Raw genomic sequence first — 268624 nt, 5'->3', positions numbered from 1 at the left:
GTTAGGACCTCCGATACAGTATCAAATAGGAGTGGTGAGAGCAGACATCCTTGAAATGTTTCTGATCTTGAGGGGAAGGCATTCATTCTCTTACTATTATGTATGATTTAGCTGTAGGTTTTTGTGTATGGCTGCATCAAGTTGAGGAAGTTCCCTTGTTTTCCTAGTTACCTGAGAGTTTTTTATCATGAATGCGTGTTGAGTTTTGTCAAATGCTTTTTATGTATCTATTGAGATGATATGATTTTTATTCTTTGGTATGTTCATATGGTGAATTATATTGATTGATCCTCAAATGTTGAAGCAGCCTTTGTTTTCCACAATAAACCCTCCTTGGTCATGATGATTATCCTTTCTGCTAGATTTGATTTGCTAATATTCTGTTGAACATTTTAGCCTTTATTAGGGATATTGGTCTGTAGTTTTATTTTCTTGTCATGTCTTTGGTTTGGTATCAGGGTGATGCTGGCCTCATAAAATGAATCGGGAGACATTACCTCCTCTTCTGTTTTCTGGAAGAGTTTGTGTAGAATTGGTCTTATTTCTCTCTTAAACGTTTTGTGGAATTTCCCAGTGAAGTCATCTGGCCTAGAGGGTTTTTGTTTGTTTGTTTTTCTTGTTGTTGCTGGAAGATCTTAATCTATGAATCATTTTCTTTAGTAAATATAGGACTATTCAGGTATTCCAAAAATGTACCCAGAATTTGTTTTAATCAGGTATGGTATGATGTATAGATATGAAAATGATTATCATGAAAGAAGATCCCTAGAAACTAGAGGCACAGCACACCACACAGGGCCACGTGGAAAAGGACCAGGGTAGGCAGGAGGCAGAGGGTCAGGAGGGTAGTGTTTTGTCTCCTTGGTGAATTGATCCTTTTATTATTTTGTAGTGTCCCTCTTTATCCCCAGTAACGTTATTTTGAAGACCATTGTATTTGATATTAACACTCCAGCTTTTAAAATCGTTATTGTTTGCTTTCTATATCTTTTTTTGTTTGTTTGTTTTCTGAATCAGGGTCTTGCTCTGTTGCCCAGGCTGGAGTGCAGTGGGGTGTCATCATAGCTCACTGCAGCCTCAAACTCCTAGACTCAACAGATCCTCCCACCTCAACCTCCCAAGTAGCTAGGACTATAGGCACATGCCCCAATGCCCAGCTAATTTTTCTGTTTTTTGTAGAGACCAAGGTCTCTCTTGCTCAGGCTGGTCTCAAATGCCTGGCCTCAAGCCATCCTCCTGCCCCAGCCTCCCACAGTGCTGGGATTATAGGCATGAGCCACTGTGACCAGCCTGCTTTCTATATCTTTAGTCATTCTTTTACTTTTAACCTATCTGCACTTTTACATTGAAATTGGGTTTCTTATGAACAGCCTTTAACTGGTCTTTAAAAAAAATCCAATCTTACAATGTCTTGTAATTGTTCTTCAATCATTTGCATTTAATGTAATTGTTGATTTGGTTTGATATAGGGGTACCAATTTATGGTTTGTATTCTGTTTATCCCCTCTGGGTTTTTGTTGTTGTTGTTGTTGTTGTTTTTGTTCATCTGTTTCCCCTTTCTGCCTTCTAGATTATTTGAGCATTTTTTAGTATTCCCTTTTAATTTATCTATTGGCTTTTTTGCTATGTTCCTTTGTATGGTTTTTTGGTGGTTATTCTAGGGATTAAAACAAACATTCCTGGCTGGGCGAGGTGGCTAATGCCTGTAATCCTAACACTCTGGGAGGCCAAGGCAAGAGGATAGCTTGAGCTCAAGAGTTTAGGCCAGCCTGAGCAAGAGCAAGACCCCATCTCTGATAAAAATAGAAAATTTAGCCGGGCATGGTGGCATGTGCCTGTAGTCCCAGCTATTAGGGAGGCTGAGGCGAGAGGATCCCTTGAGCCCAGGAGTTTAAGGTTGCAGTGAGCTATGGTGACATTGCTACACTCTACCAGGGGCAACAGAGTAAGACTCTGTCTCAAAAAAAAAAAAAAAAAAAATATATATATATATATATATATATACACACACACACATATATATATATTTGTATACACACACACACATACCCTCAACTTCTAGATCTGTTTAGAGGAGATATTTTACCACTTTAGATAAAATGTAGATTCCTTACAATTATATAGGTCTTATAATTGTCATATGTATTATGTCTATGTACACTGAAACTATCCCCAGATAAGGTTATAATTCTTTTCCCTTTATTTGAGAAGGTCTTAATTTTATCTTCATTCCTGAAGGATGTTTTTGCTCAATATAGAATTCTCTATTGAAATGCTTTTTTCTTTTGGCACTTTAAAGGTGTTCTTCTACTGTCTTCTGGCCTCTGTGGTCTCTGATGAGAAATCTTTGATATTTTGAAACATCATTTCCCTATACATGATGTATTATTTTTCTCTAGTTGCTTTCAAGACTTTTCCTTTCATTTTCAGCAGTTTGTGATATTTCTTGGAATTGTTTTCTTTGAGTTTAATCCGGTTTGGGGTTCACTGACCTTGAATATGTAATTGTGCTTTTCATCAAATTTGGCAAGGTTTTGACCATTATTTCTTCAAACATTTTTTTTCTGCTCTAATCTATTTTTTTCTCTCCTTCTGTGACTTCAGTGACACAGTTTGGCTTTTTGATATTGTCACTGAAGTCTCCAAGACTCTGTTTATTTTTTCAAGTCTTTTCTTTCCCTCTCTATTCTTCAGGCTAAGTAATTTCTATTAATATGCCTTCAAGTCCACTGGCTCTGTCCTCTGTCATCTCCATTCTGCTGTTTAGCCCATTCGGTGATTTTTAAATTTCGGATATTGTTTTCTCATCTTCCCATTCACTTCAAATTTACTTTTTCCCGTGGAGCCTGGTTATGACAGCTGCTTTCCAGAGTCTTCTCATTCCCTCATGTGGGTCATCTCAGGGTTGCCATCTGTTGTTTGTCCTTTCCCTTGACAATTGGCCACATTTTCCTGGTTCTTTGTATGCCCAGAGATTTTGGACCATATCCTGGACATTGTGACTGTTATGTGTAGACTCTGTGTCCTGTTGGATCCTCTCGAGAATATTTATTTATATATTTTTTAGCAGACCATCGACTGGTTTGTTTGTTTGTTTGTGCTTTTGGTCTCACCCTCACTCCCTGCCTTATCTTGTTTTTCTGAGGCATGAAACTCTGAGGCATTCTGTAGGACAGATCTCCACCCTCCCCTGTGGTAGCCCCATCTAGGAAGATTCGTGGCTTCTGATCTGCTTCCTGAGTTACTACTCTGCCATCCAATTTGTGCCTTCTAGAAATTTGTTAGCACCCCTTGTCAGCTGTCTTTCTCCCTCCCAAGCACTGTGGTGTTGTGGCTTTTTAACTTTTAATATCTTTACTTTCTTTTTAATGGGGTCTTTAAACAGAAGAGCTACTCTTGTGTATTCAACTGGCCATTGTAAGCAGGATCAATTCTGACCATATGATATGGCCTGATTTTCTGCTTTAGGTCTCAAAGTAGTTTTTCAAATCTACCCTCAAAAAGTCTGAGAACCTTCATTTATGCCTTTACTACAGCAAGTAACGGTGGTAGCTGACAGATGCCTTGGGTGGGGTCAGGCCTGTGGGTAAAAAGCTCACTGGTTTGCAGGAAAACTCCAGCTGACGGACACCCTGCCCAACGGGAACATCACCATCGTGTTGACCAGCCCCAGCTGTTGCACTTAGGTTTGATTTTTCACATGATCTGAGACTCTTCACTTCTGATTGGAAGAAATTTGTTCGAGCATGACATTTGTCAAAAAACCGGCTGCATATAAAATGCCAGGGAGCATACAAAAATAATTACTAGATCATCCACTCAAAACATACATATTGGGGGAGGAGGGGATGGGTATATACACACGTAATGGGTGCGGTGCGCAGCGTTCGGGGGATGGACGCGCTTGAAGCTCTGACTTGGGTGGGGCAAAGGTAATATACATACCCTAAACATTTGTACCTCTGTAATATGCTGAAATAAAAAAAAATTTTTTTTTTAAAGGCCGGGCATGGTGGCTCACGCCTGAAATCCTAGCACTCTGAGAGGCCAAGGTGGGAGGATCGCTTGAGCTCTGGAGTTCGAGACCAGCCTGAGCAAGAGCGAGACCCCGTCTCTACTAAAAATACAAAGAAATTATCTGGACAACTAAAAATATATATAGAAAAAGATTAGCCAGGCATGGTGGCACATGCCTGTAGTCCCAGCTACTCGGGAGGCTAAGGCAGAAGGATTGCTTGAGCACAGGAATTTGAGGTTGCTGTGAGCTAGGCTGATGCCACAGCACTCTAGCCTGGGCAACAGAGCAAGACTCTGTCTCAAAAAAAAAAAAAAAAATTAAAAAAAAAAAAAGAAAAAAAAACATATTGAACGCCTACTATGAGGCAGATCCTGCTAGACTGGATGTTCTAAGAGGGCAGAGGCCATTTCCAGTGTATTCACCGCTATATTCTCAGTTCTAAGTAGACATGTAGTAGGTACTTAGATGATGTTTGTAGAAAAACGTTAGTGTAAATTAATTTACCAGTTCTGAGGCAAAAAAGATGAAAACAATGTCATGTTTGGAGAGTTTCTGCTTACCTATTTATTCCCAAACTGCTGCCTACTAAATAGCTTTTATATCCTAAACCCTGCTATCTTAAATTACTACTGTAATTCTCCTGACGACCAAGCCCCTGACAGTGTGGAATAGCACAAAAAGTGTCATTCACTTGCTAGTTCCCAGCCTTCATTCCCACCGAGATTTTACCACTCAGAATTCCAAACGGGTCTGGTGCCACACTGAGGTTGGACCATTGATTCTTGGAAGGCCAGAGGTTGTCTGGTTTAAGGGTTACAATATCTCCTTCCCTGTATTAGTTAGAAATCTTCTGGTTGTCTAAAACAAAAACTGTCACTGACTCACTTGAACAAAAAAAGGCACCTGTCCTACACCAATGTCCATAGCAGCATTATTCACAATAGCTGAAAAGCAGAAACAACCGAAATGTTCATTAACAGGTGAATGGATAAACAAAACGTAGTGTATAAATACAATGGAATATTATTCAGCCTCAAGGAATGAAATTCTGATACATGCTATAATATGGGGGGACCTTGAGAACATTATGCTAAATGAGTTGAGCCAGACACAAAAGGACAAACATTGTACAATTCCACTTACATGAAGTACCTAGAGTCGTAGTCAAATTCATAGAGACAGACAGTAGAGCAGAGGTTACCAGGCGCTGGGAGGAGGGGGGAATAGTGAGTCATTGTTTAACAGGACAGAGTTTCTGTTGGGATGATGAAAAAATTCTGGAGATGGATACTGGTGATGGTTGCGTAACAGTGAGAACGTACTCGGCCGGGCGTGGTGGCTCACGCCTGTAATCCTAGCCCTCTGGGCGGCTGAGGCGGGAGGATTTCTTGAGCTCAGGAGTTCGAGACCAGCCTGAGCAAGAGCGAGACCCCGCCTCTACTATAAATAGAAAGAAATTAGCCAAACAACTAAAAATAGAAAAAATTAGCCGGGCATGATGGCGCGTGCCTGTAGTCCCAGCTACCCAGGAGGCTGAGGCAGGAGGATCACTTGAGTCCAGGAGTTTGAGGTTGCTGTGAGCTAGGCTGACGCCACGGCACTTTAGCCGTGACTCTGTCTCAAAAAAAAAAAAAAAGAGAGAGAGAATGTACTCAATGCCGATGAATTGTACAATTAAAAATAGTTAAAATGGTAAATTTTATCTTATTTATATTTTACCATAATGAAAAATGTAATCTGGCCAGGCGTGGTGGCTCATGTCTGTAGTCCTAGCACTCTGGGAGGCCAAGGCAGGAGGATCGCTTGAGCTCAGGAGTTTGAGACCAGCCTGAGCAAGAGTGAGACCCCGTCTCTACTAAAAATAGAAAAATTAGCTGGACATCATGGTACGTACCTGTAGTCACAGCTACTTGGGAGGATGAAGCAGGAGGATCATTTGAGCCCAAGAATTGGAGCTTGCAGTGAGCTATGATGACACCACTGCCCTCTACTCAGGGTGACAGAATGAGACTCTGTCCCAAAAAGAAAAAAAGTAATCAACCTAGGAAATAAAATGTTGAGGAGCAGGAAAGGGAGGGATCTGTTGGAGTGATGCTGGGACGCCTGTGAAATGCATGCCACAGAAGGACCGAGGTTGGTGACGGAGAAAAGCTAGCAAGTCAGGAAGTGCCCTCTCTTCATCTCTCTCACCTTGGTAACTCTCCTGTGCCTCCTTAGGCTTCATCCTTCTTTCCTGTGGCCAACCTGCTATTTTTGCTTCTCAGACTGGATGATGGAATATTGAAGCAAACATCCCTGCATGACCTCAAATGACCTCAGTTTCAGTTACCTGAAGAGAAACTGACTTTGATATCACAGTTCCAGAATCCCAGGGCAAGATTCTGATTGGCTGAGAAAGGTCAGGTGTCTACCGCTAAACCAATCAACTGGAGCGAAGATTGGAGCCAAATCAACCATGAAGTTGGAGTAAAAGAGGGGGGACCATCCTCTCCCAATGCACCGTATTGCTAGGAGTGTTTGCTGAGCAGACAAAACAGTCAATGTCTATTATAGAGTTACACAAGGAGAAAGAATTGAACTCATATTTGTTCATCTTCCTTTTGAGGTGCTGAAATTATCTCTTACCCTCTTGCCCTTTCCATCATCCTTGTGAGGCAAAGTAAGTGAACATCAGATCCATTTTAGAAGTGGAGAAAGTAAGGCACAGTGAGGTCAAGTGATACATTTAGAATCCTTTTTTTTTTTCTTTTTTTTTTTTTTTGAGACAGAGTCTCACTCTGTTGCCCGGGCTAGAGTGAGTGCCGTGGCGTCAGCCTAGCTCACAGCAACCTTAAACTCCTGGGCTTAAGCGATCATACTGCCTCAGCCTCCCGAGTAGCTGGGACTACAGGCATGCGCCACCATGCCCGGCTAATTTTTTCTATATATATATTTTTAGTTGTCCGTATAATTTCTTTCTATTTTTAGTAGAGACGGGGTCTCGGTCTTGCTCAGGCTGGTCTCGAACTCCTGACCTCGAGCGATCTACCCGCCTCGGCCTCCCAGAGTGCTAGGATTACAGGCGTGAGCCACTGCGCCCGGCCCTAGAATCCTAATAGAAATTAGACTACATTATCTGTTTCCCCAACACCGGGTATCTGCTCCATGAGTAGACTAAAGTACGCTGAGTGGATAAATTCCAATCTACTAAATCCCAGAGTATTACTGGTTGGGTTGAGTCCCCCCACGCGCTCTGCCAGAATTGAAGCAGTAGCGTTGATTTTATCCAGAGCTGTTCCACTCCTTGCTGGCAAAAGAAAAATCTTTTTAGCACATTTTTCTGCCCCCATAGCTGATTAATAGTTGCTGAGTATAGAATTTTAGATTGGAATAATAATTTCCAAGGTATTCTTTCATTATCTTCCATCAGGCATTGTTGTGGTTATGAAGCCTGATGCTATTCTGATATATGATCCTTTGTGACTGTCTCTTCCTTTCTCTGGAAACCCGTAGAATCTTCTTCTTTTTTTGTTTTTTCCTCCAGCGTTCTGAAATTCCATGGTGAGATTGTGTCTCAGGGCCTCCCTGTGTGTAATTACGGAGTAGCCTGCACATCAGACAGCAGAACCCTGGCTGGCTGGGGAGGAAATCTGGCTTCTTTTTCTGTCAGTGAGCCCATCACTCCTTTCTGAGTAATACGCTAAGTGCCGCAGGACAGAGGTGAGGCCTCCTGGGGTTTATCTTCCTGGAGAGCTAGTATGTACAATGTCCCATGAGAGAACATGAATCAAAATTCAATTGCGTTGAAAGCAGGGATTCAACAGATATTTGCTTACCCATGTTTATAGCAGCATTATTCACAATAGGTGAGACAGGCCAAGGAACTTGCCACGGTCACCCAGCTTTCTCCTGTATGGAAGAATACCCTTCATAAGATTGCGTTAGGCCGGGCGCAGTGGCTCGTGCCTGTAATCCCAGCACTCTGGGAGGCCAAGGCGGGAGGATAGCTTGAGCTAAGGAGTTCGAGACCAGCCTGAGTAAGAGTGAGACCCCCGTCTCTACTAAAAACAGAAAAAAAATTAGCTGGGCAACTAAAAATAGAAAAAATTAGCCAGGCGTGGTGGTGCACACCTGTAGTCCCAGCTACTCGGGAGCCTGAGGCAAGAGGATCGCCTGAGCCCAGGAGTTTGAGGTTGCTGTGGGCTAGGCTGATGCCACGGCACTTTAGCCCAGGCAACAGAGTGAGACTTTGTCTCAAAAAAAAAAAAAAAAACAACAACAAAAGATTGCATTAGTTTTCTGTTGTTACATAACAAACGACCATAAATTTAGCATCTTAAAACAACACAAATTTAATATCTCACAGTTCTGTAGGCCAGAAGTCATGCCAGAGTGTAACTGGACTCTCTCCTTGGAGTCTCACAAGGCTGAAATCAAGGTGTTTGCTGGGGCTAAGTTTTCATTTGAGGCTTGGGATTCAAGCTCATGTGGTTTTTGGCAGAATTAATTCATGGAGGGGCGGGGTATCCATGACCAGCAGGACTGCTGCTCTCTGACACTTTACCTTCTCTTAAAGTCTCACCTGATTTAGGTCAGGCCCACCCAGGATAATCTTCGTTTTGATTGACTCGAAGTCAATTGATTAGTAACCTAACCACAGGCATGCCATCCCATCACATTCACAGGGCTCACACTCTAGGTGGGAGGGTCATACAGGGTTATACAGGAGGGGACAGGCACCTAGGAGCCACCTTAGAATTCTGCCTACCGTAGGAACCAACGGAAGTTTCTCTCTTCCATGTGATGGAATAAGATTGGTGGAGTTTGGGGCGGCAGGTAGGTTAACCAGCCATTCAGGTTTGCCTGGGAACGTTCTCAGGCTGCCAAAGTTGGGATGTAGACATTTGGGAGTGGAATTAAAGCTACTAAATACACTTATTTGTTCATTCTTTCATTCAATGAGTTTTGACATCTCTATTTTTTTTCTGAATGCAAAAGCAATATCTGCTTTTATAAAGGGTTACAAGAATATCACATGCAGAAAATTAAAGGTTTCTGTGCTCTCACCTCCAGAAATCTCTACCAGTAAATATTCTCAGAGGCCATATTATGTGAGTAATACCAAGATCAGATGTGGATTCACATACAAAGGAGCTTGCGGTTTTGTAAAAGAGTAATGCATAATAATCATAATAATGCACGGTTATAAACAACGTATGCTGAGAGACACCAGCCACACTCGGCACCCAGAAGAGGAGGAGGTGACTTCGGGATGGGCACAGAAAAGGCAGGAGAGATCAGAGAGAATTCGATGGAGAAGGCAGCATCTGAGCCGGCCGTGTGGACACGTTGGGAAGGGGCAGGGGGCATCCCTGGGGGAGGGAGCACTTGCAAAGGAATAAAGGCAGGAAGGTGGGAGTTCTCCATAGGCAGCAGTTTGACCATCTGTAGCCCGTGGCAAGGACTCACACAACGTCTCTGAGACCTGGCTTCTCTGTCCGGCGTCCCACTCCCCCTGGGACGGAGCCATTCTCAGACTGGGTCTCTCCACACGTGCAAGAAGGATGGATGCCAAGAGCAACAGAGAACTCATCTCCTCTAGGTCATATATACTCAGAAAATGCCTGGTTTGGTCCCATCTTTCCTAAAAAATGACCCGTGGGCTTGACTGGGTCACAGAACACATCCCTGAAATAATCTCTGAGGTCTGTGTTAATTTCAGATTTACAAATTAACATAGGCCCAGATTACATACTCATCAAAAACACCATTAAGAAAATGGCCAGGTGCGATGGCTCATGCCTGTGATCCCAGTGACTCAGGCTGAGGCAGGAAGATCGCTTGAGTCCAGGAGTTTGAAAGCCACAGTGAGTTATGATTACACCACTGCACTCCAGCCTGGGTGACAGGGTGACAGAGTGAGAGAAAAAAAAAAGGAAGAGAGAGAGAGAGAGAAAAGAAAGGCAAGCCACAGACTGGGAGAAAATATTTGCAAAACATGTATCTGACAAATGAGTGATGTCTATGATATATGTATATAAACTCTTACACCTCAACAATAAAAAGACAACCCAATGAAATGGGCAAAAAATTTTGGACAGACACTACACAAAGAAAGAGAAACAAACACAAGGAATGTGCTCAACATTATTGGTCATTAAACAAATACAAATTAAAACTACTACACACCAACCCAAATGGCTAAAACTGAAGACTGACAACACTAAATGTTGGCAAGGTTACGGAACTCCTGGAACCCACACATCGTTCACAGAAATGTAAAATGGTACCACCACTCGGAAAAGAGGAGCGGAGTATTCTTAAACTAAAACACTCAATAACTTAGCAATTTTACTCCTACCTATTTACCCAGGAGAAATGAAAATATGTGTCTACAAAAAAAGTTGTACAATGATTTTCATAGCAGTTTTGTAATAGCCTGAAACTGGAAACAGCCCAAGTGGAAAAGTCAGAACGGCAGTTGCTTCTGCGAGAGGAGGGTGGAGAGTGACAGGAGAAGGGCATGAGGGAACTTGCTGGGGTGACGTTTGACATATTGACAGGGACTTGGGCTACACAGGGTATATAAAGCTCAGCAAATCCCAAGGTTTGTATATTTTGTAATATGCAAATTTTACAATAAAAGAGAAGCCATGTAAACAAATATTTGACTCCAGCCAATGATACATATTTAGGAGGAAGCATACGATTTCTGCAATTTACTTTGAAATGCAGCAAAAATTAGATGGGTGAATTTGATGGAGGAACAGACGGATGTATAGACATGAGATAGAGCAAGTGCAGGAAGATGTTAATCATAAAATCTGGGTGGTGGGTTAATGGGCAGACACTATTAAATTCTTTCAACTTTGCTCTATGTTTGCAAATTTCATAATAATATGTTGAAAAAAAGATTCTATGATCCATGCTTGAGGGAGGGAGTTGAGTCATAGATCTTAGCTGTAGATCTTTAAGATTTCAGAGGTTTCAGAGACCTCAGAGCCATAGATCTTGAGGATGGGTTAAGGGAACAGTCCCCCAAGGAAAATATGGCTGTTACCAGAAGAAAAACGGATACAGTGGAATTAAACAACTCTTGCCTACTACAGATGGTGACACCAGCTGGGCACGGTGGCTCACACCTGTAGTCCCAGCACTTTGGGAGGCTGAGGAGGGAGGATTGCCTGAGGCAAGGAGTTCCACACCAGCCTGGCCAATGTAGCAAGACACGGTCACAACAAAAAACTTAAAAAAAAATAGCCGAGTGTGGTGGTGTGTGCCTGTAGCCAGCTATTCAGGAGGCTGAGGCAGGAGGATCACTTGAACTCAAGAGTTCAAGGCTGCAATGAGCTATGTTTGTGCCACTGCACTCCAGCCTGGGAGGCAGAGCAAGATCCTGTCTCTACAAACAAACAGTCACACCAAAATAGTCCCAGTCCAAGGTATAAGAAGAGAAGCAGTTTTGGGAAAAGAGGATAAATTCAAGTGTGTCATGCTCACACAGCATCCAAGAATATGTGTGCCCTGTGGGATACATCCATCCTCCCTCATTCCTACGTAAACATCGGATGGAGTTCTCTTCCTCCCTGGCTAGACCAATACAAAATTACTCAGTTGCCTATGAAACTGCTTCCTTTCCTTCCGCATGTAGAGCAAACAAAAGTTGTTTGTGCTAAACTTCCTTCTATCTGTCCATCCAACAAAGGCCCTTCCTGTGGACGAGTTGTTGAGGCCAGGGTCTCTGAAAGGCCTTTGCCTTCAACAATCCATCCTCAAGAGGAGGGGCTGATATCAGGAAAAGAGAGCTCAGAAGGGGACCGGGAATGAAGTCCAGGGCCAAGCTGGGAAAGATACAATATTTTAACCAAGCCTCAAAGAAGCCAGCCACTGATGTCTGTGGCTGGAGAGAGACACGCGTGAGCAGGTGGAGACAGGCTGGGTGGCAATGGGACGCAGGATGAGCACTGCTCCGAATAAGCTGGGGCTAGCTGCTAGTTATGACAGAGAAGGACATGCCAACGGTTCCAGAACAGTGACTATCCAAACATGTATTTGCTCTCTTTGTTATCCAGAGGTTATGGGATTTCTAGGGATCTTAAAATCTCATGACTTATGTTCCCCCAAATTAGGGACAGAGTGAGAATTGTGTATGTGTGTTGGGGGTGGTGAATCGGGTTGAGGCTGGAAGTATCGGGGGTGGACAAGAGCAGGCAGGCTCCCCTTTCCCGGTCACGTGGGGGCCTGGGTCTGTTTCAGATGCACCTGAGGAATGCTGGTTTTCTGCTCTGCAGCTGGGCTGTTGTGCTTGGCCCAGCTCTGGAGCTGGAGGCCGGGGAGAGAAACAATGACTGCTTCACCAGGACAAGGCTGTCAGGAAGCAGAAAAAGCGTGAAGCTTCCAAGGAAAATTCCACCCCATATGGCAGCAGGAAGTAACCTGGCTATGTTTTTACCAAAATGCCACTTCTGGTTAGGGCCATTTCATCTCTAGGACAAAGTCAGTGGCTGGGATGGCCCAAAAAAAATCCCCTAAGGGCCAGTTCTTAGACGTTGGTCTATGCCTAGAACCTGACTCCAGGATTGAGTCACAGGCAACCTTTGCAATGCTCGGTAGCTATTCCATGCTTTGTGGGTGACACGTGTCTTTCTGGTTTTTCTTGTTTATTATCACAGCTTCTAAAGGACTCAGGGCTCAAGAAAAGAGGCTGGTGGTGAGGACAGGCCCTGGGCTGTGCAGCCCCTGAGCTATCTTTTCACAATCTTGTAAAGAACTCAATGTGCCGCACAGGAGCCCCCACTAGCCGGGTGCACGGAATGGAGGGAGAGAAGGACGTTTTTATTTTTAGTACCTGCGGCTTACGGTGATTCAGACAGAGAACAGATTGCGGTTTGTTTGCAAAGACAAACTAGATGAACCTCCGGAGGGCACAGGTGGGCATTCTAACGTCAAGCCTCCAGGTGAGCAGTAAGTGGTCAGTCGAGGGCCCCGCTCCTGCAGTCTGTCTGCCCAGACTCCAGACCCAAGACCCCCCTCCCTCCTTCCTTTTGCACTGGCATTTGAAAATCACAAGATGTGTTTTTGAGTAAAAAAAGCAAGCTGTAGAATGATATGATCAGTCTGATCCCTTTATATAAAAACAAATCATATATACATAAACCACACTGTTTATTTCCCGGGATAAGTACATATGCATGCAAATGCTAGAAAAGTACCCGAGGCAGAGGCAGCAAGATGATAACAGAGATTACCTCTGAAGAGCAGGGAGGGGACAGAGATGAGGGAGTGTGCAAACAGGCAGTCAAGAGATTTCGGCCTTACCTACAGCATTAAAGGTGTTTTTTTAAACAAGTAGTATGTATTTGTACACTACGTATGTAATTAAAAATCAAATTTTAAAAAGACCTTAATTTCTAGTCTACAGTGAAGGTACCAAATGTGGCCAAAAGACACATTACAGATTAGATAAAGGAAGGAGAGAAACTGACACCTGCCAGTGCCTAACATTTGCCCCTCATTTTTACAAGTAATTACAGTGGTGGTGATGATGATGTTAGTTAATATTATTGGGCTAGGGTTAGCCTTGGATTAAACCGTTTATCTACATTATCTAATTTAAGCCCTACTACCTTATGAGTTGGGTTCTATTAATTATTCCCACTTTACAGACGAGGAAACTGAGGCTCAAAGAGGTCAAGGGACTTGTCCAAGGTTAGTGAGTTGAAGAGCTGAAATTCAAGACCATGTTCTTTGGACTTCACAACCCCAACTTTTGCCTGTGATGTTATGCCATTTGGTAAAATTTTTCCCCAGCAGGGGATAGGGCCCTGCTGACTCTAGACCCCCTTCCCTCAAAGGTGGGAGTTGGGGAGGGAGGGAGGAAGAAGGATGGAGAAGGGAAGAGGAGGAGAAAGGAGGACAGGGCAGAGGAAACAGGTGGCTGGGAGCACCTTGGGGTGAGGCCTCAAAAACCCTGATGGGGCCGGGCGCGGTGGCTCACGCCTGTAATCCTAGCACTCTGGGAGGCCGAGGCGGGTGGATTGCTCAAGGTCAGGAGTTCGAGACCAGCCTGAGCGAGACCCCGTCTCTACTAAAAATGGAAAGACATTATATGGACAACTAAAAATCTATATAGAAAAAATTAGCCAGGCATAGTGGCGCATGTCTGTAGTCCCAGCTACTCGGGAGGCTGAGGCGGTAGGATCGCTTAAGCCGAGGAGTCTGAGGTTGCTGTGAGCTAGGCTGACGCCACGGCACTCACTCTAGCCTGGGCAACAAAGTGAGACTCTGTCTCAACAAAAAAAAAAAAAAAAAAAAAAACCCTGATGGTCCTGAGCCAGGCTGGGAACCTCCGCTTGATGTCCCCCCTAGACCTGGCAGTACTGCCCAGTGGCTGGGAGCACGTGCCCTGGAGTCAGACCCGGCCCCAGTGCCAGCTCTGCCACTTAGTTACCATGGGCAAGTCCCTTAAATCTCTGACTGTCCTCCTCTGTAAAATGGCTGTCACAAGGGTGTGCCCCAGAATCCACGTAGGATGCGCACAGACCACTCTGGCAGATGGCAAGCGGCTGCTCAGAAGAGCCGGTTGTTAGGATTGGCACTGCCAACACGGCTGAGGGCTGGGTCCCGAGGACTGAGCCACCAAACTGTGAGTATTTCCACTCTGTGGCAGAGACCATGGTGAGGCCAGGCAGCTTCTGTCCTCTCCTGTCTTCCCAACAGCTGCCCCAGCCTGGCCTACCTCTGCTGCCTGAGGGTTTTGAGAGTAGGTGGAGGTGCCCTGAGGGCAGATCAGTCCTGGTCGAGGCTGGCAGGTAAGCAGCTGCTTCACCATCAACCATGTGGGAGCGCCCAGGGGCCAGGGCCTTCCCTTTGGGGGGCGGGGTGGAGGTGGTCCAGGTTGCTGAGCCCTGGCTATGGCTCTCAATAGGAGGTCAAGGGGTGTCGGATGACCCACACACTTTAACCCTTTAGAGGCCATAAAGCCATGCTTTTAGGGGCCATACAGCATTGAGATGCCAGGCGGGCATATGAGGTCTGGCCTCCCCAGTGTTCCTGCGGGCATGACTGGCTCAGTGAGAGACAGCAGCTAGCTAAGGGGGAAAGGTTTTGCTGACCAGTTACCCTGCTGCAGGATGGTCCCTAAATTGGTGCTCTGGTTACTCTTACTAAGTAATAATTTACCCCAAACTTTAGCACCTTAAAACAAGCATTTTGTTGCGCGTACTTTGTGGGTCAGGAATTTGGGAGGGCTTGACCAGGTGTTTGTTTCTGGCATGGGGGTCTCCCGAGCATGGGGCTGCAGTCAGATAACTGGAGCTGAACAGCAGGGATGGGGGTGTACACTGCTGCGGGGGGCGGGGGGTGTGGGACCGCTGGGGGCTCAGTGAGCATCTATGTCTCCTCATGAATCCCAAGTTCTCTGCATGTGGGCTCACATGGGCTTCCTCACAGCATGGCAGCGTCGGGCGGTTGGGTGGCTCATAAGCTGGCTGAAGGCTGCCTTGGGAGCAGGTATTCCAGCAAGCAAGGTGGACGTTGCTTGCCTTTTTTATTTTTTTGAGACAGGGTCTTGTCCTGTGGCCTAGCTAGAGTGCAGTGACAGTGTTATAGCTTGCTGCAGCCTCAAACTCCTGGGCTCAAGCGAGTACAGGCACGCACCACCATGCCTAGTTAATTTTTCTATTTTTTGTAGAGATGGGGGTCGTCTCACTATGTTGCTCAGGCTGGTCTCGAACTCCTGGGCTCAAGCAATCCTCCTGCCTCAGGCTCCAAAGTGCTAGATTACAGGCGTGCGTCACTGTGCCCAGGCTTTTTGACCCTGACTGGGAAATCACCTCTGACTTTCTGTATTCCTTGCAACAATCACAAAAGCCCATTCAGATTCAAGGGAAGGGGACACAATAATCACTTCTTGGTGGGAGCAGTGTCAAAGTCACCTTGTCGATTAGCACATGGGATTGGAGACACTGTTGCAGCTATTTGTAAAATGCAACTGTTCACATCCTGCCAAATTCCTAAGCAATAACCTAAATACACTCTGGGTTGCTTGCCATCCTCAAGGGTGTGGCCGGCCTACCTCAAGAGAGATCTGGGACCCAGGAACTGCTCGTGAAGCATCACTGAGTTCTTTGGGATGAAGATGGTAGATAAATGGGCTGGCTTTGGCCACAGGCATGAAGAAATTGCTCATAAAAATCGTTACCTCCAAAGAGGATTTCCTCCTTGCCCGGCGCTCTGCCACGGGGCAGACTCTAGGAGGTGGGACCATTAGTATCCACATTTTATAGGTGAGGAAACTGCAGCTCAGAGAGGTTAGGGACTCACACAGTTAGTGAGAGGCAGGCAGCTGGGTGCGAGGAGTGTGGGGGAGGGGCGGCGAGGCCAGGAGGGAGAAGAGACCATGCAGGATGCCCTACCAGCCACTGGGTGATTTGTAATGGCCACAAACTCATAGGAAGAGGTGGAGTCCATGCTGCCTTCCATTGAATCTGGGTGGGCTCGTGACTGCTTCAGCCAGTATGGTAAAGCAGAAATAACAGCACGTATCTTCCACCCAAGGTGAGGTCATAAAAGGCAACGCAGCTTCCTGCCTGTCCACTGGGACCCCTGAGCTGCCCTATGAGAAGTTTGACTACCCTGAGGTCACCATGCAGTGAGGAAGCTCAAGTTACACGACGAGACCACACGTGGGCACGTCAGCCAACCTCCCCAGCTGAGCTGAGCCTTCAAACCACCCTGGCTCAGCGACAGGCACTTGAGTAAAGATGCCTCCAGATGGCTCCTGGCCCTGGGCCTTGAAGCTGCCCCTGGCCACTTGAGCATTCCCAGCTGGAACCCCGTATGTGCTCTGCCTGAATTTCTGATCCACAAACCTGCAGCAGAATAAAACGGTTGCTTTGTGCCACTAAGTTTCGGAGTGGTTGTTTAGCAGCAACAGTAATGTGGGGCTCACCTCAGAATTGCCCCACCTCCTGCCTCTTGTCGGCTGAGGGTCACTTCTGGGGCATTAATTCCCTGGCGTTCCCGGCCTTCCCCTCACGTGGGCCAAGCAGGCTTCTGCAGGCAGAGGAAGGCAGCCCAGGGTCAAGCGTGGGCCCGGTCTGTGGACAAGCTCTAGAGGCAGCTAAGCAGGCGATGGGGTCAGGGTTTGAAGCCTGCACTCCACGGAGCCCAGTTTTGCTTTTGGACTTCTCTGGAAACGATGAGAATCCCCTGAAACACAGATAGGAGAGAAGGCTCTGGACTCAGACTGGAGTAGTTTTGTGAGATACATCAACTCACAAGGACCAGCCTGTCCACCCGTGTGTCCTGGGACCTCCCTCTTCCCGTCCCTGGGCCACCAGCATCTATTCCAATTCCGGCCCACGTCATGAAAGCAGGAAGCCAACCAAGGTCACATTCCAGGATATGCTTTGCACATTTGCCCCCATGGCCGTCCCCCAAGCAAACTGGAACCTCATGGTGAGCCAGGAGTGGGGGCTTCCATCCCTGAGGACCCTCCCGGTGCCCAGCTAGGGGCCCTGCCACTAGCACCCAGCTGAGAGTAGGGTGCGGGCAAGGGCTCCGCCCGCCTTGTTCACTGCTGTAGCTGTGCACCCAGCATCCAGTAAGTGCACCATAAATTCTTTTCAGCAAAGGAAGAAGAGTTGATGCTTGATTTTGTTTCACATGTGAATAAACAAATGTACGAGTAAATAAATGAGACTTTTCTGAAAGCCCAGTCCACACAACCTCCCCCTTCTCTCTGGTGGTCTCAGTATTTAACGCCTGCAAAGAAGGGGAGTCTGTGAGTCTATTCTCTGGCTTATCCGAGGTGGCCTTGGCTTCACCTCTGAGCAAGAAGCAGCCTCGACAGCAGCTTCTGCTTCTACCCAAGAGGAATAATTTCAGAGACTTGACAGTTCCCATTTTTATATCCCTCTAAGGATTTCTACATGAAAGTGCTGAAAAAAATTTTTAATTTTTTCAAGATAAATTCCTGATTTACACACATGGCAAGTTACTAAGAAAAGTTAGAAATGGCTGGTGCCGACCCCTGATTTTGTGAAAATAATATGTGGGCAGATTAAAATCATGAGAATTTATTTCATGACTTTTGCATCTTTGTTTATAAGAGAGGGTTTTTCTTTTTCTGTGCGATCTCTCTTAGGATTCAGCAATGAGGTTATGTACATTTTATAGGATGAATTAGGAAGCTTTCATTCTTTTCTGTACTGTGGAAGAGTCTGAATCTTTTTTTTGTTTGTTTTTTGTTTTGTTGTTGTTGTTTCTTCTTTTTTTCCCCCCTTTTTCTTTTTTCTGAGTCTGAATCTTGGAACCTATTACATGAATGTCTGAAATAATCCAGACCTAAGACTATCAGGGCCCTGAGACTTTGAGGCGGAATTCCTTTAGAAAATTGTCTACTTCAGCTGGGTGCGGTGGCTCATGCGTGTAATCCTAGCACTCTGGGAGGCCAAGGCGGGTGGATCATTTGAGCTCAGGAGTTCGAGACCAGCCTGAGCAAGAGCGAAACCCCTGTCTCTACTAAAAATGGAAAGAAATTATATGGACAACTAAAAATATATTTGCAAAAAATCAGCCGGGCATGGTGGCGCACACCTGTAGTCCCAGCTACTCGGGAGGCTGAGGCAGGAGGATCGCCTGAGCCCAGGAGTTTGAGGTTGCTGTGAGCTAGGCTGACGCCACGGCACTCTAGCCCGGGTGACAGAGCGAGACTCTGTCTCAAAAAAAAAAAAAAAAAAATTTATTAACCTATACTTGGAATCCTCTACTATTTTTTTTTTTTTTTTTTTTTTTTTTTGAGACAGACTCTCGCTCTGTCACCCGGGCTAGAGTGCCGTGGCGTCAGCCTAGCTCACAGCAACCTCAAACTCCTGGGCTCAGGCGATCCTCCTGCCTCAGCCTCCCGAGTAGCTGGGACTACAGGTGTGCGCCACCATGCCCGGCTGATTTTTTTCTATTTTTAGCAGAGACAGGATCTTGTTCTTGCTCAGGCTGGTCTCGAACTCCTGAGCTTAAATGATCTTCCTGCCTTGGCCTCCCAGAGCACTAGGATTACCAGGTGTGAGCCACCATGCCTGGCCAGACTTTTATTAATTTAAAAAAATTTTTATTGTCCCCTGTACTTCTCCCCCCAAATTAAAAAAAATTTTCTTAATTGTGGTAAAATACACATACATAAAATTTACCATTTAAAACATCTGTAAGCACATAGTTCAGTGGCAGTAGGTACATTCACAGTGTTGGACAACCGTCACCACCATCTGTCTCTAGAACGTCTTTCATCTTGTGAAACTGAAACTGTCCCCATTAAGCACTAACCCTCCATTCCCCCTCCCTGCCGCTCCTGGCAAGCTCCATTCTTTCTGTGTCTACGAATTTGACTGCCCAGGGACCTCATATGACTGGAATCATACAGGATTTGTCCTTTTATGTCTGGCTTATTTCACTTAGCATAATGTTTTCAAAGTTTATGTGTCAGATTTTCCTTCCTTTTAAAGGCTGGATAACATTCCCTCGCACGGACAGACAACATTTGCGTTTATCTGTTCACCCATTGGGGACAAAAGGTGGGGTCGCTCCCACCTTTTGGCCATTGTGAACCGTCATCAGAAGAGGACTTTCAACGTCATAAAGACTTCCCCGCTGGTTTCTTGCTGGGAGACAAGGTTGAGGGAACCCTTGGTCGGCAAAGACCTTATCATCTCTTCCACAGATGAGTAAATGAGGCTCAGAGAGGAAAGCAACATGCTGGAAGTCACACAGCCGGAAGTGGAGGGGGAGTCAGGATTTGAACCCAGGGCTGCTCCAGGAGACTCTGTGGTCCACCCACCCAGCCACTCTGTTCGTCCCTTCTTTTGGGCAGATGGCACAAGTGTCCAGTTCATGCTGGTGCCCCCTCAGCCACGGGCCTGTCGGTGACCCAAAGCCATCCTGGAGCGGGCGGCTCCTCGGTGCTGGGCGGCCGGCTGTGGGAGTCGGAAACCTATTTTGTTCATTACGAATGAAAAGCAGATGTGATTTTAAATGTGGTGCTTTGGCTGCCAGTGCCGGGTGGAGCGGGGCCCCGGCGAGCAGTCACACCAAATAAAACATATTATTTAGGAGTGATTGAAAGGCAGACAAGCTGAAAACATTGTGCACAGAAGGGCTCCTGCAATTCGCTCATGAGCATCAAAATCGCTTTCCCCAGGCTCGGACGTGGATTCACATTTAGAGCAATTTCCCTCACGGTAGCTCAGCTCCATGAGTGGGCTCAGGGTTGGGGAAGCGATTTCCCCGCCGAATGGCTTCCAGCCTTGGCACAGCGCCTCCCTGGGTCTGCGTCCTGCCGCCAATTGAGATGTTATCTCGGAAGCGGCTCCTGACACAAGTGCAAGCAGAGCCCTGACCCCGCGCACTGGGTGAGCACCTACTGTGCACCATAGCCAGCAGGATTGGCAAAGCAGGAAACTGAGGCGCAGAGAGGTTAAGGTGTGTGTCTGAGTCACACAGTTCTTCCCCCAACAAGCTCTCAAATGTTAGGAAGGTGCTGCTGTCTAGCAGGTGCAATCCTGTGTGGTACTGGCGCCACTCATGCAGAAATTTAGAGGGAGGAGGCAGTGCAGCAGGGCCCAGATAATGGCAAAGAATTTAGGGGGTTCTTTGGCTCCCCGAAGCCAAATCCTCCGGGGGCTCCTCAGACTCCTGCGTAGGAACTCTGCACCAGGGCTGTGAGGCATGGCCACAGGCTGGGGTCCTGCAGTGGGTGGGGGCAGGGCTGGTCTGTAGCTGCAGGGATGAGGAAGGCCACCGAGGCCAAGAGCCACCAGCCTGAGTATCTCCTGATGGGAGACGACAGGGAGCCCAGCCCTCGGAGACCGCAGGTCTGGGAGCGGAGCCCTAGGCACACGGGCAGCGGCATGCCTTTCCTGAGTGCCCAGCAGGTGCCGGGCCCTAGGAGCGCGCACTCTGGCCGGAGGGAGCTGTGGAACAGTGATCAGACCATTAACCAGGGCTTTCTAGGCACCAGGCACCTGCCGGGCGCTCTGGAGAGATTAACTCTTTAATCCTCACGAGAGCCCGAGGGGTAGTGTGTTCATCAGCGCAGCCTATCTTAACAAGTGACCCCACAGCAAGAGCTCATTACCTGCTCGTGTCACAGTCCGAAAGGAGGAGAGGTGTCAGGCGTGGGGTCTGCTCCACGAAGTCATTCACTGGCCCAGGGTTCAGAGCATGACCACTGGTGCAGGAGGTTTTAGGAGCCAGGACTGGAAGTGGCGACATCACTTCCTCCTTATATTCCATTGGCCAGAACTCAGTCACATGGCCCCACCTGCCTGCAGGGACTCCTGGGAAGTGTAGTCAGGCTGTGTACCTGGGAGGAAAAGGGAGACAGCAGCTGATATTTGCCACTGGTAGGAACCATTATATTCCCACTTTGCAGGTGAGGAAACTGAGGCTCAGAGCGGTCCAGTTGCCCAGCTGGGGGGTAGAGCTGGAGTTCAGCCACAGCCTCTCTGACTCTGGGGAGCACACGCTTAGCCAGCAGGCTGCACGGCCTCTCTGGAAGCAAGTGCTGCATTAAGCGGGTACTGAGTGCACCAGGGCCCTCATCAGGGCAGTACGCGTGTTTAGAGAGTGAGGGCTCTCGCCCAAACTTCCCGGGCTCAATCAATCCCCGACTCTGGCCGGGGCGCGGTGGCTAACGCCTGTAATCCTAGCACTCTGGGAGGCCGAGGTGGGCGGATCATTTGAGCTCAGGAATTCGAGACCAGCCTGAGCAAGAGCGAGACCCCTGTCTCTACTAAAAAATAGAAAGAAATTAATTGGACAACTAAAAATATATAGAAAAAATTAGCTGGGCATGGTGGTGGATGGCTGTAGTCCCAGCTACTTGGGAGGCTGAGGCAGGAGGATCGCTTGAGCCCAGGAGCATGAGGTTGCTGTGAGCTAGGCTGACGCCATGGCACTCTAGCCCTGGCAACAGAGTGAGACTCTGTCTCAAAAAAAAAAAAAAAAAAAAAAAATCCCCGACTCTGCCTCTTACCAGCAGTGTGACTTTGGACAAGCTGGGTAACTGCTCTGTGCCTCAGCTTCCCCTTCTATCAAATGGGGATGGTGAAGTACCTACCACACAGGGCTGCCGTGAGGGGCCAGTGAGCTAATATCCATACAGAGCATTTGGGACGGAGCTGGGCAGGTGACAAGTGGGTCATTATTCTCAGCGTGGTTTTATGACAGTGACCCAGCCTGACTCACCCTAGGTAATGGCACTGGTCAGGACCCCCACCCCCACCCCAGGGAAGAGTCCTGGCCTTTTCCAGGCCCTTCCTGCTCTCCCCCAGGGACAGCTCAGGCAGGAGAGGAAGGCAGGACAGCAGGAGGAAAGCAGCTCATCCCAGGAAGCTTCACTGGACCAAGGAGGAAGGAGAGGGCATTGAGGAGGGGTTGGTTCTGCACCTGGCCCATGAGTGTCCTCACTGGGTGACGCCAGCCCCAAGGCGGCCACTTCTCCCTCTGCAGCCTTGTACCATTGGGCATATTATCACTTACTTCCTCATTTATTTGTTTATTTATTTAGAGACAGAATCTCGCTCTGTTGCCAGGGCTAGAGTGCCAAGGTGTCAGCCTAGCTCACAGCAACCTCACACTCCTGGGCTCAAGCGATCCTCCTGCCTCAGCCTCCCGAGTAGCTGGGACTACAGGCATGCGGCACTACGCCTGGCTAATTTTTTCTATTTTAGTAGAGATGGAGTCTCGCTCTTGCTCAGGCTGGTCTCAAACTCCTGAGCTCAAGCAATCTTCCCACCTCAGCCTCTCAGAGTGCTAGGATTACAGGCGTGAGCCACCACGCCCAGCCTTCACCTCCTCCTTTAAACAGTGCCTCCTTGGGGCAGGGGCAAGGCAGCAGCATCTGATGCCTTCCAGCCACCCCACTTCTTCCTACAGTCCGTGATCGGTGTCCTGTACACCAGGGTGTCCCACGAGGTCTGTGGCTGGCCGGTTTCTTCACTCAACAAACTGGGCAAGGCCTGTGATGGGGAGGCCCTGTCCTGGGCCCTGGAACCCACCCGTGCACAGAGCCAGGCCCGGCCCTGTAGAGCGCTGGCAGGAGTGGGAGTAGGAACGGGACCCAGAGAGTGGAGGAGAAATTGTCTGACTGCCCACTCAGTGCCTTCTCTGTAACCAGGGTGTGCATTTAACAAAACTCATCCCATCCCTTTTCCTTCTGGCTCAAAATCCTGTGTGCCCTCCCCTGCTCTCCACCAGGTAACGTCCCCAGCGCACGGGATCTGTACTCCACTGTACTCCACCCCAACCCTCGCTGCTTTCACACTCTAAGCACCCACCTTGCTCAATTACATGTGCTTCTCAGAACACGCTATTTCATGTTCTCACATGCATTCGTTTGCGAGGGCAGCTGGATTACAGCACACACCCGGGACAGAAACTTACTGTCTTGCAGTTCTGGGGTCTAAATTCTGAGATGAGGTGTCAGCAGGGTTGGTTCCTTCCAAGGGCTGAGAGGAAGAATGAGTTCCAGGTCTCTCCCCAAGTTTCTGGGGGTTGCTGGCCATCTTTGGCGTCCCTTGGCTTGTAGAAGCCCCACCCTGATCTCTACCTTTCTCTTCTGCTTCCGCTCCTGTGTCTGTGTCCACATTTCCCCTTCTCATAAAGACACCAGTCATTTTGGATCAGGGTCCCTTCTTACGCCAGCAGGACCTCATCTTAGCTAACTACATCTGCAACGGCACCATTTCCAAATAAGCTCCCATTCTGAGGTACAGGGCACACACATTGCACATGCGAATTTGGTGGGGGACACAAATCAGCCCCTAATACAAGGCTTTGCCTGTGCTGCTCCCTCTGCCTAAAACTCCCCCCGCCAGGGTGTCAAGCGGCAAGCGCGTTCGCTTCTAAACGTCAGCCAAGCACCGCTCCTTGGAGTAGACCTTGTCTTAGTCCATCTTGCTGCTATAACAAAATACCACAAAAATGTGGAATCTACAAACAATAGAAATGTATTTCTCACTGTTCTGGAGGCTGGGAAGTCCCGGGTCAGGGCGTCGGCATCTGGTGAGGGCCTTGCTGCGTCCTCACACAGCGGAAGGTGGCAGGGCGAGAGGGGACAACTGTCCTCCGTCAAGACCATCTGTAGGAGGGCACCCAACCCCTTCCAACGTGGGGGGGCCCTCACGGCCTAATCACCTCTTAACGGCCCCCTTCTTGATACTGTCACGTTGGCAACGCCTGACTCTTGGAGGGGACACATTCAACCCACAGCACACCTGTCAGTAGCTGGGCTGGAAGGGCTCCTCTCTCCTTGGTGGCCCCCTGTCCTTACACAGCCACCGGCAGCACATCAAACACTCTCCACCATCCACCTGGCTTTTTATCTCCCAGATCCCACTAGATTGTCATCTCCTCAGGGGTGAGGACTGTGCTTACTCACCCTGTGTGGCCCTCACCTTGGCAGGGCCAGCCCACAGGAGGTGGCTCTGGGTCGAGGCCGTTGGAAGAATGAGAATGGAATGCTCGGAGAGGGAAGGAAGGATGCGGCAAAAGGTGGAGAAGATGGGGAGAGTAGGGGGTGGGGCAGATCATGACACTTGCTGTCTCTGGCTGTCCCCTCTACCGGGAACCTCTTCTCACCAGGGAAACAGACCTGGCTCCCAGGTCCAGACAGAACCTCCAGACTCCACGTGGTGTCTGAGCTCTGGATCCTCCCTGGGGACGGCCAGTGGGGGCTGCAGCCCAGGACCAGGAGGAGGGGGTGCTGAGGGGGTGCATGTGAGTGGGGAGGGAGCCAGAGCCAACAGGGTAAGTCCCCACCTTCTCCAAGAGCACAGCACAGTCCTTAAACACTCCCCCAAACAAATGTGTGATGTAAATCTGGTTTTGAAATAATAACAATAATGAGAAATAAAAAGAGTGAGCGGATGCAAGAGGGAGGGAAAAGGGGCTCAGCCGGGTCCCCCCCAAGTGGGGAAAGCACATGGAAAAATTGAAATTAGTTGTGACAGCTGAAATTCTCTGCTCTACAGACGACATTTGACAGGGTACTTAAAAAAATAATAAGGAAAGGGAAAGTGGTTTGGGTCGCTGCAGAGGGGGAGAACGGGGGATTTCAAGTGACACAAGACGCATAATTCAAGCTTCTTAGATTGCAAAAGCTCTTCTTACCTAAGGGGCCTGCTGCCTTTATTTTTATCCAAATGGCTCAATTACTGCAAAGCCCCACAGAGAAAATTACGGATGTTTGCCTCTATTTTTCTCCTCTTGTCTCGACAACTGTAGATATTTTGTTTTCCTTCTTTCTCTCTCTCACTCTCTCGCTCTTTTTTTTTTTTTTTTTTTTTTAGTGGTGGGGGGGCGGGTGAAGAGAGAAGGGGGGTGTTTAGATGAGCTGAGGGGCCGGAGGCTTTTGAATTGCTCCGTAAAGCCCGAATCACACACGCGCACACGCCCCGCAATCGTGGACCACAAGCCACAGCTGCTCTTTCTGTGTGTGTCCATTTTGACATTTGTCCTTTCTGTCTTCCGCACAGGTCCTTGCTGTTCCTTCACTTCCCTCCCTGTCCCCCCTCCCCGGGGTCTCCTCTCCCTCCGTGGCCCTCCCTTCGCTCCTCTTGTTTCCTGCACTGGCGGCAGCAGCTTCTTCGGGCCTCTCTTCCGCCCTGCGGACACCCTCCTAGCGGCTCTCCTCTCATCCCAGCTATTTCCAAACCCTGCAATAGACACAGGGAGGCGCAGAGGTGCCCATTTTCCAACCTTCGTATTGGCTCTCTGCTTGTCATTTTCGGAATTGGCGCTCCGGGGAGCCGGGGCTGGAGGCTGCTGCTCTCATTCCTGCCGCTCTGCCAGGCGAGGGGCCCAGCTCTGCAGCCTGCCGCACACTCCAGAAAGGTCTCTTCTGGGGCCCTGGGCGCCTCAGGCCCTGGGCTGCTTGTGGCGGGGACACCTGGGGAGGCCCCCTCAGTCGTGGCCCCTCTTACTGGCCTCTCTCCATCCCCTGCCCTGCCTCTGTCTGTGCCACCTCCCCCACCCCTGCCAGGAGGATGCCCGGGCCCCCCCCATCTCCTAGCCCCCCCTCCAGGCCCTCCCACCCCAGCCCAGCCCCTCCTTTTCCTAGAACCTCTATGAATCACTGACCTTGGGATACAACCTCTCACTGGCCCGGGATCAAAGCCAAGTCTCTACCCCTGGCACACAAGGCCCTGCGGGTCTGGCCCTGCCCCAGCTTCACCATGAATTCTCCCCCCAGTGCGCAGCTCCTGCCTGCCTCCTGCCCTCGCAGGTGCGGACCCTTCCCCCACCTGCTCTCCCTCCCTCTCTCCATGGTCGGGCTTCCACTCAGCCTCGAGCAGCGCTGAACCATCACCTCCCAAGGCCAGGCTCTCAGGGCACCTCGGCAGGGACAGGCACAGCCAGTCAGCATGGGTACTGGCAGGGGCCTGGGGGTGACACACATGCCACATGAGGCAGGGCCCAGGTGAGGGAAATGGACTTGGGAATAAACCAGCGTTTTAACCATTGTGGGCACCAGTGGCCGTCAGCTGGCCTGTCCTTGTCCCCGGGCCTCTGCCCACCTGTCATTCTCAGTTTTATGGCCGGCCCCTCCACCAGCCTGCCAGCCCCCACCCTGCCTCACTGTTGTAGCTGCAGGGCACAGTAGGTGCTCAATAAATAGCTGGTGACAGACTGGAAACCCTGTGGGACTAGGCCCTTTCTGGGGACCACTGAATTCCATGTCCACCAGCCCCCTCCTCCGCCCGCACCTGCAGGTGCCTTAGCCACAGGCAGCCGCCAACAGAGCGAGGAAGCCGACGTGGAGATCAGCACTCGTGGGGCACGTGGCACCAGGGTTTGACTTCAAAGGCTCCAGAGTCAAAGGGCCTGGTGCAAATGCCAGGCTCAGCGCCTGGCCTCGGCGGTTGTTGAATGAGCTATTTTATCAGCTTGCCTCCCGTCACTAAGAGGGTTCCCTGTTTGCCCCTCCAACCCACCCCTCCGCTCAGCAACCACTTCTCCATTCCCTGGGCACGTGTCTGCGGAGTTTCTCTCACCTCCCAGGTGTGGAGACACAGCAGTGAACCAACGCGACAGAGCAGCGGCCACCTCCTGCAGGCTGGGCCGGCGGTGCCACCACCCCACTGGCTCCTCCCACGTCTCTCCTCAGTAGAGCCTGTGGTTGTCCCCATGTCACAGCTGGAGAAACCGAGGCTCAGAGAGCTTGAGCACTTTGCCCAAGGTCACTTAGCTCCTGGCAGAACCAGGACTCCGACTCAGGCCCCTGGGATGCCAGATCCTGAACTTCCAACCGCTAAGCTCTAAGGCTTCTCCAGCGAGATTTTCCTATTTGCGCTTCACATTGTGTCACTCCTTTGCATCACCCTCCTGGGTAGTCTCCTGACCCCCAAATTCCCCACCCAAGTGTCCTGCGAGGCCCCACCCCCGCCTTCATCTTCTACCTCATCTCTTTCCTGTCCCCCTGGGCCCCTTCCCCCTGGCTGGGCACCTCCTCCTGCCACAGTGATCCTTCTGTTCCCAGACGGGACTCTGACCTCCCAGCCTTTGCATGCGCAGATCCTTCTGCCTGGAATTCCCTTCCCCTCTCTCTGTGTGGCTAAGGCTCCTCCAGGCCTTGGTCAACCCTGACCTCTCCAGGGATGCTCTCCCTGAGGCTGCGACGCGACCCCACCTTCACGCTGCCGCGCTGGGCGTGCCAGGCCCGGGCTGTCACACCAACCAAACCCCAGACCGACTAGTTACCTGTTTCCCCTCTGGCCTGGTTCCGCGTTCCCCGAGGCTGGGGCCCTCTTCTGACTTTTTCACGTTTATACTCCAAGCCCACGACAGGAGCTCGCCACTTATTTGCTAAATGAGCAAATAAAAGAAAACTTGTAGCAGCTGCTCTCATTGTCCGCTCGTCTCAGCCAATCTGCAAAAGTGAGCCGTAGCCGCAGGAACATGGTGGGCTCCTCGTGCTAACTGAAAATGGGCCGCTCTTAACAGAAGTTTCCACTTGGCTGGGCATGGTGGCTCACGCCTGTAATCCTAGCACTCTGGGAGGCCGAGGTGGGCGGATCGTTTGAGCTCAGGAGTTCGAGACCAGCCTGAGCAAGAGCGAGACACCCCCCCCCCACCCCTGTCTCTACTAAAAATAGAAAGAAATTATATGGACAGCTAAAAATATATATATAGAAAAAATTAGCCGGGCATGGTGGCGCATGCCTGTAGTCCCAGCTACTTGGGAGGCTGAGACAGGAGGATTGCTTGAGCCCAGGAGTTTGAGGTTGCTGTGAGCTAGGCTGACACCACGGCACTCTAGCCCGGGCAACAGAGTGAGACTCTGCCTCAAAAAAAAAAAAAAAGTTCTGACTTCATGTAAACTTGCCATGGCCGAGGACACATCTCAAAATGAGCATTCCATTAGAAAAGGTGTTTGAAGAATTTTTTCCTCTTTAAAAAATAGATGTGAACAACCCGGGAAAGATCCATGAACTCCCTGCACACAGAGAATGTTCCATGAAAGCACCAGGCCACAGGCTTCCAGGAAGAATGCAGAGCTGCGTGAGGCGGAGCCGCTCCTCGCTCCTGGCCGCTCCCGGCCACTCCCGTGGTGACCCACGTGGGTTCTGCCCAGGTTAATCCAACACCAGGGTTGCAACATGACGCAGCTGCCGTGTTCAGTGTGCGGCAGGGTCAGACCCACCACGGCCGCTGTGTCTAACCACTCGGCAGCCCTGTCCTGTGCTGGGCTGAGGAGAGGCCCAGCAGTGGCTGAGGCCCGGGCTGTTTCCAGGGGTGAAGGTGCCCGAAATGTCAGATGCTGGGGGAGTCTGTCCAGGGAAGGTGGGGAAGGCAGGCAGGAGGAGCCGGGCAGAGCAGAGAGAGATGGTGGAGGTCCTTGTGGGATGGTGGGGGGCTCAGAGACTGCCCTAGGACGCCCCCCGCCCCCGCCCAATCGTCTCCAGGAAACACCACAAAACCCATGGTGCTGGTGTGAGTGACTCTAGGGGGTGGAATGGGCCTCCCATCAGAGCTGCCAGCATGAACCAAGGTGGACCCCCGGGGACAGAGCAGGAGGCCAGGGGGGACAGCCTCATGCCCCCAGCACAGGCATCACATCCCAAGACTGGGAGGCACTGCTCACAGTCGAGCAGGAAAGCGGGGGGCCCCTGCAAACATCCATCGGGTCACCTCAGAGCTAGGGCCCAAAATGGGGAAAGAGGGACTGCAAAGGAGCCTCGCTGTGGAGCCCCCGACGCGAGGCTCACCAGACTCTCCTGCGGAGGCCGGTCACGCCGCTGAGGCAGATGCCCTGCCCCAGCCCACGGGAGGGTGGTGAATACAGGCTCCAGAGCCACAGGCCCTGGGTTCATGTCCTGCCTCCGCTGTTTAGTTGCTGAGTGTCTGGCAGGTGACCGTCCTGAGTCTTAGTTCTTCTACCTGTAAAATGGGTGGTTGTCAAGATTCAACGAGAAGAAGTGTCCGGCTACTGGTCTTGGCGGTGGCTGCTGTCCTGCCATGGTGCTTCATCTGATCTGGGAAGCCCTGCCCTGGACGGCCAATGTCTGTCCTTGAGAGAACTGGCTGGGACAAGATTATGTCTGGTCGGTGGCCACAGGCCGGGTCAAGTCCAAGGACTAGGGCCAGAATCCTGAGACCCAGAGGGGGAAACTTGTGCTATGTCACCCAGCAAGTCACAAGCAGAACTGGGACCCTGGCCCGGGGCCCTGAGGCAGAAACAACCGAACACACCCTCCCTGGAGCCAGAGCCAGGAGCCCAGAGGGTGGGGCTCAGGGAAGGTTTTTGAAGAACAAAGGAATCGAATTGTAAAACTCTGGTCGAGTCACTTCTGGCTTAAAACTTCCTCCAGCCTGCAGGAGCGGTTTCAAACACGTTTGCTGCGGAGCCCTTCAAATGAAATCTTACCCCGAAAATCTAAACGAACAACCAATGAAAGAGCAGCTCCCTTGAGACCAGGGGTGGGGCTGGGTGCAGCCCCGTGTGCTGCCACCTCCCCCTGCTTCACCTTCCTCCGGGTTGCCAAGGCACCTCTGAGGAACCCCGAGAATTCCAGGGAGCTCAGTTTGAACTGTTGGTTTAAAGTTCGAGTGCAAGTGCCCGATCAGCGATCAGCGATCAGTGTGTGTAAGGCACATCACAGTGCAGCCAGCTGACCACCCCACCCCCTTACCGCCCAGCCCTGTCCCACCTACCCCTGTACCTGCCACTCAGAAGAGCCCGCGGTTCTCCTTCCCTGACTGACTCACACCTTTGGCCCAACTCACGGGCTGTTCCCTCCTCTTCAGCGCTTTCTGCTTTCTGTTGGACCCATTCCTGTGCATCCTTTGCAACTTCCTCAAGCATCATCTCCGTCAGGTCCCCGAGGTGCTGCCACTGTTCTTCCTGTCCTGGGCACACCTTGCTGAGGAGCATTTATGCCCTGCCATGTACCATCACTGAGTTGTGCAAGGAAGAAAACCCATGTAGGAGCTCAGAGCTTGGGCCTTGACGACACGGGTTCAAATCCTGGCTCTCAACTCGTCCCCCATGGTTCCCTGGGCAAGCTCGACTGCACTCAGCTTCCGCATCTGCAGGTCGGGTAATAACAACGCCCACCTCCCACGGTTGCCATGAGGATCGGACAAGATCGTGCACGCCAAGGGCTTGGCACGGTGTCCCACGCACGCAATCCGCAGCAGCTCCCTCCTTGCAGGCGCCTAGGAAGTCCCTCTGGGGAACAATAGATGCTGGGGTTGGGGGTAGGAAGAGACAGAAGCCGTGGGTCTACGCTTAAGGCCCTGATAGCCCAGGCTGGGAGAAGGAATCTAGACACAAGGCAGAAAAATAAAAGATCAATCAAATGCAGGCAGCAGGGGATGAGTTCAGATGGCCAGATTCTTTGTCTTGGCCCAGTGTAGATGCTCAATAAATGTTTGTTGAAATAAATAGAATTCAGATCAGTGGAAGGGAAGAGGGCTGTGGGCCACAGAAGTCTAGGGAGCCTCTGTCGGGGTGAGAACCTGAGCTGGCATCCAAGGTGGGTAGAATGCAGGCGGGGGAGGGAAGAGAACCCCAGGGAGGACGGAGCAGGTGGGAGCACCCCAGTCTTATGAAGACGGGGCCTCCTCATTCCCACTCTGCTGTAAATTACTTAAGGCTGCTTAAAAAACGATCTCATTGTCTTTCTTCTTTCCGCCTTTCTGTACTGTCTGGATACATTTGTTTCATAATGAGCATGTGTTACTCTGAAAATCAGAAAAAGCAATTATTTTCATTTGCAAGATTTTTTTTTTAAATCACACACACACATACACACACACACAGGACAGTTAAAGTTTATCCAGAAAAAGCAGAAGGGGCATCAGAAGCAAAAATGAAGGAGGTGTAATTATGCCAGGAACCCAGGAAGACTGAGCTATTTTGAAGAACCATTCACCTTGACTTTGAGCTTCCAAAGACAAGGCCAAAAGGGAAACTGGCAGGGGCGGAATCTGGAGTAATAAAAATAACACACACTTTGCAGGTTGGGAAGGAGGATCGCAGGACGAGCAGAAATAATGACAGCAGCTCCAGTTTGCTGAGCAGCGGCCAGATCTCTCCATGCCCCTCTGGGGAGGATGTCATCGCTGCCCTCACTGTGCAGGTGGCGGAACCGAGCACGGCGTCAGAGGTCTGGAAGCAGGAAGTGGCGGAGGTGGGCCTCACACCTGGGCCGCTCAGCCCCCGACCCCACACGTGCTAGCCGCACCCACGGCTCCCCTGCCTCTGGCGAAGGGGAGGAGGAGGCTGCAGCTTGAGCGGGCGGAGCTGTCCTCACATGCAGTGGCTGGGGGGGGGTAGGGGTGAGGGCTTGCTGCTCTCGTGACAGCTGCAAGCCACCACCTCGGCCTCCCTAATGGAGTCCTGATATAGTGCACGGCAGTGACAGTTGAACCCAGAGATGGCAGGGTGCGTTGTGTGTGACAGGTCACCAGCAAACCTGCAATCCTTTGATTTCTTTGAGGCTGTGGTGCTTAACCGCTGCCTCTTCAGTGGGGCCAGCAAGCACCGGTCTGTCCCCTCCCATCACTTCTGCTGCCCAGCCCGGCTGCTGGAACTGGGGAGGGAGAACTCCCTCTTCTGCTCTGGAACCTGCCCCCCGGCTCCTTCTCCCTGGGGGCCAGGAGGGGTCTTTGAGAAAGACACCTTGCTGCTCTCACCCCATCCGTGGCCCCCTATTGCCCTCAGGATAAAGCCAAGCTCCTCACCATGGCCTGCAGGGGCCTTCCGACTTGGCCCTGCCACTCAGCCAGCCCTTCCCTCTGGGCTCCAGTCACACAGGCCTCCTTTCTGGCCTCCAATGCAGCCCTGCCTCGGGGTCTCTGTGCACGCCGTCCCTGCCCCTGCCCGCGCCCTGGGTGGCCAGGTTCTTACCCTTCAGGTCTCGGCTTAACCCACCCTAGTTTCCAAGACTGCATCGGGGTGCCTTGTCAGGGGTCCAGTGTCCTCTGTTCATCCTGCAGACTGAGCTCCTGGTGGCAGGGGAAGCCTGTGCTCACTGGCTCGGCGATCTCTCTGGCACCACCTCAGTGAATTCTCACAGCTCGAGACTGGGGCAGGCGCTGCCATTATCCGGTTTTCCCCGAGGAGGAAACATGCTCCGACAGCCCGAGGCTGCAGGTCCAACAGCCAGTCTGCAGCAGAGCCAGGATCTGAACCCAGACTGTCCAATGCTCCCGGTGTACAGCGCCAGGCAAACTCTGGGAGCCGGAAGAGACCTTAGAAGCCATGAACTCGCTTGTGGTATGAGTGGGGAAACCAAGGCCCAGAGATGGGCAGTCACTCCCCAGGGACCCATAGTAGGTTGGAGCAGAACAGGGAAAGAACCCTGCCCTCCCGTCCTGGGCCCCCAGGCCCCCACCCAGTAATCAGAGCCCGGAGGTGCCAAGGCTAGGTGTGGGAGGCCATGCCCCCACTGGGCAAGGCCCCCTTCCCAGGAGCTGGGGGAGCAGAGGGGCTCCCAGGTCACCTCCCCACCCTGCCCCCAGCCCTGCTGGCAGCTGCTTAGCACAATTAGCCAACAAGTGGCTGTTTTGTGGAGTTACTGCTGATGTGTTTTGAGTGGCTCTCCGAGTGGGAGCCGTTCGCAGGAGCATCAGGCAGACAAAGGGAGCGAGTGCATTAGGTTTTATGGTCTGTTCTGCACACGTCTGACATCACTCTTTTAAGCAAGTTCTGCTCGGCCCTGGGAGAATGATAAAGAGACGGGGGGGGGGGGGGGGGGGGCGGACGCGCCGTCTCCCGCTCCCTTGCCCTCCCGCGCACACGCAGGCCTCGAGTGCGGGCACAATGGCCAGAGACGTTGGAGCAAAGTGCCCGACAGATGGGGCCCGCCCTGCTCTGAAGGGGTGGCTCCACCGCAAATGAGTCTTCAGGTGAAGCAGAATAACTGAAGTAGCCCACCATTGTGCGGCGAGAGGTCGCGGGTCTGCCTCTCCCTAATGGCTGCCCAGTTGCCGGAGGACGAAACCTCTTCTGATCACGGACACTCCAGGGACAAAAGTCAGAGAGAGAGAGGAGAGAGAAAGAGACCCGGGTGGGAGCAGGGAGGAGGGAGCCCCCACCACCCACACCCTCGGGCTGAGCTTGGACAAAGGGCCCGTCTCCTGGGCACCTTCCTGCTCTTGGGGTTTGGCAAAAAGTCATGAACACGAAAGTCGCCACTTGTGGAGGGGCAGTGGGTGGGGAGGCGAGGGGCAGGGGCCTGGAGGAGGGAGGAGAGTGGCAGAGTGGCAGACAGGCAGTGGTCACCCAAGGGGGGACGGCGGGGAGGCTGGAGGGAGAGTGGCTTTGCTTCGGCCTCAATTCAACGCAGGCCTCAGTTTCTGCTTCCTTAAGAGGAGGGGATTTGCTTTAACCTGCTCTCCATCTGTCCGTCCATCCATCCAAATAGTCATTCATTTAATAATTTTTTTTTTTTTAAAAAAGGTTAAACATATTTTGTTTTGCCGCGCGCCTGGTTCCAAGGCTCTGGAGCTGACGTGCCCTTTGCCGCCCCCTTGCTCGTCCGTGGTGTGTCACCTCCCGGGAAACCCCCGTCCTCCCCTCTCTGCTTGTTGCAAATTTATCTACTTTCAGAGCCTGCTTTACATGCCAGCTCCTGTGTGCCGCTTGCTCAGATTTACTCATCTCTACAGGATTTCTACACCATTTGACTTAATAAGCATCTTTGGAGCATCAGTTACGGGCCAGGCATCCTGCTAGAGGCTGGGGCACCAGGTGAACAAGAAGCGCCCAGGCTAGCGGGGGACAGATGACGAATGAAACATCTCAGGTGTTACTGCTAATCGTAGCTGTGACACATGCTCTGAGGACGGCCACACAGCAGGCCTACAGGCTACTCGGGGTCCGCAGGCCCCTGGAGGAAGAGGCCCTGTGGGTGGGGGTGCTGGGGACACTGAGCCCTGAAGGAGGCGGATCCCTGGGGAGCGGGAGGGAGAGGAGGAGTCTGGGCTACGAATGGCAGTGAGGAGGTTCTGGGAAGGCCACATGGGGCTGGGCACAGGCGTGAGACCGGGAGGGTCCCTGATCTCCACGGCAGGACCGTGAACACTGCAGCCCCAGGGGCAGCTCTCGGTGGTTGCGGGGAGGGACCCGCCGTGGAGCAGAACTCTGTCTGGGCTCAGAACCCAGTTGACAGGGGGATGAAGACGCTCTTTTTACCAAAAGCAAGGATTCCATTGACCTTCTTGCTGGCTCTCATCCTCCCCCCACAGCCCCTCTGCCGGCCGCCTTCTCCTCTCTCTGGTGGGGGCTAGGGAAGAAAGAGCAAGAATGAGCAGGTGGCACCACGTGCGGTGGGGTGGGGTGGACCACCTGGAGGGCACCTGGGGAGACCGGAGCTCCCCACTCCCTAGTATCGCTCTCAGCAAGCAGGGCGCTTTCTCCCCTTGCGTAGGCATGTCTGCATGGGTTTTCTCTCCACGGCTGTGCTGTGCACTTGCTGTGAGAGAAAGTCAGCGTCTCAGAAGTCCACAGGCCCAGACCTCCGGGGCCCCTGCCTTCCTCCCACCCACGTCCTGTCCCCCGGCTCCCACACTGGCCGCCACCTCCTCCCTCGTCCCTGCCCGAGCCCCACCATGGGTCTCCCAGTGGGCTCCTGTGTCCGTCCTGGTTGGTGACCCCTCCTTGGGCCCTTCCCCATCAGCAGCTAGCAGGGCCCTTGATAATGCGACAGACCACGACACTTCTCCGTCCAAACCCCCTGGTACCTCTCAGCTCACTCAGCAAAAGCCAAGCCCTCCTCTCTGCCCACCAGGCCCTGCGTGGTCTGCCCCGCCCTCTTCTCTGCTGTCCCTCCTCTTCTCCTCCCCCAGTGTGTCTTCCGGGATCTCCGTTCCACGCCCACCCACGGCAGCAGCTCTCTGGAAAGCCCAGAGAGTCTTGTCCTGAGCATGTGCAGCCCAGACTGTGGTCAAAGACTTGCACAGAATCTACCCGCCCTGCACAGCATCCTCCTCTCCTGCCCTGCAGGTCCCGCTGCTTCAGCGGCTCCACGTCCTGACCTCCACCTCCCGAGCCGGGAGGGAAGACGTGTTCTGCTTGGCTCCCACTTTCTGGTCTGTGGCTGGGAAATTGGCCCCAAGCCGAGAGCTGGCGACTGTGGAGCTCACCTCACGGGTTTCCCTTCTCTGGGACCGTGGTCTTGTGCTGCCCGCTGGCCACTGCCCCAGAACAGCGGCTTCACAGGCTGTGTCCGGTTAGCGGATGCGCCAGTCAGGAGGGCTGGCTGTGCACCCGTTACTCCACCGTGGCCCATGGCGGGGGTTTGCTAGCAGCTTTATTATTTACTTTTTTAATAAAATGTTTATTTTGGAATAATTTTAGATTTATGAAAAGTTGCAAAAATAGTACCGAGAGCTCCAGTATACCCATCACCCAGTTTCTCCTACAGTTAACATCTTCCATAACCATGGCCCATTGGTAGAACTGAGAAATTAACATGGGTACAATGTTACTAATTAAACTACAGATTTTAATCTGATATCACCAATGTTTCCATCAATGTCTTTGATTGTTCTGGAATCCCATGCAGAATCCCACCTGCTAGCAGCTCTGTTTTAATAGCCAGAACCTGGGACAACTCCGCAGAGGGCGGGTGAAGTGTGGCGCGTCCCTACAATGAAGTACATCGCAGCAGTGAAAAGGAGCAAGGGACCGATGCGGGTGGCAATACAGATAAATCTCACGGACACAGGTTGGGTGAGAGGAACCTGACACAACTGACTGATGAGTTAACACGTCCATTCACATTAATAAACCGATACATTGATGAATTTCTAATTGATGCCAGCGTTCAGAACAGTCATTACCATTTGTGGCAGACAGACGCTCAAGTGACTCCCACTGATTTCTAACCCTGGCGGTTTACACCTGTGTCATCCCCTCGTCCTCGATGGATGGGACCGGGAATTTGCTTCTAGCCTATACAATATGACCAAGCTGGAGTTCTGCAGATATAATCAAGAGCCCAGAGCAGTTGATTTTGAGTTAACTGAACGGGTGAGCGGCAAGAGAGAGACGTGCTGGCTCGCAGAAGCAAGCTGCTATCCTGTGAACTGCCTGAGAGATGGCCGTATGGCCAAGGGGCCATGGGCTGGCAGGCAGCAAGAAGATAGGACCTCAGTTCTATACTGCAAGGAACTGAATTTCGCCAGCAGCTGCGAGGCCCGGGAGAAGGCCTGGGCTCCAGGGTGCATGCAGCTCGGCTGGCGCCTTGATTGCAGCCTGCTGGTCCCTGAGCAGAGGACCCCTGAAACTGGACTCCTGACCCACGGAAACTGTGAGATAATAAAGAAGCTGCTCAATTTGTGGTACTTTGTTATGCAGCAGTAGGTAGCTGCTACGCCATGGAGTGACAGTGACTAGGAGGGGCATACGGGGCTTGTGGAACGCTGCAAATGCTCTGGCGGGATTCGGGTGGTGGCTACACGATGCATTCGTCCCTCTACACGCTTGAGATTCGTGCAGTGACTGTATGGAACTTACGCCTAAATTTAAGAAAACTCTGGTGCTGACCACCGTGCATCACCTGCACTGGCTTTCTATGCCAGCCCCCCTCCCTCCCTCCATTCTCCATCTTCCCTTATCCATCCAGACACTCAGGACCACCAAGGCCTCCCTCCAAGTGTCAGACACCCCTCTCCCTTTCCTCACTATCGGTCATTGCTTATATAAAATCTTCACTCTGGCAGCTCCTTTCAAATGATCATCTTCCCAAAATATAAATCAGAACATGTCAACTCCTGTCCCAAATCCCCCAGTGGCTGAAGACTCTGCGTGACTGGGGTCCTGCCCAATCCACCAGGCTCATCTGTGGCCTCGCCCGGCCTGGCCTCCCCAGCTTCCTTCTGCCTCCTCCAACTGGCCAAGCTCCGCTCCACCTCAGGGCCTTTGCACTGGCCGTTTCCTGCCAGGAGTGTTATTTCTCCAGCTCTCCCCAAGCTGGCGTTCTCTTGGCCATACGTCCAGCTCATATGTCCCCATTTGAAGAGCCCTCTTCCCTCACCTCCAGCCCGCACTTCCTCCTGCCGGTCTCCTTCCTGGGCTTTTCCTGATGTGTCGTCTTCCTGTCTTCTGCTTTGCTTGTAGCTATTCCTTTTGCTTATTAGTTTGTTTTCTATCTCACCCTATAGAACAGCATTGTGCAATAGAAATAGAATGTGAGCCCGGTATGTAATTTTACATTTTCTAGTAGCCACATTAAAAAAAGTAAAAGAAATAGGTGAACGTATGGTATTTATATATCTTGTCTAATGCAATATATCCATAGTGTGATCATGTCAACATGTAATCAATATTTTTAAAATTAAGGTATTTTACCTTCCTTTGTTGGCACTAAGTCTTTGAAATCCACTGTGTATTTAACACTTACAACACATCTCAATTGGGACTGACCACATTTCAGTGCTCAAGGGCCACACGATGGCTGCTGTTCTGGACAGTGTGGCTCTAGGTCCCCAGTTCCAGGGGGCCGAGGCCCCCATTTTGCCCACTGCTCTATCCCCAGCGTTCAGCTCAGCGCCTGGCATGTCCTCGATGTTCAGTAAATGCTTGTGCAGTGCAGGAACGAGTGGTGAATATCACGTGTCAGGCACTGTGCTGGCGCCACAACGGCCATTCAATCCTTGTGCCAGTACAGAAGGCAGGGAAGAAGTTATGTCCTTCAAGCTGCCGTCCCAGAATCGCTCGGGAAGGGAAGGGAGGCTTTGAGGCTTGGGTTGGCAGGGGCTGAACAAGCAAGAAGCTCTCTGGGCCGCTCTCCACGGGGACGAGCAGGCGTGGGGCAGGGCAGGGTGTGCAGCAGGGCAGCAAGGCGGGGAAGAGCTCTGACCCATCCGGCCACCTGGCAGGGTGCCCAGGGAACCTGGGGTGTCCTAACTCAATCTGAAGTTCCCTGGGTTATGTGACATAAACTTCTCCTTCCCAAGCCTCTGTGGTCCCTTGCATATGCCGAAGCCTAATGCCATAGGTGGCTTTTGGTGGAAGTCACAGAAGGTATCTGTGCCCCTGCCCGGCCGATGGCTCCAGAGCAGGGCAGGCAGGTGGGAGGGCCAGCCCCTTCGTAACTCACCAGGAGCAGCAGGGAGCATCTCCAGCCCTTCGTCTGTGACAAGCACATCACAGATGCTACCTTGCTGAAGCCTCAACCACTCTGCAAGGTAGTAACATGCTCCCAATTTACAGATGAGAAAACTGAGGTTCTGAAAAGTTAAGGGATTTGCCCAAAGTTACACTGCAAGAAACATATAGAACCAGAACTCGAACTCAGGCCAGAGTGACTCAGGGAAGCTTCCAGGTAAGCCTGAGGGGGTGGCAGCCCCTTCCCTCACCCCCACTACCCCTACGGAGGACGAAGCAGCTGTCCTGAGGGGGAGACAAAGGCAATGAGTCAGAGACCCGGGTCAGTTCCAGGAAAACGTAGTCCGGGCAAGCTGGGAGCTTCCAGGCCCGGCAGATGCACCACTGGGCTACTTGGAGCCGACGGTGTGGCCTCTGTGGGAAGACTGCCCCACCCTGGCGCCTGCAACCACACTCTGTTCTTTCAAGTGGCATCGATTTTGTTTGTTTTCTTTAAAGGGGTTGCCGTGTCCTGTTCTGAAGTTACTTAGAATATTTTTTGGACACAAGCAGGGTTTCCTCCCTCCCTCCCTCCCTCTCTCTCTTTCCCTTTCTTTCTCCCTTCCTTCTTCATCTCCAGGTTTTCTTTAGGTAAGTGCACGCGCGCACACACACACACACACACACACAGCCCTCTCCAGCAAGCCCTGCACATCTGCAGTTGCCAAACCTTGGCGTGCATATGAATGAGCTGGGATCTTGTCAAATGCAGACTTTTCCTCCAGATCAGCAGGGCTGGAGGTCAAGGGCCTAGGTTCTGCCTATGAGCAAGTAGGCTCCCAGGCGACCCTGTTGGTCCATGGACCTGCTTGGAGTAGGGCGGCTGTGGAACCCCCTGCTCTTCCTGCCGGCTCAGGCTGGGGGTGGGGGTCACATGAGGACGGAGGAAAATTTGGGCCCAGGGCCCTCCCATGCTTCTTAACCTTCCTCCCTAAGTATAGGCTGCTGTTCTTTCTGGGGAGCAAAGGGACCCGAGCACAGGGTGGCTTGTTGCCTCCAGCCTCTGCCCTTGGGAGAATGTAGTGACTGAGCCAGGACACTGTCTTGAAGGTCTGGTTTCTGCCCCACATGGAGTCAAAGGCAGGAAACTCAACCCTGGTGGCATATTGGGTCCACTGTGGTCCTGCCCAAAGGCAGTGGGACAGACAAGCCGACTTTCCAAAGGGCTGATGCTACCCCAAACAGCACGACTGCTCTGTAAAGCTGGCCCTTGCCACCTTGGCCCACAAGAGAAGGTAGAGACACCGAGCAGGGCGAGTTCCCCGCAGGGACCTTCTTTGACCTGCTCTGTGACCTTGGGGAGCCCACTCAGCTTCAGTTTCCCCATCTGAGTCCTAGATGGTGGACACGGTGGTCCCCACACTCGCAGGCTCATGCCTGAGACATTTCGGCGGAACAGTGGACAAGCCCGGAGATGCCCTGAGGCGTGTGTGCCACAGGCGCTGGCTCCATGGCTGTCAGGGTGGGATTTCTGGTGGGGGGTGTCTCTGCTCCTGTCCTAACTGGCCCACATGGGGCTGTTTTTCACGGCACATCGATCCAGCTAAACCAGGGAGGTGCATTACATCTCCTCTGGAGGTCAGGGTTCGGCAGCCCAGCTGGTAAATCGCCCGGTGGCTGTGTTTCAAAGTCCTGCCCTGTGTTTCAGCCCTTTGGGGCTGGGGAGAAGCGGCTGAAGTTTGATACGGCTCTGGGGGCCGCGGGGCAAAGGGCTCCAGCCAAGGGAGGGACAAATAGATCAATGGGAAACTGCCATGACCTCGTGACCTCAGAGATGGCTTCAAACTGAGTTCTTAACATGCCCTAGTAAATCTGAGGGTGGATCTGCCTCCCCTGGGGACAGTGGGGACAGTGAGGACAGGGGTGGGAGGAGGCGGGATGCCAGGGAAGTGAGAGCCCATGGCCTAGGTGGCTAGATGCCCAGCATTTGCCAGTGCGGCGTGGCTGGGCTTGACCTGCTCTCCTTTGTTGTCGTGTAAGGTGGGCACAGCACTTTACAGTTTGCACCACTCTCCATGTTCTGTCCTTGCTGGAGCAGATCGAGACAGTGGGGAAGGCCAGGCTCAGACCTGGCCCGGGTGACAGAGCTTTTCAGGTACTGCCAATGGGTCCGTCTCACTGGAGGCTGAAATCCAGGGGGGTCCAGACAGGTAGGAGTGAGGCCCAGAGGTGGCCAGGGACAGCATCACACCTTAAGGAGCCACAGGAGGGTTTCAGCTCAGGGTGAGGGAGGGGGAATGACATGACACAATTGTGTTCCAGAAAGCTTGCACTGGCTTTGGTGAGGGGCTGGTACGGTGGTGATGACGGCCCCCCGGACCTCACCATCTTCCCAGGCGTTTCCCCGCAGGCCCCAGAGTCCCACAGACCTGGGTTCAAATACCCTCTGTGCCCCCGGCTTGCTGTGTGGGTGTGAGCAAGTGGCTTCTCTCCGAGCTTTGGTTCCCCAGGGTGAGGCGCGTGCGGAGGCGGCAGGTTCAGCCTGGGCTTTGCTGTGACTGGCCCCGGCGTCCAGGGCGTGCCCTCCTCTCTGAGCCTCAGTCTCCCCATTTGTACAATGACGGCTTTCCCAACGCAGCAGGCACAGCTGGAGACCTGACGTCTGACTTAGGGTTGACGTCGCTCCCTTGCGATGAGCACGTGCTCCTTGTCCTTCTCTTCTGCCCCTTGCTGCACCAGGGGGACTTGGGCTGCTGTCAGTTAGTTTGGTGCCTCTTCAATATTGGCTCGATTCACTTTTTTCTTTTATGTTTGAACATTTTTAAAAAATGTTTAATTGTGTTAAAATATGGATAACAAAATTTACCATCTTAACCATCTTTAAGTTCAGTGATGATAATAAAGTCACTTTTTAACAGAGAGGGAACCAAGTCCCTTAAAGAAAAACTCGTAAGTAGGTTGGATGGTGAGTTGGTCCCGTGCAGGTGGCAGGTGACTGGGCTCCCTCCCAGTTCTTACATCTGGGATGCCCAAAGCCAGCACAGAGCTGACACGTGGGTTTTGGACACACCAGCTGTTGGCTGGCAGGTGGACCCAGCCGAGCTGGGATGCATGGCGTGCAGGCCCTGGGCTCTGGCCCCAGACATTCCTGAGTTTGAATCCTGGCCTTGCTGCTTGCAAGCTGGGTGGCTTTGGGCAGGTGGTTTAGCCTCTCTGGGCCTCTACATTTACACCCATAAAATGGGGCTGCCCTTGTGCCACAGAGGGTCGGCGTGGACCTTAGAGATAATCCCTGCAGAAGCACAGTGGGGATGTCACAGCAACCAGGGCTGAGCAGGCGGCAAAAACCGGCTGGCAGTCGCCCCGTGCGCCCAGGAACAGGGGCTCAGTGAACGCCGGCTTCCCTGACTTGTCCTCTTCTGCTTCTCACGCTCTCCAGTCTGCCCAGCGACGGCTTCGGGCGTAGACCTTTCCTGAAGCTCCTTTGCACGTGGAAAGGTGCCGTCCCTGACAAATCCTCCCCACTCTCCCAGGGCCTCCCAGGACCAGAGCACGGAGCGGAGAGCTGGCCGCAGGAGATCCAGTTACAGGCAGCCCGGCCTCACCTGTCTCCTCCCACGGGGCAGTGGCTGCACAAAGGGCCGTGTCACTGACCAGCGCGATTGATTGACCAGATTGCAGGGGTGGGGAGGGGGTGCTGGGCGCCTGTGTAGTCCTCTTGTCTTCCTCTGGGGCGGGGCTCTGCCCGCTGCCCCCCCAGGGCACCTTTGTGTCTGGGCCTCTCTCCGTGTCTGCAGCCCTGGAGTCACGGCTGTGGCTGCTGCCTGGCCCCGTGTGTCCGCCCCGGCCACTCACTTCCCAGCAAGCTGGCCTGGGACACAGATAAAGCCTCCTTTCAGAGCTCGCACAGGCTGCCGCAGGGGGTCCTCGGAGCTGCCAGACAAAGCCGCCTTGTTGGGAGGGCTCCGAGGGAGCAGGGACCCCAATCTCTGGTGAGAGCTTCCCCCTCAGGGGCTTGCCAGGGTGCAGGGGGCCAGCTGCTCCCAGGAGCGGGCCATGGGCCTCCCTGAGCCCAGGGCTCAGAGGTCGAGGAGGGCGGGGCTGAGGGGCTGGGGTCGCTGGGAGCAGTGCTCCTGGGTCCTGGGGTCCCTCGCTGCTGCCTGACCTGGCTTTTCTCAACCACTCAGGCACCCTCTGCCTCCTGCCGTCTCAGAATGAACCCAGTCGGTGCCCTGCCCGCCTCCCCACTGCTCGCCAGCCCCCTTCTCTCTCTCCTGGGTCCGCCCTCAACTCCTTTTGGTTCCTTGAACCTCTGGCCTTTGACCATGCTGTTCTCTGCCTGGAACGCCTTTCCCTGCACTTTTGCATGGCGGCCCCTGCACATGACTCCCCTCTCCAAACGTCCCCCAGGGACTCCCCCCAGCACCCCAAATAGTGCTGCATGCGTGGACAGGTACAATAAGTAAATGTCGAATGCATGAGCCAATCCTGTCCAGAGGAGGGGAAAGGGGGCCTGGCAACCCTACTTCGTCTCCTCACAACCCCAGCCACCCTCCAAGGACCGCTGTCTTCATGAACAGGTGGCAGGGGTGGCAAGGCCCAGGGGAAGCGCAAGGAAGACGAAGGAGGGGAGCCAATGAGCTCGCCAGGGATAAACGGGGTCAGGGGGGCGGTCCACAGGGCGCTTTATCCAACCTCAGGCAGGAGTCAGTCAGCGGGGGTGGGGGCCAGATGGAAAGGCCTCTGGTTCCACGGCCACTTCATTAGTCTCAACTCAGTGGCCGGCTGGGTCCCTGCGGCCCCGGGGGTGGGGGTCCTGTCATGATTAGTCACAACTGGTGCCTGCCTCCACCCCAGCGTCAGGGTTTGGGGGAGGGGCTGGGAGGGACGCCAGTGCCTGGGTCAGTGGCAAGTGACAATCAGTACTAATAGGACAAAAGTTCTCATTTGTGGAACAGTTACCAGGTGTCCACCCTACTTTAAGCTCTTTATGTGCATAGTTAATTCCTCAGGACAGCCTCATAAGTACCATTATTGGCCCCATTTTACAGATGAGGAAACGGAGACTTACAAAGATAAAGTAATTGGCATGTTCCAGTCCTGCCCGAGTTCCACCGGGGACTTGTAACCACTTGGCTCCCAGTTCCCTGTGGCTCTGCAGGGCGCCTACAAAGGCCCTGGTCACCTTCCCTCCGGAGCTGGTGAATGCAGACTCGTGGGTGTAGGGGGGCCGGCGTGGGTAAACACGCAGGTGCCCAGCCCTCCCAGGTCCCCAGAGCCACCACGGAGCCTGTGCACCAGGCCTCTAGCCCTCCCGGCCTGTGGCTTTTGACTTTCAGCGAGCATCAGAATCGCCCAGGTAGCTTTGAAATAGGGGGGTTTCTGGTGCCAGACTCAGAGAGGCCCCAGACTGAGGGATCTGTCCGTTTGACAAGAAACCCCATCTCCAAGGCAAACACCGCTCCGCCATTTCCAAAGTCAGAAAGGGAATCAGCCCGGAGTCCTTTCATGTTGGCATGCCCAAGGCCACCCGGGCCTCTGACAAGTGGGCCAGACCCCTTGTCTCAAATTCTATGGCCTGTCCCCACCAAGTCCTCCGGGGTCTCACCAGCAGGAACCCTGGAGCCTCACGGAGGAGAATGCTGGAGGGGTGCTTAAAACTTCACGAGCTGTACAGAGACCAGTGGAACAGAATCGAGAATCCAGATATAAAACCATCCTCATATAGGCATCTAATCTTTGACAAGGCAGACAAAAACATACTCTGGGGAAAAGAATCCTTATTCAATAAATGGTGCTGGGAAAACTGGATAGCCACGTGTAGAAGACTGAAACAGGACCCACACCTTTCACCTCTCACAAAAATCAAATCACAGTGGATAACAGACTTAAACCTTAGGAGTGAAACTATTAGAATTCTAGAAGAAAATGTGGGAAAGACTCTTATAGACATTGGCCTAGGTAAAGAATTTATGAAGAAGACCCCAAAGGCAATCACAGTAACAACAAAAATAAATAAATGGGACCTGATTAAATTAAAAAGCTTCTGCACAGCCAAAGAAACTGTCACGAGAATAAATAGACAACCTACAGAATGGGAAAAAAAATTTTGCATGCTACACATCTGACAAAGGACTGATAACTAGAATCTATTTAGAACTCAGGAAAATCAGCAAGAAAAAATTAAACAACCATATCAAAAAGTGGGCAAAGGACATGAACAGAAATTTTTCAAAAGAAGACAGAAGAATGGTCAACAAACATATGAAAAAATGCTCAATATCTCTAATCATCAGGGAAATGCAAATCAAAACCACAATGAGATATCACTTAACTCCAGTGAGAATGGCCTTTATCAAAAAGTCCCATAACAACAAATGTTGGCATGGATGTGGAGAGACAGGAACACCTCATACACTGCTGGTGGGACTGCAAACTAGTGCAACCTCTGTGGAAAGCAATATGGAGATACCTTAAACAGATACAAGTAGACCTACCATTTGATCCAGCAATCCCATTATTGGGCATCTACTCAAAAGAACACAAGACATTCTATAACAAAGATATCTGCACCCCAATGATTATAGCAGCACAATTCACAATTGCAAAGATGTGGAAAAAACCCAAGTGCCCATCAATACATGAGTGGATTAATAAAATTTGGTATATGTATACCATGGAGTACTACTCAGCTATAAGAAACAATGGTGATATAGCACCTCTTGTATTTTCCTGGATAGAGCTGGAACCCATTCTACTAAGTGAAGTACCCCAAGAATGGAAAAATAAGCACCACATGTACTCACCATCAAATTGGTTTCACTGATCATCACCTAAGAGCACATTTAGGAATAACATTGATTGGGTGTCGGGCAGATGTGAGTGGGGGAGAGGATGGGTGTATACATACATAATGAGTGCGATGCGCACTGTCTAGGGGATGGACACATTTGAAGCTCTGACTCAGGGTGGGGGGGGGCAAGGGCAGTATACATAACCTAAACTTTTGCACCCCAACAGTATGCTGAAAAAAGAATAAAAAAATAAATTAAAAAAAAAAAACAACTTCACGAGCTGTAAAAAGCACATTTGAAAAGAAAGGGAACCTACCTTCTTTGGGGGTCATTGAGTTTAAGCCCTTTTGTTTTACATTTGGGGAAATTGAGGCCCATAAACATTAAGGGACTTGCTTAAAGTTCTGGGCAGCGTCCCCAAACAGCAATTTTCTACAACATCAAGCTGCTTGTGGTAACAGGTGTCTGGAATCCCACCCTAGAGGGCCAGTACTTACTGCTGAGTTCCTGGAGGGCGCCACAGAGGAGCAGCAGGTGAAGTCATTAAAGTAAACGGCTTTGCGTTGGCTGGGCTCATGTGTCCCCGGGGCCTGGCACACGGCCTGGCACACAGCAGCTGCTCAGTTAGTATTTGCTGAAACGTGCACTGAGCATCACCCCCAGCAGAGGGCATAGGACATGCAGCCGGCCAGGCTCGGTGGCCTGCGGGCCAGGACTAGGCAGATGGGTGGGGCCCCTTCTCCAGGGGAGGAGGCTGTTCCTCCCGCCCCACCTCACTGTGGGTGTCACTGATCCAATGTCAGGCGGGTGGTGGAATGAGTGCAGATGGCTGAGTGTGAGCCCTCAGGGAGTGGCAGGGACTGGGGCCAATCTTGACATCTGAATTCTAGGTTTTTCAAGAAGCAGTGAGCCAGCCAATAGAAAACCCTGACATCGCTGAGGCCAAGTTAGGTCGAGGCCACAGCTTTGCCACAGTCAGCATCCTGTGTACTGCTGGTTGGCTCTCTCCCAGCCATGTGCGTGGCCTTGGGCACATCACTGGCCTCAGACTCCCTGCCTGTGCTTGGAAGGACTGGGTTGGGATCACCTCTGCGGCCTTGTGCCAGGAAGCTGCTGGGAAGACTGGGACAGACACCAGCATGCAACAAAGGCCACTGTGGCTTTAAAAGTGCCTCGGTAGCCCGGGCAGCAGCAGTGACAGCAGTGAGCTGCTGAGCCGAGCCTGCTGGCGCATGGGCCACCTGCGGAGTCCTCCACAGCTGGGAAGATTAGTCTCTTCCACTAGACAACACCCATTACCATGTTCCAATAGCCATCACTTCCGCTAGGAGAGCTGCAGATGAGATATCGATTGCGCTGACCCCAGGCGAGCCCTTTCCCCAGCCTGAGAGGCGTGCAGATCAGCTCAGCACCCGGCGTGCGGCCCGGGGCTCTTGGCTCAAGGCAGCCGAGGCCCTCCAGCCTCCTGCCCACAGCTGGGAGTGTCGGGATCCAGGTGGGGCTGACAGAGGCCCCACCAGGCGGGCTGGCTTGGGCTGGCCTCCCAAGGGCTGAAATGCCAAGTCTGGGCTCTGAGCCTGTATCCGTGTGCGCTTTGATTTCAAGATGGGAGATGGGGAGGGGGAGTTTCAAGGGGAGGCAGCAAAGGTGTGAAGGCGGAAAGGACGCTGGGTCTGGCTGGGTCTGTGGCGAGCTTCGGCAGATGTCTAGCTGGTCATGGGGAGTGGGGAGGACAGTGTGATGCCAGCACTTGGGAGACCAGAGGAAGCTTTGGGGCTGGGAGGTGACATACCCTCAACACCACCTTTGTCCTCTTGTGTCTTCAGCCTCTTCCCCAGGCTCCCCTGGCCTGCCGGCAGCTCCCAGGGTCTGCAGTGGCTCCCTGCACGCGGCCTCGGAGCACAGGGAGTGGAGGGGCACCCTCAGGCTGGGCCTGGGGCTGGCAGGCTTGTGAGGGAGCGGCGGTGTCTGCCCTCACCACGCCACAGCACAGGTGGGCATGTGGCCCGTGCATGAGTCGTCATACACGTTGATTATCTTAGTCGAAGTCAGCTGAGGCGGACAGAGAGCAGAGGCAGGTGCAGGCTCCCTCATTCATTCACTCATTCACTCACTCCCAGACTCCTGCAGGAAAGGAGCAAGCCACAGCCAGAGCTCACATCAGATGAGCAAGAGGTCCTCCCTGATCCTTGCCATCAGCTCTGTAATGGGGACAGCCCAGGTGGCTTTGAGCTTTGTCTACTTTCTCATTTGCCCAACATGCCCTTGTACATTTTTTAAAAGGAAGGCATTTCTCATTTCTTTCTCTAACCCTGTAACTTCCAACATGGTCTCACCATGGCACCAGGGAGCCTTCTGAGAACTGGATATCTTCCTCATCTTCGTCTGAGTGAAGGTCAGACAGGTGAGTATACAGGTACCAATTCATTGAGCTGTCCACCTAAGAACTGTGCACTTTACTGTATGTGTGCATGTACATGCATTGCATGTGTGCTGTGTGTCCATGCAGGTATGCATATATGTGTTGTGTATGTGCATGTGCATTGTGCCTCAGCACAAACCAATCCTGTCTCCTGTCTTTGCACAGGAATGTCTTGGTTCCTCCAAGGAGGCACGAGGGGCCGGAAGGAGAAAGCTGGCTGGTGGCTTGGATCTCTCCCGGTGCTCCCAGCCCCAGAAGGTCCCAGGACTTTTCCAGCCTCTGAAGAAGGCTTAGTGTGAGATAATTCTGAATGCATTTTTTGGGGGGCTACTCTTACCCTGACACAAAAACCAAAGACATCACAAGAGAATTACAGACCCACATCCCACATGAATATAGACACAAAAATCTTTTTTTTTTTTTTTTTTTTTGTTGAGACAGAGTCTCACTTTGTTGCCCAGGCTAGAGTGAGTGCTGTGGCGTCAGCCTAGCTCACAGCAACCTCAGACTCCTCGGCTTAAGCGATCCTACTGCCTCAGCCTCCCGAGTAGCTGGGACTACAGGCATGCACCACCATGCCCGGCTAATTTTTTCTATATAGATTTTTAGTTGTCCACATAATGTCTTTCTATTTTTAGTAGAGACGGGGTCTCGCTCTTGCTCAGGCTGGTCTCGAACTCCTGACCTCGAGCGATCCACCCGCCTCGGCCTCCCAGAGTGCTAGGATTACAGGCGTGAGCCACCGCGCCTGGCCTAGACACAAAAATCTTTAACAAAATGTTAGCAAATCAAATCTAACAATACATTAAAAAGATAATATATCATGACCAAATGGATGTTTGTCCTGTGAATGCAAAATAGATTTAACATTCAAAAATCAACATACAGGCCGGGCGCGGTGGCTCACGCCTGTAATCCTAGCACTCTGGGAGGCCGAGGTGGGCGGATCGTTTGAGCTCAGGAGTTCGAGACCAGCCTGAGCAAGAGCGAGACCCCATCTCTACTAAAAATAGAAAGAAATTATATGGACAGCTAAAAATATATATAGAAAAAAAATTAGCCGGGCATGGTGGTGCATGCCTGTAGTCCCAGCTACTCGGGAGGCTGAGACAGGAGGATCACTTGAGCTCAGGAGTTTGAGGTTGCTGTGAGCTAGGCTAACGCCACGGCACTCACTCTAGCCTGGGCAACAGAGTGAGACTCTGTCTCAAAAAAAAAAAAAAAAAAATCAACATACAATGCAAAATCATACTAAAAGACAAAAAAAGAGAAAAAAAAGTCAATTAACGTAATTCATCATGTTAACAGAATACAGAAGAAAACACCTCAAAGGATGTTGAAAAGCATTTGAAACCCAATACCCAATTGTGATATTTAAAATAACAGCAGGCCAGCATGGTGGTTCATGCCTGTAATCCCAGCACTTTGGGAGGCTAAGGCAAGATGATCGTCTGAGGCCAGGAGTTCAAGACCAGCCTAGGCAACATAATGAGACCCTGTCTCTAAAAATAATGAGAAAAAATATTAGTCGAGTGTGGTGCCACGCACCTGTAGTCCCAGCTACTTAAGAGGCTGAAGCAGGAGGATCGCTTGAGCCCAGGGGTTTGAGGTTGCTGTGAGCTGTGACTGCACCACTGCCTTCCAGGCTGGGTGGCAGAGTAAAACCATGTCTCTAGAAAAAACTGTCAGCAAGCTAGGAATAAAAGGAAATTTCTTTGACCTTATGATATGCAGCTAGCATCAAACTCAATGGTGATAGGCTCAACATTTTCTACTTGAGATCAGAAATAAAGTAAAGTTTCTATTCTTACCACTTCTTTATAACATATTACTGTTGTTTCCAGCCAGTGCAATAAGGCAAGAAAAAGAAATAGATGGAATAAAGATCTGAAAGGAAGAAGTAAAATTGCCTTTATTTTCAGATTACATGATCATGTATGTAGAAAACCTTAAGGAACCTACAAAGTAGCTACTAGAACTAATAAGTGAATTCACCAAAGTTGTAGAATACAAGGTCATTATACAAAAATCAATTAAATTCTATGTACTAGCAATAAACAATTAAAAATTAAACTGAAAACCTCCCTTTAAGTAGCATAAAAAATAAAATGATTGGAAACAAAATTAACAAAAGATATATAAGATCTGTACTTTGAAAACTATAAAACATTACAAAAGGAAATTAAACAAAACCTAAATAAATGGGAAGATATACCACGATCGTGGACTGGAAGACAATGTTGTTAAGATGGCAATTCTCCTCAAGTTGATCTATTTTTTAATGCAATCCCAATTAAATCCTAGCAGCTTTTTGAAGAAACGAACAATTTGTCCTGAAAATTTACATGGAAAGGTAAAGGACCCAGAACAACCAAAACAAACTTTAAAAAGAAGAATAAGGTTGGAGGACTTATGCTACTTAATTTGAAGACTTACTTCAAATTAAGTCTCTAATAATAAAACTCTAATAATCAAGTCATAGTGTTCTTGGTGCAAGGATAGGAATACAGATCAATGAAACAGAATAGAAAGTCCAGAAATACGCATATGATCAATTGATTTTTGACAAAGATGCTAAGATAATTTAATAGGAAAAAGACAGAATTTTCAAGTAATGGTGTTGGAATAGCTAAATATCAGTATTAAAAAAATAAACCTTGACCCCGAATCACAGCCTACACAAAAATGAACTTGAAATGGATCAAGGACCTAACTGTAAGTGCTAATAAAATGTTTTCAGAGAAATGAAAGCTGAAAGCATTCATCACCAGAGGACCTGCACTAGAAGAAATATTTTTTAAAAGTTCTTCAGCAGAAGAAATGAAATACTATACATAGAAACTTCGATCTACACAATGGAATGAAAAGCACCAGAAATGGAAATGTACAGATAAATGTAAAACACATTGTTTTCTTATTTTTAATCTTTAAAAATGATATTTTTCTGTCTAAAGCAAAAATAGTAGTGATGTATTACGGGGTTTGTAGAAGTAGTACCTATCACAGCAAAAGCACAAAGTGGAACGTCCTAAGGTGTACTGTGGTAAGGTGCAAACTATTGATTGAAGGTAGACTGTGGTAAGTTAAAGATGTATATTTTAAATCCTAGGGAAGCCACTAAACAAGCAAAAAAGTAGTTTAATAAACCAATTATTAATATTTTAATTAAATCCAAGGCAGAAAAATAATTTAGAATGTGGAAAAAACTAAATTTATAAATGGTGAAAGGTTAAGTAAGTTAGGGAGTATCAATATAATAAAATGTTTAAGGAGAGTTTTTAATAGTGTAGGAAAGCATTTATGATATATTGTTAAGTTTTTAAAAGCAAGGTGCAAAGTCTATATAAGTATAAATATATAAATATATACTTATATTTAAAATATAAATTATACGTGTATATACTATAAAATATAAAGTATACTTTAACATGAGTAACTTTGCAAAAGTATTATAAGCATAGAAAAAATATTGAAAAGAATTATACCAAATGTAAACAGTGTTTGTAACTGGTTGGTGAGGTGATGGGTAAGTTATTTCTTATATAAATCTTTTTTATTTTTGTAAGATGCAGCTTATCACTATGGTTAAAGACATAATCACAAGACTTTGGCGGTCAGCCAGACTGGGCTTTGGCTCTTGGTTCTGTCACTTACTAGGTTAGTGGCTTCTGGCAAATCAATTTCTCTGCACCTTTGTTGCCTCCTCTGCAAAACTGTGAAAGTGTGTACCTCATTGTGTTGTTTCGAAGATTCAATGAGATGATGTGAAGCAAATGCTTGCAAAGTTAATATTCATTGAGTCATTCATTATTACCATGGACATCAATAATCAGAGGAAAAAAAGTTTTAAAGGCAAAACTTCTTTTGAGAGAAACTCCCACGGACAAAGGCCGTGGCGTGGAGATAGCTGAGGTCAGGTTCTGAGTCCAGAACCCAGACAGACCCGGAGCAACCAGCACTCAAGTCCTGCCAGGGAAGAAGCCTTTGGTCGCAGAGCAGAAACTCCCCTCACCAGCTAAATTCCTTGTGAGAACACCAGCGTGTCTCAGGGAAACCAGGTCAGAAAATGCCACCAGCTTTCATGAAGTACCAGGATGGAAGTGAGGGCTCTCACCCCACGACGCGCCCTTCCCACCTCTCGTTTCCTCTTCTTCCTCGGGGCTTTTCCGGGTACGTGGCCTCCCACGGTGCCTCCTCTACGCGCCTGTCTTCTGGCCAGGTGCCAGCCCAATTCCTGGTTCTGATTGGCCCAGCTTGGGGGAGGTGGCCGACTACGGTCCAATCAGGTATGACCAAGGGGGCGGGGTCACAGCACAAACATGGCTACCCAGGGCCCTGGGCTATGGACTAGTGCGAAGTGCGGGCCCTCTTTTCCTCTGTGCTCAGGCTTCTCTTCTTACCTGGGGGCTCTTCCTCCTCCATAGTTTAGGCTGCTTTAAGCCACTCTGAGGCCACCCAGCTCAGTGGGGTGGTGTGGAAGTGTCATATGGTCAGTCATGGCCACCACAGGCAGGAGGTCCCTGTGGGCTGTGGGCCAAGGTGATGCCCAGAAAGGGCTGTGGGCTCGCTCCCCAGCACGTCCTCAAGACTCTCTTTGGCTTCCCTGGCACATGCCACAGGGTCACTGTTGGTGACAAAATCCCAGGCTGCTGGGCTAGGGCATGTCCCAGATGGGCACTTTTGGATTCCTAGTTTTTGCAGCAGGAGAGAGGGGTCGACTCTCCCAGATAAACAGGCTGTCTGGGAAACAGTGGCCTTCAGCAACAATTAAATCAGAAAACACAAAGGTTGGGCTAAGAAAAGCATAATTGACTACACACACACACACACACACACACACACACCCCTCTGTAGAAATAAAGAAACAAAAGACTAATGCATCTTTTTTTTTAATTGTCAGTTTATAGCTCCCACTGCAGCCCCCCACCCTCCCTTGGATGACCACTTTTGCAGGCTACAGAGGGACCAGGGAACAAAGCTGGGGCCTAGCAGCCCCACTACGCTGCCAGCCGGGGAAGAACAAGTCACAATTACAAATTATCACAACAATTAGCGCCTGCACTTGGGAGATCTGCAAAGTGCCCCAGCTCCTCATTGTCCACAGGTCTATTTGGCAGTGACCTTGCTCTGGAGACGGTGATATTCCTTCAGCCTGTAAACCAGATTCAAAACAAAGAAAAATGTAAATTAACAATAACAACATGCACTCCGTTCAATTAATTCAGGCAGAACCCGGGTGGCAGGGGCAGCTGTTTGTTAAGATGTGTGTGAAGTTGTCCTTTTTTCTATTCCCTCTCCTGCTCCAGCCCCTCCTGCCCTCCAATTGGGATAATGTAATTAATTTATCTTAGGGGGAAAACATTGTTTGTCATTGTTGAAGACAAAGCATTTAACTGGCAATGGGAGAAATGAAGAGGCCATTATGAAAGCCCGGTGTGTTCTGGGCCATTTAAAAGGGTTTATAGAGTCATAAAATACAGAGGACGCAGGAGGCAGGGGAGGTGGAGGTGGCTGTGAGAGGGGAGAGGCCCAGAGCGGCTGGGTTGGATTCAATGTCTCTCCAGGTCTGAGGTGGCTCCAGGGACAAGACACTGGCTCTGCTTTGTGCCCAGGGCATGTTGTTAGGGAGAGGAGAGAGACTCCCACCTTCTTCCAGACCCAAGCCCCATGAGAAGGGAGTTGGTGATGAAGACCCTGGAGCAGGACAGACAGGCTTTCTGGACTCAGTTCCAGTGCTTCCTGGCTGTGTGACTCTGGGCAAGTTACTTAACCACTCTGGGCCTATTTCCAGGTAGTTGCAAATCTCTGTAAGAACTAGATAAGACAACCTAGGAGAGGGCCTGGCACTGGCTTAGTCCATGACAGCTACTGGGGACGAATGACCCTGCATGCCTTTGAGCACACCAGCCCCAGGCCGAGTGTGCTTGCTGCCGGGCACTGGGCTCTTCCCACAAGCCGGGTCTGATTCCCACGGCCTCACGCTGACCCTTCACTGCGCCGTGGGGCAGGTACAGTTAACACCCCAGACTATCACAGGGGTCTGAGACCACACTGCAGAGCCAGAATTTGAACCCAGATCTGAGTGACTTCAGACGGCATGTACCACCCCCTGGGCCATGGAAAGCCCGTGGCTAGGATGGCTTCCAGCTAGACCTATAGCTCGGGTGTGGTGACAGGAAGGCTGCTTTCTGTCTCTGGGCCATTTCTCACTGCCCAGGAAAGGGGTTCATAGTGGAGTCCCTGTGGCTGGAGGGGATGGGGATGAGTGTGAGAGGCACAGGGCAGGACACAGGAACCTGCAACGCCATGACCCCACTCTGCTGCTGTGGGCAGATGGACAGGAAGGTGGGGTTTGTCTAGGGCAGAGCAGCCATCAAAGTGGTCAAGGTCCCACACCTGGGGGGCTCCGAGGACCCGCCAGGGCCCCGATCGTCTCACCTGAGGGAGTTGATGTTGATGAAACCGGTGGCATCAGTTGGCTCATAATCGCCCTGCACGTTCATGCTGCGAGGAGAGAGGAGGAGCTTGTCAGCTCACCCGGGCTTGCCTCTGCGTCGGAAGGACCACCGGGGCAGGACCGCTCTGCCCACAGAGGCCAGGGCATTTCCCCCAAGTGGGTCCGACTCTCCCTGCACTTCGGCTTTTCATTCAATTTCTGTCCAACTCAGGGAGCCCTGCTCTGGGCCAGGCACCATGCCAGAGGCAGGAGAGCCCTGGTGGAGTGCACAGCGGCCTCCTTCCTGTGACACAAAGCAGCAGGAGGCCAGGAGCAGCTGCCCCAGGCTGGTCTCGGCCCAGCCAGTACTGGCCCCATGAAGTTCTCCTGCAGCAAGAGCACTCTCTGTCTGTAAGTGGAGGACACGTATCTGAGCCAGCCCTGCCCTCGGGGCCGTGGTGAGCTGAGGGAGGAGCGTCCAGGAACAGCAGATGGTGTCCGGTGGCCTGAAGGCTCAGGAGGGCATGAACTGGGACAGCCCTGATGGCATTTCTCAAGCCACAGGGAGGCCTCCTTCCAGCATTCACGGCGAGACTGACCCACTAAGTCACCTTTCACCTGGTTTGGCCAACCAGTCAGACCCTATCTGATCCATCCTGACACCCAGGCACCCCCTGCCAGCTCGGTGTGAAAAGTGCCCATCAGCTGCTGCAGGACTCAGCAGAGTGGCGTCCCCTCCGCAGGTCCCACCTTCCGGACTTGCCCGCCTCCATCTTTTGGGCTCTCCTCCCTCAGCTGCTCTTCTGAACCCTCCCAGACACAGCAGTGATTCAAGTCCAGCTGACTGGGTTTGCATCCTGGCTCTGCCACCCACGAGAGCTCCGGACAAGTGTCCCTGCTCTCGGGACCTCAGTCTCCTGCCTGTGGACTGTGGCTGCCGGTGGGAGCTCTTTTTACTGCTGGCTCCATGTGAAATAATTAATGTAGCTGGTGCCTGGCACTTGGTGAGCACTCACTGGTACTAACATCGTGCATTCATTCACGAATTCATGCGCTCAGATGTTTATTAAGCACCTACTACCTGCCAGGTGCTGTGCCAGGCGCTGAGGCAGCCAGAGCCCGTGGGAGGCGGGGCAGACACAGGCAATTCATCCCCACTCAGAGTGCCTGGCCTCAGGGGCCCCTACTCTACAAGGCCACCCTCTGAGCCCCCGAGAGGACACGGGTCCCTTGTCATGTCCTGCTCTGAATCAGCCCCTGGTCTGCAGAATTCCAGCCTCGGGACAGAGCAGACTCGAGGTTCTCCATGACAAGGAGGTGGCCTGTCTCCTCAGAAGCCCTCTCCAGAGAGGTGAGATTGAGGGGAGGGGAGGGGATCTGCCGCTTTCCAAGTCCCCGAGGCTGGGCCTCTGACCCGTTCTTTGTGGACCCTGGACTGTACGAGAAGAAACGGGTCTCTGCGTCTGCCAGCCCAGCGACTGGTTCAGGACTTGGGCCCACCCCATTCCTCCGCCAGCCTGGGCCCTGACCTTCACCAGGCCCTGAAGCTGGCACGTGGAACTCTCAGCAAAGTCACCCCACATTCCCGCCCCCTCCTTGACCCCTCCCACTCCAGTGGCCCCAGCACAGCTCAGACACTGAAGCCACCAGGAGGGTGTTCTCTGTGAGGGGAGAAGATTCCAGACTTCCTCTGCGCACCCGCTCTTCGCAGAGCAGTGCTTAGGAGAGGCTGGACCACACCAGACCACCAATCTCCTCAAACCCCTTCAGCAGACCTTGGGAACCCCAGCCTCCCCGCTCTGGCCCCTGCGCTCAGCCCAGGGGGAGGGCAGGTGCAGAGTCCCTCCCCCATGTCCATTGTCCTCTCACCTCTGTCTCTCCCAAATCAAAACAAACCCTCTCACCCCTTCCCCAGACCCCCTAGCAGCGCCCGAGGCCGAGGCCACGTCCAGGACGGACTTGTTCCGAGAGGCTGAGAGTTCCAAGAAGTGCTTCTCAGGAACTGAAAACCTCTTTTTAAAATCGTGGTTCGGGGTGGGGTGGGGGTGGAAAAAGAGTTTACAATGATTTTTTTTTTTTACCTCCCCTGACGGTCTACAGAAAACCTCTGTGCTTTTATTTTTGCTCATTCGAGTGGCTCTGACCTGCTCTATAATTACGTTACTTTCTACCTACTGTGCCGCGGCATTTCCAGTTCTGCTACCTCTCGCGGCTTCCTCGCTGGTCCCTGCAACGCTGTCACTCAAGGGCTTTCAAGTCAGCGATGTAGAAATCAAAGAGAAAAGGGAAATGGTCGGAGACACAGTGAGAATAAATGCTCCTGCTTTTCTCTCTTTCTTCCCTTTCCCTTTTTACTTTATTCATTTAATCTCCCCGAGTGAGACCGTGAGGCTTAATGAGGGGTTGGACAGATTATTAGAGGCTGTTGATTTGGAGGGGGAGGGAAGAAAGAGCCAGAGAGAGAAAGAGAGAAGATAATTTGACATTTACCCCGACTGATCTAAACTGATTCGGTTATATTTATGGCTTATAAAGTGTTTAGAAAGATTGAAGGGGGGAGAAACTCAACATGGCAAGGAGTAGGGAAAGAAAAAACTAATATTGACTGCCAAACAAAACTCGCACTTTAATTCCCAGCTGGCCTCCGGGAGGGAAAGGTAACCTCAGCCGAGCTCAGCTGGGGGGGCCGCGGCAGGAGGGGCTGTCTGTCCCGCAGGGGCTGCCCCCACCCCGTCTTTGGCCAGGTGACCTCCAAAGAGGACGCCCTGCTCCTCGGTGCGGGCCATTCCCTCATCCAAGGTGCAAACACGGGAGCGGCTAATCGTCACTGTCACCGGCTAATCGTCACTGTCACCGGCTGCCCAGCCCTCCAGGGCACTCCCTGCCCTCCAGGGGCGCCTTCTTGGCCACCCTCTGTCCAGCTCGTGGATGACGAAGCTCCTCAAGGCCGCATCTTTGCTTCCCTTCTTGTCTCACTCTACACCATGCCCTGGGCGGTCTCCTCTTGGCTCACAGCTTCAGAAAACATCCAGACGCCTACGACTCTCCCGTGTCTTCAACCCAGTTTTCGACTCCACTCTAGACCCACGTGTCTGACGGCCGACTAGACAGTTCTCTGGGCGGACCCATACTCAAGGTATCTAAACCCGAATGCACCATCCTTCCTCAAGAATGTCCCCTCAACTCAGGGATTGCCGCCAGCATGTGCCCAGCTGCCCACACCCCCCCCCAAAACACCAGGGTGATTCTCAACCCTTCCATCTCCCTCCACACCCAAGCCCTTTCAATTCCACCTCCTAAATCTTTGTCAAATCCATCTGCTGCTATCTCGTCCAGAACCATCAACCTTGTCCAGGCTGCCAGCATTTCCACGGTGCCCTTGCCAGCTCCCACCCCACTTGAATCCATTCTCCAGAGCAGCCAGAAGGACCCTCTAAAAACACAGCTCTGATCTTGTACTTCTCTATCAGGTTGGGCTTCAGCCCCCTCTCCACCTGGTTAGCTCCTTCTGCTGTGGTCTGAATAGTGAGGAAGCTTCTCTGAAACCCACATTATTATACCCAGCCAGAGTATCCCGTACTTCCTCACAGCCCACCGCCGCCTTTTCTAACCGTACATTCTGGTGCTGATTTGACCCATATCTTTCTCCCCAGGAGGCCTAGAAGTTCCACTCGGGCGTAGATGGTGTGCATACTCTTCGTGCTCAGGCACAGAGTTGTTGAGAAAGCCAGACAGAAGAGACACTGGACATGAGGCTCCGGGCCCAGCCGGAGGCAGGACAACGGGCACTTACCTCACCAGCTCCTCGTTGTAGAGAGACAGCGGGGACTCCCGGCTGAGGATGTACACCTGGCCCTTGAAGACGGACACCTGCACTTTCCCTTCCACCCGCTCCTGGGACTTGGCGATGCAGTGGCGGACAAATTCACACTCAGGGCTGTGCCAGAAACCTGTGGAAAATGATAGGGTGCTAGGGGCCCACCGTGCTGCCTGCCTTGGGCCAGGACATGGGGGGGACTGGGCCATAGGAAGGGCATCCCATGCCTCACCTGCCATGGCAGACCCTGACTGCCTCTGGGGGCTCTGAGAGGGCAGGCCCGGGTCTGCCGTGTTCACTCGAGTCTGGCACAATGGGCACTTGCTAGTGACTGAGTGCGGGAACGTGCCCACGTGCCCCTGTCCTGTAACTTTTCAAGGGGCCCATGGGTTAGAAGGTGACCACCTAAGTCACTTCCTAAGGGCCAGGAGGAGGGAAGTGACCCCCTGCTTCACACCACAGATGTTTGGGAAGTGTCACAGGCCAGGTGCTGGGGACACAGTGGAGAAGGGAAGCAGGAGATCTTCACCGGAGCCTCCAGTCTCATGGAAGAGGCAGGAGACCTCAGACAGGACTCAGAGGCCCGTGCTGCCCAGGGCTGGCGATGCGGGTGCCCAGTACAGGTGGCCGGGTGGCGGTTCAGGGTCAGGCAGCCCTGGGGGTGTGTGGCTTTCACTTCTCTGTGCCTCTATTTCCCCATCTGTTGAGTGGGGTGACACAGTAATATTGCACACGGAGCCCCCAGCACTGAGTGACTTACGGGCAGCCTGAACTGGAATGCAGGGAAGAAGAGCCCTACGCCTCGGCAGGGGCAGGCCCCTTGGGGATCAGTGAACCGTTTTCTGTTACACACACTGCTAGTGTCTTCACGTGCAAACAGGACATTTTATATACATAAGCAGAGGCACTGCGATCCTCACAACCGGCCCCATGAGAACACGCTCAGCCTCTCTGCTTTCTGGTGAGGAAGGTAAGAAACGCCTCCAGCACACAGGCTGGAGGTGCAGAGCCTGGATTTGACCTCTGCAGGCCCAAATTGTAACCCCTCTGCCTCCTATGACAATCTTGGAGCTTCCCCTCTGTGGCTGGAACACCCCTCGGTCTGCAGGTGGGGGCGGGAGGTGCCTGAGGAATACGGGGCCTCCTCTCTAGTCTGCTGAGGGAGGCTGGCCAGGCAGGCCTCGGCCAGGGGGAGGGACGGGGCGAGGCTAGGGTTTCCCTGAAACGGAGCTGGGAAGGTGAGCCCACCTGGGCAGCTGCCGGGCCAGATGGTGCGTGATCTCCTGCCCTGATAAAGGGCTGGGTCAGCTCAGGGGCTGCGCTATTGTTGGAGGCCCGGGGCACCTGCCATGGCTTCCCGTGGGAAAGCAGACAGGCCTTCTCCAGGATGGGGTCCTGCAGCTTGGAGAGGTGGGGGAGGGCCAGGCCGGGAGAGAGGAGAATGGGTCCTCGCTCTCCAGTGTCCCACCACGTGAGTTCACATCTCAGCCTCACCTTGACAAGTGGCATAACCTCCCTGTGCCTCAGTTGCCTCATTTGCACAATGAGATAACACCTGGGGGTTGTGTGGATTCAAGGAGAGAATGCACAGAGCCCTGAGGGTTTTGCATTTGCGGCTTGGACGGCCTGACCTCTGCCAGTCCCCACTGTGGATGGGGAGACAGAGGCCCAGAGAGGGAGAGTGCCTGTCCAAAGCCACACAGCAAGACTGTAAGAGCCCAGGATTGACAGAGCACTCCTAAATCTGGCCCAGGGCTTTCTCTAACATGCCATGAGACCCTTGTGGGAGGGAACACTGATGTCCCCTCAGCCCCACCATGCTCCGTTGTCCTGGGCTCGCCATCTTTCTGACTGAGTTGGGATAATTAGCCCATTAAGTTCCTGGGCTGGAAGACAGGTGGGAGATGAGCCAGAGATAAGGAGGACAGAGATCTGCCTGGGGGCAACCGGCCTGGGCTTTATCTTGGCATCTCCTGCCTCCACCCCATGGGCCCTCAGCTCAGGTTTCTTTTCCCAGCAGATCCAGCCTGGGCTGGGGGACAGTGAGCCTGGCCGGAGCTGCACTGGGGGAGACCCTGCACTTCCCAGACCTGCAGCTGCACTGTGGGCGGGCCGGGGACTGAGCTGGAGAGGCCCCTCCTCCCTGCTGCTGGGTCCGGCCAAGCACCCTACACACCTGATCTTGTCTAACTGGGACAACGCTCTGCAAGTTGTACATTATGCCCATCTTACTGCTGAAGAAATTGAGACCAGGGGAGAGGAGGTGAGCTACATCCCCTAAATAGACGCTCCATTGGGCCCCTCCCAGGTCCTGGAACTGAGGTCCTGCCTGGCTGATCTTGGGAGCTGCCCCTGGAGGGAGAGAGCCTGCCTGAATCCCAGACAGCCAGACCAGGAAATTTTGGACTGGGGGAGAGGAGAGGGAGCTAGACAGTCTGACACAGGCCCACAGATGCAGGGGGGCAGTGGTCACAGAAGCCGGGATATCAGGGGTGGGGCTGAGCAGGAGGCCTTCCCTATGCCTCAGTTTCCTCATCTAGGCCCAGAGACCACAGGGGCTCCGAGGAAGCCAAGTGCTACGGCAGAGTGGTGGGCTCGTATAATACCCCAGGAGCTACAAAAGACTGAGAAGAGGCCGGGTGCAGTGGCTCACACCTGTAATCCTAGCACTCTGGGAAGCCAAGGTGGTTGGATTGCTTGAGGTCAGGAGTTCGAGACCAGTCTGACCAAGAGCAAGACCCCATCTCCACTAAAAATAGAAAAAAGTTAGCCAGGCAACTAAAAATAGAAACAAAAAATTAGCTGGGCGTGGTGGCGCACACCTGTAGTCCTAGCTACTGGGGAGGCTGAGGCAGGAGGATCGCTTGAGTCCAGGAGTTTGAGGTTGCTGTGAGCTAGGCTGATGCCACAGCACTCTAACCTGGGTGACAGAGCAAGACTGTCTTAAAAAAAAAAAAAAAAAAAAAAAAGACTGAGAAGAGACCCTGGCATGCCCTCTACCTGGTGCCATTTATTTTACAGGAAGGGAAACTGAGGCTCCGGGAGAAGACAGACCTGCCCGAGATCATAAACCCGCCACAGGCAAGGCCCCCATCTCCTGCCTGCACACTGGGAAACATGCCAGGCGTTTGGAGTGATTTAACACACCGTGGCTTTCCTGCGAGCCAGACACCGTTCCAGACGCTTTACAAACCTTCATGCACTCAGCCCTCACCGTGAGACACGTGGCGTTACCAAGCCCACTCTTCAGATGAGAAAACTGAGGCACACGGAGGTGACGTAGCACGCTCGAGCCAGCCCCTGGTCTGTACCACTGATGCATCCCTCGTGTGAGAAACGGCATCGAGCAGCCCCTCTGAGCCGTGGGGGACAGGCTGCTGCCTGAGGTTGCCCTTGACATGCGTGGGGGCCTGGGCAGAGTTAATATTCGGCTGACTACCTGGGCTAAGCCTCCACTCCCCCACTGCTGCCCCTCTCCGCCACTCTGAGGTTTTGTTCCTTGTGAAATCTCCTAATTGCTGTACCTCATTTTGGGATTTAGAGGGCTTGTCCCTGGCTGACAGAGCAGGGACTCACCCCAGGCCATCTGGAGTGGAGGGACCATGCCCGCAGCTAGGAGCCAAGCTGTGCCCCAGACACCCGGGCCCGCTTGTCCGTGCCAGTGCTCCCCTTGTCACAATCGCCCCTTGCTAAGGGCTCCCCGGACCTGCTGGAGTGCGGCCAAGCTTGGCCTCTGAAGCCGCCAATCGTGTCTTCACCTGCTGGGCCTCAGTTTCCTCACCCTCGTGCAGCTGAGATTAGATAATACCTGCCCGGCGCCCAGCTCAGGGCCGGCAGCAAGACAGCAGGCTCAGTGGCAGCCTCGGCCACTGCGGGATCGGGCTCCGCGGACGAGGCTGAGCCGCCGGCCAGGTGTTCTCTCCGCCGCTGCAGCCGCCACGTCTTAATGACTCTCCCACTTTGTCACCAAAATCCACCTTTCAGCCTTGAAATCCCGCCGAGCTGGAGAGCCCGCAGGAGACAGTGGTATTTAAACACCTGTCTGTACCTGGGAAGGGGGTGGGGGGCCTTGGCTTCCAAGCTGCCAGGAACAGTGGCAGGGAGAAATAGCGGCAGCCAATAAGCACGGTCCCCCCTGAAAGCCTGGGGTGAGTCCCAGCGTCTGGAAGGGGAGAAGAACCTGTCCCAGGTGTCTATCACTAATATTAACTGTACCCAGGTCCCCTGACGCCCAGGTCCCCGCAGATGTCAGGGTGGCCTCAGGCAGCAGCCTGTCCCCCACAGCTCAGAGGAGCTGCTCTCTACGATTCCCCACGTTAGGGGTACATGTGTTACAGAGCTGATCTGCAAACATTTTCTGGAAAGGGCCAAAGAGTGGATATTTCAGACCTTCGGGTCGTTCAGTCTCTGGAAACCACTCAACTCTGCGGTTGTGGCTCCAAAGCAGCCACGGACACACGACTGTGGCTTGTTCCAATAAAACTATTTAGGGACATTGAAATGTGAATTTTATATAATTTTCACATGTCACCAAATAGCATTTATTTTATTTTTTTTTGAGACAGAGTCTCACTCTGTTGCCCAGGCTAGAGTGCCGTGGCGTCAGCCTAGCTCACAGAAACCTCAAACTCCTGGGCTTAAGTAATCCTCCTGCCTCAGCCTCCCGAGTAGCTGGGACTACAGGCATGCGCCACCATGCCCGGCTAATTTTTTCTATATATATTTTTAGTTGTCCAAATAATTTCTTTCTATTTTCAGTAGAGACGGGGTCTTGCTCTTGCTCAGGCTGGTCTTGAACTCCTGATCTCGAGTGATCCTCCCGCCTCAGCCTCTCAGAGTGCTAGGATTACAGGCATGAGCCATCGCGCCCGGCCCCCAAATAGCAGTTAAAAATTTTTTTTTCGTACCCATGATTTAAAAATGTGAAAATTATTTGTAGCTCCTGGGCTGAACAAAAACAAGTGACAGGCTGCACTCGACTCAGGCACTGTAGCTGGGGACCTCATTTATACAACCTGCGGGTTGGGTTTGGGGTCAGGAGGCCTGGATTCCAACGGGCAAAGTGCCTATAAAATGGGGACCCACCCACACCTGGTGCCAATGTCACCCGATCCTTCCACACATGGGCTGGGTGTGTGGTGGGGGCTCAGGCCCAGTGGCCACCCTAGTGGCTTCATGGTCAAGATCTGGCTCCTGCCTGCTCCTTGACCAGGCTGGCGGAGTGCCTGTCAGGGAGCTCCCGCCCCCTGGCATTTCACGTGGCGGCTGCAGGTTCTGCCTGGAGACAGTCTGACTTGTGGTCAGACCCAGCTGGGCCAATTCTGGTTGTGTCCATTTGTACAAGTTCCTTCCCCCCGTGCCTCAGTTCCCCCATCTGCAAAAGGAGCTGCAGATGGCCTAGGAAAGTTGTGAGGACCCTATGGCATGGCACGGATCCCCACACAGCGCCCAGCACCTCGCACGTGCTGGATAAAGATTGGCTGCCATAGTGGTGACGCGTGATGCTTCCCTGGCCTTGCTGGAGTCATGCAAATTGCAAGTGGTGGAGACGGCCGGGCACCTCAGGGGGTTGGCACATCTTGCTTGATACCCCGAGAACACGGCAGGTCCTGGCATCCCCTCCTCACTGCCTTGTGTCCTGCACTCTCCCTCGACCCCTTTCTGCCTGCACCTTCCAGGGTCTCACCCGAGGATGGCAGCGGGTGTCTCGGGAGGAGGGTGCAGATAGGGAGGGGAGGGCAAGGCCCGGAGCCCGAGGGGCATGTGGGACCCCGAAGGGCACAGCTGCAGCGACCTACGCACCGGTGTACACCAGCTCGGCAAATTTCAGGCCCAGGCCTTGTTTGATTTTGCGTACTTCCCGATCCATGGTGAAGGCCTCGATGTCTAAATGAGCGTGGTAAAGGATGGTCCCTGCTGGGGTCTCGTAGATACCTAGCCATTTTTCCAGGCAGGGGGAAAAGGAGAAAAAAGAGAGAAACGCATGAAACCCAAACTGTCAGCAAATGACAAAAAAAAAAAAAAAATAATAATGACTCGTCTGACAGGAGACAAGCCAGTCGGACCCATTCACTCCCAGCTTGCTGCAAAATGCATCTGTCATTATGTTCATGCTGGGGCCACGACAGTCCACTCTGCGGCTTGTGGAGAAAATGTCTAGATGCCCCCCTTTGAAGAGGCCCTCAGACGCTGGAAAATGACAGGGTTTCGGAGCAGCTTCCCCCTCCTTCCCAATGCATGCCCACCGGCCCGCGGCTGAAAACCTGTAATTAAAGCGACTATGGTGGAGCCCAGGGCCCCAAATATCCCTTCCTCCCTTCCACCAGGGAGCCAGGGGAGGGGGACGGCTGTGCACATACATGTACACATGTGCACACACGTGCCACCTTCAGCTCATGGGCCCTGCAGCCGGGTCTCTCCAGAGACTGCTGGGGAGGCAGAGGGCTTGAGCCATCACCTGGCCTAATCCCACTGTACAGATGGGGAAACTGAGCCAGCAAGATGGGACTTGCCCGAGGGGCCGCTGGGAACAGAATCTAGGCCCCCGAGTCCCTGCCCAGTGCCGTCTGCTTCCTGTGGCTCAGCTGGCCGCGGAGGCCCAAACCTGGAAGGTCAGTGGAGAGCGTGTTGCTCAAGGTCCCTCCCTTTGCAAAACCTGCTTGGACAAGACGGTCCATGAAGTGACACAGAGGCACCTGGGCCTGGGCTGAGCTGTCCAGAGGAAGGTCTGCTCAGTGGTGCCATGCCACATTTGAGGACACTGGGGCACCAGGAGGCAGGCTTGACCACGCCCACGGCCCAGGCCCTTCTCACCCCCTCGGTGTGGCCTCTCCCGTGGGTTCAGCAGAGCTGTCCCCGGGCAAACCTGCCCTGCATCCGCTGTCTGGCTCTAGGAGGGGCAATGGCTGCCCCATCTCCGGCAATTTTGCCTCCAAAGCATCCTTTCTTCCCACCGTATAATGTTACGGCATTAAAGGGGCAAGTTTTCAGTTATTCTGAAAATTTGCCACCATCAACTTCCCACGCTGGCTGCTTTAAAAAAAAAACCAGAAAGGATTTGTCCCCCGTGTTCAGAGCAGCACTAATCACAACAGCCAAGAGACGGAAGCAGCCAAGCGTCCGGCGACGGATGAAGGAGACACCAAACGCGTCCGTCACGCAATGGGACATCACTCAGCCTCAGGAAGGAAGGAGATGCTGACACAGGCTGCAACGTGGTGAACCTCGAGGACACTGTGCGAAGCGCAACAAGCCAGACGCACAAAAACAAACACGAGGACGCCTCGTACGAGGTCCCCGGAGCAGTCAATCAGAGGGAAAGTAGACTGGTGGGTGCCAGGGGCTGGGTGGGGGGTGGCGGGTTAGTGTTCCATGGGGACAGAGTTTGAGTCGGGGAAGATGAGAGGTTCTGGAGACGGATGGTGGTGACGGTTGCACCACAGTGTCGATGCACTTATTGTCACGGAACTGTACACTTACAGATGTTTAAAACGGTAAATTTTATGTTACGTGTATTTTACCACAATTTTAAAAATGCTTTAAAAAACCAAACCAAACCACGAAGGAGATTGCTCTGAGCTCTAAAGCACAAAGGGGACCCGGGGAGGCTGAGTCAGAGGTGTCCCCCTCTGAGAATTCCTTCAGTGCTTCGTCTTTAGGTCTTGCAGTCACAGAGACGCCAGGGCTCACAGGAAGGCTCAGTAGGGCCGACCCAGCACCATGTGCTCCTGACTTTTAGCTGCGAACCTGACATTCCAGCACAGTCTCGGGCGGAAGCCCAGGATATAGAAGAGATGGCAGCAGCCGCCTGCGGGCTCCACCGAGCCCTCCTTAAATCGCTGATCTGGTCTAACGTGCCAGTTTTACAGGTGAGAACACTGAGGCCTAGGGATGGGGGTGACTTGCCCGATGTCACCCAGCCAACAAGAGGAGGAATGGGGCCAGCACCTGGGTCTCCTCCCTTGACTCCAGGTTTCCTCTCGGGGCCTTTGGCAAAGCGGGAAGGGAACACCCACACTGGGGTGCTGGCTGCTGTCGCAGAGCAACATGGCTCTGAGGTGTTGCCCAGCAAGAGAGCACCTCCCCGGGGCCTTGGCTCTCTCATCCCTCAACCGCTGACACCCTGGTCGCAGGCGACGTGCATGTAAAAGCTCCACGCGGCTGCCAGATGCTGACAGAGCTTCAGCGCCGTGAAAGAGCCAGTGCCCGCGTCACTGGCGGAGCCGCCGCTCACGGGCAGTCCCCACCGTCCTGAACCTCGCAGCGACCTTCGAGGAGAAAACGATCTCGCCAGCGTCCCCAAGTTTGTGCACGAGGCCAAAGCCTCAACTCCCTGGGGAGTCCCTCAGGCCCTCACTCGGCCGGCCCCACCGTTGCTCTTGTAAAGACGGTTCCAACAGCACCACCATCCTCGCCTGCAGAGCAGCTCGGGCTGCGAGTTAGAGAGGGGTGGAAAGGCGACAGAGGTAGGGAAGGAGACAGCTGAGAAAGGCCATTGCTGGCAGCCTGAGAACGGGGACACCAGAGCTCAGCAAGGAAGTCAGGCCACTCCTGGGGGCAGGCAGCTCCACAAACACACGGCTCCCCATGGTCCCAAGCCACTAGAAAGGCCTAATGGTTCGTGGTCTGTCTAGAAAGACTGGTGTGTACAGAGCCCCTGGAATGCCAGAACGATGTTCAATGGGCAGGTTCTCATTTAGCCTAGAAACATCACTGCCCAGAATACAGCAGTTTCCCAAGAGCCACCGAGAGCTGACGAAGGCCTGCTGGTCTTTCCCCCCGGCACGTGCTAGGAACTCAGTACCCACTGGGTTGGAAACAGGCCTTCTAATGATTAGTTTTGCTACATTTTGGAAAAACCCAGAAACTTGCAAAGCCCGTCCTTACACTGGCCACAGATAGTCGCAACAGCACCATCCTGGGCGGGCCGAGAGCAGGAGCCCTCCTTAGACCCAGGCCTGCCTCCCCACCTTTCTGTCCTTAGCTGGGCCAACTGCGGGTACGGTCCACGCTGTACCTGCAGGGCTGGGCACAAGAAGTCCCACGACTAACGCCTTTCTAGAAAGTACCCAGCGTGGCTTTGCTGTGTGACCTCGGCCCCTCTCAGCTCTCTCTCTGATCCCCAAGCAACCTGTCTGGAAAACAAGAAGGTTGCAAGTTCCTGCTGCTCTTACATTCCAACGTCCTCTGAGACCTACCACAAAGGCACGTATGGAGACACACTGTTGTCCCGGTGTGCCATGTGTACGGACAGCTCTGTCTCTGGAGCGGGATAGACCAGAGCATCGCCTTCCAACCGTCCAGAGAGAGAGAAGGCAGGTGGGGTTCAGAGCTCGAGGGAGAGCTAGGACTTGCCCAAGGTTCCCCATCTACTGACCCATCACAGGTGCCCCCAGAAAATGGGGCCAGCACCATGGGGAGCAGAGACGCCTGGTGGGGCAGAAGGCGGGCAGGACCCAGCTCCTCCCAAGCCACCAGCACCAGCCTCATGGCCGTCAACCCTCCGAGGCGGCCTCAGGAAGGCTTGCGGGCAAGAGAAGCTGCAGCCGTAAGACGCCCGCACGATTAATAGTGCTGCTCCTTTGCTGGAAGGTGTTAAAGTTAATTGTGGCTGAACAAAAAGCTTGTTTTTAGGTTGCTGCTGCTGCTGCGTGTGTGTGTGTGTGTGTGTGTGTGTACATTTTAAAGATCTTCCCTCTCTTCTCCACAGGGGTAAGGGCTACAGATGATTTCTGTGTATTTCTTCTGGGAAAAAAATGACTTTAAAAAAATTTGTGACAGAAACCTGATGCTAAAAGACTATGGATTTGGGGCTTTTGACAGTCGGCATACAAACCACTGCGCAAAGAGAAGGAGGAAATGACAGCTGAGCCTCTGTGTTGCCGTGGAAGAGACAACAGACATCTTCGAGTGACACTCACAGCGGCTCCAAGTGTCTATTTTCATCTCTCCGTGTTTACAGGAAAAAGACAGAGGTGTCAGCAGTTCTCCGCAGAGCAGCTTCAATCACACCATAATTACTGCCAGGAGGCGGGGAGTGGGGAGAAGGGCGAGGAGCTGGGGGTGGCCGGGGTGGGGGCAGAGTGGACCATGCAGGAAGAGGTGGGGAGCAAGCAGCTATTGCTGCTTAAATCCCTCTCGTCTGTTCCCGAGGCTGCCAGCTTACCCTAGACCGAGCAATTTCTCAGAATTGCGTGGGATCTGCCAGCTCAGCTGGAGGGGACTGGGGGTTAGGGCACCCAGACCAGTGGCCTTGGTCCTCCCTGGTCCTTTGGGAAAGCGGCATCCAGATGTAGAGATATGGAAAGGCCGGGGGAAGGAAGGTTGGCTGGAGCCCAAAGGCTCCCCTCTTAGGTACCAGGGCCAAGGCTGGAGGCGGTTGCCATGGTGATGGGGAGGCAAGTCAGGGTGGGACTCTAGCCATCCTCCATGCTCCTGGGGCCCGGCAAGCCCTATCCTGGGAATCAAGGTGGGCCTCTGGGGCTGGCCACATGGGGCCTCTGGGACTAAAACCCCCTTTGCTTCTCAGGTCTCCCTCTACTCTCCATCTGGAACATTCCATCTGAGCAGAGCCTCTGGGAGGGCTGGACAGGTGGGCGGGCAGGATGGGCAAGTGAGTGGCAGCCCTTGTTCCTTCTTGGCCAGAAAGTGGAGGAGTGAGGAGAAAGGGAGGTAGGAGGGCAGGGTGGGAGAGACATGGGGTGCGTGGAGGCAGAGGGAAGACGGAAGGGAGAGAGAGGGAAGAGGGGAAAGCAGATGCCCCCCAGGAGGGAGGAGGAAGGGGAGAGCAGAAAGCAGGAAAGGAAGGCCAGAGGGGAGGAGGAGCCAGGCCGCAGCCACAGAGGTGATGCTGGGCAGCAAGGGCTGGGAGGGGAGGGGAGGAGAGAGGAAAGGAGGGGAGAGGAGGAGAGGGCGGCTGAAGTCGGGGCCAGAAAGAGGGGAAGGTGAGCCAAAGGACAGGCCCTGGCTCCCTCCTTCCCGCTGCCCTCCTGCCTGCCCTGCCCCCCTTCTCCTCCCCACTGATTTCATTTACTTCACTTAATTAGCCCCCCTCCGGAGTTAAAAAGATAATGTGATAATGAGGATGTGAAGAGCCACAATACAGAGAAAGCTACTCCATCTGCAGCTTCCCTGTCCCCTGACCCCACGGCCCCTGGCGCTGACCAGGCCACCCTAACCCAGGCCACTGGTGTCGTTCTACCCACTACCCCTCACCCCTGAGGAAACAAGCCGTTAACGAATTTCAATTACGAGCTTTGTAAAATCAATACAAATGACATTTTTCCCTTGTACACCGAGATACGGACAATGGCGTCTTCCTGCTCTGCCCTCAGTATAATTGACGATTAACAGCTTCTTCTGTGACTGTACACTTAATAAAGACCTTGTCACGAGGGACTCCACAGTGCCCTAAGGTATTGTCTTCACTCTTTCCTTCTCACAGCGAAATATTTGGAGTGGAGATACAAAAACAAGACACTGCCCTAAAATTACCAAGCAACTTTCCTCTCTCATCCCTCAACCCAAGCAAGAAAACAGGCCAGCTAGGACTTCCATCGGGTTGACAACTGGAGTCCCAGAGAGGGAAAGCAATTTTCCTAAGGTCACACAGCAAGTTCTCAGAGTTAAAATCCTCATTCTCTTCCCAAAAGACTACACAATGCTCAGACTAAATTCTATACTTTCAGGGACAGCCTCCGACACTGTGGTACGTGCACAAGCCCTGGGCAGAGTGAAGACTGGGCTGTTCCTTGGCAGGCGGTAAGGAGCCAAGGGCGTTGGAACAGACTGTTGATCTCACGGCTCTGAACCTCTTGGGGGATGAGGTCCCGGTTCTGGGGAAAAGGTAGCGATCTGCCACCCAGACACGGCACCTCCTGTGGGTCAGCAGCTCCCTGCATCTGATCCGCACAGCAATCCATTCCACAGATGAGGAAGTCGAGGTGCAGGGAGGCTAAGATGCTCTCCCAATGGCGATGGAGACAAAATCGGGACTCAGGTCTGACACCAAAGCCCGGACCCTCGGCACCAGCTCTTCAGTGTGCCTCCACAGGTGTCTCAGGGCTCAGCCCCCATCAGACCCAACCTGCCACCAGTGGGCCACCTGTGTGCCTCCCACCCTTCCCTCCCTCCCTCCCTCCCCAGATGCTCTGCTATACCCCCTCCACTCTACATTCTGCCACTTGAAGCCCTTTCTACTGCCTCCTCCTCCACGGTGTCTTCCCAGAATAGCGCAGTCCAGGTCTTCCTCACTCGCTGCCCCCTTCAGTCCACTTGGCCTGACTCTCCCCCCACCCAGCAGATGCCATTTCCAGTAAGGGCAGGCAATCAATTTTCACCACTTCTGCCAATCCTGATCGACTGGCAGTGCCTGCTCAGAGCCAGCGGGACAGTGCCACAATTGATTAGTGATGCCTACCATGGGCAGGGGTGGGCATGACAACAGGGGCAGTGCTGGACACCCCGGAGCCATACTGACAGCTCCCAGAGGCCAGGCTGCCTTTGTCCTCAGCCAGCATCCCCTGGTGACTGATCGCCATTTGTGGAGCACTTCTTTGCACCAGTTCTGCCATCACTCGTGAGTCCAAGCCCCGATCTGTCCCACTCCTGAGTCCAAGCCCTTAGTCCCATCCCTTCCATGCCTCTCTGGGTCCAGGCATCAGTCCTGGCCCTGCCACTGCCATGCCAGGGACTTTGAGCAAGCCCTCCCCTCCCCACAGCCTTGGGGGGGTCTGGCCTCTGGCTCCCCAAGGTCCCTCCCAGCTCTGCCTTGGAGGACTTGCATTGTGCTGGCTCCCAAGGGCAGGTTGAGACAAACGGACATTTAATCAGATGTTAATATAGGTAAGAGACAAAGGTGAGTAGGACAAAAGGGAGCAGCTAATTAGTGACATTGTTCTCTACAAGGCCTTCCCCAGAGAGTTTCAATTAGGTTGTTGCCACCGATAATAGCTGTGGCAAGGAAGGAAAAACCAGGGAAAGAGGCGAAGCCCCCCGCCCCCCCACAGCTTAGAGGGAAACTCAAACAGGTCGGAGCCAGAATGATCCAACTCCCACCCTACACTTAGCACATTTCACTTGGGGACACTGAGGCCCAGAGATCACAAGTCCAAAGTCACTGGGCAAACCTGGGACAAGAACCCCAGGCCTCCTGCCCCCCGCCAGGCCACCACCCTTTTCTAACAGTTGATGGCTGGTGGTCAGCTCTCTTTGGCTTTTAGAATCTTAGTAACATGTCCTGAGGGACAAAGGGCCATGACTCTACCCGACCTGGTTTTATGTGGCTGTGTTATCTTCGCCCATGGACCTTACGCAAAGCAATCTGAACACCTGCCAAAATAGGGCCTCTGACCCGACCACCAGTATTTAAAAATTCAGGTGCCCAATCAGGGCCTCTAACTGCTGAAGCTCTCTCTCTCTTTGAGCCCCTGAAAGAACACAGCATTGCCATCACATGCTGGCAGACCCTCGGGGACCTGGGGTCCCCTTGTCTTATGGATGCAGAAACTGAGCCCAGGGGAGGGGTGTGGTTGAGACGAAAGGGTGACTGGCAAAGGGAATCACGGGCTCGGGTTACTAAGAGAAGACGGGAAGACAGAGGCACCTGCTTGGGGACCAACTCTCCTGCCCCCCAGCCCAAACACAAGCAGCTACGGGGCCGGGCAGCCTAGAGGTAGAGCCCTTCCTGTCCCCTGACAGTGGGACAGGCCTTAGGCCCTGGCCAGCTCATGGTGCCTGTGCGGCCCACAGCGCCCACCTCTGGCAGGATTCCGCCCTGGCTGCCCGGCGTCCTCCACGCATCCTTAATGACCACGAGATCGGCCAAATCGGCCCTGCACGGTCTGCCTCCAAACCTGGCCGACCCTCCCAGGACATAAGACAGCCTGACCTCCAGGCCTGGCCCTGGCTTCCCCTCTCTGAGGCTGCCCTGGCCCCTCCCTGCCCCCCGCCGCCAGCTCCTTGCCCCCTGCCCCAGCTCTCATAATAACCTCAGAAGTCAGTGGCAAAGGGCCCGTTATGGCCACTTCGCAGGAGGGACACTACAGTCTGGTGGGGTGAAAGGACTTGCCCAAGGTCAGCCGTGTAGCATGGGTGGAGCGACACACCAATGGGATCGGGGGGTCGGGGGGCCGTGGGCTCGGTGCTGGGCCTCACCTCGGGACTTCATTCCGATGAAGCGGTTCTCCACGATGTCGATGCGGCCCACGCCGTGCTTGCCCCTGCGGGAAGAATGGGTCGGTTGTCACCCACCCAGCTGGGCTCCCTGCTACAGGCTGCCACAGTGTGAGCCACACACAGGGCTTAGGCTCCACCTCAGGATCCAAGACTCAGGTCCTCTAAGTGCCCACTGTACAGGTGGGGAAACTGAGGCCCAGAGAGAGCAGGGATTGCCCAGGTCACTAAGTGAGTTCAATTGACTCCTTCTGTTACCTCTGCCCTGGGTCCCTGCCTAGCACTAGTGCCAACCACTGCTCACCTGTCCTTCTATCCTGGCCTAGGTCAAGGCGAGCACCTGGGAGCCCCAGCCTGCTGGTCCCCAGGGGACAGTAGCCCCCCCGGGAGCTGTTATCTTCGAAAGCTGAGGGATTTCAATGAGGACCACAGGAACTCTCCTGCCAAACCAGCCCCCTTGGTCTGGGAGACTCTATGCCCAAGGGGCCAGGACACAGCCCGTCCCCCCTGCCCCTAAATCACAGCTGTGACCAGTAGCCAAAATGGCCCAGACCAGTGCTTGCCCAAAACAGCAGCCCCCAGGAGGCCGGGCAGGGCTGTGGACACTCACGCGACTTCATTCAGATACACGAACAGCTCCAAGGAGGTCCTGTGGGTGGTGCCATCCTTGACGTTGGTCACCTTCACAGGGACCCCTGGGGTGGGAGGAGAGGGCAGTGGGCATCCGGGCCAGGCTCAGCGGAGAAGACTGTGCCCGCCACCCCGCCCTCTCCCTCCACCCGCAACGCCTTAAATGGATGTGACAGATATGGACTCCAAATGACTCCTTCAAAAGCCCTGTGCAGGTTGAGGCCTGCTGGGGGGAGAGAAGGGGCGAGAAAGCCCCCCAGAATGAAAGGGAAAATGCAATAAAAACGCTCTCCCCCACCCTCCCATTCTCTTTGCCCCTTTTGCATTTAGGGGCTGTGAAATTGGAACCAGGCCCTGAACTAATTGAATTTCACGCTCCACCATTGTCTTACGCCAGGAGCACCTTCTGTCCCACCAGTTACCAGGGGGCCGCCCGGCCGAGGTGCGGCTGAGCTCTCGAGCGCACACACTCACACACAGACACACACACACACACACACACACGCAGCCCCCTGCCACGTCTGTCAGGCAGACCCCGCGCCCCGACCCTGTACCCCAGACCCGCACGCGGCCATCTGATTGATGGGGGTGACACGGTGCCCGCTCTGGCGGGCGAGGTGTTGGCGGCCGCCCTGAGTCCTGGAGTCGGGTCTGGGGTGGCAGGAGGGCAGGAGGGAGGCGGCCGAGCTCGGGGAGGGAAGGAACCCGTGGAGGGGGGTGGGGGGGCAGTGGGTGGGTCAGGGCTGACTTTGAATAGCAGGGGGCACTTTCTCGAGCGGTGTGAAATGAGCAATAAATGTATCAGGAGCTAACAAGAGAGCTGAAACAGTGACAAAGAAAAGCTGTTCAAAGTTGGCGGCTAATCCCCCACCCATCTGCCCGGCTCATTACCATGGGCCGAGCCACCGGGTGCCAATCAGGCCTCAATAGCGGCTTTCGAGTCTTTATTAGCGAGGCGCCGCCTGGAGGGGCTGCGCTCAGGCGCTGTCAGCTTCGCCATTCTTAACCCCCATTTCCAGGGGTTTTATAACTTGGTTGTAAATTGCTATTAAATGTAAGTCTGCCCAATAATGAACCTTAAGCCCCTCTCGCCACCCCCCGCCTCCCCCGCTCCCTTTCTCCCCCCCTGTCCTATTATGGGCCTTCGCTGGGGCCTTGGATGGGGCCTGCCCAGGAGAAGAGGTGACATTGTTGGTGCTGCTGCCGGAGAAAGCCTCTTAGCCTTTAAAATAGTTAATAATTAGATTAAAACTTCAAATAAATTAACTAGAGAGTGAATGGGGACTAGTCAGGGGAGGGTTCCTCCCGTCTTTTTTTCCCTTCCAGACAGTCCTCAAATCATTACAATGGGTCACGTTTCTTCTCCAGCTCAGCCCGTGGGGCTGCCCCGCTCCTCGAGCCCTGTGCCCAGGACCCTCCGCCGCCTGAGACCCGCCTGCCACCCTCGCCGTCCTCCCGGCTCCTGCGGGCTCCGTGCCTGCAGACCAGGCCTGGGGCACCAGCTGCCCTCAGGGGCCTCACAGAGGCCTTGCTGGTCCCGGAGTGACCGCTCACCATGCTGGGCACCTGTGAGCATCCCTTCTATGGCCTGTTTTTAGACAAGTGCTCCTTGAGGCCCAGAGGGGTGAAGTTGGTTGTCAAGGTGGCACCAGCAAGAGGGAGAGTGGAGTCTGAACCTCTGCTTCCCCCACCGGCCTGGCGCTGCCCTGCCCTGATCCTCCCAGGTGCCCCGGGGAAAGGCCGAGCCTCAGGGCCAAGCCGGCCTGTCCTCGGGGCCCCTCTCCCTCCGTTCCCCGCCTGGGCTCAGGATGCCCTCCTTCCTCCTCTCTGTTCCTCCTGCCCCTGCCCAAAAACACCTCCTCCAGGAAGCCTTCCTAATCTCTGCAGCCTCCGGAAAAGGTCCTCTCCTCGGACTCCTGAGCTCTCACTCTGAGCTTGATCGATGCCTTGACTCCTTCCTCCAGGCAAGAAATGTCCATCTGCTGAGCTCAGGCACCTGGGCACAAAGGCCAGGCCAGCAAACACGTCTTGTTGATGGCAGCGGGGATGGGGGGTGGTCAGGACAGCCCCCACTGCTGAGGGGGACAAGAGGCTGCAGCTTTGAACCCGGGGTCGGGGGACAGGGCTCCAAGCAGCTAAGGTAGGATGAGCTGAGGCTGCTGACGTGGGTACAGCTGCCCCGCGGCCAGCTCTCCAAGGCTTGCCACTAGCTGAGGGCCTTCGTGACAGAGCCTCCCACACAGACCGCACTCTGCACAGGAAAGCAGCAGGCGCCCTCTCTCCCGGCTATGGATGGGCAAACCGAGGGCCAGCAAAGCCGAGTGGCTGCTCGGGGACTGGATGCCCTCGCTGCAGACCTGGTGCCGTGACCTGGTGTGAGGGGCAGCCGGGGTCTTTTCCTCCCAAGCCGGGAAGCTTCTCTGGCTCAGCGCCCAGGGAAGGGGGCTGTGGGGAACCCTGGAGGCCCCTGCCTCAACTCGGGGCACAGAGGGCCCAGGCTCCCAGGCAGGGCGGGAAGGGAGCCAGGCACGTACCTTTTTTGAACTCAATCTCAAGGATGTCAGGGCTGTTGGGTGCTGTGGCCGGGTCCTGGGTCTTTGTGTAGAGACCTGGAGGGGCTTGGCTCTGACAAAAGACGGAGAGAGGTTGGAGGATGGGTGCCAGAGCCAAGCCCACACGTGCCAGCCCCTGGACACCGTGCACCCTGCCCTGCAGGGACCTGCACCCCTCTCCTCTCTCCAGAACCCGGGCTGCTGGCACTTCCCCACCAGCCGTCCCCAGCCCCCAGCCCCAGCCGCCCTGCTTGCCAGGGGCCTGGGAAACAAAGGGCTCAAGAAATCAGACAATTTTTCCCCTCAACTTGATCTCATCTTTTTCTTCGACGCCCCCACAGCTGGAGGCAGAATAGCAGGAGAGGAACAAGTCAGGCAGGAAAAAGTGTGACTTTGGAGGAGCGAGGCGGCGTTCGGAGGGCTTCCCGGGAGTGGGCACGCACGCTCTCGCCGGCGCCGGGAATTGGGGTTTATTCTGCACTGACCGCAAAGCTAATGACTGCGCATGACCCCAGCAGGTGCTCCGGCGAGTCGAGCCGTCCCCAGGGTCCCTGAGGTTAATACTCACAGGGAGAAAAGAGAAGAGCAAAGCAAAACCCATTTGAAAACACATCAACCTTTATGTATATTTCTCCCTGGGCGTGTTGATGCACTGGCGGAGGGGCTGCTTGCTGCCTGCAACTCCCAGCATTCCCTCCTGCCTTTGGAGGCCCAGCTCTCCCAGGCTGTGGCTTGGACACTTGCCACTGTGGGGACGGGGCCCCTGGGGCCTGGCGGCTCAAGTCCCTCCTGTGGGCGTCCTGCGCCCAGCTGTTCTTGTCCACCTGCCGACAGTCCCTTAAATCTTTGCTTTCAAAACCTTGCAAACGTTCACATGTCACTTTCCATCTGCGGTTTCTTTTGTGTCCTCAGCAGCCCTGTTTGGTAAGAAGGTCAAGCACTGTTACCCCAGGTACAGATGAAGAAACCGAGGCTGAGCGGGAGACACTACAGCTGCAGCTGTGAGTTCTGTGCGGGCCACGTCGGAGACAGGGGCCCCACGAGGCCCTCATCAAACCCGTGTTGGGTTTTAGAAAGGTAGAGGAGGTACCCCCTCGCCAGGGTCAGGACCTCCGGCCGTGGGGCCACGGCCAGGCTGCTTCACCTCCTCGAGCCTCAGTTCTCCCATCTGTAAAATGGGGGAAATGATACCTGCCTTTGAAACTTAAGTATAGAGACAGGTTTTTTTTTTTTAAATTGGACATGAAAACACGTAAGAAGATGCCAGGGAAGGCCCAGTGCAAACTGTACCGTGCTCTGTGGATGGAGAGAACAGCTGGAAAAGACTCCAGGTGATGCACTGAGTGGGGCCGCGCTTGGAAAAGCGCCCCAGCAGGAGAAGCCTCCCCTCCCTGCTCGAGCCGAGAGAAGTGCCTTCGATCACTCTCCTGCCGTCACTTTGCCATCCCGGTTTCCTGGGACTCTCCTGGTTTTAGCACTGAAAATCCCTTGTCCCTTGTCCCCTTAGTCCTGGGCAAACTGATAGTTGATCTCTCTAGCTCCACTTCTGAGCTCAGACGGGGCCTGTGATGGCCTCGCCCACCCACCTGCAAAGTGCTGTGTGACGGGGCCAGTGGTATACCTTTGTCAGTTTCCATTTGTGGGGTGGGAACAAGAACCCAGAACTAATCTTTTTTCTTTTTTTAAAGATAGGGTCTTGCTCTGTCGCCCAGGCTAAAGTGCAGTGGCATGATCACAGTTCACTGTAACCCTGAACTCCTGGACTCAAGGGATCCTCTCACCTCAGCCTCCTGAGTAGCTGGGACTACAGGCGCACAGCACCACACCTGGCTAATTTTTAAATTTTTTTGTAGAGATGGGGTCTCGCTATGCTGCCCAGGCAGGTCTCAGACTCCTAGGCTCAGCAGTCCTTCTGCCTCAGCTTCCTGAGTCGCCAGGATTACAGGCAGGAGCCACTGCTCCTGGCAGAACTGATCTTAAAGACAGACCCGAGGAGGTAGGAGGAGTCCTTAACGGCCGCAGCCTGATGCCGCCGGTGACCAGAGTGGAAGCTGAGGCTGAGAAGTGGCTTGTCCAAACCGCACTTGGGAAGCCAGCCCCGGGCACTGCTCTCTCCCACCCCTATGCTGTGTCTCAGCCGCCATAGTATCCTCGGCTGAGAAACAGTGTGAGGTCGTTGGCCAGAGAGAGCCAGCGTCACCCACTGGGCAGGCCGATCACTGTGTCCCCCGGGCACAGACAGGCCCAAAGGCCCAACCTCAGCTGAAAGGTAAAATGAACGGGGCTGGACCCCTGGGTGACCAGCACGACTCACAGTCCCCTCCCCAACGCCTCGATAGGTAGTGATTAGCCCCCCACCTCCTCCCCACCTCCACCTGCGCTGGGCCTGACTGTCAGCGTTTGTCACTTTCTCTCTGCCACACTCCCCGATGGAGCCCCAAACAGAAGTGGAGGACGGCAACACTTGCAGGGGGACATGGACGCCAGCCCCTGCACTCCGTGGCGGAAGTCAGAAGCAGCTGTCGGGCCGGCACCTGACAGCGCCGATTAAATAAAATAACTAAATAGAAATAAAATGACATTTGCTTTGCATCCCGAGGTGGCTGGCGCCTGCCTTCTTTTTACTCTCCCTCCTAAAAGCCCAGTTCAAATGACAAATAGTTTGTTGCTGAGTATCAATGCCATCTATTTATCCATCCCAGCGGGAGGGCTCACTTCCAATGTCATCTTGGGGGGGAGGGAAGAGAGGGAAGAAAAAGAGAGAAAGGGGGGGTGGGGGGAGGGGGAGAGGGCAAAAGAAAGCATGAAACAGGCCCGAGAAGGAGAGATTGGGAGCAAATGGCCCATGAACTAAACCATGATGTAGAGGCATGATCGATGCTGCAAATGGTTTATTCATCCATCAGGTATGGCGGGCCGCGGTGAATGAACTCTTTCACTGTGGGCCGTATGAAGTTAAAGCAAGTAAATTTCTATCTTTCTTCGCATTAGCTGCCTCATTGCTCTTCAATCAGCCCTCACGGAGGCAGAAAATGGCTCAGCCATCTGCCTGCGAACCCTCCCTTCCTCAGGTCTCTGGCTTTTTTTTGGAGCGGGGGAGGGGCCGGGCTCCCGGAGGCTCCGTCTCCCGGAGCTCCTCCAGAGGGGCTCAAGGCACCGAGATCCAGAGAGGCAAGGGCAGGTCCTGGCGTCCAGCGCCCCCCACAAAGTCCTGGGGGAGTCCTCGCGGCTGGCGCAGACCCTGTGCCCAAGTGGCTGGACCCTGGGTGCCTGGGCCAGGCCCCGGGCCTCTCGGCAGCAATGATGTTCCCCTCGACTCCAGCCCAGCCTAGCCCAGCCCAGCACAGCCTGCCCTGCTTGATGAGAAGGGTCCCTGAGCAGGAGAGGACCTTGGTCCCGTCCTCTCCAAAGCTGGCCTGGGGAGGGAGGGCAGGACCCCTATCTCTGTGATTGAGCCCTTGCCCTGTGCCCAAGTGCTTTAGATGTCCCGGGAGGGACCTGCTGTAGTTTCCCACTTTGTACAAGAGGAATCAGAGGCTCAGAGAGGTTGGGTAACTTGCTCAAGGCTGCACAGCAAAAAGAGTAGAGCTGGGATTTAGACTCAGATTTCCTATCTCTGGGTCTCAAGTATTGAGTGGCTGACAGGGTCCCTAACAAAGACACCTGTAGCACTTACCTATCCTTCACAGCCCTTGTCAGGCCGGAGGCTGAGGGGGCAGAACCCGCCCGCAGCAGCACAGTCACCTGCACCAAGCCTCGAGGCCCCCAGGGCACTGTTCAAGGCCTCAGCTCTGCCTCCCAGTCTTGAGGTGTTCTATTCTTGGGGGCCTCCTCTCTGGTAGGCTGGCTGGAGAGGGGTGGGGGTGGATTCCCGGCTGCTTGGGGCCTGGGAGGACACCCTGCCTGGCAGCCTTCCCTGCCCCCCTTGGTGGTGACTGACTTGCTAATTGGGGGTGGCTGGCCTGAGTGTCATGGGTCAGCAGAGCATGAACTGGAAAAACCTGTGGCCAGCAGGCAGCAGCCCCGCAGGGGGCAAGGGTGCCGCTCTCCTGAGTGACAAGCTTGGACCAAGCGGGAGAGTGGGCAGGAGGGGGCTGTAGGCAGTGGGGGGACCATGGAGAACGGAGGCCACCAGCCCGGGTTCCTAACTGAGCAGCTGGTGCCCTGGGGCGAGTCACTGCTCTGGCCTCGGCTTCCTCACCCCCAGAGCACGATGCTCACGGCAGCGTCCAAGGAAGCTGACCAGGAAAACGCCACCCCCGCGCCTGGCCTCGGGAATGGCGGCTGGTATCTGCTACCCTGTGGCTAACACTGTCCAAGGGGCAGCGCGCAGAGCGGACGCCAGAGACGCCTGGGCCCTGGGGAGCCACCCAGGCACCCTGGGCCAGGCTCTGGTGCTCCCCAATCTCACGCAAACCCCCGGGCGGCCGTCCCTCCAGCTGGCCCTCTGGGATCCCCAGGCCCAGCTGCCGAGCGCACTGCTCCCCCAGACAAGCACACTTTTCCCTAAAGTCAGCCAACAGCCCACCCCACCTCCAACCAGCCGCCTGGGTGTGGGGCTGGGCCAGGGAACGAGACACATTCCCTCAGGGACAAAGAGATTTTTCTCTTCCCATGATGGATTTGGCCCTCCCGCCCCATCTCCCACGGCGGGCAGGGGTGGACACAAAGAAACCCCCTCCCGGGAGAGAAACCCTAAACTTCAAACAGGGCCTGCGAGGCCGAGGCCGGGGACAGGGACTCGGGGTGGCTGGCAGCGGGCGTGGAACCCAGACCCAGACACATGGGTCCTGCGTCCCCTGCAACTGGGGCGGCAGCGAGGCCTGAGCTGGTGGGCACAGGCCCAGCCCTCCCAGGAGCGTCTCATCTGCCTAATTACGTCCTCATTGTCTCGCGGTCACACCCCCTCTGAAACGTGTCCCTCCCCTGTTCATCCCCGTCGAAGTTACCAGGGAGGGGGTCTGGTGGAGGGGGCGGGGGCCGGCGAATACAGGCAGGGCTTGGCCTCAGCCCCACGCCCGGCCCCCCGTGAAATTTCAAATTAGGCTACAAATACATCACACAGCATCGGCACGGCGCGGCCACCGCCAAAGACGCTGGCTCGGAGGAAAAACGGGATTACCTTGGGGTTCTCCAGGATTCCAGCCTCGTAGCTGTGGAGGGGAGAGGGGAGACGGGGGTCATTTGGGGGAGACACGGCACACCCCGCCCCCAATGCACACACCCCATCGTGCCGACCAGTCCGGTCCGCCTTTTTCTCTCTGCCAAAGCAACTGTTGCCAACCCTGCCTGGAACATTCTGGGCTGCCACAGTTGGCTGCGGGAGCTGCAGGTCGCAGGGAAGAGCCAGGACCTTCCCTCAGTCTTCTGGGGCGGCCCCAGGGCGCCACATGGGGGGCTCTGCTCCCGGGCAGCTTCCCACATGCTGTTCCCTCGGCCTTAAACACTCTTCTCTGTGTCCTGGCTGGGCCTCTTCTTCATCCTTGAGTTCTGATCTGAGGACATCCTTGAAGTTTTAACCTCAAATGCCACCTCCTCCAAGAAGCCCCCCCTCCATGCTGGGGATGAGGCCAGGTTCCCAGGATCTATGCCCCACAGCATTGAGCAGCACTGTGATGAGGGCAGTGCATGAGCTGGGTGGCTTGATGTCTGTCCTCCCCGAGGCCTCTCGGCTCCACCAGGGCAGGGACCCTGGCCGTGGGGTCACCACCAAGGAGCAGGTGTGCCTCACCAGCGCAGCCCAGCTAGAGGAGCGGAGGGCGGGGCGCCTCACCTGATGTGCATGAGGTTCTCGTCCATGCTCCACGGGTTCTTGGGCGTGACTGGGATGGGGATTCCGTGTTGCTGCGGGTGAGAGGCGACACAGCGCAGGCGTGAGGTCAGGCCCCGCTTGTTTCTCTCAGGGTGGGAGACAGCCCAGGCTCTGCCCCTATTCAGGCAAGACCCTGGGCCACCTTCTGGTCTCCTTCCCCTCCCCGGGGCTGCCCGGGGGGACAGTGAGGGCCCCATGCCCGGACGTGCCCACAAGGAAACTCCAAGCCCATGTGTCTGAGGTGCTGTGGAGTGGACGCTGGCTCTGGGGTCCTTGCCGAAGATTCTGAGTCTGCGTACCAAGGGCCTGCAGGACTGACAGTGCGCCAGGCACCGTGCCAAGGGCCCCCAGCACCAGCTCACCGACCCCCACCACGACCTCTGAGCCGGGAGCTAGAACGGACCCAACTCCCACGTGGAGCCAGGATGTGACCCAAGCCATCTGCCACCAGATGCCACACTGTGCTTAACGTGGACCCAAGGAAAGGGGGGACCCAGGAGAGCTTCTTGGTCATGGCACTTGTTTACAACATGTGGCCCGGCACCTGTGGGGACCCTGTGTCTGGGCTAGTGCAATAGCCACATGCGTCACTCTGCAGACCCCAAGGAGGGAAGACGGGCAGAGCCCCTGTCTCCATCGGACCTGCTCTGACTGTGTCTTGCTTCCCAAAGGGTCCAGTCCATTGTCACGGGAGAAAACTTGTCCCCACCAAGACCCAGGGCTGGAGGCCCCCACTTGAAGACCACCTGAGCTCTCGGGGAAGGCGAGGCTGGTTGCCTTGGTGACCCGAGCTCCTTGGCCCACCCCTGACTGTAACCCGGCACCTGCGCTACTCCCTGCTGCGTGACGGGCACCTCGGCCCCGGGGCTCCCGGTGGGAACTGCAGCCTCCGCCGCGGGTCACCCCCCGCCTCTCTGTGCCCAGCTCTGGCCTCACTCTCACGACTGTGGGATTCTGGACGCCTCCTCCAGGGAGCTGCCGTTTCCTTCATCACCACTTTAAAATTAAATGAGGCTAAAACCCTTTGGGTTTTTGAATTTTTTTTTTTTTTTTTAAGCCAGGAGACTCCCTTTAAAAGAACGGCCCACCATCTACCCTAGAATTTGTGGATTCTTCATTTTAAATTCCATGAGCAAGTGAGAACATCCCATTTCAAGGCTGCCCAATGTTGGGGGGACACTTATCCCCCCAAAGCTGCCCAGAGTTAAATCTACACTAGCCTTGTGCACTCGCCAGGTAGGTCTGCCAGGCACGGGGACCAGGACCCCAGGCAAGGGCGGGCTGGACTCTCTGGCAGAGACACCGGTGGCCCGCGGGGCACCGTCCTCCCTTCTCAGCTCTCCGGCTGGGGCTGGACCAGCAGCCGGCCGGTTCCCGGGAGCCTTTGTGTCTGGAGTGGTGTGGAAACACCCCCACCTTCTCTCTTTTCCAGTGGGCCCCATCACGGGGCGAGGGGAGGAAGGAAAGGAGGGAAGAGCCAACAACAGTGACCGTCCCAAGACCAAAGAGGTTTGTTTCCCAGCCCCTGTGTCCCGAGGTCCCCTCCAACTCACTGCAACTGAGAACAGTGCTCAAGACCCCCTCAGCGCACAGGCAGGAGACCGCCCTGCTTCCAGCCCCCACCCTGTGCTCTGGCTTTTTAAACAGATTAATTATGGTGACAGTGATAAGGATCGGGTGGTTCCCAGTGCTTTCCCCGGAGCATGGATTTGCGGGGAGGTGGACAGGGAGGCAAATGCATGTTTTTATGAGTCTCACGGAGCACCTTTTGGCCTTGGCTGCTGACGGGTCTTGAAAGCTGAGATTTTCAAAGCCCCATTGATTTTTGTCTCATCTGTCTCTGATCCTGGCTGGCTCTGAATTTTGGACAAAGCCTCATTGCTGCTCAGTTATTCTGGTCCTTTCCTGGGCGCAGAAACACTGCCCCTGCCTCGCTTCTGACATGTGCTCACATTTGCACAGCTCAACTCTGACACCGCCTCCGGGAACGGGCGCATGGCTGAGGGGCCGCGCTCGCCCTGCCCGGGCACAGCTGTCCTCTTCCGAAGGTTATTTGGGGTAGAAGCTACGTGCCTTATCCCCGAAACCTGGGGAGGAGGGACACAGCTCTCCTGAAATCCATCTTCGCTGGGAAAACCAGGAGCCGCTTTTGTCTGGGGGCTTACAGGGAACGGAGGGCGCCGTGTGGGTCAGCCCTGCCCTCTCCCTAAGTGGGACTCGTGAGGTGACAGCGGCGCTGCGTGGGGGTCCCAATTCATTATTCCTGACGATGAAACATGCTTCTCGTTCTGTGTCATCGGGAGGCGAGGGGAAAACCGTCGCCGACCCCGCTCCCTTAATAGCTCCGCTATTTGACAATTTGTTTGGCAACATATGGGCCTGCTCCTGCAAACTCCCCTCTTAATAATAAAACAACAGATGGTAAAGGCCTTCCCTCCCAGCACTCCAGGTCTTAATGGGAGGCTGGCGGCGGGGCAGGGCCGCGTCCCCTGCCACACAGCACCTTGGCGGCAGCGAGAGCTCACAGCCAGCCCCGGCGACTGCTATTTAAAAACCTGAGCAATTTTCTGGTATGTGCGCTGAGTTGCTTTCGCGTCTGATTGATTGAGGCTGTTTGTCAAGGGCTGCCACCGAGTCGCTAAAAAGAAAGGTGCCCCGGGGAGCGGCTATGGATCTTGATGCAAAACTTCTAATCTGTTTTATTGCAACTTGTACTTCAAAAAGGGCAGGCGCCACAGAGGGCTTTGTCCGCCCTGCCCCCGTCCCACCGACCTGTTCCCGGGGAAGCGCTAGGGACAATTAGCACCAGGTAAGCGGGAGAACAGCCCTGCATCGTACCCCCGCCGTCCCCGGTGACACACGCCAAGCCAAGTGACACACACTGCAGAGGTGGCAAGCAGGGCTCCTCTCCCCGGGAGCAGGAGGGTGAGCCCAGTGCCCTCCGGCCCGGTGGACGGGGGACTTGCTTCAGAGACGCCCCGCCCAGGCAAGGGGCCGGCAGAGGCCACATCTGCTAGGGGCCAGCCCAGGGCCCACATGCCACCTGGGGACGTCAGCTGGGGCAGAAGTGCAATCCCCCATCACATGGGGACCAGTGCTGGCCTGTGCCACTGGCCCAGACAGCCCCTGAGCAGGACCATGTCCAGGAGGGCGACAGGCCAGGGTGAAGGGGGCGGCGAGGACCCCGCCGTACCTTTGCGAATTCCATCAGATCGTTGCGGCCCTTGAAGCGGTTGTAGAACTCCGGCATCCTCCAGGGAGCGATGACCTGGACACAGGGCGAGGGCTGAGGCCCGGGCAGGGCCGAGCTGCTGGCCTCTCTGGGAAGAGGCCCCAGCTCTGATGGCCACCCGGGGGGTCTCCTGCTTGTCCCAGGGAGGATGTGGTCCATAATGGGGGGCAGGGAGACCCCTTAAGTAGGAGAAGGACATAGGCTGCCACACTGGGGGTGGCTTTGAAGAGGCTCAAGCTCCATGGCAGAATGGCTGTGGGTCCTCAGGGTTTCCCTGCCGCTCTGGGCCTCAGTCTCCCCAACTGGGACCTGAGGGGTTGAAGTAGATGGGTCTCATGGTCCTTGCTAGCATCCTTGGTCACAGGGCCTCTGCTGGGGACCAAGAGGGTGCCATGTCGGGGGCCCAGAGGGGTGGGGCAAGGGCAGGAGTTCAAGCCGGACAGAGGGGGCCAGGCTCACTCCCCACCCCCGAGGCCTACCAGCCTGAGGTGCTCAGGGACAGAAGAAGAGGAACCCCCAACTCACTGCTAGAGCCACCAGGCCCCTGCCTCTGAGCACGACGGCTCAGGTGTGCGGGGGACGCGCTGCGCGGGGGACGTGCTGCGCGGGGGACGCGCTGCGCATGCGTGGGGAAGCTGGTTTGGTTTTGGAGCTGTGGGGTGACGGTGGTGGCATGCGGCGGGGAGGGGCCTGCCCTCTCCTCAGCGCCACAGGAGGAGCAGCCCCTAGACGGGGACTCGGCACTGGGAACCCTGGGCCTCCTCCCTAGAGACCAGCCTGGGCCCTGCCCCCCGAGCTGCTGTGGGAGCCGAGGGACCCCCGCGCCCGGCCCCCGGCCTGCGCAAGTCCACGAGCGGCCGCTGTCCAGAGCTGCTGCTCACAGCCTGGTGTTTGGGGTCAAAATAGATCATCGGAGCTCATTACTGCTCCCCTCTCAGCCACTCTCGTCCCAAGCAGCTGGTGGCTGGTTAAAGGGACAGGAACAAATGTTCCACTTAAAAGAAAAAAAAAAATGGAGCCCCCTTAGAGCCCCTGGGCACTGGAAGCGGCAAATCTTCCAGAGCTGTACCCCAAAGGGGTGTCAAGGAGCTTGGTCTAGGCCTGTGCTGCCCCGCGTGGCAGCCGCGAGTCCAGGCAGCCGCTCACTGAGCGCCCAGTGGCGGCTGTGCCACAGCACACGGGGGCTGGAAGACCCAGGACAGAAAAGAAAATGCAAACATCCCATCGATAATTTTTTTACGTTGATTACATGTTGAACGATAACATTTTGAAAACATGGGGTTCGGTAAAATATTATTAAAATGATGTCCCCTGTTTCTTATTTTATTTTTTTAATGTGGCTACTAGAAAAATTGGAGACGTGCTATGGGGCTTGCATTTGTGGCGGCATCGTGTCCCCGCTGCTCCGCCCTGCTCTGGCCACACGCGTTGCACCTGCAGCCCAGCCCGGGGCCTGAGCAAGGAGGCACTTGGTAGAGACCAGGGGAAGAATGGGTGAGGGAGGGAGCGAACGAAGGCATCCGCTCGCCCATGGATGGACGCAGGCCAGGTCCAAGGTCAAGCAGGAGGGGCGGGGGCGGCAGCAGCAGGCCAGGCACAGGGGGCCAGCGTGGGGAGCTAGGTGGCCCTGACTGGGGGTGGGAGGGCTCCAGGCAGCCCAGAAATCAGCGACCAAGTCCCAGAGCTGTTCTGGCTGTGCCCAGGGAACACCAAGGACACTGGCTGAAGGGCAGGAACACCCTCTGTCCAGTGCCCCGGCCACCCCAGCACCTGGACAGCACCTCGAGGAAGAATGAAGGCCAGGGAGAGGGTGGGGTCCCAGCAGTCTGGCCGCCCGAAGGGCAGCCCCGCCACGGACAGCATTCAGTAGCACACTGGCTCTGTCCTGTGGGACCCCCTGAACCCCGCACCCTGGCCCCTCAGGGGAGTAGAAACGTCCTACCTTAATCTGGGGGGCCAGCGAGTAGCAGGAGAGCTCAAACCGGATCTGATCGTTCCCCTGAAACACGAACAGAGGGCGTCAGAAGTCACAGAGCAGGGGTCTGGGTTGTGGGGAAGGCATAGGGACAGGCGCAGCATGTGGCAGAGACAGAGTAGGGTGGAGCGTGCACACGTGTGGGGACATGCACCGGAGGGTCATGTGTGTGGGGGTGGGTGGCAGGAAGGGGTATGCACATCCGGGCACTTGGCAGTGTAGGGTGTGCTCTGTGGGCGACAGTTCAGCCCACAGCACATGGAGGGGGCTGCAGGCCTGGCCAAGCCCTGGAGGGCCAGGTCCTTCACGGCCACTCTGAGCTGCCCACACGAGCCTCTCCCTGAAGGTCCCCACCTGCCTGACAGCCCTGTCCCAGTCTAGAGACAAGCTCACTCTGGGGCTTGGGTACCCTGGCCCCTTGATCCCACACACCCATAGAACTGGGAGTCCTGTCGCCTCTCTGAGCCTCAGTTTCCCCATCTCTGCAATGGGTGCTTGAGGGGAGGAGATGGAACCAGATGACCCTGAGGGCCTTTCACTCCTCATCTCTTCTTTGCACGGACAGGGAAACTGAGGCCCAGAGAGGGAAAGGGACACACAGCTGGGGGGGGGGCCCACCTCGTCCACACCTTCTGCTGTCAGGTAGAGAGTTACTCCACCCCCACCCCCGCCAGCACAGCCTCTGCTGCTGCCCACACGGATGGTGACGAGCAGGAGGAGGGGGAGGAGCAGGAGGAGCAGGAGGAGGAAGAGGGCAGGGTCGGCACGGCCAGCAGCTTGGAGCCTGGAGCCGGGGAGCACAGAGCTGCCTGCTCCCTGCCTGCTCCCCGCCCGCTGGGGGACGAGGGAGACTTAACGCCACGGAAATAACAGAGGGACCTTCCGCCTACTGTGAAAACTGCGTGGCGCAGCCAGGCAGCGCTGGGAATGACATGGCATTTTCCGGAGTCTGGTGCAGGGTCCAGCCCCTCTCCGCGGAGCCAGAGCCGTGCGTGTGGCGGGCACTCCTCTCCGACTCCCGGGGCCGGCCCTGCTCACCCTCCGCTCCGTCCCTCCAGTGAGCAGCTACTATGTGCTGCCACGTGGAGAGCCACCGGAGCCAGTGGGGCTCATAACCCTGTTTTACAGACGAGGAAAACGAAGCTCAGAGAGGTGAAGCTGCTGCCCAGGGTCACACAGCAAACACGCCCAACCTAGCAGTTTGCACTCGGGCAGCCGGTCTGTGCTCTGCACATAACGAACCCACTGAATCCTCACAGCTGCCTGAGAGGCAGGTTCCATTATTGTCCCCATCTTCTAGATGGGGACACTGAGGTGAGGGCGGTCACAGCTGCCCAGCCCCAGGCCAGCGCGGCCTGCGGGAGTGGCAGCCGTGCTAGCAGGCAGCCTGGTGTTAGATCTGCGATGCGCGGCCGAGTGTTGCACCCGGCAGTTTCCCGCTCGGCTTCATGTTTCCCCAACACAAAGGCGGCTTGTGCTCCCCAGCCAGGCCCGGCCGGGCTGGTGTCTGCCCCTCCAGACGCCGCCACGGGACACCCATCTGTTCAGGAGCCAGAGACCCTCGAAGACGCCAAACAAACAACTTCCTGGGTTCAAACTCCATTCCCGCAAGAGCCAGTCCTCCTCCCGGACCCCAAGCCCCCAGCGCCAGGGCAGTCCCTGGCAGCTCCCCTGGAAGAAGGGGGGTGTAGTATCTCCCACATGCGTGTGCACACATGTTGATATGTGTGCACATGCACGTAACACATGCGTAAACATGGGCCCACCGGGGACTGCAGGGCCTCGGGGTTTCCCATCTGCCCTGGGACAGCCGTACAGATGGTGCCACTTACAAAACTCCTGCCTCCCGGAGTCCAGGCTCGTATTTCCAGGCCCCTGTCCCAGAACTGGGGGGAGGGAGACCCCGCCAGGGCCACCCTGGCTTCTGTGCAGCTCTCGGGCTGTGCGGGGGCCAGGCTGGCCGCAGGCCTGGAAGGTGAGAATGTGGCTCCGTTTCATGCTGTGGGGGGGGCATCGGGGAGGGGCTGCCTCAGCCTCTAGGCCTTCGCACGGGCTGTTCCTAGCCTGGGATGCCCTTGCTAACTCTCGCTGTCCCTGGACACTCCGGCGTCACCCTCCCTGAGCCCAAAGGCCCCTGTGTCTCCACCCGGCCCATGCTGTGACAGCGCCAGTGCGCGGAGCCAGCGCCAGGGAGATATTCACGGACGGACGAATGAACACCCCAGGCTGGAAGGGGACCCCAGGGCCTGGCTCCTTCCCTGTCTCAAGCCTTCCTGGTCCTCTCCACTCACGTCGCAGTTCTTGGAAATTGTTTCCCAAGGCCGCTGGGGGCTTCCCAGGTACTTTACATAAAGGGAAACTGAGGCATGGATGTATGCCTCGCCTGTCAACCCCCCAGAAAGAGGTGGCAGAGCCGGGGTGGCACCAGCAACTGGCACCCCAGATTGCCTTCCTGCCGCTGACTTGGAGGCCCCCAGCAATGACTGGAGCCTGCCTGTCTCTTCCGTGGCCCCTGGGTGTGAATGCGGGGTGCCCCCAAGTCCTCAGGGCTGAGCCCTGCGGGCCGCGCGGAGCATAGAGGACGCGGGGCAGCGCCTTCCCCTGTCGGCTACGAAGGCTCAAACCCAAGCCTCTGGCGCCCTCTAGTGGCCACGCGGAGGAGCGGCGCGCAGCCGCGGCGGCTATTCCCGGCTGCTTGTGGCTGGTCTGGGGTGGAGGTCTCTGCCCGGACCCTGGGAATACCTGAGCCAGGGCAGACCCACTCGCACACGCATCCACTCGCCCCACAAGCCCTCTTAGTGGTACCGTTGGAGGGAATTTCTCTGAGCAGGACTCCTTCCAGAATCCTGATCCCCTGGCCCCTCCAGGCTGGAATGCCTCCCAGGATGGGGAGCTCACTGCCCAGCTCATTCCACTGGGCAGATGAGATGGCTCAGGCGCTTTGTTTATTCTGCACTGAATTTGTTCTCAATGACCTTCCTCTGCCCCCAGAACCGGTCTGGTGATCTCACCATTAGGACACTTCCTTGAGTGTTCGCCATGGGCCAGGCCCTGTGCCAAGCACTTTACTGGCATAGTCCTACTCATTGCTCCTAACTACCCTGTGGGCTGGGCTCTGTTTTCATCCTCATTTTACAGAAGAGGACATGGAGGCTATTGGGTGTGAAGTCACATGACGTGGAAGCTGCCGGGCTGTGATCTGAACCCAGCCGTGCAGGCCCCGAGCCCCTCGTCCTGGACCTCAGGGCTCTCTCCCCCGTGCCCTCCTCTGCCACCAGCCTTGCATGGGGGTGGCGCACACGACCCTGCCCACCTCTCATCCACAGCCAGGGTGTTAGTGAAAACTGGGGGTGTGGGTCGGTGTGTGAAACTCTCTCACTGGTCTCTTCCCTCCCCCCAACATCCCAAGGGGGAGTCGCCGGCCACCCTGCTCCAGCCTGGGACCCTCCCACACCCCCTAACCAACTGCCCTCAGGATGAAGCCAGGCCCCTCAGCTTGGCCTCACCCAGCCCTGACCCCTGCTTCGCCCATAGCCATAGCTCCTGCTCTGAGCCCCCAGACTGTCACTCTGGGCCTCTTTGCACAGGCTGTTCCCTCTGCCTGGCACACTCTTCCCATACCCTATTATTTAGTCACTGTACTCATCCTTTGGGCCAAGCTCTGTAAGACAGCTTCCCTCAGGCCCCTGCTCGCTGCCCCCAGGACCCCTGGCACGGACCCTCCAGCTCTTCACCTTGCACCTGTTCTCCTCCCCCTCGCTAGGACACGGGCTCCCTGCGGGCACCACAGGCCCAGGAAGTCCCACACTGTGCCGTGCCAGCAGGCGGCCAGCCCCGTACAGGTGGCCGGTACATGCTTGTCGAACTAGTGCCCAGGAAAATAAACGAGAGCGAGAGTTTTCAGAGACGTGGCCAGTGCCATCTTGGCAGTGGCTATTTGCAAGGCCACCCCCAGGTCATGTCTCCTCCACCTTAACCTCAGCCGTGTGTGTCCCTGCACCGCAGTGAGCCGGGGTCTGTCCCGCCATCAGCACCCCGACCAGCCTGGCGGTGAGCAGTGAGCTCCCCATCACTGGGACTTTCGGAGCCTCCTGACCGCGGGTTGTTTCACAGCGGACTCTCGCACGGGGCTCTTGGCGTGGTGCCCACTAACTCTGAGCGCTCAGGATTCCAGAGTCTTTGTAAAAATGTCACCTGACGGTTGCCACGTTGTGAGGAACCCCTGTTCCTAAGGACTGCCACCTGCGGGGCAGCGGGCCCAGGGCTTCCCTGCCTCCCGCGCCCCAGGGCCCCCCCCAGTCTGGACAGGCCACACGCAGGCCGGAGGTAGGGGTGTGACGGGCTGGATTATGACCCCCACAAAAAGACAGGTTCAAGTCCTAACCTCCGTGCCTCAGCGTGGGGCCTCAATTGGTATCAAAGGTATCAGGTCAAGGTGAGTCACTAGGGTGGGGCTTCATCCATGAGACTGGGGTCCCTTAAAAAGGGGCACTGTGAACACAGAGATGGACACTCAGGGGGAAGATGACGTGAGGACACAGCCCCATGAAATCAGAGGACGGGAGGATGGGGCAACACGCCCAGGAACACCTGAGGCCGCCGGAAGCTGGAGAGAGGCCTGGAAGGACCCTTCCTGGCACCCTCAGAGGGGGCGTGGCCCTGCGACCCCCTGACTTTGGACTTCTGGCCTCCAGAACTGAGGCAGTACACTTGTGTCCTAAGCCACCAGTTTGTGACATGTTAACACTGCAGCCCTAGGAAACTAAGACGGGTTCTTAGTTTTGCAAATGAAGAAACTGAGGCTCAGCAAGAGGCGGGGCCCCGCCCAGACGCCCGCAGTGAGCTAGCGGCAGAGCTGGGGTTTGAACCCGCTCTGCCAACTCGGGTCTCAGACCCTTTCCACTATGTCCCATGGCGACTCTGCGACCTTGGCCCGTGACAATGTCCCCGAGCCCCAGCACAGGTCTGCCAAATGGGTGACATAGCTCCCACAGCAAAGGGAGGCTGGAGGACTCAACAGTCAGGCGGAATTCCCAGCACTCAGAGCGCAGGGACCAGCGACCTCTTCCTCTCGCTGGCGTCTCGACAAAACCAGGCTGCCTGCCGCACATCACACCTTCTGCAGGCACAGCCCAAAGCCGCTCGAGGGTGGTTCGCCACCCTGGTTGTCTGGTCTCCTCCGCAGGGCCCCCGCCTCCCTGTCCCTCGCCCAGCCCTCCCCAGGTGCCACTGTCGCTGTGCCTCACCTTTCCCGTGGCGCCGTGAGACACATACTTGGCTCCTTCCCGCTGGGCAATCTCCACCTGTTTGCGGGCGATGCAGGGCCTGGCGAGGGAGGTCCCCAGGAGGTAGCGGTCCTCATACAGCGCACTGGACTGGACGGCGGGCCAGATGAACTCCTCCACAAACTCCTTGGTGATGTCCTCAATGAACACCTGTCGGGGAGGAGCCCATGGTCAGCAAGGACGGAGCCCAGTCAGAATGCAGAGCCGTGGGGGCTCAGGTGGCCTGCGTCAAGGCCGACACCCACAGTGGATGACAGCAAGCTGTGCCCCCATTCTTCCTGCTGCATCTGCAGTAGCTGTCATTCATCGATTCCAGCATGCCACACTGTTACTCTCCCTCCTGCACTCACGGCAGACATTGCTAATCAATCCTGATGCACCATCTAGCTGAAGCTGGATGTGGCTCCTAAATCCCTCCCAACAAGATGGAATTTAGTTGCCACCAAAGATCTAGCGCAGCAGTTCTCAGCCAGGGATGGTTTTGTCCCCTAGAAAGCATTTGGCAATATCTGGAGCTATTTTTGGTTGTCACAACTGCTAGGTCAGACGGTGGAGTGGTGATGCTGGCATCTACTGGGTAAAGGCCAGGGATTCTGCTAAACACCCTGCAATGCATAGGACAGCCAGCCACATGCGTTGATAAACAGTGCCCAGGTTGGGAAACCCCAATCTAGAGGACTAGTCCTCAAAATGTAGACCTCCAGGGGTCCCCAAGATTCTTTCAGGGAGACTCTAAGTGAAAACATTTGTTATAATGATACTAAGACGTCATTTGATGTTTTCACTATGTTGACATTTGCACTGATGGTACAAAGCAGTGATGGGGGAAGGGGCTGGTGCCTTCTTGTGACTCAGGGCAGAGGCCCCAGACTATACTCATAGTGACTATGCTCATGCCACACCCTCACGGTGCCAATTTCACTTATGAATAGCCTTGATGGAGAGGTAAAATGTTCACTTTTACTAAATCTCGACCCTTGAGTTTGAAACGTGAAATACACAGGAAGCACTGCTGCTGCGCTCTGAAGTACAAACGAAAAAGCACATGTGATGTTTGAGTTACAAGCTAAACTAGCCGCTTTTTTCATAGACCACTGGACTGATAGACAAAACATGGACACTCAGACTGGGGTTTTGGCCAATATTTTTACAAAAATGAATGAAATGAAACTGTTGTTTCACGAAAAATTTGACTGTATTTGTTGCTAGAGATAAAATTCAAGCCTTCCAATGAAAATTAGAATTTTGGAAAATTTGTATCTGACACTGTAAGATTCACAGCTTCCCAATACTTCTGATGTGAGTAGTGGTGATCTTAATGAATGTGATGTTTTGATATACTATAATGAAATGTATCAACATTTGGAAGATCTGTGTAACTCAGTGAAACAATATTTCTCAAAGGACCAATGCATGATACACGATCTGGTACAAGTGAAAGATCCATTCGAAGTGCAAGATGGACCTGCAGGTTTTAATGCCACAAAGAATGAAAAGTTCATTGCTATGGTTTCAGACACAAGTCTTTAAGAATTTTGGGGCAGTATCAAAGAATAGCCCCACCTATCTGAAAAGGTTATTAAAATATTCCTTTCTTTCCACTGATACATCTGGGAGGGCAAATTTTCTTCATAAATTTCAACCAAAACAATATATCACAAACTGCATGCAGAAACAGCCATGAGAGTCTGTCTGTCTTCTGTTAAGCCAGATATTAAGAAGATTTGCAAAAATGTAAACCAATGCAGCTCTTACTAAAATGGTTTGAGAAAATAGTTATTTTCCCTAAGTAAAAATGTTACTTATGTTAACATATAATGTGGTTAACACTGTTTATTTAAAAAATTTTAGCTTTTCTTTCTAAGGTGATAAAGACCCATGACGAATCCACAAAACCTCTCTGGGGCCCTCAGTACATTTTAAGAGTCAAGAGATGCTTTATATTATTTCTGCCCCTTCTTGTGTGTCTATAATTATTTACCAAAAAATTTTTTTAAATGAAATAAAAAAGAAAAGAAAGCAATTGGGACTATATCCTAATGTTATATGCCAGAAAATAAACATTAAAAGTTACAAATAAATAACTAAGAGTGTAGAAGGGGTCCGAGACCAAAAGGCTTGAGAATTGCTCATCTGGAGTAATGGACTAAAGACATCTGTACACAAAGCCTACGCAGGCGCTGGCTGAAAGTGCACCCTCACCTTGACACTCAGGTGTTCTTTTCCCACTTACTGGAATATGGCTCAGACAACACCTCTTCTCCCCAGGACTTGGGGGACACAAAGGACATTCTAGTTCCAGGCCTGTGGCCAGTGGGTGATCTGGGACGGGGACATTCAGTCCCTCACACACTCATTTTACATGTTCTTTGAACCCTTCCCACATGCCAGGTGCGATTTCAGGTTCTTGCAACCCTGCAGAAGTGCCCTGCAGAGGGGGGATCGATTTTCACCAAGCAGGTAGGCTGGTGGCCTTTCACAACACCCCTGCTGTGTTCTTTGCTCACTCCCCCAAGTGAAGGGGCAGGGACTTCACAAGTGGCAGGGGCTTCCTTATGCTGAGTAAGCATGTGTGGGCAGGCCCCACATTGGCCCCATTCATCATATCCACCCTGAACCCAACAGAGGCCTGCCTGCCACATACTTAGATACACAGTCAATGCTCTGGACTCAACTGGAGTTTCTGATTCTGTTGAATGGATGGAAGAATGGGTAGATGGATAGAGAGATAAAAGAGGGTAAATAGATGATGGATGGATGCAAGGATGATGGGTGGATGAATGGATGACAGATGGATGACTGATGGATGATGGATGTATGATGGGTGGATGGATGGATGATGGATGGATGGATGATGGATGGATGGAAGATGGATGGATGGATGATGGATGATGGATGGATGATGGATGATGGATGGATGAATGATGGATGATGGATGGATGATGGAAGGATGATGGGTGGATGGATAATGAATGGATGGAAGATGGATGGATGGGTGATGGATGGAAGATGGATGGATGATGAATGGATGATGGATGGATGGATGAATGATGGACGGATGATGGATGTAAGGATGGATGGATGATGGCTGATAAATGGATGGATGATGGATGGATGGATGATGGATGGCTGATAGGTGGATGGATGATGGATGGATGGATGAATGATAGATGGATGAGAGATGATGGATGTAGGAATGAGGGATAGATGGATGGATGATGGATGGATAGATGCATGTACAGAGAGATAAAAGAGGGAGGCGCAGGTGGGTGGATGGGTGGATGGATGGGGAAGAGATGGATAGATGGAGAGGAGTGGGGATGGAAGAAGGGTTGGGGGAGGCAGAAAGATGATAGTGTTCACACTTCCAAAAAAGAAGGACTGATCTCATACTCTTGGTGGCAAGAAGACAAACTGGAAGGGATGGAGGAGGGAGCTCTGGGACAGGACCACCCGCTGTCCTCCCATGCCACCCCCCACTCCCAGGCCCCAACTCTGCCTCCCACTTGGTACCTTTTTGGCCCCGAGCTTCAGCGCCTTCTTCCTGGCCTCCTCAAAGTCTTCCTTCTGGCCGATGTTGGCCTGGGGAGTGGAAGCAGAGAGGCCCCGTCAGCCCAGGGCAGATAAGAGAGTGGGAGAGGACTGTCAGCCCCTGGGCAGAGCCTGGGCAGGCACCATCCACACACAGAGACCCCCTCCGAGGAGGCTTCCATTCGACAGCCCAGGTCACGGTACGGAGGAGGAAGGGCACAGCCCAGGGGCTGGCGAGGTTGGGATACTTCTGGGAGCTAATACTGGGAGCTGGATGCTGGGTTGTGCCGAGAAATTGTTTCTATGGGTCGGAGGACTGGCTGAGCCTGGCCCTGGCCACACGGCTGCCGGATGCAAGTGTTCACTGTCATTGCTGGAAGGTCTGTTGTCTTCGAACCCATCTATCTCTTCCAGCAAACTCTCCCTAAGTGCAAAGATTAGCTCATCAGGAGCTGCTCGGCCTCCAGCTCCCCTCCCCAGCCAAGGGCAGTGACTTGCCCTTCCCGAGGCATCAGAGCGGGCAGGGGGCAGGGAGGCCCGTGCTCAGGAGCTCCCATCTCTGCCCGACCCCTGGCTCCGACGGCCCCTGCCTAGACACTGACATGTTTCCTGCTGGCTGGACTCTGGCCGGCCACCCAGACCCTGGGCTGCAGCCTCGCTCCCTGCATTCTGCTCAGCAGACTCTGGAATTTGCCCAGAGCCCAGCTGAGGTGCTTATCTGAAGTCAAACTCACTTGTAAACCTGCCAACTGGTAGCCCAGGGGTCTATACAGCCAGCTCCAAGCTCCGACTGCCCCTGTGGTGGCAAGATAAGCACACCCTGGGCTCTTTGCAGCCACTCAAGCTGCGGCCATCACTCGCCAGGTGACTGTGAGCAAAGTGCTTCCCCTTCCTGGGCCTCACTTTCCCCCAACCTGAATGTCAAGGGCATCGGGCACAGTTAGATGTGGTGTACTGACTCCAAACAAGCCACTCGGTTTGGCAACGGTTAACTTTTATCTGTCCAGCGGCCCATCCTCACTCCCCCTGGGAACAGAACCTTCCTTCCTAGGGGGACCCTTTCCACAGGGATGGATGGGAGCAAATCACATCTCCTGCTCACGGGAGGAGCAGGTGCATGACCCAAGCCTGCGCCCCACGACTCAGTGGTAGTGACTGACGCATGGTGGGCAGTGACGATGGCAAATGGGGCCTGCTGGCAGCCTTGCCTGCCCTGTGGAGAGGCCAAGAAGGAAGCCAAGCAGAGTCAGAGACAGATCTGGAGAAGCACCTGGAGCCAGCCCTGCCTGAAGCCATCATACCCCTGGAATTCTCAGTTACACGAGCCAAGAACTGTCTTGTGGGTTTTTTCCTTTTTGCTGAAGTTAGAGTTGAATTTCTAGAATTTGTACCCAAGTCCTAAATAGCAAAGCCACATGGAGAAGGATTTAGAGGCTGTCCTGGTTCATCAGGAGTGAAGCTGGTTTCATCAGGGACAACTGCTATAGACCCTGGATGGGAGAGCAGCATCACACGCCACCTGTCCCCTATGACCATCTGCCATCCCAGAACTAGGCGGTGTGCCAGGACCTTTCCAGCTCAGGATCCTACAGTCATTGCTGAATTACTGGAGGCTGAAGGCTGACGGGGACTCCCATGGCCTGTAGCGGGTCCCAGCCTGTGGCCTCTCTCCAAGCAGCCTGGCCCAGAAACACTGTCAAAGTCACTTGTGTCGCCCCTGCCCCCGGCTCTGGGAGGCATCTCAAGGATGTCCGTTTTACAGATGAAGCAAGTCAGGCAGCACAATGAGGAGCTATTTTCCTAGTTCCAGTTCGAGATAGGCTCAGCGGGGGGAAGAGCCAGGCAGACAACCCCACAGAAGCTGGCAGAGGGCAGGCTGGATGGGCTGCGGGACAACAGGAGGACAGACAAGCCGGCTCCTCCCTACCAGGTAGGCAATGACATCGTAGCCCTGTTCCTTCAGCCACACGAGGATGCAGGAGGTGTCGAGGCCGCCACTGTAGGCCAGAACCACGGAGCCTTTGCTGGACATCTCGTCTGGAGGGAGCAGAGGAAGAACACGAGTGACCCAGAGCAGCCGGTCGCCCCTGCTGGCCCTGCCCACCGCTCTTGGCCCCACGAGGCCCAGCCCCCACCTTGGCCTTGGGAACAGGATGTTCCCCTTCCTGCACCCCATGCCCCCCCCCCGGACCCTGACCCCGCACACTGCACCCCCACAACCACGCTGGGGCCCGGGAGTGCTGACAGCAGAGTTTGGGGCTGGCAGGGGGAGGTGGCTCTTCGAGCCAATCCCCGCCAGCCAGAGAAGGCATCCGAGGCTGAGCTGTCCGGCCCAGGCCAGGATCTGAAGGCTGTGCAGTGGCCGGGAGAGCTGGCTCTGGGCCTCTGGCAGCTGACATGCCCCCCATTAGCAGGACAGTGCTGGGCAGGGCCCCCTGGGCCTGGTGTGGACCTCCCTGAGCCCCCACTACGAGCCCACAGGGTAGGAGTGGCCATTCCCACTGGGGAGGCGGATGGCGGGGCTCAGAGGGCACAGCAGTCTGGCTCTGGCAGCCGGCTCTGACCCAGCATACGCTGCTGCCCCCACCTGCAGATGCTCCGGGCAGGGCATGCTGCCCAGGTACCGCGCTCCCCTGGAACCCCCCTGGAACTCCCCTGAGCCTTCACTCACTGGAGTTTTAGGCACTTGTCTCTTTTCAAATGCAAGTACCCCTGAGAGGGGTGAATTCAGCCCTACAAATGCTCAGGCTGGGGGCTCAGAGACCACTCCCCCAGGGTGCAGGTGAGGAAACTGAGGCCCAGAGAGGGAAGGAGATGGGCAGAGCATAACACCTCTCTGTAATCGGGGTCCTTTCCAGGGGGCACAGATAGCAGAGCTGGCCCCTGCCGAAGGGACGAGCGCGCAGCTCCCACCCCTCCTGCTCCCCAGCTGCACTGATGCTGCCTGAAGGCGTCGTGGCCTCCTGTGTCCTCGATGTTGTGGCCATGTTCCTGCTGCCCAGAAGCCTCTCCCTGAACCCTGACCTCCCCCCAGCACTCCTCATGTGGCCCTGACAGTAGGTGCTTTTATTGTGCCCACTTTGCTGAAAAAGAAACCGAGGGCCAGAGAGGCAAGGTCACCTGCCCAAGGTCACATGATCAACAGGCATCAGGGCCAGATTTGGACCCAGGCCATCTGGTTCCAGTCTCTGTGGAACCAGCATCCCAACAAAGATCACCTGGGGGTCCTTATTAGACACTACTGGGGAAGATCATGGAAGTCCCTCCACAGACCCAGGGGAGTCCAGGAGGGTCACCTGGCTGTCCCTGCTGCAACGATGCAGGTTTGTCCTGAGCACCCTCCATGTGCCTGAGAGAAGCGGCTTCCCCAGGCCGCGGTCCTGAGCTGCACAGCCTGGACATGCAGCCAGGCGGACTTTGGAGCCCGACCACATGAGTACGCAGTCCCCTGCACACCGCACAGGCCCACCCGCCCGGCAGCCGGGCTCGCAGGCCCTTGCTGCCCTTTGGACTTAGAAGGGGAACTATCTCATGGGACGGCGCGGTTGGGGAAGAGGGGGTGGTTCTGATCAGCACCCCCAACTGTCCCCTCCACTGGGCATCCAACCACCTGCCAGGCCCTGACCCTGGAGCCAGCAGCTGGTGCCCATGGCAACCGCAGCCAAGCAACCAGCCATGGAGGATGGAGGGAAGGAGGGGAGAGGGAGGCAGGAAGGACTCAAGGTACAAAGTACCTGGGATTGGAGGTGTGGATTCCCGGCGTCCGGAATCTGAATCTGTCTTCACGGCTCAGTGAACCTCTCTGCAAAAGCAAAAGCTGCTCAGCTGCCCGCCTGGCAGCCCTGAACCTGGCCTCCCAGACACCCAAGGCCCCTGTGAGCAGCCCCGCCGAGTGGAAGCTCTGGGGAGGCCCAGGAGCCCCAGGCCCCTGTCCTGCCGCCTGCCTCCCACCCCAGGAGGCACGCGGGGAACGAGTGTGAGCCCACCCTGTGTGTTTGCGGGCCATGGTGCTGGCGGTGTGGGTGGGGCATGCTGTTGCATATTTTAAAACAGCTCTATTCAGGTATACTCGACATACCATAAATTGCATATTTTTAAAGTGTCTAATTTAGCAAGTTTCAGCATGTGTATTCACAGGGGATGCCATCACCACAATCAAGACAATGGACACATCCATCTGTGATGAGCCCTTCCATTGGGGTTATCCCCATTTTAGAGACAGGGAAACTGAGGCTTGGGTTGAGGAACTTGCCCTAGGCCTCATCGGGCTGGTGAGCGGCAGAGCCCAGATTCAAACCCAGATCAGCTCGGCTCCTTAGCACACTCTCGCACAGGGTCCCCTCTCTGGCAGGCTCAGGGGAGGGAAGTGCTGGGCAATGTGTGGTCTGGGGTGGGCGAGATGAGGCTGGCCCAAGAGTTACCCAGCTCTGAGAGTTACCCCTGCTCTGCCCCCTCCTGAAGGCGCCTGGAGCCAAGAGGGTGGGCACAGGAGTGGGGGGAGGGGCAGCTCCTTGGAGCCAGACCACTTACCAGCCCAACGAGGCCTAGGGCAAGTGCCTACACCTGTGCCTGCCCAGCCTCAGTGCTCCCACCTTGCCTCATCTCCCATCAGAGCACATGTCTCGCTCTATTCCCATTGTCCTCCCCCAGCTTTGAGCTCTGTGGGGACAGGGACTGTCTCCCAGAAGCCTGTGGCAGGCACTCAGAATGACGCTGCTAGTCCTACTCTCTGGAGGTCAGCTCCTCACAGCAAAAAGAGAGGGCCGGGACCCCCCGAGAGCCTGGGACCTACGCACGGTCTCATTCAGAAACCAGCGAGCCCTCCTGCTGCCAGGCTGCGTGTGCGGCCCCGGGCTGAGCAGTGAAGGAATGCGAGCACCCGGGCGTGTGGATCTGACGGCATGTGTGTGCATGCCTGCTCTTGTGCGTGTGTTTGTGTTTGGGGAGGGAGGCTGCATGTACCTGGGAGTGTGTACATGAGAAAGGGTGTGTGTGTGTGTGTGTGTGTGTGTTTCCCTGCTCATGTGCATGCCTGTGTGCACCCGGGGTTGTACCTGAGAAAGTGCGTGCATGTGTGCATGCACGTGTGTGTTTGGGCTTGCACATGTGTGCCTGTGTGCACAGAAATGAGCTAGGCAGGTGGGCCGGGAGAGTGATGCAATCGGACTCTGGCATTGCTCCTGCCTCCCAGAACCCTCCCCCCTCGGCCTCCACGGAATCCTGGGCTGCCTGAAACTAGACTCAGCTGACAGCTTGATCAGCTGAGGGCTTGATGCAGGGTGGGGGGGCAGCAACAGGGAGAAGAGAGGGCGCAGCCCCTGCAGTCCAGCGAGTGAGCGCCCACGGCGGTAGGGCACAGGGGCTAAGTCCACCAGACCTGGGTTCCGGTGGCTTAAGGTCTCTGAGCATGGCCACTCATCTGCAAAGTGGGGGTGAGAGCAGCCTGCCCCTCACAGGGCGACGGAAGGATTCAGAAGAATGCTGGGGGGAGGAGCTCAGAGTCGGGCCCCCAGTGTGTGCCCACAAACTCTCTGCACCACTGCCATGGCTGACCTCCGGCAAGTCCCTCACTCACTAGGCCTCAATTTCCCCATCTGCACAAAATCCTACACATCCTTTTGGTTCTGACACCCCAGCACACTGGGCTTCCTTCCTGGGGAGGCACATGGCAGACCCTGGCTGAACTCAGCCTCCCCCAGTCTGGTGCTGCTCCCCAGGGCCCAAGGCAGGTTTTTCCACCTCCCAGGCGCGTGCCCAGACATCCTTCACCAGACACCTGCGGGGGAGGTGACCTCGTGCCTCGCTGCCTGCCAGCCTGGCCTTCCTGGGCAAGGCAGGGGCCATTCTCTGTGACCCCCGCCAAAGCCACCCAGCCAGTTTCCAGCAAACAGGCCAGCCAGCCTGGGCGCTCACTAGACACTAAGGAAAACCCCGGCCACTCTATAATGCCACAGCTGGAACGATGACAAGAGCCCATACTATGTTCAGAGTTACACATGCGTCATTTCAAGGTGGAGACTATCATTACCACCTATTTACATATGAGGAGGCTGACACCTGGCCCAGGGCACAAGCCTCCCGCGTGCATGGTGCCCTGCACTCCTGGCCTCTAGGAGACAGCAGGGTTCCTCCCATGGCTTTGGGAACCTTCCAGACCACAAACTCCCCAGGGAATCACCACCACCAGTCTTCTGTGTCTCCATATGCCCTGCACGCCATAGCTCAGGACTACAGCCTCATGGAATATTCTGGAACCCCTCTCTGACATTCTAACTTAGCTGAGCTTGGTTTGTTCTTGGTTATGGAGGAAAGAAGAGCACATTCATTCAGGCTACTAAATCGAAGTGCCTGAGGGTGCCCGGCCTACCCCAAGTCTGGGGAGGGAGTCTGGCCCGAGGTAGGGAGGAGCCAGCAACATCAGCTTTGCCTGAAGCATCCGGCAAGAATCAGGAATCAGAGCGAGGTTAACTCTTTCCACCTGGGTGCCCACAGGCAAGCCACATGAGACAGGGGCTGTCCTGGCCGGTCTCCCAATGCCCCGGGGCAAAGATGAGATCCCGGAGGGCAAGTGCTTATGCAGCAGGTGGCTCTGGGCCTGGCTGCTCCCCAAGGCTCCTGGGGCCCCAGGCCTGACAACTACCATCAGAGTCAACTGACTGCACAAGCCCAGAGCAGGTGGGCTGCGGTGGGGCCAGCGGGAGCACTCAGGACTGCTGAGAGCGAGTGGAGCGGGGCCTCCCTGTCCCCCTCACTCCTGGCCCCGGGTCTAGGTGCCCAGTGGGCAGGATTCACCGTTCATTCACTTGGTCCACAGGCGCTGGGCAGAGCCAGAACTGCTTCTCAGCCGCCCTCCAGGACACGCCTCCACCCCCAGGCTCCCCTTCCCTGGCTGGAATAGGAAGGGGACCCTGGGGGTAGGGGCTGGGAGACAGGGAGTCTGGAATGCAGGGGCCCCCAGGCCCTACTCCTGGCCCGAAGTTCCCCCCCTTGTGGCTGCATCTCCCTCCTTCAGCAGAACCTAACCCCAGGCCTGGTGAGGGAGGGAATGGACCCAGGCACAGTGCTCAAAAGTCTACAGAGCCCTTCCCAGCCTCTTAAGATCCGCAAACATTTCCTGAGCCCTGTGCCTGAGGCTGGGCGGGCCCCAACGGTAGGAGAAACTGAAGCTTGGGAAGCGGGAGGCTGACTCCAGGCCACTCCGCCCCCTCCTGCCACTGGCCGAGTGCTGGGTGCCCAGGGATCAAAGCCCAGGCCCCTCGGGTCTCTCCTGGAGAAAGGACAGGTCTGTCCACTTCGCAGAGAGGAACACTGAAGCATGCGGCCCTGCTCCGAGGAAGTGGCCTGGCAGGATGGTAGAGTTTCCTGCCGTCACAATGACCCTGCCTCCCGGAGGGCGCAGCCGCCCATGGGGCCAAAGGCAACAGCTACCCAGAGGGCGGACATTCTTGCCCAGAGGCCCCTCCCACGGCGAAGCCCAGGGCCGCAGGAAACGCGAGGCCACCAGCCCCACCTGGGGAGAGCCGGCGACGGCCGCTCCCCGCAGGGAAGGGAGCCCGGCCACACCCGAGGCCCTGGGGGCAGCCAGGGTCACGGTGCCCACCTGCCCGGGGTAAACTGAGGCTCGGAGGAAAGCGATGCCCCCACCCCCGGAGGGCGAGGGGCCGAGGCGGGGCTGGAATTCCGGTTTCACGCAGAGACAGAGCCGGTGAGTCGAAGAGGGGGCGAGAGAACCGGGGCCCCCACACCGCTCGGACTCCCAGGGTGTCCATTTGAGGGCGTCATGGCACGGAGGAAGCCGGATCGGAAGAGGAAAATCCAGAAGGACCCCGGCCCCGCACAGGAAGCAAATAACCCGACCTGCTCTCGGACTCTGGGACTCACGCCCCGGCCTGGCCCGGGGCGAGGAGCGGACCGGGCGGCCGGCCTTACAGCAGGAGGACCCGGCTCCGCCGCCTCCGCCCGCCCCGGCCGAGCCCCGGGCGCGCGTCCCCTCCGCGTCCGGCCGGCTGGTCCGGGAAGGGGAGACCTAGGCTAGGGGGTGGGAAGCCAGAGGGCCAGGGGCGCCTTACCCGGGCCAGGCGGCGGCGGCAGGCGACGGAGCAGGGCCGGCCAGGGTGCGCATCCCGAGTTATAAGCACAGGCCCGGGGGCAGGGCCGGGGACTGGGGACACGTGGGGGGCGCGCGCGACAGACCCCGCCCCCGGGCCCGGCCCCCTCTCGGAGCCGCTCAGCGCCCGCCGCCACCTGTGGGAGGGCGGGGCCTGACCCCTCCTTGCCCCGCCCCTTCCTCGTCCCCTCCCCCAGCCCTCAGCCTGTGCCTCCAGGCCCAGCGTCCGCACAGCCCCCTGGGGCGCCCCCGGCGCGGTCCCCGGCCCTGGCCCGCGGGCTGGCGGCGGCGGGGAGGGCGGCGGTGGTGGGAACCCGCGCAACTGGCAGGATGACCGCAGCCGTCTAGCCAGAGACCTGCCGCCGGCCCGGGGGAGGCGTTCAAAGCGCTTCAAGGTGGGAGCGGGGGTGAAAGCTCCCGGGGCGCAGGGAGCTTGGAGGTCACCCCGTGCCGGGCGTCCCGGGCCTTTCTGCAGCCTCCAAGCCCTGCCCTTCTCCCCGCACTAGTGGAGCCCATGGAATGGATGAGAAAACCGAGGCGGAGCCGGCACGGGAGCGCCTGGCTTTCATCCCTCGGTCCAGGCTGGCTCCTGGCTGTCTTTTCAGAGCCTGGCACCTGACCAAGCTCCGAGGCACCCAGGAAGCATGAATGAAAGACTGGCTGGCGCTAACCCGTCGGACAGCAGGGAAGGCGGAGGTTCACAGAGGTGGAGTCTCTCGCTTGTAAAAAGAACGTGGGAGTCTGGTCTTCAGAGGCTCGCTCACCACAAGTTTCCCAACGTGGTCTGCAGGCCCGAAGTACCAGTCCCTGCAACCACAACCCCAGTAAAACGGCAGGTCCCGGCCCCGGCCAAGGCTGTTGCTCCATAGCTAGGACTGACCCCAGAGGGGAGATTCTCCAGTCATCAGCTGCCTCGGGACCCCAGGGAGGTGGGAGAACCTTGCTCAGCTGGCACCCTGAGGTCCCCACTCTCTTGAATCACCATCTGACTGCCAACTAGCCCCATCCTACTGCCTCTAGCACGTGGCCAGGAGCAGCAGCTGTGAGTCCTTCTAGGAGGGAGGAGGTATCAAACCAATTCATAAACAAAGCCACGGCCCAGTTCCCTCATGAGCCCCCCAGCCCTGTGGCACCCAAGCCCAGGGTGCGGCCCGCGATGGTGAGGGCGCCCTGGTGAGCCATGTGGGGCTGGGTCCCATGGGTGGCTTAAGGCACCTTCTACCAGGAGGTGGGGTGACAGCTGCCCTCCCCCCCAGCCCACTTGCTGGACCGGCTCCGGGCCTCTCACACTAGCAGGAAGCACGTGAGGAACGGCCACAAACAGCGTGCTCACAGCAGCTGTGTGACGTCGGGTGGTGCCTCTCGCCCCTGCCTAGGGGCAGCCTCAGTTTTCTCATCTGTAGTGCTGCCCCCGGGGAGGCCAGCATTTGCACTGTCATCTCCATGGCTGCTGGTATGAAGTAGCCGTTACTGTTATCCCCATCGCACAGGCAGAAACCTGCTGCACAGAGAGGGTGTATCTTTCCCAAGGCCACACAGCACGTGAGTGGCAAAGCAGAGCTAGAATTCGGTCTCCGAAGCTCTGGCCCTGACCCTCTGCTCTAGCTCCAGCTTGAGCTGAACTGTGCAGGAGCTGAGGGCACAGTCCCAGGGTCACAGGTGTCTGGGACCTTTACTCCCCAATGCAGAAATGGCTCCAGCCCAGAGGACTGTCCCTTCCTGACGCACAGGCACTGGTGGTGTGAGGGACAGTGAGGACGCAACTCTCTTGAGAAGAAAACAGGGGCCCAGACTGCCAGCAGGGGCCCCACCCCATTGAGTACCTGGGTGGGTGGCTGCGCAGAGGTAGAGACCAAGTTGGGGGTAGACTGGTCGTGTTCTACCTGCTCCCCTCCCTCTGCTGGGCGGACCTTCAGCCCTGTCTCAGCTCTTACCCTGCAGAGCAGTTCCTGGGCCTGGGGTGGGACATGGCCCAGGGGATTTCCCCCCTGAGGCTGGGCACCGTGGCCTTTGACCTTCATCTTGTCCCCTGCCTACGCTCAGGTCAGGGCTCCTCTAGGAGCCTACAGACCTTCTAGCTAAGTGATCTCGGTGGTGTCTCTAAACATAAAAAGCAGCACCTAGGCCTGAGCAGGTGGAGAAGCTGATGCACCAGGATCTGAGAGATTCCTCTCTTCTAAATATACCCAGTCTGCCCCTTTCTCTCCATGTCCACTTCCTCCACACTGGTCTCCCATCTTCTCTCACTCAGGTCCGTATAATTTCTTATTCAGATCTCCTCGCTGGGTCTCCTGCCCACCCCAGCTGCCCCTCCAACCATTCCGCCCCCAACAGCCAGTGCGTTCTTAAAAACACAAATCAGAGTAGGTCACACTCTTCTTAAAACCCTTTGGTGGTTCCTTTTTTTCCCCACATCAATTTCCAATTGTTCTAACAATACTGGTTGAAGACTTTCCTTTCTCCATCGAATTCTCTTCGCACCTTTGTTAAAAATTAATTGATCATATAAATGTGGATGTATTTCTGGACTCCCTATTCTGTTCCATTGATTTAGTTATCTGTCCTTATGCTAGTCCCGCCACACCACATCGATTACTGTAGCTGTCCAGTAAGTCTGGAGGCCAAGTAGCGCACATCCCCCACTTTGTTCTGTTATACAGCGGTTTCCGCTGGGGCAGGTCCTTTGCGTTTCCATATACGTGGTGGAAACAGCTGGTCAGCTTATATGAAAGCCTGTGGGGATTTTGATTGCAGATTGCAATGAACCTATATATCAGTTTGGGGACAGTGGATATACTAACAATACTGAATTTTTCAATCCATAAACATGATACATCTAAATATATCTTCTTAAATTTCTCAGCATTAAAAAAACTTAAAGCCATTTATTCAAAAGTATTAATTGCTGGCCGGGCACGGTGGCTCACGCCTGTAATCCTAGCTCTCTGGGAGGCCGAGGTGGGCGGATCGTTTGAGCTCAGGAGTTCGAGACCAGCCTGAGCAAGAGCGAGACCCCATCTCTACTAAAAATAGAAAGAAATTATATGGACAGCTAAAAATATATATAGAAAAAATTAGCCGGGCATGGTGGCGCATGCCTGTAGTCCCAGCTACTCGGGAGGCTGAGACAGGAGGATCGCTTGAGCCCAGGAGTTTGAGGTTGCTGTGAGCTAGGCTGACGCCACGGCACTCACTCTAGCCCGGGCAACAGAGTGAGACTCTGTCTCAAAAAAAAAAAAAAAAAAAAAAGTATTAATTGCTATATACATAAGCAATGGGAAAGGAACTGTTTTAATAGTCAGGTCAATCTGTAGGAGGCTACATCTTGAGATAATCTTCATTTGGGGTAAATTTAATGTTTAGTTTAAACCAGAGGTGTGTCGTTAAGATGGTGTTGAAGTACATACAGTTGAACTTTGACCAACACGGGTTTGAACTGCAAGCCTCCACTTCCATGCAGATTTCTTTCCGCCGGTGCCACCCTTGACACGGTAAGACCAATGCCTCCTTTTCCTCCTCCTCAGCCTGCTCAACACAAAGATGATGAGGATGAAGATATTTATGACGCTCCACTTCAACTTAATGAATAGTAGTATATTTTTTCTTCTTTATGATTTTCTTAATATTTTCTTTTCTCTAGCTAACTTTAGTGTAAAATATAGTATATAATACATACCACGTACAAAATTTGTGTTAATTGTTTATGTTACAGGTAAGGCTTCCAGTCAATAACAGGCTGTTAGTAAAGTTTCAGGGGGTCAAAAGTTTTACACATATTTTTGACTGCATTGAGGGGAGGGGGTGATGGTACCCCAACCCCCATGTTGTTCAAGAGTCAACTGTACCCTTGAGTGTCAGAAAATTGCTCCTTTATTTGATGTGAAACCCCAGGTAAGAATCTTTTCAACACATAGACTAGCAAGACCCATAGCGAGAGAAGCTGGAGTTTCCTATGTTCCCTGCAGATGATGAGCAGGGAAGGTGGATTCCTTAATGGTGAAAGATGGAACAAAGGCTTTTTCCAAAGATCACGAACATTCCAAATGGAGCAGGTTGGGTGGACGTCCTCCAGGTGGGAGACAATATGCACCTGTCATGGAAAGGCCTGGGGTCTGGGGCATTGGTGTGAACAAGGCCACTTCTCATGCTAGAAGAAATAGAGCTGCTTAGGGTCCCAGGTATGGCTGCTCCAGGGCCTGGCTCTGGGACGGATGTTTTATTGGCCACCTTGGATGCCTGGCCAGGTGGAGGCTTGTTCTTAGGCAAAGGCCTAAGTCTTCCATTGAGACCTGGCAGGTTGAGACATCTTTGATGGGTGGTATAGAAATCCTCAATTCTTTATTTTAGTTTTGGTTTTTGTATTTTTATTAATATATCTTAGTTGTACATATTTTTGGAGTACATGTGACATTTTGATACATGTATACAATGTGTAATGATCACATCAGGCAAGTCCTCAATTTCAGTGGAGGTGCCAAGAGGTCCATCTTGGCTCAGGTGTCTGAGCACTGTGTTACGGTTTTCAGTGTGTAGGTCTCGTCCACCTTTCATCAAATTTATTTCTAAGTATTTTAACTTTTTTGATGCTATTGTAAATGATATTTAAATTTTTATTTTCCAATTGTTTGTTGCTAGTATATATAATTGATTTTTGTGTATTGGCCTTGTGTTCTGCAACCTTGCTAAATTCACTGATTAATTCTAGTAGATTTTTGGATAAAGACATTTTTACTTTTCCTTTTGTTATCTTTGTGCCTTTTTTTCTTTGCCTTATTGCAATGTCAAGAATCCCCAGTACAATGCTGAATAGATTTGGTGAGAATAGTTATCCTTACCTTGTTTGTAATCTTTGGGAAAAGCCTTTGTTCCATCTTTCACCATTAAGGACTATGGTAGCTATCAGTTTTTCCTAGATTTTTTTTTAATCAGGTGAAGAAGTTCACTCTTCTTCCTAGTTTGTTGAGAGTTTTTTACACTATTGGGTGCTGAATTTTGTCAAATGCTTTTCTCTACATCTATTGAAGTGATCCGATGATTCTTTCCTGTGGTCTATAAAAATGGTGAATTACATTGATTGGTTCTCAGGTGTTGAACCAACCTTGCATTCCTGGAATAATTATATCTAAATAAAGTTGATTTTTAAATTTTTAAGAAAAAAAAGAGACAGGGGAACTTTTGGGTTAAAAGAGATATAAAAGACATAATCAATCACAATGTGTAGACCTCATTTGGATCCTGATTTTTTTTTTTTTAAGTGCAAAAGAAGTATCTTAATGGACAACTGGGAGTTTGAACACTGACAGGATATTTGATAGTGGCAAGGAATTACTGTTGATTTTTTTAGGTGTAGTAATAATGATATTGTAGCTACATTTAAAAAGATTTGTGAAGTTTTACAGATATATACTGAAATATTAATAAATAAAATTATTTCTAAAAAAAGACTCTGATGATCCATCACTCTTAGATCAAATCTCAAGGCCTATACCGCTTCCTCCTCTGCTTTCACCTGCTGGGCACTCACCACACCAGCTGCTTGCAGCCACTTCAGTGCTCAGGCTCTTTCTTGGCATCTGGTGGTCTCTGCCACATGGTCTCTACATGTGCTGTTCCTTAGGGGTGCCTTTCTGACCCCTCTTCTCTCCCCACCCCATCAGTCGTTTGTCACATGCTCTGATGCTGGCACATAGCAGAGGCCTGAAGTCTCCAGCAGCAAATGGAGTAACGTTTAGAGGGCTCTGGTTCCTTCTCTTTCCCCACAGCTGTTGTCTTAGCCTGGACAACCATGACCTGTCACCTGCCCCTTTGCAGGAGACACCTCACCTGTCTTCCTGCCTGTGCTCACCACCCCATCTTATCCATGCTCCGTACTGCAGCCAGGGTAGCTTTTCCAAGGGTTGGCTCTGACTTTTGTGGCCACTTGTCTGAACTGCTGCAGGACAAGCTCAGTGGATGCTATCTCATCGAATGCCCGAGCCACCTATCGACACAGATACAGCCTTGCACAGAACCGAGCACAAGCTTCGTCCTGTCCTCTGTCTCTCCTCTGCTCCCCAAGGGCTGTGGTCCTGCTGGGCGTGGAGGACTTCGCCCTGCGACCATTTCATGGCTGGCGCCAGAAGTCACTTTGTTGCTGCCATGTCTGGGCACTGGCCCTAGGAACAGAGCGTGTCCTCCAGGCTGGACCCCACGTTGCCAGTCCCCACCCAAAAGAACACACAGTCCAGTCGTTGAGTTCTTGGGAAAGACGTATCAGAGCATTCAATGAGCGACCTGCAGGGCTGTTTTCCACCCCTGATGGTGAAAAACAGCCTCAGAGGTCAGGTGGCACCAGGGGCCGGGCGGCTGGACAGGGCCTTGACTAATGACGACTGGCAGCTGGAAAAAGAGAATTGGACAACACCCTTCTGGCTCTGGCTGCAGCTCGCGTGGGAGGCGTCTCCTCTGCTCCGTCACCATCCCCATAGGCAGGCTAGGGGAGTGGGGGTGGGGGCCGAGGGATGGGTCAGAGCTTGGGCCAAGGCCCGCTCTGCCGGGCTTGCTGCACAACCTTGAAAGCCACTCCTCCCACGGGCTCCGCTCATAGCCTCAAACGGAAAAGGAGCGGAAGGTGGGAGGACAGGGTTGGATTGAAAGGACATTCCCCTTTGGCTCCTCAGGTCTTGAATTGCCATGGGCCCTTCCCTTCATCCTGCCCCTGGGACAGTGGTGGGTAGAGCCCTGGGCTCCGGAGTCAGACAGGCCTGGGTTTCATCCTCTGTTCCCCTCCAAGCTGTGTGAGCTTGGACAAGTAGCTCACCTTCTCTGAGTCCCCATTCTCTCTTTCATGGAAAGGGGACACTATTTCTTAACTCTGGAGCTCCTGGAAAGGTTAAATCAACTGAAGTCTATAAGGCAGAGGTCAGAGACTCAACAAACGTGGGAGGCCTGGGCCAGCCTGCGGAGCAGCCAGCAGGAGCAGCAGGGCAGAAAGAGGGGTCTACACCTCCCTCTGCATGGGCCTGGGGCTGACCCTTCTCTCCCCTTGAGCTGCAAAGTCCCTGGTTCCATAAAAAATTAACAGCACAGCAAAGAGCAGGGCCCAAGTTCTGACCCATGACCCCTACAGTTGCACAAGGAAGGGTGTTCAGCCCAAGAAAGGTCCTAACAGGGGGGCCCTGGACGAATGGGGTGTGGAGGGGCCTGGGAAGCCCCTCCCCCACTCTCCCAACTTCCCCCAGTCTCTGCACCCAGCCTGGAATTCCACCACCAGTGACTTCTGAGGTTTAACTCCAGGGTGAGCAAACTATGGTCTGAACCTGCTTTTATAAAGCCTGCAAGCAGAATAAATGGCTTTTACATTTGTAAGTGGTTGAAAAAAATTCAAAAGACTATTTCATGACACGTGAAAATGATAATAAACTCGAAATGTAGGTGTCCACGCTGGAACACAGCCGTGCCCATCTGTTTCTGTGTCCTTGGCTGCTTTTGCACTGCAATGGCAGAGGTCAGTGGTTTTGACACAGACTGGGTGTTCTGCAAAGCCAAAAATATTTACTAATCTGGCCCTTAACAGAAAACTTTCAGACTGGTTTAAAGGAAACCAGTAGAAAGAAGTGCCCTGGGGGAAGGGCGGTATTCTGCCCGGGCTGTTAGCTGGGAATCAGGAGTCCAAGTCTAACCATTAACCAGTCATGCGTCAGTCCGGTGACAGGGTCACATTCCCTCCCTGTGCCTCCCTTTCTCCACCTGTAAAATGGACACAGTGATTTCTTCTCTGTTTGCCCCAGCATTGCTGGAAGGCTTGGTTTAGATTGTCTGATTGTCATTCAGAGTAATTCGGAAAATAACTCCGACAGCTTTCCCTGTTTCCCAGAGAAGAGAAAGGGGAAACTTAGGAAGAGATGACCAAGTCACACTAAGCGGGAGGAACAGGGAGAAAGGAATAGCCTCTCTATCCCAGAGGTTGTGTCTACCATCAGCCCAGGAAGGAGCGGGAAGGAGCAGGGGGGAGTGGGGAGGAGTAGGGAGGAGCAGGGAGGAGTGGCAGCTCTGGGCTCTGCTGAGCCCTGTTCTTACCCGCTCCCCCTAGCGCCCTGGAGACAGGTCAGTACACACATATACAGTCTTGTCTCTCCCCAGCTCACTCAGTCAAAGCCAAAGTCCCTTCAGTGGCCCAAAGGCCCCACAGGATCTGCCCCAAGCCCCCAGCCTGTTTGATCCAACCTCTCCCCCCCCCCCCGCCGTTCCCTCCCCCTCCCCCATCTCCAGCCTTCCCTGACTCCTCGCTGGTCCCTCCTGCCTCAAGGCCCTGACACCTGCTGTTCCCTCTGCCAGGAACCTCCTTCCCCTCCATGTGATGTCCCGTGATGTCCCTTGATATCCTGTGTCCTTCTCCCTCACCTTCTTCGGGTCTCTTCTCAAATGCCACCTGCTGAGGCCTACACTGAGCCCTGTTCCCACCTTCCGGACCTTGCTTTCCTCCCTAGCACCCCTCACTAATGGGCAGGTCCACATTTCACTTTTCAGTTCCTGGCTGTTCCTGTCCCCTTTGCCACCAGAATGTGAGCTCGTGAGCACAAGGGTTTCACGGTCACCACCTGGCACGTGAGTAGAACGCAATGAATCTTTGGTGACTGAGTAAATGAATGGATTTAATCATTCTTTAAAATATTAAAATGTATTATTTTAATCATGAATAAGCCAGACACAGAGAAAAATGATCTCACTTATATGTGGAATCTAAAAAAAAATAAAAGCCAAATAAGTAGAAATAGAGAAGAAAACGGTTAGCAGGGGCAGGGAGGGGAGAGTATGGGAAGATGCAGGTCAGAGGATAGAGAGGTGCAGACGTGTAGGATGAGTAAGTCCAGAGTCTTACTCATACAAGAGGTCTTAATTCGATTTTTGCTAAGAGAGATTTTAGGTGCTCTTACAGAAGTAAGAGTATGTGCGATGATGGATATGTTACTTGGCCTGACTCAGTAACCATTTCATTACGTATATCAAGGCAGCATTTGTAGACCTCATACACAATAAAATTTTTGCTACCTCGTATTGCTGTCTAACACATTTAATTCTCATCTAGTTCTCGCCACAGCCTTTAGGGGACGGGGAGGCCCTACTGCAGTGCATTTTATGGATGTGAAAACAGCCCAGAGAGGAGCCTGATGCCACCTCATAAGGAGCCGGGGCCACTGGACTCCTACTCCAGTGCTCCTGGATCAGAACAGAAGGGTGGTGGTCTCCCTCCCAGCCAAAGACCCTCCTTACAGAGCAAAATAATTAGACAAAGAAACCAAGTCAGTTAAAAACAATCGTTTTTATATCGTGCATACACACACACTGGGTTCAGGATGACAGTGCCAGTTGTGGACAGCGACCGCTGCTGCCATCAGCGCAGGGTCTGCCCCCTGCCTTCTGGCGTCCCTGCCCCGCCTCCCTGAGGCTTGGGCAAGCCTGGAGGGGCGGGTGAGACCCGGAGGCTTCTCCCCCCGCCTTGCGGCCTAAGGGCAGCCTTTGCCGCCTGCCTACGCCAGCTCAGGTCCTCGATGTCCTGGGGTCAAGGCTGCGCAGGGTTGTGTTTACTGAAGGTCTCACTGACGCAGGGGGGCGGGAGAAGATGACGTTCCACTTGCCACAGCACATGGTACGGACAGGGCCACCCTGTCCCGCCCGCAGGCTGGCCCGGGCCGGCTCCTCCCTGCCCCCCTTCCTCGAGGGTCACACTGGCCCCAGAACTGCAGCCGGTGACCCTCTCTGCCTCAGTAGGGGTAGGGGGACACGGCAATGAGCATGACGAAGAGGCTCTGGTGGCGCGGCGCGGCGGCGCGCACGGTGAGCCTGTAGAGGCCGGCGCGGGTGAGCGCGCGGCGGGTGTAGACGGCGCCGTGGCCGGCGCGCAGGGGTCGCAGAGCGAACGGGCTGCGCGGGTCAGGCTCGAGCACGCTGAGCTCCGTGCGGTTGGCAGGGACGCCGGCGTCCGAGAAGGCGACCAGGCGCGCCACGTCGTGGTGGGCGCGCACGCCCAGGGGCAGCGGCAGCAGCCGGTACTGCAGCGTGGAGGGGCCGTCGGCGCCGCAGTCCTGCGAGCAGCGCCGGAAGCACGTCCTGTGGACCGCATAGACAGACAGACGTGCAGATCTCCGGTTGCTGTCGGAGCGCGGCCCTGCCGCAGACATCGCCCGCAGTTCTGCCCGCGCTGCCCCCCAGAGGCCTTCCCTGCAAGCGCCACTGTTAGTCCATTTTAGAGATCAACAAATGAGCCCCAAAGAAGCCCGAGACTTTCCCATGGGAGCAGGTTCCCCCAGAGACTTTCCCAGTCCGTGCCCCAGGTGGCCCAGCCGGCACAGGGCTGCCTGCAACTTAGAGCCCTGGAGGTCCACCTGCAGGTGCCCGGAGCTGAGTCACCCGCTCTGGATTTGCTGTGCGGTGGTGGGGTGGAGGTTCAAAGAAACGCTCTTAGCTTTGCCCAGGGAACCCACTTCCACCCCAGCCTGGGCTTCCCAATGTGTAAGGTCCAGGGCATGTCCCCACCCTAAGACACCTTCCCAACCACAGCAGCCCTGCCCCCAGGTCCTCCTGTCTTTATGGATATTTGTAGCCACTGTTAGTGGCCTGGAGGAAATGTGTCTTGTGTTGGTGCGGCTGAGTCTGGGGTTTTGTGTATGTGTCTGGGTTTTATGTGTGTGTCCATGTGTCTCCCCCATTCTCTCCCAACTCCGTCCTCTTCCCTGCCCTCAGCACCCCCCCACACACACACCTGCGTCCCCAGCCAGGGAGTGACAGTGTCAAGGTGAGCTTACACCCTGAGTGGTGGCAGAATGTGCTCTTCAAGGGCACGGGGCTTGGGCCCAGGAGTCTAGCAGCAAGACCTCCACGGGCCCTGCGAGGCCTCTGCCTGAGACAGGGCCTGGGGCAGAGTTCCAGCCACAGGGGGCAGAGTTCCAGCCGCAGGAGCCAGGGTGGAAGCTGCCGCTCCTGGCAGATGGTGTCCTCCCACCCGCCCCTCCCCCAGCCACTCGGCCCCTTACCCTGGGCTGGGGCCCTGCCGGTACGTGGCAGGACAGGACGTGTCCACACACTGGTAGCTGCCGCGGGTGTTGAAGCACATCTGGCTGGGCCCACACTCGATGCCGTCCTCCTCGCACTCGTTGATGTCTGGGTGGGGGAGGTGTCGAAGCAGGGGAGGGGATGGGAGGCAGCAAAGGAGAAGGGCGAAGGCGCAGACCGGACGGGAGGGCAAGAAGGGGACCGTGAGTGGGGAGTAGCACCTTTGGAGGACCAGCGAGGCTGAAAGCCCTTCCTCCTCTGTCCCCTCTAGTCTGACCTGTGACAGCCCAGCCGGGTCCCCGTCACCTCTCCACCTCCCCAGGGGTGAGGACTTTCCAGGTCATGGTGGTGGGCACCGTGGGGACTTCCTGAGCCTAGTGCCCGGTTGGAGGCCCCAGAGATGTGGGGCTTGCCCTGAGTGGCCACTTTGCCCTCTGACCCCAGGTGCCCCTGCCTGTGAGAGCATCCTGGTGTCCCTCTGTGGAAGCCCACCCTTCTCAGAGGACGTTCCCTGAGCCCTGTGACAGAGTGAGGATGGAGACAGGCAAGGCCGCAGATGCCCGTTGGCTAGGGCGGGGCAAGCCAGTGACCGGCCCCAGCCCTGGCGTGTGCCGGGGAAGGTCCCCGACTCGGGAGCTAGAGGACGTTACTACCACCACAGCGGCCCTGCACCCCCTCTGCAGGGCTCATCCCAGCCACTGAGGGACTGTGTCAGCCCAGTTTCATCAGGAGGCTGAGGCTCGGAGAGGTGAGCTGAGTGGCTGTGAGGGACCAGCAGAGCCTGCCCATGTAATCCCTTGAGGCTCCTGTTTGGAGCGTGGGTCCAGCTGGCTGCGGGAGCCTGGGGTGGTCACGTAGCCCCTGCGAGCTCCCCTCCCACCCCGACCCCACAGGATGGTTGTGAAGGGGCTGGGGCGAACGGAGTGGGTGAGATCCCGTGTGCCCTGTCCCATGCTGCCCGCCCTGGCCCCTCTGGCATCGGGGAGGTGCCTGCCTGCGCCCCGGCTCACCCTGGCAGTTCCTCCCGCTGGGGAGGAGGCGGTAGCCGGCGGGGCACAGGCACCGGTAGCTGCCCTCGGTGTTGCGGCAGGCGTGCTGGCACAGGTTCCTCACCCGGCACTCGTCGAGGTCTGGCCCGGGCATGAGTGGTGGGGTGGGGGTGGGGAAGCAGGCAGAGAGACACGCTGACTCACAGACGCCCAGGTGGCCACGTGCCTGTCTGCCAGGTTCTGGGGTGGCCCACTCCTTCTCCCTGTCCTGCCCCACCTGGCCCCAGATTCCGGGGTTGGGGGAGTCCCTGGGCCTGGCAAGAGGGAGGAACCCCACCCTGCCCCAGGCCCTGCTCACCAGGGCACAGAGGGAGGGGGCACCACTGCCACCACAGGCCCCTCTGCCCAGGCGGGAATGGCGAAGTGTCTGCCCTCGGGCAGATGCCTCCTCTCTGTCCCTCTCTGCAGCCCAGTGCCGGCCTCTGCAGGGTCCCCAACCCCACCCCTGTACCCACCAGACACCCTTCCCATTCTCGTGTTGGCCCGAACATCTCCTTCACTCCGCATCTCCCTCCCTGACTGCTCTACCGCTGAGTGCCAAGAGCAGGGTTTCTCAGAGTGGGTTCCTGAAACATTTGTCCAGGAGACCCTTCCCCTGGGCAAGTGTCCTGAAGTCAAATGGTTTAGGAAATCCTCCATCCTCCTCTTGGAAGCTCCTTGCCCATTAGCATGGCCAAGGCTCTGAGATGCCCAGGATGGAGGAAGCAGCTCTCTGCCCGCGCACCCACCACACTGCCTGTGAGCCCTGCCTTCCTGAACTCAGTGGGCGGTGCCCACGCGCCCAGCCTAGGAGCCCGGGATAACATAGCGGGTGTGGCCCCATGGGATGGTTGGGGCCTGGTCTTACCTGTGCAGACGCCGTTCTGCCTGATGAAGCCAACGGGGCACCAGGCCCGGCCCACGCTGCTCGGGGCTCCAGGTCCCGTTCGGAGGGAGAGCCAGGCATGATAGGGGCCACCAGGGATGGGGGCCTGGGGCCGCAGCCAGGGCACAAAGAGGCCCCGGTGGCTGACGGTGGTCACATTTTGTCCATTCCGCTCCAGGGAGGTGCAGGCCTTGCCGTCACGGAGGAGGGTCTGGCCTGGTGGGCACAGGCAGCGGTAGCTGCCCGGGAGGTTGTGGCACTGGTAGGCGCAGGCCCTGGGCAGCTGCAGGCACTCGTTGACATCTGCCGGGGGCGGGGACCGGGCAGGGCAGAGGGTGGCTCAGGGCTCACTGCCGCAGCCTGTGGCCACTCCACCCGGCTTCAGCTTCCTCTCTCCTCACACTGCCCCAGAATTCAGGTGCTCACATGCTGCACATGGGTCTGCCCCCAAGCTGTCCCTCTCCGGGGCCACCCCAGCCTCCCCCAGCTCTGAGCATGCATCATCCCGGACTCCAGCTCCCCTCAGCCCCTGAGCCCTTTGGAGGGTCCATTCTACCTCCGAAGCCCCTCTGAGATCCACCCACTCATCTCAACCCCCTCCTCCTCCTGGCCTTCCAGGGCAGGTGACCCACAGGGGCGGGGTGAAGTTTTGGTGCCACAGGCAGGGGAAGCTCGGATGCGGGCACCTGCTGAGTGCACGGCCAGAGTGCGCTGCTGCTTGGTCATTCTCAGCACTCACCAGCACCAGTGCCATGAGCACCCACTGCCCGTGAGCTGGGCGTGCCCGCCAGAGGGAGTGTGTTCCCATGTCCCCATACCTAGGCAGGGCAGGCCGGGGCCCTGCATCCGGTACCCCCTGGGGCAGCTGCAGCGGTGACTGCCGGGGGTGTTCTGGCAGAGCTGGTTGTAGTGACACTCGTCCAGTCCCTCCAGGCATTCGTCCACATCTGGGAGGTGGGGGCGCGGTCAGGGGCGGGGCCTAGCCCAGAGACCATCCCCCTGCACATCTGGGCCCCTTCCCCAACTTCAGTGCCAGCAAGCTGCGCCACCAGGCTGAATGCGCCACCCCTCCCACTTGTACCAGCCTGCAGGTCAGGAGGGTTTGGGTCCAAAAGAAAGGAAGGGGCCAAAAAGGTGGGCTTCGGAGGCAGAGTCCTGGGTTTCGCAGAGCTCTGCCATAGTCTAGGCCCTGGGCCCGTAACTCTCCTTCCAGAGCTTTGGTTTCCTCATCTGTAAGGAGGGTACGTCGCGACCTCCCCCGGGGCCATGGCGAGGAGAGAACTGGCTCACGCCTGTGAAGGGCTGGGGAGCCTGGCATGTGGGCAGAGCTAGAAAATGGTGCGAAGGAAGGGAGGCCGGGCGGGCAGCGAGCCCGCTGAGGTCAGGGCACTCGGCGGCCCCCAAGGCCCTCGGAGGTGCAACAGCGCATGGTCCCCAGTCGGGCTCCGCTGCGCTGCCCTCTGCACCTCGAGGCCTCTGTCAGAGCAGCCAGTTCCGGTCACCCTGGAGGTCCAGCATCCCGGTGACACATAGCCTCCCCTCAGCTGGACCTCGGGTTCCCAAGAGTATGGCCAGGCCCCACACCATGCCCCCGTCACCTTCACAGCCGGCCCCGTCAGCGGCCACCCGGAAGCCGGGCCCGCAGTCAGGGATGCAGCGGTAGGACCCCAGCAGGTTCACGCAGCGCTGTCCCTGTCGGCAGAGGTGGGCATCCCACGCACACTCGTCCACGTCTGGGGGGAGGGCGGGGCCGATGGCTGTGTGAGCACAGTCCCCCAAGCCTTTCTCGCCACCCTGGTACTGACCCAGCCCACTACACTGGCCTTGTCCCCAGGCCCAGAAGCCCCTGGCAGGAAGGCCCCCACCCCTCCTGCTAGCTCTTTCCGTCATCCTGCCCCTGCCCCCAAACCCAGAGCCCACCCCGAGGGCCCTGAGGGCCTCCACCTGCAGCTTCCCATGCCAGGTTGCAGACAATGTCCCCCTGGGCACCCGGCCCCGCTGGTGGGAGTGGAGGGGTGCAGATAGGGGGCAGCAGCAGGACAGTCCCCCAGGGTCAGATCTGTCACCCAGCGGTGCGGCTTAGAGGACACACAGAGCACACAGGGCGGACACACATCGGCTCCCTCGCCAGCCTCAGCCGACTGGGACGATGCTGAGTGTTGGGAAAGCGCCCGAGGCCGAGTCCAGGTTCAGCGGGTACAAGCATGGTTGCTGCCTGTGTGTCTCTGGGAATCCCGTCACCCCAATACCTGAGCCTCACCCTCTGAAGCCCCCACAGCAGGAAAGGACCTGGTGAGGACATGGCATCGGGCCTCCCAGGCTGGTATCCAATGCCCTCAGGAATGGGCCATCCCTGGAGGTATGTGCCCCAGAGAGCTGGCCCCAGGGACCCTCTTGCACACCTGGGCCAGGTCTGAGGGGCACCTCTCCACCCGAGGCCCACTCACCTCTGCAGTTCCTGTCATCCCAGGCCAGGGTGAAGCCAGCCGGGCAGGAGCAGGAGAAGTGGCCGGGCCCATTGAGGCAGGAATGGGAGCAGGGGCTTGGGCTGTCTGAGCACTCGTCCCTGTCTGGGGTGGGAAGGGGTCTGGTGGTTTCTGCTCCTGGGCTCTCCTGCCAACTGGCCAGGACAGGTCACCCCTCTCGGGGTGGGAGGCCTCCCACGTGCATTCAGGAGTTGGAGAACACTCACCCACACAAAACGCTCCCTGGGAGTCCAGCTCAAAGCCCTCGGGGCAGCCAACTTCATTCTCCTCTGCAAGGCCAAGCGGATATGCCCTAAGGACACAGGGCCTCCCCAAGGCTGCCCTGGCCACACCCGGGCTCACAGCTCCCTCCTGCTGGTTTGGCCAGGCAGTGCCCCCTCCTGAGCCAGGACGGTGGTAGGACAGAGCCAGCGAGTCAGTGAGCTTGTTCCCCACCCGGCCCGTTGGAGCCATGGCTGCGAGACACACCCGAGGGGCTGGGCAGTAGGTCAGGCAGACCCAGAAGAAGCCATGAAGGTGCAACACCGGTGGTCAGCGAGTACAAAACTGCACCCTGAGAGCCCAGCGCCGCGCGCGGAGGGCGAGCAGAGGGGCGCAGGAGAGCGTGGATAGCAGCAAGAACAAAGGTGCGTGGGGCAGCTGGGTTCTGCAACCCAGACGGTGTAACTGTAGGGACAGTGGTCACTCTGTGCTGAGCTAGGGTTTTAGAGACAGCATCTCTACTGCCGACACCTTGCAAGGCAGGCTGTGTCATGCCCCCTGTGCAGATGGGAACGCTGGGGCTCAGAGAGGGCCAGGGCATTGCCCCAAGGTGCCCCAGCCAGAAAGTGGTGCAGCTGGGATTTGAACCGGGGTCTGCCTGACCTCAAAGCTGTGCTCTTACAACCATCTCTTGTTCAATGTCGAAAACATTTCAGATATGTGTTGTTAGTATCCCCTGGGTGAGAATATAGGGCATGTTCCTATGCGTGTCCAGGGGTTCCGACAGTGTCTCCAACCCCTTGGGAGAAGGGGGTGGGCATGGCTTGACTCTTGAACATCAGCCCGGGGTGGTTGGACCTCCACCCTGGGGCCTGGGGAAAGGGTGCGGAGGTTTCCACAGGAGTGGCCTGAAGAGCTGTGTCCCTGCGAGGGGTGTGGGTGGATGAACTGGAGTGGGGACAGTTTGGAGGTGAGCAGACCAGGCGAGCTGTCTCAGTCCCCGAGTCTCCTGCCTCTGGTCAGGGATGCAGGGGCCGGGGGTGACCTTCAGCCAGGTGCATTTTTAGTTGGAGCAGTGGGGTGGTGGGGACAAAGGGTGGGGCCTCACCAGCTTGCAGGGCTGTGTTGAGCTGGAAGTGCAGGGCCTTGGCCTCGGGGTCGAAGGCCGTGCTGATAGCCGAGGCCCGCAGGTGCTGCACCAGCTGGGGCTGGGGGCCCCGGGCCGCGTCGTACTGGATGCTGTGGTTGCAGTGCAGAAGCGCTGGGACGCCGCCATGGAGGAAGCGCTGCGTTGAGCCCACAAACAGCTGGCCGGGCCCTGTCTGCACGTAGCGCTCTTGGAAGTCCTGGAGGAGGAAGAGGAGGGGAAGGAGGAGGAGGATGCTGGGATTTTGACTCCCATGCAGCCTGGGACCCTCAGCCCCCACTCAGAGGCTGCGGGCTGCTGGGGGAGAAGAACCGGGTGGGCGACTCAGCAGTTCCTCCAACCTGCCAGGCAGCCCTGGGCAACCCACTTCCCTTTGTGCTCTTGCTCATGGAATGGGGAGAATTCTCTGTCCCCAAGAAGCTGGGCTCAGAGTGTCCTCCCACTGGGCCCCCGGCTGAGCCTGTTACAACCTGCTAGTCCTACCCTGAGTCCAAGGCCGTGATCCGGCCTCTGCTGGGGTGTCAGGAGGGACAGTGGGCCTGGCTGTTCGGGGGTGGGTGGGGACAGGATACTCCATTCTCTCTCACCCACCCCATACACACACCCCAGGGCGTGACCCTCCCCACCTGCACTTGAAGATCTGCATCAGCCATGCTCTCGGGGACAATGCCATCGACCACCATGTCAAGGAGCAGAAGGCCATCGGGGTCCAGGCCCCGAGCGACCTGGGTCATTGTCAGCAGCTCCCCTGCAATCCACCCCACCCAGGCCAAAGTCACCACGGGGTGGCCCTGGGCTCAGGCCTCGGGCTTACCCGGCCCACCCCGGGGGAGACCCTGCTCACCTGTAGCAAACTCCATGTGTGACTCCTGCCGGAAGCTGCCACCCGTCAGGGAGTGGCCGTTCAGGGCCTCCCCGCTCTCTCCGGCCAGGGCCCAGTAGATGGGGGCGATGGTGACCACAAGCACCCGCATCAGAGGCCCTGGGGGGGGGGGCATGGAGGCCGGGTTAGGGCTGGATCCTCAGGGTGGCCCCCCTCCTGCTCCAGGTCCCTCTGTGGCTCCCACTGCCCCCAGGGAGCTCAACCCCTTCCCTCCCCACCCACACTCAGTCTTGACCACCTGTGCCAGTTACTTAAGCAGGGCCTGGGACAGAGAAGGCAAATAACCTACTTCATGGAGTCGTGAAAATCAGTAAAATAAATTTACACAAAGAAATGCACGCAACTTGTTGATATTCAACTCGGTTCAACAAATACAGATTGTAGACTCCTGGGTCACCACGGAGCCTCGGACTCCATGAACTGTCATGACATATTTGCTGGCCCGAGTTGAAAATTGTCAAAGTTTCCATCTGGAAGAGCCCGGGAGAGGAAGGATTGCTCCAAACCACTTGAAAAAAGCCAAAAAGCTGACATGGCTTCTCAGACCTTCACACATGCCCAGCCTTCCTCTCAGGGCCAGGTGGGGCCATGGACTGGGCAGGGGCACAGCCCATTCCCCACTTGCTTGGGGTCGGAGATAGTGGCAGCTCTGTGGCATTAATAAGAGCCGGCCGGGCCCCTGTGCATGGGCAGAACCTTCTCAACCTCTCTGTGTCTGTTTCCACTGAGCAGGGCCTGGCCCACTGGCCTGGGGCCAGATGTTTCTCCACCGCTCTTGCTCCTGCAGCTGGAATAAGCAGCCACCTCCGGGCAGCATCTGGCCTCATCGGCTCTCTGCTGACAGCCAGCTCGGAGTGATCCCTGGCAAAGTCCCCTGACCCCACACAGGACTGTGGTCAAGGGCAGCTTCGGAGGAGCTGTTGCTAGTAAAGACCCCATGAGCACCGCCCTTCCTCTGCTCTGGACCCCCAGGAGGGGCCACGGGTCCCTGGGAAGAGTGAGACAGCGAGGTCCACGGTGACAAGGTCTGCACGTCTCCCAGACATTCATCCGCGCAGGCACGCGTGCGATGGGGCGGTGTGCAAGTGGACAGACAGCTGTTGGTCCTCTAGGTTTTCTAGGTAATTTGATTCCCCACATTTCCTGCTTTTGTTCGCCCCCGGCCAGCACCCCTCAATCCTCACCGGTGGTCCCTCCAATCCTACCGGCCCTGGCCTCGACCGTGGGGACGAGCCTCACGTGGCATCAGTGGCTTCACAACCCATGCTCTGAGCACCTGCATCCACAAAACCCTGACCATTCCCACCGTCTCTGGGGCTGACTTTCATGCCGTTACCGCATGGTGTGGGCGGGTTGCAAGGTGGAGAGGAGCTGCCCGCACCAAGTCCGCTCTGGCCTGGACTTGGCTGCTAGAGGCGCTAGATGCGCACCAGTGCTCAGCCCCTGAGCAAACCCGGGAGCACGGGCTTTGCCTCCCCCGGGTCCAGCAGGTGCCAGAGGGTCCCGGTGTGCTGGGGTGATGGGCCCAGATGCAGATGACACTCTTGTCCCCACTTACCCACATTTGCTGGGATGTGGCTGATGATACTCCGGATGGTGGTGACTCCAGAATGCACCTCCTGCTGTACGCTGGTGTTGAGTGTGGCCACCCCAAATTCCTGGCCATTGATCACCCCAATCATGCTACCCCAGCTCCCCCGTGGCTCCCCTGGGAAAAAGGAAAAGAGCAGTGTGGACTTGCTATCCAACCCCATGCCCATAGTTGTCATTCCCATTTCATGAAGGAGTAAACAGGGGGTCAGAGAGGTAAAGTAACTTGCCCAAGGATACACAGCTAATGGATGATGGACTCAATGCCCAGCGGGTCCTGGCTCCAAATTCTGGCTCTGCCATCACTTTCCTTGAAACATGGCCATGTGAGGCCCCCAAGCCACACCTGAGTTGACTCCTCTGTAAAATGAGGAGGTGGGACCACAGACATGCAGGAGCCAGTGATGGGGAGGTATGCTGGCTTGCTGGGGGATTCAGGGCACTGAGCCAGATCTGAGTGCCCTCGCCTGAACACCCCCATTCCATCAGGGGCACTGGCTCCGGCCACCTTGCAGCTGGCTTGGCTGGGGTGGGCTGGTGTCCTAGCGGCCGCCAGGCAGTCTGCGAGCAGATGCTCTTTAGCACTAATCAAATGCATGGCACAGGCACAGGGGCACTTCCTCTGACTAATGCACCAGCTGTCTCGTTTAGGCAGATGGCATTCCAGGGGGCGAGAGACAGAAGTTAGCCTGCCTCTCCACTCACCAGCTCTCCGGGGAAATTAACAACAAATTGCCCATGATCTGTCAAAAAATAACATAAGACACTCAACTGCCAGATCCTAAATGGGCGAATCAGGGGGCTGGCTAATTTTGGATTCTAGGAAGCAGTGCTATTTCCTGCAGTCTCTAGATGGGATTTGATGAGATTTGCTGCCCATCTGGGATGTTTCTCATCAATATCTGCTGCTCTGGCATTCATGGGAGGGATGGAAGAGGGGCCATGAACCTGTCCTTGGCCTTTTAATGAGGGGTGAGGACAGAATTGGGAACCACAGACAAGAAGGCAGGAACATGACCGGGGCAGTTTCGGAAGGAGACATGAAATTGGAACCCAGGCATGGCAAGCCACTGCCAACTTTCTCGGACATGGGGTGACTCAGCAGCCTCTTGTCCCCAACAAGGCCAGGGTTGGGACCCACCAGGCTGACATGGAAGGAGGAATGAAGCAGGCAGCAGGGAAGACAAATTTATAGTTTTACCTATCAGTGCCCCTCGCAAGAACTTGTCCTCTAGAAACATTCAGGCCACTGCACGAAGATGTGCACCACAGTGTGGTTTTTAGACGGGAAACTGGAAAAATAAACTATGTGGCTTATTTAACAGAGCTAAAAGAAATTAAGATAAAAACTGTTCCCGTGGAATGACCTGAAGCCAATGAAGAAGACATGGTTCACCCGTGGGGGACATTGTCCAACGCAGAGTAAAAACCGCAGGTTATAAAGACAACCTGTGAATTTGACCTCATTTGTTAAAAGAAAAAACTGCCTCTCTTACGTTCAGAGAAAAGAGTGTGGAAGAATATACCCCCAAATAATTGCCCAAGCTATGCCTGGCAATTGAATTACGGGAGAGAATTTCTTTCTTCATGGATTTCTATAGTATCTGGCTTTTCTACGGTTAGCACAGATGCAGGAAAAATACCTGTTTCCATTAAATAAATAAGGAGGCTATTATGGGTTGAAGTGTGCACACCCCTCTGGAATTAACATGTTGAAGTCCTAACCCCAGGACCTCAGAATGTGACCTTATTTGAAGAGAGGGTCTCTATAGAGGAAACCAAGTTAAAATGAGGTCATTAGGGTGGGCCCTAATCCAAAATGACTGTCATCCTTCTACATACAGGGGAAGGCAGAGGCGGGATGGTGCTCCCACAGGCCGAGGAATGCAGGGTCACCAGCAAACATCAGCAGCTGGGGCGAGGTTCTCAGTCACGGCCCAGCACTGCTGACCCTGGCTCTCAGATTTCCGGCCTGCTGTGAGATAGCATGCCTGCTGTTTGAGCCCCGGCTGGAGGTCCTTTGTAGTAGCCCCAGGAAAGCATACAGAGGCTACCTGCACAGCTCTGTGGTTCGGACTGGGGCTTTGTCAACTGGAGGGGGTAGGAACTGAGACCAAGTCCTGAAACAGGGGGCGGGGTGGTCTGCACAGACTTAAATCTACCCCTGAGACAGTGTCTCTGGCTGGGCATCGGAGAACCGCTGAGCTTTCAGAGCTGCATTGGTTGGCCTCCTACCCCTGCCTGCAGGAGATGAGGAGAGAAGGGGCCAGGAAGGGTCCCACATTTGGTTGCCAGTGGGGTTCACATGATTTTCAAGCCACAAAGTGTCAAGTCCCAATTCCAGTAAGTCAAGAAGCACTGCCTGGAGAGGGCTCTGTGGAGAAAGATTTTGACAGTGTGTGTGGCGATAGATTAGTGATGTCTGCCACAGACAGGGAGGGAGACACAAGGCCACACACAGGGGGTATTTACTACAGAGGCACAGACCGTTCCAAATAATGTGCTGGGCTTTCCTCTGTGCAGGTCTGAGGCATTTTACTGTGGTTCCTCAGGAGGGAGAAGGGAGCTGATCGTGGAATCCGAGGTGGCAGGGGTTGGAAACACCACTAAACAACACCCGTTCCGACCACCTACCATGGCCAGGCCACGTGCCAAGCTTGGGACAAGTGCTAATTCACTGACTTTTCATAGCTGCCCCCAAGAGCACCATGGACATTCTTATCTTACTCTGTCTGCTTCACGGGGTGGTGGAGTGTCCAAGCAGAGGACAAGTGTTTGTGCTAATTAAGCTGGAACAGCCAGGGTCCCTTGTCCAAGGTAAGCAGCAAACACCTACCACCTCTGAGACTCAGTTTCCCCAGCTGTAAATGGGCAGGGTAGACAAGATGGCCCGTAAAGCCCTCCCAGCTGGTTCATTCCGAGTCTGTGACTAAGCAAAGAGAAGAGGTGGGGAGGTGGCAGGGCAGGGCCAGGCCCGCAAGCAGCACACAAATCCCCACCGTGCAGGAGACCCTGCCTCTGTCCACGAAGGTCTGGGCGGGGACGCCTCGCACCTCTCACGGCCAGGAAGGCCCGGGCTGTGGCAGAGCCCAGGCGGTTGTGAGCGACGCACTCGTACGCGCCCGCATCCTCAGCCTCCGCGCGCTGCAGCCACAGGCTCCCGTCGGGCAGGGTCCCCAGCCGCTGGCTGGGCTCCAAGGGCCGGCCCGCCCGCAGCCACTCAATCGTGGGCGCTGGCTCTCCAGTGGCCTGGCACCGCAGGGCCACCTCATCCCCCGATCTCACCGTCGTGTCCTGGGGCTCCACCTGGAACACCGGGGCACCTGTGGGAGTCCCGGGAAGCTTTTAGGAACATTTTATTATTTTTGCACATTCGAGTGGCACATGTTCATTCAGACACACTGGAGAATACAGAGCGGCGGAAAGGAGACAGTGAGAACGACACCCGGCCCCCCACCCTGCTACCATGCCTGCGAGTTGCCCTCCGGACATTGTCTCCTGATGGAAATATGGCCACGTCGCACATACCTGCTTTTATTTTTACTCCACGTAGATGACCACCTTTCCATGCCATTACACACTGGTTTTTAGTGGCTTTGTGGCATTCTGCTATTTGGCTCTATCATGATTTGGCTAAACCAAGCCTGTTGCCTCAATGTTCTGGCAACATGTAGGAAGCAAGAGGTGCCACTTGCCAGAACTGCCTCTATGTGATGTCCGAGGAAATGGGCAGACTGGGCTCTGTCACCTACTGTGAGTGACTCTCACCAGGTCACTCCCTGACCCTCAGTTTTCTCATCCGAAAGATGGGGATGATAACTCCTGTCCATTTGCTGCTACGGGCTCTCCAGGATGGCTAAAATGGGAAAGAAGGGGGTACCCAGGCTGGTGACCCTGCAGCGGGTGCCTGTAGCCCTCAAGCGTCTGCACCATCTCGGCCGGTGTGCCCTCAAGCGTCTGCACCATCTCCGCTGGTGTCTGTGGATTGCCTTTGCTCATTCTGGCTGAGCTTTCCTTGTTCTTGGTGTGACAACTAAGTTCCCCTATTGTAAGTCGTGGGTTCTTATCTGGTCTCCACGTTAGCAGGCTTTCTCTGACACTGCTGGGGGCAAGGAGGTGCCACTTCACTTCTGCAGGGGGCAGCGGAAGTCCAGGGTTCCTTCCCCTGATACCCCAGAGCAGGGAGGGGTGCCTCATTATTGCTGGGCAGGGTAGGCGTTCTGGCTTCATGCGAGGCTTTGTCTGACACCACCCTGGGTGGGATGGGGAGGGACACCCTTTTTTGCTCCCACTTGGCCATCACTTGGCCTGTGTGGGAGGGGCTCCCCGCTCAGCGAGTGAAGCAGTGGAAGTTCTGTCTCTTCATCAGGCCTCATCTGACAGCGCCCCGCCCCAGCCAGGGAGAGCAGGGCCCCAGCCATGCAGGTGGAATGTAGGCCCCTACTCGGTATTTGTTAATGGGCCTGGGGCCTTTTTCGTGGTGGTTGGCTGGAGCAGGGAGGTTGTTATCTACAAGTTTTCTTTCTTGCTATGCTGTCCCCTTCCTAGCCATTTAGCAAGAGAGAACAGGTTCTTGTTGGGGACCGTGTGTGTGTGTGTGTGTGTGTGTGTGTGTGTGTGTGGCAGAGCCCATTGGTGTTTCCAGGTTGTTGGTTTCTCAAGCAACCAGCCCAGGATGTAAGAGACAAGAAGGAAAACCAAGGAATTCACCACCATATTGTTCCTCAGGTCCCAAGATCCACAGTCAATCGTCCTTTTCTCTGCTTTCCAGGGTCTCTTTCTCTTTGCTTCCACATAAAGTGCAAGGTTTTTAGCAAGAGGAACAGGAACAGTTTTTAGCATTTGCACCACCTCGTCTGGGACCAGAAACCTAACTCCAGCCATGACAAAAACTCTCAACAAACTAGGTATAAAAGGGGAACTTGCTCAACCTGATAAGGGCAGCTACAAAAACCTCACAGCTGACATCATACTTAATGGTAAGAGACTGAATCCTCCCACCTAAAACTAAGAGCGAGGCAAGGATGTCTGCTCCCGCCACTCCATCCAACATTGTACCAGAGGGTCTGACCAATGCAACAGGCAGTGCAAAGGTATAATATATAGATAGATTGGAAAGAAAGAGGTCAAACTGTCTCTATTTATAGATAATATGATATAAAAATCAACCGTATTTCTATGTATTAGAAATGAAAAATCCACAAATCAAACTAAGAAAACAATTCCATCCAAAATAGCACCCCAAATAATAAAATACTTAGTAATTAATTTAACAAAAGAACTGAAATTATAAAAATTATAGAAGAAAATATGACCTTAGGTTAGGCAAAGTTTTTCTTTTTTTTTAGATATAACACCAAACACATGATCCAAAAAAATACAAAATTGATAAATTTGGACTTTGTCAAATTTTAGCACTTTTGCTCTTCAAAGGCACCACTAAGAAAATGCAAAGAGAAGCCACAGACTGGGGGACAATATTTGCAGAGCATGTGTCTAATAGAGGACTTGTAGCTACATTATATAAAGAGCTCTTAGAACTCATTAATAAGACAACTCAATTAAAAAAAAGGGCACAGGCCAGGCACAGTGGCTCATGCCTATAATGCCAGCACTTTGGGAAGTTGAGGTGGGAGGATCGCTTGAAGTCAGAAGTTTGAGACCAGCCTGGGCAACATAGTGAGACCCTGTTTCCACAAAAAATAAAAAAAAAAAATTAGCCAGGCGTGATGGCGTGAGCTTGTAGTCCTAGCTCCTTGGGAGGCTGAAGCAGGAGGATCACTTGAGCCCAGGAATTCAAGATTGCAGTGAGCTGTGATCACACCACTGCACTCCAGAGACTCTGTCTCTAAGAAAAAAAAAAAAAGCACAAATTCCGAACAGACCCTGAGCCCAAGAGGATCAATGAATGACTAACAAACACATGAAAAGATGCACAGTACCATTAGTTACTAGGGGAACACAGATGAAGTGAGACATCAATTCATCCCCTCTATGATAGCTAAAATAAAAACAGTGACATTATCAACTAGTGGCCAGGATTGTAAACAAATCAAAACCTCACATGCTGCTGGAAGAAAAGTAAAATGGCGCAGCCCATCGGTGGTTTCTTAAAAAGTTAGACCTGCGCTTACCATGTCACTCAGCAATTACACTCCTAGGAATCTACCCAAAGATAAATGAGAACACATATCCACCAAACACGGGTACACAGATGTGCCCAGAAGCATTATTCATAATAGCCAAAATTTAGAAATAATCTGATGTCCAGTAACTGGTGAATGGACAAAAAATGTAGTCTATCCTTACAATGCAATACTGTTTAGTAACAAAAAGGCATGAAGAACTGATACATGCTGTAACATGCTACGACGTGGATGACTCAGTAACACTGATACATGGAAGATACATGATACACTGATACATGTACCAAGGCTACATATGAGTCCACTCATATGAGATTTCCAGGACAGGCACATCTGTAAGACAGAAAGCAGTTCCATGGTTCCCTGGGGCTGGGGTGGTAACAGAGATCGACTGCAGATGGGCAGAGGGAACTTTCTGGAATGATGAACATCTTCTGAGAATGGGCATGGCACAGGCTGTACAACTCTGTAAACTTACCTAGAATCACTAAACTGTATACTTATAATGGGTGAAGTTTTTTACTTTTTAAAAATTGTGGTAAAAACCACAATACATGAAAGTTACCGTTGAGCCATTCGTAAGTATACAGTTCTGTAGCGTTAAGCATATTACACTGTTGTGCAACCAATGTCTAGAACTTTTCCATCTTGCAAAACTGAAACTCTGCACCCAATAACACCAACTTCCATTCCCCTCCCCCCAGCCCTTAGCAACCACCATTTTACTGTCTGTCTCTACAATTTTGACTAGTCTGGGTATTTCATATAAGTGGAATCATGCAGCATTTGTCTTTTTGTGACTGGCCTGTATTAGTCAGTAGAATGCCCTCCTGGTTCATCCATGTTGTAGCCTGTGTCAGAATTTCCTTCCTCCTTAAGGTTGAATAGCAGCATTCCATCGTATGAATGGGTGAACTTTATGGTATGTAAGTTATTATCTCAGTAAAGCTGCGTTTTTATTGTTTGTTTTTAGTTTTGTTTTGAGACAGGGTATGGCTCTGTCACCCTGGCTAGAGTGCAGTGGTGTCATCACAGTTCACTGCAACCTCAAACTCCTGAGCTCAAGAGATCCTCCTGCCTCAGCCTCCCGAGTAGCTGGGACTACAGGCTTGTGCCACCACACCTGGCTGATTTTTCTATTTTCTGGAGAGACAAGGTCTGGCTATGTTGCTCAGGCTGGTCCAGAACTCCTGGCCTCAAGCAATCCTCCCGCCTTGGCCTCCCAGAGTGCTAGGGTTGCAGGTGTGAGCCACTGTGCCTGGCCTATGAAGCTGTTTTTTAAAAGAATAAAAACAGGCAAAGCGTGGGACTTGGGGCAGGGGCCTGCGGGTGGAAGGGGCATGCTGGGGGCTCTGGGCTCCGACGCTGGTCTAGTCTGTTATTTAGGTGCTGGTCAGCTGGTGGGTTCATGGTATAAAAGGTCACTGAGCTCAACACCTATGATCTGTGCTCTTTTCCACGTGTGTGCTCCTCTTCGATAAAACACTCCCTACAAAACCCCTGCTGAGACTACTTCACAGGGTTACTTGGAGGCTCAGCAGCGCTTGGCAAATGCAAGAGCTGTCCCTAGGATCTCGATGGAGTCTTGGGTTTTAAATAACCAGCTCCCCCAGGCCTGGCTGGTGGGGGCCGGGTACCCATTAGCCTCACCCTGGGTCCCGCACACATTTGGGAACGTTTCACAGGACTCCGGCTGTGTGTCCCAAAGAAATACTAGCTTAAAGATTTCCAAGTCTCCGGCCTGCCTCTCTTGGCCACGCCAGACACCGCTGTCCCTGGGTGCCACTGCCCACGCCCCCACCCCACTGGGGGAGGGGAGGCCGAGACTCACTCTGAAGCACGAGCAGCACCACTTTCTTTGCTGTGCCCATCTCGTTCTCTGCCAGGCACTGGTACTGTCCCGCGTCGTCCCTCTGCAGGTGGGCAGCGGGGGTGGGGGTGCTCAGGAGAGATGACCAGCAGCTCGGGACGGGCGGGCATGCAAGGGGTGACGGGACCCAGACCCATCCAGCCAGCAAGGAGCTTAAAGAATAAACCAGCCAGGGACACCCGATTCCCCACAGTGCATCCGGGGGGCCTCTGTAGCCACTTGTCAATAGAAGTGCAAAGAGAACACGGCCCCTTTGCACACCTGGAACCGGGGTGTGACTAAGGGGACGGAATAACTGCCCTAAGGACAGCCACTGTGGGAGAGCGTGATCTAGATCCACCTCTCCCAAACCGTGTACACTGAAATCTTGCTGCTCCGCGGCACATTGTTCGGGAATCCTTGGGGAAAACAGTTTCCACGGTCGAATAATTTTGGGAGACACTGAGTCAGGCAACAGCACATTTCTGAACTGCAGGATTTCTCAGGGCCTTTACTGTCCCAACGTGCACCTCGACTCTTCCAGAAGCGACGTGGTGTGCAGTGTTTCCCTAACTTAGGCGGCCAAGGAAGCTTTGTTCCCAGATGTGAGTGGAACTCAGGAAGAGAGCTGGCTCAGTGCATTCTGAGTGGCAGCGCCACCATGAGATGGGGCAAGGGCAGCCTGAGGCCACCGTCTATGCCACTCCCAAGGGACAGTCGGGGACAGCATGGCACAAACTTGAGAGTGTAGACTTGGAGGTCGGACCAACATGGGACCGAATCCCAGCCCTACTGTTTACTGCACTGAACCCATTATTGGACATTCCCATGTCTCTGGAGTCTCAGTTTCCCCAGCTCTGAAATAGAAATAACCACTAGGACTGTTTCAAGCATTAACTGAAATGATGCCCATGAAGTGGAGGTGCAGTGTCTGCCCACAGAGAGTGCCTGGGTAATGGTAGCCCCGATTACTACTGCCGCTGCCATTGTTACCTGTCCTATTATTGCTGCTATCCAGACAAAGGCTCCCACATGGGCAAGATTAAGGCCCCAAAGATGAACTTGAGTCAAGACTGACTTATGGATTTCTGCACAATCACTGGCACTTGGGACACAGAGGGAAGGTGAGAGGCAGCTGCCCTAGTGCCTGAGGCTTTGGAAACAGTGTGGAGAAGGAGCCAGGAGAGCTGGGTGGGGTCCTGCCTCCTTCACTTACTGCTTGTGGGCCTCTCTGAGCATCAGTGTCTTCATATGTAAAATGGGGACACTATTACCTGCCTACCCTGCCCCCATAGGGTTGTTAATAATAATAAAACTTTTGGGACACTACCCAGCGACCATTCTTAAATCCCTGGTATGAGTCATCTCACTGATTTCTCACTATAACCCTGTGAGGTGTAAATAATTATTAGCACCACTGAGTGGGTGAGGTGACCAAAGCACAGAAAAGTTAAGTCACTGGCTGGAGGTCACCGTAGGTAGGGGTGGGACGATGTCTGGTGACCGGGCAGGGAAGTGCTTTGCGGACAGTAGAGGAGGTGCCAACCTAAAGAAGCCTCCTGAACAGTCAGAAAAAGCGTAGGGTTGTCCCGGGTGCCCCCCCCAAGGTGCCAGGCCCCGTCTTGCCTCGGTCCTGGGAATGGCCAGGGAGCCATTCTGCGGCCAGTGCCGGAGGCGGCTGCCTCGCAGCGGAAGGCCATCTTTGAACCAGCGGATGTTGGGCGCTGGGTCTCCACGGACCACACAGTCGAGCTGGACGCTGGCCCCTACAGGTTCCACCAGGTAGGAGAAAGCCTCCCCTTGTAGGACAGGAGCCTCTGCATGGGGTGACATTAAGCAAGTGGTCAGGAGACAGGCTCCCTTTAGGCTCAACCTCCCATAAACCTGTCCCCAGTGGCCTGCCCAACCCATGCCGCCAGGGGCCTACAAAGACTCCTGCTAGCCCAGCATCATACGCATCAGGGTATCATGTCAGGGGTCAAGTCACTGACTGGCTGCGGCTACCAGGAACTGTGCTGAGCAGGATTTGAAGCTGAGTGGGAATAGTGCTGTGATTGACTAGTGATGCCTGAGACAGGCACAGGTGGGAGTACAGCGTTACGTATGTCAGATACTCGCTCTCACAGATGGGTTACACCAGCTGCAGAGTACCTGCCAGTACTTTGGAAATCAAGAGCTATAGGAAAACAAGAACATCAGGACACCTCTGCTGTGCACAGCAACACTGAGTTTCACGGGACTCAAAACACTCTCGGATGCCCTGTGCCAGTTTCCCTCCTTCCTGTTTCCTGAGGTTGGATTTACCAAGAGCTGCAGCTGCGCCCTGGTGCCTGGGGCTGCTCATTCCCTCCCTCAGGCCACACCTATCCTGGAGCTGAGCAAACTAAGTTATGGCATCACCTAGGGTCACTGTGCTCCTCTGGGTGGGGAAGGCCACAGGGGACAACTGGCAGGCTGGCGAGCTTTGGGCATCTTTCAGCCAGGCTGCCCTGGCCCCAGGCCCTCCTCACACCCTGGCACCGCCCAGCTGCAGGTAGTGCTGCAGGCACTGGTCAGACTCCAGCTCTACCTGCAGCCAGAGCTGTCGGGTAAAAAACACTGATGCCCGGGTGCTGCCCCAGAGAGGCTGGTTTACTGAGTGGGAGGTGGAACCTGGGCCTCGGCATTTCAGAAAGTCCCCGGGGGATTCCGTGTGCAGCAGGTGGAGAGCCACTGTCCGAGACTGGGTTCCACGGAAGTCGAGAGAGAAAGGCCGCCCGGGCCCGGGGCCTACCCTTCACGTGGACGAAGCTGACGGCCTGCACGCGGCCCACTCTGTTCTCGGCCCAGCAGACGTAGGTCCCGCTGTCCTGCCTGGTGACCGCCACCCGCTGCAGCGTGCTGCCCCCATCCTGTTCCGACACCCCTTCTGTGGTGGAGAAGGACATGGGGACCCTGAGTGCAGGTGCAGGGAACTCCTGCCCCCATGCTTCACTCAGACCTGGGTACCCAGCAGGTGCTAAATAAAGACACAGAAACAGAGGGAGTGGCCCTTCTCCCAGGGTGACGGCTGACCAAGACACTGGCTCATGGGAGGCACAGGCCATGTTAGAGGGTTTTATCACTCTGAGGTGCGCACTGTGAGCTTGCCAAGGGGTCACGGGAGGGCCATGGGGGACAACGAACATGTGGCACTTGCAGAGACATTGCTGTGGCTTCAAGAGATGGATTCTATCACCGGGCCTTGCTCTCCTTTGCCGTGGGTCAGACACTGCCTCACTGCAGGCATCAGGACAAGTGGCCGCCTGCCTGGATATTTGCTCTGGGTGAGGCCTGGTGCCAAGCGCGGCCCTTGTGTTGTCACTCTGTCCTCGGGACCCCTGTTACCTCCACTTTACTGGTGAAGAAGCTGGGCTCAGGGAGGCCGGACCCTCGCCCCCGGTCCCCCCAGGGAAGTGGTGGGACCCAGCCAGGCCTTCACCACAGGTGTGCAAAGGTGTTTCACACCTGTGCACTCCGAATTAGAAATGCGGGGTCCCAGGTGGGAGGGCAGAGCCACCCAGGGAAGGGCTTGGCGGAGGATCCCACGATGGGAGCGGTAGCTCTGGGCTAGAACACAGGCCCCCTCTCCCGGCCCTGTGGTCTCTGGGTTGAGTCATCTTCTCAGGTGGCTTCTTGCCGTCCCTGATACATGGCTCGTTGGACATGGCCACGACTGAGTTTGTTCTGTCCCCTGCACAGGGCCCAGACTGGAGACCTAGAACCACAGGGCCGGCCGACAGCCTCCCCGGGTCCACGGGGTTGGGTCTTGCCACCTGTCCGCCCTCCTCGGCCCCCCAGGGTGCTGGTCTCTGTCCCATGTGCCCCCAGCTGGCCCAGACCTGTGACTGGCCGGTCGTTGATGGTCCAGCCAACGCGGGGGGTAGGGCTGCCCCGGGCCACACAGCGAAGCCACAGCCTGTCCCCGAGGCGCAGGCTGCGGTCCCCAGGCAGGGTGGTGAACACAGGCAGCGCCAGGATGGTGAGGTGCACGCGGCGGCGGGCCCGGCCCACGGCATTCTCAGCAGTACAGGTGTAGGTGCCAGCGTCCTGGCCCTGTGGGCAAAGGGAGTTGACTGGAGAATTGCCCCCCACCCCTGGCGTCGGCCAGGATGCCGGTGGGGACCCACTCCCCCGCAGGTTCCCACGGAGCGTCCAGCCCAGAGAGGTGAGGTGACTTGCCCAAGGTCACACAGCTAGTAAACGGGCGGGCTGCACCACTGCACTCCTTGGCAGCTTTCATAAGGCTCTGCTCCTTCCTGATCCAAGCCCTGACTGCACGATCACAGCGGTTCCCGTTTACTAAGCACCTACTGTGTACCAGGCCTTGTGCACAGAACTTCACCTGCACCAGCTCATCCACGCTTGAATCACCCCAAGGCAGGTCCCACTTTCGGTGCTGTTATAGAGGCCCCAGGGAGGCTCTGAGAGGAGGAGTTCCATGGCACGTCCAGGCAGGGCTGGGTGCTCACCACCGCACCACCCAGCTCCCTGGGGCAGGGTCCAGGGCCCAGGACACTGAGGCACGCGCCCAACTGAGCCCCCCGGAGAGCGGCTCACTGTGTGTTGCAGACTCTGATGGCTGCTGACGGGGAAGGGAGCCGGGTCCCACCCACACCCCTGGCTCAACACCTCCCAAGACCACAGGGAACGTTCAATGTCAAAGCGTAGTTGAAAACAACCAGCTGATTGTGGGGACACAAAGTTGTCACCACCCGCCACCCCTAGAGCTGGCCCCTGTGGTCTAGGTTCAAATGTGGGCTCTGTCTCTTGGCAACAGCATATCTTGGGACAACTAGGTTCACTCTGAGCCTCAGTTTTGTCACCCGTATGTGGGATGACAATGCTTATTTCCAGGCCCCTGGGGCTCAGAGGCTGCGGCGCTCAGCACAGCACATGGCAAGCAGGGGGTCTCGGCAGACGTCTGCTGCTCCCAGGGCGGAGCCCCTTACCTCCACGTCCTTCACCAGCAGCTCCCCGGAAGGCAGGATAGTGAACTTCCCCTCGGCGCCAGACACAGGCTGGCCGTCTTTGTCCCAGGTGATGTCGGGCTCAGGACTGCCCCTGGCCGTGCAGGGCAAGAGAGCGTGGGAGCCCTCGGTGGTGGCCAGGTCCGGGAGGCCATTCTCGATCACCGGTGGGACTGCGGGCAGAGGGAGGCCCGCTTGGACCTGGGCTGGGGACAGGCTGCCCCCACCCCAGTGCCTTTGGGGCTTGGCACGGCCCCTCAGCCCTCCCCAGACATCAGCTGCCCCCACCAGCTCCCCGGTCATAGGTCATTGCCTATTGTCAGGACGACGTGGGGACTCTGAGTGTGGTGAAGCTGTGATGGGTGACCCCACTGCATCTGTGCGCGCACACACACACACACACACACACCCGCCCGCCAAGACTAAGAGCTTCAGGACAGAGGCCTTGGGCAGGCTCCACTTGGGCACAGACTCCTCGTGCTGGGCCACTTCCAGGGCCAAAAGCAGAGCAGCTGTCACAAAGCCGCCCTCAGGGAGGAGCTACCCTGGGGGCAGAGTGAAGGTCCCTGGCTGGCCGTCTGGTGACCAGCGATGCTCCTGGTCACTGGGGAGAGGAGCACACAGGACAAGGAGGCTGGGAGGAGCAGGGAGCCAGGAGCCCTCTTTATTCACAGCCAAAGTCCAGCCCCAGCCATACACAGCCTCGGGCAGGGACAGCACAGAGCAGGCCACTGGGGCCAAGGCACGGCTCCCCTGTCCCAAATATGCCCGGCCAGTGCTGCCCCCTTACCTCTGGAGGCAGTGATGGGCCAAACTAAGGGAAGGGCACAGGTGGTTGTGTGTGTGCAGGGGAAGGGACCGAAGTGACCACTGCTATGGGACAGCCAGAGTGAATGAAGGATGCCAGACTAGTGTCGCAGGAGGGGACAGAGAGAAGTTGGGGGACAGGAGTTTCTGCCTGAAGCCAGACGTCGGGCACAAGATTCGAGATGTTTTCCCTTTAGTTCCCTCTAGAGCCAGAAGCAGGGCTGAGGTTGGGGAGCACGCAGGGACACGCCCTGCCCGGGCCCAGCGCCAGGCCGTGAAGGGAGGAGCTTGCAGGAGCCTCAAGGCCCCTAGTCACCAGGGTCCACCGTGGCCCCCCCTCAGACCCACCTTGCACCACCAGCCGCGTTTTCCCCAGGGCGTTGCCTGCTCTGTTCTGGGCGATGCAGAAATAGTTCCCGGCATCCTCGGGGCTGGCACGGATAATCCGCAGCTGGCCGCTCGGTAGGACCTGGGTACTTGCTCCTGGGTGTGGTGGGAGAAAATCAGGGCCAGTGGCTGGGGTGGGGACCCCAAGGAGGAGAGGAGGGCAGCTTGGGCTCTTCTGTCTGGCAGGCAGCAAAGGACTTGCTGGGGTCACAGGTGACCAAGTGACAGCCAGGAAGCCCAGCCCAGAGCCCAGCCCAGCCACCCCCGTCCCTGACCTCACGACTCCGCCACTGAGTGCTCAGATAGAATCTCCAGCTGTGGTGGCGGCAGGAGGGAGGAGGGCAGGAGGGTGAAGCCAGAGCAGGGGCGGGGGGCGTGTCCGGGCAGGCCAGGCGCTTTCTGGGACCTGGAGCAGGTTTGCAGTCTCCTGGGGCAGGAAGGAGGACCCCAGGCCCATGTTCTTCCCTTCCTGGCTGGCTGTCAGGGACACTCACCTGCAGGGACACTGAGGCCTTCCTTCTGCCAGGTGATGGCTGGCCAGGGGATGCCCGAGGCCTCGCAAGGCAGCAGCACCTCCTCCTGTGCCACCACCCGAACCACGCTGGGCAGCGGCTTGACCGTGGGGGCGGCTGCAAGGGACAGGGTGCAGAGGTCCCTGGGGGCACCTTAACACCAGCTCCTCCAACCAGGGGGCCTCTGAGCACCCGGGAGAGAGGGCTCTGAAGGAAACGGGGATTCCGGAAACCTCGCTACAGCAACAGGGATGCCGGGGCTGATTTTTTCCTCCCAGAGAATCCCACCAGGGAGTCCGGTCAGAGGCAGATCCTGCCTCCCGCCCTGGGGCCTCATCTCCACCCCACGCCCCACCTGCCTCTAGCTCTCCACCTGCTCCCTCGGCGGCCTGGGCCGGGGACCCTTACCTTGCACAGTGAGGACCACGTGCTTGTGGGCCACGCCGGCAGAGTTGCGGGCGGTGCAGGTGTAGCGGCCAGCGTGGATGGGGAGGGCCTGCCCGATCTCCAGAGCACCTGTGGGTGGGAACGGTCATGGGGGTGGGGACGGAAGTCCCCATGATGGAGGTGGCAGGGCTCCTACACACCCCCACCCTGAAGTCCCTGGTCCAGGCCACCCAACCTGCCTCCTCTGCCTGTCTGTAAACAGCACGGGGGACCAGATGACGTGAGAATCTGGGTTTTAGGCCTGCCTCTCCTCCCTGCCTGAAGTGTAACTGTAGGCAAGTTCCTTCCGCTTTCTGGGCCTCAGTTTCCCCACGTGTACAGTGAAGAATCAGACAAGATAGTCTCTAAACTCTTCCAGCTGTCAAGTTCCAGGATCTGCCATGCCCCACATGGGATCCTCAGCCCACAGTTCCCACACTCTGCTGTTCTCACCTTGCTCTGCTAAAAACTCACCTCCCTCAGGAAGCCTCCCGGGATTACTGCCTCTTCTGTCCCTCTTTGCCCTCCCTGCCTCAGCCTTGGTGCCTCAACAAACACCATTTAACATTCTCAGACTGCAGGCTGCCCTCTGTAGTCAAGTGAAGTTGTTGCTAAATTGTCCTCCGTGGACTGGGCCCTGCTGGGTGGGGGAGGGGAGCGAGGCCCACTGGACTCCGGCCACCCGGCAGCCCCCGCCCCACCCGGGATGCAGCCGGATCTGTGGCTTTGCTGTTACCACTTACTGGAAGGAAGGACTATTGCTTCCAAAGGGTTCGAGACCGCAGATCCAGCCAAGTGGTTCCTAGACTTCAGGGTTTCACTAACCAACTAATACATTTAATTTGGAGAATCCCTATAAAGTGGCCAACTTTTTATTTTGACAAGCAAAGACATTTAAAAAATCACCATCTACTAGTACCTTAATTTCATCAAAGAAAGGACTTTCAACACCAGAAGACTGAGAGTGTAATTTCAGAATAAAGGATGGGCCTTCTAACGGGATACGAGCAGGCTTACAAACACTCGCTTGCAAACACTTTCCCAAGGAGCAGCACTGATTTGCCCACGAGCCCCGGAGATCTCAACCCTGCAGTGCATGGAGGACGGTCAGTGGCCCAGAGAGGGCAAGGGGGTTCTCCCGGGTCGCACAGCCAGAACTTTCCACCTTTCTCTAACACGTGGGCTCCTTCCACCCTCTCTGGCCGCCCTCCCCTTCTCCCCTCAGCTGTGTCTGTCTGCGGCTCACCCCAACTTACCCGAAGGTGAGACGCGATAGCCACTCCCCCGCACTCCTAGCTGGGTGCCCGCCTTGCTCCAGGACACAACCGGGGCCGGCACGCCTGTGCTGTGGCACGTGAGGACCACGGGTGCCATCGTGGTCACAGTGAATTCTGTCTGGTCATCAGCAATGGTGGGAGGCCCTGAAACCCAACACAAGGTTTGAGGTCCTGCTGGGTACAGCCAGGAGCTCATGGCCATGTGGCTGGGTCATGAGAACTATATGCATGGAGACTGAGACACCAGGTGACGTTAGTGACCAAGGGCCAGGGAGGGAGTCAGGTGCAGCAGAGGGAGAGGACAGAGGTGCTCACTCAGCAGATGCTTTGGGGCACAGGGATACAGTCATGGCCAGCTTTCTGTAGAGATGCTGACCTGGCAGCTTCAGAGCGCGGGTCCCACAGGAGAAGGGGGCTTTGAGGGAGCTACCCAACTAGGGCCAGAGAAGGCCCCAGGGGAAGTGGCGTTTAGCCTGAGAGCCGAAGGAAAAGCAGTTGTTGGCTGGGTGACAGGAAGAGTGTTTCTGCAGTGGGAACAGCATGTGCAAAGGCCCAGAGGTGAGGAACAAAAAGCTGAGCAGCAAGACTGGACCCCGGAGCCAGGCGGGCCTGGGTGAGCTGAGCCTGGGGGGTTGGCAGGGCCAGACCACACAGGGCCTTGTGGGCCCAGATGAAATCCTGCACTCTATCCTGAAGGAAGTATGTAGCTGTGGAGGGAGGGATTTCCCACTGGGGTGATAAGGTCAGACTGGGTTTAAAACATTCTGGATTGGGAGGGGCCTCTCCTGTGAGCTACCATGTGCCAGGAACTGTGTTGGGGCTGGGGTTGTATCGGGGGGGAAGGCAGGATCTGAGAGGGCTTCCAGGAGGAGGCATCTCACAAAGTGCAGGAAGGCTGTAAGGAAGCCAACACCATTCCACAGGCGGGAGAAAACTCTGGAGTGGGACGTGCTGCCCCTCCTTTTCTGCCTCCTGCCCCGACTCACCGTGAACGGTCACCTGGTAGAGCCTGCGGGCCTCGCCCACCCCGTTGCTCACCACACACTCGAACTGGGCGGCGTCCTGGGGGCCGGGTGCTGTGAGCAGCAGGGCATTGGAGGGCAGGAACCTGGGGCGGACAGGCAGACAGCTAAGTGACCAGTCCAAGCCAGCCGCGGCCTTCCCGCAGGGCAGTCTGGATGTGGGTCTCACGACCATCTCCGGTTCCTATATCCAGCTCCTGGCCCTGCCCGACTCTAAAAGTTTCTTCTAGAAGTTTCTACCCCCAAAGGTCTAGCTGTTGGGCTTGTGGGTGATTTTTATTTTCATCCCTGAGTTTCCCTGTAACCCTACATGTTTGCTCTGCTATAATAACCCTCTAGGATAACTGCTTTTTTTTTTTATTTATTTTTTTTAAGAGACAGGGTTCTACTTTGTCACCCAGGTGTGTGGTCATAGCTCACTGCAGCCTGGAACTTCTGGGCTCAAGCGATCCTCCTGCCTCAGCCTCCCAAACAGCTGGGACTACAGGTGTGCGCCACCATACCTGGCTGATTTTTTTTTATTTTTTGTAGAGATGGGGTCTCACTATGTCACCCAGCCTTGAACTCCTGACCCCAAGGATCGTCTTTCCTCAGGCTCCCAAAGTGCTGGGATGACAGGTGTGAGCCCCTGTGCCCGGCCCTATAACTTCTGTCACGATAGCCACATTCGAAGCCCCAGGCAGAGGGCTGGGGCTCACGGAGCACCTGCTCCTGACACACAGCTCCGTGATGATCTGGCACCGAACGCAACAGGCGTTTGGCGAATCCATTGCTGACTCGGCTCCTTTAATACCCGCAATGGCCGTTTCAATCAGCCGCATTTGAGAGACGAGGTTCCTGAGTGGCGCAAGCTCAGGCTGCCACATCTTGTTTTTTTTTTTTTTGAGACAGAGTCTCGCTTTGTTGCCCAGACTAGAGTGAGTGCCGTGGCGTCTGCCTAGCTCACAGCAACCTCAAACTCCTGGGCTTAAGCGATCCTACTGCTTCAGCCTCCCAAGTAGCTGGGACTACAGGCATGCGCCACCATGCCCGGCTAATTTTTTCTATATATATTTTAGTTGGCCAGATAATTTCTTTCTATTTTTTTAGTAGAGACAGGGTCTTGCTCTTGCTCAGGCTGGTCTCGAACTCCTGACCTCGAGCGATCCACCTGCCTCGGCCTCCCAGAGTGCTAGGATTACAGGCGTGAGCCACCGCGCCCGGCCCACATCTTGTTTTTAAACAAATAGTGACTGAGACATAAAGGTCACATACTCTCTCTTTGGTCGTGTGTCCCAAATGCTCTCACCCCTGCCTTAGTGTAAAGACCCCCGGCCCCCACGGCCAGACACACCTTCTGGTCCCGGCTTCGGTGAGACCTGAGCACACCCTGCCTCGTTTCTGCTCCGTCCCCCTGCCCCTTGGGACGGGCACGCCCCTCACCCGGTGGGTCCCAGGACGCTACCGCAAGGACCGGCTCATTACCGGTAGGCTCTCTGCTGCAGGCGGAAGTCCAGCCTCTGTCCATCCTTCCACCAGGTCACCAGGGGCTTGGGGGAGCCGCTGGCCTCACAGGGCAGTGAGGCTGGGGCGTGGGCAGTCAGGGTCAGGTTGGAGGGGCCGGGGGCGATGGTTGGAGGCTCTGGGGAGAGGGCAGTGGTCAGGAGACAGGGTGCAGGGGTGGGGAGTGAGGGGCTCCCCAAGGCTGTGCCCAGAGGCAGAGCCCAGGGCAAAGGCACTCGCTAGCCCCTTCAGCCTGTCTCTACGGTTGGGGGGGGGGGGGAGGGCAGGAGAAACTCCCTAGGAGAACTTCCAACAGGCTCCCAAGGCTGGGGCGTTTGGGGCCTTCCCTCATCCCCAAGCCCGCGTCCCCTCACCACCTGTCCTCAAATGAGGCCCCCAGGGCTCGACTCCCCGTCAGCCCTTGCCTGAGGCCAGGGTCCGCCAGGGTCCACCAGGTTGGCCTCCAGCCAGGCTGTCCATTGGAGCAGGAAGAGATTAGAGCACCTGATTCCAGCGACTTTGAATCTAAGCTTTCACATGTTCCGCCTTCTGTGCACGCCTTCCCACGCACTCAGTAGAATGGTATCGCAGTAGGTGTGTGCGGTACGTGCATAAATATAAATCTGCTCCCTCTGCCTGTGCATGCTCAAAACTTTTTACTAATGGGCTTTATGGTCAAAACATTTGAAGACCACGGCTCTTGGCTCCTGACGGCTGGGGGTGACCCAAAGCTAAGCAGGACTGGACCCCAACAGGGATTGGATGCTGAAGGCAGGGAACACGCCCTTCCTTGGGCCACTTACCAAAGACCTGGAGGTTGCGGCTTTGCCGATCGGAGCCAGCGGAGTTGGATGCCAGGCAGAGGTAGTGGCCCGTGTCCTGGGCGAGGACTGGCTGGATCCTCAGGGAACCATCAGGCAGAACTTCAAACCTGGAATGAAGGGAGGGGTTGCCATGGAGACCAGCAGGCCAGTGGGGCCCTCACCTTTGCCCTGGCTTTTTGTCAGCAAGATGCTAACTCAGGAGTCAGAGTCCTGTGTCCACGAGGCCAAGGTCAGTGGTCACAGCCATGGGCCGCCCCCATACCCCAAGCAAGCATTGGAAAGGTAGAGAGAGAGGGGCTGCCCCAGGCCTCCCGTGCTCTTGCCTGCGCCCGGCCTCCCCCAGGAGACAGTGGGACCCCACTCTTCCTGGGAACAGCCCCTAGATCTGAGAAGTGCCCTTCCCCAGGACCATGTCTGTACGGATTGGACTGGGGATGGACACGTCACTCAGGCTGGGCCAATGGCATTCTCCGCCCTGTGAATTTGGAATTGGGATTACAGACAACTCGCTAGGTTGTGTGAGCTGAGCAGCCGTAAACTTGGGGACCAGGGGTGTGTTGGGGACATCTCTGGCATGTTCACAGGGGAAGAGGGTGAGAGAGGGAGGGAGAGACAGTGGAGAGAGACATGAAGGCCACACGCAGAGAGCAGAGATCAGCAAGAGCGTGAGTGGCCTGCCTGTCCTTGCGCTCCGTGGGCCACCCACGTCCTGATGATAAAGACGCTTTTCTGCTCCGACCGCCCTAGTGGATTTCTGTTTACAACCCACAAAGAGGCACCTGAGACCCTCCCGGAGGCCACCCCTTCCAGCTCCCACCTGGGGTTCCCAGGTTCCAGGGGGGCCCCGTCCTTCCTCCAGCTCACGAGGGGCGGGGGCACGCCGTCGGCCTGGCAGGGCAGCAGGGCTGTCTGGTTCACCGAGGCGTTCACTGCGGGCGGTCCAGGCCGGATGGTGGGCGACACTGGGGAGGGCACAGAGGGAGTGGGGCTGGGGGCCTGTCACTCTGAGGGGCGGGGCGGGGCGGGGCGGGCCACACTCACTGTGGATCTCCACGCGGAAGGCCACGCTGGTGCTGCCCGCGGCATTGCGGGCCGTGCAGCTGTAGTCACCCCCGTCGGCTGTGCTCAGGGCCTGTAGCTGGAGGAACCTGCCCTGCTCAGGGAACTGCGTGTGGGCATCCGCCTGCAGAGCCCCACCAGGGAGGAGAGACCCTCGTCAGCACCCGGCCGTGCCAGGCCAGCCCCCAGGCACCAGGCAAGGAGGACCAGGGGCCAGTGAAGTGGGATGGTGGCCTCTGCCCCATCTCAGGCTGCTGCAAGCCCAGGCTCAATGCCCAGCTGAAGACCCTCTGAGGAAACTGCCTCCTCTGGGAGCAACGGTGCACCCTACCCCTGGGCTCCACCAGAGGACCCCCACCCTTGGGTGCAGAGCAGCAAATGCGGTCCGTCTGAGGGATGAGTGCTGAGGCCTCCGCATTGGCCTCAGGTCACACAGCCACGAGAACCAGGCATGTGCCTTAGAAGCCCTGGTGTCCCGAGCCTTGCCTCAGCATTCCCATCCATAAAATGGGGATGACAGTAGCGTCTGGCGTGGGAGGAGGAGGAGGGAGAGCCGTAGCAAAGTGCTGCTCAGAGCGGCTCTCAGCACCCAGGACGCGGCCTGGCCAGGCCTCAGGACAGGAGGCCGTGCCCCTGGGACCCCACCTGGTGCCCACCTTCAGCAGGATGCCGTCTCGGTGCCACTCGATCTCGGGCGCTGGCTCGGCCTCTACAGAACACTCCAGGACCAGCTGCCCCGGGGCCAGGCCGACCACAGCACGGGGGCCTCGAGGCCCAACAACATTTGGGGGGGCTGGGGGTGCAAGAGGACGTGAGAGGTGGGCCCCCCTGCAGGCCCCATCCTGCCTCCCGCCCCTCCCCACCCCCCACATGCCCTACCTTGAACCCTGACCCAGTAGCTCTTCTCAACTTCACCCGCAGGGCTCTGGGCCAGGCAAGTGTACAGCCCCGCATCGCCCACCTGGGGATGGAGCGGGGTGAGCAGCTGCCTCCGGCCCGGCCTGCCCGCCTCCCAGTCTGGCTTTCCTCTTCCACAGCCAGGGGCCCAGGATTCAAACTCAGCCTGCAGAGTCGGCCGTCCCACCTTCCCAGCCAGCCTGCACCCCTCTCTGGGATTCTCCACCTCCGCCTCAATCTGGCTTCAGGGCTGGTGCGAGGCCAGCCTCTTCCCAGAAGTCGCCCCTGACTGCACCAGCCCTTGTCCCGGCCCCAATGGGGATTCACCTGGCGTTGGCATCAGCTCGGCTCTGACCCAGTTGGGAGCGCCCAGGGCACAGCTCGGCTGGGTCACATCCACATACTCACCCCTCACAAAGGGGGACCTCGGCCACACCTTGTCACCTGCCCACCCTCCCTTCTCTCCCACCCCAGCCTCATCCGCGGAGGGAAGGCACCCGCACCTGCACGCCCTCCACCCGGAGCATCCGCCCGGCTCTGCTGCTGTCGTCCCGCCTGCTCAGGGCCTGCCCGTCCTTGTGCCAGGTGATGTTGGGCTGGGGGGTGCCCCGGGCATCACAGAGGAGCTCCATGGGGACGCCAGGGGTCAGCAACAGCTCTGTAGGCCGTCCGGAGTCCTCGATGTGGGGGGGATCTGCAAGACACCCCACCCCGGGTCAGCCGTGCCCAGAGTGCTGGGGGCTGGGGTTCCTCCTACCCTCCCCCCGTCCGGATGCTGACAGCAGACGGGGCCAAAACCAGACCAGGTGGGGGGCGGTGTTGGAAGGTCCTGGAAATACCAGAAACCATGGGCCCATCTTCCCGGGACAATTATTTGTGCTTTAAAACCAACAAGGACACGTGTGGAGGAGGACACACAATTGACACAACTTTTCCAATATGTTAATAGCACAACACTTGCAAAATTTTATGTTGAGTCTTAGGGCTCTGTCGTCAGATTTTGGTGGCTCTTGTTCTTGCTTCTGCCACCAGGGCTGGGGGACAAGACAGAAGAACACAGCTCCAGGAGAATCAAACCTCCCGGCCACCCACAGCCTGCAGGCCAGGCCAGTGAGGCATCCCATGGGGGACCAAGGTGGCAGCCCCAAGTCTCTGGGGGATGCACCTCCCTCGCTGCCTTCCCATCGCCCCCAGAGCCCTACCCGCTCCCCCAACCCAGAGACGCCGGCCTGAGGACACATGACCCACCCATGACGGTCAGCTGGAAATGCCTCCTGGCTTCTCCCGCCTCGCTCACGGCCACGCAGGAGTAGGTCCCCGAGTCACCAGCTTCCACGGCCTCTAGCTGCAGGCTGGGCCCCTGCTCCAGGCTCTGGGGTGACAAGGGCTCCCCATCCTTCATCCATGAAACAAGGGGCAGGGGGATGCCCTGGACCTCGCATGGGAGGACCACTGGGGAGCCACGGACCACCGCCACATCCTTCCGGAACTCCGCAGGCTCCAGGATAGGGGGTACTGTCGGGGGTGGGGGGAAGGTGGACAGGAGCCATTTTATTCCATGACAGGTGGCCCTCACCCCAGTACCTTTGCACAGGTTGCTCCTGTTGGCTGGAATACCCTCATCCTGGACAATTCTGTCTCATCTCCATTACACAGCTTAGACCTCACCTCCTCCAGGAAGGCTGCTCTGAACTCCCATGGCCGGGTGAGGTGCCCTCCTCTGTGCTCCCACAGATCCTCCCCACCCCCTGGTATCACTGTCGCCTGGAATTGTGGCCATCTCTTTAAAGAGCTGTCTCCTGCCCTGACCTCCTGGGCGTGGGGACACAAGCCACTCTGCTCCCCCACCCCCGCCTGCCCGGTGCCCCCGCACACCAGAGTGAAACAATGAGCAAGCGAAGGAATCGAAGACCGAGTCTGAGTTTGCTGCCCTGATGCCCTGAGGGCCAACCCTTGGTCCCACCCAGATGGGCAGAGGGGCCGAGGGCCTGGGTTCTCCCCCAGTGAGGCCAGAGGAGCTCTTGCCCGCCCCTGCTCCATACCGTGCACCTGCAGGGTGAAGTTCCTGTCCGCCACGCCGGCTGGGCTGGCAGCCACGCAGGTGAAGACGCCGGCATCCGCCAACTGCACCTGGGAAATCCTGACTCGGGGAAGGGGGTGTGGAGAGAGACAGAGAGAGAGAGAGAGAGAGAGAGAGGCGCGCCGGCTGAGCGGAAGGACTCCTTCCCTCTTCCATGCTTTGTCTCCCAGCAGCTTGCTGGCCACAGGGCACAGGGGTGCCTCTGCTTAGACCCCTTTCCTGGCTCCCCAGCTCCCCTGGGATAAAGCCCCAAACTGCCCCTCCCTGAGCCCCCCCCCCCACCGCTGCCTGCCCTGACCTTCCGCATTCCATGGCCAGACCGCCGGCCTCCCACATTCTGGATGCTCTGCTGCCCCGGCACACAGACAGCTCGTCTACCCTTCCTCTAGACAGTCCCTCTACTTGCCGGCTCTGCAGTCTGTCCTCGCACCTTCTCTTGAACCCCCTGTGTCTTCACCACTCCACCTACACTGCTCTTGCAGGTCCCAGTGACGGCCACGATGCCAAAGCCAATGGTCAGTCCTCAGGCCTCCTCTCCTGTGGCCCCGTTGGTCTCTGCGTCCCTGAAGCCTGTCTTCATGCACACTCCCCTGGATCTCCTCCTACGCCCCCAGCTTCCCCCCTGCCCTGGGTCCTTCAGACCCGTCCTAACAGCAGCAGCGGGCACCGTTCACATTTGCTCCGGGGGGCTGCAGCCAGCCCTGGCTTCCAGCACCGCCCATTTGCTGACAATCCGAGATGTCCACTCTCAGTGGACAGCGGTGTGAGAGGTTCCAGGGAGGTGGGGTCCTCCCACCCTCCCCGTGATAAACCTCTGCATGTTTATATTAGTTTTATGCTAAAACCCTTCAGAAGTGGTTTTAAACCCGAGCTGCCTGAAGAGTGTGTCTGGGGGCTGGGACTGGCCGGCCGAGGGGCCGGCAGCCTCTCCCCTACCTGAGGGTGCGGCCAGAGCCGTGCAGGTGGGCGCGCTGGGAGAGCGCGAGGGGCAGGCCGTCCTTGAGCCAGCTCACGCGGATGGGCGGGGAGCCCCGGGTGGGGCACGCCATGGTCACCAGCTCCCCAGGCCTGCTCACTAGGGTGGCCGAGCCCTCTGCTCCCCGCTCGATGGTGGGAGGCACTGGGGGTACACAGGGACAAAAAAGAGGGGTCTTGCGGGGAAGGCGGGCCCCTCCTAGGGAAGCTCCAGGAGGCAGCACCGGACCTGGCCTTCTGCCACCAGCAACCGCTGGGGCCGCCAGCCCACAGGAGGGGCGAGGCCTGCGTGTGGGGGCACAGCCTCAGCCCTGGCCCTCTCCGTCTCCCCTCATTCCCAGCTCTCCCTGGGCTGCAGGGCTTGTGCCTCTAGTTCGTGGACAAGGCACGGAGGCCCAGAGAGGCTGGATCTGTGGCCTGGGTCACAGTGTGGGCATTGCTGGGGGCTTCAGCCCAGGTCTGGTCGTCACCCTCCACATGCCCCCATGGTGCCCCCACGTCGGCCAGGCTGCTGCAGCCCTGGCCGTGCTCCTCACCCAGCACGTTCACCGTGTGCAGCCTGGCGTCCTCCCCCGCGGGGCTGTGGGCCACGCAGGTGTAGGCGCCCGAGTCCGAGGCCCGCAGGCCCTTCAGCACCAGGGAGCCACCGTCCAGGTAGAACCTGCCGCAGGGAGGGGGAGCCCGGGGCAGGCGTGTGAGGGTCTGTGGGCCCTGCCGCCTGTGGGGAGGGCACAGGCCGGGCCTTACCGGAGGTGGGGGCCCACGCCCTGGCCCAGCGGGCTGCCGTCCTTCAGCCAGGCCACATTGGGTGGCGGCTGCCCGTCCGCCTCACAGTCCAGCCGCACCTCCTGCTCCTCCAACACATGGTGCTCCTGCGCCGTGCCGGAGCTCCGGATCCGGGGGGCCACTACGGCAGGGGCTACAGTGAGGCCGGGGGTGGCAGGGGCTGCTGTGGGGGCAGGACGTAGGGGGGCAGGGCGCAGACCTACCCAGCACATTCACCACGAAGTCCTTGCGGGCCTCGGCCTGGGCGTTCTCGGCCACGCACGTGTAGGTGCCAGCCTGGGCCGGCTGCAGACGGCTCAGCTGGAGGCGGCCCCCCCGGGAGACGATGCCGTGCGCCACGCTGCTCTCTGTGGGACGGAGGGGACCCCTTGAGTCGCTCAGCCCGTTCTTGTTCTTATAGGAGACTGCAGCCCACAGGGCAGGGGCTCCTTGTGCATCACCACCTTCCTTAGCCTGGGCTCTCGGGTTCCTCTGTTCCTTGTAATCCTTCCCTCCACTCCAGACATCTCTCCCCAAGGGACCCACTGCCTTGAGTGTCCAGGACCTGCCCTCAGGCCCAGCCCTCACCTGGCACTCTCTTCCTCCCCGCCCTGCCCCTCAGTCCCTCAGGGCTTCCAATCGAGTCGGACCAGCCCTCCCTGACCTGACACAGGTCACTCTGGGGACGCCCCGGGCCTCTGCTCAGGCCTGGACGCCTCCGCTTTCCTTCTCTCCAGCTGCACCTCTGCCCAAAGCTATCTCTAACTGCACCAGCCTGGGGCACCCGCAGGCGACCCCCTCGCCAGACCCCCGTTGGTCCAGCCAGCCTTTCCACACAAAGTGCACCAGCAGCTGCTCTGTGTCCACCTGTGGGCTTGGCAGTGAAAGATGAGCACAACACAGTCCCTGTCCTCAAGGGGTTCAGATGTACTACAGGGGACAGTGAAACTAGTGCAGTCTGGTGCCGACAGCCCTGTGGGCCCCTGACAGAGCTGACCAGCAGGCGTTGTCACGGCCCCCAGTGCCCGCCCCGCACCATGCAGAGCCCACGTCCTCCGTCTCCTGGGGGCTGACCGAGGGCGTGGGCGCAAGGAGACCTCCGAGCCCCCATAGGAGCCGTTCCTGATGTTTGGATTCCACGGGCCAATAAATAACGTTCAAAGACAAACTGGGGTGGGCCCAACACTGCCCTGCCAGCCTCTGATTTCACCAAATAAGAACAGTGACAACCAACAACTTCTTTCTTCCACTTCCACTGTCATTCCATTAAGTAAAGGAAAACTGCACGCTAAGACAAGGACAGATGTACTCACCCACAGGCATTCTGTCCTTCAGCCAAGTAACCGTGGGCGCAGGGACCCCGGACACATCACAGGTCAGGACCAGGGGGCTCCCAGCCACCTGGCTCACTGTCTCCGTCTTGGGGTTCTCAAACGTGGGGGGCACTGCAGGAAAGAAGCCGATTCCCAGAATCCTGAGACTTTCCCCTCAGCCCCTTCCTCTCGGGCAGAGCAGGGAGGCCCAAGACGCCCTTGCTGGTCGTTAGGAGCACACAGTTTATGTGCTGCCGTTGCTAGACAGAGGCTCTTTCCTGCTTCCCGTGGGCTGGGACAGGGTGCAGAGTCCCAGCTTCAACCACAGGAACAGGGACAACACCCCAAGAGATGGACGGTCAACAAGATGGAAGGAGCCTGGGCCCCTACGTCACCACGTGGAGCTGAGCTACCCACCAGCGCGACGCTCACCCCTGGGCCTTCGAACGGGAGGGGCAAACTTCCCTCCCGTTTAGTCCCCTGCTCTGGGGTCTCTCTGTGACACAGCTAAGTCCACATTCTGACCTAGTGTGAAAGAACATCTGACTGCAAGAAAATCTGTGTTCCATCCTTGGGCTGACGGACAGGCCCCCTTGGGGATCAGGACAGAGGTGACGTGGCCTTTTGTGTGTCTGGTCTCTCAGGGCTCCTTCATCCAGTGCCCTGGTGCCAGGCCCTGTGCCCGGCACTGTTTCCACACAGCAATGGCCATCCATGCCCCGGGCACTTCGCCTCTCCTGCTGAGGGTGAGCCTGCGACTCCGAGGGACACGGTCACTCTGCTAGCCCCACAGGCAGGCCATGGGCACAGTCTTAATTTGGGTCCTGCTAATCCTGCCTTTTACACTCCAGGTCTTGTGCCCTTCACACTCGGCAACACCGCCTCTCCCCAGCTACCGTCCTCCTCCTCCCCGACAGTCCTGTGTGCCGCCAGGGCCCCCACAGCCATGTGGCCACCTGGTCCCCAGCTTACCCTGGACGGCGAGGACGAAGGTCCACACAGCCTCCCCAGCCACGTTGCTGACTCTGCAGCTGTATAAACCTTTATCCGACACCTAGGATGGGAAGAGCACATGGTGACAGTGTGCATGGGGCTGGGGTGGGGTGCCTAGGGATCCCCCCAACACCTAGACCCCCAAAGCTTCCACAGCAGGGGCTCCCCAGGCACCCTGGTCCTGACTGGGAAGCCAAAGGGAGATGGGACGCTCTGGCCTTTCCCAAGGGCCTCAAGAAGCAGGAGGACCCCAGAGGGTGAGCGCCCAGGCTCTGGACGCCCACCCTGCCTGGGCCTGCAGGTCGGCCAAGCCAGGAGGAGAAGGCCCCTCGCTGTGGGGACGGAGCTGGGCCAGGAGAGAGGAGCCCAGAGCAGGTGTCTGGCAGAGCAGCAAATGTTCATCCAGCAGACGCTTGTGAGGGAGCGTGGGACAGACTCGCGGGAGTCACGGATGGTCAGCCAGAAGGGCTGGGAAAAGCTTCTAGATCCTGCCTGGGAAACTAAAGCAGGCAGTGGGGATGGGGCTGGTTCAAGGTCATCTTTGACCTTGACCTTGAGTGCAGGGTTGGATCTGGACCCTAACTCCAGAGCCCTAGGCAATTCCCATATCTCCTGCCCTGAAAGCTGCTAATCGACTTGGTTTGGGGTCCCACAGGCCAAGGAGGCAGCAGCCTCCACACCCAGCCACACGCCTGCCACCTCCCTCCACTGACAGGTACCCACAGCACCCACACCCCGAGCCGCTCACCTGGGTGTCCCAGATCTCCAGCCTCTGCCCACTGTGCACAGCCTGGGTCCGCTGCACCAGGACCAGGGGCTGCCCGTCTTTGTACCAGGTCACAGTTGGCTCGGGGAGCGAGTCTGTCTCACAGCTCAGGACGGCCTTGTCCCCGGCCTGCACCACAATCGCCTCCTGGGAGCCACTGGGGGCCTGCCTGAAGGTGGGGGGAACTGAGGGCAGGAAACAAAAGAGTGAGGTGCTGCAGCCGTCCCCATGCCCTGCCTGGCCCAGCCACAGGTGTCACACAGTGGACCCAGGGGAGTTGGAGGAGAGCCAGGCCGGCAAGCCCAGGACCCGCTGTGTGGCCAGGGACAGCAGCCTGCCTCTCTGGGCCTCGGCCTCCTAGATGGGGAGATGCTGATGGCCCTCCAGGCTGTTGCAGGCCCCTCCCCGGCTGGGTTAGATCCCTCCATGGGGGCCCTAAGCCCCTGTTGCTCCAGCAAACCAACGTAGAGGCCCCCATCCTCAGCTGCAGCCCACAGGACCTGGCACAGCGTCCGGCGCACAGTAGGTGAGCACGTGCAAATGCACGAACCAGCCCCAGGGCTAGAGAAGGCCTTCCAGGAGTCCGGGCACCTGACGCTTTGGACCGGCTTTTCCCCAAGACGACCCGAAGACCACGATCCCCGCAGCAGGCTGCACGCCGAGGAGCCCGCGCTCCAACAGGCCTGGGGAAGGCTCTGTCCCGGGCCAGGCGCTGCCCCCTCAGAGCTGACTGCTGCAGGTGTCCTGGCTCCCCTAGTGCCAGCTGCCCTGCTCCTGGCCACGCTGCCTAAGGAGGGGATGGCGCGGGTTGGGGGACAGGCAGGGACGTACCCAGCACACTCAGCTGCACCAGCTTCTGGTCTCGGCCGGCAGCACTGAGGGCCTCACACGTGTACGTCCCCGAGTCCGACGGCTGTGCTCGCACCAGCCGCAGTGTGTGGGTGCCTGCGGGGGCGGCGGCAGTCAGCCCCTCACACCAGCAGCCTGGCCCAGCCCCCAGGCCTGCTGCCCCAGTCCCGAGTCCCTCTCACTCAGCCCTGTCCCAGGGTTGGGGAAGCAACTCTCTCCCCACGTGACCCCAGAGCTAGGCCTGAGGTTCACCCACCAGGCAGGAGGAAGGCCTCTTCACCCAAGGAGAGGGCCCGGCTGTCCTTGTACCACGTGACTTCGGGGCTTGGGTGAGCACGGACGTCGCAGGGGAGGGAGACGCTGCTGTTGAGGATGGCAGTGACCTGCTCCGAGGTTGGGCCTGCAATTCGTGGCGGGACTATCCCACAGCCACCAGGATAAAGATGGGAGTGAGAATGCAGACCACAGGGGGGCAGAGAGCCAGAGTGGGACACCCGGAGCCCTCACTAGCCCCTAACGCATCTTCAAATGACCCTGTGCAGAAACCTCCATTTGTCATAACCATCTTCTGCACAAGAACACTGGGGCTCAGAGATCAGAGAGGGAGAGTCAGGCCGGGCGCGGTGGCTCACGCCTGTAATCCTAGCACCCTGGGAGGCCAAGGCGGGAGGATCGCTCGAGGTCAGGAGTTCGAGACCAGCCTGAGCAAGACCGAGACCCCATCTGTACTAAAAATAGAAAGAAATTAGCTGGACAACTAAAAATATATAGAAAAATTAGACGCGCATGGTGGCGCATGCCTGTAGTCCCAGCTACTCAGGAGGCTGAGGCAGGAGGATTGCATGAGCCCAGGAGTTTGAGGTTGCTGTGAGCTAGGCTGACGCCATGGTACTCTAGGCCGGGCAACAGAGTGAGACTCTGTCTCAAAAAAAAAAAAGAGGAAAGGAGAGTCACTGTTCCAAGGCCACCCAGCTGGTCAGTGACAGAACCAAAATATCAGTTTAAGTTTGAGTCCATGACTGTGAGTGCTCAACACTGTCTCTCTTTGTCCCTGAGGCTGCAGCTGTCCCCACATCTGGAGCAGAGCTCTTGGCCCCTGAGGTACAACGCGAATGCAGAGGCTGAGAGTACAGACTCCGGGTGGTGAGACTGCCCCTCACCCGGGCGACCTCCCTGAGTCCGTCCACAGCTGTGGAGTTGGGCTGACCTCCTAGCTCTGCTGGAAGGAGTCTGCCTAGGAAAGCGCTCAGTCCCATGCCAGGTACACAGCAAGTGCTCAATAATGGTGCTGTAAGGCCTCGGGAGAGCCACTCAAAGCTGCTTAATACCACCTGCGGTTGGCCCAGTAGCGATCAGGGTCCCCCAACGCTCTCTGTCCCAGGATATGGCTGACACCAGGCTGGGATCCCTGCACTGAGTGTGGCTCCCAGAGCCCAGGATGCTGGCAGCACCCAGGTGGCGCCCCTCAGGGAGGGACAAGGAAGCCGCAGGGGCTGCCGCTCAGCCCAGCTCACCTTGGACCCTGAGGGTAAACAGCTTCTCGGCGGAGCCAGCCTGGTTCTCAGCCACACACATGTAGCTGGCAGCGTCAGCCACCTCTGCAGTGGAGACCTGTGGGCACGGGGACCCTGGGAGCTACCGTGAGGACACCCCCCTCCCTCCTACCCCATACCAGGCACTCAGGCCCCACGAGGCTCATGGAGGCCAGGAGGGCCACCTCCTTCTGGGGCTCTGCAGCAAACTAGATGGAGGATGCTCTCCCCCTCCCCCCGCAGGGACTGCTCTGTGTGCTGGGCTCCAGGAGTCCCTGCAGCTCTGTGTCTGGACACTGGGTGGCCGAGGGTGCTGCCTGATGTTCTAAGTGCCAAGCACAGCTCCGTATGTGCCAGGTGTTGTTCCCAGGGAGGGCTGCCCCGTGCCACTCTGTGCTCTAGGTGTGGCACACATGCACATCCTGTCCCAGGTGTCACCTAAACCTCCAGGTGCTGTGTGTGCCCTGTGCTGGGCTGAATCAGACCCAGGTGCTACAGTGTGGTTTCCGGCAAAGAGCCTCACGTGGCTCAGATGTGACTGCTCCTCGGTCCCCCAACAAGCAGTGCTGGGGTGGCAGCCGCTGCCTCCAGCCCTTGCAGGGGCTGCCCTGACCTGCAAGACCTGCCCGTCCTCCAGGACCCGCAGCCGTGGGCTTGGGGAGAAGGGCAGCCCGTTCTGGAGCCACGAGATGGTGGGCACGGGGTTGCCCAGGGCCGGGCACTGCAGGCTGACGGTGCTGCTGGCGTTGACCGTCACCTCTTCCACCAGCTCCTCCGTGTCGCCCAGGATCACAGGTGGGGCTGGGGGTGGGGAGAGGAGGCTAAGGGGCCGGCACAGGTCCCTGGGGCAGGGGTGGGCATGGAGTTGAGAGGGGCACCTGGTGCCAGGTGCTGCCTGGGCTCCTTGTGCCCTGCTCACCAAACCCTCCCAGGCCCTGATGCAGCTAGAGAATCTGGGGCACAGAGAAGGTTGTGACGTGCTTGACATCACACAGCCGGGAAGCTGGTAACTTGGAATTCAACCCCAGTTCTGCCTGGTTCAAGCCTAAGCCTGTAACCCCATTAGAACGCACTCTACCTTGATGCCGGGCCCTTGTGGGCCTGCTGAGACCACCCACACCCCAGCCCCGGGGCCACTCACTCAGCACCAGCAGCTCGTAGTGCAGCCAGTCCTCGCCCACCTCGTTGGAGGCCTTGCACGAGTACCTCCCAGCATCCTCCGCCCGCACCAAGGGGATCTGCAGGACCCGGCCTCCTGCAGGGACACGAGACAGAGGCCTGAACTCAGGGCCAAGATTTGCCTTCAAGAGCAAGGACCCGTTCTTTCCTCTGGTGGGGACCTGGGGCACGTCCCTGCCCCCTGCCTCATCTGTGGGGTGGAGAGAACCGGCCTGCCCCACCCAGCTCGTGGGGGAGGGGAGACTCAGCCTGCTGAGTGCCGGGCCCTGGCTGGGGGTTCCTGGCTTAGCCCACGCTGACTCTGTGGGGCGTGTGCTGTAATATTCCCATCTTACAGAGGGGAAAACTGAGGCTTTGCAACCACGCCCGGCAAGAGAGCAGCAGCTGCCAGCTCAGGTCTAGTGCTGCTGTGCTGAGCCCAGCTCCTCCGTCAGGGCCAAAGGGAAGGGGCAGAGAACTGGGCAAATGTCTGGGCAGAGGCTCTTGGGAGGCCAGGGGGCGGCTTCCGGGTCTGTGGGGGACTGGTGGGTGGTGGGGGAGGCATCGCCTGGGACCCTCTGTGATCAGGAGCCAGCCAGGGCCCGAACCTGGCATCCCTGGGAGCTGGACTTGGTCCGGTGGGGACTGCATTAGCGTCGCCATGTGCTGGGGATTCTGGGCTGGGGAGGGCTGGCTCAGGCTGTGGGTGGCATGGCCAGGGTCATACCAGGGGCTCACCACCTGCAGAGCCCAAGGACAGTGGCCAGGATCGGGGAGTCAGCGGCCATGGTAGGGGGCCCGTTGATGTTTCAGGTTAATCTATGGTCTGGATCAGAATTCAGGTCAGCTTGTGACCATGACAGCTGTGTATTCAGAGATAGGACTCAGTGGCCAGGGTCAGAGGTCAGTGGTGGGGTTGGAGGCCAGTGGGCCAGGCCTGGAGGTCAGTGGCTATGGCCTGGGTTTAGGTGAGGGTGGGATCAAGCCCTGGTCAGCGTCTGAGTGACTGGGCTGACTGTGCACCCAGGGTTTGGGGTCAGTATCAGAGGTTGGTGGCCAGCGCAAGGGTCATTCCAGGGATTTCCAACAAGGACAAAGTGCTTTCAGGCAACATGCCTCTCCTGGAGCTCCGGAGGCCGCCTTCTCTGTAAGCACCGCGGTACAAGCCCTGGTACGACTGTGCCCACGGGAGGCCCGTGCCACTGACCACTGCTCCCAGCAGCCAGCCCCACCGCTGCCCCAGGCCTGGCAGGACACGGTGCGACTCCTGGGCCGGGAGCCACCCAGTGCCCCTCACGAGACTCAGCCGGGGGAGCTAGGTGGGCCGGCCAGGGATGCCAGGCATTTCTGAGTCCTACCCCTGGAGCCTTTTAATTCAGAACCACCCAGAAAAAAGTATTCTAAAATAAATGGTTAACTTAAAAAATTAAATAACCTTAAATGACTATTTAAAGTGGTAAAAAGAAAAAATAACCAGACACATGAGCCAAATAACCACACATCACATGAGTGTGGTCTTCCAAGCCCAGCCAGACCCTCGCCGTCTGGGGTCTGAGCCTGGCGGAGGGTTTGATAAGGGAGCCGACTCCCTCTGCAGAGAACGTGGCAGCTCTGCCGTTCATTTCCGGACATCACAGATCTCGAAGCCCAGAGGTGGGCACGGCCCAGGGTGAGAGGCTCTGCTCTAAAATCCAGAGGCAGAAGGCAACCCAGTTCTTGCCTTCAAATAAGCAAAGAACTTGTAGCCCAGTTTACAAGTGGCAGGTAGGGTCCAGAGCAGTCATGCACCCTGCCTGAGGTCACACAGCAGGCAACACACGGAAGGAGAGCTCAAAGCACCCAACGTCCTCACACAGCCCTGGCCCACCTTGCAGCACAGACACCCCATCCGCAGCTGAGAGGGGCTGATCGTCCCTGTACCAGGTGAGCTCCGGGGGTGGAATAGCATTAGTGTCGCAGTACAGGTAGGCCGGGTTGTTCTCCACGATCTCCCTGTACTCCGTCACCTCGCCCAGGGCCTCCTCCTCCCGGGACAGCATCTCGAAGTCTTCACTAGCATCGCCTACCTTCTGGAACATGGGGGGCACTGGGTGGGGAGACAAAGCCATTAGGAAACATAGCAGAGTGGGGGTGCTCCTCTGCTCACAGAGACTCCCATCCCAGCCTCCCCTGGGCGCGGAAGTCTACCGCCCGAGCCACTCCCTTAGGTCACGGCATTTCTTAAATTTTCACTCACGCCCTCAACTGGTGTTTATTAAGCAACTACTATGTGCTGGGCACTAAGGTGAGCCTCTGGTCCTATGGAGCTCATGTCTACTGGGCTCTAAAGGTTCTTTGCAACATGGAAATATCTTCGGGCGGGGGGGCAGCCAGATCCTAAGCTTTAGCCACTGTTTGTTCATCAGAGCACAGAGGCACAAAGTCATCAGCTGTTAGAACTGGGAGGGGCCCCGAGGTCTCCTGCTTTGATCACCTGCGTTTTATAAAGGGTGAAACTAAGGCCCAGAGGGGCAGTGGCCTCCCCAGGTCACAAAGCCAGTTAATGACAGAGCCAGGGCCGAGGGGTGGGGGCCAGAGCACCAGAGATGAGAAAGCACACAGCCAGCCTGGAGCGGGGGCTCCTCCTGCCAGGCCACTCCAGCATCATGCAGCAAAGCCCGGCTCTGAGCACTCCCCGTCACTCTGCCTGCTTGTCAGCCTCCCCCCACCCCGCCTCCCCACCTCCCAGCCTCCCCTGCCCTCTGCCTCCCTACCTCCCAGCCTCCCCACCTCCCAGCCTCCCCTGCCCTCTGCTTCCCAGCCTGCCCACCTCCCTCCCAGCCTCACCTCCCAGCCTCCCAGCCTCCCCACCTCCCAGGCTCCCAGCCTCACTGCCTCCCTCCCTTTCATCCTTCCCTTTTCTGAAAAGGAAAATGTCAAACATTCACAGAAGCAGAGAGGAGACTACAAGGAGCCCATGTGCCCACAATGCGCTTCCACGATTATCGAGTCAGAGCTGCTTGTTGACTCCCAGCCTAGCGTGTTCTGAAGCAAATCCCCACGTTTCCTCATAAAGCGAGAGGCATCTGGCGGAGGGGCTAAGGGCGTGGCATTTCAGCTCAGCCAGACCAAATCCAGCCTCTACCACTCAGTTCTGTAATTTGGGGCCGGAGCCCTCGGCCGGGGCTGGGGCCGAGAAACGCTGTGGGAGGCGCGTGGGCAGCGGGCTGCACGGGAGGCCGCTTGCAGCGGACACCCCACCGCTCACACCGGCCAACACCCTACCCCTGGCCCCGCTGGCGACACGCACCCTGGATGAGCACGTTGAAGTCCTTGTCGTCCTCGCCAGCCACGTTGGTGGCCACGCACAGGTACCGCCCCGAATCCGAGACCTGCGTGGGCTGGATCTGGAGCAGCCGCCCTTCGCCCAGGACGCGGAGCCGCTGGCCGGGGGTGACAGGCTTGGGGGAGGGAAGGGGGGACGGGAGATCAGACACGAGGAGGCCAAACACACCAAGACAAGCATACTTACATTTTACTAAATTTTTTAAAATACAACATAAAGTGATAGGAACACCCTGACAGCTTTGTAAAACCAAAGCCGTACAACACCAAGACTGGAAGAGAAGTGCATGGGTGAGAACAGCAGAGTTTAATGTTTACGAGACTTGGTCCCCATAGAGAGTCGCATTTCTTATTAAAACATAAAGGGTTGGAAGGGCCTAGACCAGCTCTGGAGCCAGGTGCTTTAAGGGCTGTCTTTTCTGGAAGGTTCCAAGCAGAACCAGCAAGACCCAGGGGTGAGAGCCAGAAGCTGCCAAGGGGTCCCCACTCACCTGGCCGTCCTTGTACCAGTGGATGGTGGGTGGGGGCACAGCCCAGCACTCACACTCCAGGGTCAAGGTGCTGTTGACCTTGGTCTTCACTTCCTTCACGCCGACCTCCTCCAAGGGGTCGTCTTTGGAGATGGAAGGGGGGACTGAAAACCACAAGGGGGTCTGAGAGTAGACCTGGGTGAGCAGTGCTGAGACCCTGGGCTCACCCTGGCCCTGGGGGCAGCCCTGGAAATGGGGGGCTGACTCCCAAGAGTAGAGAAACAGGGACCCTGGAAGCCAACCCTTTCCTGGGCTGTTTGCTCAGGAGAGAGTGTTTGTCTGCGATGGTTGCGGGACAGGACAGGTCTGAGGCAGGGAACTTTCTAAGGCGACCTTGGAGGTCCTTCCTGGGATCCTGGGTCTCCAGCTGTGGAGCCTCTGGTGGTAGCCCCCCTAGCAGAAGTGGCAGAAGGAAGCCAGGCCTGGTGTGGGTCTTACTGCCCGTCCTCATAGCACCCTCAGCTGTGAGATGGGGAACACCCCAGCCCGCCCTGGCTGCCTGGTGACCGTCAGAGGACATGACCCATGTGATGGTGCCCTGGGGTGTCAGGTGTGGCCCGGGTGCCTGCTGGTGCCAGCGGGTCCCCGACTCACTGAGGACTTCCACGTGGTAGTTCTTCACAGCCTCGCCCAGCTCGTTGGTGACCACGCAAGTGTACTGGCCGGCGTCTTCCTGCTGGGCGTTCAGGATCTGCAGCCCACGGGTGCCTGCTCGGGGAGAGCGGCCAGGGTGGCCCGCAGCTGCAGCCTCACACCAGGCACGAGCTCGCGCTCTCCCTGATGGCGTGTCACCTGTCCTCTCACACCCCAACCTCCGAGGGCATCACCTGGAAGCAGCTGGATGTTCTTGGAGGCCTCAAAAGGGGCCCCATCCTTCATCCAGGTGATGTTGGGGGAAGGGAAGGCCAGCGCCTCGCAGATCAGAGAAATGGGGTTGCTGATGGACACGGTCACCTCCTCGTCTGGACCGTCCTCAGTCACGCCCAGGATGGCAGGGGCCACTGCGGTGGGGCAGAGAGGGTGCTCGTGAACAAGATCCCCAGCCCTGGGCCTAACGACTAGGAAAGCCTTGCAGCCCAGGCTCAGCCTCAGTGCTGCTGTCGCTGCGTTATGCAGAAGGGAAACCGAGGCTCAGTGCCGCCAGACTTGAATTCAGGCCCGGGTGACCCACAGCCTGGCTCCCCCCGCTGGGCAATAGTAAGAGGGAGAAAAGCAAATAATTTCTGCCTTGATTTCCCCAACGGCTTCTCAACATGTAGCCCTCTACTAATCCAACCAGAGCCTTCTGAGTTCTGTTTGCGTTTCTAGTTTGTACCATTTCCCGAGACGGGGAGAAAGGGTGGGAGGCTTTGTTCCTTGCTGGGTACAGTAGCTCTGCTTTCATTGGTCTTAAAATTTCCTCTTCCAATCCCGGCAGGGGACTCTCCCTTTAACTGCCGGTGCTTTTTTTTTTTTTTGTAACAGAGACAAGGTCTCACTATGTCACCCAGGCTGGAGTGCGGTGGCCATTCACAGGCACCGTCCCACTGCCAACCACTAACCTGGCACAGCCCACCCCTCGTTAGGCAACCTGGAGGTTCCCGGCTCCCAGGAGGTCACTATATTGATGCTGAACTTAGTGTAGATACCAGTTGGCAACACTACAGCTCAGAACTCCTGGGCTCAAGCGACCCTCCTGCCTCAGCCTCCCGAGTAGCTGGGACTGCAGGTGTCTGTCCCTATGCCTGGTACCACCAGCCCTTTTAGAAACAGATTTTACTAAGCTAATCTGTGCTTCCCTCATTTGATAGATTTCCTGTTTTTCCAGCCTAATGAGATAGTACTTGCACATCGCCCTCAGGAGGGACCACCTGGACCCAGCACCCTGGGGCCTGGCATCAGCCACATCACCTCTCTAAGTCTTAGAGTTTTGTTGGTGATATGGGGACAAGCACATCTCCCATCTCCTAGGGTCACCGTGAAGATTCACCCAATCATGCCTGTTCATGTGCCTGGCCCACAATAAATGTTCAATCGATACAGCCACTACTATGATTTTTATTGTTGTCATCAACAACGAGAAAACTTGGAGAAGCAAAAGAAAAAGAGCAGAGTGCTTTGTGGGAAGCTGTCTGTAAGGAGCTGGTCTCCCTCCTGCCAGCACCCGGGGTAGCCAGGAGATGCCCAGAGCTTACCCAGGACACTAAGCTGGAAGTGTTTGGTCTTCTCCCCAGCGGCGTTGGCTGCAATGCAGGAGTAGTGGCCAGCACTGGACAGGTTCACCTGCAGGACCTGCAGGAGGGCTCCATCTGGGGAGATGTGGAGGGCTTCTCCACCAGACAGGGGCCGGCCATCTTTGAACCACGTGACCTGGGGCTGTGGGTGGCCTATATGCAGATGAGAGAATGAGACAATTCAGGAGGCTTTGACCAGGTCCGCCCAGAGGTCAAAGGCTGCTCCCAGATGGGACAGGGGATGTGGATTCCCCATGCCAATCCAGAGGCCCATGAAACACAGCAAGAAGCTGAAGCAGCCACCAGGCCTGGCTTACCAACCAGTGGGCACAGGTGGCTTGGTACAGGCAGGCAAGACACAAAGGCAACTATTCAACTATCTGTCCATCCATCCATCCATCCATCCACTCATCCATCCACTCATCCATCCATCCATCCACTCACCCATCCGTCCATCCGTCCATCCATCCATCCATCCGTCCATCCATCCACTCATCCATCCATCCATCCATCCATCCATCCACTCACTCATCAATCCATCCATCCACTCATCCCTCCATCCATCCACTCATCCATCCGTCCATCCCTCCATCCATCCACTCATCCATCCACTCATCCATCCATCCATCCACTCATCCATCCATCCACCCACTCATCAATCCATCCATCCACTCATCCATCCGTCCACCCCTCCATCCAGCCACTCATCCATCCACTCATCCATCCATCCATCCCTCCATCCATCCACTCATCCATCTATCCATCCACTCATCCATCCATCCATCCACTCATCAATCCATCTATCCTGCCATCCACTCATCCATCCATCCCTCCATCTACTCATCAATCCATCCATCCATCCATCCATCCACTCATCCATCTATCCATCCACTCATCAATCCATCCATCCATTCCTCTATCCACTCACCCATCTATCTGTCCATCCATCTACTCATCCATCTACCCATCCATCCATCCGTCCATCCTTCAGCCCACAAGGATTAATAGGAGACTATTCTGCCAGGCACTGGGGAAACCATGGTGACAAAGCAGCCCTGGGCCCTCAGGAGCTCATGTGTCACAAGGGCACTATGGTCCACTATGGTCAGTGCTAGGACAGGGAAGCACTGGGGCCTGTGGGAGCCCAGTGGGGTAACCCACAGGGCCTGAGGGGCCAGCCAAGGACTCCCTATGGAAGGTCCTGAAAGCTGAGATCTGTAGTGAGGTTGGGGGCAGGGAGTGTTGGGGCAGAGGGACCTGGCACAGATTCCAAGACGTAGAGACCTCAGTGGATGGCAGCAGGGCTGGGACCAGTGGGCCAGTTCCCCGGGGACCCCTCCTTTCTGAAGCTACCTTCCCACCCCTTCTGTCCTCCCCCCACACTGTGTGGCCCTTACCGGTGGCATTGCATGGCAAATGGGCAGTCTGTCCCTCGGGGACCCTGATCTCCTCCTCCAGGTCCTCGTTCTCCATCCTGGGGGGAACTGGGGGAAGCAGGGAGATAGACAGCTACTGACCAGGGTTGGCCCACTCAGGCTACAGCATCACAGAGCAGGAAGCCAAGAGCCACGACGCCTCCCTTCAGTTTCCTGCCTCAGTTTCCCCACCCCTTGTGCCTGCTTCCACAGGGCAGTGAGTTTGAGAAACATTCCCTGTGGCTGAGGGAAATAGCAGTGCCTCTGGGAGAAGACTCTGACCAGAGGGAGGCAGTTTGGGTAGCGCTGACAATATCTGCCCCCTGTATTTTGGATTGGCCCCTCTGTTTCTGGAAAGTTCCACAGCAGCCTTAAAATAGAGGTTTCTGATGAAGCAAAGAAATCAAGGCTTAGTTTCTTCCTCCCCTTCCCTGAGCCAAGTCCTGGGCCTCACCCCCGGAGGCTCCCAGGCAGGAGGGGAAGGACTCACGGGCCCCATGAGAATGGGGTACAGCGTACCCAGGACCTCCACGCTGAAGTTCCTCTGCACCACCCCGGCTGTGTTGCTTGCCAGGCATGAGTAGAGGCCTCTGTCTCGCTCCTGCACCCGTGTCTTCCTCAGCATCCAGCCGCCTGGGGAGGGAGGCCGTGGGCCCGAGCGTGGCTGTGAGTAGCCTTCTGGCCACAGTGGAGCCCAGGTTGCTCCCCAGGAAGATGTGTTATAATTAGATGGGTACGCTTCTGCCTCCCACCACGTTCTACTCCTCAGATGGGGAAACTGAGGCTCAGGAGGGTAAATGAATGGAGCTGCCCAGAGAGTAGATGTGCACCAGCATAAAGCTGAGGACCCTGCTCTAGCAAGAAGGAGCTGCTTCCCTGGCCTCCCCTGCTCTGAGGATTGGCTGGGGCTAACGGGACAGCAGTGGGCTATGTGGTCAACAAGGCAGCCCCTACTCTACTCTGACGACATGGTAAAAGGCCTTCTCCTCCCAAGGACCTCTCAGAGGAACCCAGGGTCTCCTGAGACCAGTCTGGGGAGGGCAGATATACAGGACACATGCCATCACTGCTGTTCCTGCACCCAAGGCAGACATCACTAATTGACTGCCACTCTACTTTCTGCTGGGCCCAAATGTAGTCTCTCAATTCATATCTGTACCTGGGATGTGGCAACTCCTACCAAGTGCTCAGAAGTGATGCGCAACGGGAAACATATTTGACATCCCACTGTGGGCTACATGGGACAATTGATGGGTCACCAAGGCTAAGCCTCAGTGGGCCTTGAGGTCCCTGCAAAGTTTGGATGGAACACTGCCTCCTGGGCCTCAGTTTCCCAGTTGTACACCAACAAGAAGCATCACAAACCAATTTTGTGAAGAGGATGAATACTCAGAGGAGGAGGTGCTTAGATCAGCGCGTCCACGAGTTTGTTACTGTTCTGTGGGATGCTATGTGCAAGCGCCAAGGGGTATTTGTTTTTGCTGCAGAAATCAGAACCGTTACCGTACGAACTGTCCCGGTGGGTCTCTAGGAGGGCAGCAGAGCAGGAAGCCTTTTCCAAACTTATTTAAATCTTTCTTTTTTCCTGGAGCACACACCTGACCAGTGTTTTGGGGTGTTCTCTTTGGGGACCAGCAGTTGGAATGGTTACCCCAACCAGGCCTGGTGGCTCAGGGTTAGAGGTCATGGGCACGTGAAGGACAGGGGCAGAGGCCGAGGGCCTGATTCCCAGGATACAATGCCAGCTGGTGCCTTACCTGCCAACAGGTAGGTGTCCTCCCCAGGGCTGATGGGCTCCTCCCCTTGGAACCAGTGGACAGCTGGGGGTGGGACCCCAGTGGCTTCACAGAGCAGCGTCAAGGGGCTGTGCAAGGCGGCAGTGACATTGGTCCATGGGCCCAAGTCTCCTGTGAGCTCTGGGGGCACTGGGCACAGAGAAGAAGGCGCATTCAGGACGCTCCTTCCCCAGCCCCGCGGCTGCCCCCCAGTGGCCCCCAGCCCTCAGGAGAGTCTGGGGCAGAGGCGAGGAGATCAGAGCTGCCCCCACTGAGGCTGTGGCACCTAGAAGGGAACGAGTGGGGCCACAGGCTGGGCTTTGGAGCCAGGCAGACGCCCTGGCCTCGGTTTCCCCGACCCCTTAGAGGGCTGCTCGGGAGGGTTCAACCACAGCACGTGCAGAGCAGCCCGTCCAGCGCCTGGTCAGGGCAGGTGCGGAGCACATGAGGCCGAGCCGGAGCAGAGACAAGCCCGACGTGTTTCCTAAGTGCGCACAGCCAAGATCAGCGGCAACTCTGGAAACCGCATTCCACAGGAGGTGGGGTAACTGGGTAAGGTTCCTGGGGAGTGCAACGGGGGTACCGTAAACTGATCCCTGTCCCCTCCACCTTAGCCCTTACCACTCCCTGCCTCCACCCTGAATTGTCCTCCAGGCATACAGCAGGAGCTCAGTAAATGACTGGAATGCACAAGGCTGCTCCAGCCACCCTCTGCCTGGCACACGCTTCCCCTCACGCAGGCACGCGGCAGCTGCCTAACTCCTGCTCAGCCTTTACGGTCCAGTTTAAAAGGCTCTTGCTCCAGGAGGCTGCCCTGACCCCCCATGACAGTGTTCAAGGTCCTCCCAGTGTCCCGCAGGCCACCGAGCTCCCCCATCACAGGCCGGTCGTGCAGGGTAGAGACTGCTGACTTCCCCAGTGCCTGGAACAGAGTAGGGGAACAGGAAACATGGGAGGGAGGGAGGGAGGCAGATGGGGGAACTCGGTGCCATTTGGGACCAGCCCTGACCTTGGGCAGCTTCCCGCAATGGCAGCTCTTGTCAGAGCCCGACTCCAAAAAGAACAGCAGTGTCCCCAGGGGCAGCCTGGGAGCTGTGCCTGGAGATTGACCCCGCCTCGCCCTCTCCAGTGCCCCCCACCACAGTCCCCTGCCCTCCTCCAGCCAGCTGCGGTCCTCACCCAGCACGGAGAGTGCAAACCTCCTCTCCGCCCTCCCAGCCACGTTCTCGGCCACGCAGCTGTAGCGTCCGGCGTGGGCAGCCCGTGCCTGCTCCACATACAGGCTCTGCCCTTGGATCTGCAGCCGCAGGCCAGGCTCAGCGCCCACAGGTTGGCCGTCCCGCTCCCACGTCACCATTGGAGGTGGTTTCCCTGTGGCGTTACACTCCAGAGTGGCTCCCCGGTCCTGGACCACCGAGACCTGCATGGGGGGCTCCCAGGGACCGGAGATCTGAGGGGGAACTGGGGTGGGGAGAAAGCACGTCAGGGACAGCTGCTGGGGCTGCCAGGCACCGGCACCTGCCACATGCCTCACGGGGCACACCTGCTGCCTTTTGCCACTCACTGGCTGTGTGACCTTGGCCAGGTGACCTGACCTCTCTGGGCCTCTGTATTCCTTCTCTGCAATGGGGTCCTAACGGAGCCCCACAACACGCCCTGGGCATCATGGGCAGGCCTGCTACCTGGGGACAAGCTCACGGCACAGCCCTTTCAGGGTTTTGAGGGTTTTTCTTCCTCAAAAACCAGAGGCTTCCTGGAGCTTCAACAGTCCTCGGGATGGGCTGGGCATGGAGAATTATCCCTGGGTGGGTTTGTCCCCAGGATAGTGACAGAATTTTCCTTGGTTTTATTTTCTAGCATGGTTTTCACAAGGCTGACATATTTAATTTCATCGCCGCAGGACAAGCAGATGGAGATTTAGATTTCCATTATAGATACAAACTTCATATAAAATTTACATTTCTTTTATGTTTCCAACTGTTCCAAGATGTGGTTTTTTCCTCTGGACCACTGGGGGTACTTAGGGGTCTGCCCCCTGCGCTGTGCTCAGGTTAGGAGCTGTGAGAAGCTGAGTGGGCAGTGACAGGGCCAGGAATCAGAGGGACAGCGTGGAAGCATGCCTGTCATCGCTGCTCCTGTCTTTGCTCCAAATATGGGGGTGGCCTTGCCCAGCCCGCTGCTCCCCGGCCCACCCAGCCGGCTCACTCACCGTGCACCTCCAGCTGCCACTCCTGGGCACTGCTGCCTGCCACGTTGCTGCACTCACAGGTGTACGTTCCCTCCTGGGCTGGCCGGGCCTGGCCCAGGTACAGCAGCCTCCCGACAGCCAACACTTGCTCAAGGCCGGCCCCCTCCCCGGGCAGGGGCTGTCCTGGGTGCAGTGAGAAAGAAGCCCCCAGTCCAGGACATTTGCAGGGATACAAGGTCTTTCCACCTGGAGTATTTGTCCCCCCGCCCCATTCTTGCCAATTCCTGCTCATCCTTCAGATGTCCACTTAGACATCACTTTCTCCAGGAAGCCTTCCTTGCATGCCACGTCTTTTCCTGGCACCTCCTCTGAGCCCCAAGCTTCTCTCCATCCACTGCAGGTGCCCATCAGAATCTGCCTGGCCTGGGCCCTCCACAACGGCAGACCTTGCCCCACTTTCCCTCTGGGGTCCTTAGGGGCTCCCCAGTGTCTGGCACATGGCAGGGCTCCACGAGGCTGCTGAATGAATGGCCCGCCCACCTGGCTACAGTGACCCGAGGAAGGAGACCAGACACCACTACACCTGGCAGCAAGAAGACCCCCTGGAAGGGGAGAGATTGCCAACCTTGAGCCAGTGCAGTAAACATGGAGGCACCTGTTTAGAGAGGAATAGACCTCGGGGCTCGGTCATGAATCAACGCAGGATGCAGCCGGGAGGGGACGCTGTGGCCACCTGACAGTGCTTCCTCCCTCTGCCCTGGTGCTCTCAGCCTGTCTTGCTGTTGTTCCCAAACTGCTTCCTGGTCCAGATGTCTCATCTCAGCTCCAGACATGTATGTCTCACTGTCTACTTGCCATCTCCCTGGGCGTCTAACAGACATCTCCATATTAACTCTCCCCGAATGCTGGGTCCTCCCCCGACGCCTGCCCTGGAGCCTCCCACCTTGGTGACACACCTCCACTCCCCACCAGCTCCCATCATCCCTGACTGCTTCCTTCCTCTCACTCCCCCATCCAACCAGCATCCCTGCCCCAGGGCCTTTGCACCCACCCTTACCTGTGCTAGTCCATGTCCGTCCCCTAACTTCTTCAAGTCTGCTTGGTCAAACGTCCCCAGCCACCCGACTTAAAACTGCAAATCCTACCCCCAGCACATCTTCTCCCCCTTCTTGGCTTTATTCTGCTCCATAGCACCTATGACCTAAAGTACTGAGTCAGTTACTTTCTGTTTATTATCTGACTGCCCCAATGTGAGGGTGGCAGTTTGTCTGTTTTGTTCACTGCCACATTCCCAGTGAGTAGAACAGGGCCTGGCAGAGATAGGCTCTCAATAAACACTGGTTCAGTGAACCCCAGATATTTATTGAGCACCTATTTAGTGCCAGGCACTGAACTTGGAATTCAGCAGTGGTCAAGGTGGTGCCTCACGGGGCTCAGACTCATGCAGGAGCAGACACAGAAGGACCAAGTCATGCTAAGTCATCACACAGGGGCTCTGCCAAGGAGGCCCTGCCCCAGCCTGGCAGTCAGGAAGGGCTTCCTGGAAGAAGGGATGTCTGAAGTTAGGCCTGAAGTTAGGCCAGTCCAGCTCTCACTGGTTAGGAGGGGGCCAGGGTCCCCTGTGGGCTTGGGGACTGAGTAGAGAGGGGCTGAGGGAAGCATCCCTTCTGTTACCAGCCCGCCCCCAGCAGTAGGAGCCCACCCGTCTCAGCTAGGCTCTGGGTGGGGGCACCCAGCTGGGACCAGGAGCAGCCCCTTGTGCTGGGCAAGAAGGTGGGGCTGGGGGGGGGGGGCCCGCAATCCTACCATCCTTCCTCCAGGAGATCTTGGGGAAGGGGACGCCCTGGCATTCGCAGGACAGCCTGGCGGGGTGCCCTTCCTTCACGATCAGAGTGCGAGATTCCCCCGAGGGAAACGCTGGAGCCACTGAGTCAGAGCAGAGAGAGGGTGAGCTGGGGGAGCTGGGGTGGGGAAGGCACCGGGAGGCGAGGGCAGGGTAGAGGGCTGTATCCTGGGACCCGATCAAGGCAACATCCCCCCTACAGGGGCTGAGACCCAGCCGAGCCCAGGAGACCCTCACCCCAGATGTTCAGGTTGTAGTGTTGCTCGGAGCGGCCTGCCTCATTCAGGGCCTCACAGGTGTAGCGGCCTGCATCCCACACCTGCGCCCTGTCCACCTGGCCGAGAGCAAAGACATGCCATTGTCAGGGGAGCACAGATGGGGTCACCCCTGGACAGCCTGTGTGACTCGAGGCGCGTCACGTTGCCTTGCTGGCCAGGGATGGCAGCCCTGCTGTCTCCCCACTCCATTTCCACGACCCAGACCTGCTAAGGTGGTGGCACCGGGCTGGGTCAGACTCGCTCCTGCCTTTGAGCTGCTCCCAGTCTCTTTGGAAAGCCCAACAGGACAGGCCAGAGAGAAGGTGGAGGAGGAAGGATGGGGGGGGGAGGGGACCTTCCTCAGGGGTCGGATCCTGGCACGGGGTGACGGGGCTAAGTTGTGGCTTTGAAGAATGAGGGGAAAGTAGGGGAAAGCAAAGGCGGTGCTCTGAATTGGGAATGATCACATCACAAGGTGTAGAGCGGTCGGGGGGGGAGGAGCGGGCTGGTGGGGAAGGTTCTCCCCAACAGCTGGAGCTGCTCAGCTGTGTTGGGGGCCCTGAGGACTCAGTGCTGGGCTTTGTTCCCCATCCCCTGGGGGAGCCTGCAGGTCACCCTGAGCTGAGCTGATGCTTGCAGCTGAGCTGATGCTACTCAGGGCCCTGGTGGAGGCCGAGCAGCCCCCCAGGGGGTCGCTCACCTCCAGCAAGGCCTTGTCTGCAGAGAGGCAGACGCCGGGCCGCAGCTCCAGGGGACGCCCGTCCTTCCGCCAGCTCAGCACGGGAGGGGGCACGGCGTGGCTCCGGCACTCCAGGGCCACGGACTCGTTGGCCACAACGGACACATTCCGCTCTTCTCCGAGGATGCTCGGGGGCACTGAGGGGGAAGAAGAGGGGCTCTCAGGCACATGAGGGGCTGCTGGACAAGGCCATGGCCCATGTCAGCCCCAGCCACTTCCAGGCACCAGGAGCAAACACCAGGGGTGGGGAGCCACCATCAGGACCAGGGCCCACCCCAGTGGGCTCACAGCCCTGCTTCAGAAGGAGGCCCCCAGATCTGAGTAGGATGGACGGATGGTGACAATATCCACACCCTGGATGTGACACGGTCCTAGAGTTCTGCAGGATGTCGCCACTGAGGAAAGCTGGGGAAGGGGACGCAGGACCTCTCTGTAACATTTCCAGCAACTGTATGTGGACCTACAATTATCTCAAATTTTTATTTTACTGTATTTTATTTAATTTATTATTTTAAGACAGGGTCTCGCTATGTTGCCCAGGCTGGTCTCAAACTCCTGGGTTCAAGTGATCCTCCTGCCCCAGCCTCCGGAGTAGCTGGGACTGCAGGCTTGTGTCACTATGCTGGCTTCTCTCAAAAGTTTAAATCACTCCTATAATACCAGCACTCTAAGAGGTAGGGGATGGAGGATCACTTGAGCCCTGGAGTTTGAGACCAGCCTGAGCAAGAGCCAGACCCTGTCTCTACGAAAAATAGAAAAATGAGCTGGGCGTGGTGGCATGTGCCTGCAGTCCCAGCTACTCAGGAGGCTGAGGCAAGAGGATTGCTTGAGCCCCAGAGTTTGAGGTTGCTGTGAGCTATGATGAAGCCACAGCACTCTAACCCGGGTGACAGCAAGACTCTGTTTCAAAAAAAATTTTTTTTTTAAACATTTAATTTTAAAAAACTTTAAAAGTAGGTCTTAGAACCATCTTCTCCCACGTCCCCCCACTGAGGTAGAACGACCCAGTGCAGCTCCGAGGGGAGGAACACAAAGCCAGGTCGGACTCCCACCGGAGTCCTGCCTCCACCTCCCGCTCACCGGGCCAGGCCCTGGAGACTCGACTCGGCCTCCCGGGCCTCGGTCTTCATCTGCAAAACGCACCCTGTGGGGCTGCATGGGGCTAAATCCAAGGTACAGGTGGGCACTTGGGCACCGGTGCCCGTTAACCACGGTCCCGATTCCAGCTGAGGAAAGGGCTGGTGTCGGATGCCTCCTGCCTCCCCACCGAGGCTCTGCCCCTCCCGGAGCTGCTCCTGGTGCTGCGCAGAGCCGCACACACACCCACTCGAGGACATGAAACAATAACAGCCACTGTAATGCCCACTGGGCTCAGAGAACCCCCACATAACCTCCCAGGGGGGTGCCATCTCACCCCCCATCTTACAGATGAAGAAATGGGGGCTCAGAGAAGCAGAGTGACGAGTGCCAGGTCTCAGAGGCAGGATCCGAACCCCGTGTCCCTGACACCCCAGAACCAGTGCTCCTAACCACCACCCACACTGCCGCTCCAGGCTGGACGGCTACCCCAGGGGGCCCAGACCAGTGAGGACACTGGGCCTACTGCTGCGACTTCACACCCCTCCCACCTCGTCCCTGAGCACGGAGCTCGCGGCTGCATAGACGCCCGCCTGCCCACCTGCCCACCTGTGGGGGCGCTCACACTCCAGGGCAGGGCTCTGGGGGTCCACCAGCCCCCACTCGAAGGCAGCCAGCCTCAGGTGGGCACTCCTCCACCCAGACACCCTCTCTCCCTTTGGGTGTGGTTGGGGACACCCCCACCCCATCTTCTTGGACTACTGGGCAGGACCACGTGGCCTTCCCGGCCTGAGACTCACTATGGACTTGCAGGATGACGTCCCGGCGGTCCTCGCCCACCGTGCTCACAGCCACGCAGGAGTACCTGCCGGAGTCGGAGGCCCGAGCACTGGCCAAGGCGAGCATCTGGCCCCCAGGGAAGACCTGTGGCCCCAGAGGGAAGCCCACATTAGGCGAACGTCCAGCTGTTGCACACCCCAAGGGGCAGCACCCCATCTCACAAGCTGGCCCTGCTGCCGGGCACGCCTGGACAGCGTGCCCCAGACCCGACTCCCCCTCGATACAGGGAGACCTCAAGCTTCCCCCAGGCCTGGGGAACTCTGCCGGCTGGCAGGCCACTACGCCAGTCCTATGGTGGCACTCGCCACGTGTCGCCAGTGAGCTCTTGAAATGTGGCCAGTCCAAGTTGCAAAGGGCCACAGGTATAAAATCCACAGCAGAATTCAAATTTAGTATGAAAAGAAGAATGTAAATGTCTCATCGATAATTTTTATATTGATCTCGTGATGAAACTGTTTTGGATGTATCGGATTAACTAACATGTATTATTAAAATTGATCTCACCTGTTTCTTTTTACTCATTTGAAGGTGGCTGTGAGAATACTTTAAATTATACAGACGGCGGTGTCACGGAATGTGCTGTTCCCAGGGGTGGCCCGGCTCCAGGCGGCTCTGTTCACCCCTCCTGCCTCCCTGAGCCAGCACCGCTTCCCCCTCACCCTAAGCCCCCGGGGCCTGGCCTCTGCTCCCAGCACCCACTGGAGGTGCCAGGAAAGTGAGCCAGGGCCACCCAGCCCTACTGACCTGGAGGCCAGGGGTCCCTGCCAGGGACACGGGGTTTCCATCCTTCAGCCACAGCAGTGTGGGGTCAGGGGTGCCGGTGGCATCGCAGGTCAGCCGGACAGGGGTGTTGAGGAGCACCGGGCCTGGCAGGCTGGGTGGCAGCGTGATTCGAGGGGGCACTGCAGGGTGGGGGTGACACGGGGCACAGGCTGAGCCCCGCTGAGAGCAGAGCAGGCAGGCCTTGGCTGGGCACTCCCACCAGAGCACACGGCCATGAGGAGAAGCATGAGGACAGCCACCTGGCCACAGGCAGCCACTTCACCATCCGGTAGTGTGCCCATCCCCTCCTCTCAACACTGCTACGAGGCTTCTACATGTGGGAAACTGAGGCTCAGAGACGGGAAGTCACCTGCCCATAGTCGACCAGCTAGGAAGCAGCAGAAGTAGCATTTGAACTCTGGCCTCTGGTCAGCAGGGGGTCATTTGTCATGGGGATGGTGTGGAGGCAAAAGCCCCCGGACAGTTTCACTTCCTAACTCAGAGGCGTCAGAGGACACACTACCTTACAGGCCGTCCCTCGGGGCAGAAAATGGCCAGAGGATTCCACTGTATCTGGGAAGCATGAGCTATGATGCCCAGGGTCCAGGCCCCTGCCAGTGACCCACTGCTCTGAGGATATAGACGTGACCTTCCCCGTGGCCCATGGGGCCCAAGAAGTCCAGCCTTCACATGGCCACTAGCACCCCCCGCACCCCTGCTCTCACATGCGGTAAGCTCCAGCCCCCCGGCCTCTTTTCACTCTCTCCGGTTCCCCAGGTCTCTGCAGCCTCAGCCTTGCTGCGGGTCTCAGTTTAGGTATCCAGGTGTCAAAGCTGCCCCTGGGCTCCAGGCCAGGTCAGTGCCCCATTACAGGCACTCAGTTGTACCTTATGTTTATTAGCTCTTATCACAATTGTCATCAAGTCATACTTTGGGTAGTAGTGTAATTACTGTATCTTCCACTAGACTGAAAGCTCCCAAGTCTCCCTTATTCAGGGCTGTAGCCCCAGGGTCTGCCCCAGAGCATGCACACAATAAACGTGGTTGCACAGAAGATGGGCAGATGGAGGAATGGATGATGGAATGGATGGGCAAATGGATGGCTGGATGGGTAAGTGGATGGATGGGCAGAGGATTGGATAGAGGGATGGTTGAATCAATGGATGGATGGTCAAATATTCACACACATGGATGGAAGGCTGGCTGGCTGGCTGGCTGGATCAACTGATGGACAGTTGGGTGTTCGCACGTACAATGGAGGATGGCTGCCTCACTGACTGGTGGCTGGCTGGGTGGATGAAGGGACAGATAGGTAGATAGATGGGTGGATGGACAGATGCATGGAGAGATGGGTAGGTGGACGGATGGACTGGTGGGTGGATAGATAGGTGGATAGATGAGTGGATGGGTGGGTGGGTGGATGGTTGATGGATGGGTAGTTGAGTGAGTGAGTGGATGGAAAGATGAGACAAATGGATGAAAAGACAACTTTTGGGACAAGGGCCCGTATCGTCCCCAGGCAACTCACCGTTGACCCGTAGGCCATACTGCATCTCTGTGCTGCCTGCCACATTGGATGCCACACATCGGTAGCTCCCAGCGTTGGAAAGCTGGGCTCGCTCAATGCGGAGAACTCTCCCATCAGCTGATACCGTCACTCCTGTCTGGGCAGAGACAGGCCGGCGGCCCTTGAACCAGGAGACATCTGGGAAGAGAAGAGAGATGCAAGGGGTCCTGCCAGCCCTAAGACCCTGCTGGTGTCGTGGGCATCCAGGAGAAGCTTCCAGGGTGGCCACACTTCTTTTCAGGCAAGAAAGCCGGGTTCTCCAGGATGGGGAGCGGGGTGGAACAGGGCAGCCTGACAGGACCAAGGGCAGGGGGGAAGCCCCAGGGGTGGAGGATGGCATGGCTGGGGGCAGGGACAGCAAAACCCAGCCCGGCCCGCTCCCCTCCTCCCAGGAGACCTCTCACCTGGGAGGGCTTTTGAGGACATGAGCCTCAGAGGGCAGGGCTGGGCCGCTGTGCCTGCAGCTTCCCTACATCCTGCCAGGCCCCCCCAGAGCTCAACAGGGGCCCCCAGTGGAAGGGGCAAATGCCCCAGGGCTCACCTACCCCAGGAGAAGTGGGTGGGCCTGGCTCAGACGGGGGACGGAGAGGGGCCTTCCTCCTGGGATAAACATCACCCCGTCCCACGTGCCAAGTGCGCACACCTAGCCCCCTGCGCCTGGCCCTTTCCTCAACTCTGCGTCAACAGAAGAGGCCAGACGGATGGTGACTGGGAGGGCCTGGGCCTCGCCCCCAGGCCCGGGCAGCCCTGTAAGTTGCAAAGTCTGAGCAGGAGCCCTGCAGGCTCGCTTCAGACCCAGAGCACGGCCCTGGGTCCTGGTGGTGCTGTGGCAGGATGGCACGACGGCCTTGTCCAGGAGGGAGGGAGACAGGGGCAGTGCGGAAGGGCCTGCCGATTTCTCCCACGGTACCACCGCCTGAGGGTGCCTGGAGCACTTGCCAGCCTCATTAGATGTGCAGGTGGCATTCTGTCTGGAGGAGGGGTCTTACCAGGAGGGGGCACGCCCGAAGCCAGACACTCCAGAGTCACGGAGGCATTTTCCAGCACTGCCTTGTCAACCGGGCCTGGCTCGATGTTGGGGGGCACTGGGGCAGACAAGGGGAGTCCCAGCTTGGTGGGTGGGGCTCTGCCATCCCCAGCGCCCCTCCCCCATCCTCCCCAAAAGTCCTGGACATCAGGGCTCTAAAGCAGCTCATGTCCTCTGACCCAGGATCCCCACCCCTGAAGCCACACGGAGGGACAAAGAGTGACAGCTGCAACGTTTACTGCAACCACAGAGGACGGCCCCCAGGGACAGCAGCAGCCCAGCAGGGGGTGGGATCATCACAGCCACGGGAAGTGACAAGGGCAGGGACTGATGCACAAATGAACCCCAAAATGAATAAAATAAGCAAAGGTAAATGGGAACATGAGCAAGGCCTGCCACTAAAAAGCCCACCAAAAACATCCGCAGAGCAAATTGTTTGTGCCTTCATTTCAGGACTTTCCCCTTCTCCTCAATTTAACTACACAACTATAATTTTTAAACCTCCTCCCCCACTGCAGTCACACTCCCCAGCCCCAAGGGCCCTCAGGGCATCTCCCGCCATCCCCGCCCCGGGCTCTGCTGGCGCCCACGTCCTCACCCAAAACCTTCAGTGCCACATCCCTCCTGCTCTCCCCAGCCAGGTTAGCAGCGGCACACGTGTAGACACCTTCGTCCCTCAGGTCCACCTTGTCAATCTGGGGGCGGAGGGCAGAGAGCGCCTGTGCATGCGGCAAAGCCACAGGGCCCAAGGTGGAGGGCAGTCTGAGGACCGCAGGACAGGGCACTGGCTCTGGGGGTGGAGTACGGGCAGAGCACTCGGATCCCAGAGATCCCTCTGGCCTCTGGGCACACTGCCCTGCCTCCATTTCCTCCCTCTGACAACTGAAGCTCCTGGGACCCAGAGGAGTCCGAGGGTGACCTGCCCCTGCAACCCCCGCTTGCAGGCCGAGAGAGCTCCATGCCCATCCTACCCCCAGGCTGCTGGCCCTGATCAGGTCTCCAGGAACCCCTAAAAGTGGCTCCTCTACCTGTGCCACATACCTGCAGGGTCCCCCCAGAGGCTGCCAGGGCCACCCCATCCTTCCACCAGCGGAGGCTTGGGGTAGGCACCCCAGCCCCTATGCACTGGAGGGTCACAGGCTGCAGGAAAGAGGCTGTGAGGTTCTCACCCCCGACGATATTAACCGATGGGAGCTCTGGGGAGAGGTGGAAGGACTGGGGTCAGGGTCAAGAAGGGTACAGTGCACACCCAGCAGCCCCCTCAATGCCTGAGGGTGAGGGCGTAGCCTTGAATGGCTGGGCCAAGGGCTGGCCTCTAGCTTCTACCCCTTACCCCCCAGACACCTGGCTTAGGGGAAAGAGCTTCAGACTGGGAACCAGCAGAGCAGTTCTTTCCCTTTAAACGTTCTACTATCCATCCATGCATCTGTGCATCTATCTATCCCTCTATCCACCTACCCATCCACCCACCCACCCCATCCATCCATCAATCCACCCACCCATCCAACCATCCACCCACCTACCCATCTATCCATCCATCCATCCATCCATCCATCTACCCACCCATCCATCCATCCATCCATCCACCCATCCATCCATCCACCCACCCATCCACCCACCTACCCATCTATCCATCCATCCATCCATCCATCTACCCACCCATCCATCCATCCACCCACCCATCCACCCACCTACCCATCTATCCATCCATCCAACCACCCACCTATCCATGCATCCATCCATCCACCCTTCCATCCACTCATCCACCCACCTATCCATCCATCCAACCATCCATCTACCCACCCCCCCATCCATCCATCCACCCACCCACCCATCTATCCATTCATACATCCATCCACCTACCCATACATCTATCCACCTACCCATCCACCCACCCACCCATCTGTCCATCCGTCCATCCATCCATCCACCCACCCATCTACCCACCCATCCATCTACCCATCCAACCACTCATCCATCCACAAACCCACCTATCCATCTACACACCTACCCATCCATCCACCCATCCATAAACCCAGCGATCATCCATCCACCTATCCACACCTTCTATCCACTCATCAATTCATGTATCCATACATGCATTGAGCATTTACTCTGTGCCCAGAACTATATTAGGGCCCCAGACACAGCAGAAAAAGGCAGCCACCATGCTGCCATCTCAGAGCTCACAGAGCTGGACAGCAGAGATGGGCAACTGAATAAGCAATCCCAATGTAGTGGGTGGTGGGCTCTGGCTATGAGAGGCTGGGTGGTGCAGACTAGAGAATTGGAATCAAGGAAAGCTTCCTGGAGGAAGGGGTGTTTCAGGACATACCTGAAAGATAGGGAGGAGCTAGGCAGGCAAAGAGGAGGGAGAATCTTCCAGGCAGAGGGAACAGCAGACGCAGACTCAGAGGTGAGAAGGAGAGTGCTCACTGATGTATATAAAGAACTGAACAAAGTTCAGTGTGGTTAGCATGATGAGAGTGGATGGAGAGAAAGGAGGCTGGGGAGAGGAGCGAGGACCTAGGGGCTGGACAGGACAGATGACAAGTGTGAAACATGGCCCAGACCAGACTCTCACACTTGTCCATGGGGAACTGGGAAGGGCTTCCCAGAAATGCCCTTCCCAGGCCTGCCACAGCCTCTGGCTCCACCCAACTCTGGAGTCCTGGGCTCCCCCTGACCCCAGAACCCCAGATGTCCACTCACCGTGCACGGACACCTCCACCTCAGCCCCAGCAGTGCCTGCCTCGTTGGTGGCCTGGCAGGAGAAGAGGCCTGCGTGGCCCAGCTCCACGTGGTCGATGTGCAGTGTGGCCCCCTGCAAGGCCACCTGCACCCCAGCCAGCTCCTCAGCCGGGCGGCCATTCTGCAGCCACCTGCGGTGGGTGGGCAGGGGGCAGGCCAGCCTGAGGCCAGGAAAGGTGGGGCAGGACAGCCAGGAAGCCTCGCAGCACCTCCGCCTGCCCCGTCATCCCTGCCCCGGAGCCTCTTCCATACTCCTGGGGATGGGAAGCAGCTCCCTCCCCACCTGCTGCCACCACCCTCCGCCCGGCCTCCGCCACGCCATACGCACTGTATAGTAGGTGCCGGGGAGCCGGAGGCCTGGCAGGGAAGTTCCAGGGGCTGTCCCACGATGGTGGTCACCTGGCCCAAGCCTTCAGCCACCAGGAGCTGCGGGGGCACTGCAGACAGGACCCACTGTTGGGCGTCTGGACTTGAGCAGCCCCTCATAGCACCCTGGAGTCCCCAGTGCCCTCAGGACAAGGCCCCAGCCTCACCTTACCCTTCAAGTCTCCCCATAAATGGTCCCCCTCCAGGAGGCCTTCCAAGGCCCCCTCAAGGCTGGGTGAGGGGCCCCCTGGCCTCCCCACAGGCAGGGCCTGTCCCCTCAGTACACTGAGGGCTCAGGAGCCAGGCTGGCCTTGTTCCCTGCTTTGCTTCTGGTAGCACGTGGGGCCAGCACAGCTAGTGCTTTAGACGCGTCTGCCAATGGACGGAAGGCCCCACCCACCCCGCCCACCCTGCTCCGGGACCAGTGCCCATGAGCCGGCCTCAGGAACGTCTCCATAAATGCCCTTCTATTGGTAGAAGACAGAACGGCGTCCTCTGCTTTGAGTGACCTGGCCCAGGGTCCTGGGCAGGGACCCTTGATCCCAGGGCTCCACCCTGCCCTTCCCTAGCTCTGCTGGCCCCCAGCCCAGGCCTCGTCTGTGTCGTCCAACACTGGGACACTGGTTACTTCTCTGCCACCCTCCATCCCCTGGGTCTGCTCGGGACAAGGGAACAGTAGATGTGGGTGGAGGGACACAGCCCAGGTGGCTGGGGGATGGGCTGGGCTCACCCTGCACCTCCACGGAGTACTGAAGCACGGCCTCCCCGGCGGCGCTGCTGGCCACGCAGCTGTACAGGCCCCTGGACGCCTCCCCCGGGCTCTGCAGCCTCAGCACGCCGCCCGTCTCCAGCCACGTCTCGTTGCCCTCTGCCACGGGCAGCCCCTCATGGTGCCAGGAGAGGGTGGGGGGTGGATGGCCCCTGGCCACACACTCCAGCGTCACGGGCCTCCCAGCCATAGCCTTCACCTCATACGGTCCTCTGCCAGCACCCTCAATGGTGGGTGGGACTGGGGAAGAGATAGGAGGCCTCTCAGGGACCAGGGCCAGACACCAGCCTGCTCTCCGTCCAGCCCAACAGGCCTGGTGAAGCCCCTCGCTGACCCCAACCCGTGTGGAGCCCTCCCCTCCCTCAGCCCCACTGGCTGCACCCCTGCTCAGACAGCAGATCCTCCGGGAAGCCTCTCCCAGACCCTGCTGGAAGCATCTGCACCCTTCTGGGCCAATAGGTGCCCCCTCCCAGGGCACTGTGTGCACGCTCTCTCCATCCCCACTGCCGCCCCAGCCAGCCCATCCCTAGCACAGCGATGGCGCGTCTGTATCTCCCAGTTCTGCACGCGGCAGGTCTCAACATCAGTCGCACTCAAAGCCATGGCCCCCCAGGGCCAGGACCAGAGCACAGCTCCTAGACGGCCCCGCCCCAGAGGCTCACCGGGGCCACCTGCCAGTGGGGCGAGAGCCCTGGTCCCTTCACCCGCTGACTGGGAGAGCTAATGCCGCAAAGTGCCCTGCAATCTAGCACACGGTGAGTGAGTAACTGACGCCAGTTAGTCACTAGCAGTGGTCATGGCGTCTGGGTGTGGCTTAGTGAAAAGCCCTAAACCAGACTCAGCTCTGCCCTGAGGCCTGGACAGGCCCTTCCACTCCTGGCCTCAGTTTCCTCACCTGGATGAGGGACGGTGGATGAGCCGAGATGATGCTCTTCCCTGGATAACTTTCCGTCCCATTGTCCTGTTTGCCTCCGACCACACAGAGTGGCCCCCCAGCCCTCCTTTGGAGACAGATGGAGGCCACCCAGCCCAGAGTCCCTCCCACTGCCCACCCCAGCTGCCACAACTCCTGGCCCTCACCATAAACCTCCAGTCTGGTGGCCTTCTCTGCAGCCCCTGCAGCGTTGCTGGCCTTGCAGGTGTAGATGCCAGTGTCCGAGCCCTGGGCCCTTCCCAGCTGCAGCTGCCGACCGCCTCTGGCGTAGACAGCCTCAGGGCTGGGGGACAGCAGGGCCCCATCCTTGAACCAGGTGATGTTAGGGCTGGGCGCTCCTCGGGCCTCGCACAGGAACCACACTGGGTGACCCTCCATGACGGTCACCTCGCCCGTCTCATTGGAGCCCCAGATGGTGGGGGGTGCTGAGAAGGACGATGGGGGCTTTGTCACAGGAGGCCCCCCCAAGGCAGCTGGCATCCTCCCCCAGAGTGGCACGCTCAGGCCCTTGGGCCACAGGCTCCCCACACATCACAAGCTTCTACTATGGGGGCGGCAAAGGCACCGGGGATGGGGAGAGTGGGGTCTGGGGACAGACGGGAGGGGCGAGCTTGGGGACATGCTGGCATGGAAGATGCAGGGGGTGGGGAGGGTCAATGGGCCTGGGCCATGGCCCCCACTCTGCCTCTAACTCACTAGACCACCCAGGCTAGGTCACTTCCCCTCGCTGGGCCTCAGTCTCCCCATCTGTGAAATAAGGGGCTAGATTAGATTGGGACCCCCAGGGCCGGTTACCCACCCTGGCAGTACCCAGGGTACCCAAGGTGACTCTAAGGGCATGCGGACACAGCATGAATTAACTGCATCTCAGAGTGGAACTTCCACTTCTCCCTCCACACTGACTACAGCAAGAAAAGCCTGCATTTGGTGCTACTGTGCATGCACTTAACCTTTCCAGCACTTTCTACTGTCCCTGTGTGAGCACAGAGAGCATGGATGCAGGTGGGTGCCCCGTGCCCAGCCCACGCTGAGGACGGACAACATCGCCCTGGGGGTTGTGCTGTTTCCTCAGCCCCTTCCGTGCAAATGGCGCTGGTGCCCACTCTCAGTTGAGATACTGCGCATCCTTTTAGATAAATGCGCTTTGGTGTAAAGCAAAGTGACTGATTCAGAGAAAAGGTTTTAAAAATCATCATTCCAAGTGGTATCAGAAGTAGTAAAATCGGTGAAGCTGGGATGGAAACATCAGATTTGGGAAACTCCGGGCCACAAGCTCTCTGTCCCTCCCCCCCACCCCGGCTTCCTTAGGCTGCTCCACTCCCCCACCCCGCTCAGCGCCCCTTCCTCCCTCGTCCTCCTCCAAGGCAGCGAGCAGCTTCCCGAGCAGCCCATGGCGGGGCCCAGAGGGTGTCAGGGCTCACTGTGGACTCGGAGCTGGAAGTCCTTGGCCTGCTGGCCGGCTGGGCTGAAGGCCACACACTGGTACCGCCCCTCGTCCCCCAGGTGACTGCTGGCGATTCTGAGAACCTGGCCGTCCTCCCGGAGCTGCGTGTGAGGGTCTCCGGGAAGGACAGGCCTGGGGAGATGGTCGGGGAAAGCGCCAGTGAGGCCGCGGTGCTGGCGGGGCGGGCTGCACGGGCAATGCCACGTGGGGAAGGAAGGAGAGCCATCCACGTTCGCCAGGAGGTGTCCACAACCCAAGGCCAGCAGCCATGGAACAGACACACAACGCGTGGTCCACCGTGCGATGGACCATTATTTGGCCATAAAAGGAAGGCGACTCTGCCGCTCACTACATGAGGACGAGCCTCACAAACCCTACGCGGAGTGAAAGGGGCCGGCTGCGAAGGCCACCTACTGCCCGTTCTGTGTATGCAAAACGTCCAGAACAGGCAGCTCCGTGGGCACAGAGAGCAGACTGGGGCCGGGGGTGGGGGAGGGAGCTGACGGCTTAATGGGTACAGGCTTTCCTTTGGGGTGATACGGTGTCGGGAACTAGACAGAGGCGATGGCTGCCCCGTGCTGTGAACCTATGAAACGCCACTGGACTGTGTGCTTTAAAATGATTAATTGCATGTTATGTGAATTTTACCTAAATAAAATGAGTTTAAAACAAAAGGCAGAGGGACAATAAGGTCCTGCCCAGGCAAGAGCGGGGTCTCCCTGGGTAATCTCTCGCTGGGCGGGAGTCACCTGTGCTGCCCTCAGCCCGGCCCCCGGGCACGTGCCACACCTGTCAGCCTCCTTGGAAGTGTTGAACCTGCCCCCAACCCCCACCCAGCTGTCCCAGGCCAGGCACAACCCCCACGCCATCCGCCACGGGGGCCACTTACTGCCCGTCCTTGGTCCACTCCACCTGGGGCATGGGGACCCCCGAGGACAGACACTGCAGCTCCACGTTGGCACCAGCCAGGCCCAGCACCTCCTGGGCGGCCCCGGCTCCAAGCACAGAAGGAGGGACTGGGGGTGAGAAGGGGGGGAAACTACTCAGATGCAAGCCCCACCGACCACAGGGCCTTTGCCTGTGCTGATCCTCCGCCCGGCTTACCCTTCCCTTCCCAGCCCCTGGGCAGGTGGGCCCTGCTCTGTGGTCTTAGCAGCCTGGAACACTCTTCTGTAGCACTTGCAGCAGGAATGACTTGTCTAACATGTGATTGTCAAGTGTCTGTCCCCCGTGCCCTGACAGCTCTGTGAGGACGGGTCTGGGTCTGGCATGGGCCCCTCTGTGCCCCCTGCTCTCTGCAGGCAAAGTTTCCCCTTTCCCCCGTCTGCCTACAAGAGTAGGGCTGGGGGGCCAGACGTGCCCAGGAATTGCGGGGCTCAGGCCTCACTCACTGAGCACGAGGAGATCAAAGTCCCTCTGGGCGGTCCCAGCCTGGTTCTCTGCCCGGCAGGTATAGAGGCCAGAATCACCCTCCTGGATCCTGGGGAAGTGCAGGGACCGGGCCCCATCCAGGAGGCGGTGGGTGCCGGCCTGGGGCATCTGGGCAGAGGAGGGCAGAGGCAGCGGTGAGTGGAGACCCAGCCACCCCAGTGTCGCACGGTGGGAACTGAGCCCCAAGGAGCTGGGAGGTGACGAGAGCAGCACTGTGCTCCCTTCTACTATGTAGCCCTCAGGGGACCACAGTCCCCCACTGCCCTGAACCCCAGTGTGTCCCCCAAGATACCCACCACACCTTGGCACATGCAGCAATGCCCGTCCAGAAGGCCTGTCCCCAATCCAAATGCCACCCACAGCCCATCTGCCCCAGGGGGACACCCACCAGCAGCCCATCCTTCAGCCACACAATCTCCGGGGCTGGAGAGCCGTTGGCGTCACACTCCAGCGTCAGGGACTGCCCGGCCATGCCCGACACGTTGGCCTTGCGCCCGTCCTCTCGGATGCTGGGGGGCACTGGGGGCAGGGACAGTGAGGAGCTGCCTCCCTCCCCTTGGAGCCACAGCCACTGGGATGCGTCCAGGCCTGGGCAGGCGGTCCCAACTCCCACCCCTTCCCCAGAGCCTAGGGTCGCCACTGTGCCGGTCACTGGGGTCCCAGGAGTCTGCCTGGCCCCTGATCTGGCCACGAGGGGCCCCATGGGCCTGCCAATGGCTGCAGCAGCCTCGCCCTGGGACTGGCACACCCTGGCGGCCCAGGCCAGTGTGCCACACGCTCTGACACTCAGCTTTGCAAGGTGCTGCAGCCTGTGGATCCATCCGGGTCTACACCCAGCTTGGGGTCACAACCACCAGGGTGGTCCCCTGAGTCAGAATCTCTGAAGCTGGGGCCTGCGCATGTCTTCGCATGGAGCTGTTGACACCGACCCAGGAGGCTGGTGCATGTCCCGCCTGCAGGGACAGCTGGTGCTGGTCCCATGGTAAGGGGGGCTTCCCTGCTCACAGCACGGTGGGCATGGGGGTGAGGTTAACATGAGCCTCTGGCCAGCGTCAACAGCTTTAACCTGGCAGTGGACTCTAGGGCTATCGCTCCCATCGGTGCTCATTTTAACAGGAATTCACCTCCTAGACCATTTAGAAGCCACCTATTCAAGGGGCTTCCGCATGCTCTCGCCGTGGGTGTCTCTCTGGGGAAGTGGGGTGCCCAGTGCAAACTGCCACTTTTCCAAACCCCTCATGCCCTCCCCCTTGCTGGCACCTGGGGGTGGGGACCTGATCCTCCTCTGCAAGCAGCTCTTGGGCCCTGGGGAGCTGGTGCTGCCACACCTGGGCACTGGGTCTTAAATCAGACCCTGGCATCACTACCAGCCTCTGTCGGCTGGGGCCATGGGAGGAGGGTACGAGCTGGTCCCTGGGTCCCCACAGCTTTCACCTCCCCGCCCCCAGCTCTGCGTGCCCTGCTTACCGTGGACCACCAGCTTGGCTCTCCTGGACGCGGAACCTGCCTCGTTGGTGGCCTGGCACTCGTAGTCTCCACTGTCCATGGGCGAGACGGACGCCAGGAACAGAGACCCTTCTTCCAGCACCACCACGCCCGGCCGGCCCTGCAGGGGCTCTGAGGACGGGCCCCTCCGCCACGTGACCTGCGGTGTAGGCGTCCCTGGCAGGGTGCACAGAGCCATCAGCACCGTCCCCCCCGTGTCTCCTCTGTGCACATGTGGCTGACCCTCCAGCAGGTGGTCCCAGACGCCCCTCCCCAGGCTGCGAGGAGTGTTTCCTGCACCCACTCAGGCTGTCCGCCACGGTCTCCCCGGCCCCTCGTGTGGACTGGCACCCGCACCGGCACCCCCAGCCCCCGCCCTGCCCTGCATTTCCTTTTTGTGCATCACCCCAACTCTCCGACGTACAGAGAACATGCTCATTATTCGTTCTTATTCTATTCTGTCCATCTCCCCCACCAGGCCCGGGTCTTTACTTTGTTCCCTGCTGTACCCTCAAGCGCTGGCACAGTGCCTGGCACGCAGCACGCACCAAATCCACGAGGAGCCGGCCGTGTGCCGCACGCTACACGGAGCACGGTGGGAAACGCCAGCACTGCCCAGCCTCACTCTCCCCTCACAATGCCATGGGCACAGGTCGCTTTGCTGGCTGCACCCCCCATTAACTCCCCCGACATTCCTCGCGTTGGCCTGGCGCACGCGGGTGCACAATAAACGCTGCCACTGGGCAATGAGGGGAGCCGTCACTCTGTCACCGGCCCCTAGAACAGGGCCTGCACAGAGCGGGTCCCCGCGTGGGCCTTGAGCGAGAGGCCCAGCCGCCCGTGCACACACACCCGCGAGCCAGCGCTGACCAGAGGTCACAGCGAGAGCCCCCGCTGTGCGCCCTGCTCCGTGGCGGCACACTGAGCGACCCCAGGATGTAGCCATCCTCACCGTCGCCTGACCTCCGCCAGCGCTGGGTTGGAGGGCGAGCTCGGGGCCACATCCCCAAACTCGCAGGTCAACACCCTCATGCTGCCTGTTGGGGGTGCCCAGCGAACTGCACCCCCATTCACACTCGCCCCACGTGTCCTCGGGCCAGTTACCTGATTGCTCTGTGCCTGCTGTCCCCTGCTGGGGGCTGCCATCCCCACTGTGGGGACACAACCACACACACCACACACATCACATACAACAGACACACCACACACATGCACACACACACCACACACATACACATGCACACACCACATACACAACATACATATCACACACCACACACACATCACATAGTACTAACACAACACACATGTGCACATTACACATACCACACACTATGCACGTAAGCCATATACATACGCCCACCCCACACCACACAACCCACATGCCACACACACATATCACATAGTACTAACACACAACACATGTGCACATACCACATACACATGCCACATACATACCACACACTATACACATAAGCCATATACATACGCCCACCCCACACCACACAACCCACATGCCACACACACATATCACATAGTACAAACACAACACACATGCATACACATCACACACACACACCATATACATACCACACACTATACACACAAACCACATACATTCACACACCATACATCACACATACAAACCACACACATGCATACACACATCGCACACACACCAAACACCACACACACCACACACCCCCTCCCGGCCCAGCCTCCCCACAAAGCCTCCATCCTCCCCGCCACCCGGGGGACGCGGCCTTCGTGGCTGCTGGCCTGGAAGGGCAATGGGTTTTCAACTCTGGAACTTCTTTTCATACAAAAAATCTAACCCATGAAGAGCTGTAACTGCAGGACGGTCTGAAGCTCTGCTGGAAGATTCCAGGGGCATGAGCTGTCACTGAAAGTCACTCACTTTGCCTCCCCCTCCCTACTTCCCAGAGGAGAGTCCAAAGTCACCAGCGAGTGGGTGCTCTGCCCCACGAGGGGGAGGCAGATGGTGTCACTGCAGGTCCCAGGGCTCCCAGGTGTGGGCGCTGGGCTTGGTGCTGTCCCTTTAGCCCTCGGAGCCCTCTGAGCCCGAGGCCCCAGGGCTGGGGAGCAGAGCCCACCCGTCACCAGGCAGGAGGCCCGAGGGTGGGGGCTCGGGTGGTGCTGAGGAGGCTCAGTCTGGCCCAGAGGACGGGCCTCTGACTGACCGGGGACGCGTGTGGGGGCTGCGGGGCATGGAGAGGGCAGGAGGCCCTGGCTGGGGGGTGTCCCACCTCCCACCTCCACCCCCCAGAGCAGAGTGGCTGCCTGTTGTTCCCAGAGACGGACACGAGGTGGCATCGTGGTCACGGGCCGAGGACCTCGTCCCCTGGGAGGGCAGCTCTGCACATAGGGAAGCAGGGGTTCCCAGAACCCCGCTGGGTGCCCGCCCCACCCAGAGAGGTGCAGCCGTGCTCCCGCCCACCTCTCCCTCGTCCTTTCCAGGGGCTTCCCTGGCGCCCGCGGCTGGAGGAGGAACAGCTGAGACTAGAGCCAGCTCTCCGGGCTCCCGCCAGGCTGCTTTATAACCTGCCACTTGCCACCCGGCTACCCAGACAGCACCCTCTGGAAAGCACCGACCCCACACAGGGGACAGCAGGCCCTCAAGGAGCAAGACGCGCAGAGTCATGGAAGAGCAGACGCCTAAAGACGCAACTCGGGCGGGGGTGAGACCTGCCGGGCGGGGCGTGAGGCTCCCAGGAAGGTGGACTCCCCCTCAAACTCATGGCAGACCACTGAGTTCTCACAGCAGCCCTGTGCAGAGGGGCTGCTAGGACCCCACTGTACAGATGGGGAAACTGAGGCTGAGAAAGGAGACGCAAACGGCCCTAGGTTGCCCAGCCAGGAAGGGCTGCAGCAGGGCTCAGAGGTGGCCATCTGGGCCCCACCCTGTGCTGCTGCGCCAAAGAGGGCCCCAGAAAAGCGGGTTTACACAGGACCATGAAAATCCAGTCTCTGTGAGAAAGTCTGGGACTTGGGGAGAGGCAGGGACCACCGAGTCCCAATCCACAGGACCCTTGGGCCGCCTTGGCCCCAGCTGTCATGCCCCAGACGCTGGGGTGGGCACAGGCAGGGCTGGGTCATACCAGACCACAGTCTGGGAGTCGCACCCTGGCCGTGTGACCTCGGGCAAGCCTCGCCCCTCTGGAACTGGGCTGCCCCAGTGAAAAGGGGCCAACTGGAAGAGCCACCCTACAGGGCTGTTGATGGGATGAAATGCCTGGCTTGGTGCTGGCAAGGAGTGAGGACCCCATAACCCTCGGTAACCCATGGGCCCCGCCCACTGTGTGCCACCCAGGCTGCTGGAACGTGGGCAGGGGCTCCTCCCTAGCCCAGCCCACCCCTCACCTGCCCAGGCCCACCCAGCCCAGCCTCACCTCTGGCCGGGCACGGCAGGCTGGCATTCTCTCCGGCCACACGCTCCAGCAGGCCGCTGGTCTCGTCAGCCCCCCAGTGCGGTGGCTCTGGTGGGAGGCAACACGGCTGTGCTCACACCCCTGGGCCCAGAGCTTGGCATCCAGGACCCAGGGCCAGCAGGGAGGGCATCCCCTTCCAGAACCCCAGCCCGTAGCCTCCAGCAAGCTGTCAGGGCCAGAGGCTCTGGCTTGCCCCCCGCAGGGTGACCCCATGGAGCAGCCACCAGGGCCGTGACACCAGGCTCAGGGGGCCGAGCTTGTGCGCTCAAACACAGGGCCAAGCGTGGCTCTGCCCTGCATTCCCTACCAGCAGCAGTTTTCCAAGTCTGTTTTAAATTCCTAATAGTGCAAATGCTAGCACCGCCGATCCAGAACTTTCTATGTGCCGGGTGCTTCAAGCATTCTCTCACTGACCCCCCATGTGTTATTGGACCCACTTTACAGATGCGAACGCTGGGGTCAAAGAGTGTACACGACCGGCCTGTGGTTGTCCAGCTGCCCTGGGCCCAGTGCCTGCCCCGACCACTGGCCCAGGTGCCTCTGTGCACCCAGGTGCTAAGGGCCCCAAGGTCACGGACCAAGGGGAAGGAGCGCAGGGAGGCCCTGCTGGTGGCTCTGAGGACCTGCTGCGTACGACCCAAGGGCTGACTGGGCTCTGGATGTAGAACAGCCCTGTGGCTGTCTGTCTGTCCCAGGAAGGAAGGGGATAGGCACAGAGCGTGGAACAGACACGAGCACCTCTTGAGTCCAGGCAGCGGCTGGGGGAGGTGTGGAGAGGCGGGTTCTGGGGTTCAGGGAGACTCACCCAGCACCCTGAGCTCCACCTCCCAGGCGTCCACCCCAGCGCTGTTGGAGGCCTCACAGCGGTACCTCCCGGCGTCGGAGGTTCTGATGGCCGCAAAGTGGACGGAGCCCTCGGGCTCCCCGCCCCGCAGGGCCTGCCCGTCCTTGGACCAGCTCAGCTGGGGCTCGGGGTGGCCCTCGGCCACGCAGTTCAGATCCAGGGCTTCTCCCGCCAGCACCTTCAGGACCCGAGGGCCCGGCTGCACCTGAGGAGGCACTGATGGGGCCCCAGGGGGGTATCAAGGGGGGCCAGGTGAGGGTCCCAGAGCCCAGACCCAGGCCACATCTCAGATGTCACCGACCAGCAAAAGCATCAGGGGCGCAAGTGGAGGCTGGCAGGAAAAGATCCGAGGACGCCCCCCGTGGACCCCAAGTAAGCAGCGTCTGGCCGTCCACCTGAACACGCGCCCTCACAAAGGACTCGCGCCAGCCTCCCGCCAGTGCTCCCAGCACCTGGGATTCCCGGCTCAGCGCACACGGGGGGAAACTGAGGCTGGGGGCGGCGAGGGACAGACTCAGATGGCCCAGCGAGGTTGGGCAGCAGCACGCGCATCCCAGCTCAGCTCCTCACAGCCACGGACCCTGTGCCGGCTGGAGCCTCAATGTCCCCTTGTCACATAGCCGCCCTCCCAGGATGAATGAGAGGCCACACAGAGCCCGGCCCACAGGGGAGCCTGTGGGGTTGCAGCCAGTCATTCCATCGGGACATGACTCCTGCCTCCCTCTGTCTCTTCCCACGGCTGTGGGAAAGGCGGTTTTCGTTCCTTTCACGTTTGTGTTTTCGAGTCACTTTTTCATCCACCATCTGATGCCATGCCCACCCATTTTGCAGATGAGGCAACTGAAGCCCAGAAAGTCCTTTGACTTGGCTGGAGTCATCCCTCCCTCAGCTGATGGAGCTGGAGCCAGCACCAACCCCGGGCTGAACGTCCAGAAATCCCGGTGGCTTCCTGTGGGCCCGGACCAGGAGGGCCCAGGAGAATTCTCGGAGTCCAGAGGCCACCCAGCTCCGGGTGCTGAGTGGGAGACTGGGACAAGTGTCCTGGGCCCTCAGGGAAGTGGAGGTGCACCCACCCCTTCCCAGCTTCTGAGAAGGGGCCCAGAGATAAGACCATTGTGGGAACCTAGCCCTGGGCAGAGGCCAGCCCCTTGGGACACAAAGGCCTTTCTGCCTAGGAGGGCTCCCTGCCCAGAGGCACAAAGGTGCGTGTACCCCGCCCACCCGTCCCCTTACACACAGTTGCTGAGAGCAGTAACGGCCTCCACTGTCCTGAGCACTTAATGTCCTCGATACCTTCTGACGACTGTGGGATGGGAATTATTGAGGCCCCCACTTTACAAAGCAGGAAAGCAATGCCCAGAGAGGCCAAGTGACTGGCCTGAGGTCACACAGCCAGTGTAGCAGTCAGGATTCAAACCCAGCTCTGCCGACTCTGAGGCCCTGCACCTTACCCTGCCTCCCCGTGTCTCTCTCACCCCGCCCCATGCAAACCCATGCGAGCCTCCGAGCCCCTTCCCTCTCCGGGCCTCAGCCTGTCCATCAGTGAAATGGGGTGTTAGCTCAGACCAGGGGTCTGCAAAGTCCTCTGTACAGGATCAGACGATGAACGTTTTAGGCTGAGCAGGCCAGATGGCTGGTCTCAACATCTCAGCTCTGCCACGGCGACATAAAGCAGCCACTGCCAGCACAGACAAACTGCGCTACATTCCAGTAAAACTCGTGTTTACGGACACTGAATTTCAATTTCAAATATCACAAAATATTATCTGGATGTTTTTTTCCATCCAATCATTTAAAAAGGTAGAAACCATCCCTTGCTCGTGGCCCTATGACAGCAGGAGGTGGCCACGTCTGGCCTGGCCTGGGTGACTCCCAGGATCTCTAAGAGGACAAGCTCCTGCCTTTTGGGTACATGACTCACACTGGCTGCCTCCCTGCATGGGAACCAGACACCCGGGCAGACGCCCACCCCCAGGACCCCCAGCCGGGCCTGGGACCAGCCCCACAGTGGGGGAATCAGGGACTCTGCCAAAGAGGGAAGGACATGTGTAAAGAGCTCGGCCTGGAGCCTGGCATACAGAAGGTGCTCACTAAGTGGCGGGGCCTCCTGCCACGGGTGTATAAAGTGACTTGTTGAATGGGCAGGGTGGGCAGTGGGGCCTGGAAGGGCCTCTCTGGGGGCCTTAGTGCTCCCAGCGGGACGGGGGCTCTGAGCGGCGCCCCACAAGCCTCTCAATGCCGCCAAGCCCTGGGCTCCTGGGCTGGGCCCCGGCACCAGGCAGAGATGCTCTCAGATCCCTCCCGACCCCCACGGCCTCCAAACCTAGGTCCCCACTGGGCCCTGCCCTGCATTCCTGGGGGCCCCTGAACAGCATCTCCAGGCCCCAACCAAGGAGTACGGGGAGAAAGGGGCCAGGGAAGGGACACAGGCCTGAGGACAGGACACAGAGGTGACAAGAGCAGGTATCGAGGCCCCACAGAGGGGGAGGCGACAGGACCTGCCAGTCCTGCGTGTGGGAGGGGTTGGGGAACAGGGATGGTGGGAGAGACCAAGGCTGAAGACTGGCCTTACCTTGCACCCTGAGGACGTAGTGACGGGAGGTGGACCCCGCGGGGTTACTGGCTGTGCACTCGTAGTGGCCGCTGTCACCCGCCTGGGCCTGGGCCAGATGCAGGGAACCGGATGGGAGAAGTCCCTGCCTGCAGGAGTGGGGGGCACTGGTGAGACCCCCACTGATCCCACTCTTATGGAAAGGCTTCAAGACCCAAATGGAACCAGCCACCTCCCCCAGGAAGCCTTCTGGGACTGTGGCAACACCCACCGCCCACCCTGCACCTCCACTGCCCTGAACCACCAGGCCAGGGCCAGCCCCACACCCCCGGGTGTGAGAGATAAGGAGCACTGGACTAGGAGTCCACTGACTTGGGTTCAAGTCTAAACTCTGAATCCTTCCCAGCTGTGTGACCTCAAGCAAACCGCTTCCCCTCATCTATGAAACAGGAGTACCCAGAGGGTCTGCGTCGGGGTCCTCCACAGGCTCCCCCCAGAGCGTGGCACCAGGTCACTCTCCTCCTCTACCGCACACGCCTGCCCTGTGGCGTGGGGATGGGGAGAAGCCACCGGCCCTGAGGCCTCTGCTTCTCACTGCAGCGCCTGCTGGTGCTCTGTTGGCTGGAGCTGTGTCGAGGGCCGCCGGAGGCAGCTCTGGAAGCATCATTGCCCTCCCTGGTCTGGCCCACCTTGCTAAAGTCACCTGACCCCCATCTCACAGGGATCCAGGACCCCCAGCCAGGCTTCTGCAGCTGGGCTGGACCCCAAGGGGCCACTGCGGACATGATGTCACTGGCCCATATGTGCTGGCTCCACACAGCCCCTGCCCCCGGAAAACGGCAAGGGCAGCTGCGGCCACTGGCCCTGACTGGCCCCGAGAGCAAGCGGCCAGCACAGGGGTGGGGACGCTCACTAGAAGCTACGAGCTGGGCTCTAGACCCCAGCAGGCCTGGGCTCCAGTCCTGGCCCCACTCTCCTTTCTGCTGAACCCCAACATCCTCCTCTGCTAACGGGGATCACAGAGCCCCTTGTGGAATTCTTGGGGAGCCCCACTTCCAGGCAGCTGCAAGGATCATGTGAGATGCTACCAAGTGCTGGGCACATGGTTATCAAACAGGTCAATATTCACTTTGTGCCATTTGGGCTTCTAGCTTTGTCCTGCTGGGTCCCTGTCTCCCCATCTGTAAAATGGGGCAATAACCCCCCCCATCTAGCAGCTCAGAGTGTCCGGCAGGCACTTGGGACAAGTTCTCTGAGGTTGCGGATGATACATTGGGTGGTGGTCTCTACAGCCCAGGCACCAGGCTAGACTGCCTGGGTCCAAACTGTTCTGCTGTGCGCTTGCTGTGCCAGGCTGGGCAAGTCACTCAACCTTCCTGTGCCTAAGTTGTCTCATTTTGGATTTTGGGAGACAGAGCCAACAGTAGTGCTTGTCCCTCACTGGGCTGTGGAAACAACCAAATGACCTAATTCATAGCCCAGCATCTGCAGCAGAAGGCCCTCAGCAAAGGTCAGCTGTCTCCATGGTGAGACCAGCACACACATAAACAATACACAGCACTGTTGCGCGTGTTTTAAAACATTTACATAAATGGCAGCATGCATATGCGTGTAGGTCAAAGTCGTTCATTTTTCACTGTTGTGTAATATTCCCTTGCATGATCATACCACAATTTATTAATGTGCTCCTTTTTGAGTGGACATTCAAACATTCAGACCTTTCTTTCTCTCCTTCCTCCTCTCTTTCTTTCTTTCTTTTTCTCTTCTCTTCTTTTCTTTCACCAGCAGAGCTCTCTGCAGGCTGCTCTGTGTGCCTCGCGTGCACCGGGCAGGCCTCCTGGGCCCACAGACTCGCACGCCACGTGGGGCCAGGGTTCTCATCAGAACGCCCTGGCTGCGTGTGAATCCTGCAGATTCCCAGGCCCCACCGGCAACTCTGATTCAGTAGGGGGTGGGAAGTGGGGTTTTACCAGGGCCCTAGGTGGCTGATACAAGTGGCCAGGGACCACGACCTGGGAACACTGTCCGGGGACACGAGGAGGTTTCCCTTCCCCGAGCCCCAGCATGGCAGAGCAGATGGGCGTGGGGCTTTCACGGCCAGGGGTCCTGGCGAGAACCATCCTTCTGCCTCTCACAGGCTGGCCATGGACAAGGACTCCCTCTCCCTGAGCTTCCGTGTCCACATGTGGAACCACAGGAGAGAGCGAGGATGAGGTGACATCACGCACACAAAGCTTGCAGTGCCTGGAACATAGCAAGTGCTCCGTGAACAGCCCTGCAGTCGGTGCGGTATGACCCCAGCTGGTGTCTGGACTCTCGCCCCCCAGCCTCCATCGGCAGGACAGCCCCGAGCAGGTGGCTCAGTCTTTAAAGCGTGGAAGAAATGAGGGACAGCAGGACACAGATATGTACTGTCTGGCGACGGGTCAACGTCCACCAAACAAGGGCCAAACCCGTTTGAGGCTGGAACTTATCCCCTCAGTCACACATGGGACTGGGACATGCTTCCTGCCCGACTTCACTGAGACACCTGGGCCAGCAAACAGGGACAACCCGGGTCAGTGGAAGGAGGCCTGGCTAGGAACAGGTTCTGGGTGCGAGGTCCGACTGTGCTGCGACACACTGTAGCCGCAGGCAAGGCAGCCCACACCTCTGAACCCCAATCTCTTCATGTTTGAAAAGGCAGCTCCAGGCTCCATGATCTCAGAGGCTGCTTTCCACGTCCCCTGAGAACTTTAGGGACCACAGAGCCCCTCCGTCCCCTCCCCACCAATCCCTTAACAGGATAGGAAGTGGGAGCTTCTGGGGGAAAAAGAAAAACAAAAATATTTCTGAAAGCAGAAAGATTCCCAACAATAGAAGTAGGCTTTGTCTTTCTTATGACCGGCCCCCGAGGCACTCCCTAGAAAGAGTTTGCAGCCTGCTCTATCACAAAGGACAAGACGGAGGAGGGAGACCCATTTCACAGATGGGCAAGCCGAGGCCTGCAGAGGCCAAAGGACCCAGTGCCTGTCCGGCGGAGCCTGTGTCTGCTCTAAATGCCAAACTGGCCACGTCATTGCCCTGTTCTCAACCCCTCTGTGGCTGCCCACTGCTCCCTGGTCAAAACCCACACACAGCATGGTGGCCTGACGGCCCCCAGCCCCACCTGCAGCTCCACGCCTACACCCCTGCGCGGCGGCACGGCCGCTGCTCTTCCTCCGCAGGGCCAGGGCCAGCCCACCGCCCCTCCTCTGCATGTGCTGTCTTCCCACCTGGGACACACCTCCCCTTCCGGTTCACCTAATAACACCTGCTCCTCTTTAACTACTGAGACGTCACTTCCTCCAGGAAGGCTGCCTCGACGCCCCAGGCTGGAAGGTCTGGCCCAGGGGCGCCCACAGCAGCATGTACATCCCGCCCTCACCACACTGGCTTGTCGCCACCTGTCTGTGGCTCCAAGAGGATACACGCCCATCTGTCTCACTTGCACGGGTATCCCCAGGACCTGGCCCAGACCTGGCACACAGCGACCCTTTCTCACGACGCTGCCCGAGCTCCATGAGGCTCAGGGGGGAGGAAAAGCCGTGGGCTCTGGGGCTGCCAGGGCCACCGCCTGTCCTCCCACGCGCTCCCCACATTCCACAGGCTCTGCGGGGAGGCAGGGAGAGAGGGGAGGAAGCAAGGAGGACATGCGTCTCTCCAAGGAACAGGCTGCTGCTGAGCGTGTGGCGTAATTAGCGGGAGCAACTTCGCTGGCGTGCAGCCAGATGGCTCCGCGCGGCGCCCAGATGAGAGCGCAGGGAGGTTGGAGGGGAATTTCCTGTTTATGACAGCCATCTGGCCTGAGCCCTTGCCATCGCCATCGGCAGCGAGGTGCACGCAGATGTCAGAGCGGAGGGGATCCGCGAGGGGCCCACCATGGCCGGTCCCACGGCAGAGGCTGCCCAGAGGGACCAAAGTGCATGTGATAGAAAGTGCTCTGGGAAATGCAAAGCCCAGGCTGCACCTGGCTGTGGCCTCCCCAGCACACACCGCAACCGCCGTCCTCTGTGGCCCAGGGAGCCTTCCCCACGGATTTATCACACCTGTTACTACCTGCCACTGTCCAGTGGCTCCGTGAGGGGAGGAGCCGGGTTGCCAGGTCTCCGGCGAGTCCCCAGCCCTTAGCATAAGCCCCACAGTAGGTGCTCAATAAACATCTGATGGCAAATCCCAGCTGTCCCCTGTCCACACACATCCACTCCCTTCCCACCGTCACTCACACTGGTCCCTGCTCCCTGCTCCTGCCCTCCCTAGACCCCTTCAAGGCAGCCCTGGCTCCCGCTCTCCCCTGAAGCCTTCCCCTGCCTGCACCACATCGAGCCTGTTCCGGCCAACTGCTCACTCATTCACCCATCATTTATTCATTCAACAAAGAGATGTTGGGGTCAAGGTGGGCCAGAGGCAGCCGCAGTGGAGGAAACGCACCCGTCCTCAGGCTGCTCAGAGTGTGAGTTGCCCTCGTGCACCCCGTCCTTCCCGCCACCGCCCGTGTTGCTGGTGCTGCCCGCTCTGTTTAAAAGCACCAGCGAATAGGGTCGGTGGCTGCTGAATGAGCGGCACCCCCCGAAGTCACCCAGCCCACGGGAGGGCCGGTTCTCCCCAACACAGCTCACAGGCAGCAGCACTCGACAGACGCCCGTGTCTGCCGGGGCGGGTGGGCTCTGAGCCTGGGGCCTGGAGGGCACCCGCCCCACGTACGGCCACCCGGACTTGCATCCCCTTCCTGTGGCCTCACCAGCACCGCACACCCTTGACCGGAAGCCATAGGTGGAGAAGGCAGCTGGAGACATTTAGGAAGAGGCGTCTGATGCGGACCAAAGGGCCAAGCGCAGCATACGAGAGGGAGAGGGAGAGCGAGCAGGCGCCGTCCCTGCAAGCCCAGCAGCGCCGGTGCGGCTAACGGGAATGGTGCTGATGGTCATGACGGCTGTCAACCACTGGGCACTTCCTGTGTACCACTGCGCGGCAAAGCAAATTCCCACTTGAGACCCTCAGCAGCCAGACCGCAGGGCAGGCGGGTCTCACCGCCATCACCCCCTTCTGCAGAGAAGGAGACTGAGCCTCCCCCGATGTGGTCCTGGTACCCACGGCCACCCAGCAGGTCGGGACACTGGACACTGAGACTAGACACTCCCACTTTGCCACCGTCTCCTCACTGCCTGACCTCAGAGCCACCAGGCCAGGAACCATCATGAGCTTCAAGGAGCTGCCAGGGAAGAGACCCCACGCGGGGCCCGTGGGGAGTCCATGCACGCCACTGGCTCACAGCCAGCGAGCAGTTCTCCCAGGTCACCAGATCCCAGCTGCAGGCCTCACCTCTTGCCTCAGGTTAACCGAGCCAGCGTCCCCACTCCAGGAGAGGGGGTGGGTGGGCTGCCTGTTCTATAGCATCCTCAGGAAGGGGCAGAGAAGGGTGGTGGGAGTATGAAAATAAGAAAACCTGGATAACGAGACAGAAGCAGCTCCATCTCCCACGGCCCCCGCCCCCATGTGGGATTTGGGATTTGGCCCGGTATGGGACCCTGGCCGGCTGCCTCCGGGAGCCAGAGCTGGAGCCAGCAGCACTCACAGCCGTCTCATCTCCTCGGCAGAATCACAAACAAACACTGTTGCCTGGAGACACGGCCTCGCCCCAGCATCCCCAGGCTGAATCATGGCCATCATCGCTTGCCCAACCCTTTCATTGCTCAGGTGGGAAGACTGAGGCCCAGAGAAGGCAAGAGTCTCGCTCAGGTCCACTGAGCGGGTGGGGTGGAGCTGGGATGGGACCTGAGGTCTTTGGCAGCCCGATCTCACACACCGCTGGAGCCCGTGCCTGCTGTCTCCACGGCTCCGGCACAGTCCTGGGCACGTGACGTTGCTCAATCAATACTGTTGACTTCAATTTTGAATGCGCAATTCGGGTGTTCTTTTCAAAAACAGCAGTCCCACAGAATAAGGAGTGCCTGACGGCCGTTCCCACCCTCAGACTTCGCCGTTGGCTTTCAGGACTGTCCCCCAAGGAGCTGCCCCGGGAGATAAAGAGGAGCGTCTGTGTGAAGATGATCTGACAGCCCATTTATCACTGCCGAAAACTGGCAACGAACACGTGCCCCAAACAGAGAACAACTTAGCAACGATGAGAGCTGAGCGCCCTGGAATGTTATTTTGCCCTTTAAAATAAAAAGCAAGTGACATGGGGCCAGGATGAATCAAGAAATTGGGTAAATGAAAGAAAGAAGTCAGTGGTGAGGGCAGAAAATAAGATGCATGAGGTTTGATTCTGCACGGCGTCTACACGGATATGAGCAAATCAGAGGGGCTGGGACTTGGGCGGGGGCTCAGAATTTCGTGGCTTCTCAAGCTCCTAGTATGTTTTCTTTCTCTTGGGACTTTCTGACTCTGGAGGTCGAAGATACCTGAGTTCAGAATATTCCCCAGGCCCTCCAGAGAGCGTAGTGTCCCACCTGACCTCGGCCCAGACGCCTGGTGTGTGTCTGTGTGTCTCTGTGCCTGTGTCTGTGTGCATGTCTGTGTGCATACATGTCTATGTGCATGTCTGTGCACGCTTGTGTCTGTGTCTACATATCTGTGTGCATGTCTGTATACATGTGTATACATATATGTGTGTAGGTCTGTGTGTGCCCGTCTGTGTGCATATACATGTCTGTGTGCATGTGTATGCGTGTCTGTATATGTATGTGTCTTTCCATGTCTGTGTGTATATGTGTCTGTGTCCATGTCTGTGTGTGTGCATGTCTGTGTGCATACGTATATGTGTCTGTGTGCGTGTCTGTGTGTGTGCATGTCTCTGTGTGTGCACATCTGTGTGCATGTCTATGTGCATGGGTATATGTGTGTGTGCATGTCTACATGTATATATGTCTATGTGCATGTCTATGCGTGTGCATGTCTGTGTCCATGTGTATATGTGTCTGTGTGCATGTCTGTGGGCACTAGTATGTGTGTGTGTGTCCGGGCCTGGCCCTGGGAGTTGCATGTCAGGACTGCAGTCCCCCCACTGCCGTGTTTCTGTGTCCTCAGTGGAGTGGGCACGGTGCCACTCACCCTACCCTGTTCCAGGGTGGCTGGTGGGAGAGGATCCCCCCAGCCAAGCAGGTGGAGGAGCCTCCAAGACACAGCACATCCTGGCTCCCAACCCTGACTATGCCACGGAATCACCAGGAGCAGGCTCAGTCCTTCCCCAAGGCCAGAGGATGGGGTGACCCCAGGGCTGTGTCCTTGAGGCAGCCCAGCAAGGTGGACAGAGGAGAGCAGGAGGGGTGAGGGGAGCGAGCTGGATCCTAGAGGTGGATGAACATCTACAACTCAGCCACTCATGGAGATAGTTCTCTAAGTTCTCAGGCTTCCACGATGGCAGCCTTGAGGCCCAGCCTTGGGGCTCCCTTGGAGAAGGAAGAGGAGGAGGACAGGGGAGGGGAGGAGGGGGCTGGGAGGAGGGGAACAGACAGACAGCAGGTCCTAGTGTGTGTTTTCCATGAAGCTTTTTGAATCTCTGGTTTCTGGCTGAGTGACCATGGGACTAAAAAGGAGCCGTGTGTGTCCGAGGGAGACGGGGCTTCGCTCTGGGTGGGAACACCGTCAGCCCAGGGCAGGGAGCCCCAGAGCCTGAGAATGATGTCTAAAGTACAACCAGAAACGAGGTCACTCATAGTTGCCAGAAGGTAGAAACTACCACATGCCCACCCACTGGCCAGTGGATAAACGAACGCGCTCCGTGCACACCGCGGAACAGTATTCGGCCATGAAAAGGAACGCAGTGCCGGTCGGCGCTGCAACACGGTGAGCCTGGAGCACACTGTTAGGTGAGAGAAGCCGGACACAGAGGCCACATGTGATTCCCTTCATGTAAAACGTCCAGAGTAGAGAAATCCAGAGGAGGAAAGTACCTCAGCGGTTGCCAGGGGCTGGGCTGGGGCTGGCGGGGCCAGGGCGGGGCCGGGGCAGGCATGAATGGGGGTGGCTGCCAGCGGATGTGTTCTTTGGGCAGGGCGATGAACATGTTCTAAAACTGCGGTGACAGTTGCCCAACTGAATTGTACACTTCATATAAATGAATGATACAGTATGTGAATTATACCTCAATAAAGCATTTTTATATTAAAAAGTGGGTGAGAATTAAATGAGATAAAAGATGTGGCAAGATGAGGACAGTTTTCTAAAAGCTGGAAACGATGCCTCAGCTTGTGAACAGCAGCGGCAGGACAGTAACATCAAAGGAGCGGGCTCGCAGCACTTGCCGCGCTCCAAGCTCTGCACGTCCATCCCAGCACCGCAAGGGCAGGATTTAGATACGTCCACCTCACAGACGGGGGAGCAGGCCCAGGAGGAGCTGGTGGCCACCTGAGGTCAAACGACTAAGGAGGCACTGGCGGACCCACACTGTCCGAGGAACTCCAGGGCCTGAGCACTTAACCCCACCCCAGCTCCCAGACATACTTTCTCCCTCGTTCAGATGGACTTGCGGAAACACACATCTCAGGAGACAGCAATGCTCGCCAGCAAGAAGCAAAGAGGGCAAGGGAGAAGGAATGGAACAAAACCCTACCATTGCAAAAGCGGCTCTTGCAAATAAATTTACGGCTCCCAGTTGATCTATTAACGGGTGAACAAGTGGGAACGTGGCTCCCCGATTCAGCAACAAGCCATAAATAAGCATCCCGCCTGCCGCTGGCCACCACCCAGCCGGGGAGCTACGACCAGGCTTTCTGGGGGAGGGGCAGGCTCCCCCGGCCCACCACACCCCACACCCCTACCCTACAACATCGAGTGGCAGCAATGCCAACAGGGCATGGGGGGGCCTGCAACGCTGCCATGGCCAGGTCCCCATTTCCAGCTGCCTTTAGGGGTACACGGCTGCAAAGTTTGGCTGGGCTCAGCAAACAGATGTTCTGAGATGCAGAGACACGTGTGTGGGTGTCGAGGGGGTGTTACGGAGCAGGCTGCTCTGTCTGGAACATCTCAAAGACCTTGCCAGGGCTGATGTCACCAGCCTGAGCCACAGCCCCCTCCCCACCACAGTCAAGGGCCCTCCTGCCTGCTGGAACCAGCATCCCCACACCCTCAAAAGGGGTGTGGGGCACGGGCTGGCGTTGAAGGACACCCGAGCCAGCCTCTTCCCTGTCCGCCCACTCCTAGGATCCCGACGTGGAACCCCTGAGTCAGAAAGCCCGGCCGCCAGACACCTGGCCCTCAGAGCAGGCGTGGTGGTGGCATGTGTCATGGTCGGGACTCGGTCCCAGCCCTGGCCTTGCTGTTTTCTAGCCAGGTGACGGTGAGCAGCTCACCCACCTGGCCAAGCCCGTGTTCTCAGTTCGGTTCGGATAACAAGGGCTGCTGTGCAGATTAAGCGAGATCCTGCACGCGGCGCCTGTGCCTGTTATTTCAGAGGCAGAGTCGCACCCTGGGCTCCCGCACCCCCTCCACAGGGCCCCTCAGGGGCTTCTGGGAGCCCACCGACAGCAGCTCTGTGTGCGGAAGCCAATGAGTGTCCCCGGGAGTGTCCGGCTGGGTCACTGGCCACCTTGAGGCCACAAGATTGGGGTTACCTGCTGGTGACAGGCGGCACAGGGCGGGAGTCCTTCATCCAGGTGACCAGTGGGGCTGGGGAGCCCTGGGCCTCGCAGTCCAGGGTCACCTCTTCACCGGCTGTCGCTAGGACTCTCAGAGGCACGTCTGCTTCTTGAGAACTGTTCGCGTGGATCCTGGGCTTGGCTGTGGGGCAGCAAGCAGGCCGTGAGCAGGGCAGGGGCTGTGACGGCTCCCCAGAGGTGGCACTGCGACCTGGACCCCCGGAGGCCCAGCAGGCTCGAGGGCTCACACCCGAGGGTTTCCACTCAGTCCTCCCCTTCTGCCTCTCCACCACCACTTCCTTCTAGGAGCCCATCTTGCTCTGATGACCTGGCCCCAGGGACCTTCCAGCAGGTTCTGAGCTCCTCCTCTTCTCGCCCCGTCACCCCATTTGCTCCCATGATGTCAACCACCAGGTGACGCACAGACAAGCCCTCTGGCCCTCTGAAGCCCCGTCCTGGACTTATGACACTCTGTACATGTCACCCCTCTCACATCAGACTGAAGACCCCTTGCATCGTACCCCTGCTCCCATCCCCCATTCCTAGCCCAGCGCTCACACATGGAAGGCTCTCAGCCCATGTCTGAGCAGCCAAAATGGGTCACGCCGGCCAGCTGGGGACATCTAAACACACCTAGCCCTCCTGTGTTCACCCATGCGTCATTAGTCCAGAAAGGAAATGCTCCCCCTTTTTTCACTATAACAGCGTTGGCTATGAGAGTCTGTGACAGAAAAGCCCGGCTTGTGCGTTTGCTCACTCAGCCTGGACATCACCCACCGGGCGCCCGGCCTCATGGGGAGCGCAGGGAGACAGCGGCACAGGAGGCTGGTCCCGCCCCGTCCTCACAGTGCCCAGGGCCCGCGGGAACACTGGGACCCAAAAGCTCAACGTGTAATTAATTATCTGACCGCAGTGTGATGGGTGCTATGCAGGGGCTAGCCCAGGGTTTACAGGTGACTTGACCCCGCCTGGGCCATCAGGGGACGCTGGGATCTGATGGATGGAAAAAGTCAGGTGGGCGGAGAGGCAGGAGAAGACCATTCCAGACAGAAGGAACTGCGCGTGCAAAGGCCCTGAGGCAGGAGGGACCATTCAAGAAATGGAAAGGAGGGCAGAGGGTGTGGGGCAGAGAGAGGCAGGCGAGGGGGCTGGCAAGGCGGGCAGACCCAGTGCAGGGCCTTGTCTTTCCAGCCTTGTTAACGTGCCGGCTTCTCCCCGTCTGGTTCCAAAGGGCTGAGTTGGAACCAAAGTCTGCCTCCACGCCCGCTGAGACCCCCTGCCAGGACAGGGCCTGCCATCACTCACTGTTGACAGAAAGCCGCATCTCCTGGCTGGAGAAACCCACGGCGTTGGTGGCCGTGCAGACATAGGCCCCTGCGTCCTGAGCAGACGGCCGGGCGATGACCAGGGTGCCGTCCTTACTCACATTGAAGTGGGGAGCCCTGGGGGTCAGGGCGTTGGTTTCCTGGGGCAGAGGCACAGGTGACATCATCAGAGCCCACACCCCTCCCCATGAGGCCCTGGGCCCACCTCTCCGGTGTCCCCCAAGGCAACAGGCTCTGCCTACCTTGGTCCAGGTAATGGTGGGGGTGGGAAGTCCTGAGGCGACGCAGGGGAGGGAGGCCGGAACCCCTTCATTGGTGACGTGGTGGGTGGCGGTGGGATGGATCCTAGGCGGCACTTTTATAAATAAACCAACCTCATGAGCCGACGTTCATGGCGCAGTGCTCACAACAGCCACTGTCCACACACGACGAATCGATACACAAACCGTGGGCTACGCACACAGTGGAGTATTACTCAGCCTTGGCAAGGAGGGAAATTGACTCCACCTGTGTGACATTCTGGAGAGGGTGGAACTACGCAGACAGTAGGGAGATGAGTGGCCGGCAGGAGTTGGGGGGGGTGAGCAGACGAGCACAGAGGATGTTCAGGGCAGTGACACTGCTCTGTGTGGCACTACAACGGTGGATACGTGTCGTCACACACTTGTCCAAACCCACAGAACGTTCAACACCGAGCGTGAGCCCTGATGTGCACTGGGGACTCCGGAGAGATCGATGTGTCAATGTAGGTTCATTGACTGTGACAAAGGGACCGCTCTGGTGGGGGGTGTTGGGGAGCTCTGGTAGGGGGAGCCTGTGGGGTGGGCAGGGGGTATATGGGAAATCTCTGTACCTTCTGCTCAATTTCACTATAAACTTAAACTGCTCTTAAAAATCCAGTCTATTTTTAAAAAAAGGAATACAATTCTCACACACGCTACAACACGGATGAACCTTGAAAACATGCTAAGCAAGTAAGCCCGACACAGGAGGACAAATATCGAGTGATTCCACTTATCCGAGGCATCTAGCATAGGCAAGTCTGTGGAGACAGACGGTAGAACGGTGGTTCCCAGGGCGGGGGAGAAAGGAAGGCGGAGGGGTGTCCATTGGGTGCACAGTTTCGGTTTGGGATGATGAAAAAGTTCTAGAGATGGATGGTGGTGATGGCTACACAACAGTGCGAATGCACTTGGAGCCACTGGACTGCACACTTAAAATGGTTAAAATGATAATTTTATGTTCTGTATATTTATAATTTAAAAAATTTTGACAGGAGAATAAAAATGGCCCAATATGCACCGCCACCACCGCCCGGCCACCGTTCCATTCACCCCCAGACAGAGGCAGCCTATGCTTGGGGGCCAGGTGTGCTGATTCTTTGCTCTGGGACTTTGGAAAAACTGCTTAATCTTTCAGTATCCACATTCCCTGATCAGCGAAAAAGCTGATTAAACCCCAACTCCCTGCTCATCCCTTCGGGGATGGACAGATGGGAAATGACAGAAAATAGTGTTTGAAGAACACAGTGAACTTAAAAGCAGGTGTCAGATCCATTCTGGATGCATCTAGATTTGCAGGTGTGAAAACAGTGTCTCCAAGGGGCTGGGGGGCGACCAGGGCGTGGAAACCTCCTCAGGGAGGGAAAGCCAGAAGCCAGGGGCTCTGATGCTGTCACCCTCAGGGAAGGAGACGCACTTCCAGGTTCCCTGGGTGGCCAGAGCCGGCAGGCTGATGGCATTTGCTGAATGGAAGTGCCCTGAGCCAGGAGAGACCCAGCCGGCTCACACCAGCAGAGGCTGCCGGACATGGAACCTCGCAGAGGCCTGGCCCGGGACAAGCTTTCCTCGCAGTGAGGATGGGAATTCACAAGGAGGCGGGACTCCTGGTTCTTGCCCCAGCCCTGTTGAACTTAGGTTTTCCTCTATACAATGGGGAAGGATGTGTTCTCCCACTCAGCCCTTGGGGTCTCATGAAACCAATTTTAAAAAGAAGATATTAACGTATTTGAGAAATCACAAAATATAACCAAAATTAGTTTTTTTTTTCTTTTTTTTTTTTTTAGTAGAGATGGGGGGGTCTCACTCTTGCTCAGGCTGGTCTCGAACTCCTGACCTCGAGCGATCCACCCACCGTGGCCTCCCAGAGTGCTCGGATTACAGGCGTGAGCTACCACACCTGGCCCAAAATTAGTTTTAAACTCCTCATCTTACATTAAAAAGAACGGCGGTTCCTGGTCAGGGGACGGAAGCGACCCAGGGCTGTGGGTAAGAGGGCAATTGGGCAAAACACACTAAAAGCTCTAAAAATGTGCACTCTCCATGACTCAAAACTCAATCCACACGCATGGGTTATCCTAAGGAAAGCATCGGTCTTGTTTGTACGGTGGTTGGTTCATCCCCGGGGTGTTCACGCCCGTGAGAAACCAGACAGCCGCTTAGATAACCGGGGCGGGGCGCAGGCCAGCGAGAAACCACCATAAACTCTGAATATTTATGGACAGAAAACAGTCTTGACACGTTGTCAAGGAAACGCGTGGGCGGCAAGACAATGAGAGCGTGTCGGCCAGTTTGGTTTTAAAATATTTGTAAAGAATAGATAGGCAAACAGGTGGTGCAGAATTTATACACAATTTATATAAAGAACACATAAAGAATTGTTACATGCTATGTATAAAGAAATATCTTGTCTCTATATAGTGTGTACATATGTGTTACACGTATGTATAGGTGTATACATATCACACTAGGTACAGAGTATATGTTTAAAATATGAAAACATACACATTGAAATGTAAAATCTGCTTGTTCTTAGCTTCTTGTATTATGGGAATTTTTTTTTAAACATGTCAAATCCCTAATTTTCCAACAGTGACTACGTATTATTTGTGCAGTTTTTTTAAACAAAGGAGCTCAAGACCAAGGTCCCCCTGCCAGGCACCCCCGACCCTGGGGCCCGGGACTCACCCTGGACGACCAGCTCCACGTCCCGGAGCTGAGAGCCAGCTGTGTTGGTGACCACACAGCTGTACCTGCCTGCGTCCTCCTGCTGCGCCCGGTCAAGGTGGAGGCTGCCGTCCGCCCGGACGGAGTGCCGGCTGCCAGGCGGGAGCTGCAGGGGTGAAAAGGCACCAGCTCAGACCCCGGGCCCCAGGCAGAGGCAGCTAAGAGAGAACCTGCAGGAAACTGCACTGCCCACCCGGCGGCAGGAGCAGGCTGGGCTGAGAACCAGGGCTCAGAGAAGGCCAAGGAGCTCTGCGGTTCGTCCACCCACCACACGCAGACCTACGGGGCTAGGTGGGACCCAGCCCTACATGCCCTGACCCCACCTGCCCCTCGGCTGAGTGGACCAGGGCGAGACGCCTGACCCGAGTGGGGCCGGGGGAGTCTCTCCTGGGAATGCAGAGCTGCGGCAGAGCCTTCAGTGAGCAGGGGCTGGGGCTGCGAGGCTGCCGCAGGGGCAGCCCTTCCACGCTGGGCCGCAGAGTGGGGGAGAAGCAGAGAGAGGCTCCTGTGGCTCCCCAGGTCTGATCCATCAGGAACGGTGGTGTGGGGGCATGCTGGTCAAGCCTGGGGTGACCTCTGTAAAGCTGTCACCAGCCCACCCTTGGTGGGGGGCCCAAGAAACCTTCCCAGCAGGCCTGAACCTGCTTTGGCTGCCCTGGTCCCTGTCTTGGGAGCCCCGTGCCCATCACCCTCGGGTTCCAAGAGAAGCCCCCCAGTTCTCGGATCTTTCAGGCTGGCAAGGTTGAGCAGGAGGGGTCCCGCCCCGTGTCCCCCCTGAGCTAATGGAGGCTCAGCACCTCTGGCCACGCCCCCGCCGGCATTGAGGAGGCCCGAGTCCGCTCCTGCCCCGTGTGCCAGCAGAGACCACTCAAGGCATCGTCTCCCAGGGAGCCTCCGCCCACCCACCCCACACGCCCAGCTCCCGTCTAGTCACACAGGCTGCACAGTGAGTCACAGACACGAAAACCAGCTTCTGCAGAGCCTGCACGCCTGGGGGCAGGGCCTGTCCTCGCTGCACGTCACACCATGCCACTGCACGGCAGCTGGCACCCACTCGGGGCTCAGTAGGCATGTGTTGAATGAATGAATGAATGAATGAAGGTCTAACCAGTGCTCACCGTGCTAGGGGCTGTTTGGAGTAGAGAGTTAAGTCATAGTCTTAGTCTGGAGAAGCTCACAGTTAACACAGGAAAATTTTAAATGCAGCTTACATCTTGGTTCTCAAACTTGGCTACACATTGAAAATACCCAGGGAGTTTTAAAAACTAACCATGTATTTCAAAATAAAGGGTTTAAAAATAAAACAACCACTTGGTCTGTATCCCCAGGGGTTCTAATTTAAGGGGTTATGGTTGAGGCCTGAGCACCAGGATATTTTAAAACTCCCCCAGGTGATTCCAAAGTGCGTCTGAATTTGAGAACCAGGAGGGATGCACACAGACCCTCCTTGAGCCAGGGAGGTCAGCAGGGCCTCTGGAGGAAGTGGCACTTATCCTGGGGCTTAGAGCTGGTAGGCAAACTTTTTCTGCAAAGGGCCAGAGATTAAATATTTCAGGCCATATGATCTTTGTGTCCACTGTTCAACTCTGCAGCTGTAGCATAAAAACAGCCATAGACAAATCGTAAACGGGTTGAGTGTGGCTGTGTTCCAATAAAACTTTATTTAAAAAACAGGCCATGGGTGGGACGTGGCCCATGGGCTGTAGTGTGCAGAGTCCTGTTCTATAAGGTTGTAAAGCTTGGGCTGTGGCATCAGGCAGGCCTGGGGTCAAGCCCAGCTTGGCCACTTACTAGTTACACGATCTTGACCACATGACTTAACCTAAGCCTCAGTTTCCCTTTCTGCAAAATGGGGGAAGTGATGGGCCCTTCCTTCCAGGTCAGGTGGGAGAAATGCAGGAGGTAAGAACCTAAGGCGAGGACTGGTGCAGACCTAGCACGCTCACTACCAATACTAGAGGACAGGAAAGACAGAGACAGGCCAGAATGACAGAGAAGGGCATCCTGGTGGCAGGAACAGCCCGGGCTGAAGCTCAGATGTGGTAGAGCAGGGCCTTCCTTGGGGAGACTCGAGCTGTCTGGGCAGGCAGGAATGGAGGGAAACAGTTACAGTGGGAACCGGTGCCCGGTGCGGGCCAAGGCAGTGGGTGGCCTGGCTGGGAGCACAGCTCCAGGCTGTTCCACTAGCCTGGGTCAGGGACAGCGAGGCCAGAATGAGGGTGGCAGGAACGGAGAGCACAGCCATGCTGCTGCCGCCTAAGGTGCCCGTCTGCGGGAGCCTTCGATTAATATGGGGGTGATGGCACCACTCTGTAGCCTCAAGGGCACGGGGGTTCCCAGTGTGTCTGAGGACAGGGCAGAAGAATTGAGGAAAAGGAAGAGGCGGAGAAAGAGCCAACAGGAGAGGGGAAGTCGAAAAGGAAAAAACCAAACGGATGTGAACTGACAAAGCAACCGCAGTGTGTCCAGCAACATGCTAGGTGTTCGGGGCACAGGTCGCATCTCTGCCCTGGCACCATCAGAACAGGGTGACGAATGCGTGGAGTCTAGGCCACCACTGAGTCCTGCTCCCCAGCCCTTGGCACTCACGCCAGGGACCAGCAGCCATGACTGACGTTTAGAGGGTGACAGATGCTGTTGGCACGTTATCAGAGAGGGCTCCGGAATGCGGCAGGAAAGAGGGAGGAAGGATGGGACTGTCTGAAACAGGGAATCGGCAGAGCAGAGACCGAGGCGTTTCTGTGGCAGCCCCCCTTCCCCAGGTGCCACCGCCCGCTGCACCCGAGGAGCCCAGCACTCACGGGCCTGCCAGCCTTGAGCCAGCGCCTCTCTGGGAGGGGCCTGCCAGCCAGGACGACACAGGGCAGGGACACAGGTTGCCCCTGCACGACCCGGACAGTGGAGGCACTGCTGGCGATCCGTGGGGGGACTGTGGGGAGAGGAGACAGTGTCAGCCACGATCAGTCCCCTGCGGTGGTCATCAGAGGGCCCCAGTGCCCCCACCTTGCCCCACAGGAGCCGGCAGAAGCATCAGGATTGGGGCTCTAATGCGCTGAAGTGCCCCAGGGCACTGCCCAGGACGCCGGGATGCTGACGCCCCTCCTGGAGAACTCAGATGTGGACACATCTGTCCCAAAGGATGTGGTGGCCCTGAGGGCCCGCCTGGGGATGCTCACGTCCCAGCTGCACCCCAGGGAGCACCTGCCTCCCCACCTCCCACGGGCCTCAGATCCACCAGCAAACCGTGTCCCGTGACGATGAGCCGGGCCTCGGCCTGGACCTTCCCGAAGACATTTCGAGCTTCACAGACATACGGGGCCTGGTCTTCAGGGGCCACACCTGAGGGGCAGGAAGCAGCCGCTCTGACCGCCAGGGCACACCACACTGCAACTCCCCGGGGGACACAGCCTCGCACAGCCTGGCCCTGCAGAGGCCCAAGCGGGACGGCTGGGGTCGCAGAGGAGAGCGGTGGGGACACCGCTGGGCCTTGGAAGGGTGAGGCGGCCTCGGCTTGCTCCTGCCCACTGGAGACAATCAGTCGATACCTGTACCTGGCAGTGCGACTGGGAGGGTCCGTGAGATGATGCAAATAAAGTAATAGTCGTCGTAGAACAGTAGGAACTAGCAATGGTAGCAGCACTAGTAGCAGTAGCAGTGACAGCAGTCACAGTAGCTGTGTGATAGCGGCAGCAGCAACAGTGAGTAACGATTACGAGACGGATAATGGCTCACGCTGCGTAACGGCCGGCACGTGTGTACACTGTGAGCAACCTGAGCCCGCAGAGCAACCCTGTAATGTGGTCTGTTACTGCACCTGGGTGGTGGGTTTGATCGCTACGGTTATGAGCAGGTTCAGAGCAGTGGAGCGACTTGGCCAGAGTCGCCCCATGGTCAGTGCTGGGGTCAGGGTTTGCTCCGGGCCCCCCAGCCTGGGGTGGGGGGTGTTGGGAGCCACCCTGCCTCCCCGCCCACCCGGCCCCAGCCCCACTCGCTCACTTTCAAAGAACAGCACTCCTGAGTCGGGCTGCCCAGTCCTGCTGCCCCGCTCGCGCCCCAGCGGATGGCCATCTCCACGGCGCCAGGTGACCATCGGCGGTGGGCGGCCCGTGGCCCGGCACGCCAGGAGGGCACTCCTCCCCAACTCCACAGTGACATCCCGGGGCAGCTCTGTCAGCTGGGGTGCATCTGTGGAGAGGTGACCTGTCAGCCACGTCTGGTGGCTGGACCCACTCAGCCCTGGGAACAGCCTCCCCTCTACTCCCTTCCCATTGCGCAGAGCTTCCCCTCTTCCAGTCTCGCCTTGTGAACCTGGGGCTGACACCTGTCCAGGGCTCCGGGGCCAACCTGAGTTTAGCAGGGTACACTCCTGGAGGGCTCTCCGGAAGAGGCAGTGGGAGCAGACTCCAGCGGGATGGTGGCCACCAACATGCCTCACACCTCAGCATGGGGTCTCAGGAGCCTGGCTATTCCCCAGCTGTGCACAGAACACCCCCTCCTGGCTGTGACAGCCCTGAAGCCTGCTTCCAAGGGGCTTCTGGGTACCTCCAGTCCCAGGCACCTTCTGGCTGCTGAGGTCAATTGTGACCGGGGCTCATGCAGGGGCTGGGGTGGCCCCTCTGCCTCTCCCTCCTCCTGGGCCATGGGGGCTTTCTCTTGGTGGTGGCCTGGGCTCCCTTCTGACCCGCTTAGCTCCCTGGCCCAGGCCAGGCCTTCCTCTGCACGGCCGGGGAGGACTGGCTGGACTCGGGCAACCATGGCCACAGCCGTCTGTGTCCACTACCCACCTGGCCAACTTCGTGGGGGATTATGCGTCTTCCTCACTCTCTTCCCTTCGTCTCTGCCTGTGGGCTGAACTTTTTGTGATAAGCATATAAAACACTACTACTAAATGAAAACCTGCGCGTTATAAATAACACGACCTTATACTTCATGGTCCAAACCAGGACATTCGGGAGTGAAAAGGGGCGGTGTTAGCAATTACACAGGGACCACGGGCCTAAACATGGACTGCCCTGTCACCTGTGTTATCAACGACTCAAATCACACACAGAGGGTGGCAATTTCCCCAATTCCTACTCCACACCCCCCAAACGCCAGGCCCCTCCCCAAGCAGGCGCTGCAGACAGTTGGCAGAGCTTCCTCATTGCCGCCTTCCTGCGAGCATCAAGCATCATCTTACTTTAATAATGTCGGGGGAAGGGGGCGTAGGGAGGGCGGGAATCAAGTTATTTCCCAAAACAGAAACTCAAGACCTTTCTGTCCCCCGGCAGGCCAGGAGCGGGTCCAACCCTAGACGTGTCCAGGCTCTCCCTGCAGCCTCTGGGCACTGTCCTCAAGTCCCTGTCCCCAGACTCATCCGGCAGGGTAGGGCCTGGCCTTTTTTTTTTTTTTTAACCCTTTGAGTCTGGCGCCACAGCAAAGCCTCCACATTTTTGTTCTTTCCGTCTCTCTCCAGAAATCTCCTTTATCCATCCAAATCATGACATCAAACTTCCCTCCTGGCCTCAGGGGTTAGGGAAGTTCCAGGGCGATATAAACACAACTTGGAAAATAACTGCGAGGAGGAAGACGGTCTTGGAGCCAGCCTCAGACACCACCCTTCCTCACTGGGGCCGCTCAAAACCCCAGAGAGCCTTTGCATACAGAGCCCTGGCCCCGGGGGACAGTTCTGCCATCCCCACCGCCCAGGCCGGGCACCCTGGCAGCCTGTCCTCCCCAGCTGGCCCAGCCCGGCTGCAGGGCCCAGCTCGAGGCCCCCAGCCTGCTCCCCCCAGGCTGCTTCTCGGCCTGTCCCTTCCTCAGCCCGAGCAGCCCCCCTCTTCCTGACTCCAGGTGTTTGAAGCCTACTCTCTTCTCCACTCCCCTCCCCATCCCAAACTGCCCACCTGAGAAGGGACGGCTCATTTATAATAAGGAGAGACTGGTAAGCTTAAAGGCTGGCATGTGGCATCCCCTACTGACAGGCATGACAACAAGTGTTTTTAGAACCACGATGTCACTACTTGTCTTAATAAACTCATGAGGTGGATGTTATCACAATCCCCATTTCACAGAGGAGAACATTGAGGGTCAGAGAGATTAAGGAACCTGCCAAGGTCACAGCTCAAAGTCAAGGGCAGAGCTGGGATCAGAGTCCAGGTCTGACGGATGCTAAAGCTCTGGACCACTCCACCCCTGTGTCCCCCTAAGAGCTTGGGGACAATCTGGCAGCTGCCCCAGCCAGAGCCCACCCACCTCTTCCATCTTCATGCAGGGGTGAATCCCAGAGCCACCAAATCCCTTCTAACCAGGAGCCCCCAAATAAGTTGGGACCCCAGAACCCTCATATGCCAGGGCTGAAGGTCCTGTGGTCGGGCCCCTCGCTGTACACACGGGAGATGGAGGGAGAGGCTGGACCCCCAGCCCGGTGCTGTTCCCGGGGCCTCATCTCCAGGCTCCCAGCCCCTCCCTGCACAGACTCCCTGGAGAGCCTCTGCAGTGGCCGAGGCAGTGACGGTGAGCTGGCTCCGCGGCCGTCTGAGCCCCCCGGGAATGACCCTTTCTGCCTTGACCAGGAGGAAGAAGGGAGTCTCAGGCCCAAAGACTGTGCAGATGGACAAAGAGGACCCTGGTGAGGGGACAGCCACAACAGCCCGTCCCCCGAGGACTCAGAGGAATCCTCTCCCCACTGAGAGGTCCTGCCATTCGGCCTGGGCCAGGGCCACAAGGTGACTTTGCTCCACACAGAAATATTAAAAATTACGTTTGACAGCTACGTTGGCACCAAGGCATATAGAATCCAGGCTGGATTCATCTTTATTCATTATTAGTCATTTTTTTCTTCTGGTTTTGAAAGAAACTAAAATGAGAAGATTGTCCTGGACCCCTAAAATATCGGGGGCCTGGCGCAGGTACCAACTTCACCTGATGGGAAAGCGGCCCGGAGCCGGCTGCTCCACCCGGAGCCCGGGCCTCCCCCCCTGCCCCCGGCTGGCCGGGGGACCCTCAGCGCCCACGAAACACCCGCACCCCTTGCTGCCCGACTCAGCCACCCGGCAAGCAGGAGCCTCTGGGTGGGGATAAGAAGCCGGGGCTGGAACGAGAGGACGGAAAGAGGACAAACACCCCTGCAGAGAGAAACGGAGTGACGCACAGCGAGCAGCTCAGGGCCCTGCACGCAGGAGGGGGCGCCTGTGCAGAGCCGGCCACCTGCCACGTGATGGGCCACTGCGCCTCACCCAGCCCTTGTCACCCCCCGGCCTGGGCACGGGAGGCACGGGTGCGGACAGGCACCCGAGTGTGCGGATCACTCATTCCACGCACGCCCGAGGGAAGCACATCGTCTCCCGAGTGCCCCGTGAGCAGCCCCACTTCACGGTGACGAACGTGAGGCTCAGAGCGGCAGGTAACTCAGCCAAACGGGCACAGGATCTGCACGTGGACCCAGGACTCTTGGCAAGTGCCAGGCCAGGAGATGCAAAAGGGCCTCGCGGGCCAGTCCCCCAATGCGGGCACTTGCTCGGTAGGGGAGGAGGCTGCCTTCCTTCCTGTGCCCCAGCCACCATCAGGACGCCAGTTCCTGCTCAAGAGCAGAAAATAAGCACAGTGCCCGCCCGTTCCCGGCCTCTGCCAGCCTGGCCAGGAAAGCCAGGGCACGGCTGCCACCCAGACGGGCAGGAAATTCCATCTGCCAGCACCGCTGCCAGGCAGGCTCACCCCAGACCCACAGGTGCTGGGCCATTCTCCATCCTGTCCCTGACCTGAAGGCCAGAGGCCACCAGTGGCCACCACTCTGCCTCTGGAGTGCCAGCCACCTCCTCCCTCTAACGCGGGGAAATGGCTCCAAGGCCAATGTAGACAGACAAAGGAACAGGATTGGGCGGGCGCAACAGCCCGGACCCCAAAGAAATAAGGCTTTGCCAAAAAGAAACTGGATGTGGACAAAAGATGACAATGCCATTGCCATGCCGGGGGCACCCTCTCTGCTCACCCGGCACCCTGGCTAAGAACAGTGACCATAGCTTTCTCAGGGCCCTTGTGCCGTGGGCCTTTCTTATCTCTCGCTCGCACACCGTCTCGGGGACATTTTGCCAACCAGGAGCCTGCGGCAGGGGAAGCGAGGTCCAGGCTCACCTGGTTGGAAGTGTCAGGCTCACGGCCGGGGCTGAACGTGCAGACCCTCGGCTCAGATAGCTCGGCCACTCGCCTACTGTGTGGCCTTGGGCAAGCACTTACCCTCTCTGAGCCACAATTTTGTAAAGGGGATAGTGATAGCCCCCACCTCCCAAGGTCGTTGTGAGGATTCCATGAATTAGCACATGACGTGGCTTAGAGCTGGCCCTGGCCAGCGAACACCATAGACGTGTGAGCCCATGTCTTTCTTGTTGTTACAACCAGGCTCCGCCACAGCTTCCCCACCACCGCCACCAGGCGTTCAGCCGCACAGCGGGCAAGTCTGAGCACGCTGCTGTCCTCACAGAAACCTCTCACGCCCCGCAGGATGAGTGCAGACGCCTCTGCAGCTCCCAGGCCCGGAGTGACCCGTAGCAGGCAGCAGCTGTCTGCACCTCCCCTGCCCCCACATCTCACTCCCTGCGCTTCTCTTGCCCTGGGCAGATTTGCACGTGCTGTTCCCTTTGCCTGGAACACCGTTTCCCGGCTCTTCCTCTGATGGATTGCTTCTGGTTTCAGGTTGGATATCACCTCTTCCAAGAAGCCCTCCCACCCCCAGTGCTGGATCAGCCTCCTTCTCTGGGCACCCACAGCCCCTGAAGGCACTGTCCCCAAATGCTCTGTGCCCTGGGCACGCCAACTGCCTGTCTTCTGTTCTCTCTCCTGATCCCACAGCAACATGAAGCAGATGACATGTCTCACCTGCCATTGTGTCTCCAACACAAAGTCTGGCTCACAGGCACCTGGTGACCTTGTGTTGGAAGAATGAATGACGGAAAAAGCAAATGAATGAAGGCCAAGGGCGCCCCCAGCCTGGGAGCATCCCGACCCTGAGCCAGCACTACTCCCCCCAGGGCCAGACGAGGCCTGCTCCTGCCAAAACCCTGCCAGGACCTCCTTGGCCACCCCACCCAGCCCTGGCACAGCCTGTCCCATTCCGCCCAGACAAGTACATTCCCAATTCTCTGTGCTTCCCTAGAACTCCCAGCACCTGTCTGTCCCGCCACCGCCGCAGCAAACACTCAGAGCCTGATCCATCCTGGCTTGGGTGCCAAGGAGCTGTGCCCACGGCTTCCGAGCAAGTCCCAGTGCCTGGAACCCAGGCCTGGAACTTAGACATCTTGGAAATCCCAGCCAAGGCCATGTACTGGCCATAGAAGCATTCAGACCCCCTCTGTAGAAAGCGGATAATCACCCCTCTGTTTATTGAGCTATCACGATGGGCCCACCCCGGGCCAGCACCACATGCCTGACTTCACTGAGTCACCACAGCAACCTAGCGAGGGAGTGGTAGGGTCAGCCCCACCTCACAGATGGGAAAACCGAGGCTTCATGACTGGACCAAAGCACATAGATGGTAAGTGCCAGAGTCGAGACTGGAACTCAGGCCTCAGTGATGAGAGGAGATCTCAGCCCCAGCTGGAACTAAACCGTCTCTGTGGCGGGCAGCAGCCTCCCAGATGGCCCCAGGCCCTGCCTCCGGGTAGGCACACCTGTGCAGCCCCCCACCACATTGCCCCGGGGTGGCCTGTGTGACAGGGAGGGTGCCAGAGGTGGTGGAACGCTACCTCCAAGACTGCAGCTGGTCTCAAGAGATGGCGGCTTCCGCCTTGGATTCTCTCCCTCCCCACCCTCTCTCCCCCCTTTGGAAGTCATGTCATGAGAAGCTTCCGGAGAAGCCCACATGGTGAGGAACAGCCTCCCGTCAACAGCGTGGGTGAGCCTGAGTGGGTGCCCTCCCCCAAGCAACCCTGGGCTGACAGCAGCCAACATATCGCTCACAGTCTCGTGGAGGACCCCAGGCCAGCGTCACCCAGCCGAGCCGCTGCAGGTTCCTGACCCTCACAGGGTGAGAGGATAAACACATACTGTCTAAGCCACAAAGTTTTGGGGCACTTTGTTACCCCGCAAGAGATGGCACATGCCGTCCCCCTCCCGACATCCCTTGTCCCCGTGTGCTCTGGATCCACATGACAAATCCACACTGCCGGTCTGTGGCGGAGTGCTCCCCACCCCGCGCAGAGGCAGGGCAGAGGGCTGGCAGGGGAGACAGGTGTACACTCACGTCCAACCGCCAGCTGGATTTCCGCAGAGGCGTCACCCAGCTCATTGACAGCTCGGCAGGTGTAGACGCCAGCATCCCTCTCCTGAGCCGCGGGGATCCGCAGCGTCCCAGAGCTGGAGCCCTCCGGGGCCAGGATCATCTCAAGACCTCCTGGGCCAGAGACGAAAAAGCATGAGCCGGCACCCTTGGTACCATGGGGGAGGGTGGGTGGAGGCAGATTCACCCCCAAAGACAGAACCCCCACGCCCAGCCCTGTAGGGGGCTTGGGTCTTCTCCAAGCCCCTCTGTTGACCAGGGGGGCTCAGCCAACCCCCCAACATAACAGGTGTGTGCCCCAAGAGCCCCACACCTGGGCCTCCCACCTGGCGCCCACCCCTCAGCCCCAGGTCTAGCCTGGGATTTGGGTCAGCTCTGGGAGGGGCCGGGGGACCCTGAGGTGCCCACACCCTGCTGACGGCCACCTCTCTGAGGCCTCACCCAGGTGGCCTCCCTGGCATCTGCCCTGAGCACCCCTCACTTGTCCTGCCTGACGTCTCCCCCCAGGCTCCTGTACCCGACAGACTCCCCTGATTCTGATACCTGCTTTTAAATGAAAGTAAATTAAATTTTGTATTTTCTTTGTTGTGGTAAAATATACGTAACATAAAACTTACTGTCTTAGCCATTCTTAAGTGTTCAGTTTGGTGGCATCAAGCACATGCGCACGGCTGTGCAGCCATCACCCCCATCCATCCATGAAACACGAGCCCCAACCCCTCCTCCCCAGCAGCCACCATCTACGTTCCGTCCCTGTGAGCCGCCTGCGCGGTGCCTGGGGGAGGGAGAACCAGGTCCTCTCTGCGCGTCCGGCCTGTCCCCTGAGCACAGCGCCCTCCTGCTTGGCCACACTACGCCTGCAGCAGGGTCTCCCTCCTTCTCAGGCTGAACAATGTTTCATGGTGAGACCCCCTTTTAACAGGGGCTCTTGGCTGGCGCAGGCCGTGTCACACATGCCGAGTAAGGAGTCCTGAAGCCTCTGCCATCTGCCAGCTGGCACCCCGGACAGAATGCGCAACCCTGAGCTAACCCCACCGCCCTGCCTGTCAGAGTCACGGGGAGCTCTGACGACATCCCATCCAGGGGGGCAGAGGGGGGTGCGCCCAGGTGGGAGGGGGCATTCTCGGTGACCCTGGCTGATACTTGAGAGGGGGCCAGTGTCCTGCTCTGAGACAGACTGAGACAGCCACCCCAGGACCCTGCCAACCAGGCTCCAGCACAGCATCAGGCTCCGTGAAACATGCCACGCCATTACCGCAGAGCCTCAGACAACCCTGTCACCATTTCAGATTTCAGATAATCACACCATCGCCATCACCGTCACCAAGTACACCGAGCTCGGCCCACGTGCCAGGCTTGTTCTAAAACCTTTACATACATGGGCTCATTTAATCCTCACACAACCAACCTATCTTCCATTTTCCCACCCATTTTCCAGATAAGAAAACTGAGGCTCAGAGATGCCCAAGGTCACCCAGGGAGCCAGAATTCAAATCTGAGTCTGACTCGATCCTGCTCCTAACACCTGCCTCAGCTGTGTCGACACTGGCCGGGGGAGGACAGGGCTGCTGGGACCAGCCAGCACTCCCCGGACACCCCATCAGAGCGCCCCCCGCCTCCGTATTCCTTCAGGGCCCCGCAGGCCAGTCTCCCCCAACCTACCTCGGTACCAGACGACCCGGGGCGGGGGGACCCCCGACGCCTCACACGCCAGCACGGCCTCCTCCCCCACGGCAGCGAGCACCACGCCGTTTATAGCAGAGACCGTCGGTGGGTCTGTATGGGGACCAGAGGGCGACTTCGGGAGCAACCCTCGAAGGCGCTAAAGGGAGCCCCTCCCCCGCTCACCCGAAACCCGCCTCCTCGCTGCCAGGAGCACCCCGGCTCAATCCACCTCAGGGCCTCTGCCCCCCACAACTCCCCCAGACTGGAACACTGTCCCCACAGGGGACCCTATGGCAAAGGTCACCTCTTCAGAGAGCCTGGCCGAGTCCTGGGGGGTGGCCACTTTTCCCTCTGGTCACTCCCTCACACCGCCCACTCCTCGCGCTCCGCGGCGAAGGCATCTGGGTCACCTATCTGCGTGTCTGTTTTGTGCCTCCTCATTAGAATATAAGCTCTACCCAGAAAGGGACCATCTGCCCACAGCCGTGCCCCAGTGCCTGACACATAATAAATACAGTAAACATTTGTGGGCGGGCGGGAGGGAGGCCCCTCCTGAGACACCGTGGCCCGAGTACCTGTGTAGTAGAGGGTGACGGTCTCCTGGTCCGTGCCGACCTCATTAGTGGCCTGGCAGCTGTAATTCCCAGCGTCCTCTGGGGCGAGCCCCTGAATAATCAGGGTCCCCTGGGCGTCCACGCGGATCCTGGAGTCGTGCCATAAACACATGCCAGGTCACACAAGGCACTGTCCGTTGTGAGTAACAAATTAACAACAGTACCAGTGATGGCTGTTCTGCACTGACCGCTTGCTCGGGCCCGGCTGTGTGCTAAGTCCTTTATGTATATTTTCTTTTTTAATTCACGAGGCTCAGAGGGGTGAGACGGTTTGCACAAGGTCACACAGCCCGAGCAGCGGTGGAGGCTGGAGCCCGGCCCCCCCCCCACCCCCCCGCCCACCGAGCCCACACTGCGGCACCCGCTGCGCTTCCAACGCGCTCTCGCACCTGCGTCTCAAGCAATCCCAGGAGGAGGGCAGGCAAACGCCACTCCCCATCTCTCCCAGGTAAGGAGACCAAGGCCCGGAGAGGTCCCCTGAGAGTCCCTCTGTCCGCCTCTGTGAGGGTGGGCCCCTCACCTGCTGTCCTCTGGCAGGGCGCGGCCATCACGGCTCCAGGAGATGTGAGGTGTGGGGTGGCCCGAGGCCGAGCAGCTGACCTTCACCTCCACGCCCTGGGAGAAGCGCTGGGACCTGGTGTGGATGCTCACCTGTGGGGCCTCTGGGGCCCAAAGAGTGGACAGGTGGGGACAAGCCCATCAGAGTAGCTGTGCCAGCCCAGGTGCCCAGCCCCAGGCCCCTTTCCCCCAACCCAGGCACAGATGGGTGAGACGGAGCAAGCAAAGGCCCCCAAAAGGCCCGAATCCCCGGAGTGGCTCCCTGGGAGCTGGGGTAGACCAGGCGGCCACCCACGCACACCCCAGCCTGGAGCCTTGTGCTCCTTGGAGCTCCAAGCCTCTCGGGGAGCCTCAGGGGGACGTCAGGCAGCTGCCTGGCTGGGGACGGCTCTTGTCTCCAGTGACTTTGAGGCACAAAAGGCCCAAGGCCTGCCCTACTGCTGGCCCAGACTTAGGCTCTACCCTGCCCTCTGGGAGCTCACAGCACAGCAGCCTGGCCAGGTTCACACAGAGCTCACGGCCAGCTCATGCAGAAACAGCAGCCACAGCCCTCCCACGCCCTGGCAGACGCAGCTCACAGAGCTCCTTCCTGCAGAGCCTCGGTGCGGCCTCAGAGTCCTGCTCAACACACTCCAGGCCGCCACTTGGAGTCGCTGGCAGAGAGAAACTTGCTTGAAACAACTATTGTTATACTTGGGGAAACAGCACCCCAGGAGGAGGATCTGTCTAAATCCTGGGTGGACCCGAGGCCATGCCCAGATCTCAAAACGCCCCAGCGGGTGCTCTCTCCACCACTGCTCTGCCCATCTAGTCAGTGCTGCCTGGTCTCTGCTAGCACATCTGAGCTTCCACAAGGTTCCAGTATTGGTCCCTGCTCGACATACTGGGCAGGGGAAGTGGGGAGAGGGACAACAGAGGTGCTCAATGCCACGGGAAAAGGACATGACACAATGAAATTGGCTTGGCCTATAGCAGTAGAAATTTAAGTTAGATATTAGGATGAACTTCCCAACAGTGAGAACCACTAGACTTTGGCTAGGAGGTTAGAGAATCCTCTCTCCCTCAAGGTTCAGAACACACTAAAAGGGCTGATGTCGGCCAGAGATAATGTCCGAGCAGGGGATGGACTGACAGGCTTTCGGGTAAATGCTGGGTGGTGTGTTGAGTTGGGGCAGGAAAAGCCTCACCTCGCACCAGGAGCCACACGGATGCCCTTGTGACCCCATTGGGGTTGCTGGCCATGCACTGGTACCGTCCACTGTCACTGGGGATGACACCACTGACCTCCAGGGACAGGTCAGCCAGCTGGGTGACTCGGCCCGTTGAGGCCGGCAGGACCCGCCAGTCCCGGACCCACGTCAGGTTGTAGGGGGCCTCGCCGAGGACCCGGCAGGATAGAACGGCAGTCTCCCCCGGGGACACGGTCACGTTGGCGGCAGGGATCAGCTGCGGCGGGGGGTCTGCAGGGACAGGAGCACAGGAGGGACTGAGGGGCTGAGGCAGGGGAGGGCCATCCTGCAGGCCCTGGTGGTGTGCAGTCCCTGGGACCCTGCCCCAGCCCCGGCCCCGAGGCTCAGGTCGGCCTGTGCGTATCGCTCAGGACACGTCTGCCAGCAGCGCGGGTGACCAGCACTGCTCACCATCCCGGGACATTGTCGCCCAGGGGTGGGGGGCTCACTTCCCCCACCGCCATCATACACCCCCGAGGGCCGCATGGCATGTGCCTGCTTTGCAAACGGCAGCCAACTGTAACATGCAACACGCCCTGCAACCCTCCACAGCCTCTGGCCCGTGACTCCACCCCGGGAAATGAGGCCTTGGAGGTCACCAGCAAGGGAAACACGCTCAGACCATCTCTATGGCAGCAGCAGGCTGTGGATGGCAGCCGAAACATGCCCCAAAGGGGGGACACGCTAAGAAAACTGCTATCTGGATAAAAGCCACAAGAAGTGACAAGATCAGAGAAAGCTCTGAAAGGAAGTAAATCAAAATGGTACAATGCAGGGATTCCAAGTTCTTTTATCTGCTTTTTGCCTGTTGATGTTTTTCTGGTCTCCTACGAGGAGCAGGTGCTATTTTTTGTGCTCAGATGTAGAGAGGCTAATCTTCCCATGCACACTGGGTTCCTTTTCTTCTCTACAGAGCAGCTTAGGTTTGTAATTTTTAAAACAAAGCCAATTTCATTTCAAGACAGTCCGTGGCGTTTCTGATCTTCCCAGCTTGATGGTGCCATCCTGGCGGGGACCCGGACGCGTTAAAGGATCAGGACCACAAGATGGACAGTGGCCGCTGAACAGGCCTGGGGTTCTGGCTAAACTCCAAGAAGCCAGGGGTGGGATTAAGGCTGAGCAGGGCAAGCGTGACCCGAGCCGGGGTCCTTGCCACACAGGCCATTCGGGGTGAGACGGCCCCAAATAGGGGCAGCAGCAGGTGTCGGCATGGGAGCCGGCCTCTGGCTGGTGGACGGTCCCCGGCAGCTGGCTGGCCAGTGTGCGCCCCATGGAGGGAGATGGCTGGAGGGGATCCTAGACGGAAGAGTCCGGGAAGGAGGATGGCATGCGGAAGGGCACCAAGGGACAGACCTGTGACGACAATCTGGGCATCTGCTCGTCCAGTGCCAGCCCTGCTGACTGCCGTGCACTCGTACGTGCCTTCCTCCGCCCGGGAGGCCCGTGGGATCTCCCAGCTGCTGTTTCCTGACGCCCTACAGACAGAGAACAGCAGGAGACACGATCACACTGACTCCAGCTGGGTCTCCCCACCTCGTCTGGCCTCTGCCCCCTGAATCCTGCCCAGAGGGAGACCACACATCCTCCGTGGGCCCTGACAAGAGGAGGCAAGCAGCCGGAGATGTGTGACTCCATGACATGCTGGGTGGCTCTGAGCAAGTCCCTTCCCTTTCTGAGTCCTGGACTCCCGCCCATAAGGTTAGGGCCTCGCAGGTCCTGCCTGCCCTGACCCCCATGGAGCCGGGCCCCACATGGGGTGAGAGTTCCAGGAGCTGAGGAAGGCCCAAAGCTCCTTCCCGGACCCAGCAGTGGGGGCAGTCTCAGCACCCACTCTCCCCCATCCCTCGCTGCATGGGCGTCCCCAGGCTGGGCTGCCCAGGAGGACGACATGACCAAAAGCAAGAGCCCTCTCCTGCCACCCACTCTGCTGCGGTCCCTCCAGGGTGTCAGCATCCCGGGAGCCCTGTGGCTGGGGACAATTGGCCTGCTATCAGCCACTCACTGGAAATGCCTCTCCTCGCCCAGCCGGGCTCCGTCTCGCCGCAGCTGCAGCCGGAAGGGGAGGGCGCTGTGCACAGAGCAGGACACCAGCAGGGGCTGGTGCAGGTAGCCGTGGATCCTGGGGGGCATGCTGACCAGGGGGGCGCCTGCAGGCAAGGACCAGCATTCAGAATTCCTCCCTGCTGCCCCCACAGCCTACACTGGCCACACTTGGTGACACAGAGACCCACAGAGATAAACCAGGAGCCAGAAGGCCAGGATTGAACCCCCGGCTCCACTAGTCAGTGGTCACCGAGAGCAAGTCGCTTCACCTCTTAAGCCTCAGTTTCCAACTCCACACAATGGGGCGGTCATGGTATTGCTCTCGTCGTGTTGTTTTGTTTGTTTTGTATGTTTGTTTAGAGACAAAGGTCTTGTTCTGTCGCCTGGGCTGGAGCGCAGTGGCACGATCCATAGCTCACTGCAGCCTTGAACTCTTGGGCTCAAGTGATCCTCCTGCCTCAGCCTCCCGACTAGCTGGGACTACAGGAGCACACTACCACGCCTGGCTAATTTTTTTTCTTATTTTTTGTAGAGATGGGGTCTCACTATGTTGCCCAGGCTGGTCTCAAACTCTTGGCCTCAAGTGATCCTTCCACCTCAGCCTCCCAAATTGCTGGGATTGGAATTACAGGCGTGAACCACTGTGCTCAGCTACATCGTGTCATGTTGTTTTGAGGAGTTGGGGAGAAGTGTTGTGTGGCGAGCACGTGGCATGAAGCACGTGGCATCACAAGCTCTGCCAGGTGCAGCTCCCGGGGCCATTTGGTTTACGGGAAGGACATTCAACTCAAGACTGGCCCGCGTGGACCAGCCCTCCTGACACTGCACCAGCATCGTCTCGAGTGTCTGGGACCAGTTCCGAAATCTCATGAAATGCTCCCCAGACTGGATGGGGCTCTCCAGGGCTGTGGGTGGGTTTGTGCAATTGCTCCTCTGCCCAGAGGTCAGTTCTACCCAAATTTGTTGGAGGGAGGCCTTTTCATTTAAAAATAAGCATAGTTGGAGCATGGCTGTGAATGCGAAATTCACACGCATTTTTGAGATAAAACAAGACGCTTCAATGAAATCTCACAGCTTGTTAAGCCCCACGGGGCCTCCACCAGACACCACTGCCACCCCCCCCCCACCCCGGCCTGACCCTGGTCTTGAGAGGACATGTTCTCCTCCCGTGGCTGTCGGAACCATTCCAGTGGAGAAGTCTGAGAAACACCCTGCAGGGGCAGCCGTGGCCCCGCAGAGCTGGGGGATCCCCGGCAGGCTCGCAGCCCTCGCATTGCCCTTTCCCGTTCCCGCCAGGGCAGAGATGCTCCAGGGGTGAGACAATGCGCCAGACCTCCCCAGAGCACAGAGCTGGGGGTGGGATGTGGCGGGTGACATCATGCTCCAGGCTGCCTGCCACATCTCGTCCCCCGGGAGACGGGTGTCAGACCATCCAGCCACGTCCTTGGCTGTGTGCAAAGCAGCCGCTGCTCACCCACACACCCTGGGAGCCTCAGCCAGGCCAGCACAGGCGTCCCTTGCCATGAGCTGAGAGGGCCCAGGCCCCCAGGCCACCCCCATCTCTCCAAACCCAGAGCCACCTGCTCCAAGGCAAACGCCCAGCTTCCCAGACCTGGATGGCGGGGCAGGAGGCAAAAACCCAAACCACACCCCTCCCCTCCATGCCCATCTAGAGCCAAGATGGAGACCAAAAGCCAGAGCTAAACCCAAACCCTTGGATCCCTCTGAAAGAGCAGGGGAAAGAAAACAGGAGCTGCTATTCCCCTGCTGAAACGCCTTCCTGAAAATTCCTCCTCAAAGCTGTGAAGGCCAAGGGAAGAGAGGCCCAGGAGCCACAGCAGGAGGGTGGAGGCTGGGAGGCTGGAAAGAAGAGGTCCCCGGCTCCCCCACCCAGGCCCACCCTGCCCCACCCAGGTCCTCAGTCCTCTGTCCCACCATGGCCACCATGGCCAGCCTCAGGAGCCAGCTCTCCCTCCCCTCTCTGCACCCCTATTTGAAGTGGGAGAGGAGGCCGCCTTTCACCGAGGTCCCCCGCAAAGCAGTGCTGGAATGTCAGTGACATCCACGTCCAGGGGAAGAGGGTGGAGGGCGGGAGGAAGGCAGGGAAGCCCAGTGAGGAGGCCTGATGGCCAGCGAGCCCAGACACCCCTGCTAGGACCAGAGGCAGACGTGGACAGCCAGCGACTACACCTGCCTTCTGGGAGCTTCTGGCCCAGAAGGTGAGACCTGAGGGACACAAGGAAGCCAGCAAAAAGCCACATGTGTGGGAACCAGCACAGCATGACCAAAGATGGGATGACAAAATGGCCTGTTCCGACAACGAGCCAACGGTAACAGCAGCTGCCGCGTGGAAGGCCTCGCCCACTGGCCCCACGCCCCGAGCTCCGCAGCGCTGTCTCGTGTGCACAGCTATGGAACCCCAGAGCAGCCCTGTGGGGCGGGTGGTCTCAGCTTCCTCACCTACACAATGGGGACACACCTCAGAACTGTTGCAGGCATCAGTGAGCTGGCGCGTGGCAGGACCTGGCCCTACACAGGCCCACGGAAAGTGCCCCAAAGGGTGACTAGGATGACTGTGATAATGACGTGACTGAGTGTGAAAGAGCAGACACCCCCTCTGCCCTGCCCACCGCCGCGTCTGACGCAGGGTAGAGACTAAATCGAACGTCGGACAGGTGGCTGGCTGGACAGACGGGTGCCCAGATGGGGAGGGTGGGTGGGTGGGTGGGTGGATGGATGAGTGGATAGATGGATGACTTCGCTCTAAATCCCTGAGCTGAGGGCCACAACTGAAGCATCTCAGTATTTAGCGTAACGCCTTACAGGGAAGAGCTGTCCTTAGAAGCCTAAGGAACAAACGTTTCCTATCTAATCAGGGAAGGCTTCCAGGGCTCTGAGTGAGCCAGGGAGCCGGAGGACAAAAGAGCCACCCACTCACCTGGGGGCACCCCGCTGTAGGAAACTCCAGACACGCGGAGGAGGGTGTGTCCCTCGGGGTCCTTGCCCTTCACCTTGAGGTAGAAGCGCTCCTGGGGGGCGTGGAAGGGCGGCCCGCCCCACAGCTGGTGGGCGGATCCGTTGGAGAGGGGCCGAGTGGGCAGAGTCAGGAGGGGCTGCCCCGAGCTGCGCGTGAGCTCCACGGAGTCGAGGCGGCCGGGGGCCTGCAGGCCCGTGGAGTTGATCACCAGGGAGATGGGGACCCCTGCAGAGGGAGGGCGAGGAGCGAGGTGCTGGCGTCGTGTTGGGCTCCGTGACCCTCCTCAGGCAGGGGCCCGGGGCTGCACCCCGGAGGTCCAGCCTGCTCTGCCCTCCTTACCTGCCCCTCCTTCTCTACCCAGCCCTGTGCCTACTAATGCTGGAGGGGGCAGGCGGAGAGGGCGCCCTGCTACTGTCCGTGGTACTGAAATGCCGCTGCCCTTCCACCCCACGGCTTCGCACGGGGCAGACCCGGGAGGGGCCTGTCTCTCCCCCCCAGCACGGACTCTGCCGTCCTCAGCCAGCCTCGGGGAGCAGCCTCTGGCACTGCCCGGCCTCCCCACGCCCAGTTTTCTCCGCTTTTCTTTTCTCTCCTGATGGAAACGTGGTACTTTTCACACGGTCCCAGGAGAGGCAGAACTGGACTCGGTTTCACAATTCCTTTAGTTGGTTTAGGGACATCGGTCACGTCTTTCCCTTTTTGGACAGCTGTGCATTTTTTCTCTCTCAGGGATCATAAACTGGGGCTATGGATGTGGTCAATGGGGTCCATGAAACGTCTTAAAACTTTGGAAGAGACATTGAACAATCAGGAAAGGGCGTGCAAGAATCTAGAAGTCCAGATTCCTTTGAACACTCAAGCGTGTCAGTGCCGGGCCCCATTCCCACGTTGGAACAATCACCTTGGGACAATGGTGTGTCACCGCTGCTCCCGGTGGTCCAAGGCCCCACTGTTCAATGAGCCACAGCCTCCCACACTCCCTGGTGTCCCCAGCACTGAGGCCAACTGTCAACGCTATTTATCATTGGCTCACACTGTTCCTCTTCTTTTAAAAAATGCCTTGGACCCACATCCTTATCAGGAGCAGAAACACAACAGGGGCACGTGTGGCCTCCTGCACCCACTCCTCTGTGGATGGGCCCTGGGGACACGCCAGCCCTCAATCCCTCTGGCACTACATTTAGGTTTCTTTTCCGCTATTGGCAAAACAAACCCAAAATGAGCAAGCCGCCCCTTTTCACTTTAAAGACATGATCGCTGGTCCTGGCAGGAACCCAGCGAGGGCTGACAAGATCAACAAACATCAGCGAAGACACAGACTCGAGAGAAAGCCCTAAGGGTCTGGCCTGCACCATTTTTGGTTGCTGTTCAGTGGTCCGGAGTCAGCCTGACCTGGTCTGGCCCCTCCTCGTCTCTCTTCAGAGCTGGTCCCAGCAAATCCTCCAATGGCCCGTGGCAAGGACCATATTTTCCAAACCTTACATTGGGACCCCTGTTTCCAAACTGTAAATTGGGACCCTTGATCTGGCCTCCAGATGGTGTTTTCTAGCATGGAGCTCAGGCAGCCTGAGCCGGGGCCCCTGCCTGCCTGCGCCCTGTGTGAGGGACACAGGCGTCCTCAGGCCCTGTGGGTGGCTTCCAATCAGGAAACTGATGCTGTGCCTAGGCTACTACAACCCCCTGAGCCTTGGGGCACCCAAATGTCCCCTGGCACACTCATTCCTTCGGAGCAGGGCACCGTCTCCTCCTCAGTAACCCCGGCTCGCTGGCGCCGGCCCCTCCACGGCACGGCCTGACGTTCGCCGGGAAACTGAGGAGCGGGACGGACTCTACACGCAAGGTTTTGACAAAAAGAAAGGAGGGGTGAGAATTCAGTGGCAAAGGGGACACCAGAAGGTCCTGGAGGCCTTTGAAGGCAGGAGGATGTTGTACAGGTAAACGTCACAGTGTCACCTAGGCTGGGGACTCAGCTTACATCGCTGTGGTCTGGAGAACGGCCACACTGAGTCCTTCACACTCACACACGACCAAGCCCCCCCAGGCCTCCCCCTCTCCCCAAAGCCAGGCCCCTTCTCTTCAGAGGCAGCTCAGCACCGGCCACAGGGGCAGGTGACCGTACCTTGCAAGGGCCACTCGATGGTGCGGTTGAGGTCCAGAGAGGGCTGAGTGGAGAAACCAGCTCGGAAGTCGATGTTGCTGACACCTGTGATTCTCACTGAGTGGCGGCCACTGCTGTAGACCTAGCACAGGCCCAGGCCCCATGTCACCAGAGCGTCAGAGCCCAGCACCCCAGCTCCAGGGCAGGGGGTGACTGACCTGACCCGGCCCAAGTCAGCAGCTGAAATTCTCCCACCTTCGCAGGCACATGGGCAACTTCCCTGCTCCTGGCGCCCCGGCACAATGCCCCCAAGTGGAGTAGCAGAAGTCCCAGCTCACAACCCCACCTGGGAGGACTCTTGAGGCTGCCCTGCCTTTCAGCTCTCCCCCAACACCCGCAGCCCTGTCTGTCCCCCCACGTGTCTAACTCCCTGCCCTGCCTTCAGCTCTTGGCTCAAAGATGCTCAGATTGAAAGGCAGGTGGTCGGTGCTGCCACTTCACCTGCAGCACCTGGCACGGTGCCTGGCACACCATAGGTGCTCAATAAATGATGCCCAATCAGCAGGTGCTCCCGCCCTTCCAAGGCAGCAGCCTGCCCCAACCCAGGGCACTCCGCCGGGGACTGGGCCTGCCCACACCTCCTGGCCCCAGCACCTCGTAGATGGCAGCAGGCCCCACCAAGCCATACACTCAAAGTCACCCTTGCTTCTTTTACACAGTCCTCACAGGACAGGGTTCTGAGTCACAAGCCAGCTCTGTCATCCACCCCTGAACACTGAAGTCGTTTCTCCAAGTCCTTCCTAAATGTCCCCAAACTAACCCAAACCACTCTACTTCCTCTCCCTGGTGCAAAGCAGAATGCCCCTCCTTTGTCCTTGACCTTTTACTTCTGTTGATATGCCCTCATCACCACCCACCCTGCAGACCTCACAAGGCCCCAGGCCCCCCAAGGGCACACAGGACGGAGACGGCTCCAGCTCAGTGAAGCTGGTCTCCCCCGCCCCTGGCAACCCAGTGCTCCCTACCTTGATGGACCACAGCCCAAGATGCTCAGGCTTAAAGGCTACGACCTTGGCCGAGTCGGGGATGCTGAGGAGCACGTTTAGGCCCTCGTCCTTCTGCAGGATCCTCCCTGTGGAAGCCCCAAGGATTGCTCAGTGCCTGACCCTTTCCTAGGGTGACAGGGCGCTGCCTGTCTCCAGGCACCCACAGCCCCCCAAGCACTACCTCCAGGCTGCCCAGGAACTGACGAGGGGCCGTCGAGGCCCTCACCTCATTCTGCCCCACCCTCAGGTGCAGGCCGTGCACCTGGCTGCTAGGCCTGGGTGTTCATGGCATCCTCAGAGCATCATGGGGCCAGGTGACCATGTCCAAATCACACTGACCCTGCCCCTCTGTTGACCTTGAAAAGCTCCCACCTCCCCAAGCCGCCCCAGCTTCCCGTGTGGGCCCTGTGCTGTGAGTCCCTGCCACTGTGAGGCTGCGCTGATTAACATGGGGTGGGGAGCTCGGTGGGAGCCTCACATTCCAGGGGCCACCGCTGTTTTACTTCCCCTTGCTTGGCTGCTACCGGCCTTCCCGCTTCCTCACCCACCCTGGGCACCCTCTCTGCTCCCCACTTGGTGCCCCCCACTTTCTTATCCCTGGAACCTTGTGTCTTAACTCCCTCCCACTCTGGGTCTCTTTCTTTGTCCCTCCCTGAGCTTCCAGCTCCATCTTGCACGTACCCAATGGGTCTCGGACTTCGATCTCAGGCCCTGGCCCACTCAATGAGATGGTGACCTCCTTCAGGCTGGGGTCAAAGGGGAGTCTCCACGTGTGCTCGCCCTCCTCCTCGTGGTCCGTGGACAGCAGGTGCACCTTGGAGGCCTGGATAGCTGACTCCACCCACTGCAGTACCTGCAAGGTGAAAGTGAGCAGCTGATGCCACCAGGCCCCAAAATGTCCTGCTTGTGTCTGGCCGGAGGCAGGTCCCTAACTGGGGGGCCATGTGCAGAATCTGGCTCCCCCTCCCATGGGTTTTAGGCAACATACAAGATTTCCAGGTCACCCAAGGCCATCCTACTCCCCACCTTCCTACACCAGGCCTGATTCACACGTTAACACCCTCCCGGCTTCTATGGGCTCTGAGTTGTGATGCCTAAGTTGAGAGAAGGAGCACAAGCATGTCCTTCTGCTGGAAAGACTCACCTCACCTTCCTACCTGGCCAACTTCTACAGCACCCACCACCTCCTCCAGGAAGCCCTCCTGGTGACCTTACACACAGGTGAACCTGGAGATCTGGAATCTCTCCAGACCTGCGCAGCCCATAACCGTGCCCAGGCCCAGACTGTGCTCCCGCCAGGGTGCCAGGTTCCCCACGCAGGACGGAGAGGAGCTGCTATGAAGACTTCGAGTCTCTTCCCGACCCACAGAAGCGAGGAATTAGTGGATCGACTTTTCCCAGTGTTGAGAAATCTTAAACCCTTGGTTCCTATAACTGTTTATCCACTCTAAAATCTCACACGTTTTGGATAAGTCCCGCTGAGAATCAGATCAAAGGTACGGCCCCTCGGCCTAGAATGCCATAATACCCCTTAGGTACATGTTTAGGGTGTGAGTTTAGGGGCTCTCAAACTCCCTCAAAGACACACCCAGTGAGTGCAAGGACCCCATGTTAACAGCCCTTGATCTAGTCTAAGATGGTATTTCATTGGGCATAGAATTAGTTAGTTTCTCCAAGTCCTTACCATAGCCTTCAAGACCCCATATTCTGTGGCCCCAGCCACCTGTCCAAGCTGCCCTGAGGTCCCTGTGCCACTGACTCTCCCCATGCCTGCCAAGCTGGGCCCCCATGCCTCACCCAGGCAGCCCCGCCCGCACACGTGCCATTCTCCTTGCAGGAGCGCCCTGTCCCTCAGCGGCCACCTCCTGGCTGCTCTTCCCCTCCCAGCTGGAATAGGCCCCTCCAGTCCCAAACAGGTTCTGTTCCTTGGTACACACTACTTAGCTGCAACTTGCACCCCAGTTATTCACACTCGTTGGCTCCAAGCCTCTCTTCCCTATTGGCCTGGAGCTCCATGGGGGCAGAGACCCTCTGCTGTGCCCACGCATGTCTCAGCCCAGGGCTCACTGGCCGGCACAGAGAGGGCTCTCAGGAGGCGCTCGTTGACTGTGTGAGTCCAGCAGGACACACACCTCCTGGGCAGGGCCATCAGGGTTGCTGTGGTCCGCCTCCCAGACATCTCACACAATCCCTCCCCTGCCCAGTTAATGCCTCCTCCCGAGCAAGCCTCGCAGGTTCCAGCAAGGAAGCCAGAGAGGAGAGAGAGGAGGGAGCCCCCAAGTCTGGACCTTCTCTTTCCAGGCCAAGTGACCTCAAGGAGTGTCCAGTGCAAAACACAATGTACCCAGTATACACATCAGTGCCAGACCCACAGAAAGAAAAAACAACTCCAGGTGAATTCGGAACCCAGTGGCTCAACTATACTTTCTCAGCGGGAGACACCCTAAAGACAAAAAGAACTGCAAAAAAAAAAAAAAAAAAATCTTTAGTTTGTAGTTTTTATTTTGGCAGAACTATCAGTGTTGTGATTTTGAAACTATTTTAATGTATCTTTTTGGATAAAGCAAATAAGATGTTAATATTTCCTGAGTTAAGATTTTGTCTTATAACCAAATGTAAGAGAGCTGCAAGTATAAAATCAAACAAGCTAAGCAAAAGATCTGCTGTGTGACGTTTGAATCGTAAATACTCAGTACAGATAGATAGATCCAAAGCAATGATGTCTCCAAATCCCAATACCAATGATCACAGCTCGTGATCCCAGATTTTATTTCTAAATAGCATTCCCACTAGGTTCCTTGGAGAAATGGCTAATTCCAGGCCTGGGGAAGGCATTTTATAAGGTAAGCCTGGGACAACTGGTTATTCCATAAAGCAAAGAAGCTCCCAAGGACTAATGGGGACATATGAAAAGAACACAGGAACCAGCTTGAAGGAGCTCTCCCTGGAGCCCATAAAAGAACAGTAATTGTGATCAACTGAAACACACTGAATAATATAATCCATGTGCACCTAACATACTCAAAAAAAGAGAAAGCAAAATTCAGAACAGTAAAACCTCACTTGCCACCACTGAAGTTGACTTCTTAAAGAACAGTCATTCTGTAACTTTTCAATAGGAATCGTACTTCAGAGAAACCAAATCATCCCTTTTGATACACAAAAGTTCTTTTTCTTGGAAGAATGCCCACTCGTAAATGTGGAAGGGATGATGCACTAGGAAATCATCATTTTGCAAACCCTGGTGAAATAATCGTTTCGGGCGAGGCTCCTCTGTGAGTGCTAAACCATTAGATGAAAGCTTCATGCGGAGCTGGATGTCCACACAGAGCCAGAACGTGACCCCACAGACCACTCGAGTCATAAAGGGAAAAACATGGCCTTCCAGGGCAGAGAGCTGGCTGTCACCAGTAATGATAGTAGGACAGGCTGACATTATTTCCTCCTGATGTGATGCAATAGAAAGTATACACAGCACCAACTGTGAAATATTCCTGCCAAAAAGCTGGCCTCCCTCTCAGCGGGTCTTTAGACTGGCCCCGTTTAGGGGGAATACAGGGGGTAAAGAAAAAGTTGATGACACCATAAGGAAACAATTGGAAGAATCCAGAACATAGGGACATGGTACAAACACATGGCTCTTCGGCAACTGGTGTCATTAATAAAAAGCAGACTGCTCCAGATTTAAGGGGACCTAACAGACATAACAACCAAGCAAAATGAACAGCACGTGATTCAATCCTGATTTGACAAAAACTGTTATAAAAGACATTTTGAGGACAATTAGGGAAATCTGAATAGGCATTGGGTCATGGATGATACCAGCAAACTATTATTAATTTTACTAGATGATATTATGGGTTATGTTGGAAATTATCTTTAAAAACAAAAACCACGGTGAGTTATTCATGGACAAGGCGTCCTGATTCAGCATAAAGCACAGGGAGTTAGCTAAAGTGCGCAGAGCGACAGTGTTACCTACGGCTGAACCTAGTTGGCGGGCACTCTTCTCTATCTTTGAATTTTTTCATAGTAATTTTTAATGCGTAAATCCTCTAAAAACGACAAGTATGCCATGACATTGAGAAGCACCTGAGCAAGCGCAATGGGTACACCGCCGCTTGCCGACTCCCATCATTTGGAGATGGCTTCCTGGACAGCGGTTTGAAGGAGAAATACAAAGCCACGCCCAGCCTCGATTAGCAAACGTTCTGCAATCGATTAGCAATGGGCTTAGAAAGCGGAGTCTTGCATGCCACCTCCTGGCCATCCTTACTCTGAATCACCACCCTCTGGTTCTGCCTACCACGCGATCTTCCACGGTGAAAAGGGAAGAAGGGAATTGCAAGAATTAGGAAACGAACATGTTTTGTTCAGGCTGAGCCAGAACGTATGTGCCCAGTTCACAGCTAGATTTCAGCTATTCCAGGATGAGAATTCTGTGTTCTGAAAACGCATCTGTTTTTTATACTTGGAGCTGCTTCATTCTGTTTTGCCTAGCTTTCTAAGTAACATGTCTCGTGAAAAGGTCCCACCTGTCTTGGCTGAGGAATGGGGACAAGGTTCTTCGTCCATGCGGGGGTGGACCAAGGACGGCAGCCAAGAATCTCAGCTGCAGATGAGGACAGAAGCTGGGGTGTGAAAGGCAGATCTCCTGGCAGCAGAAAAGCAGCTCTGTGACCACTGTCCTCACCCCCAGGGCCAGCCCTATTCAGGGGCAGGAGGGACTTGTCACTGAGCAAAACTGCCAGGAAGTGGTGGCACCACCAGTCGACAATTACCCAGGCAAGTCACACCCGCTACTGTGTTGCAACTGCCGTTACACGCGCCTGCCAGGGTGTTCTGGTGGAGGGAAGATGCCCAGTGGTTCAGGCTACTGAACCCAGAGAGGGCTGGGACACAGGACAGGACACCAGTGACCCCACTGGGAGGCGGCCTGCCCTTGGGGCCTGCCCTGTAAGCACATCTGCACTCGGGAGTCGGGGCGCTGGCCCCCTCGCCCACGGCCAGGCCTTCTGGACCGGTGGTGCCCCCGGGGCTCTGGGGCGGAATCTGGGGAGCCTTCCGAGCAGAGAGTCCTCATGAAGCAAGCTCAGAGTTTATTTGGTGACGGCAATGGCTTCCAGATGTTAGCGGGGCCAGCGGGGCAGGGGGCCAGCGATGCGATAGGGCTCATCTCCTTGTCACTGATGGGGAAGGAACGAGAAATCTGGCGCTGCTACCCCGGCCAGATGGCTGCTGCTCGGCCCTTCGCAACAGATAAATCATCCCTGAGGCCCCTCCCAGGACACTTGACAGCTAGGGCAGCTGAGGAAGGGGGAGGGGAGGGGAGGCCGAATGGGCCTCAGGGCCACAGATGAGAACACGGAGGCCCCAGTCAGGAGGCTCGGCAGGGATGACCTCCCGGGTCTGGGGGTTCTGCCCTTGCTAGCTGGGCACCCCTGGCACTTGCCCCAGGCTGTACCTTTCTGAGAACCTTTGCCAGAGAGCGCTCCTACTCTCCAGGGGGCTTCGACGGGACAGGGGCGCTCTGGGCCCCCCACCAAAGCACGGAGGGCTGGAATTCTGCCATCGCGGACTCCCACCGAGGGCTTCCCGTGCCCTGTTCCCTTTCATCCTCGCTACCGTCTCACAAGGCGCAGCTCTCGTTAACCCAGCTGCACAAGGGCACGATGTGGCCCAGAGAGGTTCAGTACTGCGCTCAAGGTCACACCGCAGGTAGGCGGCAGAGCTGCGCGGTGGCCCAAGGCCAGGCACTGTGCCCTGGAGTCCAAGCTGTGTCCATGCCACGGCACCGCCTCCCAGGGAAGGGCCCAGGATGAGGTCATCTCTGGGGCCGTCCTGATCCCTTAATCAGAGCCACCTGGACCGAACCTCCCCTCCCCCTTACTGTCTGGGGGGCGGGTCGCCTTCCACGTGTTGATGCGCAGGACCTGAAGAACCTGCCACTTGTCCCTGCTGGCACTGGACACGGGCAGGGGCCCAGCCCCCAGGACGGGCCATGCTGGGGGAGAGGAGGAGAGCGGGAGGCCCAGCGCCTCCTGGGAAAAAGATGGAGGGGCCTTCCCGGGCCCTGCAGGACGGGGGGGTTTGCCCAGCTCCATTGCCCTTGCCCTCCAGCCCACCACTGTGCTGGCACAGGGGGTCCTGGGAACTATCTAAGTCTTGATCAAAAATGCACACCTCTCAGACAGGCTCAAGGGGCCACGCTGCCTGCCTCTGACACAGTCCCCTGACGGTATAAGGATGGTAAAAGCTCCAAATTTCCCCTACAGTGGAGGGGATCCTCATCTTCCTTTAGTTACCCTGGAATCCCAAGGGGGTCTCTGGTACCAGTGAGGCCACCACCACAATTGGAAAAAGGTAAGTGCTCCAAAGCGGTGGGACCTCAGCTTTGATTGATTGTCACCTCCACGTGAGCACCCAAAACTGCACCTGGCACCTAAATACATCATGGGAAGGAGCTAAATACATCATGGGAAGAGAGAGTGCAGAATGTCTCTCACGCCACACTGGATGCACTCTGAAAGGGTAAAAGGATTAACTACACATGCACAGTTTGGGGACTTTTGCAACTTCTGAGGAGTTCCCCCAGCTGGAGCCCCCTGGCTTGGGCAAAGGCACTGTTCATCTCTCCCGGGGGGACGACCACAGCCCTGGCTGCCCCAGCCACCCTCCCAGGGCTGCCCAATGTCTGGGGACACAGGGAAGGGGCTGGGCCCAACGCATTAAGCTAAGGAACGACAGAGCTCCACGTCCAGGAAGGAGAGGGATCCGGGGCCCGCCCAGAGGGTGCCAGTTGTGGCCATCGGTGGTCTCACCAAGTCACACACACACTGCCTGGCCGAGACCCCCACAGCAGAAAGCCGGGCACCAATGGCCAGGAGCAGGGGATTTGCCCAGGCTCCTGCCCTGAGGGGAGACTCAGGAAGCCCAACCCCGCACCTGGGCAAGCGTCCCCCACCGACCTGCACAGCTGCCCTGCACCTGACTCGCCCCAGCAGGAACCCAGTTCCCATGTGACTGCCCAGACAGTCCTCCCCAAAGCAAGAACCAAGCCACCCCTCTACCCTGAAATGCCACCCACCCTTGCTTGGGTGGCTCAGTGCCAGGGTAGGCTGACATGCCAAAAAAATGAAGCCTAATGTGTCGCAGAGAACCATAAACGCCATCTGTCAACAGGGAGTAAGGCACACAAATCTAAACACGGCCCTGGGGACAGTTCTCTTCAGTTCCATAAACATGCAACACATGAAGTCCTCTCCCAGAGGAGATGCTGGCCTCAGAGACACCGCCTCTTGCACCTTCTTCTTCCCAGGGCCTTGGGCATGCGGGACCCCGTGTCCATCCACTCGTCAGCTGTTTACCCAGCACCTGCTACATGCTGGGAAAGGCATAGCCTAGCGACATTAAATAATCACATGATTACAAAATTTCAATTACGTACAGCAGCGCAGAGAGCTGGGAGAGGGTGTGGAAGGAGACACATCCCGACAGGGAATCAAGGAAGGTCTCTGTGAGCAGTAAGGATGGAAGGAGCCAGGGAGGAGGGGCTGGAGGAAGGAGCCACACGAGCAAAGGCCCTGTGGTGGGGACGTCGGGGAACCAGCAGAGGACAGCAGGGCAGTGAGTGGCGGGCGAGGGGGAGAACAGCGAGATCACAAAGGCAGGGGGTGAGATTAGGATCTGGACACCCTCTGGGGGAGACAGGGAGGGACCTGCTGGCCAGGTTCACTGCAGGAGGATGCAGTGGCCAGCCACAGCCTGCTCACACAGCCTCAAGGTTGACCGCCAGCATCGCTCCCCAACTCTGCTCAGTGGCTTCACCACGGCAGCTTGGAATCCACCAAGCTAGGAGTGGAAATGGGCGTCCTCGTCCTCCCGGGAGACTTGGTGAGAATCACTTACCCCTCGCCCTGCTGCTGCGAGGGCACGTGTGGGCAGGGGAGACAAGAGAGCCCTCCCCGGGAGCCTGGAGGGAGGGAGGGCAGGCTCCGGGGCAGGAAGCGAGACCAGAGGCAGACACCTGGTTAGCACTGGGCTCTGAGCGAACCCAGACCAGGCACCTCGGGCCCCAGCCAGCAGGCTGCTCCCTGCAGAGCCCTGAGCAGCACACCAGGCCCTCACAGCCCTGCGCCCTCCACCCACCCTGGTTCCCTGGCGCTGGGAGAATCTCAGAAGAAACCCCACACCCACACTCCTGCCAAACTTTGCCGGATCCATCCTGCCACCCTGGACCACCCCAGGGTGCTGCTTCAAGCCTTGTCTCTTTACCTGAAAAATGTTGCCTGGAAACCCCAGCCCCTGCCATTGAGGTGGGTGGGAGGGTTCAGCAGATGGCGTCCTAACCCCCGGGCACGGCACTTCCTGCGCCTGCCACGGGTGAGCACTCGGCTCGGCTACGACTGCTACTCCCCCCCCCCAAGGCCACCCGCAGAGTCAGGGTGGTCACTGCCCTCGCCGTGCCTGGAAAATGGGCTCACCTCTGTCACTTGCTGTTTGTCCAGGTGGAACACCTGCCCAGAGCTGGTGGCAGCAATTTCCTCATAGGCCAGGTAGCCAGGATGGGTGCGGTCACCACAGTCCCCCGTCAGCACGAAGACCACCTGGAAGAGGGACATGAAGCCTGGCTCTCCAATTCTCTGGCCACCTACTTCAGGTGTGAGTGACAGGGGCCAAGCCAGGCGGAGCAACCTGGGGTGAGTCCTTTCCTCTCTCAGCTCAGGTGACATATATATAGAGTGGCAATAATAAGGGTGCCCATCTCACAGGGATCAGGGACACAGGGCCAGGAATACAGTAGGTGCTCAATAATCAACAACAAAGAAGAACAAGGAAGTCAACTCATCACAGAGCAGCCCCCGGAGGCTGCAAAATTGGAAGAGCCTTTAAGAACCCAAGTATGTTCTCGATGCAAGAGCAGAGAGGCCATCGCAGCCCCTGAGGTCTTGCCCGAGATGCCGAAGAGCTGGCCTTTCTCCTTCCCCACTCACGTTCCTCGCCAGCCCTAGCTGCAAAAGCAAGAAGCAAGAGCCCTGACACGTCTTCCAAGCCCTGAAACAACAGGAAGGGGACCCGAGCAGCAGAGAACAGGAGCAGAAGCGATGCCAGGAGGAAGATTGACGGCCCAGACTGTGGCGGGGTGTGGAAGGAGGAGGGTGCTGTGGTCTTTCTCAGGAACAAGCCTCACCTGGCTGGGCCGGGAGCACGAGAACACACCTGGAACTCCCCAGGGCGGCCGCATGGCTGCGAGGCTGGACCCCAGGCTGTGCAGGAGGGGTACCTAGCTCCTCTCTCCAGGTGGGCACTCAGGGCTGCTGAGGGGGAGACTCCAGCTTCCTTGGGACCCCCTTGTGGCCACTCAAGCCCCGCAAGGCCAGCTCACTCACCTGCGACTGCTTAAGCTGCAGGAGCCGCAGCACCTCCTCCTTTTTGTGATAGTCCTTGGCGCGGGCATCCGTGAAGACGTAGATGAAGGAGCCAGGGTTGGCGACCTCCACAGCTGCCTTGATGGCGCCCACACTCATCTCGGGGCAGTCACCGCCTCCCTGGAGGGCAGGGGTGTGTCAGCGGCTGCCACCGTCCTCCTCCAGATGGGACTCACCCAGGGACACATCCAAACCCAGCAGGAGTTGGGAGTCACCTCAAACTGCCTCTGTCCTGCCCACCAGGGGCAGGCCATGGCTCCAGCCACTCCCTTCCTGGAGACACAATGTAGCATCCCACCTGCTTTAACTTCGGACAAGTGGCATCATTCATTCATTTGCCCATGCAAGAGTGACATGGGCCCACCCCACAGAGTCTAGTATGGGAGGCAGACGCTAGGCCAATAAGCCCAACACAAGTATTTAATTACCACCGTGGTGAGTGCTACAAATGGGGAGGGTGGGAGGGAGCCATGGGACCCTCTAGCGACAGTACAGAGAAACCACCGTCAGCCCAGCTTAAAGGAGAGCAGGCAGCCAGGAGGAGGCAGAGGTGGGCTGGGCATGAGGGAGGCCCTGGAAGCCCCTCCCCAGTCCTCTCCTAGCCTGCCCTGGGAGTGACACTCCACCCTCCCTGCCCACCACCTTCTCTGCAGGAAGGGCGCACACGTCCGTCTCACCTGGGCTTGTACAGCCACCCGCAGCAGCAGGACTGGCAGGGGGTGACTTTTCCATAAGTCACCCCACAAGGACTTACTGAGCCCCCTGTGTGTTCTGGGCCTGTTCTGGGCCCTGGGGGTTCTGGCAGCGAACTAGACTGATATGTGGGGTCCTCTGCCTTTTAGGAAGCTGGAGGTCTCGGTGGGCAGGTGGAAGAGCAGGTACTGGGCCAGGGTGCTCACTGTGGCAGTGGAGCCCCCGTGGCCACGGGGCATCTGACCCAGCTTTGGGCCCAGTTTTGGGGGTCTGGCCTGACCTGCCTCACATTCTCCCCCAGCCCCCCACACCCTCACCTGGGCATCGGCACCACCTCCTTCCACCCCTTCATTCATTCTTTAAATAACGAGCACCTACTGTGTGCCAGGCACAGGTCCAAGTGCTGAATGGGGGAAGGAAACCCAGTACGTGCAGGGCTCCAGGGCCCTCAAGCCTCAAGTGGGCTCGGGCCACAGGCAGCGCTGACAGGCAGGTCGTGGTGGGGAGAGGAAGCCACCACCTTGGCCCCTGGCAGGGCACAGACTTTAGTCTCTGGCATGACCTGGGAGGAACAGCACAGGGGGGTGGGGCGGGGTGGCCCACCTGCACGTAGAGTTCTCTCAGCTCCCTCTGAAACACCGCCGGGTCTGCCGTGAGGGTCACCGGGCCAATATCTGCGGAGGAGAGAGAGAGAGGCCCAGATGGGCTGGGACCCCCAGCTGCACAGCCTGGCGACGATGGCAGCATGTGATCAGAGGAGCTGAGGCCGCATACAAAAGGGGGAGAGAGAGGGCAGCCACTCCCAGGGCTGCAGGATCCCCTGAGCCGTTCCCAATTGGCCCAGAGCTCCAGGGGCCACAGAGCTGAGCCAAGGCAGTTCCCGACCTTGTGACCAAGACCCTGAGCACCCCCCACTCTGCCACCCCCACCCCTACTCTCGGTGGGAAATTCTGGAAAGATGAAGAAATAGAAAAGCAAACAAATAATCCATTTCGGGGACACAGCAACTATCCAACACCCACTGACCGGCAAGAGTAAAACCTTCCAGAAGCCCCATCTATACACGCTACATGCGCTCACTTAGAAAGAGCAGCAAGAAACATCACAAAGACTGACGACACTCCACGTCGGAAAGGGTGTGGCGAGACTGGAGCTTTCGCTCGCTCTGGTGGGAACACAAAATGGTTCGGCCACTTTGGAAGACAACGGAAGCTTCCAAAGAGGTAAACATGCACCTACCATGCGATCCAGCCGTTCTCCTCCTAGGTATTTACCCAGGGGAAGTGAAAACACATGTGCACACTGAGACTTGTACTCACCCATTCACAGCAGTTGTGCTTATGATGGGCCTGAACTAGGAACAGGCCAAACGCCCGTCCTCTGGCTCACAGACAGACTGCGGCATAGTCCTGCGAGCAGGCCCCCTCGCCCGTGAAACAGAGCAAACTGCCGACAGAGGCAGCAGCACAGAGACGCTCACAGATGTGATGCTGCGTGAAAGAAGCCAGACACAGAAGAGCACATACTACACGGTTCCATTTATAGGAAGATCTGGAACAGTCAAAATTAATCTAAGGGAAAAAAACCAGAACTGAGGCTGCCGGGGGAGTTGGACGGGAGGAGACAGAAATGTTTCATGTTGGGATAGGAGTGTGGGCTCCACGGGGTACCGTTTGTCAAAAGCATACAGCTGAGATCCGTGCGTGTCGGCGCATGGAAATCTGCCTCTTGAAAAAAGAACTATCACAAAGGATCATCATTGAGGGGTGAGGGTGGGAGGAGGTTTAGATGAAATAAGGATGACAGGATTTTTATGTTTAGGGACGCTGGGTGCACACATGGAGATTCATCACACTCTTCTACTTACTTTGTATGTATTTGAAATGTTCCCTAATAAAAAGTCTTTTTTTTTTTCAAACAGCAGTCACGGAAAGCCACGGCCAACATAAGACAGCACTACCGGTGCCCGAAAGCAAGGCGAGAATTCCAAGGAGCCCACGTGGCCGTGTGCACAGAGGGGATTTTGCAAGGTCGTGTGGACATCAGATTTCTTAGGATAACATTTCATTTGAATCCTTGCTAAACCCTAATAATGGACTATTTTTAGTTCAGGAATTCAAATTCCAGTCACTCTAAAAAACTCCCACACTTTAGTCAGCAGACCTCAGCCCTTCTTAGAAAGGGAGGCCGGTGAAACTATCCAGCATCCCCCACAATTATCAAGGAAGAGGTGGCCCCAGCGTCCCCTGGAGCCCCTGCCCCTCTGTCCGCACTGGTCCCTCCGTTCCTCTGAACTCTGCAGTAACTGGCTCAGCCCGACTGCAGCAGCTAAGCCCTCGGCTGGACCTCAGCCAGATCTGATCGGAATCCTGGCTTCGTCCTTCCCAGCTCTGGGGCCTCTCAGAGCTCTCTGCACTGCCTCAAACCTCAATTTCCCCGTCTGTTAAACGAGGCATAAAACAGCACCATCTCTCCTGACCAAGAACTGTTGCTGCGAGAATTCCGTGAGGCCTGGCAGGTGAACACCCAGCTTAGCTCCCTCGCAGCTTGGCCAGAGCACAGGCCCCGCACAGGGGGGCTGCGCTGAGGTGGACGAGCAATCGGCCAAGACCAGCAGGGGGTCTCGGGTGGTACAAAGAGAACTGCGCTTCAATACGAGGTCCTCAAATTCTAGTTTGTCTAAGAAGAGCAATAATTTTACTCACTGTTGGTTATTTCTTTGTTAGGTAATCACACATCAACATTAATGATACTGACATTTATTAATACTAAGCACTCACTAAGCAAGCACAAGGCCACGTGCTGAGATGCTTCCTGTGTGTTAGCTCACTGCATTCTCCCTGGCACCTGGTAGGTTTAAGTCTTATCCACATTTTAGAGGACAAAACAAAAGCCCAGAGAGGGTAAGTAACTTGCTTAATGACACAGCCAGTAAGTGGCAAGGCTGGGACATGAGTCCAGGTCTGGACAACTTCAGAACCTGAGCTCTTCCTGACTCCTGCTCCCTGGGAATTTTACACAGAAATTCCTGACATGCAGAAAACAGGAGGGAGGGGCAGAATTACCTGTATTTCTACCAAACAAAGACAATCATTTTCATTTTTGTATATAACCTTCAAAATTTGCATTCATATATGTAAATGTATAAATATACCTTACAAAATGTTTTAAGCAGAATTTTTATCAAATTATAAATAACATACTCTTTCTAACCTGAATCTTTTCACTGAACAGCATAGTGTGAGTAACTTTCCAGAAGGTGAAATACTCAGCCACCCAACATCACTTTTAATAGCTACAAAGTATTTCCTTTGTACAGATGTCTAATAATGGCCTTACCCAATCCCATATTTTGTTTCCATTATTTATAATGAACAATGTTATTAGAGCATCTTTGTCCCCGTAGCTTTAGGCACTAGTTCAGTTGTTTCCAAAGGAGACGTTCCCCGAGTCAAAGGCAAAGGCGACGGTGTAGGCTTTGGGCGCAAATCCAGTAACCTTGTAACTGTCCTCCCATCTCCAGACTTTGCTGCCTCCAGCTGGGTTTGGCACACAGCGCCCCGCTCAAGAACCCACAGCCACCACCCACCACCTGCAAACCCAACGAAGGCCCCCCGGTGCCCAGGTCTGAGTCTGGCCAGCTCAGGCCTCCCCTGTCATGACCCCTCGTTGCTGGGCCAGTGCCGGGGTGACCACAGCCTCCCCTGCTCGCTGCAACACGAGGAAAAGCTGGCGCAGAGTCGTCGTAAGTAAAACGCAGTAAAGTGGTCTGTGTGCTTCCTCCTAGCAGGGCTGAAGGTTGCTTTTTTTTCATGGAAGGATAATAATAATAGAAGAGAGTTGACTTTTTTCACAGTTCTACTTGGCAAGGTCACATGTTGGCCACCTCTGTTTTGTTGATGTTTTCTTTTCTTTTATTTAATAATTTTTCTGGATGGAGAAACCCACAGTCTGGGCGGCCCCGGGGCTGAGGCTGGGGAGGTTGCCAGACCCACTGCGTAAGGCCTGGCATCCGTCACCCGGGGCGTTCTGGGGACCCGGCGCTCTGGGAGAGGAGGGTGTGGGGAGACCACATCCCTCAGCAAGGCCGGGCCTCCCCAGACAGCGGCCTCCCCACGCCCCAGGGACTCAGCCAGTGCATGCCGAGTGCCAGGGACTGTGTGGCTCGTGCAAGTCCCGGGAAATTCCAGGAGCCAGCAAGGACCCCCGGGCTAGGGAGCCCCTGACTTTGCGGTTGGCCTCTGTATCCGTGCCTATTGCCGCTGTAACAAATGACGACAAATTGAGGGCCTTAAAACAACACACCTGTGTTTATGGAGGTCAGAAGTCCTAAAATCAAGGTGTCAGCCAGGCTGTGTTCCTTCTAGGTTCCAGGGGAGACTCCCCTGCCTCACCTTTCCATTCCAGCCCTCGGACCACGGCAAGGCCAGCGGCGGAGCGTCTTTAAATCAGTCCCTCTCTGCTTCCATCATCGAATCTCCTCCTCGGACTCTGACCTTCCTGCCTCCCTCTTTTAAGGCCCGCTGTGATTACATTGGGCCCACCTGGGTAATCCCAGCTACTCTCCCCATCGGCAAAGTCCCTTTTGCTTGTCAGGTAACATTTGCAGGCTGTGCGTATTGGGACATGGATGTGTTTGGAAGCCATTATTCCGCCTCCCACAGCCTCCCCCAGCCTGTCTCCCGCAAGAACTGACTTGGGAAAAATCAACTGGACTACAAACTTAGGTGCCAAACATAACAATGCGAGGAAGAAGAGATCTTGTTGAAGATGGGGAAATTGAGGCCCAAAGAGAAGACAGCCCCCCCGCAGGCCCGCCGGGAAGGTGTGGTGCAGGGCTGATCACATGCCTCATGCAGGCAGTGACCCCGTCTGTCGTCCACCAGGCCTCACTCCAAGCCCAGTGCGTGGCACAGAGGAAGTGCTTAAAGAACTGTTGGCTAAATATCGTTCGAATGAGTGAGTGAACGAATGTCCCAGTGAATTCCATTCTGTTAGAGCAGCTCCAGGCCAGGACCCAAAGTCCATTTATCTTTGTATCCTGCGCCCACCCAATGCCAGGCACACAGTTAACATTCAACAAGTGCCGCTGATCAAGGGGCCCTCACCACGGCAGGCTGCTGCCCCTGCCCAGAGAAACAGATTCAAAACAAGGCAGGGAACCACACGTGATTATCTGGGGCACGTGGAGACGTTGGCCATGCCCAGGAGGCCTGGCCAGATGCACAAAGGTGTCCGTGATTCCTCTGGAGAGAGAGGGCAGGGCCCAGCTGAGACTGAAGACAAGAGCTTTTTAAATGTCTGCCCAGGTTCTGAACAAAGAAGGCTCTCAGGAGAGTGCACGTTCTCACACACCTGTACCCATGCACACAAAGTCTATTAATTTCTTTGCTTTCTCTGAACAGATGATTCCCAAACCTGCCCTGGGAGCTGCTGCCGGCCTGTCCCATCATCCCCAGGGCAGGGCCAGCCTCCAAGATGCCAAGAAGGGGCTGGGGACACAGAGGTTTCCTCCCTACCCGTCTTCCTTGCTGCCCACCTGCCGCTCACCCACCAGCCTCTCCAGGCACAGAGATGGAGATGGATGCCTTCTTGTGGTTAATTAAAGCTGGTCCACGGCTCCATTTGTCATTCTGGGACCTGCTACACCATCATGGCTCACCAGCCCGAAGGCCCCTCAGGGACAGGGAGCTCTCAGCAGGGTGGGCATTTCAAGACCCATCTTCCAACACGATGGAGAGTGAAGTGCCAGGACCAGACAGGGTCGGACAGGACAGGACAGGACATTTGGCTTCTCCTCATGGGAGTTTACCTATGAAAGGGGTCACTTGATCCCCTTTCAGTCTCCCTTTCACCCTGTGCAGGCAGAGCTGGCCCTGGACAAAAGCCCCAACCATCTCACGTCCTAACATGCTGCCCTTCCAAGCACGGAGGTGATGCCACTGCTGTTGGCGTTGGTGATGGTGACAATGACAATGTGTTGATAAGGATGGCGGTGGTGGTGGTGATGCTAACAACTGCTGCTAGCAATGAGCACTTATTATTTCACAGACTTTAGCTCGCCTCTATTAATGTCTCCCTGTTACAGCTGAAGATGCTGAGACTTAGAGAAGCTAATGCCCTTGGTGAAGGTCACACAATGAGTAAGTGGTAGTTAATGTCTACACTAGTGATCTGGGGCTGCCATAACAAAGCACCACAAACTAGGTGGGTGGCTTTAACAACAGAAATGTATTCTGTCACAGGTCAAGGGGCTAGAAGTTCAAAATCAAGGTGTCAGCATGCCCTCTCTGAAAGCTCTAAGGGAGAATTTGCTTCTGGTGATGCCAGCAATGCTTGGTGCTCCTTGGCTTATAGACACATCGCTGTAATCTCTGCCTCCATAGCACGGCCTTCTTCCCATGTGTCTGTGTCTCTGCTCTTCTTCTTATAAGGACACCAGTCATATTGAATTAAGGGCCCACCCTGCTCTGGTATGACCTCATCTTGTCTTAGCTAATTCTGTCTAAGATGGCCCTATTTCCAAATAAGGTCTTATTCTGAGGCCCTTATAAGGACATGAATTTTGGAGGGATGCTCTTCAGTTTAGTACAATGGCCAAAATCCATGTTTGGCTCCAATGCTTATGCCCTTTGCCACTGGCCATACTGCATCCCAGAACAATGATGGTGACAGTGGTGATGGTGATGAAAATGATGACAATGATGATGATGATGACAATGATGATGGTGGCTACCATTGTTTTAACGTTTACTAAGCACAATTTTGTTCCAAACGTTTGACATACATTTGCTCATAAAAGCCTTACAACAACCTATGAAATCTACTAGCTTTTATTCTCATTTTATAGATGAGAAAATTGAGGCCCAGGGAGGTAAATGAGCTGCCCAAGGAACTGTAATTAGGAAGCAGTAGAAACGGGACTCCAGCCTGGGTCGGGCTGACCCCAGACGCAAGCTGTCAACCAGCCGTGAGGCTGCAGATACTCAGCTCTTTCCCCAGTCCCATGTCCTGCTCCTAGACGGGGAGGGAGGTTCGTGACTGGGGGTGGGCACTCGCTGAACAGCTGGGCAGATGTGGCGTGCAGTCCCTCCATGCAGGGCCTGCCAGCCGCAGGGACGATTAAACCCATGACCTGGGCTCCACTCAGGCCGCCCTCCAGCATATGAGCCCCAGAAGCCTGGCCTGGAACCATCTCTCCATAGGCGAGTTTTTTCCATTTGGCAACAGAATAGGAGGGTGTGGGGCCAGGCCCAGGACTCTCCCGGACATGTGAGGAGTGGAATGGCCCAGCCCCTCGCCCAGCCCCGAGTGTTCCAGTGGAGATGGCCAAGGCTGCAGCCAGGCCCGGAGTCCAGTCTCAGGAAGATCTCACGTCAAGGTTGAGGACTCTGCCCGGGGCCTGCATGCCCCTTGCTCCTCTCTCGAAGTGGGGCTCAAATCCTGGAGCCAACTCTGGACACTCAATACCCCCTTAGCTGCAGGGACCCTAGGCAAGGTCCCACACCCTGCCACCACTGTAGTCAAACTGCCTCCCCTTTCTGGGGCCCAGTTGTGCTGTCTCTAAAAGGCAGAGGTTGGAGAAAGTGACATCTAGTCTGCTAGAATTTTGACAGTTCCTGAGCCCAAGTCTGGGCGAACTTGATTCCCTTGAAGACACCCTGAAAGGACAGACACGACAGGACAGAAACCATCTGGCTGGGCTGAGGGTGCCAGGGCAAGCTGGCACTCTGCCTGGCACATGGAGATCCCTCAAGGATCACACACGGAGTAAGTGGGTAATAGGTGCATTGGGACCCCTGGGGATGAGACCAGCTCATGCTGTGAAAGCTGACCTAGCACGCCAGCCCCCCAGCCCCTTTGGGGGACCTCTCACCTTCAGACCCATTGCGTCCTTACCCTCTGGTCCTCCTTCCCCAGGCCTCCCAGGCCGTCTCGCTCCTAACACCGCTCCCTTGCAGAGATCCATGCCTGGAAAGCCCTTCAACGAGATGCTCCTGGCCAGCCATCAGCACCCCAAGAATGACAGGGACGTGCCTAATCCAGCTCACACCTCACAGGCCGCTCAGACCTCCCAGCCTCCAAGGAGAGAGGTGCCCAGGGCCACGCTAAGGGGGTAGATTTTCCCCTGAGAGAGAGGACTCATCATTTCTGTTTCACTATGAGAGGCTGGTTAATAGCAGTGTCACTCAGGGTGACAGTAAAACACACACAAACACACACACACACACACACACACACCCCCCAGACCCTGCAGTCCGAGTCCAAGCCATCCTGAATGCATTTGCTCTATTTGTCTACACACTTACCCCTCACCGACCGCCTCTTCCCTTCAGAAAGACGGCAGACACCTGGAGCCCCAGGGCACACAGGACAGAAACTCCAGAAGACTGTAAAGTCACCAACAACCAAACAAATGCCAATTAAAATGGGCCACCATTTCTCACCTATCAAATCAGCAAAAAAGGACACACTCATGTCCCCGATGTTAGCAAAGGTGTGGGGAAAACCATCTCATACTCTGTTGGCACAGGGGTGAAATGGTATAGCATTTTTAGAGGACAGTTTGATGGTTATCTATCAAAATCAGAAAGGCTCATACACTTTAACAAAGCAATTTTATTTCCAGAACCTATCCTACAGATATATTTGCACGTATGTGTGTGCTTATTGTAAATAGACTGAAAGCAAACTATTGTCCATAGCAGGGGGATGGTCGGATAAATTAAGGCAATTCCTCCAATGGCATCTCCTGTAGTCATTAAAAACAATGGGAGAATCTCTATTTGCTGACATGGAAAGACATCTATGACATTATGTAGGGGAAAAAACAAGTTACAAAACACTATATAATTTTTGAAAGTAGATATGTATATGTATACAAGTGAATGTATGCACACACACAAACACACACACACACAAGGTCTGGAAGGACAGTAAAATACTAAAAGTGTTTGCATGTTTAAGAGTAGTATTATGGCCGGGCACGGTGGCTCACGCCTGTAATCCTAGTACTCTGGGAGGCCGAGGCAGGAGGATCACTAGAGGCCCGGAGAGCAAGACCAGCCTGAGCAAGAGCGAGACCCCCGTCTCTACTAAAAATAGAAAGAAATTAGCTGGACAACTAAAAATATATACAGCAAAAAATTAGCCGGGCATGGTGGCGCATGCTTGTAGTCCAAGCTACTCAGGAGGCTGGGGCAGGAGAATCGCTTAAGCCCAGGAGTTTGAGGTTTCTGTGAGCTAGGCTGATGCCACGGCACTCTAGTCTGGGCAACAGAGTGAGACGCTGTCTCAAAAAAAAAAAAAAAAAAAAAAAAAAAAAGTAGTATTAGAATATTTTACAAGCATGTATTAATTTTGCAATTTTTTAACAAAACAAATTATTAACCAAAAGAGCTAAGCCCTGATGCCAAAACTTGACAGAGTACGAAGAAAAAACGCCACTTACTGATCATACATATGAAATGAAATGCAAAACTCCTAAACAAAGTACTGGCAACTAGAATCCAGTAGTATATTAAAGAATAATCCATCATGACCAGGCAAGCCTTATGCAAAGAATGCAAAAAATAGTTTAAAATTAAGGAATAACATTAATAGGTCAACAGGAGAAAGATCGTATAAACATCTCAACAAACGCCAGAAAGTCACTTGCTAAAATTCAGCACTCGTCTCTGTTGGAATTCTTTATTTTGTTTTTGCTTTTTTTGTTTTGGGGGGGGGTTCCCTTAGTAAATTAGGAATGAAAGCATCTTCCTTCACTTGACGATGAAAACCTCAAACCAAGAACCAATACCACACAACGAACGGTGTCACATCTGAAGCAAGACAAGGATGACCGCAGCCACCACCATTGCCTAGCACTGTTCTGCAAGTTCGAGCCAGCAAATAAAACATCTAAAATACATGAAATATTTGGTTGGAAAAGAAGCAACAGTATTATAATTTGGACAGGATGTGTCTGTCAACCTAGAAAACTCAAGACATTACCAAAAAAATTAAAACTAGTTAAAATAAAAACCAGTAAAGAAGTTGGAAAGAAAATAAATACATGAAAATGAATCGCTTTCCAACATACTAGCAATACTCATTTGCAAAAAATGTAATGAAAAAAATATCCTAGGCAAATAGTAACAAAAACCAAAATATTTAGAAATAATCTTTAAAAGAAATGGGTGGAACCTATAAGAAAAAAAAATAAATCTTGACTAAAGGAAATAAATATGTGAACAGAGGAAGAAGCATGCCTGCTGGATGGGAACAATTGAATGTTTTGAAAATGATAACTCTTCCCCAAAATCAAGATTCATCACAATTCCAAGCAAAAATCACAGTAGAAATTCTTTTTTGGAAGTTGACTAATTTTTCTGTATTTCATCTGAAAAACTAAATGCTCAAGAATATTTTGCAAATGATGAATAAGAATAAAAAGAAGAAGCTCAATACGGTGCTGGCCTAAGTGACTTCGGAAATGAGTGGAGTCTGCAAGGCTCACGGCACCGGAACTGAGCCCTGGTGACTAAAGCTGTGTGCCGCAGGGCTGCAGCCGCCCCAGTCTGAAGCCACTGCGTGTGCACACGCTGGGACTGAACACTTGAGGAAATGGACAGGGGAGAGTGAGAGCCGGGGTTGTCACTGCTAGACTGGGAGGTTACAGATAAGCAAGGGGAGAAGTTAGAATGATCCATGAGGCAATAAATTAGAGTTGAAACATCAGCATAAACTCATGTTTAGCTTAATATAGCTATAGATGGTTACCTATGGAAACAGTTATAGATACACGTACACACACAGGTTATGTTTACAGCATATATCTCCTTGCCCTGTCAGCTAAGGGAGGGTCTAGAAGCAACGACACCCCAGTAGCAACAAGCACACTTAGCACCAGATCCTGGTTTCTAACACCATTTTCCAATCAAAGGAACCAGGGCTGCTTGGGGAAATGGCTAATTCAAGGACTGGGGCGGGAAATATATAAGATGAGCCCGGAGCATCCAGTAGCACCAGAGAGTAAGAAATTACTTGAAAAAAAACAAAAACAAAAAAGCCTACATACTGCACTTTCTGTACCATCTTCACAATAATTTTGTAACGCTAAACCTGTTCTAAAATAAAAAGTTTATTAAATTTTTTTTAAAGAAAAAGAATATGGGGAAGGATTTGCCCTGTTAGTACATATTATAAAGCCATTGTAACTAATATAATTTGTTCCTGGCACAAGAGTGGTCACACAATGGACCAGAATGGAAAGTCCAGATAAAGTAATTCCAGATAAAGGCAGGGCCCAAATGAATGAAGAAGAAAAGGTTATTTGGTAAATTGCACCTGAACAGTTAAGTTCCATTCCAGTTAAGTGTTCCATTCCAGAAGAACTAGACTCTTTTTTAGACTATGCTCCAATTTTTTAAATTTCAAGTTAAAGAATTAAATGTGAAGAGAGAAAGACAAAACAAAAGGAAACAAAAATCTAGAAAATATGTCAAACTGATTTTACAACAGGGAGAAAAACCTTTATAAGCGTGTAAGTGATGAAATCACAGAGGGGGAAAAAATCAATGGATTTCTCTACATAAATGTTTAAAACTTCAGAACATCAAGAACCACAAATAATATTACAAGGCAAACAACCAGGAAAAATACAAATCACATTAAAAAACCATTAATATCATCAACATAAAGCCCTCGTTCCAACTGAGAAGGAAACCACTGAAACCTCCAGAGGAAAAATCGGCAAAGAAACTGACAACTGACAAAAGAAGAAATTCACACAAAAAATCTACTGAACGCTTGAAAAACATTGAAGCTCACTAGCAATTAAAACAAGAAGATATCACTTTCCATCTTTTAAATAAAGGAAAAAAATGTTTTGATCCTAATTCCCAGTGTTGGGGGCAACTGCACTGAAATGGGCCCCTCAAGTGCTTCTGGTGGAAGTTTAAACTCCCAAAACATTCTGAAAAACAACACAAAGAGTCGCCCACCCACTCAGGGGGTTAAAAATGGCCCTGGAATTCCACTTCGAGGAACTGAATCCTACAGAAAAACCAATCAAAGAAGCAGACAAAAATTTACACAAGAGTGTTTTTTGCAACATTTTAATAAAGAAAAACTGAAAACAACCTAAATTTTCAGCCAAGTGAACCAATCAGCAAATTTCCAACTTTTCTACTCTGGGAACATACCACTTTTTTCATTTAGAAACTTTAAAAAATGTTTTGGAAGCACAGGTCCTGGTTTGTCTCCAACCATGGACAGCCCAGAACCACCGCTATTTGCTCTGCACCCCCTCTTGGGGTTTAGGATAGAGGCTTCCTTTAAAAAAAAAAAAAACCCTCCCAGCATGCAGCCTTGGGGACTGGGAAAGTCAGCTGGAACCCCCATTTTTCAAGCTCCTCTTCCATCAAGGGGGATTCCATTTGGTGAGTCGAAAGACACAGCCAAACCTAAACCACAGCTCCAGTCACTGCTCGGAAACCTTCAGTGGCTGCTCACAGCCCATAGAAGGAAATCCAAGTCCTCCGAATCCTCAGCCCTGCAGTCTTGCCTGCGGCCAACTTCACCCCTCCCCACTTCCCTGCTCTACTCCTACACACAGCCAGCTCCCCCACACACCTATCCCTACACGTCAGCCACCCTGGCCATCCTCCGGCCCTCACCCAGGGAGCTCCGTGCACCCCAGGAAGTGCCCCATCCCTGCTGTATCCCAGCACCTGGCATCCACCAGGCAAATGGTCAAAACCCAGTAAACATCCACTCAACCAATGTTCTTCAAGCCCTGCTCTGATGCTGCCTGCTCAGGGAGACTTTGCTCAGTCCCCTCCCCTGCTGACCAACTAATGGCCAGAAGCTGGTACCTGAGCCATCACGTGTCACTTTGTACTCCCCGCCTGGCCTGTCCAGCTCATCGGTAGGAACCCTGCCCCCTTCACACTGTGGCTCCACACGCATCAGGGCCTCAATGCATGCTGAGTCCTCCCCACGCCTGCACCTGCGGTGTCTCCAGAGACGATGATTTGGGGAACCAGGCGGGAGGACTGGGCTTTTGTTTCATACAGGATGGCATGGTGGGCTGAGCTGGCGAAGGCTGGAGAGTTGCATGTCTGCTCAGCACCCAGCGGGGAGGGGTGGGGGAAGGGAGGGCTTCTGAAGCCGGTGGCCAGAGAGGGCGCGGCAAGGACAGCCCTCAGGAGCCCCAGTCTGGGCCCCGGAACACAATGTCTGGCTCCAAAAGGCTGCTATCCTGCCCTGCAATTGCCGTCAAGCATTTCCAAGACGAATGTGGGTTATGAATCAGGAATTATGTCATCTGGGCAGGTGGCCTTGGGGAAGTCTCATTGGAGTCCTGTGTCTGTTTCTCCAACTGTGAGATAAAGGAAGATTTGATGATCTCTAAGCTCCTTCAATGTGATGTCTTTGGAAGCCCAAGAACAATGCAGAAAAGGGGTGGGAGAGTTGGGGGATAGAGGGTGACCTGTGTCCTAGCTAAGCCCCAGGACACACTGCACACCCCACCGCCTCACAACCCCCCAACCTTGCTGCCCCTGACTCCAAGGCGGCAGCTGTCCATTTGATGTTCCCAGAAATCTTTTTCTAGAGCCCTGGCTTCTGAGCGTTGAGTCACAGAGCTCTTTAGAGCCTAGAGCTCCCGGAAAGAGAGTGGCCTCCAAGCCCCTGGACGACAACTCAGCCCGAAGACCACATGGAATTATGTCTCGACACTGTTGCCCATCTTCTAAGTACCTGTGCTGAAGTGGTGATTAATAAATGCAAATTCTCCTAAAAGGGCTTACTAACCATACAGCCTTTGGTCACTGTGTATTTTCTCAGCACAAAACCCCTTTGCAGTACAATTCTGCAAGGAATCTCTTTTTTTTTTTTCTGTTTTATCTCTGGATAGAAGGTGATTAGATGGAGGGACATGATAAAGCAATATGTAACTCATAGGATCTAGCTGGTGAGCATACAGGTGTCGGAAGTACTTTTCCCCCTGCTTTACTATGTTTGAAATTTTTCATTAAGAAAAAATGTTGGGGAAAAGCCGTTCTGCTACTCCAGGTTGAGGACCTCCGCGGTGGGGCTTCCCAGGGACCCCTCTCAAGGGCTGAAAGGAAGCGCGATACTGGGGGAGCAGAGGTGTGCCCTGCAGGGGGGAGTTCGGGCGGGCAGGCAGGTGGAGGCACCGCTCAGAGCAAGGGCAGCTGCTGTTCCCCTCCCCCGCCCCCGGGAAGACAGGCAGGGGCAAGATGCAGCAGGGGTGAGCTCGCTCCCCATCTGGGAACCCCATTTTGCTCCAAGGCCTATCTCTGGGGTCTCCAAAGGCCATGCTAGGAGTGTATTCTAAGAATTAACAAAAGTAAAAGCCCTAAAAGGTCAAGGCGCCCCAGGTCCTGGACCTGAGCGCCTCATTTTACTACCTCGGCAAGTTTCTGAGGCAGTTCTCACCGGTTCATAAATGGGGACAGTAAGGCTCAGGAAGGTGAGGTCACTTGCTGAAATCTCACAACCAAGAGGTGGCTGCGCTGCATGAACGCGGAGCCCCGGCCTATCCGACACTAGCCCGACAGCGCCAACGCGGGAGGCGTGGGAGAGGGGGCGAGCAGGTTCCCCGGGGAAGGGAAGGGACGGCTGCAAGGCCCGCCCCAGTTGTCCCGGGTCCCCACAGCGTGATTGTGCCGAGAAGGCGTCCGCCCTGCCACCGCGCAGCCGGTGGACGCCCAGGTGCGCCTGGAGCGCAGTCGCGGGCAGGTGGGCTGGCAGGTGTGCGCGCCGCGACGGGGCGCCCGGCGGGGCCGCGGGGGTGGGGGTGGGGGGTGCTACCTGGGTCGTGGAAGGGCACCAGCGCGTAGTTGGCGATGGCCTGGCTGCGACGGCTCAGGCTGCGCTCCAGAATGCGCGAAGCGCCGTCGATCACCTGCATCAGGTCGTCCCACATCGAGCCGGTGACATCGAAGACGAAAGCCAGGGTGGCGTCCCCCGTGGTGGGGGGCAGCACAGTCCCGGGCACGCCGGCCACTGACGCTGCCACGGAGACTGTCATCAGCAGCCACAGGAGCGGCGCCCGGGGCATCGTGCTGAGCGCGGCGACCCGCTGCGGGGCTGCGGGTGGGTCGAAGCGAGCTCGGCCGCCCGGTGCACCGAGAGGCCGCCGACGCGCGGCTGCAGCACGGAGCCTCGCTCGGTCAGTCGGGACACGGCCAGTGCGCTCGGGACAGGGGCGCGTGGCGGGGTCCCTCTGCTGGGAGCTGGAGGCGGGTCCTAGAGCCCACCCCGTTCAGGGTCACGGCCCGCCTCCTCCGCTCCCCTCGCCGTGACTCAAACTTTCCCAGCCCCTGCTCGCCAGCCCAGACCCGAGGTTAGGGGAGGACGCGGGGCGGACGGCAGCAGGGAACTGGGGCCCAGCCAAGGCAGCAAGGGATGGGGATACGCAGAGGACACCTGCGCCTCCCACCGACAGCGCGCCCAACTGCGGGGGCGGGAGAGGGAGGGCGGGGGACGCGACGGCCCGTATGCGCCCCTCTCCCGCCTGGCCAACCGAAGTGGACCCTTGTTTTTCAGCTTCGTCCACCCAGTCCCTCAGTAACTCCCCTAAACACACACACACACACACACACACACACTGCAACACCTTTTCTTTCTGCAGGGCTCTGTGGTTCCAGTCATTGCAATTATTGCTGCTGTCATTAGCAACCAGAAGTCAAGCACTTACGTGTGCTCAGTATTTTTGCAGTTATTTCCTTGAATGCACGCTGCAACCCTGGAGGAAAACTAACACTAAACCCATTTTACAGATGCGCAAACTGAAGCTCCTAAGGCTCAGAGAGGTGAAGTCATTTGCCCAAGGTCACTCAGCTCTCAAGTAGTGAAGACAGGATTAGAAGCCAGATCTAGAAAGACTCCAAAGCCCCTGAGTTCTGCTGCCTCCTTTGTGTTAAAGACATTGTCACAGGTCATCTGGTGACTCCAGAAGGATGGGAGATACCCCTCCTCCACCGACCTCCCCAGTGCCGTGCTGCCTGGGGCTGGGTTCGGCCAGCCCCTCCTGATAATACTCCCTCTACCAGTGCTCATGCCGGCCAGGTCAGGCACGGCTGTGTTCTCATGGCCTGTGTCTGCGCCTGTCTCCCCACTGGCCTATGAGCCTGTTGAGGGCAGGGCTATGTCTTGGTCCCCCTGGATCAGTTCCCATTTCCCTACCCAGTCCCTGGCACATGGTGGGGACTCACTAAATGTTGCCTGAACAAATAAACAAATGACAGCTTTTGTGGGCATGCCTGGTTTGGAGTCATGTGAAACAGGGCAGCTACCCCCTCACCCCTCAATCCCTCCTAGAACGCCACGCTCCCGGGATGGGGACAGCTAGCCCCACAGACATGGCTGAGGGCTCCGGGCCTGGGATTTGGGGTGAGAGATCCTCCTCCAGTATCTGTGCCTGAAGAGCCCTCAGCCAGAGGGAAGCTCCCACCCCACACCCCCACCTTCCCCCTCAGTGTCAGCTCAGACACCACCTCTGAGGCTGTACTGGCACCCTTGCTCTGAGCCCATGGCCTCTCCTCTGACCCTTGTCCTAGCTCTGCCACACGGTATGGCCAGTGTCATGTCTGTGGGTCTGTCCCTCCCACTCCAGCTATGAGTTCTTGATGGTAGGTGCCTGATGATGGTTGGGGCAGCAGGTGTCACAGAAGCTCGGTGGCTGGGTGTTGGCCATGGTGGCAGGCATCGCACATCCTCAGGGACTTGGTTTTAGACCAGGACTGGTATCCCAGAGAAGTGATCTCCCATGGAACCACTTATCTCATGAGATATGGTGGAAGTCAGGTCCCCAGACCCCGTGTGGGAGTGGAACTTGTAGGCAAGCTCATGGGAAGTTAAGTCACCTGCACTTCTGAACGCTGGCTCTTTAAATCTCCCTGGGCTAAGGCTGTGACTGCCCCCAGAGTCTGGGCAGGGCCAGGCCAGCTGTTGGAGAGAGGAGAGAGGCCCCAGCTGTGGGAAGGCAAAAGCCAACAGCAGCCAGGAACGAGGCAGGACTTACAAATTTCAGGCACAGTGCAGGGAACCTTTGGGGACAAGTAGGTCCCTCAGGCATTCATGCCACAAGCATTTGCTGAGCCTGAGCTGTGGCCAGGCACTCTGCTAGGCACTGTGAGGGTAGGGGGGATAGAGAGATGCAGAGACATGCCTCCCACCCTGGGGAGCAGAGACATGTAAACAGATAATTCTAAGTCAATGAGATAAGTGCTAATAGAGGAATTAGCAAGTGCTCTGGGAGCTCAGAGGAAGGAGTAGATCAGCCTAAAAGGTCGTGGGAGGCCACAGAGTGAGCCTGAGAAGTCTTCGAGACCAAGAGGGAAGGGCATTTGAGAGTGGGAACAGCATGTGCAAAGGCAAGGCGACCTGAGAACCCCATGGCACGCAGCCCAGTGCAAGTAGAGGGTGATGGCAGACAGGACAAAGCCCAGGCCATGGCCTTCAGTGGCTTGCAAAGGGGCATGGGGGCTTTCCAAAGGCACTGGGGAGCTATTGAGGAACGTCAGGCAGGGAAGTGATCCGATCTGCATTTCAGACAGCCCGCAGCAGCAGAAGTTCAGAGGGGAAACTTGAAGATGCCAGGAAGCCGTAAATCTACTTCCCAAGGATGTAAGAGCAGAGCTGGCCCAAAGAAAGCAAGATGCTCCTCCCTGAGCTGGTCACAAGGGGCAAACGGGATCATGGATTTGAGTTCTGACAAAGCCTGGTGACCTTGAGCACCGTCCTCCCCTGCCTGGGCCTTGGTTTCCTCATTTATAGAATGATTTGAGATGCAGGGGAGGCCAACAAGATAACCCATGATAGTTCTTGCAGCCTCGCCACTCTGGAACCACTGCCAGGGTCCCTCAGGGACACAGGAAGGTGTGGGAGAAGGTCTGGGCTCCTCTTGGCACGGCCTCCCCAAACTGCCACGGAAGGAAGCCTGGGCAGGCACACGCCACCCACCTGCCATGGCTCATCCAAGAGTGACATCTGGCCTGATCCTGCTGCCCAGCCAGGGTGGCCAGGGCTGCTAACCCAAGGAAGGGCCGCTCTGGGTGCTCAGGGCTTCCCAAGAACGTAAGCACGGTCATGTAAGCAAAGCGTGCAAGGCCAGCAGTCCCGCATGCCGTGGGAGCACCAGGGCCGTCCATGCGAAGGAAGCGGCACTGCCGCTGCTCACCCGCCCCGCGCAGCCCCGCCCGGGGTTGCGTCTGCTCTGAGATCCAGGAACAGTCAGAACCTCGGGCTCAAGACACTGGCTGGTGTCCTCCCTTCCCACGCTGTTCCTTACACTTCCCTAGGTCCTGCTAAGGGACCAAGACACTGGCTGGTGTCCTCCCTTCCCACGCCGTTCCTTACACTTCCCTAGGTCCTGCTCCCTAAATGTGCCCTCGTCTTAGCCGTATTAAATCTTCTGTGTTCTGACGTCCCCCACTCAGCTCATCCCACTCGGCCCTCTCCCGGACGGAGTCTGCTGTATTCCTCTGATAGAAGAAAAATGCAAAGGGTGAATAGTATTTGCCAAGTCCCCAAAGACAGCCAGACACTGTCAGCTGCCCCTTGACAACCTCTAGTGCCAACATTTCCTCTCTGGATGATAGATGAGGAAACTGAGGCTCGGAGGGGTACCGTCCATGTCCCTACTACGCTTTGCGTCTGCATCTGCCTTCCTGCAAAGCCTGTGACCCATCCCCCCCTCCATGCCACCTTGGACAGTGGGGCGACGATTTGTACGGGGGTCCCAGCAAGCAGAACTTTGCCCAGTTCTGGAAGGACCAATGAGGAGTGTGGTGTCTTCCTCAGACTCGCACAGTCCTCTCAAGCAACTCCTTGGGCCAGACTCAGGCTCCAGCTTCAGACATTTGGTATCTTTGAGATGCTGTCAGCTCACAGGCTAGTTCACCAAAACGCCGGGGCAGAGACAGGAGGCGGAGGAACCACCGCGGGAATGACGCAATGGTTCTGCCTGCCCAGGGCCTGGGAACTGAAATAGCTTCAGAGCGCCGTTCCTCTAGGAAGAATTAAAGAAATAAATGGGGGCCTGGAAAACAAGACCAGCAGGAGGTCGGGGGGAATGACAGACAACTCGGAACATGGAGCCACTGAGGACACACAGAGGAGCCAAGAAGTCAGGATCTGCACCCTGAGCCCGGAGCGCCAAGCCAGACGCTGGGGATTTACTGCTGAATTCAGGCTCTCTGTGGAACCAGACTCCAAGTCACATGTCCCACGAGGAATGGTTTGAGACCATCCCAAGAAATATTTGGGCAGCTTGAGAAGTGCAGGAACCGCTGCCCATCCCCATGTGTCAAAACAAACAAGTAAGAATTAAACCGGAGACAGCCGCTCTGAGACTTGCTCCCCACCACTCTGTCCTCCCCTGGATGGGCTCATGTCCCACTGAGCCCCTGATGCTGTCGTCAGGGAGAAGGAGCCCGACTTGTTGGCAGGGGTCGTTGCTCACTCTTTGGGCTGTATACTAAGCCTCGTTGTCATTTATGGCCATTTTGTCACCTTTATCTTGTCATTTGTGGCTGGCAACAATATCCACAGTGAGTTGAGGTTTGCTTTCTGTCTCTTTTATTCTTTTGTCCTCTTTCTTACCCTCTCTCTCTCATAATTAAAAATTCCATTTAACTGTTTTGTTAACAGACGCTGTCGGCTTCCTTCCCTAAACTCTTCACTGCTTCTTCCTGGAAAGCCTGGCTTTTCCCTGGCTTTCTGGTTCAGGTGTCTGCTCTTGCTCCTTGTGACTTGGGGGAGGGGGCCCTTCCCTTTCACAAAGGACATCCTCATGGGCTGGGCCTCCATGGCCCCCTACCCACTGCCAGTGATTGGGCTGGGAACGAGCATGTGATGCATTTCTGGCCAGTGGGACATGGAGGAGTGTGTGCTGGTGCGTCTCCAAAAGAAACATAAAAGACCAGAGTCAGAGGACTCCACTGCCTGACTTGAAGTCTTATTCTAAAGCAGCAGGAATTGAGACTGTGGTGTAGGCAAAAGGAAAGACAAATCAGTCAGTAGGACAGAATAGAGAGCCCAGAGACAGATCCACACGGATGTGGCCAATCGACTCTTGACAAAGGCGCCAACGGGGAAAGGAACACTCATGGTGTTGGAACAACTGGATATCTGTATGGCAAAACAGTGAACCTCAGTCCCTACCTCACACCAGGCACGAAAATTAATTGGAGCTGATTCAAAAGCCTAAGTGTAAATCTAAACTAGAAAGCTTCTAGAAAAAAAAGACAAGGAAAAAAGAAAGTGGAGCCCCTCTTCTACCCAGTGCTGTAATGTCTGCATCAGAGCCAAGGAACTGCACGCCCATGTTGAAACCCTGAGGAACCAGCCCAAACCCAGCGTGTAAAGAGAACAGGGCTTCAGGGCTGCCCTGCGTATGGCTTTCTTGTGACGTGTGATGACGCACAGTTAAGCTAATTGCACTGCGTTCTCTGTTACTGCAGCCAGAAGCATTCCCACAGAGACGGGCCTATCCTTTTGTTTTTCCACCATACAGTATACAGTTTTACACAACTGTTCCTATTCAGGCGATAAACACAAAACAGTGGAGACTGACCTTCATGTGGAGTCTGAGGGATTGCTAAACAATTTCTGCTACGACTAGATCTCTCCTTATGGGCCGACTTTGGACTCTAGCCCCAGGGGCAGGTGCCGAGGCGCCCTGACGAAGGAGCTGGGATTGTCCACTGCAGAAAGTGACCCACAGGGCAAAGTGCCTCCAAAGGACAGAGACCACATTGGACTCATTCTCATTCATACCCCCAAGGCCAAGACAGCATCTGGAACACAGAAGAAGCATAATAAATAGGTGTTGTATGAATGGATGGATAGAACAGGAAAATTCCAAGCCCCTTCCTTATTTTATTAACTCATAAGCTCGATCGGTACAGTTAAAATACAATAAGCAGTTCCTAGTTCCTTTAACAATTCCTCATAACTTACATTCTCTCATTACTTGAATCATCTCCCCAGGGGGTTGAAGAATGTGGATAGTCCCTGTGTTGGGGACAGGGCCATTAAAGCTGGCATTTCTGTGCAGCCTGACCTGCCCCCAAATCAGGACCCCCCCTCCCGCCTATGTGCCCATCGTCAGCCCTACTTCCTCCAAGTCGAACAGCAAAGATGCAGAGATGCGCTCTGGAAGCCCCTGTGATAATGTACTCAGCTTGGACAAGACGTCCCCAGCCGCTCCCATCAGCACATCACCCCGGACTGTTCAGCAGATGAGCTCTTGTCAACCAGAAGATTCCGAGAGCCTGTCTCCAAGGGAGTGGAAGGCAAGCATGGCAGCCAAGAAAAATCATTTCAAAGCACTTAAAGATGCCAGGTCAAGACGGCAGGGCGGCAGGAACACACGATGAGGCAGCTGCTGTGAAAAACAATTTGGCGGTTCCTCAAAAAATTAAACATGGAATTACCACATTACCCAGCAATTCCACTCCTAGGTGTATGCCAAAAGAATTAAAACCAGGTGTTCAAACAAAAAACGCATACACCGATGTGCACGGCAGCACTATTCACAATAGCCCAGAGGCGGAACAACCCAAGTGTCCATCAATGAACAAACAGATAAACAAAATGCGGCTGAAGAGATATTAGCCATAAACAGGAGCAACGTGCCGGTACACGCCACAACACGGATGAACCTTAAAGAAAGCCAGACACAAAAGGCCCGGAGTCTGGAAATATCCAGAATGGGCAAATCCGGAGAGACAGAAAGCAGATTACTGGGTGCTGGGGGCTGGGGGCGGGAGGGGTGGTGCAGGGTCTGGGGGGAGGGTGGCGACAGTGCTCTGGAACTAGACAGCGGTGATGGCTGCACAACATTGTGGATGTGCTAAATGCTGCTGAATTGTACATTTTAAAATAATTGAAATAGTGAATTTCATGTTATGTGTGTTTCATCACAATTTTGTTTTAAAAGCAGGGTATGGCTGCCTGGGGAGGGCAGTTGGGAAACCAGAGGAAGGGGATCTCAACTGACCAGGGTGCCTGGGGAGGCCAGCTGGGCCACCCTCTTCCTCTAAGGGAGGCTGAGTCCAGCCAGCCCCTGCAGTGGGGGTGAGGGGTTCTGGGCCCAGTCTGGAGCTCTCTTACCGCCCTGGACTCCTCCCCATTAGTCTCCTTGAAGTACCTGCCAATTTAATTTAGCCTCGGGACGTCTCCCCCAAGGACCGAAGAATCCACAGTGTCACCAAGATGATGTTGATCAACGAAAAAGATCAATCCTAACCATTATGCCGTGACAGCTGACCTTTGATTAAAACAGAGAATCGCACAAGGAATCAGATTAAAGATGTTTAAATTAATGGTGTCTGGAGCTGCTTCCCAAGAAACCCCATTTGGAAAATCTGAAGGAGAGAAATGATGCTCCCCAGCCCAGACATCAAGCCATGACCTTCTTAGCATGAAGAGGAGCTGCTTGCCAAGGGCCAAGATTTATGGGGTGGACTCCGGCAGCAAAGGAGATCTAATTACATCTCATTTGACATTTAGAATTAATAGAAATAGGCAGGAATGAAAGCCTCAAGAACAAAGCGGTTAGTGGCTGCTGCTTGCACACACTACATAGGGCCTGTACATTTGTCTTGACTTTGGGAATTCCCCTGCACAAGGCTTAGTGGGGAGCAGAACGCGCTTCCGACCACAGATGCCAAGACGTCAGTCACTCGCTTTCCTATCATCTCCCGCAGCTGAGGCGTGGGTGTGTCACAGGCTCCACCCATCAAATACACTCACCTCTGGAACCAGAAACCCAAAGAAGCTGGTGGCCCCTTAGTGGCAGTGGCAGGGGCAGTGCAGTGAGCCACAGCCTCTAGTCATCAAACGAGGGCTGCGATGGCTTCAGGGGCTTGTTTCTGCCTGGGTGGCACCAAGCATAATTCTGTACCTCATGTGTGAGCACTTAATAGTGCTGCTTAAGTCAGCAAAAATTACACTTTCGGAGGCCGAGGCGGGAAGGTCGTTTGAGGCCAGGAGTTTGAGGTCAGCCTGGACAACATAATCAGACTTCGACTCTACAAAAATTAAAAATTAAAAAAAAATTAGCAGGTGTGGCGGTGCACACCTGCAGTCTGGCTTCTCTGGAGGCTGAGGAGGGGGATTGCTTGAGATTGCGGCGAGCTGTGACTGAGCTACTGCACTCCAGCCCTGGCGACAGAGCAAGACCCTGTCTCTAAAAATAATGATAATAATAATAATCAACAAAAGTTACCTTCTGTTGCCTACAGTTAAAAACTCTGCTCCATTTCTTCTGGTAATGGCTTCCAACAGACTTCCCCCACCCAAGGAGTGGTCACGTGACCCAGGCTGAGCTAATCATATTGTCCCATTCCTCCAGCTTACAGTGATTGGTCTAGAGCTGGGCATGTGACCCACACAGAGCCAATCAACATCTTTCCCTGGGATGTTCCTACTGGGGAAGAATGTGTCTTGTCTCTGGGGTCATGGGACTGAAAGGCTATGTACTAGGGGCCAGCAGCCATGTTCCCCAGCAGTAGGGGTCATCTGCAGTAGGACAGAATGAAGGCAGCAGGGTCAAGAAACAGAGAGAGAAGCCTGACATCCTTCAAGTCCCTGCTGCCACCATACTTCCTGTGGTGTGATTGTGTGAATTAGTAACTTCCTTTTTCTTGCTTAGGCTCATTCGGGTTGGATTTCTGCCATTTGTAACAAAAATCCTAAGTAAAGAAGGGGGGAAATGTTGCTTTATTCAGGAGATACCTCATGAGCCTGTTTTTCTCTTGAGATGACAACTGACTCATGGCTAAAAGGAGAAAAATCCCTAAGCACAAAAATGCCATTGGCAGAGGCCAACACTGGTCAGTCGGCAGATATTAATTGAACATCTTCCTATGCGAGGTCCTGGCCTAACCACTTTCACTATATGTGAGACAATCCAGCATCCAGCAAGCACTCAGTAATTGCTGGGTACAGCAAGCTATTATTAGCATTGGTCCCAATAGCTCCTTGCCATTTACAGCTCCGGTGGAGGGGTTGGAAGGGGGCTGGTTCAGGGCTTGGGATGGGTTTTTTCCCCTTTTTTCCCAAACATCTCTGACTAAGGCCCCACCCCAAGTAGTTCCTCCTTGCCCTGTGAACTTAAAAAGGGAAAAATATATTTTTTGATGCAACTGGAAAACCGTGCTCACTGAGGGAGTTGATGACCTGTCTTGGAGGAAGCAATCCACTTTAAATACAGGACTTTAATAATTAAAGAGTTCCCTGAATTCCAATCGCAACATTCTTGCCAAGTCTCCCTTCCTGGGGCGGGAGTGCAATTCTGCACCTTCCTGGCCTGGAATGAGAGAAAGTGCACCACACACACAAACTCCTGTAGGGTGTTCCTCGAATTAACACATGGAACACGACAGCTTGGCCTCTGTCTGACAGTCAGGCCCCGCTCAGTGAGGCGTCACAGCCAAAAGAAACACCAGTGGGACTCAGCGGCGGCAGAGAGGCCAGTCGGTCTTTGCCGAAGACGCCTGGAGTGTCAGCGAAGGGGGAATCACACCTCACAGCCCTCGCTCAGCTTCCCATAGTCCCCTTTCAACACGTCTCCCCCCGAGGCCTCTCACCCTCACAGCTGCACCTCCGCGTGTCTCTTCCTCTCTCCCTTGCCCCAGCTCTCTTCTCCCTTGCAAATCTATCATTTTCTCCATCTAATAGCGATGAGCTCTTTCTAAAAGGCAAATAAATTTAGCGCCTTTAGACTTGTCCTATCTTCTTCACCCATTACCCCTCCTCAACCCACAAAACCTCAAAGAAAACAGTAAAATCTTCATTAAGAGGTCAGGACCGGGAAAGGCAGCAAACAGACTGCCAGTAACCTTCTCTCTTCAAAAATGGCATCAAAAAACATAAGGACAAATAAGTTCTAGGCATACATGTGTTTGGATGTGCGTAGGTCTGAAACTCAACCATAAGCCATGAACTCCCCCTTAGGGAGCAGGAGGACTGGTAAGACTCAAGCCTGTGCGTGTCCGCCTCCCAAGGGGGTGCAGTAAATGACCCCAATGCTGCCATGAGGACCCAGCACCACACGCTGACTCAGCCTCTCGGGTGATCAAGGCATTTCACCCTTCAGAAGTAAAATTTTGTCCTCTACTTGACCAATTCCTGCAATGGTGGCTCTGCTTCTCTCAGTAATTGGTAGACTAGCAGATAGAAAATCAGCAAGTACAGGATGACTGAACAAAACCATCAGCTACCTGTATCTCATTGACATTTATAGAATGTTCCACCCAACATCAGAATACACGTTCTTTTCTATTGTGAAAAATCACCAAGATACAACAAATCCTAGGTGTTAACAAACCTTAACAGATTTAAAAGGACTAAAATATATAAAGTATGTTCTGTGACCATAATGGAATTAAACTAGAGATCAATAAGGAAAATGAAAATACAATGTATCAAAATCTTTAGGATGTGGGTAAAGGAGGGGTTAGGGGAAATTTTATAGCATTAAATGCTTATATTAGAAAAGAAGAAGGTCTCAAATCAAGAATCTAAGCTTCCACTTTAAGAAAATGGAAAAAGAAGTGTAAAATAAACCCAAAATATTAATATAAGGAAGGAAATAAAGAGCTAAAATCAGGTTGGGCGTGGTGGCTCACGCCTGTAATCCTAGCACTCTGGAAGGCCGAGGTGGGAGGATTGTCTGAGCTCAGGAGTTCAAGACCAGCCTGAGCAAGAGCGAGACCCCGTCTATACTAAAAAAATAGAAAGAAATTATATGGACAGCTAAAAATATATATAGAAAAATTAGCCGGCCATGGTGGCACATGCCTGTAGTCCCAGCTACTAGGGAGGCTGAGGCAGGAGGTTTGCTTGAGCCCAGGAGTTTGAGGTTGCTGTGAGCTAGGCTGATGCCATGGCACTCTAGCCCAGGCAACAGAGTGAGACTCTGTCTCAAAAAAAAAAAAAAAGCGCTAAAATCAATAATATAGAAATCAGAAAAATAATAGAGAAAATCAATGAAGCCAAAAGCTGGTTCTTTGAAAAGATCAATAAAATAGATAAACTTACAGAAAGACTAACTAGGGAAAAACGAAAAATTACCAATACCAGGAATGAAAGGAGGGGCATCACTACAGGCCCCACAGACATTCAAAGGACAAGAAGGGAAGAGTTTGAACAGCTCTGTGCACATACACCCAACAGCTTAGATGAAATGGACAAACTCCTCCAAAACTGCAAAGTACCAAAATCACCCAAGATGAAATAGATAATCTGATTCACCCTGTAACTGTTAAAAAATCAGATTTTAGCTTAAAAATTTTTCAGAAAGGAAGACTTCATGCCCAATTATTGCTGAATTATACCAAATATTTAAAAGGGGGGAAAAAACAACTTTACTCAATAAAAGAGAATACTTTCTAACTGATTTTATGACACCAGCATTACCCTGACACCAAAACCAAAGACAACAATAAATGAATGCTACAGACCAATATTTCTCATGAACACAGATGCAAAAATCCTGAACAAAATATTAGCAAATCAAATTCAGAAACATATAAAAAGAATGCTATATCACGACTAAGTGGGGCTTATCCCAGGAACACAAGACTACTTTCATATTCAAAAGCAATCCATGTGATTCCCCATATGAAGAGAGAAAATCATATATCAATTGAGTCAGAGAAAGCATTTGACAAAATTCCATGTTCATTCATGAAAAAGCTCTCAGCAAATAGGAATGGAAGAAAATTTACTCAACCTGATAAATGGCATCTACAAAAAAACTACAGTTAACATCCTACGTCGCACTGGCGAGAGACAGAACGCTTTCGCCCATGACCGGGAGCAAGACGAGGATGTCCACGCTTGCTGCTCCTCTCCAGTGTTGTACAGGACATTCTAGTCAGTGCAGTCAGGCAAGGAAACAATGGTCCTCTAGACTGGAAAGGAAGAGCTAAAACTGTTCTCTTCAGATGACATGGTTATCAGAATAGAAAATTCTAATAAATTTACCCAAAAAAGAAAAAGCCCCAAAACTAATAAGTGAGTTTAGCATGGTAGGAGGATCAAGGTCAACAGACCAAATTCAACCTTATTTCTACTCACTAGTAATGAGCAACTGGAAATTAACATTTTTTAAAAAATAATACCATTTATAGTAGCTCCCCAAAATGAGTTACTTAGGTATAAATCTAAGAAAGCATATATAAGATCCCTATGCTGAAAACTGCAAAATGCTGATGATAGAAAGCAAACAAAACCTAAGACATGGAAAGACATGCTCTGTGCATGGATGGGAAGACCCAGCACAGTAACTGAGCTGCAGACTTCATGCAATTCCAACATAAATTGCAGCAGGTTTTTAAAAAGGTATAGACAAACTTATTCTGAAAGTTACACTGTCATGCAAAGGAACTAAAATACCTAAAACAATTTTGAAAAAGAAAAAGTGGGAGGAATCACACTACTCCATTTTAAGACTTAACATACAGGAACAGTTACCAAGACGGTGTGGTATTGACAAAGGGACACACTGATCAAAGGAACAGAATAGAAAGTCCAGAAATAGGTCCATACAATTATGGCTGATTTTTGACAAAAACGCAAAGGCATTTCTATGAAGAAAGGATAATCTTTCCCACATATGGTCTTGCAACAACTGGACATCCGTGTGTAAAAAACCAACAATAAAAAACAAACCGTGATCTAAACCTCACAACTTATACAAAAATCAATTCAAAACGAATCATAGATCTAAATTTTTTTTTTTTTTTTTTGATTTTTTTTTTTTTTTGAGACAGAGTCTCACTCTGTTGCCCAGGCTAGAGTGAGTGCCATGGCGTCAGCCTAGCTCACAGCAACCTCAATCTCCTGAGCTCAAAGGATCCTCCTGTCTCGGCCTCCCGAGTAGCTGGGACTACAGGCATGTGCCACCATGCCCGGCTAATTTTTTCTATATATATTTTTAGCTGTCTATATAATTTCTTTCTATTTTTAGTAGAGATGGGGTCTTGCTCTTGCTCAGGCTGGTCTTGAACTCCTGAGCTCAAACGATCCGCCCACCTCGGCCTCCCAGAGTGCTAGGATTACAGGCGTGAGCCACCGCGCCCGGCCATAGATCTAAATTTTTTTTTTTTTTTTTTTTTTTGAGACAGAGTCTCACTCTGTTGCCCAGGCTAGAGTGAGTGCCGTGGCGTCAGCCTAGCTCACAGCAACCTCAAACTCCTGAGCTCAAGCGATCCTCCTGTCTCAGCCTCCCGAGTAGCTGGGACTACAGGCATACACCACCATGCCCGGCTAATTTTTTTAATATATATTTTTAGCTGTCCATATCATTTCTTTCTATTTTTAGTAGAGATGGGGTCTCGCTCTTGCTCAGGCTGGTCTCGAACTCCTGAGCTCAAACGATCCGCCCACCTCGGCCTCCCAGAGTGCTAGGATTACAGGCGTGAGCCACCGCGCCCGGCCCATAGATCTAAATTTAAAAACATAAAGTCATAAAACTTTTTGAAGAAACATAGGAGAAAATATTCATGCCTGGGAGATAGGCAAAGAGTTTTTAGACATGACACCAAAAGCACAATCAATAGAAGGAAAAGTTGATAAATTGACTTCATCAAAATTAATAATGTTTGCTCTGCAAATGACAGAATGGTGTGAAAGGACAAACTACTGACCAAGAGAAAATATTTGCAAATCACATATCCCACAAAAGACTTCATGCAGAATGAGAGCTCTCAGAATTCAACACCAAAATAACCCAAAGAGGACATTAGAGAAGGCAAATGTTCAATATGTTCAGCATCATTTGCCGTCAGGGAAATGCATATTCAAGCCATGGTGAGATACCATGACACACTTAGTAGAATGGCAAGATTTAAAAAGAATACTGGGCCGGGCACGGTGGCTCACGCCTGTAATCCTAGCACTCTGTGAGACTGAGGGGGGAGGATCACTTGAGCCCAGGAGTTTGAGGTTGCTGTGAGCTGCAATGACGCCACTGCACTCTGCCTAGGGCGACAGAGCAAGACTCTGTCTCAAAATAAATAACTAAATAATAAAAATTAAAAATAAACAAAAAGAATACTGACAATTCTGAGTGCTAGCGAGGATGCAGCAGAGCTGGAACTCTCACTCAGTGCAGGTGAAATGCAAAATGGTACAGCTGCTCTGGAAAACGGTTTGGCAGATTCTGATAAAGCTCATACACTTGCCATCTGAGCCGGCCATACCACTTGGGTATTAGCCCTAAAGAAATGAAAGCTTAGGTTCACACAAAAACATATCCACGAATGTTTACAGCAGCTCTATTCCTAATCGCCAAAAACTGGAAATGTCCTCCAGCAGGAGAATGGATAGGTAAACCACGGTACACCAGTACCACTCAGCGACACGAAGGAACATGCTATCAGTACAAGCAACAACTTGCATCTGCCTTAAAAGCACTAGACTGAGTGAAAGAAGCCAGTCTCAAAGACCATTCTTTCAGGATCATTTCTATAGTACTAGAGAAGTTTCTCTGAACGCGTAGAGCACGGAAACCACCAGGAGGCGGCGCAGCGTCCTCTCCTGAGCGTGAAGCCGGTCTTGGCGTCGCTTCACTGCAACTGCCATTTGCAATCGAAGACCGCCCTTCTCTTCCTTTGGGAGAGGGAGAGGGAGAGGACAGTCTGGGATGTTCCTTTGAAAAAAGGGAAAAAAAAAAAAAAGCAGCCAGTCTCAAAAAGTTACACACTGCATGCTTCCGTTTCCATGACATCCTCAAAAATACAAAACTGTAGCGACAGAGAACAGATGAGCAGGTGCCAGAGGGTAGGGCGAGGGTGTGACCACAAAGCGGTAGTAGCATAAAGGAGCTGTTCTGATCCTGACTGCAGTGCTGGTTGTGCAAACTTATGCATGTGTTAAAATCCACACAATTTTACAGCAAAAAATAAAGTCAGTTATCCTGTATTTTAATTCAAAAAAATAACGTTTAAAAATGTGAAACCCGAAAAATGTCAGCATAGAATAGTAAGAGCTACCGATATATATTGATAGTTCTGAAAAGAACTTAATATATGTTTTTAAATAAAAATATTTTTTATCATAAAAACAAAACATGTTCATTACAGTAAATTATAAAAATCAATATTCTTTAAAACAATTTCCCGGGGATAACCACTGTTATTACCTTGGTATTTATGGCTTTTGCTACATATTATAAATTGCCCTTTATAAATCAGTACCAATGTATCTTTCTAGCTGCAGTGAGTGGAAGTCTTTATTTCCCTACATTTTCCCAAATATTGACTATTACTTTTGAAGCTTTACCAGTATGGTATATGAAAATGGTTTATATTTATTTTCATGTAATCTCTTGGTTTACTAATGAAGTTGAGTGTTCTCAACTTGCTTACTGGCCATGAAAATGGAGTTTTCTTAAAAAGCTTTAATAAATCTATCAAGAGTCCAGGTGTAATGTTAACACCCATTACTCAGCCACTCTGCGCCTCCATTTTCTCATCTGTGAAATGGGAACAATGACATTTCCCAGGCTGTTGCATTGAATTCCCCGGGGTCACCTCCCAAATGAACGCTGCCCTTGAATCCTCCACTCAGGATCTGCTTCTGAGGGCTCTGAAATGAAGCCTGCGATGTAGGCGAACATGAGCAGCGACCACCCCACACTCCAGGGAGAGAAAACTTCATTCCTGGGCCCTGCAGGCAGCTGTCCCTAAGATGGGACTTCGGCCTTTCGTCCTTAGCCCTGACCAAGTGCAGGCCCCTTCTGACTACAGTGGGGCTTTCAGCAGACATCACCTGGGGGAGACACGGCCCTGGGAATCGCGGTATCGCTTGCTGAGTGTTTTCTACGTATCCCACCGTGTGAGTCCCACACTAACCTGGCAGACAGGTCCTACTGTGATCCCCACTTTTTGGATGAGCAGATGGAAGAGTGCCTACCTGCGGACGGTGCGGCCGTCTGATGGAAACCTCCCTCTCACCTGCTCCCTCCTGGCCATCTGGGTGCCCACGGAGCCACCTGCAGAGTCTGTCCTCAGTGAAACCCAAACCCGCTGTGCAGAGGAGCCTCCTCCCTCCTGCCGGGTCTGCATAGTCTTGGCCACCCCCATTTTAAAGATTAGGGAGCACATGCAAAGGCAGGAAGTCCTGACCATGCTACCACATGGACTCACCTCGCAAACATCGCCAAGTGAAAGACACCAGACACAAAAGGCCGCATAGCGCAGGGTTCCGTGTGTATGAAATACCCAGAATGGACAAACCCATGGCGACGGGAAGCTGTCTAGTGGTTGCCGAGGATGTGGGACTGGAGGGAATGGGAAGTGACCATTTAAGGGGAGCAGGATTTCTTTTTAGGGTGACACAAATGATGGAGGTGGTGACTGCACAAAGGTGGGGTTGTACTAAATGCTTCAGAATCGTGTGCTTTAAAATGGTTAATGATTAACTTCCTGTTATATAAATTTTACCTCGACTTAAAAAGTGAACTGTAAGCGGGACAACTAACTATGTTGCCAAATGTCCAAATCAATTTATCAGAGTTTACATTCTCGCTTAATTACTGCTCGTTGTGGCAGTAACATCCAGCATCAGGAAGTGTCTTGGCCCATACTCTGCTGTGTAACAGAGTACCACTGGCTGGGTAATTTATAAACAAAAGAAATTCAGTTCTCACAGTTCTGAAGGCTGGGAAGTCCAGCATCAAGGTGTGGCATCCGGCGAGGGCCTTCATGCGTGTCATCCCAGGAGGAAGGCGGAAGGGCACGAGTATGAGAGAAAGAGAGCCCACT

At 56.0% G+C, this 268624-nt stretch overlaps 2 protein-coding genes and 1 pseudogene across 3 annotated transcripts; 1 reads left to right on the top strand and 2 right to left on the bottom strand.

Annotated features, from left to right (window-relative positions):
- Window positions 1–52670: 52670 nt before the first annotated feature.
- ASS1 (argininosuccinate synthase 1) lies at window positions 52671–103609 on the bottom strand. Of its 2 annotated transcripts, XM_069476954.1 has the most exons (16): window positions 103322–103609; window positions 98987–99054; window positions 97180–97289; window positions 95235–95303; window positions 91683–91871; window positions 86404–86460; window positions 84423–84497; window positions 81191–81261; window positions 80540–80570; window positions 75400–75490; window positions 72846–72930; window positions 72218–72282; window positions 63866–63997; window positions 58040–58196; window positions 54249–54314; window positions 52671–52962 (listed from the first exon to the last, which is right to left on the bottom strand). In XM_069476954.1, exons 3-16 carry the CDS (start codon window positions 97282–97284, stop codon window positions 52917–52919), a joined length of 1239 nt encoding a protein of 412 aa, XP_069333055.1. In that variant the 5' UTR covers window positions 97285–97289; window positions 98987–99054; window positions 103322–103609; the 3' UTR covers window positions 52671–52916. The 2 variants fall into 2 exon arrangements, with proteins under 2 accessions (XP_069333055.1, XP_069333056.1); XM_069476955.1 differs by lacking the exon at window positions 98987–99054 and having other exon boundaries at window positions 103322–103356.
- Window positions 103610–112666: 9057 nt separating this feature from the next.
- HMCN2 (hemicentin 2) lies at window positions 112667–251898 on the bottom strand. Its single transcript, XM_069476953.1, has 98 exons — window positions 251649–251898; window positions 237432–237502; window positions 236097–236255; window positions 235191–235313; window positions 227389–227560; window positions 226687–226793; window positions 225683–225803; window positions 223525–223788; window positions 220546–220690; window positions 219897–220018; window positions 218502–218774; window positions 217277–217418; window positions 216718–216845; window positions 216140–216253; window positions 214442–214591; window positions 208222–208410; window positions 207469–207564; window positions 207027–207154; window positions 204187–204331; window positions 201463–201575; window positions 201201–201360; window positions 199872–200037; window positions 190321–190448; window positions 187710–187964; window positions 186866–186952; window positions 183438–183632; window positions 182359–182489; window positions 181931–182078; window positions 181429–181555; window positions 180517–180671; window positions 179242–179520; window positions 178123–178401; window positions 177355–177463; window positions 176988–177157; window positions 175317–175471; window positions 174874–174970; window positions 174238–174333; window positions 173210–173386; window positions 171664–171821; window positions 170880–171003; window positions 168964–169139; window positions 168244–168340; window positions 167970–168089; window positions 166185–166346; window positions 165155–165436; window positions 163958–164125; window positions 162720–162833; window positions 162183–162269; window positions 160747–160938; window positions 159400–159573; window positions 159167–159280; window positions 158534–158676; window positions 158008–158158; window positions 156586–156804; window positions 154702–154815; window positions 154174–154361; window positions 153543–153639; window positions 152285–152446; window positions 152011–152124; window positions 151162–151364; window positions 150393–150474; window positions 149421–149552; window positions 148332–148475; window positions 148090–148249; window positions 147879–148003; window positions 147304–147487; window positions 146330–146427; window positions 145536–145802; window positions 144791–144981; window positions 144270–144351; window positions 144047–144183; window positions 143373–143514; window positions 143149–143293; window positions 142311–142438; window positions 141490–141646; window positions 139990–140111; window positions 138983–139147; window positions 137709–137816; window positions 137283–137417; window positions 136750–136884; window positions 135577–135767; window positions 134467–134680; window positions 133380–133514; window positions 132233–132423; window positions 130589–130670; window positions 125665–125934; window positions 122580–122729; window positions 120983–121120; window positions 120765–120886; window positions 120100–120337; window positions 118997–119059; window positions 118752–118874; window positions 117903–118037; window positions 117123–117251; window positions 116287–116607; window positions 115401–115520; window positions 114372–114498; window positions 112667–113448 (listed from the first exon to the last, which is right to left on the bottom strand). The coding sequence occupies exons 1-98, from the start codon at window positions 251896–251898 to the stop codon at window positions 113103–113105; spliced, it is 15219 nt and encodes a 5072-aa protein (XP_069333054.1). The 3' UTR covers window positions 112667–113102.
- Window positions 251899–266300: 14402 nt separating this feature from the next.
- Window positions 266301–266506, top strand: LOC138388686 (small nucleolar RNA U3; annotated as a pseudogene).
- Window positions 266507–268624: the final 2118 nt, after the last annotated feature.

This window comes from Eulemur rufifrons, chromosome 7 (assembly GCF_041146395.1).
Source record: "Eulemur rufifrons isolate Redbay chromosome 7, OSU_ERuf_1, whole genome shotgun sequence".
Lineage (NCBI taxonomy): Eukaryota > Metazoa > Chordata > Mammalia > Primates > Lemuridae > Eulemur > Eulemur rufifrons.
The sequence above is the reverse complement of the archived record's forward strand: the minus strand, read 5'-3'. Positions and strand labels throughout refer to the sequence as shown.

Coding starts and splice junctions, on each gene's coding strand:
- ASS1 (XM_069476954.1), bottom strand. CDS start 97,284: ATGTCCAGCAAAGGCTCCGTGGTTCTGGCCTACAGTGGCGGCCTCGAC. Junction 84,498..86,403: donor CGCTGGCCCCCCAGATTAAG/GTAGGACGTTTC, acceptor CCCTGTGTCCAG/GTCATCGCTCCCTGGAGGAT. Junction 54,315..58,039: donor TACAACGAGGAGCTGGTGAG/GTAAGTGCCCGT, acceptor CTCTCCTCGCAG/CATGAACGTGCAGGGCGATT.
- HMCN2 (XM_069476953.1), bottom strand. CDS start 251,898: ATGCCCCGGGCGCCGCTCCTGTGGCTGCTGATGACAGTCTCCGTGGCA. Junction 179,521..180,516: donor CTTCCAGCTCCGAGTCCACA/GTGAGCCCTGAC, acceptor CGTCCTTCTCAG/CACCCCCCACCATCTGGGGC. Junction 118,875..118,996: donor CCAGGGAGCGTTTTGTGTGG/GTGAGTGTTCTC, acceptor TTCCCACCCCAG/ACAGGGACGAGTGCTCAGAC.